Source organism: Oryx dammah, unplaced genomic scaffold (genome assembly GCF_014754425.2).
Source record: "Oryx dammah isolate SB20612 unplaced genomic scaffold, SCBI_Odam_1.1 HiC_scaffold_10, whole genome shotgun sequence".
Taxonomy (NCBI): Eukaryota; Metazoa; Chordata; class Mammalia; order Artiodactyla; family Bovidae; genus Oryx; species Oryx dammah.
In genome coordinates this window covers 50,917,846-51,153,326 of record NW_024070194.1, presented here as the reverse complement: position 1 = coordinate 51,153,326, position 235,481 = coordinate 50,917,846, and the positions used below count along the sequence as shown (strand labels likewise).

The window sequence follows — 235,481 nt, the reverse complement described above, 5'->3', positions numbered from 1 at the left end:
GCAGGTCAGGTGGTCTGGTATGCCCATCTCTCTCAGAATTTTCCACTGTTTATTGTGATCCACACAGTCAAAGGCTTTGGCATTATTTATTATTAATTTATTATAATTGGATCTGCAAATTACAATATTGTGGTGGGTTTTGCCATACATTGACATGTATCAGCCAGGGGTGTACATGTGTCCCCCATCCCAAACCCCCCTTTTATCTCCCTCCCCATCCCATCCCTCTGGGTTGTCTCAGTGCACCGTCTCTAAGTGCCCTGTTTCACGCATCGAACTTGGACTGGTCATCTATTTCACATATGGTAATATACATGTTTCAATGCTATTCTCTCAAATCATCCCACTCTCACCTTCTCTCACAGAGTCCAAAAGTCTGTCCTTTATATCTGTGTCTTTTTTTGCTGCCTTGCATATCAGTTCAGTTCAGTTGCTCGGTCATGTCCAACTCTTTGTGACGCCATGAACCACAGCATGCCAGGCCTCCCTGTCCATCACCAACTCCCAGAGTTCACCCAAACCCATGTCCATCGAGTTAGTGATGCCATCCAATCATCTCATCCTCTGTCGTCTCCTTCTCCTCCTGTCCTCTATCTTTCCCAGCATCAGGGTCTTTTCAAATGACTCAGCTCTTTTCATCAGGTGGCCAAAGTACTGGAGTTTCAGCTTCAACATCAGTCCTTCCAATGAACACCCAGGACTGATCTCCTTTAGGATGGACTGGTTGGATTTCCTTGCAGTCCATGGGACTCTCAAGAGTCTTCTCCAACGCCACAGTTCAAAAGCATCAATTCTTCAGCACTCAGCCTTCTTTATAGTCTAACTCTCACATCCATACATGACCACTGGAAAAACCATAGTCTTGACTAGATGGACCTTTGTTGGCAAAGTAATGTCTCTGCTTTTCAATATGCTGTCTAGGTTGGTCATAACTTTCCTTCCAAGGAGCAAGCGTCTTTTAATTTCATGGCTACAGTCACCATCTGCAGTGATTTGGGAGCTCAGAAAAATAAACTCAGCCACTGTGTCCACTGTTTCCCCATCTATTTGCCATGAAGTGATGGGACCGGTCTTGGATATAGGATTGTCATTACCATCTTTCTAAATTCCATGTATATACGTTAATATACTGTATTGGTGTTTTTCTTTCTGACTTTCTTCACTTTGTATAATAGGCTCCAGTTTCATCCACCTCATTAGAACTGACTCAAATGCATTCTTTTTAATAGCTGAGTAAGAGTCCATTGTTTATGTGTACCACAGCTTTCTTATCCATTCATCTGCTGATGAACATCTAGGTTGCTTCCATGTCCTAGCTGTTGTAAACAGTGCTGCGATGAACATTGGGGTACAGGTGTCTCTTTCAGTTCTGGTTTCCTCAGTATGTATGCCCCGCAGTGGGATTGTTGGGTCGTATAGCAGTTCTATTTCCAGTTTTCCATAGTAACTGTTACCACTATGGTAACAGTTCTCCATAGTGACTGTACTAGTTTGCATTCCCACCTACAGTTTATGAGTGTTCCCTTTCCTCCACAACCTCTCCAGCATTTATTGTTCATAGGCTTTTTGATAGCAGCCATTCTGACTGGCGTGAGATGGTATGTCATTGTGTTTTTGATTTGCATTTCTCTGATAATGAGTGATGTTGAACATCTTTTCATGTGTTTGTCTGCCATCTGTATTTCTTCTTGGGAGAAATGTCTGTTTAGTTTTTTTGCCCATTTTTTGATTGGGTCATTTATTATTCTGATATTGAGCTGCACGAGCTGCTTGTATATTTTTGAGATTAATTCTTTGTCACTTGCTTCATTGGTTATTATTTTCTCCCATTCTGAAGGCTGTCTTTTCACCTCACTTGTAGTTTCCTTTGTTGTGCAAAAGCTCTTAAGTTTAATTAGGTCCCATTTGTTTAGCTTTGCTTTTATTTCCATTACTCTGGAGGGTTGGTCATAGAGGATCCTGCTGTGATTTACGTCAGAGAGTGTTCTGCCTATGTTTTCCTCTAGGAGTTTTATAGTTTCTGGTCTTACATTTGGATCTTTAATCCATTTTGAGTTTATTTTTGTGTATGGTATTAGAAAGTGTTCTAGTTTCATTCTTTTACAGGTGGTTAACTAGTTTTCCCAGCACCACTTGTTAAAGAGATTACCTTTTCTCCATTGTATATATTTGCCTCCTTTGTCAAAGATAAGGTGTCCTTAGGTGCATGGATTTATATCTGGGCTTTCTATTTTGTTCCATTGGTCTATATTTCTGTCTTTGTGCCAGTGCCATACTGTCTTGATGACTGTAGCTTTGCAGCATAGTCTGAAGTCAGGCACATTGACTCCTCCAGTTCCATTCTTCATTCTCAAGATTGCTTTGGCTATTCGAGGTTTTTTGTATTTCCATACAAATTGTGGAATTATTTGTTCTAGTTCTGTGAAAAATACCATTGGTAGCTTGATAGGGATTGCATTTAATCTATAGATTATTTTGGGTAGTACACTCATTTTCACTATATTGATTCTTCTAATCCATGAGCATGGTATATTTGTCCATCTATTTGTGTCATCTTTGATTTCTTTCATCAGTGTTTTATAGTTTTCTCAGTATAGGTCTTTTGTTTCTTTAGGTAAATTTATTCCTAAGTATTTTATTCTTTTCATCGGAATGGTGAATGGGATTGTTTCCTTAATTTCTCTTTCTGTTTTCTCATTGTTAGTATATAGGAATGCAAGGGATTTCTGTGTATTAATTTTATATCCTGCAACTTTACTATATTCACTGATTAGCTCTAGTAATTTTCTGGTGTGTCTTTAGGGTTTTCTATGTAGAGGATCCTGTCATCTGCAAACAGTGAGAGTTTTATTTCTTCTTCTCCAATCTGGATTCCTTTTATTTCTTGTTCTTCTCTGATTGCTATGGCTAAAACTTCTAAAACTATGTTGAAAGTAGTGATGAGATTGGGCACCCGTGACTTGTTCCTGACTTTAGGGGAAATGCTTTCAGTTTTTCACCATTGAGGATAATGTTTGCTGTGGGTTTATCATATATGGCTTTTATTATGTTGAGATATATTCCTTCAGTGCCTACTTTCTGGAGAGTTTTTATCATAAATGGGTTTTGAATTTTGTCAAAGGCTTTCTCTGCATCTACTGAGATAATCATATGGTTTTTATCTTTCAGTTTGTTAATGTGGTGTATCACTTTTATTGATTTGCAAATATTGGAAAATCCTTGCATCCCTGGAATAAAGCCCATTTGGTCATAATGTATGATCTTCTTAATATGTCAAATAATCTTATAATTAAATTATTTTGAAAGACATGTGCCATGCCAAACAAAACAAAACTCTGGCTCTTCAAATAGTCTGTACATTACAGTAAATCTAAATATACTATCTGAAGAGTATTATAAACTAAAATCAAATTTTAGATAAATAATACAAAGATTTTTCATTCCTATAAAGTTAATTACTTTCTATTAAATTGCAAAAGCATTATTGGTGTTTTGATGTATTTTGATAAGGACTGGAAAATTGAAGAATAAGAACAATTAAAAACCCAGTTTTCTATCTTTAAAATTTTTAAGTTTTTACTTCACTGCATCGTTATATCTTTTTTTCTTTCTGAGTCAAAATTATCTTGGTATCATTTGAGCAAATTTGCCTATTAAAAGATACAGATGGTTAAACCAAATAAACTTCTGTATAAATCACCAGTTTAAAGTGGGAGAAATGATGGAATAAGCTACCAAATAATTTGTTGGGCTAATTTTCTTGGTACTGTTTCAGAGCAAAGGAGTCACTAAGTTCATCTTACATGGAACTGAGTGGGTGTGAGGTATGTAATGTTTGAGAGCATCTAAGAGGAAATGAAATAGTTCAGCAATTGTCTCACCAATTAGAAAAAAAAAAAGAGGATTTCCTTTATTTTATAGAAAACTTCCTTTAGCTTGAAGGAAGTACTAGTTGAAAACAACCATCAAAAACCTAAGCAAAAACCAGAACCAAAACTTAGTAGAAGGGTATGAAGAGGATGATAAGAGTTGGATTTTATTTTAATGTGATAAGATGTACATAACATAAAATTTATGTACAACTCAGTGGTTTGAGAGTATTTGCAATGTTGTACAACTATCACTATTTTTAAAACTCTTCATCCCCTGTGGAAATTCTGAACACATTAAACAATAACACTCATTTCCCCTCCCCCACCAGTTCCTGGTAGAAATAGAGGTATTTTTCATGTCTTTATGAATTTGTCTATTCTACGTTCATATAAGTGGAATCATGTGGCATTTGTCCTTTTGTGTATTATTTATGTCTGTGTTATTTCAAGATTGTATGTGTTGTAGCAGGTATCAGAATTTCTTTTTTATGGCTTAATAATATTCCATTAGACATATTATTTTATTACAATGGAATAGAATAATATTAGTATATATAATATTCCATTATATATAACATTCCATTATATATATATTATTTATCCATTCATCTATTGATAGACACTTGTGTTGCTTTTTACCTTTTAGCTACTATGAATAATGTGCAATAAACATTGGTGTACAAATATTTGTTTGCATTTCTGGTTTTGATTTTTTGGGTTACATCTAAAAGTGAAATTGATAGATCATATGGCAATTCCACATTTAATGTTTTAGGGATAGGAGCAACCTTTTTCCATAGTGGCTACACCAGTTTACATTCACACCAGTAATGCCCAAGAGTTCCAATTTCTCCACACCCTCATCAATGCTTGTTATTTTCTGCTTTTGTTTTTTGATAACAGCCATCCCAATGGGCATGAAGTGATATATGATTGTGGTTTTGTTTACAACTTTCTAGTGACTAACCATATTGGGAAATAGATGGGGAAACAGTGGAAAAAGTGTCAGACTTTATTTTTGGGGGCTCCAAAATCACTGCAGATGGTGACTGCAGCCATGAAATTAAAACATGCTTACTCCTTGGAAGAAAAGTTATGACCAACCTAGATAGCATATTCAAAAGCAGAGACATTACTTTGCCAACAAAGGTCCATCTAGTCAAGGCTATGGTTTTTCCTGTGGTTGTGTATGGATGTGAGAGTTGGACTGTGAAGAAGGCTGAGCGCCGAAGAATTGATGCTTTTGAACTGTGGTGTTGGAGAAGACTCTTGAGAGTCCCTTGGACTACAAGGAGATCCAACCAGTCCATTCTGAAGGAGATCAGCCCTGGGATTTCTTTGGAAGGAATGATGCTAGAGCTGAAACTCCAGTACTTTGGCCACCTTGTGAGAAGAGTTGACTCATTGGAAAAGATTTTGATGCTGGGAGGGATTGGGGGCAGGAGGAGAAGGGGACGACAGAGGATGACATGGCTGGATAGCATCAGTGACTCGATGGACGTGAATCTGAGTGAACTCCGGGAGTTGTTGATGGACAGGGAGGCCTGGTGTGCTGCGATTCATGGGGTCGCAAAGAGTCGGACACGACTGAGCGACTGAACTGAACTGAACGATATTGATTGGTCTTCCCCGCCTTGGCTCAGTGGTAAAGAATCACTTGCATTGCAGGAGATGTGGGTTCAATCCCTGGGTTGGGAAGATCCCCTGGAGAAAGAAATGGCAACCCACTCCAATATTCTTGCCTGGGAAATCTTATGGACAGAGGAGCCTGATGGGCTATAGTCCGTGGTGTTGCAAAAATGTTGCACATGACTGAGTAACTACACAGCAACAACAATATTGAGCATCTTTTCATGTGCTTATTGGCTATTTGTATATTTTTTCCAGAGAAATGTCTATTCAAGTGCACTGCTCATTTTAAAAATTGGTTGCTTTGTTGTTGTTGAGTTGTATTTCTTTACACATTATGGATATTCTTTATCAGATATATGATTTGCAAATATATTCTCTCATTTCTCTCATTCTTTTCACTCTTTTGATAGTGTCCTTTTAAATTTTGATAAACCCTAATTTAATCTACTTTTTTCTTTTGTAGCTCTGCTTTTGGTGTCATGTCCAAAAAGAAAAATATTGCCAAATAGAATGTCCTGGGATTTTTCCTGAGGTTGTCTTACAAAAATTTTTATAGTTTTAGCCCTTAACTTTAGGTTTTGACCCATTTTGAATACTTTCTGCATTGAATGGTCTTGGTACCTTTGTAAAAAAACTGACTAACCTCATATTTGAGTGCTTATTTCTGAGCTCTCTGTTTTATTCTGTTGGTCTTTATGTTCTCTCTTATGCCAGAACCACACACGATATTGATTACTGTAGCTTTCTAATAAGTTTTGACATCAGTAAGTGTGAGACCTCCAACGCTGTTCTTTTTCAAGATTGTTTTGGCTATATGGGATTTCTTGGCATTTCATATGAATTTTAAGATGGAGTTTCCTGTTTTGCAAAAGACATCATTGGGATTTTGATAGAAGTTGCATGAAATCTGTAAATCTCTGAGGGTAGTATTGTCATCTTAACAATATTATGTTTTCAACTCTATGAACATAGGATAGCTTTCCATTTATTTAGGTCTTCTTTCTTTCAGCAATGTTTTGTAGTTTTTGTTGTATAAGTCTTTTGCCTCCTTGGTGAAATTTATTCCTAAATATTTTATTCTTTTTTGATGCTATTGTGACTAGAATTGTTTTCTTAATTTCCTTTTCAGGTTTTTAATTAATAGTGTGTAGAAACACAACCAAATTTTGTGTTTTGATTTTGTATTCTTCTATTTTGTATTTTGTTGTATTTGATTATTAGCTCTAGCAGGTTTTTTTTTTTCTTTTTTTTTTTTTGGTAGACATTTTAGGATTTTTTACATATAAAATAATGTCATCTCTGGAAGAAAGATACTTTTACTCTGTTTTCTCCGACTTTATGCCGACTTGGATGCCTTTATTTATTTATTTTCTTTATTTTTTAATTTTTAAAATTTTTATTTATTTTTAAATTTATTTTCACTTTATTTTGCTTTACAATACTGTATTGGTTTTGCCATACATTGACATGAATCCACCACAGGTGTACATGAGTTCCCAATCCTGAACCCCCCTCCCACCTCCCACCCCATATCATCTCTCTGGATCATCCCCATGCACCAGCCCCAAGCATCCTGTATCAAACATAGACTGGTGATTCATTTCTTACATGATAGTATACATGTTACAATGCCATTCTCCCAAATCATCTAACCCTCTCCCTCTCCCACAGAGTCCAAAAGTCTGTTCTATACATCTGTGTCTCTTTTACTGTCTCACATACAGGGTTATCATTACCATCTTTCTAAATTCCATATATATGTGTTAGTATACTGTATTGGTGTTTTTCTTTCTGGCTTACTTCACTCTGTATAATCAGCTCCAGTTTCATCCACCTCATTAGAACTGATTCAAATGTATTCTTTTTAATGGCTGAGTAATACTCCATTGTGTATATGTACCACAGCTTTCTTATCCATTCATCTGTTGATGGACATCTAGGTTGTTTCCATGTCCTGGCTATTATAAACAGTGCTGCGATAAACATTGGGGTACACGTGTCTCTTTCAATTCTGGTTTCCTTGGTGTGTATGCCCAGCAGTGGGATTGCTGGGTCATAAGGCAGTTCTGTTTGCAATTTTTTTTTAAGGAATCTCCACACTGTTCTCCATAGTGGCTGTACTAGTTTGCATTGCCACCAACAGTGTAAGAGGGTTCCCTTTTCTCCACACCCTCTCCAGCATTTATTGCTTGTAGACTTTTGGATCGCAGCCATTCTGACTGGTGTGAAATGGTACCTCATTGTGGTTTTGATTTGCATTTCTCTAATAATGAGTGATGTTGAGCATCTTTTCATGTGTTTGTTAGCCATCCATATGTCTTCTTTGGAGAAATATCTATTTAGTTCTTTGGCCCATTTTTTGATTGGGTCGTTTATTTTTCTGGAATTGAGCTGCATAAGTTGCTTGTATATTTTTGAGATTAGTTGTTTGTCAGTTGCTTCATTTACTATTATTTTCTCCTATTCAGAAGGCTGTCTTTTCACCTTGCTTATAGTTTCCTTTGTTGTGCAGAAGCTTTTAATTTTAATTAGATCCCATTTGTTTACTTTCGCTTTTATTTTCAGTATTCTGGGAGGTGGATCATAGAGGATCCTGCTGTGATTTATGTCGGAGAGTGTTTTGCCTATGTTCTCCTCTAGGAGTTTTATAGTTTCTGGTCTTACGTTTAGTTCTTTAATCCATTTTGAGTTTATTTTTCTGTATGGTGTTAGAAAGTGATCTAGTTTCATTCTTTTACAAGTGGTTGACCAGTTTTCCCAGCACCACTTGTTAAAGAGATTGTCTTTAATCCATTGTATATTCTTGCCTCCTTTGTCAAAGATAAGGTGTCCATAGGTGTGTGGATTTATCTCTGGGCTTTCTATTTTGTTCCATTGATCTATATTTTTGTCTTTGTGTCAGTACCATACTGTCTTGATGACTGTGGCTTTGTAGTAGAGCCTGAAGTCAGGCAAGTTGATTCCTCCAGTTCCAATCTTCTTTCTCAAGATTGCTTTGGCTATTCGAGGTTTTTTTGTATTTCCATACAAATTGTGAAATTATTTGTTCTAGCTCTGTGAAAAATACCTCTGGTAGCTTGATAGGGATTGCATTGAATCTGTAGATTGCTTTGGGTAGTATACTCATATTCACTATATTGATTCTTCCGATCCACGAACATGGTATATTTCTCCATCTATTAGGGTCCTCTTTGATTTCTTTCATCAGTGTTTTATAGTTTTCTATACATAGGTCTTTAGTTTCTTTAGATAGATATATTCCTAAGTACTTATGTATTTTCTTGACTAATTGCTCTGGCTGGAACTTTTCTTGCTGTGTTGAATAGAAGTGGCAAAAGCTATTAAAAGCAGTAATTACCCTTCAGAATACACAAGTCTGATATTTGGAAGGTGAGTCCCTGAAGGGCTATCCTGGATCCATCGGGGTGCAAAAAAGGCTGTCACCTGCCAAAAAGATGGGAGAGTGGAAGATGATAGCCACTACCCAAGGAAGAGCTTGAAATTCACTGAAATACACCAGCATTTCCATCAAGCTCTCCACTGGATCCTCCTAAGTTTCTGCTAGTTACTTGGGATATTAAAAATAGCTACTCCAGACAGTTTCTGCCCAGCTTAGTAGGTGTTGAAGTGGAATGATGAATTTCTAAAGTTTCTTATTCCACTACACTCCCACAAGAACTGGCTTTCTTTTTTGGCTTGGTCACCTCTTTTAACCTGTTAAATCTTTGTTTTAGTAAGGTCAAGGTCATGGGGTAAATTCTTTGTGGGATGATAGGCCTCCTATTGTTTGAAAATCACAGATTCTTCCACTGATCCTAGTTGGCCATATGACACATTTTGTTTGATTTTTAAAAACCTTACTGTAAGTGTAGAGAAAATTCAGTTAAGTTTTATCTGCTTCTGAAATTAATGTAAATCCAAATTAGGCCAAACTTTCTGAATTTATATAGTTGAATTACATTTAAAAACCATAAATGTCTCATTAAAAATTTTTTTTTCTCATGATAAATCAGTGAAGCAGTGCTTTAGAAAGAAATATTTTGTTTCATTTTCTGTGTTTTGTAACCAATCTTTTTATGTCAGTGAAACACTGGCTTAATGAAAAGGAAACATTTTTCTTTGTGTCCTACATTTTCATCATTTTTTCATCCAGTCAGAGTAATCTGAAATTTAGAATGTTAAAAAAAATCAGTAAGAGAAATATATCACATTTCTTTTTTTTTTTTTAATTTATTTATTTATTTTTAATTTTTACTTTACAATTCTGTATTGGTTTTGGCATAGATTGACATGAAGGAAGCAGTTTATAATATTACAAAGATGGTGAATCTTTGAGCTTTCCACTTGAAGACAAACTATTCATTAAAACATATACATTACCATATGTAAAATTAGACAGTCAGTGGAAATTTACTGTATGATGCAGGGAGCTCAAATCCAGTGCTTTGTGACAACCTAGAGGGGTGGGATGGGGTGGCAGGTGTAAGGGAGGTTCAAGATGGTGGGGACATATGTATACCTATGGTTGATTTATGTTGATGTATGGCAGAAACCAACAGAATAATGTAAAGCAATTATCCTCCAATTAAAACAAGTAAATTTAAACTAAAAAACTAAAATAAAATTTCAAGAAATACTCCAGCAGCTTCCTTCTATCTGGCTAACATTTCCCACACTCCAGTTGTGAGCTGGCTATCTAATTACTGATATCTGCTTCAAAATGTTCTTAATTCATGCTTTACTTCTGAAAAATAACACAATAGATCTCTAGGGTTAATATGATGCTTCATGAAAGATGTTTTCATTTCTTTAAAAAGAAAGAATCCCACCTATCATGAAATGACCAAATGAGCAGACTTCCTCCTGGCAAGATGACCCTTGTAAACCTGAAGAGGATCACTATTGTTAAGGATGGGCAGTGAGCCTTTACTTCAAGTCCTGTCACTGTTTTCTCTGGATCTTTTGAGAACTTTCTAGAAAAAGACTTCTAGAACTTTCTCCTTCCTGTTACAACTGAGCTTCTTTCTTAGTCTCTATTTTACATTTCTTCTAGCTGAAAGGAACAAAGCTCCATATGAAGCCACTTTCGAAGCTTTCAAAGAAAATAGGAAACTCTAAACATTGACTATGGACAGTGGGATGGGATCCATTTCAGCCCTTAAGAAGACATTTCCACCAGAAAACTATCCTTTAAAAAATAGTTTATTATTTTAGATGTAATCCCATATTGGTATAATTCAGGATTTTTAAAATTATCATTTTTGGAGGAGGGGCAGCATGTGGCATGTGGGAATCTTAATTTCCTGACAAAGGATTGAACCTGTGTCCCCTCTGTGTTGAAAGGCCAGCGTCTTAACCACTGGACTGCTAAGGAAGTCCATAAAACTGTCCTCTTTATTGCCTGCCATCTCCACTACCTTCCAAGGCTTGTCTGCTGAAGGTCCCCAGATTCAGCCGCTCCCCAGAGAGAATCTCACTTTTCCAGCCCAGGTAGTGGCCTCCAGCTTGCCCTCCCCCGCATCCAAGCAGAGCCCAGGTCCAGCGCTGTTTCACTTCCCCCCTTTCCCAGCAGGCCGGCCCTGGCTCCTAGGTTCTCACAGGCGCCCAGGCGCCTCCACCCTCTTCCTCATCTCTCTCCCACACGTGTCCCTCGCTCCCCTTCCTCTGTATCTGCTCTTCTCAGAAGTTAGCTTACGAAGCAAAGTTGTAACTTTGAATTCCTGTTTTTCCAACCACCCTCATGTGACAGGATATCTCCTTATTGGAGGTTTTCCCTAATTTCAGAAGCCCTTTAAAAGTGGGCGCTTCCTCCACGCTCCTTTTCTGCTGGGCAGTTCTGAGAAGGGTGGAGCGGGCAGGGACAGCTGGGGGTTCAGTGGCCTGGTCCTCCCCACTCTCTTCTCTCCATCCGTGGAAGAAAAGGTTAAACTCTGGACCATGAGGCCGTCCCCATTCCTGCCTCTCCTCTCTCTGCTTCCGGTAGCCGTGCAGCTCCTGGGTAAGTAGGCTAATGGGGTGTGAGCTTCCTGACTTGGGGCCTGGGGTCTATGATACCCCCTTCTTTGGGGGAGAGTGTTAAGGGATTCCTTCCACACCTGCATGGAGGAGGAAGCTGGGCTACAGCACCACCAGCTCTGCAGGAAGCTCCTCCGGGTTCCCAGGCCTGGAAGCTGGGGACTGGCAGGAGGCAGCGGCTCCGGCTCCTTGGGTCAGGGGGGCTGCCTGATCTGAGCCCCTCAGAACCCTGCCTTCCTCTTATCTCTTCTCTCATCTCCCACTGCCCCTTTGCTGCTATATATTCTTAGAGTGATTTCCGCTCTGGTTGGCAAATTCTTGTTTTCAATTTCTATCGAACTCTCAAACCAGTCTCTTCTGAGCGTTTTTGACCAAAATGAGGGCAGCGCTGGTGTCTCTCTTTATCATAGGTCTAAGGATGGATCACAGATAGTACCCCCCAAAGATCTCATGAGAGTTTTACAACTCATCTTTTTTCTGTGAATGCACCTTAAAAAATTTTTTTTTAAATTGGAGTTGATTTATAGTGTTGTGTTAATTTCAGGTGTACAGTAATTGGGATCAGTTATACATATACACACATCCCCTCTTTTTTTACAGTCTTTTCCCATATAGGTCATTACACAGTATTGAGTAGGGTTCCCTGTGCTACACAGCACCTTCTTATTAGTTATCTGTTTTATACATAGTACTGTGTATAGCTCAATCCCAATCTCCCAATGTATCCTTACTCCCCACCCCCACTTTACCCTCTGGTAACCGTAATTTTTATTTTCTGTTTCAGTGACCCTTATTTCTGTTTTGTAGATAAGTTCATTCGTATCCCCTTTTAGATTCCACATGTAAGCAATATCATATGATATTTGTCTTTCTCTGACTTACTTCACTCAGCAGTGAATGAACCATTTTGATCACTCCTAGTTTTTATTACTAGACAGTTCATCCTTAGGGGTTCTACATCAATCCTTCTCTCAGTTCTAAGTTGTTCAAACTGATTTATTCCTATTCCTCCATCCCTTCCTTTTTTTTTTTTCCCCTTGGAAATGGATGATAACTCATGAGGACCAGACTCAGAGCTTTCCAGAAGCCTGAAGACAGTATGAAGTCTCTCTCTTCTATTTCCTTAAACACATCTTGCTTTACCCTCGGAATGAGAGCTGAGAGTGTCTGGAGGAAGGTTTATTCCCAGGTCTCTTTTGAGATGAAATAGATGGGATTTCATCTTTGAAAATTTGAATTTCTTATCCCCCTTCATTTTTCCCAAATCAGCAAATACCACCTTGCCCAGCCTGTGCCAAGGGTGTTCCATGCCCTGCCAACATGTTGGAGGCAGGTGCTGGGGAGAGGGGATCATGGATGAGACAGAAACTCCTGACCACCAGGAAGCTATCCAGGGAGAGTGTTCGACCACAGAAAACAAATCGGCATGACCATGAAATAGCAGAGGTGATAAAAACACAAGCAAAGGCAGTATAGTTTGTACCTGGACCCTGCTACTTAATTTCTTTGTGCCTTAATTATAAACTTTCTTAGTATATAAACTCAGGAGCATCATATTACTTGCCCATCAGTTGTTGCAATGACTCAGTGAATTAAACTATGTAAAATATTTAGAACATAGTATGACTCATAATAGTTCCTAAATGTTAGCTATTCATAACCATGACTTTTTTTCCCCCCATGGTAGCAATCAATAGCTCAGAGCAAGGGGGATAATTAGCATTTAAAGGAAAAGTTTTCCAAGAAACAATAAAGAGGAAGTCTGAGGAGATATTTTCCCTGTTGTTTTTGTTTAGTCACTAAGTCATGTTTGCAACCCCATGGACTATAACCCTGCCAGGCTCCTCTGTCCATGGAATTTTCGAGGCAAGTATACTAGAGTGGGTTGCCATTTCCTTCTCCAGGAGATCTTCCTGACCCAGGGATAGAACTTGAGTCTCCTGCATTTGCAGGTGGGTTCTTTACCACTGAGCCACCAGGGAAGCTCTTGTTTAACCTGAGTCCTGGCTACAAAGCACATCTCTTAGTGAGTATGAAGAAGGGTGACAGGATAGCAGGCTCCATATCACTCTGGTCTTCATCTTGAAAGACTGTCTTGTGCAAGAGGATTAATATATTCTTCATGACCCCAAAGGGTAAAACTAAGACCAGTGACAATCTTCTAAAGGTTTCACTGCCTTAAATAGAATGTTCTGCATAGGAGAGTTTTCTGTCACTAAAGGTCTTCAGATGGACCCTGAATGAGACCTGTACTCTAACCTGACACTTCTCAATAGAAACATCATTGGCCACATTATGTAGCTATGTTTAAAAACATAAAAAACAACAACCAAAAAAAAACAGGTGACACTGATTTTATGAATATGTTTTATTTAACCCAGTGTATCCAAAATATTATTAGTCAACATTCATCAATATAAAGTTTACTGGGATATTTTTACATTCATTTTTTAAAAAAACTTTGTATATATATATATTTTAGAGTAGAGCCAATTAACAATGTTGTGATAGTTTCAGGTGGACAGCAAAGGGACTTAGCCATTCTTTCCCATACTCCCCTCCCATCCAGGCTGCCACCTTACACTGAACAGAGTCCCCTGTGCTATACAGTAAGACCTTGCTGGTTATCCATTTTAAATATAGCAGCATGTACATGTCTATCCCAAGCTCCCAAACTATCCCTTTAGATTGATTTTAATACTAATCTAGGATGTCTTTGAGGAACAGTTGCCCACTGACTGCTCCCTTACCAGTTTTCATAAAATTTTCCTTTAATATTTATATTTTCCTTCATTCTTCCTTTCTTTTTTTTCTTTTCTTTATTTCTAGTCTCTCATTTCTTCCTTTATACATGTGACTTGTTTTGGTACCAAATTTCTGACATTGTTGAGCAAAACCAAGTTTTTGTCCTCTTTCTTTCTTCAGTTGTTGTTATAGTTGTCCATTTTCTTGTTATTGTCCCAAATGACTTCTGATTTTTTTCTCTAATTCTGAGTTGGAGATCTGTCGATGTAGGATATTGCAGATACAGGTAAGAAGACAATTGCTTTGTTGTGTGACATTTCAGTGCCTTCTTGGGTTGTTGGACCTAATTTCTAGGTAGGAAGAATCACTGCTGGTTAAATGTGAGTGTTAAAGAATTAAATACACTTAAAGTAGGTCAGAAGGAGAAAGACAAATACCATATAATGTCACTTATATGTGGAATATGAAGTATGAACCAAATGAACTCATCTATGAAACAGAGACAGACTCACAGACATAGAGAGCAGACTTGTGGTTACCACAGACAGGGGTAATGAGGGAGGGATGGACTGGGAGTTGGGATTAATAGATGCAAATTATTATATAGAGAATGGATAAACAGCAGGGTCCTTCTGTATGGCACAGGGAACTATATCCAATGTCCTGGGATAACCCATAATGGAAAAGAATATAAAAAAGAATGTATATATGTATAACTGAGTCACTGCTGTACAGAAGAAACTAACTGAATACTGTAAATTAACTATACTTCAATAAAACATATTTTAAAAAGACAAAATATGGAAGGCAACTGTAAGGGGGAAAGAAAAGAATCAAACACACTCAACCTCAGTTATAGACAAAGACCCCTGTCTTCAAAGGGACGTGAAGATCACAGTGATGACAATTGTTCCTGAAACCTGGTTTCTGACACTGAATCTTGAGCAGCTGAAGGAGAACCAGGAGGTCACAGAGCCACTAGGGGAGTTGAACAGAAGGAATGTAGCCTTTTAAGTGGTGTGTTGTCTGCATGGCAGACAAGGAACAAAACTGCTATCAATGTGAGAATAATAGGATCCTCTTGCCTCTTGGAGAGCATCAAGCACTGTTGAATGGAAACATCATATAGTTACACTGAGCCAGAGCGGGAACTCGTGGAAATCAGGTAGAACAAAATTGAGAGCAGAAGGAGATAGGAAGCCAAGGACCCTTTGAAAAAGAACTGAAACTGGCATAGGAGACACGGTAGGATGTGCATCAGGTGTGCTCAGTTCTCCAGTTGTGTTGGATTCTTAATGAACCCATGGGCTGTAGCCTTCTAGGCTCCGCTATCCATGGCATTATCCTGCCGGGAATACTGGAGTGGGTTGCCATTACCTCCTCTAGGGGATTTTCCTAACCCAGGGATCAAACCTGTATCTCCTGTGGCTCTTTGGCAGGCAGATTCTTTATCACTTGAGCCACCTGGGAAGCCCCTTACTGTGTGACAGATTCTTCTGATTATAAACCAAGTTAAGGTTACAGAGCCCTTTCAGATCCTTACTCACTTCAATTAATTGCTTTCAGATCCTTAATCAGATCCTTATAACAACCCTATGAGATGGGTTGAAAGTGAAAGTGAAGTTGCCCAGTTGTGTCTGACTCTTTGCGACCCCATGAACTGTAGCCCACCAGGCTCCTCCATTCATGGAATTTTCTAGGCAAGAATACTGGAGTGGGTTGCCATTTCCTTCTCCAGGGGATCTTTCTGACCCAGGGGCAGAACCCAGGTCTCCTGCATTGGAGGCAGACACTTTACAGGCTGAGCCACCAGGGAAGCTATGAGATGGGTTGGTTGGGTGTTATTAATGTCATCCACCTTTCACTACATGAGGAAACAGCCTCAGAAGTCAGCTAGCCAGTAAGGACCTGACCAGTTCTTGATTGTGGTCTTCTGGTTCTGAGGCTAAGAAGTAGATGTAATTTACTAGCTGGAGCGTATTGTTCAGGAAAGACATAAACATGCTTCAAAACAGCAGTATGTCAAAAAGGGGATTAGTCCCTCTATTTGGATCAATTATTTAGATTATTCACTTGGAGATGGGAAAAGGGACAGTAACCTTTGAGGGTTCACTATCTGCAAAATGATTTTCTGGGTGCTTTGCTTAAATTATCTGTAAATATATATATATATAAATATTTCTAAAAAATATTTAGAAAGTTTCCAGTAGCTCTATCAGCATTATTATCCCATTTGACAGATCAGGAAAGTGAGGCTAAAATGATTAATTTAACTGAGGCAATACAGCTAGGACTTGGTGGAACCAACATTTGATTGCAAGTTTGCTGGCCTGCAAACACATGCTTCTTTCTAACACATCATATGGGAACTCTGGGGTCTCTATCCTTCTGTCTGTCTCTTTACAACAGTTCTGTTTTTTTCTAGTTTCATCCTGCTCTGGACCATTTCACATTGCCTACAATACTGATTTCCCCCAGTTAATGATAAGCATATACTAATATGTATCAAGCAATTTCTGTGTGTCAGGAACTGTTCTCAGTGCTTTGTTTAGATGATCTAATTTAAATCTCACACGACCAGCAGGTCCTGTACTTTCCTCCTCATTCTTCAGGGGGAAAAGGCAGCACAGAGTAGTTTAGATACTTGACCAAGGTCACTCAGTAAGCAGTAGCGCTCCAATCATGTCACAGTCAGGTAGACACAAAGCATAAGAATTAATTTGCCTGGTTATGAGTGGAAGAAGAAAAATTGTGTAGTCTCAGCTTCATACCTACATGTTTTGCTTGTCTTGAAGTTGGCAGAGAGGCTGGGTTTTTGAGGTTGAAGATTAGGAGAGAAAGGGAAGGATGGTGAATGAAGTGGCAGCTGGGAATGGAATCCAGGATATGTCGGGATCAGCAGGTGGCAGGAGAGCTCCTGAGATGGGAGTGAATGAATCCAGGAAGGGAGTAGGTATTCCTATCTTTAGGGAGGGAGGCAGGAAGTTGGCAGTGTTCCTTACTTATTCCCAGACTCTGTTTTCTCCTTGAGGTCATAGTCCGTATTGGATTAATACTTGCACCTCCCCTAATAGCCTAATTGTTGCTGCTGTTGTCGTTTAGTCTCTAAGTCGTGTTTGACTCTTGGGACCCCATGGACTATAGCCTGCCAGGCTCCTCGATCCATGGGATTTCCCAGGCAAGAATATTGGAGTGAGTTGCCAATTCCTTCTCCAGTAGATCTTCCTGACCCAGGGATCAAACCTGTGTCTCCTGCATTGGCAGGCATATTCTTTACCACTTGGGAATCCCCGATAGCCAAATGTGGTGACTTAAATTGGTAGGTTCTCTGGATATTTGATGAACGAATGAAGTATCTAAGAGGAAAATAAAATCATTTTCAATTTTTTTTTTATCCTGTTGTTCAGTATCACTAAGCCTAATCATGTGATCCTTAGTTTCCCTCTTGCCCCAGCAATTGTTATAGTGTGTGTGTGTGTGTGTGTGTGTGTGTGTGTGTGTGTGTGTGTGTATGATAGTGATGGTTTAGTCCCTCAGTCATGGTCGACTCTTTGTGACCTCATGGACTGTAGTTCACCAGGCTCCTGTGTCCATGGGATTCTCCAGGTAAGAATGTTGGAGTGGGTTGCCATTTCCTTCTCCAGGAGATCTTCCTAACCTAGGGAATGAATCTGGGTCTTCTGCATTACAGATAGATTCTTTACTGAGTCTCTAGGGAAGCCCTTGTGTATAGTAAGTGCATAATAAATATTTATTTTTAACTAATATATTTACATAAATAAATATTTATTAGCTTAATTTCAGTTCTTTGGAGACACACTTGTGGGGTGTACTGTCACTTACAGGGGCTAATGAACAGATTCTTGGTTTGTTTGACTCAAGACGGTGACCTCTGACAATGCCTTGATAATGACTTGACTTGACCTCTGACAATGACTTTTTTCCCAGGACTGGGAAAAATCTTGGGAAAAACTGGCTGAAGAGGGGGCCGTGAGACCAGAGGGAGGTAGCTGGTCCAGGGTGGGTGAAGGAGCAAGTGAGCCCTGTGGGCAGATGAGCTCAGCCTTCCTGGGTACCCTGGGTGACAAGGTAGAATATATGTCTCAGAATCATCCTTCCTTGGTGTAAGGATTAGGGCTGTTCATTCCTCCAGCACCCACTGGTCACTAGTGAAGAGCTACTCCTAGGAGGTGTTCGTTCTCTGACCCGTCTGGTCTTTGCAGTGGGTGAAGGAGGCTCTGATGGTCAGAAAAATGTCCCCAGGCCCAGAGATGTGGGGCTGCCCCTGGGGAGTGGAGCTGGTACTCACTGACATAACAAAAGGCAAGAGAAATAAATGGATTTCTGGCAGCATCCACTACAAAAGACCCATTTACTTTCCTCTTATCCAGCTTCCCTGTCTTCCACAAGTTATTAGCTTTTATGTTTTCATGTCAGTGTTTTATTTATGGATGGTGGGGAAAGCCTAAATATGTATAAGGAAATATAGCCTATGACAGTTATATCTCTAAATTGTCACATTTAATAATCTAACTTTCTTTGCCGGTAAATTTGGAAATTTGAACTTCCCTGGTAGCTCAGTTGGTAAAGAATCCTCCTGCAATGCAGGAGACCCCAGTTTGATTCCTGGGTCAGGAAGATCCACTGGAGAAGGGAACGGCTACCCACTCCAGTATTCTGGCCTGGAGAATTCCATGGACTGTATGGGGTTGCAAAGAGTTGGACATGACTGAGGAAATTGCACTTTCACTTTGGAAATTTAATGACTTGCTCAGTGTTATCATTTAAAACAGTTAAAATGTGCTTAAAAGAACATTTGTACCTATGATGTTGGATATCCAGGCTTTGGCCATTTTTAAAAATTGATTTTTATTGAAATATAGTTGTTTTGCAATGTTGTGTTGGTTTCTGCTGTTACAGCAGAGTAGGCCAGCCGTGCATAGCCATATGTCCCCTCTTTTTTGGATTTCCTTTCTATTTAGGTTACCACAGAGAACTGAGTAAAGTTTCCTAAGCTATATAGTAGGTTCTCATAAGTTACCTATTTTGTACACAGTAGTGTATACATGTCAATCCCAGTCTCCCAATTCATCCCACCCACTTTCCCTTTCCCGTGCTGGTGTCCATACATTTGTTCTCTACGTCTTTGTCTCTGTTTTGTAGAGATCATCTATACCATTTTTTTCTAGATTTCACATATATGCATTAATATGTGATATTTGTTTTTCTTTCTTTATGACTTACATCACTCTGTATGATAGTCTTTAGGTCCATCCTTGGTGGCTCAGATGGTTAAAGAGTCTGCCTGCAATGCAGGAGACCCAGGTTCAATCCCTGGGTTGGGAAGATCCCTTGGAGAAGGGAATGGCAACCCACTCCAGTATTCTTGCCTGGAGAATTCCATGGACAGAGGCTATAGTCCATGGGGTCACAAAGAGTTGGACATGACTGAGCACCTAACACTTTCACAGGCCCATCCACGTCTCCACAAATGACCCAGCTTCATTCCTTTTTATGGCCAGACTTCAGCCATTTTTAACCTGAGACATTGCGTGGAAACTTCTTTCCTAAATGCATTTTGACTTTTTATATTTCTCCCCTTGAACTGTGGCCTCTGTATATCAGGGAACTTGTCTCTAGTTTGTTTTTGCATTGTCACCAGCAGGGTGCCTGGTATCTTCATTTGTTGAAAAATAAGAGATTAGTAAGACTGAGTTAAGACGCATGGCTGGTCTCGTCAATTCAGTAAATACATTTCTGATGTATCAGTTCAGTTCAGTCACTCAGTCGTGTCCGACTCTCTGTGACCCCATGAACCACAGCACGCCAGGCCTCCCTGTCCATCACCAACTCCCGGAGTTCACTCAGACTCACGTCCATCGAGTCAGTGATTCTATCCAGCCATCTCATCCTCTGTCATCCCCTTCTCCTCCTGCCCCCAATCCCTCCCAGCATCAGAGTCTTTTCCAATGAGTCAGCTCTTCGCATGAGGTGGCCAAAGTACTGGAGTTTCAGCTTTAGCATCATTCCTTCCAAAGAAATACTAATAGAAGTACCATCTATTCTTATTTGTTCAGCTTTGCAATATTTCTGTTACAAAAATATAGTATAGACAACAAAAATTGAATGTTTATCCAAATGAAACATTGGTCTGGTTCATAGTGACAAAAACGCCATAAGCTGTCTTTTGGTCAAGGTCTTGAATCACTTTCAGAGGAAGACAGATGACATTTTAAATCAGAGACATTGCACAGAGACAGTGATACAAGCAAAACTCACATGTTGACGCGTCAAGGAGAAGAATAACGTATGAACACAGGATCATAAAGTGATAATTTTACATTTCCTCTTATTGTCTGGCAGAAGCAATATCAAACTTGCACTGCTTCCTAGTGTCCAAGATACATAAAGGAAATAAGAAGAGATAAGTCTGTATTGAAATAGAAGCTTTTCATTAGCAAGTACTTCTGTTATAAATATAAACATTTATAAATTGCTCTTTGGGAAAAATAAACTTTCAGAGTAAAAAGTCGTATGAAATAGATCCATCATCTTGAATCAAGCATTAAATAAAAGAAAGTACCTGAATTAACAGTCAGGAAATGCTTCAAATTTAATAACTATTCCTTTATTCATTCAACAGATACTTGTTGAGGGCCCATTATGCTCTGAAAAGAGAGAATATGGTGCTGGATTGGAAAGATAAGTCTTTCTACTTAGGCAATTTACATTCCAGTAGGGACACAAACAAAACATAAATAAACAAAATTTTAAAAATATATATTTTAAGGTGGTTATTCATATTATATAGAAAATAAAAGAGTAAAATTAGAGTTGTTAGCTCACCAAGAAGTTGGCAATTGAGTTGGAACCTTAATGAGTGTCTCAAGAAAAGGGAACTTGAAATATGGAGTCTGTAAAGTGAAAATGAGCTTCAAGTTTTTGAGGAACAGAAAGGCTTTGTGGCTGGGAGGTGGTGAGTGAGAGAGCAAGGGTGGGAGGAGGTCAAAGTAGGAACAGCTCCCCTGGATGGTGTAGCATCTAGTGAGCTGTGACATGGAGACTGGAGGGTTTTGTTCCTGTGTGTGCAGTGGTCCTTGTGAAGGGTTTACACTTGGGAAGAGATGGTGAAAAACAAAATCTCTTCCATCCTGGAAAACCTCTCCCCAAAAGTAAAAGAAAAAGAAAATAATTTTATTCTTGAATAAGTATTCAAGCAGAATGTGACATGTATTGGCAATCTACTAAAGAGACTGCAGAAATAGAGAAATTTGACCCTTTTATATGGCCAAGTAGAAACATTTCATGGCATCAAGTAGATTTTGCAGTCTGGGGTCAGGTGACGTGTTAAGTCTGTCTCACCCAGGAAACTGGGAGATCAGGCATTATCGCTAATGATTCCATTTCAAACAGAGGAAAATCAGAGCAAGACCATGGTGGCTTGGTCTGGGGTATGGTGGTGGAGATACAGAGAAAAGACTGGCTTAGGGAATATGTATTAGATGGGTTCTCCAGAGAAACAGAACCAATAGAATGTGTGTTTGTCCACCTCTGCCTCTCTCTCTGTCTATGTACCTATCTCTCTACCTATCATCTATCAATATTTTTTGAGAGAGATTTATTTTAAGGAATTGCCCCATGCAGTTGTCGGAGAAGGCAATGGCACCCCACTCCAGTACTCTTGCCTGGAAAATCCCATGGACGGAGGAGCCTGGAAGGCTGCAGTCCATGGGGTCGCTAAGGAGTCGGACATGACTGAGCGACTTCACTTTCACTTTTCACTTTCATGCATTGGAGAGGGAAATGGCAACCCACTCCAGTGTTCTTGCCTGGAGAATCCCAGGGACAGGGGAGCCTGGTGGGCTGCCGTCTATGGGGTCGCAGAGTCGGACACGACTGAAGCGACTTAGCAGCAGCAGCATGCAGTTGTGGATGCTCACAAGTCCAAAATCTACAGGGGTAGGTTGGCATGTTGGTAACTCGAGCAAGAGTGGATACTGCAGTTCAGGTCCAAAGATAGTCTAGAGATAGAATTTTCACTTCTCTGGGTGTCCTCAGCCTGTTTTCTCTGAAGGCCTTCAGCTGATTAAGCGAGGCCCACCCACAGTATGGGGTATAATCTGCTTTACTAAAAGTCTACTGACTTAAATGTTAATCTTCTAGAACTCGGACAAAAAACAAAAAACTTCCACAAACAACCTTCATAGCAACATCCAGACAGGTGTTTGATCAATTAGTTTGATCCTATGGCCCAGCCAATTTGACACATAAAAGTAACAATTGTGGTACATTTTTGGAGAGAGCCAACAGGTTATAATTTTGTCCTTTAAAGTGAAGGAAAGCTGAGAATCTAGATGACTCCTAGGTCTTTGGCTTGTAGGTCTAGATGTATGATGGTGGGTGCCATTAATAAAAAAGAATATTGGATGTTTGCTCATGAAATGCCATCATAGTTAAAGTTAAGATGGAACTGCAGATGAAAATTCAATGCATGAAATAAAACTCAAGGAAGTATAAAAACTTCTGAAAGAGGAATGCTATTTTTGCATAAAGACTTCTAAACACCTTACTTTAAATGGCTGGTAACCAGCTGGTCTGTTGACTGAATTTAGACAGTAAGTGTTGGCCACTCAACAATACAATCAAATGACTGAAGTAGAAGATGGAGGATAGATTCCTTCAGGATGGTACTAAGCAAAACTATGTGTAATGTGGAAGAGAAGTCTAGAGAAGAAAATAATAGGTGCAATGGCTAACACAAATTAAATGTAAAGGTCAATATAGATGAGTCTACAAATATCTATGGCAACATTTTCATAGTTCAGTACCCTTTTAGCCAGATATAAATTTTTGTATGGTACATTATCCATTTAAAGAACATTTTATCCTCCTATTTCCTGGGTTTTACTGTGAGTAAAACACAATATTATTAAAATTTTAATTGTATTACCAATGCACAAAGTTACTCATGTTGCCACACAAAGATCAAGCTTGGGAAGGACTTCAGTTAGATGGGAGGAGATTGCGTTGACACTGCATGTTCTGTTGACAGACGTCAACTCCAAATATGCCAACAGAAGCAGATGTTCTGAATTCAGGCTCTAGTGAGTCCCGATTCCAAGAAGTGGAACCAGCAGACATGCGGAACCCAGCCAAGGAATCTAGGCAGAGGTTCAAAGTAGCTCTGAATTAGGAACCCAGGCAAGACAGAGGCAGGAGGTCTCTACCAAGTGTAGACAAGAGCAGATATGGCAAGAGAACATAATCTTTTGAGGCAAAGATCCATTATGACCTCAGAGTTGATGGTCCAAGACTGATCTCAGAGTGTGAGTGTTGCCAAGCCCACAGGGGTGTTGAGGACAGTAAATAGAATTTGGCTTGTGAAAGTGCTTTGTAAACAGCAAAGGTTTCTGTTAGCGATACTATGATTATTTGATAGTTTCACTGGGATGACCTGATTAAAATTGGGGTTAGCTGATATAAACTATTGTATAGAGGATGGATAAACAATAGGTCCTACTATATAGCAGAGGGAACTATATTCAATATTCTGGGATAAACCATAATGGAAAAGAATGTAAAAAAGAATATATGTATGTATAACTGAATCACTTTGTTGTAGCAGAAATTAACACAATATTGTAAATCTATTTGTTGTTCAGTTGCTAAGTTATGTCTCACTCTGTGACCCCATGGACTGCAGCATGCTAGGCTTCCCTGTAAATCAACCTATACTTCAATGAATGAAAAAAATAAAGTTGAAATCAAATGTAAAAAAAAATAACAAGCTTATTTAGCCAAATCCTCAAACATCTATAATACTATACTAGCTCACTTTGAAAGAAGCTCTTAAGCAGAAGGAATTTACTCAAACTTCACAAAAATTGTTTAATTTATGTTTGTGCCCCCCAAATAGTCAATTCCTTTCATTTGTCTATTAAAAAATAGACAAGAAAACCTTTAAATGATCAAACTAGAATTCAATTGTGATTTAAAGGATAAAAATGTGCTTATTAGCTCCTTTTATTCTTTTCTTTTTTGGCAAGAGGAAGTTGAGTTTTGCCAGATAGCAGCTATGTACTACAAGAATAAACCATGTATACATATTTATTTAAAGTACCAACCCCAAATTGCAAGCATAAAAAAACACTGTTATTTGTAAAGTTACTCTTATAAATATTACCTTAAACAATATAAAAATGTAACATACTCAACCTTTACTGCAAACTTCACAAATTATTACACTTTTCAAATGCATTTTGTATCATTTTTTAATACAAAGATCAAGTTGAATATGCCAATGAAATGACAGATACTAGATGTCTGAGTTGCCCACTGTTGCATGGGAAACAAAACAAAAAAGCTCTCTAGTTGCCCAGACCTGGGCTACCCAGCAGACTCTTAGCTCACAGATTTGCTGGCCATTAAATGAAGGTAAAAATTCCTAAAATAAAATTGTTTTTCTAGACACAAGAAACTTTCCCAGTGTTATAATTAGAATAACTGTGTACCAGTTCAGTTCAGTTCAGTCGCTCTATAGGTTTCATCTATCTCAAAGAGGGTAAGGATAGTCAGACTTCAAAATTCTGTTCTAGGACACAGAAATATTTAATTTTATGCTTTATTGTGTTCATCTCCAAATTTGTTTTTCTCAGATGAGTGTTATTTCTTCTATTACCTATCTTTTATGTTTGTGCATGCTTTTATTCGTGCTTAGTCGTGTCCAACTCTTTGCAGCCCCGTGAACTGTAGCCTGCCAGGCTCCTCTGTCCATGGAATTCTCCAGGCAAGACTACTGGAGTGGGTTGCCATTTCCTCCTCCAGGGGATCTTCCCTACCCAGGGATCGAACCCATATCTCTTGCATCTCCTGCATTGGCAGGCAGATTCTTCACCACTGCGCCACCTGGGAAGCCCCCTTTTATGTTCACTTCACTACAATTCATGCACATTTAAAGCATTTGAGCCTTTTCATAAGGTTCCTTGTCCAAACTAGAACATCTTGAAGATTTCCAGTCAATTACTGGCAGCTGGCAGCCATGTACTCCTGAGAGAGGACCCTCAATCCAGTCTTTCCAGCTTCAGGGACCCTTCTGGAGGAGCTGAGTTGGCCCAGGCAGAGTTAATTTCATCCTTTTTCCTGTGATCATAGGTCTTTAAGGGAAATGGAAAAATTGAGAACTTATTTTTCTTTAACTTTTTATTTTATAGCTAATAAACAATGTTGTGATAGTTTCAGGTGGACAGCAAAATTCTCTCCCAACCTCCCCCACTTCCAGGCTGCCATATAACATTAAGCAGAGTTCCCTGTGCTATACAGTAGGTCCTTGTTGATTATCTATTTAACATTAAGAACTTTTGAACAATAAAATTGCCTTTATCCTATGTATCCACTTAAACACCCTCTCTCTTTTTTTAACAGACACAAGGCAATTTTTAATATACAATGAAGATCACAAGCGTTGCGTGGAAGCATTAAGTCCCAGTGCAGTCCAAACTGCAGTTTGCAACCCGAACAATGAAGCTCAGAAATTCCGATGGGTGTCTGAATCCCAGATCATGAGCGTTGCACTTAAATTATGCTTAGGGGTGCCATCAAAAACTGATTGGGTTCCTGTCACTCTGTATGCCTGTGACTCTAAGAGTGAATTTCAGAAATGGGAGTGCAAAAATGACACGCTCTTAGGAATCAAGGGAGAAGATTTATTTTTTAACTATGGCAACAGACAAGAAAAGAACATTATGCTTTACAAGGGATCGGGTTTATGGAGCAGATGGAAGGTTTATGGAACCACTGATGATCTGTGCTCTAGAGGTTATGAAGGTAAGAAGCTTGGAATTTTTTTTCTTTTGTCTTTCTGTCCATTTTTTCTCATCCTCTTATTTGAGAACTAATTCAAGAAAATAAGCATATTCTTGTTCAGTCTATACTAGAAATATTGATTGCTTTTGAATTTGGAATGATTGTGTGTTCTGTGAGTGAATAAATTCAGTTAAAAAGTCCTGAGTGATACTTTAGCTATTTGTGATTAATGGGAAGACATTTCTTATAACTTTTGCTAAAATTTTTCCTAACAACTGTTTTTGGAAATTACTTTTCACTCTCATCTTTAATTCAGAGTCTTGAATTTAATACTGTGTAATTGTCATGATAAATGAATTTAACCAAATGTTTCTTTTCCTTTGGTTTAAGTCATCTCTAAACAAATGATCTATGGAAACACATTTTTTAATAACTCAGATTGTAGAAAATCTTGACATTGACAGTTTGGGTTTCTAAATGTTTCTAATTTATTTGTTACCTTATGGGTGTTTAGAAACATTATATAATAATCAGAAAATTAGCAAAGCTGAGGCATTAGCTTGTAAATTAACCTTAGCATGTTTAGTCTGCTATTTTAGACAGTGATAGCACCAGTGGGCAGAAAATTACTTTATATGCAGTTGGTTCCCTTAGCTCTTCAAGGTGAAATAAAATCAGAGTATCTAGTCCTCTCTCATCTAGGCCAAATTTCATTTTCTGGCAGCTGCACAGAAAAAATAAAAAAGAACTTGAAGTCCTTTACAAAGGCCTCTTGAGTCAGACGATGATGCAGCCACATTCTAGGATGGGCCATTTGGTTGTTGTGTAGTGCTGTCTAGAACATCCTCAAGGTCAGAGAAAGAGTTTGCCTTTTGGGACAAGAGATTAACCTGTTTCCAAAGTTACTATGTTACCGAGGCTGCAAAGTTTGGTTGAACTTGTCTGATGGCAGCTATGCAGAGAGTTCAGCTCTTTGCAAGATGATGATTTATCAGCTTTCCATTTTCCTTCTATGTTCTATAAAGAGAAAAACAAAGTAGGAATTAAAGAAGAGTGAGGAGGAGGGCTCAGAAAAAAGTTATCCTGAGGTCTTTTTCAAAAATAATGTAGATTTAGAAAGTATGTGAGAGACAACCAAAGTAGTATAGCATTTCAAGAGAAACTTGACGGAAAGTTGTAGGGCAGGACAAAGGTGAACTAAACCTTGACTGAGTCAAATTCCACAGATAGGACAATAGTTCTAATTGAGGAATTTAACACAAGGAAGTTTGGTGCTAAAAGATGGGAATTCTCATTTTATTTTAAAAGATATCACTGAAGTTCTACAATCCCCTTCCCACTCCCTGCCCACACTTTCTAATCTTCTGTTTGCTTTCAGAAAAATAGAAATAGGATTTAAGACAGTGGTTCTCAAATTTTAACGTGATTAAGAAACATCTGGAGAACTTGTTAAAAATACAGATCCCAAGGTCCTCCTTCACTAGATTTCAAATTAGCATATTGGGGAAAGGGCCTAGGGATCTATTGAATTATTTTTATGAACACCTGGGTGGTTGGATGCAAATAGTCCCTGGACCACACTTTGCATAGTCCCTAACTCTCTCCCAGTACTTAAGGTATTCCTGCTAGATGATCTAGCCTTTCAGAGAGATCTTGGAATCCATTCATGGAAAATATGTTAGAAGTAAAGAGAGGAATATGGAGATTCTTTGTCTCTCTAAAAAAGATTTGGGGAGGAATACTATCTGAGACCAAAGATTTAATTTTTGAGTAATAGAATTAGATTTTGTAGATTTCAAAGCCTCTGAGGATTGTCTGGAAGAGTGGACCACAAGAGGAAGAGGCAATGAGTGCTGTGTCATGAGTTGTTAGTGAAGCTGGCCTCATCAGTACTTTGTTTAATAAATCAAGTTAGGGACTATAGGACAACACTGCGCTTCTCCTATAGGGAGGGTGGGTTCAATCCCTGGTCAGGGAACTTAGATCAGCATGCCATGTGGTGTGGCCAAAATTTTTAACAAAATAAATAAATACATTGAATTAGTCCTTAAAAAGCCATTTTTGATTGGCATTTATAAGTTGAGCTCTGAAAATTCCTTGGCTGCTTTAATAAGCAGTGAGACTAAGCCCTAGGTAGTCTTTATCAGGTTTACTTCATACAAAAGAACAATGGCATAATTATTACAAATCCAGCATATTTTTATACAATCTGTGATTTGGAAAAATAGTCCTATAACTTAGTGGAACCAAATTTAAAATCACATTTTAAACTTATTAACAGCTAGGTGGCTCAGATGGTAAAGTGTCTGCCTACAATGCAGGAGACCCGGGTTCAATCCCTGGGTCAGGATGGTCCCCTGGAGAAGGAAATGGCAATCCACTCTAGTACTCTTGCCTGGAGAATCCCATGGATGGAGAAGCCTGGTGGGCTACAGTCCATGGGGTCGCAAAGAGTTGGACACAACTGAGTGACTTCACTTTCATTTTTCAATTGGGAAAAATTTTTGAGGGAATTGAAAATAAACCTAGCTTTTAAGGTAGACTGGATAAGTATGAATAAAGGAAAAGAGGTAAGTCATTTATTTTTGTCATGCTCTTTATGTGCATTGGGATTCCCTGATAGCTCAGTTGGGAAAGAATCTGCCTGCAATGCAGGAGACCCTGGTTCTATTCCTGGGTTGGGAAGATCTGCTGCAGAAGGGATAGGCTACCCCACTCCAGTATTCTTGGGCTTCCCTTGTGGTTCAGCTGGTGAAGAATCCACCTGCAATGTGGGAGACCAGGCTTCGATCCCTGGGTTGGGAAGATCGCCTGGAGAAGGAGAAGGCTACCCACTCCATATTCTGGCCTGGAGAATTCCATGGACTGTATAGTCCATGGGTTCACAAACAGCTGGACCTGACTGAGTGGCTTTCACTTCACTTTACTTATGTACATTAGGTGCCACGCTGTGTGCTTTACAACTGTTGTATTATCTAAATAACTTGTAAGATGTCTTTAAAGAATGTTTTAAAGTCATAGATCGATGAAACAATTAGGAGAAGAGTATTCTTATCTAGAAAAAATTCTGAATAGCAGCTGGTCACAAGAGACTAAATATTTCACTATAGAAGACTATTATTTGCCAGAGATAATCTGAACATACTGGAGAATTTAGCTACATGAGTGGTTTGGTTCTTATTGGAGATGTGACCTTCTCTAATCCTTTTGGCTTAAGCCAAACCATAATCCACAATGGTTCTATATTTGTTTCAACTTCCTTTTCTAGGTAAACCTATAGCTTCCCATTTTGATCTGTTTGGACTAATTTTTTTTTTCAAAGACAAATATTGATGATAGTACCTAATGGTTTTGAGTGCTTTTTTCCATGATGTAAATCAGAGATTTATATGAGAATTCCTACCCTTTCTTGGCCATTGTTGAGGGACTTGAATAGAGTGTGTCTTGGTAGGAGTGGTTGGAGGGGACTGAAGTTTTGACTGTGTGTTTGGGTTCCACAGTTATAAGGTTATTTTTCAATCTAGAGATTCAGTAATTCTCCAATTTCAGCCAAGAGGAAGGATAGCCTTTTCTCTATTTGGAGGAAAGGGAGAAGTCACAGTTGGCAGTAGAGCTGACTACTTTTGGCTTGCGAGAGCAAAGGGGAAAACCTGTTGCCAAAGACAGCGGAACAGAAGTGGTACTAGAGTTGTTCCTGAGAACACACTGCTGCATGAACTCAGCAAAAGACAGGCCTCGGGAGGGAATGGAAATACAGGGGAATTCCCTGTGTGGGGCATGCGCTGCCATCAGAAGAGTAAGACCAGTTCTTGCAGTAACCTTCTGATTGGGAAGTCAGTGTTCAGGAGACTCACATCATTTCTAAGTGCAAGTCGATGTGTCTCTTCTAGCCATGTACACACTCCTGGGCAATGCCAACGGGGCAACGTGTGCGTTTCCATTCAAGTTTGAAAACAAGTGGTACGGGGCATGCACGACGGCTGGACGATCTGACGGCTGGCTGTGGTGTGGAACTACTACGGATTATGACACGGATAGGCTCTTTGGATATTGTCCATTGAAGTGTAAGTAACTTTAAGACAATTTTGGCATATTTAATATGGCAACCTACCCACTCCAGTGTTCTTACCTGGAGAATCCCAGGGACGGAGGAGCCTGGTGGGCTGCTGTCTATGGGGTCACACAGAATCGGACACGACTGAGGCGACTTAGCAGCAGCAGCAGCAGCAGTGATAAAACCTTGTGTATTTTTTTTCCTTTTTTTTCCTTTATGTTTTTTCTCATTTAATATCTCAGATCATACACCAGCACAACCCTGTACAGATGTCACTGTCCCCATTTTCTAATGGAGGGAGTGATCTGTATTGGTTAAAGACCACAACTCACATCTTCTGACTCTTATCCCTGGGTTGCATCAAATGACCCCTTTATTTTCACTAAATACTTCTCTTCAAATTCCGCTGTTACTGTCAGTTATTTTCTAAGACTTTAGGGCAAATTATACCATATATGATACAGTATATACTTAATACCAGAGGTGGTCATCCCATTTTCCAACCCCCCAATGGTTTACCTTTACTAAACTATAGATCAAAAATAAAATTTAAGCAATGCTACAGCATGAAGTTTGATAGAGAGAGAGATGTGAGGGCTGCCTGAATTTTGTGTCCATGTAATGAAAAGGGTTCCTTACTGTGAAAATGATAGGAATGCTACTCTTCTTAAATTCAGTTTAAGAAGAGTTATCATTTAATTTAACATAGTTTCAATGGAAGTGAGTTATGTCTATGCTTGAAGGGGTTCTAAAATGAAAATATTAGTCTTATTGGAATGATGCAAAATAAGTTGCACTGTGTTATATTGATAGGAGGGGCCATCAAAATGCTTGGTGTCCTTTCCATGCTCAAGAATCTGTTAAAAAGCAGGGCAGCGGGAGTTCCCTGGTAGTCCAGTGGTTAAGACTATGCTTCCACTGCAGGGGGCATGGGTTCTGTTCTTGGTTGGGGAACTAAGATTCCACATGCCACACCATTCAGCCAAAAAACAAAAAAAAGAAAAACTGGGCAGTGGATTTTGGGTGGGAAAAGGAGAGCATTTGTGTCGGAAGGCAGAGAGAGGGGTGAAGAATGCAGAGAAACAAGAGTTCTTTGTTTCCCTTTCCATTACACCTCTTGCTGCCCGCTGCTCTCATCCTTTCCTTCCCCCTGAACTTCTTACTCTTGCTAATTCAGATTCTGTGGATCAGAGCTCCTGTTTTCTGCTCTCCTACCAAGGGCTGGGTGCAGGGGCAGAACCTCAGGGGCAGTCTGGGATGTTGTGAGACCATCTACATGGCAAGAGTGTTGCTTACCACTAAACTTTCAGGACTACACATCCACCTACCATCACAGTATTCCAAGGATTATTGTGAAAAAACAGTCCAGTTTACAAAAGTTTCTTAGTTTGTAAAGCCAAACTTCAAGAATCGTGTTTATTTACCTCTTTTGATTTTTAATTCCTAAAAATCACACTAAAAATTAATTTGATTTCTCAGCCCCTTAGATTATTGCAGTTCCCCTCTGGGTACAGTCGCTCTCTTCTGGTTGAGCACACACAAAACCTCACAGTCTTCCTATGTTCATAGTGGAACCACTCTCCCATTCTTGGGTGAGGTAAATGCATTTCTCTTTTATGATAACCTTTATTTATTTATTTTTAAAGATATTTTTACATGGACCATTTTTTTAAAGTCTTTATTGAATTTGTTACAATATTGCTTCTGTTTTACCTTTTGATTTTTTTTTTTTTTTTTTTTTTTGGCTACAAAGCATGTGGGATCTTAGCTTCCCTATCAGGGATTGAACCCACACTCCCTGCATTGGAAGACAAAATCTTAACCAATGTATTCCCAAGGAACTCTCCTATAACTAAAGGTTTGATTCCCATGAAAGTTGATTGATGTCTGATCTTTGTATTAGAAGTTTTGCTGTCTGAAAACAAAATTTAACCTTTTTCCTCCCATAAGGTAAAGCAGTATTTGTTTTCTAGTTATGGAGGAGCATCTTTCTCCTGGACTTTGCAAGAATAGTATTTTCTAAATCTGTTATCATGTAGTGTCTTGGGGCTACAGATCTCATGGGTCCAGCTGTAACATCTTACAGTTACACAGTGTTGACAGAGGTGTTGTTGGTTGCACGTATGATTTAATGAATCATTAAATGGAAGACAAATGGTGAGCCAGTAATCATTAAAAAAAAAAAAACTCAAAAAGCGAAAACTCACCACCTTGGCTAGATGTGCATTGGAGGGATAAACTGAGTATCTTCTAGAATAAGTTTTTAGTCTCATTGATTCCAATTTATGTCTTAAAGCAAATTATATATTTTTTCCAGTTAACTATAAAAGAGAAATAACTGTAGAGATATAAAACACTTTTGATTTCAGCATGCATTATGATTTTAAAGAACCTTCTATACAGTTTATGCCTTTTTAAAGAGTTTTGCAGTTTCCCAAACTATTTCATTGTCCTTGCTTTGTGTTTCTTTCAAAAAGAGCATTTTATTTTATGTTAGCCTTCAACTAGCAGATTCAATCCAGGAAGATGAGGTTCCAGCTATTGTCTTAGTGACATTTCATATATGCTCTTCATTGTCCTTTTTATTGTTTATGGTAATGTTTTCCTTCTATTTAGACATTTATTTTCAAGTATCAGGGCAACAGGAAAAGGAAAAGCCCCCTTTCTCTCAGTTCCTCATAGCTTGCAATTTTAGCTTTCAGTATCTGTTGTACTGGTTTACTGTGGGAATTTGTATAATTTGGGGAGATAGAGGGTCAGCAAACCTATGCATTCATTGAGAAATAAGTGTTAGTTCCTTGATTTAAAATGAAAAATATTCTTTCTTTAAATGAAAAGTCTTGTATTTTTTCTTTTCTCATTTATATCCCTTTTCTTCATTCCTAGATGAGAAAATCACACCCCCCTTTTTTATATTTCACACTTTCTACCACAATACAAGCCAAACCTCCAAATTTCTAAAAATATTTATTTAAAATAGCTTCCTCTTCAAATAAACCTCAAATCAGTCTCGTTTGAATCATCTTACTTACATGAAGAAAATTCCATTTGCACATTAAACTAGTAAGATCTCAAATTACATTAAGTTAAATTTAACATTACTAACTCAAATTTATTTTTATATAAAAATATAATGATTTTATAGTTAAAACATCTTAGAAATGTCTCTGCTGTTGCCCAGATGAACTGTTGACATATTTATCTTCCTCTTTGGTGTTTCATGGACCTTAAATTTCATATTATAGTGTGTGGTAAGTGTATGAAAAAGGTTATTCCTTGTCAGATACAAAAAATTGCAATTATATGCATATATAAAGTGTAGTCTATATGTGTATGCAGAGAGTAAGCTATACGCATATATAGTGTAGACTGTATGCAATATATGATGTTGGCTATATGCATATGAATACTATAGGCTCTATACACGTGGACAATTGTCCAGTTTCTTAGCAAATTGAAAACTTCTCAGAATCTGAGAAGTTACATAATTTTTCTCTCTTCCTTACAAATAAATGAAAGGGTTATGACTTCACGTGACTTGTAAGTAGAATTTTATATTACTAAAAAGATGAAAGAGAAGCTTTTATAACACAAAGCACATAAAAATATTTAATTGTTGACTCATTTCTCAATCATCTTATATGCAAAATGCTATCAATAATGCTTATTCATTTATATTATTGGCCTTTCATAGAATATAGCCAAGTTTATAGAATATATTGGAAGTGTAAAGTAGCAAAGGAAAAAAAATAAGGTAAAAATTTAAAAATTATTCTACTCTGAAGGAAAAAAATTAATGATAAGCTATTACTGAGAGGTACCAACATGTAATATTCTGCTTCCCTTGTAGCTCAGTCGGTAAAGAATCTGCTGGCAGTGCAGGAGACCGGGTTCAGTTCCTGGGTCAGGAATATCCCCTGGAGAAGGAAATGTCAACCCACTCCAGTGTTCTTGCCTGGAGAATCCCAGGGACAGAGGAGCCTAGTGGGCTACAGTCCATGGGGTCTCAAGAGTTGGACACAACTTAGCGACTAAACCACCACAACATGAAATATATTCTAGAGATAAGAAAAGGAGACTCCAGAAGCTATTGATTTAATTAAAGATCAAATCACGAGAGAGTGACCGAGCCTGGAGGCAAGTTCTGCTCCATCTGTGGAATCCATGGCCTTTGCCTGTGATGCCTGTGTCTTTGGTTTAAAGAGACCAAACTAGAATGTGCGGGTGACACGTACGTTGACGCAAGAAGACACATCTATTTTCTCTCCTCTTTCTTGTTGTTCTGGATTAAGGAAGTTGGGCTGTTATCTCTATTCTTTTTTTTTTTTTAAAGAACCACACATTTATTTGGCTACACCGCATCTTACTTGAGGCGTGCAGGATCTAGTTCCCTGACCAGGGCTTGAACCCGACTGAGTCCAAGTCCCTTGCACTGAAAGTGAGTCCCTTAGCCACCAGATCACCGGGGAAGTCCCTGTTATCACTGTTCTTCATCTCTGTATTTGCCTCACTTCTCAACTCATCTGATCTCTAGTGTCCTAATGGAAAAACAGACAAGTATCTTTCCTTTCTTTCTCAAGGCACATGAAAGAAATGCAGTGCGGTGGATCTTTGGAAAATTCCCCTTCTCCATTTCAGGAGTCAAGACAATCTTATAGTCACTTTAAACCTAAGTAAGAGAAAGAATAAAAGGAAAAGAAATACAATGTTTTAGGCATTAGTACTACCTAGATTGTTTAAAAAATATTGTCCCCTGAAAATCCTTTCCCTGGGTAATGTAATCAGTTCCTTTTGGCTTCTTTTGCAGTTGAAGGCAGTGAAAGCTTATGGACTAAGGATCCATTGACCAGTATTTACTATCAGATAAATTCCAAAGCTGCTTTAACTTGGCACCAGGCGAGGAAGAGCTGCCAACAACAGGACGCCGAACTCTTGAGCATCACAGAAATACACGAGCAGACATACCTGACAGGTAAAGATGTGAAATGAAAACAAGGTTGTGAGGTCGTGATTGTTGCCTTTCTATGCGTGCGTGCATGCTCAGTTGCTCAGTTGTGTCCAACTCTTTGCGACCCCATGGACTGCCAGACTCCTCTGTCCTTGGAATTTTCCAGGCAAGAATACTGGAGTGGGTTGCAGTTTAACTTAAAAGCAAATAGCACAAATAATTATAGATATCATGATAGAGTCCGTCCTAAACAGATGGTGCAGAGGGCATGACAAATGTGAAACCTGTAAAAGACACCTGAAATGACAAATAGGTTTTGTCTCATGAGCCAACTTTTTAAAAATTTGTTTAGTTTTTAATTGAAAGATAATTGCTTTACATAATTTTGTTGCTTTCTGTCAAACATCAGCATGAATCAGCCATAGGTATACATATGTCCCCTCCCTCTTGAATGTAGTCAACTTTTTTCTATTAGTTGTGACAGTGTCTGGAACCTGTGCTGAGAAGGATTCTGAGGATTAATCTGGGCTCAGAGTAGAAGATGCCATGATCAATTAGCAATGTTTTAGATACAAGACATGGGTGCCAGACTGGTCAGGTATTCTAGGTCTAGCCTCAAGTCAGTGGTTTTCCACTAGCATTGAAGAATTTACTCCCACCACAAACAGGGACAAGAGCTGTTTTTTTTTTTTTTTTTTTTACCTCCTAGCTCTTAAATTGGAGAAGGCAATGGCACCCCACTCCAGTACTCTTGCCTGGAAAATCCCATGGCTAGAGGAGCGTAGGCTGCAGTCCATGGGGTTGCTAAGAGTCGGACACAACTGAGTGACTTGACTTTCACTTTTCACTTTCATGCATTGGAGAAAGAAATGGCAACCCACTCCAGTATTCTTGCCTAGAGAATCCCAGGGATGGGGGAGCCTGGTGGGCTGCTGTCTATGGGGTCGCACAGAGTCGGACACGACTGAAGCGACTTAGCAGCAGCAGCAGCAGCAGCTCTTAAATTCCCAGACTACTGGTTTTCAGGTCTTACTGATACTGTTTCTACAATTTTTTTTTTTTTTTTAGCATTTGTTTATATGTGAAAATGAAAAGAATTAGTGTTTGCTTGAGATGAGAGGTTCTGTTTTAACTTCTGTAATCCATGCTTGGAGAACAGAGAGATCAGGGTTAGGGTTAGATTAAGAGCATCCCCCATTTCCTGCTCTAGAATCTCTCCTCTCATTCACCTTGACCCTGCTTCTAGCTTAATCTATCTCTGTTCCAATGACTACCATGTTGAAAAAACCCTTAGTGGCTTCTCATTTCTTATCAAATAATTAACAAGACATCTTTGCCTGACTTCCAGGGGCTGTCCCCTGTCCACTGAGTGCTCCCCATTGTGCTTTTCACAGTCTTGACAAGACAAAAGTTTTGGGTTTTTCTTCTAATGTCTCATTCTTTCTCACCTCCACTTCTATTTCCATGGCATTTTTTGTATCTGGGATTCTCCACATGTTATCCAGTTGAAAGGCAATCTTTCCCTTTCTGTCTGCAGTTCTCTTACTTGTTTACCAGTTTTATAAAAGTTACTTCTATATGTTCTACTTCCCCTACTAAATTATACATACATTCATTTTAAATTCATTCATTCATCCTATAAGATGGTATCTGTGCGTGGGGCACTGTTTTAGGTCTTAGGGACATAATGATACCAAAGCCAGTCATGTCCTGTCCACGTGGAGCTTAAAGTTCAATGGGGAAAACACATAAACAAGAAAACAAACAATTAAATACAAATTATCATTAAATGCCACAGAGAGAGCAAACTGAATGCTGTGTAGAAAAAGGATTGGAGGGGCAGACGGCTGAAAGTGAGGGATGTCTTGTGACTAAGTATGTCCCCACCCCCAGAGAGATTCACACACAGCAGAACCTTCCAAGGAAGACAGTATTGAAGACTATTTGCTGACTGACAAATGAGGACGCAACACAAGAAAAGCAATTATTTAGAAATTCAGCCTCACATTTGGACCAGTGGTCGGTTTATGGCAAGAAGACAGTGGTTCTTAAGCGTGAAGTTGCTTATCTGTTACTAGGGAACTTTGTTAAAGTGAAGCTGCCTGGGTGCACACTCCAGAGAATTTAGATTAGTAGGTGTAATGTGGGAGCCTAGGAATCTGCATATGATCAATTTTCCAGGTGATTCTGGGGCAAGTGGATGAGGACCATACTTGGTAAAACACTATATTCAGTACCCACTGTGTCAAACACGCCTACTGATTCCATCTGCCTGGACAGCAGGCAGCAGAGCTCAGAGGTATAGGGCACAGACTTAGGAGCCTGACTGCCTAAGCCTCTGATCTGTGAAGCTGGGGGACCTTGAGGGTAATACCTGAGGCTTCTATGCTGCAGTGACATCATCTGTTAAGGGAGAAAGTGTGTGTTACCTGGTTTGGGGGACAGAGTTATCCCCAGCCTTACCTCATTATCTAGGACTTTGCTTTCTCAAACTCTTTTTGGATGATATCTCCATCAACTGAAACACATTTCTGCTATAAGTTACTGTTTTTAAACTGAATTTGAAGATGTTGATTGCATCCTATTTTAGGTAGAAAAAAAATGTAACATGCATTATATTTTAGTACAACTTTGTGAAATATACAAGGCATTATTAAGAAAGATTTTTCTACTTCTTGCCCATTTCTGAGGACTAAATCATGAAAACTGGCTCCACTGTAATGAAAGCTTTGTTGCAATAGTTAGGCACCAAGTATAACTTTGAAAACACCAAGTATAACATTTTTCCTATTAGTGTAACTGCAGCCGCCGTTTTCTTTCTGGCATTGTTAAGGAAATTGAAGCCAGAAAAGCAGTGACCTCACTGGGGGTGTTGCCCTAGTCTGTGTTGGTCTTCGGGGCCTTTGTATGTAGTGTTGGGACAAAGCACAGAGGGATCAATGTTTATAACCACGTATTGAGATAAGGGGAAGAGGAAAACAGACAGAGATAGATGAAATTTATGTAGATGATGAGGGAAGAGAAGTGATGAGCTGAGACAATCCTGGTGTGATGTGTGCTGGGTTGCATGGGTGAGAGAAAACTCTATCAGTTGAAATGGTTTCACTTGGCTTTTTTTTTTTTAATGGATCTGTTTGTGTGTTGTGTTATCTTGACTCTTCTGAGTTTTGCTTGTTTTCTGGCTTTCCAGAAGTGAAGGGACAGAGCACAGGTTACTTTTGGACTCTCTTTCCAGCTGCCTAGAGCAAAGGGGCCACGTGGGCAGGACAGCATCACTGCCCAGCCCTCCACTCACTTCCACATTTCCGGCTCCAGCTCTGCTATCAGGCGCTGGCTGCAGGAAATGCTTCCCTAATCAGCAAGGGCTATTATTGTGTCCTCAGGGGAGCAAACAAGCCTAAAGAGATTTCGAGGCAGAGTTCACCTCAGATACTTAGTTGAATCTCATCCAAGCATCTGGAATTTCAGTCAGCAAATTTGAATTGAAATCCGGGTAAGAATGACTTCTCGAATGAGATGTGTAGTATTTCCTGCCTTTGTGTGTGTGTGTGTGTTTTAATTTTTAGCCATACCACACAGCATGTGGGATCTTAGTTCCCTGACAAAAGATCAAACCCATGCCTCTGCATTGGAAGCAGGGGATCTTAACCTTTGTACCACCAGGGAAGTCCCTCCTGCTTTTCCTTAAGTCAGAAATACCAAGCATGAGGGGACAAAAGGAGTCTGAGGGAGAATTTAAAAATTAATACAGACTTTTGTTTTTCTGGAAGGAAGATATTCATGACATTTGGAATTTATTGGCATAAATTGGCGAATACTCTAGAAAATGAAGGTGTGAGTGGGGGATTGTCATTCACTCCATTCTGAGAAGTAGACCACTAAAATTTTTTAAAAGCCACAAATACAATAGTTATACTTTAAAAATAAAATATGATTTGTTTTATGTGAGAAATTTTAAGAGTAAATTTCATTTGACAAAAAGATATAAGCCTCTTTCACGACTCTGAGATCAAATCAGCTATTATTTATTAAACAGTTTTTGTGTGTCAGACACAGCTGTATTTCTAAAGCTGATGCTAACCTGGTAAATAAGAATTATTGTCTTCACTTTATAGATGAAGTAAGAGAAGGAAGGATGAGTTAAGAATTTTGCCTTATCCCAGATGTTCAGAAAATAACTGAATTGGAATTCAGCTCTGTCTTTCTATTACACTCTGCCCAGGTCTCACTCACAAAATAAGCAAACATCTGATGGTCCCCAACGCACGAAGGAGAATTCTTAATTTAGATGTCAACAGCCCCTTGTTCTAGTAAATTTATTCTAGTAAACTGGCAATCTGATTTCACATTATCTGCTGGGTTAACGGCTTCTGCCCAGCAGCCAATTCTTACATCATCCATCATCACTTCATTGTCTCTTCTACTTCTGCCCTCAAAAATGTTGGGATACTCAATTGAATCTTCAGTTCTTGAAACTGATTTATAACTATGTATGTGCATGATTAGGATTTGCAGAACTGAAATAAGATACAGGAAGTGAAATTGGCTTGTTTACTCTGATTGTTTTTGCCAGTTTCCTATGGTGGTAGCTGGAGAACACATTGGACCACAGTATAGAAAAGAAAAATATGGTGTAATATTGGACATTACTATGTCTTATAACTAAGTTCAAAAGTAGGTATTAACCGTTTCAGACAATGCATACATAAAAATTAAACATTAAAAAGTTTAGAATGTGGAATTGATGCTTTGTGTAATAATACTAAAAATATTTGGTAATCTTTATGAAATTACAAACAGGTTACAGAAAAAATTGTGGAAAATACTCATCAGGTTTAAGTGACATATTTAACACAGTTTGAAATTTGTCAGTTGCACTTTTTGTCAGCTCTAATTCAGCATGGAGTGGTGGTTTTAGTTGCTAAGTCGTGTCTGACTCTTTGCAATCCCATGGACTGCAGCCTGCCAGGCTCCTCTGTCCATGGGATTATCCAAGCAAGAACACTGGAGTGGGTTGCCGTTTCCTTCTCCAGAGGATCTTCCTGACCCAGGAATTGAACCTGGGTCTCCTGCATTGCAAGAAGATTCTTTACCAACTGTGCTATGAGGGAAGCCCAGAATAATATTAAGGATAATGATAATAATGGCAATAGATTACATTTATTGATCATATACTCAGGGTTAGGCCCTGTTTTAAGAAGTATGACTTAATTTTTCAAAACAAGCCTGGAAGTTCCTAGAGTAGATGAGGAGTGTCAGGGAACAGGTAATTCTCTAAAAGAGTTATCATCTTTTCTCATTATGCTAAACATAGCAATTTAATTAAGCAATCTCAGGAAAAGTCTAATTTATTTCTTCCTACAATTCCTTTTAAAACTTATTAGCTTTGAAAACTTAGATATACTTCTTTAAAGTTTTTTTAAAATACCGGGGGAATAACTATATCCAACAAGTATGAAAACTTCATATAACCTAACATCAAAAAACCCCCTAAAGCCTGACAAAAGTTGAAACTTGATTTTAGACATCTTCTCAAAGAAAACATACATGTGAAAAGATGTTCAGCATCATTAATCATCAGGGAAATGCAAATCACAACCACCATGAAGTACCACTTCACACCTGTTACAGTGGCTGTTATCAGAAAGACAATAACAAAGGCTGGCAAAGATGTGGACAAAAAGGGAACCATCAGGCACTCTTGGTGGGAATGTAAATTGGTGCAGCCATTATGGAGAACAGAATGGAGGTTCCTCAAAAAATTAAAACTAGAACTGCCATATGATCCAGCAGTTTTGCTGTGTGCTGTGCTGTGTTTACTTCTGATTATTTACCTAGAAAAAAAAAAAAGCAAAAACTCATTCAGAAAGACATACACACTTTAGTGTTCTTTCCAGCATTATTTATAATAGCCAAGATATGGATGCAACTTAAGTACCCACTGACAGAGAAATGGACAAAGAAGATGTGGTATATATACACACACAATGAAATATTAGTCATAAAAAGTGAAAAATTGCCATTTGAGACAACATGGTTAGTTCTAGAAGGTATTCTACTAAATGACATAAGTCAGACACAGATAAATAACTCATGATGTCACTTACGTATGGAATCTATGAAACATAACAAAGTGAGAACAGATGCATAGGTGCAGAGGGCAAATGGGTGGTTGCCAGAAGGGAGACTGGTTGGGGAGTAGGTGCAATAAAGGAGATTGAGAGGTACAAACTTCCAGTTATATTTCAAAGTCATGGGGATATAATACAAGGAATATGGTCAATTATATTGTAATAACTTTGTATGGGCACCGATGGTTACTAAGCTTTATTGTGGTGACCATTTCATAATTATGCAATGTCAAATTGCTATGTAGTATACTTGAAACTAACATAATATTGTATGTCAACTATATTCAAATAAGAAAATAATTTATGAAAAATCCATTGTTTGATAGTATTTAATAGAATAATTAAGGTAAAATATAGTATCAATATGACACTGATCCGAGAGTGACATTTCTAAGGTACATACCAGTAAACAGGCATATCCTCCTGACACCTTATAAATTATTTGTTTACATGAATGAGGTGAGATGGTAGTTTTTGTTGGTTTCCTTAGAAACTGACAGGCAAATTTAATCTAAACAGGTTGAATCCACTGAAAACATTGAAGTACTCCCTGGGTGCCAGTCCTGATCCTCTGTCTCACTCTCACAAGTTTCTTATCCTCTCTGCCCTCCATGTTCTCCATCTGTAAAATGAAAGCATCGGACTAGATACTTCCAAGATGTATAAAGTGCTCATGCTCAGTTGCTTAGTCATGCCCAGCTCTTTGTGACTCCATGGACTGCAGCCTTCCAGGCTCCTCTGTCCACGAGATTCTCCAGGCAAGAATACTGGAGTGGGTTGCCATTTCCTTCTCCAGGGGATCTTCCTGACTCAGGGATCGAACCCAAGTCTCCTGCATTGGCAGATGCATTCTTTACCAATGAGCCACTTAGGAAACCTATATATAAAGTACCTATGTGCAAGAGCCATGCTAACTCAGACTTCTTTTTCTAGAACCTTTGATAAAGACAAGCGAATCTGAATTAACTTTCATTGATTTTTTTACATGCCGGTATTTAATTTCATCCCATTTTTATTACTTTATTTAAAGAAATCACACAATAACACAACAGGGTTTACCGTAGATAACTCCAGAATTGAATCCAGTTTAGTTCATTAAGCATCAACCTACCTAATCAGTATCACCCTGCTCAATATCCTCAAGTGGGTTCTTCCGTTCGAAGTGCTTCTCTGCTAGCTGCTGAATAAATGAAGAACAGAATTCAGGTCAGTGTTCTCTAAGAACATGGTCTGTGCTTTTATGGGATATGGAATTGCAAAAAAATGTGAGATATGTTTGGAGCATGGAGTCACTGTAATCTCCATTCATTTCAATTTGTCACATTGTCACATGAATGTGTGTATATACACTAATGAAAAATTGGGGAAAGTGAGTGAATTTGGATAGCCTAGTTGGTTAGAACCATATAGAACTATATAGAACTATAGGGCTTCCCTGGTGGCTCAGAGGGTAAAGCATCTGCCTGCAACGTGGGAGACCTCCATTCGATCCCTAGGTTAGGAAGATCCCGTGGAGAAGGAAATGGCAACCCACTCCAGTATTCTTGCCTGGAGAATCCCATGGACAGAGGAGCCTGGCCGGCTACAGTCCATGCAGTCACAAGAGTCGGACAGGACTGAAGCAAGTAAGCACATATGGGCAACTACCTAAATAAAACATTGTTTGTAGGAGAACAAGCACTTTGTGTTTGATGATTAGATTTTAATCATCATCTTCATGAAGAAAAAATTGATTTTTAAAAATATCAATAAAAGATTCTGAGAGTAAATTCTAAAATATGAGGGCAGGGTAATAAGAGTGATGGATTGAAATGTGTATTCAACTTCTCATGATAGGAAATGGTGACTTTTATACAAAATCACTCTTATTTTTTCTCTAAAATGTACTACACATGTTTTAGTTTGATGATAGTCTAAGAGAGTCTTCTCCAAATTAGAAGCATGTAATAGTCATCAGCATGACGGGGGCTGAGGCCTGGTCATATCTGAGTTAGACTCCCAACAAGAACATTCCTTGTTTATCTATGTTCTTACCTTAGTTTCTCTTCCTGCCAGTGGAGGTAACAGTTGTACTTGCTTTTAGGTTGTTAGGATACTCAGAGGAGATTTGCAAGGCATGATTTTCATGACTTCTTTCTAATACATTTTGATTCAAGGACTTAATTCTGAATTTTATTTCACCATCTTTTCTGAGTGACAGTTTTGTTTTTGTTTTGCTTCTGTCATATAGGTTTAACCAATTCTCTGACTTCAGGACTCTGGATTGGACTAAACAGTCTAAATTTCAACAGTGGATGGCAGTGGAGTGGGGGCAGTCCGTTCCGATATTTGAACTGGTTACCAGGTAGGATTAAGCTCATCTGATTAACTCAGTGGGATTAAGCTGGTTGAATTCATGTACATTTAATTTATCTTGGTACCTTGGAGATCTCCATCAGCTCACATGTAGATCATGAAGGGCATAATTGGGAGACTTCATCAAATGCAGTCCATTTCTCACCTTGCTTTGAAACCTGCCAGCTAGATTTGAATACACTAAAATTATAAGGATATTCCAGCTTTCTGGGGAAAGGACTTGTCTGGAAGGATTATTGCACAAATCAATACAGAACTCAAAGTATATATTCTCAGAGTATCCTTGATTCTCTAGGTATTATATTCAAATATTTGATTTTATATTTATGAGATATTATATAATATATAATGCTACATATTATATTCAAAGATTTTATGCATATTTATTTACATCTACACACACACACTATGAATTTAAGAAATTTAAATTATTTGGAGCTGGAGAATTTCTCATTATCTTGAGCCATGAGATATTTGCCATATTTCTGTCATCGTTATCATGATCTGAAAGTCTACACTAACACCATTTTCTCCTGTTTTTAATCAAATAGAGTTGGATTAAAAATAATTCCAGCCACAGGTTGTAATATTCCATACTAGCATTATCATTCATGAACAATTTTATTAACAATTTGTAGTTTAGTTGTCAAAAAACACAGGGCACAATCAAGCCTGCAATAGCTTTCCAGTTTTTTGAAGGACAGAGAAGGCTCTGAACTAATTTCTTCAATGTCATAACATAGAGGTTCAGTTCGGCTCAGTTGCTCAGTCATGTCTGACTTTGCAACCCCATGGACTGCAGCATGCCAGGCTTCCCTGTCCATCACCAACTCCCGAAGTTTACTCAAACTCATGTCCATTGAGTTGGTGATGCCATCCAACCTTCTCATCTTCTGTCATCCCCTTCTCCTCCCACCTTCAGTCTTTCCCAGCATCAAGGTCTTTTCAAATGAGTCAGTTCTTCCCATCAGGAGGCCAAAGTATTGGAGTTTCAGCTTCAGCATCAGTCCTTCCAATGAATATTCAGGACTGATTTCCTTTAGGATAGACTAGTTTGTTCTCCTTGCTGTCCAAGAAGACTCTCAAGAGTCTTCTCCAACACCACAATTCAAAAGCATCAATTCTTTGGCGCTCAGCTTTTCTTACAGTTCAACTCTCACATCCATACATGACTACTGGAAAAACCATAGCTTTGACAGAGAGGTAACAGAATATAAAAGGAGACAAATGATAAAGATGCAATTACATATACAGCAATTATTCTGAGAAAGCAAACGACCAGTGATGACAAAAAGTCTTCCGTCTTATCCACCAATACCAGCCTTTGTTAGTCCCTTCCTGAGGCAGTGGTCCTCAGCCTTTTTGAAACCAGGGACTTGTTTTGTGGAAGACAGTTCTCCCATGGATCAAGAAGGAGGAGTGATGGTTTGGGGGTCATTCAAGAACATTCCATTTATTGTGAACTTTACTTCTGTTGTTGTTATATCAGCCTTACCTCAGATCATCAGGCATTAGATCCCCGAGGCTGGGGACCTCTGAGGCATTCTCTACTGAGTATGATTCTAAACTCCCAACCCACACTCCATCCTGTACTAATCTTGATTTATTAGGAAAGTGTGCAGATAAGGCTTAGTGACGTCTACAGTAGGTGTGGGAAAGGATGAGTCATGTCTATTTATCATTTCTGTGATGGAAAATACTGGTGTGGTGTTTTTTCATATGATCAGAGTTCTTTTTAAAGCCATTGAATGATTTTTGTATTTGGCTTAGAGAATTAAACTCTCCACTTTCCATGTTACAGTCTTACGATATTGAAAAGAAAAAGAAAAGCTTTGAAATAAGTAGGTGATATTTGGAATATGCTAATACGTGAGAGGGGATTTTTAAGAGGAGATACGTTGATTTAAACTGATTAGATTTTACTCTGAAATTTGACTTCCACTGTATTGCTTCAGTGCCCGACGGTCACAAGTCTGTCATTAGCATTAGCTCTGCTCACCTCTGGATATGGGGAGTGAACGTTGCTGCAGGGGAATATACGATGTGCTTTTTTATGAGTGAGAATTTGATTTGTCTGCCTCCTGACTCAGTCAAATTAAATTGGAGACTTCCAGTTGACTCAGTCAGATGATTGGAAAATAATAATTATTTATTGGAGGATTAGAGTTTATTCTTTGCTGCTTAATTGTTATAGATTGTTAGATCATTTTATTACTCAGTTTGAAGTGACAATTATTGTTAGATTTAACCACTTGCATTCTAAGAGTTCAATGAGAAAATTGAGGGGTTAACTTTGGTGAAAGTGAGGAATAAACTTGGAATGTTAATGAGAAAAGAGATGTCCTTTCTTACTAAACTAAATTCCTGAGAAGTAGGTTTGAGATCAAATCACCTTCTGAAATGAGAGTTTCTTCAAACAAAAATTAGAAACCTTGTGGGATATTAGAAGTGGTTAATTGTATAAATTGTTTAATCAGCATTCAGTTTAGTATTTCTGAAGTAATACATCTATTAAAATGCATCTACATTTTAAATAACAAGATTTTATACAAATGACATGGAAGTGTGAATGCAAATATGTAACTATAGTAACCATTTAAGACAAATAATTGATATATTAAAGTTGGTATTGGTGTTCTATTGGTAAATAGCTATATACTATGATTCAATAGTTTATATATTAGTTAATTACTACTAGCTGTAAAATATTGTTTCTTGAAAGTTTCTTGCTAGTACTGGTACCTTATCTGTTAGTTCAGTTATAGTGGAAGTTTGGCCATAATACCAACACATTTAAAAAGGTTTATCCTCATCACTAACAGTTTTTTCTTTCTGTGCTATCCAAGCAACTTCCAAACACTTTTGGCAAAGGTTTTATGGAGCAGGTAATGTGATTCCATCTTGCAGGAAGGGAAATTGTGGCCCAGACCCAGTTTGTATACATGTCAGAAGTCACTAAGCAGTCATAAACAAAGTGTGGCTCATCACCCTGTCTTCTCTTGCGAGCTGCAGCTAGCTTTTCGAGTCCTGGTTTTAAAATCATATATTAAAGTGATAGAAAAGCATGAGAAATGTGGGTATTGATCCTTGTATCAAGTGCATTAGCCAAGCTGACTTGACCTGGTTTTTTAATCATTTCCTAGTAAGCAATGAGTCCTTTGGACTACAAGGAGATCCAACCAGTCCATTCTAAAGGAGATTAGTCCTGGGTAGTCCTTGGAAGGAATGATGCTAAAGCTTAAACTCCAGTACTTTGGCCACCTCATGCGAAGAGTTGACTCATTGGAAAAGACTGATGCTGGGAGGGATTGGGGGCAGGAGGAGAAAGGGATGACCGAGGATGAGATGGCTGGATGGCATCACTGACTCAATGGATGCAAGTCTGAGTGAACTCTGGGAGATGGTGACGGACAGGGAGGCCTGGCGTGCTGCGATTCATGGGGTCGCAGAGTTGGACAAGACTGAGTGACTGAACTGAACTGAAGCAAGCAATGGGATGAGAGGTTGCTGCTGCTGCTGCTAAGTCGCTTCAGTCGTGTCCAACTCTGTGCGACCCCATAGATGGCAGCCCACCTGGCCCCGCCGTCCCTGGGATTCTCCAGGCAAGAACACTGGAGTGGGTTGCCATTTCCTTCTTAGCTGTTAAAAATATTCTTCAGTAGGCTGAGTTTAAAATCTTGGGAGAGAGTCTGAGCTCTTGGGAATACTTTGTCAACATTTAGGGTGGCATGTTACTACTTCTAGGCTTCCCTAAAAGTAGTTGGCTTAGCTAAAGAATCCACCTGCATTGCAGAGTTACAGGAGATGCAGGCTTGGTGGGTGGGTAAGATCCCCAGATGCCATGATCTTAGTTTTCTGGATGTTGAGTTTTAAGCCAACTTTTTCACTCCTCTTTCACTTTCATCAAGAGGCACTTTAGTTCTTTGCTTTCTGCCATAAGGGTGGTGTCTTCTGCATATCTGAGGTTATTGATATTTCTCCAAGCAGTCTTGATTCCAGCTTGTGCTTGCTTCATCCAGCCCAGGTTTCTCATGATGTACTCTGCATATAAGTTAAATAAGCAGGGTGACAATATACAGCCTTGACTTACTCCTTTCCCTATTTGGAAGGAATAGGGAAGTTGTTGTTCCATGTCCAGTTCTAACTGTTGCTTTCTGACCTGCATACAGGTTTCTCAAGAGGCAGGTCAGGTGGTCTGGTATTCCTATCTCTTTAAGAATTTTCCAATTTGTTGTAATCCACACAACAAACTCTTGTTATTTACCCCCTATCATACATAAAATGAGGGGCTTCCCTGGTGGTTCAGATGGTAAAGAATCCACCTGCAGTGCAGGAGGCCTGGGTTCAATCCTTGGGTTAGGAAGATCTCCTGGAATAAGAAATGGCAACCCACTCCAGTATTCTTGCCTGGAAAAATTCCATGGACAGGGGATTCTGGCAGGCTGCAGTCAATGGGATTGCAAAGAGTCAGACACAACTGAGTGACTAACACTTTCACACTTTAACTTTCATACATAAAATAGCCCAGTGTGAAAATTGTTCAAGGTTTAAGATTTAGCTTTATTATTTGATCTCGTCAGGGGAAAAAGTTATTTCAAAGAAGTAAACTTACTGAAGCTTCCTTGGACCAGTAGTTGGGATTTTGCCTTCCAGTGTATGGGGTACAGGTTCAGTCCCTGCTTAGACAGTTGGGATCCCATGTGCCTTGCAGCCAAAAAAAAAAAAAAAAAAAACACAAAAAACAAAAAACAAAATATAAAACAGAACCAATATTGTAACAAATTCAATAAACTTTAAAGATGATCCACATCAAAAAAAAAGTCTTAAAAAAAACAAAGAAATAAACTTGTATAATCAACATTTTAAGTACTGGGATGATCCAACAACGGAAAAACAAATAGTGTCCAACAAAGGTTTTGCTCTGTAGACAGTAAATATTTCTTTGTGAATATGCAGCAAAAAAACTGGGGATCCACTAAATGCCAAGGATAAACACATGAGGTTGTGAGGGACTATCTACTTGTCATACACTAGTAATCCTAATTTTATTTTATGTCTTTCTACAAAGGAAGTCCATCAGCAGAACCAGGAAAAAGCTGTGTGTCACTTAATCCTGGAAAAAATGCTAAATGGGAGAATCTACAGTGTGTTCAGAAACTAGGCTATATTTGTAAAAAAGGCAACACCACCTTAAATCCTTTTGTTATCCCCTCAGGTAAGTGATCTGTTTGATCTGAAGTACATAAAACAATTTAGAGATCAAATGACAGCCTAGTCCTAACTGTTGGCAGTGACAGGTTTGGTTGATCATTTACTTAATGGTATTCCTGGAAATGTCTTTGTGTTGGTTGCTGATGTTTCCAGAGTATTCTCGAGTGTTCCAGCAGGAGCAAAACCACTAATAAAAAAATTTTAATAAATAAGTAATTTTTAATAAAAATTTTATCTTCACAGCTGCCCTAGGTGGTAGGTATTATTATTCATGTGTTTTCAGTGAGCAAAAAGATACTCATAGGCTATAAAAAATTTGCTCATGTGACAGAACTGGAATCCAAACTAGGAAATCAATATTTGAAAAGATGTTTTATTATGTACTCACTATGTAATGGCCTATCTGGGAGCCAGTGCTATTTGTTTAACATATAAACTGAAGTCTTCACCAAAATATAGTAAAACATCCCAGAAGTAGTAACTGAATTCTATATACAGGCTAGACCAGAGGGAAAAAGGACAATCATGCTCCCTATTATAATTTTATAGAAGAATTAAACTACCAAGGCCAGACTGCATTCCTTCTTCAAACTAAGCAAAAGCAAACTACATTTTTTTTCACCATCAGCTGTTTTGGAGAGACACTTAAAACTTCAAAGAGACTTATGTATGTATGTTCTCTGCTTGGGAAATCTGATAGTGTGGCATTCTTGACTTTTTTTTTCTCTGTGACTTTTAAAAGCAATTTCATTTATTTTAAAATATGATTGACATGGCTAGAAAGTCCAAGGTATGACATGATAAATAATAATTTCCTCCAACATCTTATTCAGATATGCATTTATTCTCTGAATAACTGTGTCTGAGTGTATATCCTTACCTAGTTATTCTATGACTATATAAATAAATATGTTTGTAATTATTTTTGTCTGTTTTATACAAATAGCAGCATATAATACACTTTGCTCTACTTTTGTCACTTAATAAGAATGCTGGGTGTTATTCCTTCTGGTACATAAATAGCTTCTATGTTCATTTTTATGGCTGTACATTAGCCATTGCAGGAAGAGACCATATTTTTTTTGACTAGTCCTCTCTTAATGGAGCTTTAGTTTACTTCCAATTTTTTATTATTATAAGCAATGCTACAGTGAATAATTTTATACCTATGTGGTTTCATGTGTCTCATTATTCCTAGAAATGGAGTTGCTGAAGCAGAGTGTAGGTGTGTTTGGAACTTTAATGGATACAAATATGGCAGAGATTGCCAATGGATATAGATGAAGGTCCCATTATTGGGTTTGATTATACTTTACAGGTTCACCCTTATAACTGTGGGCATGCCTTAGAGAGACTTCAGTAATTTTTATATTTCATCTCCTCTCTTCCTTCCATATGATAAATAGTATAATCTTCCCTCTTGGAAGAGCTCATATAATTCTCCTTCAGAAGATTTGGAATTGCCACTTGGGAAAGAGGAGAATGGTGGTTTTATCATCCCTGGTATAGTAGGCAGAATTCTATAACTTGACTTTGTTCCTTAACCCTCCAGTTATAGTTTCCTACCTATTAGGTAGAAATACCAATAATACTTGTTCTCCTTGTGAATACTTGTTTATATTGTCAAGCACTCAGTCCATTATTCTTATATCTCTACGAGGCCTGTTACTGAACCAAACTTGAGTCTGCTAGCCCGTGCACAGTAAAGCCAATCTACTGACATTAGGTTGCTGTGAAGGAAAGTGCAGTGTTTATTGCAGGTGACAAGCAAGGAGTCCAGGGCAGCTAGTGTGCAAAACACTTAAATCCTCAATATGTTTCAGCAAAGCATTTTTATTTATTTGTTTACATTGGAGTATAATTGCTTTACAATGTTGTGTTAGTTTCTGCTGCACAACAAAGTGAATTGGCTATATATATACATATATCCCATCCCTCTTGAGTCTCCTTTCCATTGTCAACCCCCTGCCCCTCCAATCCTACCCCTCTAGATCATCACAGAGCGCTGAGCTGAGCTCCCTGTGCTATACAGCAGGTCAGCAAAACATTTTTAAAGGCCAGGTAAAGGAGGTGGATTGCAGGGTATGTGATAAGCTCGGGTACAGCTCTCTTTTTGGTTGATGATGAGGTATCAGGGCAGGGTCACAGGGGTTAATATTATCAATCCTTGGGCACCAACAGGTCTGAGGGCTACATGCCCATGATAATCAGGTAGTTCAGTTCTTTCATTTGGTGGTGGTTTTAGCATCTGTAAAACAACTTATTAAACACTCAGAAGACACTGTTATCTAGGTATTTCAGAGAGGAGTTACAGCTGAGGATGCGGGAGAGGGGTCTGTCGAAGACCCCATAAAGTCCTGCTAAGTTACATGCCTTACTTGTTAACTTTCACTTTCCATTAGTTTCTAAATTTCTCTGTACTTCCTGGATTAGCATTCTGTCTTATTTATACACTCAAATAAGCCTGAGTTTGAAAAAACAAGCAGTTAGGATTATGAAGCACACGCAGTTGATGACCTCCTAGGCAAGAGTTCCACCTCCTGTACTATTTGTCCTTGCAATGCCCCCCTGTTCATCCATGATCCCTGGGTCTTTGGAGCCGTGCTGTCCAGTTCAGTAGCCTCTAACCACATGTGATCACTGAACACATGAAATACAGCTGGTTCCAACAGAGTTATGCTATAGGCATAAAATATGCACTGGATTTCCAAGATGTAGCATGACAAAAAGAGTTAACTACCTCATTATTTTTAATTGATTATATGATAATGTTTTGAATATATTGGGTTAAATAAGATATATTTAAAATGAAAGCTACCTGTTTCTCTTGACTTGGCAACTAGCAAATTTAGAATTCCATAGGTGGCTTCCATTTGTGGATTTTATTATGCCTCAATCAGATAGCATTGCTCTAGAGAAACAAGCCATCTTTTGTGGCTGTCCCAGGGAACCCCTCTTCATTGGTTGTTCTCATATTTTTTAATGTTTTAGAAGTTTGTCTGTTTAGTTTTCGAAGCCCTTAGAATACGCTGGCATTTTCAGCTTCTTGGGCAGCAAAATTAAAATATCCCACCAGAGGGCTCCAGAGAAATACTAAACTTTTTTTTTTTTCTTGGTAACTACTGAAACTGGGTAGAAGGAATATTTTCTAAAAATATGCATTTTTTGATGCAGACCTAAAGAACAGACTTGTGGATATGGGGTGAGAGGCAATGAGAGAGTGGGATGAATTGGCAGTCGCACTGACACGTGTACCGTGTGTAAACTAGCTGGTGGGAAGCTGCTGTACAGCACAGGGAGCTCAGTTCGGGGCTCTGTGATGACCTAGGGGATGGGATGAGGGTAGTGGGAGGTCCAAGAGGCAGGGAATGTATGTATACATATAGCTGATTCCCCCTGTTGTATAGCGGAGATAAACACAACATTGTAAAGCAGTTATATTCTAATTAAAAATACAGTATTGAAAATAAAAAAAAAAAAAATAAAAAGAGCAAAAAAAAAAGAGAATCTCAAAAAAAAAATTTTTTTTTGCCATGTAAAAAAATGAACATATGCATTTTTCTGTTATAATAATACAGTTTTTGAATATCAGGACTGCTATTTACTTGAATGATGATTGTACACAAAATCTTGAGCTTATACAAAGGTGATGCAAACAGTCCCAGACTTTGAGAGAATTTTGGACCAATGCATCAAACAAATAACAAAGATACCTTATATTGAAACTTTACTAAGGCAGCACATTTGAGAATATTTCATATCAAACTTAAACATAGAGATTGACATTTGACAATATAGTTCCTCTTTAAGCAGGATATATTGCTCAGTTGCTCTCTAATAGTATCCATAAAATGGTAATAATAAGCTTTGTGTATCAAATATAACTTCAATTATTTTCCTGACAAATAGTCATCACATTTATTCTGTGCCAAGCCCTATGTCATTTTAGGACATATGGGGACAAATAAAGTGAGTCTCCTGCCTTCAGATGTCGTTACTGTCCCTTCCCCCACTCATTACTATTATAGTACATGTTCGTAATGTGTTAGTCATCAAGGTCATGAAATTTAACACTAACTGTTAGTACCAACAAACAGGATATTGGTCACTATTACTGATTTGATTAAATTGTCATTGTTGTCATGTTTATAATTTATAGTCATATTATCTCAAATGTTTCCCAGTGCAGAAGAACACAGTAAGGATGAGTAGTTTAATATTAGTATTAATATTATTTACGATTTTTTATGTATATGGATAGTTTGGTTCACGTGATGTGATTTGCTCATGGCAAATTCAGATTTTGGCTGAAAGACTTCGGAATTGAAATCCTTGTGATTTCTGCAATGTCACATGTCATCTTTTGGGAGAAAGTCAGTGGCAGCGAGTTGGTTCAGAGGCACAGGTGGCCAGCTCACACTACCATGGTTTCAGAAGCTCCTTGGTGACCCCCCTACCTCCTACCCATTCTGTGCCCTGTGTCAACACATTTTTCTCCTGATTGCATTATGAGTTTTGCCCTCCTCTGAGGAATGAATGGCTCCCTAATGTCCATAGAATAGAAGTAAATTGAAATCTTTTTTGAAAAATTTATTTATTTGGCTGCATTGGGTCTCAGTTGCAGCATGCAAGATCTTTGTTGCAGAGCACGGACTGTCTAGTTGTGGCACACAGGCTTAGTTGCCCCGTGGCATATGGGATCTTAGTTCCCCAACCAGGGATCAAACCCATGTCCCCTGCATTGCAAGGCAGATTCTTAACCACTGGACCACCAGGGAAGTCCCCTTGAAATCTATATTTATAGGACATGGCTAGGACAGGTCTTGGAGAAGGCAATGGCACCCCACTCCAGTACTCTTGCCTGGAAACTCCCATGGATGAAGGAGTCTGGTAGGCTGCAGTCCATGGGGTCGCTAAGGGTCAGACACGACTGAGCGACTTCACTTTCACTTTTCACTTTCATGCATTGGAGAAGGAAATGGCAACCCACTCCAGTGTTCTTGCCTGGAAAATCCCAGGGACAGGGGAGCCTGGTGGGCTGCCGTCTATAGGGTCGCACAGAGTCCGACACGACTGAAGCAACTTAGCAGCAGGACAGGTTTGCTGATGATAAAATACAAAAAGAGATAATCTATTGTATCTTCATGTGGCCTTGTATGCATAATTGAAAAGTAAGAGATTTCTCATTTGGCTTCATTTTATAGTGAAAGATGGCTTCCATATCATTTTTAGTCTAATATCAAACACATTCTTGTCTATATTTTGTGAATACCTATGCCAAAAAACAGAAAAATTACTATTAGCTGTATTTGCCTATAATAATGAACTGTTTACTATAGAGAATGATATTAATAGAAAATATTGTTACAATTAAAACTCTTTTAAAGTGTTTTCCAAACTCTTTTTTTTTTTTCTAGAAAGTGATGTGCCTACCAGCTGCCCAAGTCAGTGGTGGCCATATGCAGGTCACTGTTACAAGATTTACAGAGAGGAGAAGAAAATCCAAAGAGATGCCTTAAGAGCATGTAGGAAGGAGGGTGGTGACCTAGCAAGTATCCACAGCATTGAGGAATTTGATTTTATTATCTCTCAGCTGGGCTATGGTAAGAACTTCCATCTGTAATATGCTTGACTCTTGTCTTCCTGAATTACAATCCATCTCTGGAAAATTTAATCATAAATGTTAAATTTTATAATCTAGATAAATTCAAATTAACAATTCAATCAACTTAGTGACAAACATTAATTATGCCTAAAATATAAAAATTGCATAGTAACTTAAAGAATTTCTATCATTGAGAGAACATTTGATTTTTTCCTTTAACAAAGAATCAGCTTATGCATAGCTTTTAAAATATTGTTTTTCTATATAAAACCTGGATTCAGAGCAGTCTTCTTTAAATTTGTGAACAATATTTCACTTATTGGAATTTGTGTGTGTGGAGGTATTTTCTATTTTAAGGCCGATATTTTCTCTCACAGGAAAGGTCTCTAAATGAACCATCTCATCCTTTGGGGTTTATTTTCTCTGTTAATCTAGCTGATGCTGCTAGAATGATGAGCAGAAAAATCAAGAAGATATTTGATTGGAGTGGTTAGATACTGGCCTAAATCTTTTGAAGTAGTTCATATATCCACTTTAAGACTATAATCTAAGAGATACAGAGAAAATGTAGAAAATATAGAAAACTAACATATTGTAAAGTTTTTAAAAATTGGCTCTATCAGAAACAGTTGAAAAGTGGGTAAAGGAGTTGGGAATGCTTATCCTGAAGAGGAGGAGGGTGAGGAAGGATATGATAATGATGGACACCCCGTGGTACTTGCTGATTAAATGATGATCATTTTCTTCTTCCACTGATGAGACTGCTGAATAGCTGGACCTGTTCATTTCCAGAGAGCAAAACAAGAGGAAATGGATGATGGTGATGCTGGGAATGCTTCCTGACACTTACTGTATGAAAATTGATAGGAGTGGGGGTAGGGGAGAAGAAAAAAACAACGAACAAACAGATGAGATAAATTAGTCTCCGACAAGTACAAAAGATCCCCAACATTGCTGCTGCTAGCGCTTGGCTGAATGGAATCCCTCCTCTGCTCACCTCACTGAGTTTAGTAGGGTGATGATGACGTTCGACTAACTCGTAAATTTCTTGATTACTCTGGAACACCTAGACTACACAATAATAATGTAATCAAAACCAAGATATCTGGATAATATCACGACATAGATGGCATGATGCTTATAGTAGGTGATAAACTTTTCAAGTGAGTCAGTGGAAAACAGTTTAAGAGGCTGTAGGGCTAATGTGCAAATTTTCTCTACTTTATATAATATGGTCTATTATAAAGGAGAACCTTATGTATTTGTTGCTGTAGTTATTTTGAATTTGGATGAGGAAGGTTGCTTTTAAACTCAGCTAGAGAATTAGTAAATTTTCACTGGAGAAGCCTTCCCTTTTTATTATTGATAAAGATTTATTTCTTTCAAACCATGCAAATAGTATTAATAAAAAATAAGTAATAAAGTTAAAATTAGTGGTTCTTTTCCTAAAATGTCAAACTTTCCAACCACACTTTAATTAAAAATTCCCTCCTTAACCTCTGAAAAAAAATTGTTTCTGACTCAAAAACCTAGAAAACTTTTTTTAGCTAGTTGAGACAATATCTTCCATGTTAATCATGGAAATACAGTGGGTAAGTTGGAACCTACACATATAAATTTTGACTCCATTAACTAAGACAGTTTACTTAACAAATTTACAAAAACTTTGTCTAACAACTTTATGCTCACATCTTATATATTTTTATACGATCAAGTTTGTACGTATGAACTACAAAAGCTAGATGGGAGAACAGTTTAGTGAGAAAAATGTTTATTGGATCCTCTTATCACTCTGTTATAATTGTGGGACTTGAGAGTTTAGGTGTTCATTGATCTTGAACCTAAAAACCTTGAGGAGTTACATGAGGTCATTTTGGAGCCTATATTTGCTACTCACAGATCATGATCTGCCAAATTAAGTGAAAGGAAAAGGGATCATCTTGGCAAAGCCATTCATGCTTCATAGTGCTGGAAACATCTGCTGGGGCTGACACTGAGCCAGCCAGGGACTTCTCCAAAAGCAAAGTTGAGTGACAGCTTTTAGGAGGAAGAGACTACACCATTTAGGGAAATTCCTATAAGATGTGGCATATGTCTCATTTTCTATTATAAATACAACATCTTTATAATCTGTTGACAAATAATTTTATTTAACTGTTTAAAGAACATAGATCAAGCTTCCATGATGGAATTCCAGGGAGGTAACTTAAACACATGTTGAATTGTGTATGCCTCCAATTTTTAAAAATGTGGAAATGTGTATGATTTTGGCTGTGAGATTGCAGTCCTTCGATTTTATCCCCTTTATGCTTATGCTATTTAGAACTTTTAGAATTACAATTCCTGATAAAATCAATGATGCTTTTCATAGAATTTCAGAACAGAATGATTACCTTTTATATCTATACCTGCTAGTTTTTTATTTTAACTTTTGTTTGTTTGGGTTTTTCTGGTATTTTGTGGTGACAATGATGATTGATGATGGATTCATTTGTTTATAGACTAATAAGTGCTAAATGCGAAGAGAGTCCATTTATTGAGTTGATATATCTTCTCACTGTATGGATCATTTTAACTTCTATTACAGTAATTAAACTTTAACAGAAATACCTAGATTTTCTTGATAACAACCTTGTTAGTAAAATAGAAGTGATTTTTAAAGTTTTTATTTTAAAACCTTCATTATACTAAGATTTAATAGTAGTCAAATAGATTTATGTATAAATAAACTACATATTTCCAGCACCATGAGCTTGATTGATTATAGTAAATTATTTATAACAAAAAAACAGCTTCACAAAATAGAGGGTAATGATAGATCTACTTCAGTTTCCTTTTAACAACTCTCAGGAGATTAAATCTGCAGTACCACACACAAAAAGAGTACAGTCACCTTCACAATGTGAAGAATACATTACATATTTTAAACTAAAATTGACAACACAAAAGGTCATTGACATCTCAGGCTACAGAGGTAGATCCATTTAACATGCAAGTGGATGGTATATTATGATAGTTGTAATATCAAGGGAGTTGCTGGTAAAGAAGGGGCCTTCCTTTTCTGCTAACCTTTTGATCTTTTGAAACAAAACTTTGTGTAAATTGCTTCTGTGCTTTTCTTCCTATTTAGAGCCAAGTGATGAGTTATGGATTGGCTTAAACGACATCAAGATTCAAATGTACTTTGAATGGAGTGATGGCACCCCTGTAACTTTTACCAAATGGCTTCGTGGAGAACCAAGTCATGAAAACAACAGGCAGGAAGACTGCGCAGTGATGAAAGGCAAAGTAAGACATTTTAAATTACTGATATCAAGCAAAAGCCACAGGAAAATCTTCCTTTGCCCCACTTATTATATATCATTGTTTCCATTGTTTCTATCCTAATGAGTTGACGTAGATCAAAGTTGAACTCGAATTCAGATTCAGTCTCTTGAGTCTCTTGGCCAAGTCATTTTCAAGAAGACCAGAAAAGCAGCAGATAAACTGTCATTTCAAAGATGAAATTAACCAATACGAATGCTCATATTGTTTGTGTTTGGTTCTAAATCACACCATATAATTATATATATATATATTAAACAATTTTCAGAACTTTGATTCTACTTTCAGCTGGTTGCTCTGAGTGGATGTAGACCTGGTTAGATCTACTCTGGGTCCTACAACCTTGAGTCTGTGCTTGGAGAGCTACTTTTGTTATTTTAGGTTACACAGAAGTGTCAACTATGAAACGATGGCTTCCATGTTGGAAATCAGGCAGTTTAGCTATGAAGTATATCATCAAGTTATTTTTTGTTAATAGACAATGAACATGGTGATTAAGAGGCTGGGTTTTAATGCAAAACATTTCCTTGTTTGTAAAATGAGTATAATTATACCCAGCTCACATGGTGGGTATAAAGAGTAAATGAATTAACACATATAATGTGCACTGTCCCTGGCCCAAACTTGCTGTTCAATAAGTATTAGTTACAGTTTTTGTCATTGTGATTGGTTTCACAGTGAAAAATTGAAAGCTTAAGGAAAGAATATGTATTAATTACTGAAAGAATAGGCAGAAGAGTGTCCTGGGAAGAGGAAACCAGAGAGCTTTGTTCTTGTTGAGAACTCGAAAGACAGTATGGCTGAAAGCATGGAGTGAGAGGTGGAGAGGTGGGTAGGAAAAGTACTGGCAATGAGAAAACATGCATTAGCCTAGGAGCAGCAAAACCAAATCTGCACTCTGTAAATATTATGCTGGCTGAAGAGCTGAGTACCAGATTGTAGTGGCTGAGACTGAGTGAGATGTGAGGATTAAGTCAAAGAGTACAGAAAACCACTTTTCAAGGTGTTTAGCAGTTGAGGGAAGGGGACGAGCACTCATTTAAGGTGAAATCTCTAGGGAATGTGGAAAAGGTAAAATTTGAAGCAGAATGAAAGATGCCACCTTAAGTTCATAGAGGACCCTCATCAGTAGAAATAGGAAGAAGGGAGGGAAGGATACTGTTTTCAGGTTGGGTGTGTTGCATGGGAGTGTTCTTTCTGCATGGCTTTATGTGTACTCAGTGGGACTTCCCTGGTGGCCCAGCAGTTAAGACTCCAGGTTTTCACTGCAAGGGAGCTTGGGTTCAATCCCTGGTCAGGGAACTAAGATCCTGCATACTACATGGTTTGGCCAAAAATAAAATAAATAAATAAATGTACTCAGTTAACTTGAAAACAGCTGCTGGTAGGGATGGATGAGGAGGCTGTGTGCAAACCTTCTGTTGAACCATCACTTAAGGGCTTATGAGCATTTTTAATTTCTCTCTAGGTCTCTGTCCATTGTGACCTGACAGTGAAGATATAAAAACAAACTGTGGCTACAGTTTCTTCCTACATCTTTGTCAGTTCAGTTCAGTTGCTCAGTTGTGTCCTACTCTTTGCGACCCCAGGGACTGCAACATACCAGGCTTCCCTGTCTATCACCAACTCCCGGAGTTTACTCAAACTCATGTCCACTGAGTCAGTGATGCCATCCAACCATCTCATCCTCTGTCGTCCCCTTCTCCTCCTGCCTTCAATCTTTCCCAGCATTAGGGTCTTTTCAAATGAGTCAATTCTTGGCATCAGGTGGCCAAAGTATTGGAGTTTTACCTTCAGCATCAGTCCTTCCAATGAATATTCAGGACTGATTCCCTTTAAGATGGACTGGTTGGATCTCCCTGCTGTCTGAGGGACTCTTGAGAGTCTTCCCCAATACCACAGTTCAAAAGCATCAATTCTTTGGTGCTCAGCTTTCTTTATAGTCTAACTCTCACATCCATACATGACTACTGTAAAAACCATAGCTTTGACTAGACTGACCTTTGTTGGCAAAGTAATATCTCTCCTTTTAAATATGCTGTCTAGGTTGGTTATAACTTTTCTTCCAAGGAACAAGCGTCTTTTAATTTCCTGGCTTCAGTCACCATCTGCAATGCTTTTGGAGCCCAAAAAAGTAAAGTCTGTCACTGTTTCCATTGTTTCCCCATCTATTTGCCATGAAGTGACGGGACAAAATGCCATGATCTTAGTTTTCTGAATGTTGAGTTTTAAGCCAACATTTTCACTGTTCTCTTTCACTTTCATCAAGAGGCTCTTTAGTTCTTCTTCACTTTCTGCCATAAGGATGGTGTCATCTGCATATTTGAGGTTATTGATATTTCTCCCAGTAATCTTGATTTGGCTACATCTTTGTAGCCAAAGTCAAATTTGCGGTTTCCTGGTAAAATATCCACTTACTTTTCCTCTTCGTAGATGCCTTTTTCTCTTAATAACCTCGAATCTTTGTTTCCCTTTTCAGAGGCACAATTATAAGAAAATAGCATCAAGGTCAAACAACTGATAATCATTAAGATTTTTTTCCCCTTGCTTCCTGCAGGATGGGTACTGGGCAGATCGGGCATGCGAACGGCCTCTTGGTTACATCTGTAAGATGAAATCACAAGCCCAAACTCCAGGAGTAGTGGAAGTGGAAGCAGGCTGCCAGAAAGTGAGTACAGAATGCACCCCATGGTTTCAGATCAGCAAAGTCGATGTGATAGACTTAGCTTATTTTTGTCTGTGAAAGTACTTAATTGTCATAGTAGCCAAGTGCTTCAGCTTCAAGGTATTCCTAATCTTTGACCCAGTGGATTGTCAAGGACATCTCTAGTGGATAACCTTAAGTTGTAGAAAGCAAATGATCCTTAGTTATTTTTTCCATTTTTAATATTTCTGGTGACCTTGTTTTTGGTGGGGATTCATCTCTGTAAATCTCTGAGGATCTAGAAAGCAGAAGGTCTACATTCCAGCTGGTAGTAGCTAGTAGTAATTCAACTAAACCAAGTCAAGCCATGCAATCCTATTGTGCTTTAATCTCACCTGCACCGTGGTTAGTAATACCTCCTAGCAAGTCTTACCTTTCTTTGAGATTAAAGTAGATTATTTCTGTGAAACAGTTTCTGAAAATGCAAAGAAGCTACAAAAACACAAAAATGTATGGTTATCATTTTCCTGTTTGATTGCTGACTTGCCCATCTTCCTCTTTTTTCCTTTCTCACTTCTCTTGGATAAAAATAAAATAGCAACTGATTTTCTGTCCAAGAGTATCACATTATGATCAAATCATCTTATAACAAACACCAGAATTCATTAAACATAATTGAGTACTATACCATTAAACCATAAAGAAAAATAGGGCAGACACAGAAAATCACAGAATGTGAGAGATAGAAAAAGTATCTTAGTGACTATTGAAAACCCCCATTTAAATTTTCCATTCTGGAAATTTCAGCCAGAGAAGTGATAGCTTTTTCAAGTCACAGAGAGGGAAGTTAAGGACCCAAGTCTCCTGCTAAGTTCTTAGACTTTCACTGCTGGTTTCACTACCAGTACACTTAGATATTCTTTACTTAACCATGTGCGTATACAGGAGATTGTCTATTATTGTAACTTTCTGTAATTAATAAACCAATCCTTAAATTTTATTGACGTGAAGTGAAGTGAAAGTAGCTCAGTCGTGTCTGACTGTTTGTGATGCCATTGACTGTAGCCTGCCAGATTCCTCTGTCCATGGAATTCTCCAGGCAAAAATACTGGAGTGGGTTGCCATTCACTTCTCCAGGGGATCTTCCTGACTCAGGGATCAAACCTGGGTCTCCCACATTGCGGGCAGATCTTTACTGTCTGAGCCACCAGGAAAGTAAATTTTATTACTTCTATGCAATCAAAATTTTATATATATATATATTTTTCTATTAACTGTCTATAATCACTGATAAAATGCAATTTAATCATTAGGTTGGTAATAAGAAAAGGAAGAAAGTATCAGCCAGTTGTTTGTCGAGTGTGGTTATTTTGCTTTCGATAGTCTTAAAACATAAATTTTGTTGTTCAGTTGCCAAACCATGTCTGATTCTTTTGTGATCTCATGGACTGTAGCCCACCAAGTTCCCCTGTCCATGGGATTTCCCAGGCAGGAATACTGGAGTGGGTTGCCATTTCCTTCTCCAAGGGATCTTCCTGATTCATGGATTGAACCCAACTCTCCCGCATTGGCAGACGGATTCCTTACCACTGAGCCACCAGGGAAGCCCTAAAAGATAAATATACGTTTCTAATTAGACAGGAGAGGAAGCAAAGACTTAGAGATATGAATTTGGCAAGTTTTTAAAAACACATGCGTTAGGCAGTGGTTTCCTCAAATCATTGGGAAGACTAGAAAAAAAATCCGCTTGCTGGCAAAAGAAGATAACAGAGAGGTTTATTTATTTATCTTTTTTATGTCTGAGCCTGGGTACTTGGTGTTTTGGGAGTATTTTTGAGAGTTTAAAACTACAGACCTTCTATGATCAAGATCTGGGATTCAGTTTGCAATTCCTTGCTATCTCTGTGGGAAACCTTGATTTAAGAAATTAACATGAGGTGGTCCTGAGTTGCTAATATTCCTGGATGTCTGATAGATGCACATGTGAATCCTCTTCAGAAGACCCCGTCTCCAGGCTGACTGAGAATCCCACAGATGAGTTTGAAATCCAGAATCATAAAACATACCACCATGAGCTTTAGATAGTGGAATGAATGGATGTGACATTAAAGTGAATGTTTTTTTTTAAATGCTTATGAGAAGTAAAATGTGGAATTGAAACCATGGACCAGATACCACGTATTATGTGGGACTTCTTTATGATTCAATTCTAAATATGTTTTGTTTCCATTAAGATTCTTTGACCTGTGAACTAGAGTGTGTGTGTGTTTTCATGGTGGTGGAAGTTTTGGTGGCAGTAACGGGAGTTTTGTGTTTTAGTTTCTAAATAATTGGGAGGTACTATTGATTTTCATTCCACTGCATTGTGCTCATATAAAGTTTTTGTTGTTGTTGAGATTTTCTTCATTATCAAGTTCATAATCAGTTTTTCTAAATATTCCATCTATGCTTGAACACAGTGATCTTTGATCTAGGGGTTCAGGGGTCTGTATATGGTAACTAGATAAAACTTGGGATGATCCCCTGGAGTAGAAAATAGTAACCCACTCCAGTATTCTTGCCTGGAAAATTCCATGGACAGGGGAGACTGGCAGGCTACAGACCATGGGATCTCAAAGAGTCAGACATGACTGAATGAGCACTGATAAAACTTAGCAAATATATTATCCAGATATTCTGTATTACTAATATTTTGTCTGTTTGACATAATATTCTTATTGTGATTCTATCAAGTTTTGTCTTATATACTTTAATATGTATTTATATCTTTCTGGAGAATCAGTTCTTTAATATGTAGTCATTTTCTTCATTCATAATAATGTTTTTTACCATAAAGGCAATTTTAAATAATATTAATATTGCCACAGAAGCTATCTTTTGTTTGGTGTTTCCCCAGAATCCTGTCTTCCAACTGATTGCTTTTAATCATTCTATGTAGCTGTAGTTTAAGAATGGCTCTTGTAAATGAATATCTGCATTTTCATTTTAATCTAATTTGAGGAACTCTGGCTTTTAACTGGTGAAGACATGAGCTTAGATTTGTTTTGCATACCAATCTATTTGGATTTGTTCCTACCATATTATTATGTGCTTTATTTTGTTTACCATTCTGCTTTCTTTCTTTTTTTCTCTTTTTGTGCATAACATTGGTTCACATTGGTTCTATTGAATATATTTTCCCCCTTTTCCTCCTCTGAAAAAAGTGAAAGTTGCCCAGTTGTGTCAGACTCTTTGAGACTCCATGGACTGTGGCTTGCCAGGACCCTTTGTTCATGAAATTCTCCAGGGAAGAGTACTGGAGTGGGTAGCCATTCCCTTCTCCAGGGGCTCGTCCCGACCCAGGGATCAAATCCAGGTCTCACACACTGCAGGCAGATTCTTTACAATCTGAGCCACCAGGGAAGCCCCCTTTTGGAAATTATACATTTTTACTCCTTTTTTTTCAAAATGGTTAATCTTATATCTTTAACATGCATTCTTGTCTTGAAGTTAACCAGTCTCTTTCTCTGCCTCCTGAACAAAATGAATGTTATTATTCTACTAATAATTCAGAGTTTTTTAAAATTTGAAATAATGTTAGACTCATGAGAAGTTATAAAAAAAAAAAAGGAATACTGAGAAGTCCTTTCTGTCATCCACTTGACTTCTGCCAATGATAGCTTCTTATCTAATCAGAGTACATGATCACAACAGGTGGTTGGCATGGCTACAATATTGTTAACTAAACTACAGATCTTGTTACTATTCCATTCTTTAGCTTCCCACTTCTAATTAGTTATCTTTGCTATTTGTCCAGGCAGTTAGATCTGGATTTGTTGACATTACTGACTTCTTTGCTCATTGTAGACTTTTAGCTCACTTACTCCTCTTGACTTTACTTTCTTGCCAAAGTTAATCTTTCAGAAGTTCTTTGCGCTGGGATTTGGGAGTCTAAAACTCTCTGTCTATGTTTGAAAATGTCTTGAATTCATCTTCCCTCTGCATAGTAATTTAGGTAAGTCATTTTAGAATTCTAGATTGACAGCTGTTTTCTGACAGCACTATATATATTATTTCATTTTCTCCTGACCTTTATTTTTGCTACTGGAATTCCTGTTAAACTAATTCTTCTTCTTTTTTTATTTTAAAAAAGTGGATAATCTGTATTTTCTCTCTGATTGATTTTAAGATTTTTTTCATTGTCTCTGTAAGTATAATGTGTTGAGATTTCGATTTGCTTTATTAGTTCCATTTGGTGTGGAGTATCTCTTCAGTTTGAGGATTTGTGTCTTTCCATTCTTGAAAACTACCGGTCATTCTATTCAGTGCTTCTCAAACTTCTCTCAGGATGCTTTTCAACCTCATTCACCATATACGCATGCTCAGTTGCTTCAGGCATGTCTCCTGGGTCTCGGGCCCTGCAGGCATATTCTTTAATGCTGAGCCATTGGGGAAGCCCTCTGTATCTTCTATATTTTCTGTCAATATGATTTTAAACATCTTTTCATAGTCTCATCTCTCTTCCACATTCAGTCAGCTTACTCATCTTTCTGAAACCACATTTTCTGTGCTTTATCTGGCCATTGAGTTTTTAACTTCATATTTTTCTTTTCTAGAAATTGTTTTTTTGTGTAATCAAATCCTGTTTTTCTTTGTTCATAGTGTTTTGATCTTTCCTCATTAATTATGTTTCTTCCTTTGTCACTTAAATCACCATAACATGCTTCTTTTCCACTTGGTTTTATTATGTTAAACTGTTGACTCTCCCTTAAAGGAGACATTTGTCTTACATGGTTTATAATTTTTGGTTGTGAATTAGTTCACCGTCCCATCTCCCCCTACCCTCAAATGTTATAGTCTTACATGACCTGGGTTATGGAAATATTTCTGTTGTGTGATTTTGCATTTTAATTCTCAAAGCACCTGCAAGATTCTCCTTTTATGTATTTTATTTTTCATGTTTTGACTACGGAGTCTCACACAGTATGGATAGTGTAAAGTTAGGACTGGCACCCAGCTGTGGCACAGACTTGGTATTTGTTTTCAGCAGAAGAATTTTTTTGTTCCTGTTTCCAAATCCCCAAGCAAGTGACAAGGATCTTTTAATTTCCTGGTTTTATGGGTGGTGTTTTCTTGCTCTTCTTTCACAGAGGGGCTACCATGAGTGGGTATCATCTTTACACAAGGACTTCAGTTCTATGGGCTTCCGTGATGGCTCAGTGGTAAAGAACCCGCCTGCCAATGCAGGAGATATGGGTTTAATCTCTAGGTTGGGAGGATCCCCCAGAGAAGGAAATGGCAACCCATTCCAGTATTCTTGCCTGGGAAATCCCATGGACAGAGGAGCCTGGCAGGCTGCAGTCCACAGGATCATAGAAGAATCAGACATAACTTAGTAACTAAACAACAACAATCCGTTCTATCTCCCTGCCTCAGGTGAGCTGATGGCCCAATATCCTAATCTGTATGAACAGTAAAACCCTAATCCATAAACTTCAGGACCTTAATCTTGGTCTAAAATATGACTGGGCAACTAGTCTCAGTTTGTACATTTTCTATTCCAGCTTTTTCGTTTTCTAGTACTTTCATTTTTGAACCTAAAGATTTGTCCTTCTTTCTCTCAAATTCTAGTGTGGATTTTCTGTTTATTGCCATGTTTTTATCTAGCATTTCTATGTGTTTGAATTGTGAGAGAGGAACCATGTCAAATTATGATGCCAGGAGTTTGATAAGAACTAACCTTTGACCAGATGGCACAGCTCTGTACTCACCATCTACTGCTGTTTTCAGTAGGTGACTAGGCTTGTTATTCTGCAAATTAGTTCCTATGGCTTCCTATTCTAAAACTGAGAACCTAGCCATTTCATTCAGTTTCTCTGGTAAACATTTCACAAGTGGTTTTTGTTGAAAATTGCATCAGAATGGAAAGAATGACTCCCCTCACCCCCATTTTGTATCATAATTTGTCATATGAGGAACAATGCACTCCTGTTTTCTTTATTCACATAAGTTGTTTTCATTGCATATCAAGTTACTGATATTTGTGTTATTTACATGCTTCTATTGTTTATCAATTTGTGTTTCAAGATATAAAAATTATTTAAATAATATGTAATAAATATACATGATATTCTGCTTGATAATATTAATAGGGGTGGAAAAGGCACGGATTCTACTGCTATTTGATTGGACACACACTTTCAACATTTACAGAAGCAAACCAGACCTGTGTAAGTGAGAAGGCTTACCTAACAACTGTTGAAGACAGGTATGCAACTATTCTATTTAAAATATATATATATTGAATAATGAAACATTTTCAGAAGAGTATATCAGTATGCTCTAAATTTCTGAGTAAATTACACTGAATCTTGAAGTATGGCTTGCGAATATAGAAGCAGTAAAAATCATATTTTTATTTGAATTCTTCATTGCAAACACTAACAAATATTTTGCTACTTTTAGTACCATAAAACAAGAACAGTTTGCTAATACTCCAGTAAATGTTGTTTATATATCTAACTTTTTTAATGTAGTTGATCTCAAAGTTTTTAAAGCAGAGAAAGTAAGGAAAATTTATCATCTCAAGAAATCAAACATTCTATTTTTACTACCATCTCCAACCTTAAAAAAGGCAGACAGGAGCTTCCCTTGGCAGTCCAGTGGGGGTGGGAGGGAGCAGAAATTTTCTAGGCTTGCTAGACTAATAGGTCCAGAAAAAGATGTGGACATAGAGAATTTTATGTAACCTTTAACTTCTAGTGTTCCATCCTTCTTTGAGATTTCAGTATTTATTTTTCTCCTACTTTTTTCAAGAAACTTAAATTTAATTTTTTAAATTATCCATTTGATTTGGAGTAAACTGGTAAAAATTATTGAATTTTAATACAGTAAGTTATATTTATTGGCCTTCAAAGCAGGCCCAATAATCTCTAGAAGATGCAACTGATATTAAAATTCTTTGATAAAATGAAACACATCATAGACTTCATAGAATTCATATAGTCTTTATAAAAAACTTATATTTCAGCATTCTTTCTTCATGTATAATTAAATGTCTGATACATTGCTTACCTCTGAAAATCAGAACATAGATAAGTTTTATCTGATGACCTGGAAGTAAGCTACACATTTTTAAGTACCTTGGGAGCATATTCTGGTCTATCTTATTGGTCTTTGAGTCTGCTGGAGCATGGATGTCCCTAGATTTTCTGTTTTAGGTTTGCTTTTTGTGTGTGTGTTTTCTGTGATATTTGTGTTCAGGAACTCACTAACTCTGTGGTTCAATTTAGTGTTTAGGCATTTAAGAAAAATTGAGTTTCTTATTTATTTATTTTTTGTTTGTTTGTTCAGTTCAGGGAATGAAATTATGCAGACTAGGGTCAAACCAATCTTCTGTTATTGTGTTTTTCTCTCCATTTCCTCTCTGCTCTTGCTAGAGCCATCTACAACTCCCTTGTTCCTAGACATTTCGAACATCACTTTTCTTTTGTTCCAAAGAGAGACTCTTCTGAGTATGCTGCTGCGTCACTGTCATTTATCAATTAAGACAAATTTTGTTTGCCTTACTAACCACAGTGTATTATTACCAGATGACGCCAAATATAAAGATGAGATCCAGAAGGAGAAAAAATGTTGGAGCTTGTGATTCTGCTCCCAGTTCTTTCTAGAGATTGAATCTCTAGTTCTCTATATTTCTTGATAATTTTCTCTGTTGTTTCAGAGCTGAGAAATGGAAATGAAATTGAGGGAAAAATCGACACAGATTTTTCTAATTGTATTATCTTTAATAATGATGCAGCTGCTCCACTTACTTCACCAAGAATTGTGTGGAGCATCTGAAATATTTGAAAAGTGAACTGATTTTCAAACATTGTATTTTAAAAGACAACAGGAGAAGCAGAGGGACTGATGAGAAATAGAGAGAAATAGTTTGGGTACATTTGAATGATTTTATTCTATCAGCCATATGATACTTTTCCTTCATAAGATCACACTTCCTTAGCAAAAATTTGCATAATTTAAATGACAAGTAGATAGGATCTAATAGGTTTGATTTGCCAACTAAAAGATAGCACAGGCATATAATTGAGATGTTTTTCATGTGGATAATTAGAAAAATTCACTTTTTTCCTAAAATTTAGTTAAATTTTTTTTAAGATATGAACAAGCCTTTTTGACTAGTTTGGTTGGATTGAGGCCTGAAAGATATTTTTGGATAGGACTTTCCGATGTACAACAAAAAGGCACCTTTCAGTGGACCGTCGAGGAAGGCGTTCAGTTCACACACTGGAACTCGGATATGCCAGGTATGTGCAGGGCATCCGTTTCAGGCTTCCATTCACCCCACATATCCATTTGGCCAAACCTGTGATTCCTTCATGGACCTTTCCAAATAGACTTCTGTAAATTCATTGTACTATTAAAATGTTATTATTTTTTATTTCACTCTCTTTTTTTTTTTTTTTTAAAAGTGTTCCCATTAGCGTGCAGTGGTCTAAGATAAAAAGGAAGAGAAAACTCCTAGGTTATTTGGTGCCACTCTATTTGAAGTATTTATAAAATAGTGATGAAATCCTTAATGGTCAGAAAGATTCCATGGTGACCACTGGTTCACGTATTTCTGAGAACTTAAAACTGTCCTCAGGGGATATAAAACTTTCAATGTGACTATGAACAGAAATATGACTGTGCTTCAGTGGTAGAACAAGACTGAGTGCTTATGTGGAATGCATTATTTCAGTATCTTGAATGGGCCACCCTGTTAGCTCTTTACAATAAGTCCCCTACATACAAACCCTCAAGTGGCAAGCTTTCAAAAGATGTGAATGTGCCGCTGGATGCCTGCTGTTGTACTATTGTACTTTTCAAGGTACTGTACTGTAATATTAAAATTGTTTTCTTTATTTTTGTTTTTTATGTATTATTTGTGTGAAAAGTGTTATAAACCTATTATAGTACAGTATTATATAGCCATCTGTGTTAGTTGGGTTCCTAGGCTAACTTTATTACACTTACAAACAAATTGGACTTAACAAATGCACTCTCAGAATGGAATTTGTTTGCATGTAGGGGACTTAGTGTATATGCCCTGGATTTAGTTTTATATTTATAGAAAACCCATAAGCTAAGTTTCAGTATCCTCCTTGTGTCGAGATGGAAACTGGGACTTGGAAAATTTACAAGCATGGATTTAGGCTAATCTTTGTAATTCCCAAATCCATGCTCTTTGCATGAAGGTCACTCTCCCTATAAATTTTTATTTGCCTTCGTTAATAAGAAGTTTCTGAAATAGACACTCAAATTATTTTTTGCTTTTTTTATTCACTGGTGTCATAGCCTATGATGTAATTCAGTATGACTGCACTCAGGAAATTCAACATCCTTAGAGAAAATGTTTCATTGTGCCTAGTTGAAAAGCTATGGAAGGAATAATAGAGCTTAAGTATGCAAATTAACTGTTTGGCCTAATAAGTCCAAATCTTCAGAAGTTTTTAAAATTTGTATCCTCAGTCATCAATAAGGAAAATAGATCAGTAATTTGGATAGTGTGATTTCTGTTTAATTAATTGAACATTCTGGAAAATAGTAAGATTTAAGTTTATTTTGAAAGAACAGGGCAGTATATTAAGAGCTGAGTGCATTTTTTTTTTTTTGAGTGGTAATTTTTACTCGCCAGACAACATGCCTTAATTTCACTGGTGTTGATCATTTCGCAGTAGGATACTGAGAGATTAATCTAGGAACATCCTTAGGGAATAAAAATAAATCAAACCACAGTCATAGGGAATTAGCAATCATAGAGAAAATATTTTGGGGAAAGTGTAGTTCTCTAAAACTAAACATATACTGCCTTTAAAAGTATAATAATCAAAGATTATCTCATCTTAGCAGTAAGAAATCCTAATGTTTTTAAAGTTCTATCTTAATGCTATTTTGAAATAAACTATGAAGGTTAGTATAGTCCACATTCTATTTTATATGCTTCTTTATCCATTAAAGAATTTTAAAATGAAAATATACATGTATATGTATGAATCACTTTGCTGTACACCTGAAATTAATACAGCATTGTTAATCTACTATGCTCCAATATAAAATAAAAAAAAATTTAAGGGCACAGATGAACTTATCTACAAAACAGAGTTACAGAGGTAGAAAATATAATTATGGTTACTAGGGGATAAAGGCAGGGAGGGATAAATTGGAAGATTAGGATTGACCTATACACACTACTATATATAAAATAGATAACTAATATGGACCTGTTGTATAGCACAGGGAGCTCTACTCAATACTCTGTAATGGCCTCAATGGAAAAAAGAATCTAAAAAAGACTGTATATAAGTGTATGTATAACTGAATCACCTTGCTGTACACTTGAAACTAACACAACAATTTAAATCAACTATATTCCAATATAAAATAAAAATTAATTTAAAAAAACAACTTCCTTGGTAAAGCAAAACCCCTGTTATTTTTGTCAGTATGATAGATTTTATCATACTAAAAATATTGTATTGTTATGTCTGTGTGCGGGGCCGGGGGGGAGAACTCCGCCAGATATTAGAAATACAAAATGTTACCAAAACCCTGACAAATTTTTTTTTTTCAGAGTTACTTTCACATGAAGGCTTTGGGTTACCTCCTGGCAACTGTTAATTGCTTTTTATAGGAGTACAAGTTGCTTTACAATGTTGTATTCATTTCTGCTGTAAATCAAAATGAGTCAGCCATATGTATACATTGATCCCCTCTGTTTTGGAGCATTGAGTACAGTTGCCTGTGCTATACAGCAGGTTCTCATTAGTTATTTATTCTATACATGGTATCAATAGTGTATATATATCAATCCCAATCTCCCAACACATCCCACTCTCCCTTCCCCACTTGGTGTCCATATTTTGCTCCCTACATCTATCTATGTCTCTATTTCTGCCAAACCTTGACATTTGAGATTATATTGATAATTCAGTTGGGGATATAGGCCACACAAATAAAAGGCAAATAATGGTTCAGAAATAGAACAAAGCAATTACGAAATGCTGCAGAGTGTCTCCTCTACATTTTCTTATCACAGTAGATTTTATCCCACTACTTGAAGCTCAGGTTTGAGCTCTTTGAGCACAGCCAGGTTTCACAATCACCTGTTGTGAATTCTGCTTTGTTACCTGCAGGACGGAAAGCCGGGTGTGTTGCCATGAAGACTGGGGTTGCAGGGGGCTTGTGGGATGTCTTGAGATGTGAAGAAAAGGCAAAATTTGTGTGCAAACACTGGGCAGAAGGAGTCACTCGCCCACCAGCGCCCACAACCACCCCCGAACCCAAATGTCCAGAGGATTGGGGTGCCTCCAGTAAAACAAGCTTGTGCTTCAAAGTAAGTATCCATTGCTGAGCTCTTCAAGAACTGGGGATATGTTTCAGCCTAAAGAATCATCTAAGGAATGAAAACAAAACAAAAGCAATGTCCGGGTTGAACCTATAGAAATTCCGATGTTATTGATCTGAAAGGGGACTTGGGCACTTGTTGTTTTTAAAGAGTGCTCCTTGGGTGGAAAGATAAGAACCAGTTGCATTCAGACCAACAAACATGACCAATACCGTAAACAGAAGTCACACCAGCCTTTCTTCACCTGCTCTGCCTTTATCACTCCATACACTTGGCATCTTTCCTCTTTCCCATGCTTTCTGAGCTCACGTTTCTTTTAATCAGTGAAAATTCCTGCCCCACCTCATGCTATCCTATGGCATCCCATTTTGGCTCTGTTCTTGGAGCTCAAGCTTTTGGCTAAGTGAATTGATAAACGAATCTGCAGTCAAGCCACATGGACAGAATATTCCTTTGTTCTTATTTAACCCCTGATTATGATGCCTGATGGAAGATGAAGGACTGTTAGGTAGGGAGTACATGGCCATTCAGCGACTCGTAAATGGCAGTTTGATATCCTGTAGTCACTTAGTACATTCCTGTGTGAGATCACCCATTTTCTCTTTATGCAATCAAGTTCACCCAAACAAATAAAAAACATACCCCAACTCCAATGAATTAAGCATTTGGGTCTTTTTCTTTCTTGTAAATCATAGAAAGAAAGAAGAGGTTGGATTTAGCCAACTATAGCAGTGTACTGGGTTGGCCAAAAAATTCATTTGGGTTTTCCTGTAAGATGTTACAGAAAAACCCAAATGAATTTTTTGGTCAACCCGATACTTAAATACCACTTAATGACATTATTCTCTAATGGCCAGTTCTCGGGACCTCTTTTATTCCGTCCTTTGAGGCATATGGCTCTGGCATGTTTTGTAAGACAGTTAGACAAAGCTGATGAAGAACTTCAGTTGCTAATGTGTATTGGAATGAGGTTGTTTAGTCTCTAACTTAAGGGCTAATTTGGTTGGTAACTAGCAGTAACAGAGACTAATGAGCATAATTTACATAGAAGGGAAAGTATTCGGCCAAGACTGGAGAGGATTTTATGAATGGGTTGAAGACTAATACAAAGCAAATCAGGTATTTTATTGTTGCCTCTGGAAACTTTTGAGTTGTTACACAAAGGCCAGGTTCGTCCTATACACAGCCATTCACTGGAGAGTGGCAGGCTATGGAGATTTGTTGCAGGATTTCTGAGAGATGGTACAGAATTCTCCAGAGCTGGGAAATGAACCAAGAGTTCCAGCAGACATTATCTGGGTAGATGTTTAACAAACTCAAATGTGTGCTTCCCTAGGAATTATGATTTTGGAGGTGCTTGGGGTAGAGTTTGTCTGAAAATATATAGACCATCTTTGTACATGCTAAGGTGTGAAAATTCTTAATAAAGTTCAGCTATTAGTAAATTGATTTACAAAAATAAAATCTTCTATCACCATCTACACAAGTTGAGGTACTCACAGAGGTCTTGGGAGTTACTGCAATGAAAAGTTGCTCAAGGCACACGTGTCCCAGGAACTCAAGTAGGGTCAAGGTGAAGATTGCCTCAGGTTGCTTGATGACAACTAGACAACCACAGGTCTATTGGAAACAAATTCCTTTTCTACAAGCCTACAATGATACAGGCCATGTCTCATGAGAAGCAATGAATGAAAATTATAAAAGTTGATGAATACAATGATGTAAACTGCTCTACTGTTTACATCCTGATGGATCCCTGTGGGTTCCATTCCCCCAGCAGTCCTCTGGGTAATATGACATATTCTCTAAATAAATAATAAATTTAGCTTACATACCATCTTTTTACATGCTCTGTCCAATTAGTGTCTGTCATGCCATGACCTCCAATCTTTGCTAAAATATGCAACCATAAGCAAAAATGATAAGACCATTTTAAGAACATACCAATGAAGCTTTGGAAGACTCTCAGGTTATTCAGTGTTTAAGCTAAACAGGATAACAAAACTGTGGCACTATCTTAGGGAGGTTATTATCCTTAAATTTTTATTTATGTTTGCTTTCTCTATATCAAGTTTCTTTTCCACCTGAATGGCATAGTTGACACTTAACCAAATTAATCCTGTCTTCTGCAAGAAGCTGTATGCCTAACCCATATACCTAAACCTTTCAATCTGACTTTTTCAGTGCTATAAAATAATTCTATTTTCTAGGGTTTTCTCAACAAAATCATCTGTCAAATTCTGTTACCCAAATATTCTCTCATAAATTGATTTTCAGCCAAGAGAATTACATTGCTTGGGGCCATTGTAATGTCTTGCTTTTCGCTAAATGAAATCTCGTCAAAAGTAGATAATTATTTCTCTTGGTTTGATAAGCTGTGAAGTGTAAAATAAATTCTGAATTTGTATTACTTTTAGCTGTTTGCAAAAGGTAAACATGAGAAGAAAACGTGGTTTGAATCTCGAGATTTTTGTAGAGCTCTGGGTGGAGATCTAGCTAGTATCAATAATAAGGAGGAACAGCAAGCAATATGGCGATTAGTAACGTAAGTATCTTTTCTATTTAACACTCCTTCCTTTGACCCTTTGAGTCCACATTTGTTGTTATTATTCAGTTGTCAAGTTGTGTCGGACTCTGCAAACCCATGGACTGCAACAGGCCAGTTTCCCCTGTCCCTCATCATCTCCCAGAGTGTGCCCAGGTTCATGTCCATTGAGTTGGTGATGCTATATCCCAAATCTATGGGTACTTTTGGACTGAGTTTCACTTCCAGATTCTGGCCTGGAGAATTCCATGGACAGAGTAGCCTGACAAGCTACAATCCGTGGGGTTGCAAAGAGTCAGACACGACTGAGTGACTTTCACTTCATTTCCAAATGCTTTAATTTTATAGCTATACATCCCTAGATGAATTGCTCTATAAAAGCATAACACACTTATTATTCATTTATTAAATGAGTGAATATCTCAATGCTTTACAATTATTTCAAACAGCAGCTTGTTTTCAGGATATTTACAAGTTGTACCAAAATGTGCAACTGTTGCATAATGCTTATATTTAGTCATTTACTCCTTCAGCTGTGTACTAACCAATTTATATTTTGGGAGTCATTTTCAAATTTGATTAGGACTCATAGGTAACCAAATTTGTTTCATATAGTAGCATCAGCTGCCTTTATATCTTGTATGTTGCAGGGCTAGTGGAAGCTACCATGAACTATTTTGGTTGGGACTGACATATGGAAGTCCTTCCGAGGGCTTTACTTGGAGTGATGGATCCCCTGTGAGTAATTTGATTTCATAGATACTTTTCTTACTTTTATTGTGTCTTTATTTTGATGTTATCTTTTGGGGTTACTCAAAAGATTGGTTATGATGATAGTTAGAGACATTTTTCTATGCAAAATAAATGCTATGTTAGGGTCATTATTCTGCCTCTGACCCAGAACAGTTCTATTCACCTGAGGTGCAACCATGGTAGACTGAAAAAAATTAGGAAACTCATTCTTCTAATTTATATAAAATAATGTCTTCCTTCTCTCATGCCAAATTGGTATGTAAGTAGCTAGACTTCTTAAAAACTGAGTGTTTTATGATGTCTTATAGACTAGGAGATATGGAAACAACTTTTGATATTTTGTTAGAAACCACTGACTTTTGTCAACCACTGACTTCTGTCAGACTTCTCCATGCTCAGCAATGGGGTAGCGGGAGGGTATGGCACATGCTGGCAGTCATCGCAGGGAGTGATTTTGTGTAATTTCAGTTCTACCTCTTACCACCCATTAGCAACTTCTCAAAGCACTTGTGTAGGGTGGATTATTTGATGGCTCCATTGATAACAAGGATTTTGTATTTAGATCTCTGGAAAATAGGTCATGATATAGGCTCTGATTCCTCTGAAAACACCATAGTGAACCTAATCCTAGCCCTCCACTTATTTCCAGTATTCATCTTGGTAACATTTGGTAACTTTGTTAGCAATATTCAGAAGTCCTTTTTGTTTGTAAGAAGAACTAGTTTTATTTCTTTCTCCTAGTGAAGGGAAGTTGCTCAGTCGTGTCAGACTCTTGGCAACCCCATGGGCTATAGCCTACCAGGCTCCTCCATCCATGGGATTTTAAAGACAGCAGTCCTGGAGTGGGTTGCCATTTCCTTCTCCATTTCTTTCTCCTACCCCTCTAATAAAAGAAAGTTTCAAATATCACAATGAAATGTTATCCCTTCAGGATGAGTTGTAAATTTAGGAGCTCCCAATACTGAGAATTGTAACTTCTATACCAAATTTTTCCTATATACAAATCCCACTTTTGTGGTCCTGGATACATTCTATTTAATAAGAGTAAATAAAAATTTTTAATAATTAAAATACTTTATTCAGCTTCAAAAGTTCCCATGTAATAGGAGCTATTTCTTTCCCAGCTGTTCTCATCAAACTTGTTTTCAAAGCAAATATATTGTGAAAAAAAGTAAAGAGAATAAAAAAGTGAACATCTTTCCTTTTGTATTTGGATGAAAGTGAAAGTCACACAGTTGTGTCCAACTCTGCGACCCCGTGGACTGTAGCCTGCCAGGCTCCTCCGTCCATGGAATTCTCCAGGCAAGAGTACTGGAGTGGGTTGCCGTTTCCTTCTCCAAAGGAACCTTCCTGACCCAGGGATTGAACCCAGGTCTCCTGCATTGCAGGCAGATTCTTTACCAAGTGAATCACAGGGATAGATGATTGGTATTGGCTAATGGTTATAATGTGATGTTTCTAACATAGGTGTCATATGAAAATTGGGCTTATGGAGAACCTAATAATTATCAAAATGTTGAATACTGTGGCGAGTTAAAAGGTGACCCTGCTATGTCCTGGAATGACATTAACTGTGAACATCTTAACAACTGGATTTGCCAGATACGAAAAGGTAGGATGACCTGCCCTCTGCTTTATCTCAGATTGGAAAACTAACCTCCTGTGATCCCAAAGTCTTCCCTTTATTCATGCAACCAAACAAGCGGAATAATGTAAGGGAACCCCCAAGGGCCATCACTTCACAGGATAAGAGTGAACTCGCTGAACACAGATAAATCTTCCAAAGCAACAGAGGATGAAAAGGCCAGCCCAGAAGCCTGGACCGGAGTGTGGCCTCCAAAATAGTTCTCACGAGCTGCTGTTCCTGTTCAGTTCCTACAGTCATGGGAGTGGGTAGATGTTTGACTCTGTAAGCAGAGTAAAGAGAGTGCGATTTCTGTTGGGGGATTTTCACCCTCTGACCCACATTCATCATCCAGTAGGTGCTATCTCCCTCAGTCTGAATATACTGCAGACTGATTTCTCATCTGAAGAGTTGGCACCATTCTGAGGCCCCTGATGCTATACGATCCACCATGTTGTTGATGGTCAACAATGATGAATGCGTACGTATCAGTCATAATTAATGACTCACAAAACTCCACATAGCCAAGTCAGATTCTTTTAAGATAAATAGGCCCACCCTTGAACCAAAATGTATATTAACATCCTCCTTTGTCAACAGATAAATAGAACCACATCGCCCTCTGCTGTCTGGGAACCTTGGCTACAGCTCCAACTCTTGCTGAAAATACTGTGTTGCTCTCCTGCTGTTTGCCTTACTCTTGCTTAGATGAGTGTTTATAGTGTTTTCAGGATGGAGGAATGAATCCGTTCAGTTCAGTCACTCAGCCATGTCTGACTTTTTGTGACCCCATGGACTGCAGTACGCCAGGCTTTCAAAACTGTCCATCACCAACTCTTGCTTGCTCAAACTCATTTCTATCCAGTTGGTGATGCCATCCCATCATCTCCTTCTCTGTTATTCCCTTCTTCTCTTGCCTTCAGTCTTTCCCAGCAGCAAGGTCTTTTCAAGTGAGTCAGTTCGTCACATCAGTTGGCCAAAATGTTGGAGTTTCAGCTTCAGCATCAGTCCTTCCAATGAATATTCAGGACTGACTTCCTTTAAGATTGACTGGTTGATTCTCCTTGCAGCTCAGGGACTCTCAACAGTCTTCTCCAACACCACAGTTCAAAAGCATCAATTCTTCAGCACTCAGCCTTCTTTATGGTCCAACTCTTACATCCATGCATGATTACTGGAAAAACCATAGCTTTGACTAGATGGACCTTTGTCAGCAAAGTAATATCTTTGCTTTTTAATATGCTGTCTAGGTTGGTCATAGCTTCTCTTACAAGGAGCAAGCATCTTTTAATTTCATGACTGCAGTCACCATCTGCAGTGATTTTGGAGCCCAAGAAAATAAAATCTGGCACTGTTTCCTCATCTATTTGCCATGAAGTGATAGGACCAGATGCCATGATCTTCGTTTCTAGAATGTTGAATTTTAAGCCAGCTTTTCCATTTTCCTCTTGCACTTTTATCAAAAGGCTCTTTAGCTCCTCTTCAGTTTCTGCCATAAGGGTGGTGTCATCTGCATATCTGAGGTTATTGATATTTCTCCTGGCAATCTTGATTCCAGCTTGTGCTTCATACAGCCTGGCATTTCGCAAAAACTTGGAGGAATGAATAATGGCCAGTTTTTCTTTAAAGGTCTCTTTGCTCCCAAGGACTAATTTCCTTGTGTGTTATTGGCAGCTCTATTCTTACAGATGTTAAATTCATTAAACCAAAAGCTACATAACTTGAGCCTTTTTATCAGATTCTGACAAAGTCCAGGTAGATCATTAACTACTTAGAAAGAAAAATATTTAACTTTTCATAAAACGTGCATTTAGTAAGAATATGCTTTTTTGAAGAAACTATATTTTATAAATAAATAGCTCATATCTAATGGTTTCAAATAATGAAAATTTATGCTTTCACAGCTGATTATAAGATGTGTTACTGTAAAAATAACATCTATTGAGCAGCTTCTAAATACCGATAACTTGCATATTTTATCCCATCTCTTTACGTGTATGACAACTCCTTTTTGTAGCTGAGAAAATTAAAGGTAAGAAATTCAAACCTGAACTGGGATTTGAACCTAGGTTTTCTGATTCCAAAACTCGTGTTCTTTCCTTTCTTTATATAATGCTACTTGTTGTGCTTGAAAACTGTCTTCCAATTTTTAGTGGTATTGCACCTAATTTGTCGAACTCTTAAACTCCTAATTTTGTTTCCCTTTGCTTTTCTCCCCCACAACATGATAGTAGCATTGGAGAGTGGAAGAAAGAGAAAGAAGAGTTAGACTTTCAGCCATATTACTCCATGAAGATAATGAAACCAGAGGGTATGAAAGAGCACAAATTCAATCACCTTTTATATCTAATTTTCTCTTGTTTTCCAGGACAGACTCCCAAACCTGAGCCAACACCAGCTCCTCACGACAGTAGGTGTTTCCGTTTTTTTTTTTCTTTTTTAAAATTACTTTATTTTAATTGGAGGCTAATCACTTTACAGTCTTGTGGTGGTTTTGCCATACATCAACATGAATCAGCCATGGGTGCACACGTGTCTCCCCATCCTGAACCCTCCTCCCACCTCCCTCCCCACCACATCCCTCTGAGTTGTCTCAGAGCACTGGCTTCGAGTGCCCTGTTTCATGCATTGAACTTGGACTGGTCATCTGTTTTGCGTATGATAATATACATGTTTCAGTGCTATTCTCTCAAATCATCCCATGCTCGCCTTCTCCCACAGGGTCCAAAAGTCTGTTATTTACATCTGTGTCTCTTTTGCTGCCTTGCATATAGGATTGTCCTTATCATCTTTCTAGATTCCATATGTATGTGTTAATATACTGTTGGTGTACAGGTTATTCTTTTTTTTAATTTATTTTTTTATTGAAGGGTAATTGCTTTACAGAATTTTGTTGTTTTCTATCAAACCTCAACCTGAATCAGTCATAGGTATACATATATCCCCTTCCTTTTGAACTTCCCTCCCGTCTCCCTCCCCATCCCACCCCTTTAGGTTGATATAGAGCCCCTGTTTGAGATTCTTAGCCATACAGCAAATTCCCACTGGCTGTCCACTTTACATATGGTAATGTAAGTTTCCATGTTACTCTTTCCATACATCTCACCCTCTCCTCCCCTCTCCCCATGTCCATAAGTCTATTCTCTTTGTCTGTTTCTCCATCGCTGCCCTGTAAGTAAATTCTTCAGTACCATTTTCCTAGATTCCATATATATTCATTAGAATATGATATTTATCTTTCTCTTTCTGACTTACTTCACTCTGTATAATAGGTTCTGGGTTCATCCACTTCATCAGAACTGACTCAAAGGCATTTCATTTTATGCTGAGTAATGTTCCATTGTGTATATGTACCACAGGTTTTTTATCCACTCATCTGCTGATGGGCATCTAGGTTGCTTCTGTGTTCTAGCTATTGTAAGTTGTGCTGCAATGAACCATGGGATACATGTGTCTTTTTCAGTCTTGGTTTCCTCTGGGTATATGCCTAGGAGTGGGATTGCTCGGTCATATGGTGGTTTTATTCCTAGTTTTTTAAGGAATCTCTGAACTGTCTTCCATAGTGTCTGTATCAATTTACATTCCCATCAAAAGTGCAAGAGTGTTCCTTTTCTCCACACCCTCTCCAGCATTTATTGTTTGTAGACTTTTTTATGAGGGCCATTCTAACTGATGTAAGGTGATATATCTCATTGTAGTTTTGATTTGCATTTCTCTGATAATGACTGATGTTGAGCATCTTTTCATGTTTGTTAGCCCTCTGTATGTCTTCTGTGGAGAAATGTCTGTTTAGGTCTTTTTCTCACTTTTTGATTGGGTTGTTTGTTTTTCTAGCATTGAGTTGTATGAGCTCCTTGTATATTTTGGAAATTAATCCTCTGTCAATTGTTTCATTTGTTATTATTTTCTCCCATTCTGAGGGTTGTCTTTTCACCTTGCTTATAGTTTCCTTTGCTGTGCAAAAGCTTTAAGTTTAATCAGGTCCCACTTGTTTACTTTTGTTTTTATCTCTGTTACTCTAGGAGGTGGTTCATAGAGGATCTTGCTTTGATTTATGTCAGAGAGTGTTCTGCCTATGTTTTCCTCTAGGAGTTTTATAGTTTCGGGTCTTACACTTAGGCCTTTAATCCATTTTGAGTTTATCTTTGTGTATGGTATGGTGTTAGGAAGTGTTCTGATTTCATTCTTTTACATGTAGCTGTCCGGTTTTCCCAGCACCATTTATTGAAGAGGCTATCTATGCCCCATTGTATATTCTTGCCCCCTTTGTCAAATCTAAGGTACCCATAGGTGCATGGGTTTATTTCTGGGCTTTCTATCTTGTTCCATTGGTCTGTATTTCTGTTTCTGTGCCAGTACCATACTGTCTTAATGACTGTAGCTTTGTAGTATAATCTGAAGTCAGGAAGGTTGATTCCTCCAGCTCCATTCTTCTTTCTCAATAGCTTTGGCTATTTGGGGTCTTTTGTGTTTCCATATGAATTGTGAAATTTTTTTGTTATAGTTCTGTGAAAAATACCATTGGTAATTTGATAGGGATCACATTGAATCTGTAGATTGCCTTTGGTAGTATAGTCATTCTAACAATATTGATTCTTCCTACCCAGGAATATGGAATATCTCTCCATCTGTTTATGTCATCTTTGATTTCTTTCATTAGTGTCTTATAATTTTCTGTGTATAGTTCTTTTGTCTCCTTAGGTAAGCTTATTCCTAGATATTTAATTCTTTTTGTTGCAATGGTGAATGGGATTGATTCCTTAATTTCTCTTTCTGATTTTTCATTGTCAGTATATAGAAATGGAGGTGATTTCTGTGTATTGATTTTGTATCCTGCAACTTTGCTAAATTCACTGATTAGCTCTAGTAATTTTCTGATACTGTCTTTAGGGTTTTCTATGTACAGTATCATGTCATCTGAAAACAATGAGAGCTTTACTTCTTTTCTCATCTGGATTCCTTTTATTTCTTTTTCTTCCCTGATTACTGTCGCTAGGACTTCCAGAACTGTGTTGAATAGTAGTGGTGAAAGTGGACACCCTTGTCCCATTCCTGATCTTAGGGGGAATGCTTTCAGGTTTTCACCATTGAGAATAATGTTTACTGTAGGCTTATCATGTATGGCCTTTGCTATGTTGAGGTAGGTTCCTTCTGTGCCCATTTTTTGGAGAGTTTTAATCATAAATGGGTGCTGAATTTTGTCAAAGGCTTTTTTTGCATCTATTGAGATTATCATATGATTTTTATCTTTCAATTTGCTAATATGGTATATCACATTGATTTATATATATTGAAGAATCCTTGCATCCCTGGAATAAACCCAACTTGATCATGCTATATGAGCTTTTTGATGTGTTGCTGAATTTTGTTTGCTAAAATTTTGTTGAGGATTTTTGCATCTATGTTCATCAGTGATATTGGCCTATAGTTTTCTTTTTCTGTGTTATCTTTGGTTTTGGTATAAGGGTGATGGTGGCCTCATTGAATGAGTTTGGAAATGTTTCTTCCTCTGCAATTTTTGGAAAGAGTTTTAGAAGGATAGGCATTAGCTCTTCTCTAAATGTTTGATAGAATTCTCCAGTGAAGCCATCTGGTCCTGGGCTTTTGTTTTTTGGGAGATTTTTGATCACAGCTTCAGTTTCAGTGCTTGTAATTGGGTTGTTCATAATTTCTATTTCTTCTTGGTTCAGTCTTGGAAGATTGAACTTTTCTAAGAATCTGTCCAGTTCTTCCAGGTTATCCATTTTATTGCCACATAATTGTTCATAATAGTCTCTTGTAATCCTTTGTATTTCTGCATTGTCTGTTGTAACCTCTCCTTTTTCGTTTCTAATTTTTTTTGATTTGATTCTTCTATTTTTCTGGATGAGTCTGGCTAAAGGTTTGTCAATTTTGTTTATCTTCTCAAAGAACCAGCTTTTAGTTTTATTAATCTTTACGATTGTTTCTTTCATTTCTTTTTCATTTATTTCTGCTCGGATCTTTATGATTTCTTTCCTTCTACTAATTTTGGGTTCTTTTGTTCTTCCTTTTCCAGTTGTTTCAGGTGTTAAGTTAGGTTGTCTGTAGTGTTTTTCCTGTTTCTTGAGGTAGGATTGTATTGCTATAAGCTTCCCTGCGAGAGCTACTTTTGCTGCCTCCCATAGGTTTTGAGTTGTCATGTTTTCATTGTCATTTGTTCCTAGAAATATTTTGATTTTCCTTTTGATTTCTTCAGCAACCTGTTGTTTGTAGCTCCACCCATTCAGGCACTTAGAGAGCTCCCTTGCCTGGGGTCTTTCTCTGTTGTTCGGCACATCAGGAACATAGAGTGGCTCCCCTGGCTGGGGTCCTACTCTGTAGATAGGCATGTCAGGCACTTAAAGAGGCACCCTGGGTGGGGTCCTACTCTGTAGTTCAGTGCGTCAGACGTTTGATGGGCCAGCCTCTCTATTGTTCAGCTGCTGATGCTGGCAGATGGGGAGAGAGAGGTGATGGTGATGGCTCCACCCCCATGCATGATTCAGCAGTATCACCATGCTTCCATGGTGGCTTTCCTCCACAGGCATTTCCCCCACAACCTCCTCCTTCACATCCCCTCGCTGTCTCTCCACAGTCAACAGCAACCCTCCCTCGCCTTGGGATTGCTCCACAGTCCCTACACTCCAGCTCCCAGCTGCTGCGCCTTCCACGGGACCTGTGTCCCTGTCCAGGGTGGGTATAGCTGCAGCAAGGACCGTCTGATTCTCATTCCATTTAGGTTGCCACAGATCAGCTATTTCACTCTCAGCCTTAAATGTTTCTCCTCTTACTCAGACGGTTGCCCTGATGTGGGGATCAGACCCCTGCTTCAGTTCCCCCACCCGCAGAGGACAGGCCCAGTCCTACTAACACTCCTGCTTTCCCCCCAGTTCCTTCCTCCTACCGAGTTTTGCATGGGTCTGTGTATTCTTTTCTGCTGCTCAGGCACTCCTGTCTGCTCTCAGCTGGTGTTCTGCATGCACTTCTGTGTCTGAAGGTGTATTCCTGATGCGTCCGTGGAGAGAGATGTCCTCCATGTCAACCCACTCCTCTGCCATCTTGTTCTCCTCCCACCTTTTTTTTCTTTTCTGATATTGATAGCTTTTTTTTTTTTCCTCATTGCTTTCTCAGTGAGGTGGGGGGAAAATACTTATCCTGGGAAGATAGAAGAGATTCTTAATATCTTTGAGAATCTTATGAGAACTTGCATCTTCTCCTCCAGACAGATACTGACATGCACAAACATCAGACATGTTAATGCAGTTTCTCAGTGTTCATGAATCAAATCCAAGGGCCTCATATATGACTTTCCTATAGCTGCTGTAACAGATTACCACAAATTTGGTGGCTACATGCATTTATTCTCTTACAGTTCTGGAGGTCAGGAATATGATCTCAGTTTCCCTGGGCTGAAATCAAGGGATGGGCAGGACCATGCTCCTTCCAGAGGCTCTAAGGGAGAGTCTATATCCTTGTTGTCACCGGCTTCTAGAGCTGCATTCCTTACATTTGTTGGTTAATGGCCCACTCCTTCATCATCAAAACCAACGGTGTAGCATCTTCCTTCATTTGTCACAAAGCCACCTTCTTCTGTACTCACATCTCCCTCTGTCTCCCACTATAAGGATACTTATGATTTATATTCAGGGCCTACCTAGAAAACTTAGGATAATCTCTCCATATAAAGTTTTTTTAATTTAATCACATCTACAAAGTACCTTTTTTCTGTATAACATTTACAGATTCCAGATACCTGGGTATCAGGACTTCCCTGTTGATCCAGTGGCTAAGACTCCATGCTCCCAATTCAGGGCCGAGGTTCGATCCTTGGTTAGGGAACTAGAATACACACTGTCACAACTAAAGATCCCAGTGTATGCCACAACTAAGACCCAGTGGAGCCAAATACATTTTAAAAACAAAAAAGACCTGGGTATGTTTTGGACTCTTATTCAGCTTGCTACAGCACAGAACCATAGAATTCTTTGGTTGGGAAGAAGCCTTGGAAGCTCTCCGGGTATGGGAATTCCTTGGTTCTCCGATTATACATTGAAGCATCAAAGTACATCTGTTAAAACCTCTTTGTTACACTGAGATGAAAACTGCTTTCTCATGGCTTCTATTCTTTGAATCTAGAACATCTGGGTACATGTATGTTAATCATTCCAGCTCTGTGATTCTTTGATGAATGTAATGTTGGGAGTTCTCTTACCCAATAATGAGACATGGAACTTAGTTTTTACAGAGTTAGAAAGTAGATATTTGGGTTTAGGTAATTCAGTCTGTATTGGCATAAATGTTCTGCTCCTTCTGAGTTCTCCGAGTTGCAGACACCTCTGAAGGGCTACTCTGTCCTTTTCACTTTTGTGTAGCTTACATACCAGATTCTTGAATTCATCTAAGTAAAATTCATCACCTTTTTCATTTATTTTTCAGATCTACCAGTCACCGATGATGGGTGGGTTATTTACAAAGACTACCAGTATTATTTCAGCAAAGAGAAGGCAACCATGGACAAGGCACGAGAATTTTGCAAGAGGAATTTTGGTGATCTTACTTCTATCCGAAGTGAAAGTGAAAAGAAGTTTCTATGGAAATATGTAAGAATGTGATTAAGAATGAAATAGTAACATGTGATAAGCAACAATAATGTCTGCGATTGCTACCTCATGGTGCAATTTCCAGTTATGTGCTGAATTTGAACCTCCTAAGGTCAAGAGTAAAGATATAAGTCCCAGGGGAAGGGAGGAGGGTGTTGGCCATCACATAAGTGAATGACTTGATTGCTGGAATATTCAGTGCAGAATCATAGAACCCAGAAACAGTGTTTAGACTTTTTGGGAGGACCTACTGGGCTTTGGGAGAATCCAGACTTGATGGCTTGACTTCACTAATTTTGTTTTCAAAGGTTATCATTCTTAACTAGTTGTTACATATCAGTCCTGAACCCTTGTGTACAGTGCGAGTTGATTATTAATTTATGTCTTAGTTGGATTAGTTTCTTGGTCAATAGATAGTACAGCTTGATTATTCATATAAAACTGTTTCTTGACTGTACCGAAATTTCAGCTAACAGTTATTTAAAGTATAATTGATTTTTTTCCCAAGCATCTTTCACTCACTCTTCCTCTTTAAAAATCTTCATTGTATCTTTATTGTTATCCAGAAAAGAGGTAAGAGAGAAGGAAAAATTAAACTCAACAGTAATGAAAGAGTAAGAATTCATTTCATTATGAAGGTTTTGGAGTGTAGTCTGATTCATCTCCATCTTCATAGATATACCATGGTTTGAAATTTTCAAGGCATTTCCTAATATTGCACCAAATATATGTGGATGGAGAAGTCTTTCCTTAGACACATAATCCCAAATGATTACTTTGTTTAAAAGAATATCTTTAATAATATCTAATTACTAATGGTATTTGATATTACAGAGAATGTCTTAAGATATTTGCTATATAAATACAGGTTGTTACATAATGTGCATTTTTTTTCCATTTTATTTCTGTGAAAAACATTGAATGTACAACAGAGTTTCTGCTTGAATGCCTCCTTAGAAAAGTCCCTAACAGCCTGTCTCATTAACCTGTAGGTTTTATTTAAAATTTGCTTATCATATAAGTACAGATTGAACTATATGTAAACTTACATGTTCTAGGTGAACAGGAATGATGTACAGCCGGCATATTTTATTGGCTTATTGATCAGCTTGGATAAAAAATTTATGTAAGTAAATCAAAATAAATAAAACAACTTTACTAAGGACAATGATGTGATGAGCACTAAAGAGCAATTTTCAGACTTACTTTCTGCTAAATGCATTTATAAAAATCCTGCTGGACTCTCAATCTACAGAGCATCTTTTTAAAAAATTAATTTTAAAAAATCCTTTTAAGTATTTTCAACAGTATAGTTCTCACATAAACAACTCAAGCTCTGATTGAAACTTAGAAAATGTCACCTCTCTGTTTTAGGAGGTCATCAACTGGTAGTAAGTCATCTATTAGGAAGATGTATTACCCAGATATGAATATTGAATTTATTTGAAAAATTATTCCCATTGGGACTGTCTTTGGTGCCCAGAACCAATTGTGACTGCTATTGCTGTTTTTGGCAAGAAAGACCCAAACTCACTCTGATTATTATTATTTTTTTTAAGATTTAGAAATTAAAAAAAAATTTTGACTGCTCTGGGTCTTTGTTACAGCCTGAGGGCTCTCTGGTTGTGGTACACAGGCTTAGTTGCCCCTTGGCATGTGGAATCTTAGTTCCTGACCAGGGATGATACCTGTGTCCCCTGCATTGGAAGATGGATTCTTAACCACTGGACCATCAGGAAAGTCCCACACAAATTATTTTTAAAGATCAGGATGTTTGATGTTCCTTTGGGCAAGCATCCATTTTAACTACCTCCAAAAGAAAAGGTTGAATTCAATGATCTCCTTTCTCTTTCCAGCTAATAGCCTCAGAATTTCTATAATTTATGAAAATAAACATTGGCTTACCTATCTTAGAGGGCTTCCCTTGTGGCTCAGTTGGTAAAGAATCCTCCTGCAATGCAAGAGACCCCAGTTTGATCCCTGGGTTGGGAAGGTCCTCTGAAGAAGGAAAAGGCTACCCACTCCAGTGTTCTGGCCTGGAGAATTTCATGGACTGTATAGTCCATGAGGTTGCAAAGAGTCGGACAGGCCTGAGCAACTTTCACTTTCACCTATTTTAGAAGAAACCAGAGTAAACATGAAAATCAGAGAATGAGGCCCAATGAGAAACTCTATATTCTCTGTCTCTCTGTGGGTAGTTTTGTTTTGTGGGAATCATGCCCAAGAAATACTATGGGAAGATATTTACTTCGAGTCCATTTCTGGGGTAACTGGGAATCTCCATTTCTTCTCTCACTTCAAGGATAAAGGCACTTAGCTCTTCTGGGGAGGGAAAAGAAGGCAGACTAGTCAGGTATCCAGTTGCTACAGGAGATCTCAATGCCCCAGGAGCAGCAGCTACCTTTCAGGGGTTCCTAGTGGTCTCTGTAGAAATCTCTCTTTTCTTTGCTTAAGATGCTGTGGTCTCTTCATCTTAATTAACTTGCCTATTCCCACCACTAGGCTGTAGCCAACTCTTGTAATTAGATTTTTGCCTAATACCTGAATTTTCTTTTCCAGTTGGATGGATGGAAGTAAAGTGGATTATGTGGCTTGGGCCACAGGTGAACCCAATTTTGCAAATGATGATGAAAACTGTGTAACCATGTATTCAAATTCAGGTAGACAAGATCACAATCTTCTTTAAAAAAATTTTTTTTTGTTGTGGTAAAATCACATAATATAAAAGATAATATTTTAACCATATTTAACTATACAGTTCAGTGACACTAAGTACAATTCACACTGTTGTAAAACTCTCAACCATCATCCATCTCCCGATTTTTCACCTTCCTAAACTGAAACTCTGTCCCCATTAAACACTAACTCCCCATCCCCCATCCCTCCCACCCCAAGCCCCTGGCACCTACCAATGCACTTCCTGACTCTATGAATTAGACTCTTCTAGGTACCTCGTGTAAGTGGAATCAAGCAGTATTTGTCTGTACCTGAAGTATATTGGAATGCATTTTTAAGGTTAAATTAATATATATCCTATAACAGATTATACCTTCATTTTCCCCCTGTGCTACATAGTAAGTTCTCATTAGTTATCTGTTTTACTCATAGTAGTGTATATATGTCAATCCCAATCTCCCAGTTCATCTCACTCCACTTTTCTCTCCTGTCCATACATTGGTTCTCCATGTCTGTGTCTCTATTTCTGCTTTGCAAACAGGTTCATCTATACCATTTTTCTAGAGTCCACATATATGCATTAATATACAATATTTGTTTTCCTCTTTCTGATTTACTTCACTCCGTATGACAAACTCTAGGTCCATCCATGTCTCTGCAAATGGCACAATTTTGTTCCTTTTTATGGCTGAGTAGAATCTGCCCTGTGGTGTGATGTGTCATTTGCTACATCCCTAGGCTAAAAGTAGCAAGTTGTGTGCTTACATCAGATAAGAGAAGAAGAGAGAATGAAGAATTCTAATTTTAGCAACACAACTGTTCAATTTGTAAGGTGAATGGATACTATATCCTTTCTTCTTATAAATAAATAAGCTAATGAATGACACAGTCTTCTCACTTCTTCTCATTTTATGAAACATTTTTTATCTCCATGTCTTTATCTCTAAAATGGGAGTAACAACAGAATGTATCTGATGTCCAGAAAATTGAGGAGATCATACATCTAAACTACTAAGCAAATGCTTATATATATAAAGTTTAAGTATCATTAGATTATTATTACTAGGAAGTCTGGCTACTTAAATAATTATGTAATACCTAATGTAGTCTTTGCTTATAGTAAGTGCTTGATTAAAATGAACTATTACTGGTTTAAGTGAAAGCTCAAAAGATTATCCATATAGATCTTTCTGGTCTCTTGTGTAAATGATGTTTGTAGTATAAATCATTTTTGAGAATCCTTATACACTATAAACACATTTTTTAAAGTATTTTTAACTACTATATGTAAATAGATAAACAACAAATACCTACTGTATGGCCCAGGGAACTATTTCAATATCTTATAATAGCCTATAATGGAAAAGAATCTGAAAAAGACTATATATATATATTCTTATGTATAATTCTTATATAATCCTCTTTTTCAGATTCTTTTATATAGTTTAGATAAAATGGAGTCACTGTGCTGTATACTCAAAACATAACATTGTAAATAAACTTCAATAAAAAGTTGTTTTGGGGGAAAAAGTGTTTTAAAGGTAAATATGTAAATCTAATGTAACTATTCTGTTGTTTGTCAGGGTTTTGGAATGACATTAACTGTGGTTATCCAAATGCCTTCATCTGCCAGCGTCATAACAGCAGTATCAATGCCACAGCTGTCCCAACCACAGTGTCAGTCCCAGGAGGTTGTAAAGAAGGTTGGAATTTTTACAATCACAAGGTACTAAGAAAATCTAGTAGCCCTGGCTCTGGTCAATATGGAGAGTGACAATGCAAATCTTTCAGCTTTAAGTTAACTTTTGCTTACCTCATCACTTCAGAGAATTTTAGGCAAGAGCTCCCATGTTAAATTCTCTATGGGAATTGAGAGTAGACTTGAAGATATTATCCAAATACACAAATGCCTGTTGTCCCAAGGGAGAAAAAACTAACTTTTTTTCCCTCCATTTCTGATTGGTTGTGAGCAAACATATATTTAGCTCTGAATCATTTTCATTTTTTTAGTACACACTATTATCTGCATGTAATTCCTATAATTTTTTTCCCTTCTATCCCAGTGTTTCAAAATCTTTGGATTTGTTGAAGAAGAAAGAAAAAATTGGCAAGAGGCACGAAAAGATTGCATAGGATTTGGAGGAAATCTGGCATCCATACACAATGAAAAAGAGCAAGGTGTGTGGGCTATTTTATAGTCAGTGATGCACATAAATATGTAATTTTTTCCCTAAAAAAATGGTAGACTGTTGCTTATAGTAAATGATTTTTTGGTTTTCTAGAGTAAAGTCTAGGAAGGAAGAACAAACTCTTATTGAGAACTATTTTATTAGTTGTAGGCACTATGCTGAGTGTCTTATGTGTAAATTGCCTTTCCATTTTTATAACGAATTTTTTGAAGCCGGAATCATCAGTCCAGTGTGAATGAGGAAGTGGTATTCAGCAAGTCTTAGGTCAAGGAGCTTGGTGGGAAAGAGTAGGACTGGGAATCAAACTGGGTCTTCCAGCTTCAGTTCCATCGGTTTCTGCCAAACCAGTTTGTTCACAAAAGAGCCAAAGAAGTAGAGGTTTTCTCGGAATAAAATTTTTAAATTGCTCATTTTCCATTTACTACTCTTCTAGTCACTGGTCCTATAACTTATAATTCAGTAAAACTAATTTTCCAGTACAAACATTGAACAAATTGAGAAAAAAAAATGATAAAACATGAGGATAAGCCAGAGCTTTAAAGAACAGGAGGAGGAAACATAACATTTCCATATAGCAGATAGTAGAATTCATTATATTGTTGTCAATAGGAGGTACTTGACGCCTTTCACTTGGTCTTTTGGGGGCCCCTTTATTTGTAGATATTTGCTTAGTTACTTTAAAAAAGATGTTGACCAACTGCAGGCCATTCAGATGAAAGTAACTAAACAGATGAAAGTTTTGAAATCACAGCTAGCCATGAGTAAGAACTGTTTGAAAGACCCTAAATTTCACAGTCAGAAGAGATGTGAACTTTGAAGGATTGTCCCATGTGACTCGAGAAGGAAGACTTAGAACCCATGAGGGGCAGTTACAGGGAAACAAATTTAATCTCAGAATTAGGAGCTTATTCCAGTAATTAGAGTTAATTGGATGGGTTGCTTCATGCATTTTTAAAGGACTATAAAAATGCTTATATTAGAAGGTACTCAAGTGGGTGCTGCAGAGTCACATATGTTGATTGGTATATAGCCTGGAAGATGCTCAATGAATATTTATTGTACAGAGGAATTTATGCAGATGTTGTGGTGGGAGAGATATGGACTGGATGGTTTCTGAGTTCCCTTTTGGTTCTGAGGTTCTTTGACTTCCAAAATCATTTACTGGGGGGAAAAAATGGTTTATCTCAAAAAACGTAAGAAAGAAGAAAGACCTTGGAACCCTGTGTGTCACTCTCCCAAGTGTTAATTTCAGTTCATGAATGCCACCCTGTGCTTTCTTGGAATGCATTCTACACTAAACCAACATAGCTTTCTCTGAGAACCTTTGACAAGTTCAGCAGCTTGCCAGATGCTGGAACAAAAGTGTCAAACCATAGCACACAATAAAAAAAATTCAAGAGTATAATATTCACATTTCTCTAACCAGTCTACCACATTTTGGGCTTAGCTACCCAGCAGAGAAACACAATAATTGATTTCCGCTCTTAACCACAAAGTTCTGATTCCTGGCATCACAAAATTAGAACCTGGGTAATAGAGATGTGCAGAAGGAAACAATTTTCAGATAAAATAACATTATTCCTGGCAAAACAGGCACACGTTGAATTCTTATTGTGGTTCTTGGCAGAAAACAAGTCAGTGTTGAAATATTGGCAGGTAGAGCTTTTCCACATTTCATTTTGAGTTGGGGATAAGGCAAGAATTATGATCTTGTTTGGGAAATAAAAACAAAATATATATCTGTCCATGCGCTTTTCTTTCTGAAAATCTTAGAATTTTTTCTTTACTTTTAGTTAATTGAGAAATAAGCAAATTTCTGAGCAGGGTGATGGCATCTACTTTTCTGCTGAAGATGAAGCATGTGGCTATGGCCCTTCTGTGGAACTGTTTTTTTTTTTTTTTTTCATGAGTAAAAAGATAATCTCTGTAGGCGACCTGCTATTTAATCTTTTGTATTAGCAACGCAAGTGCTTAGTCATTTGGTTTCCTGTTTGCATTCAGGAGTTGTGTTTAAGTGTGCATGTTTGAAAATTGTCCTATAAAGCAGTGACCCCACCAACCTTTTGGGCACCAGGGACCAGTTTCACGGCAGACAAGTTTTCCATGGACTGGGTGGGGAGGTGATTTCGAGATGATTCAAGTGCATTACATTTATTGTGCACTTATTACCTTGTGATATAATGTTAAATAATTAGATACCCCACCATATTAAAAAATCAGATCACCAGACATTAAATTCTCATAAGGAGCATGCAACCTAAATCCTTCACATGTGCAGTTCACAGAAGGCTTCACACTCCTATGAGAATCTAAAACCACCACTGACATGACAGGAGGTGGAGCTCAGGCGGTCATGTGAGCAATGTGGAGCATCTATAAATATGGGGAAGCTCTGCTCACCTTCTGCTTACCTCTTGCTGTGTGGCCCAGTTTCTAACAGGCCATGGACCAATCTGTGGCTCAGGGGTCGGAGACCCTGTTGTAGAGTCAAGGTTCTTCCAGTAGGTGTCCCTCTTGCCCTAGGTGTCCACGGCTCCTGGCAGGTGAGATTGCTGACCTCAGAAGGTAGCTGCTGTGGTTTGAGAGGCATGGGGCTGGGCTACTGGAGAGACGATGGGGAACATGTTACACTTAAGCCTTTTACAGCTTCTGCATGTTTGCTACCATCCTTTCTGCCACAGAATTGGTAAAGAAGCAGCAGGCCATGTTTGTCCTACCCTCGCTGAATTTCTCTAGAATTTATCTCCCAATGATGTGAGCACTTAGCATTCAGGATGCCCCCTGGATTCAAGTACACTCACTGGACATGGATGGCTGCTGACCCCTAGGAGTTGGCCACCCTGGAGGAGTTCTTTGGGTTTGGCAATCCAAGGTGGTGATCATTTGAGAGCTTAATACTTTTTTATTTTGACAGATAGTTTTTGTTTTCAGAACTTTCCTGAATTAAGAGCTCTTTTTGGCCCCCAGTTGTTGTAGTCAGATTATCTTATTTATCTAATTAGGATACCTGCTAACTCATAGGATGACTGCTTGTATCAGAAAAAATGTTCTTCTTGCAGGATGGTAGGCAACCACAACACAGATCTGGGTGTACCAGATGGAGAGTGGGGCATGGTTTGGATTTAGCTGCCCCTTCCCCAGTGCTCCAGTGCCCATGAGCAGAGCACAACCTATACAGCTGTCTGCAGTGACCAGGGTAAAACCTAGACTTTTTATTGTGAGAAGCTTTTCAAAGTCCAAAGCTGAAGTGATAACATGCTGGTCAGGTTAGAATGTGTTTGTTTTCATGGTAAAACTTTTAAATGATAATAAAGACATTAATCATGTGCTTTGTATTTGTAAATTCATGTATTTGGAATATTTTTTATATTTGAGTATTTCCCCCCAAAGTTTAAAAATTATCTTGTGAAACTTTCTTTCAGCATTTCTTACATATCATATGAAGAACTCCACTTTTAATGCCTGGACTGGGCTGAACGATATCAATTCAGAACACACCTTCCTTTGGACAGACGGACGAGGAGTTCATTACACAAACTGGGGGAAAGGATACCCTGGTGGGAGAAGGAGCAGTCTTTCTTACGAAGATGTAAGTATCACTCTCAGGTCACCTCTCTGTACACTAGCAGTTTGCTTCAGGTCACCATGGTAGTGTTTAATCTTCTGTGAAAAATCTACTTTGATCTGATTCATTCTTACAGATTTTAACTGTTTCAGACTGAACCAGCCTTGAACAAAGGAATATAAATTCAGTTAAGAACTCTGTATCTTTAGGTTAAGGGTAGGAGGAGATGGTGATGGTAGTGCGGAATAGGGAAAGTCAGCTCCAACATGGGCTTATGTTGTAGTCAGCGTGTACACTTGAACCCAGAGTTACCAATGTTCTTTGCATCAGCTGCCCCTAAACTCCTGAAGCTGTTGTAGTATTGGGGATATAGTTACTCCTACTGCTTCTAAAGATATCATCATCATCAACATCATCATCATTGAGCTACCATCTGCAGGGTGCAGACCATGTGCCAGTCTGCTAAGTGCTTTTGTACACTCATCTAAGAGGCAGACGATGGCTTCGTTATTTCACTACTTTTGATCTTATATCATTAAAGCCGCAGGGACGGCGGAGCTGGGTGGGCTGCCGTCTATGGGGTCGCACAGAGTCAGACACGACTGAAGCGACTTAGCAGCATCAGCAGCAGCAGCAATCAGTGTTAAATGCTATATCAGGCATTTCAAAATACATGAAGGAACATAAGATTTTATTCTTACCTTGAAGAAGCTACACTTCAGCTAGATATCAAGTCTTGTACAAGAAAGAAGACTGTAACAGAATGAAAATGTGTAATGAGAAGAAGCTATAAAGCATGATAGTAGTTAGGAGGAAAGAAACTTACTATGGGATGGAGTGATTTAATCACTCCCTATCTATGGAACATATGCAACATGTCTATGGAAGTTTTCCTTTGGTGGGAAGAAGGAATATGAGGAAGAATCAGCTGTGGGTCTTTTCATTCAAGACGTTTAAAACACAATGATTAGGGGAATGTGGCAAGGGGATGGGGGTGTCACGTTAAGTGGGAAAGGTGAATAAAGTCTTCAAGAAAAAGACACAAGCTGGGTTTGGGCAGGACTAAAGGGCTTTGAATATAGCAGGAGTTTCATGCAGAAAAGAAGTAGGAGTCAGCTTTAGAGGGTGGAAAACAGAATTTAGAGAAATTTAGATGCCCTAGGAAAGAGTTTGGACTTTGTCAGATAGGCAACAACAACAAAAAAGGTTTGAGCAGAAAAATTATTTGATCAGGATGGCATCTTCATAATAATTAATTTGGTTGCTATGTGTAGGGTAAATATATTCTGGTTATGGGTAAATGATCTTCTGAGGAGAAATTCTTTGAATCCTTATTGCATAAATGAGGGCTGAAAAGTAGAATGGAGTGAGATAGGGTTTGCTTAGAAAGACTTCATGGATGAGTGATAAATTTTATTTAAAACAACAAAATTCATTATGGCTCAGGTTTTGGTTTTTAGAACACAATGAAAAGGAGAAACAGAAACAAACTAATCTATAAACTGACCATACAGGGCAAAAAATTTGTTAATTTTTGTTAGTTTTATTCCTAGATTTTTTTCTTAGCTTGTATAAAAATATAAAGTTTATATTTCACACACACAAAAATCAACACATGTGTTGTTACAATTCCAAAGCTTTTAAAATGAAGAGGATTAGACAGAGAGTGGGAGAGAAATGTTCACATGCATTTTACAGAGGAAATATGCTTGTTCTGTACAGTTTCCTGGCTTAGAACAGAGATGCTGAGCCAAGATAATGAAAGATAATAGCTAAGAAGGAAAGAGTGGGGAATCTTGGAAATGTAGGATTAGAGGGTTCCAGATAGCTAAGGCTCATGGGATAATGAGGCTGGAGGCGGGGAGGCTAAGAAGATGACTCTGGCCATAGCGAAAGGTGTGGTAGCTTTCTGGGCATTTCTGATAGCAATATTTCTCAGAACCATCCCCCAGATTTAGTAAGCTCCAGGAGTTGGTGATGGACAGGGAAGCCTGGCATGCTGCAGTCCATGGGGTAGCAAAGAATTGGACACGACTGAGCGACTGAACTGAACTGAACTGACTTAATTTTCAATTAAAATAGCGAGAGTTCAGTGTGAGGGATCTGCATGGAAGTTGGTGCAATTGTGTGGAAAGTCAGGATGAATCGTGCTGTCAATGAATTGTTGTTCAGTCACTGAGTGGTGTCGAACTCTTCGCCACCCCATGGACTGCAGCATATGAGCTCCTCTTCCTCCACTATCTCCTGGAGTTTGCTCAGATTCATGTCCACTGAGTCAGTGATGCCATCTAACCATCTCATCCTCTTCTGCCCCCTTCTCCTTTTGCCTTGAATGAATTAGGACTATCGTAAAACTTGGAGGTTAGGGATTAAGGATTTTTTTTTCTGCTTTTTAATGATTGGTTTAATAATTGTTGGTCCATATTTGGCTTTTTTTTTTTTTGCCTTCCATGACTATACAGGCTGACTGTGTTGTTGTTATTGGAGGGAACACAAGGGATGCGGGAAAGTGGATGGATGACACCTGTGACAGTAAGCGAGGTTATATATGTCAGACACACCCTGGTAAGTCCTAACAGACCGCACCAGCCTGTAAGAGGGGGGCTTTTACATATTTTTTAAGAATGACTTTCTTCTCAATTTCGTTCTGAGTCTTAAACTTCTCTAAAAAATTTTTTGCTTAAAAAAGATGACCCCTCGCACATCAGTATGTTTATTTGATTCACACTTTCATCCATGGATGCCTGTGGCAGACAAAAAGGATATTTTCTGTAATTTATTGATGAATGCACTCACTCATCTGTTACCAGAAAGTCTGCATGGATTAAACTTGAAGTTGAAACTTTTTCTAATTTTGATAGAAATTTGGGATGTTTGCTTACCTTTGCTTAAAAAAAAAAAAAAGAGTGGGGACACCTCATTTAAATTCATGGAATTTGAGAACCATTGACCCCAAACATCATATATGTCTCAGTATTTGTTATGTATTCTATTTTTTTTGAAAAGCAATTGTCTTATTTATAAGATCTTTTTTTTCACCTTAGGAAGACTGACTATGGTTCAAGGAATATAGAACAGATATGTAGATATTGACAAAGAATCTAGATTGTAGTTATGTACATTTTAGTTTCAAGTGAAATTAGAAAGTGTTTGGCTACTTAAGAAGAGGATCAGAAAATAAAAGATGGGTTAGAGACAAGTGTTGGAGATGAGGTGGGTTGTTGTCACCCTGGGCAGAGCTCTTAGAGGAGTTTGGGTTAGAAGGTACATGCTGTCCCAGATCTAACAAATCCCCAAATCTAATTTAGGGAACAATGAGTGAAAATCACTAACAGTATCTTCAGACGACTGGAATTTCTGCAGAAATTCTAGCCTTCTATTGACCCAAAAGCCGGCCCAAGCCACGGTCGCATCTCTCACTTTGTTATGCCCTTCGAGCACCAGAACCTTAGGCCAGCAGTGATACTTCTGTGTTTCTGGTCTTGGGGGAAAGAAGGGAGACCCCTTCCAAGGGTGAATGATAATCCCTAGAGTTACTTAAAATCATTGTTTTCTTCTTCCTGTAAACATAAGAGATTGGATATTTGCTGCCAACAAAAAATATCTTTAAGATTTTTAATGATTTAGATTTAAGGAAAGGTTGACAGTATTAAAGTGAAAAATTCAGAATATAAAATTTTACAGACTGTTGATGCAAAAAAACACTTTGAACTGTCTTAAACAAATAAGAACATAAAAGCTGTGGGAATGCATCAAAATAGAAATAGTGGATATGTGTGGATCGTGGGATTAAGAACTTTAGTGCCTTCATTGTACTATTGTATTTTTCTGGATTTTTAAAAAAATTCTCTCTCACTCTCTCTCTATATATATTTACACTTATATATATTATATAATACCTCTCTCTATATATATAAAAATTATAAGGAAATACTAAACTATTGAGGTGATTAAATTCTGAGTAATTTTTTCTCATTTTTATGCTTTTCTATAGTTTCTAAAATTTCAGCAAAGAACATGTGTTCAGTATTTTTTTAAAACACTGTTGTTCTCAAAAATTCCCTGATGGTCCAAAGGTTAGGACTCTGTGCTTCCATGGCAGGGGGCACAGGTTCCATCCCTGGTCGGGTAACTAAAATCCTTTAAGCCATGTGGTATGGCCTTAAAAAAATTAAATAAAATAAACAAAGATAAAATAGTGTTTTTATTCATATGAATATGTATGAATAAAAATGAATGACTATATTCATGTAAATATATAAAGATATAGAAATAAAGACATGAATGAATACATGTGAATATATGAATAAAAAACACACAATCCATAACACATGTTCCTTGATGAAATTTTGGAAAATATAGAAAAGTATAAAAAGAAAAAATTACCCATAATCTTAGCACCTGAAAATACCTCTCAAAAGTTTAGTTTTTCCTTGCAATTTTTTCTATGAATGTTTTAATAAATAAGCTAATTAGACAAGAGAGCTAATTTCCTGGCTGCATATAGCCTTTAATAAAGCTTTTTAAAGCTTTATCTTAAGCTTCATTTGTTACTTTTAGCAGACCAAGGCTGTTCCAATGATAGTAAGACAAACCCAGCTCTCCCCAAGCTGGGAAAGATAGGACTTGACTTCCTGCTGGATGTAAGGATCCTGGGCTGGGGCTCTTGGGCTAATGCTATTGTACCAACACACGATGGCAGCAACAGCAGAAGAAAGGGGAGGTTGCCCTCCCTCTTTGCTGAATCAAAATTGCTGCCTTTGAGTCATCAAAGGAAAGTTTGGCATTGTGGGGTGATAGAACAAGGCACATGGTGGGTTGGGTTGGTATACAATGGAACAGATCAGAGAAACTGGCCACGACAACATTGGTAGGCAAGGATGTGTGGAGCCCTAGATCAGAGTTGGCAACCTTTTCCTGTAAGAGACAGATTATAAATATTGCAGGCTTTGCTGTCCATAAAGTTTCTGTTGCAATGACTCAACTCTGCTGTGATCGTGGGCGATCATAGTCCATAAACAAGCGAGCATGGCTGAGTTCCATTGAAACCTTATATATGTGCACAAATTTGAATTTCATGTAATGTTTACATGTCACAAAATGTTGTTCTTTGGTTTCTTTCCCCAACCATTTAAAAAACTCATGGGCTATATAAAGACAGACAATAGGCCAGATTTCACCCTCTGGCTGTTACTCATTGACCTCTGTTCTGCTCTTGGGCATCCACTAAGGCACCCAGAAACAAGATTTTTTGGGGTCTTGATCAAAGTCTAGGTGGGTCTAGAGTAGTTTATTAGACCCACTCTAAGAGATTGAGGAGGAAAGATCAGAAAGCTAGAGTGACTCTAACTTGCAAAGGCTGCAGTTTGGATAAGGCATGGAGATAAGGTGCTCTTACTCATCATAAGAATAAAGCTTGATCCTGACATCAAGGTTAAATGAACTGGCAACTGTTTTATGGCTTCACTTCAGAGCATAAACCAGTCTCTTGAAGGTACATGAATCATTGATGAAGTCACACAGATGAAGTCAAATAGATATAAATGCAGGTTCCATGGGTAGAATGGAACAGAATGTGGGAGAGGAAGGAGAAGAAGACTGTTCTCAACCTTAATATTTAATCAAGGTGGAAAAAAAAAAAAGATTAGTATTGACGGGTTGATAGACATCCTCTAATTTGTGGGTTTAAACTGTGGCATTTCTTTCATTCAAACCCTGGGTCTCATTGTATTTATAAGTCTTTTTGGTTGTATAGTTTAGAAACTTGATCATGTATTTTTCTTAATGTTCTAAATAGAGTTTAGAAATGACTTCAATCAGGCATACTGATTAAAAAACAGAACTTTGTGTTCTCATTTGAAATGGCACATGAAAACGTGTTTAACACTCAATGGTTTGAATTTGGGATATTTAGTTTCTTTTTAGGATGCATGAAATATAGAAGTCATGTGCTGATGGCACTCAAATTGTGTTTAGTGTTAGTGAAAATATTTCTTTTTATTCCAGACCCTTCCTTGCCGAGTTCTCCAACAACAGTTCCGACAGATGGTTTTATTAAATATGGTGAAAGTAGCTATTCGCTTATGAAATTAAAGCTGCAGTGGCATGAAGCTGATAATTATTGCAAGATGCACACTTCCCACATTGCTAGCATTCTAGATCCTTACAGTAATGCTTTTGCCTGGATGCATATGCAGACGCTGAATGAACCTGTATGGATTGCCCTCAACAGTAACTTGGTAAGATGCCAGAAACACGCGTGACTTGACATGACTGATAAATGGTAATTGAATCTGATTTCTCTTCTGTTCATTCTGTTGAATACTTGTTATGTGAGAGAAACTGCTACCTGGAGCCTATTATACAGAGAGAGGTAAATCAGAAAGAGAAAAATAATATTGTATATTAATGCATATATATGGAATCTAGAAAAATGACACTGATAAACCTGTTGGCGTGGCAGGACTAGAGATGCAGAGTAGAGAATGGATTCGTGGACACAGTGTGGGGAGGGAGAAGGTGAGGCACACTGAGAGAGTAGCATCGACATACACTACCATGTGCAAAACAGACGGCTATCAGGAAGTTACTGTCTGGCCCAGGGAACTCAGCCAGGTGCTCTGTGATAACCCAGAGGGGCGGAGTGGGAGGGAGGCTTGAGGGGGAGGGGGTTTATGAATACTTGTAGCTGATTCATGTTGTGGTATGGCAGAAACCAGCACAATATTGTAAAGCAATTATGCTCTAGTTAAAAATAAATTTAAAAAAGAAAAGAAAACGATACTAACATATATGAGACCCAATTTTTCTACCGCATGGTGCCTTCAAGGATCTGGCAAGTTAGTGATGTGTGTCCGAAATCAAACTAAGACTTATCCAACTGATATTAACTCTCATATTGCTTTTGAATGTTAAAGTTAGATTCTGCATCTATTCAGTTTCATGTATTAAGTCTTTTTAGTGTCATGATTACAACTATGCCTTAGGAGTTAAAGAAAACATCAGGGGCGTAGTTCCTGGGCAATGAGCAGTTCTTCTTATTTTTTGTGGTAAATCATTCTAGAGTTGTTATCCTTTCTGAAGTTGTGCAGCTTCTATTCATATAGGATAATTTTCACTGCAGTCAATTCTCTGGATTCTATAACAGAAAAAGAAGGTTGGCAGAGGATGGGGTAGAATGAGGGATGAGGTTCAGAACTAAGAGTGTTGCTGGAGGTGCCAAAATTTTCCTAAAATGAGTCTTCTCTGACACCGTGAGATCCATCTCTCCTCCACCCATATGTCTATCCATCTAATTAGTCAATTAATAAACTTCCTAGTACAATAAACAGAGACGTCAATAAGTAATTAAGAGATAATACAAGTGTCAAAAAGGGATATAGACAAAGTGCTGTGACCTGAGAGAAAAAAGATCATTTGTGCCAGGGGAGAGGACCAAGAGAGCTTCTCAGAGAAAATTAAACTTTATAGATATAGTCTAGGATGGTGGAATGTAAGGAAGAAGTACCAAGAAGAGAGAAAAGGATAGAAGAGGATAAAACTGGAAAGCAGCCTGGTGTCAGACTTTATAGGACTTATTCTACCTGGATGCAGAGATGGAAATTTATGCATCATGCAATGACTATTTCCTGAGTTAGGGTGTGTAGTGAACATTTAAAAGTAAGTAGTTCCAGATGATCTTATTTACAAAGCAGAAATAGAGACATAGAGGTAGGGAATAAACATATGGACCCCAAGGGGGAAGGAGAAGGGTGGGATGAATTGGAAGATTGGGATTGATACACTATTGATACTATGTATAAAATAGGTCACTAATGAGAAACTACTGTATAGCACAGGAAGCTACTCAATGCTCTATAGTGACCTAAATGGGAAGGAACTCCAAAAAAGAGGGGCCATATGTATACATGCAGCTGATTTACTTTGCTATACTGTAGAAACTAACACAACATTGTAAAATGACTCTACTCCAATGAATAAATAAATAAAATGCAGGGAAAAAAATCTAAGTAATTCCACAATGATTTCTGTGTTTAAACTTAAGCACCACATTTTTACATCTATGTTGAATCTATTTTTAGTAACTAATTTGCATACTAATTCATATATTTTCTTCTCACAGCTGTGGTTGCAATGCTCTTAAGAGTTTAAAATAGGGATTTATTTATTGTTAGAAAGTTTAAATAGCTTTCGATTATACGATGGAGGAGCCTGGTAGGCTGCAGTCCATGGGGTCGCTAAGGGTTGGACACGACTGAACAACTTCCCTTTCACTTTTCACTTTCATGCATTGGAGAAGGAAATGGCAACCCACTCCAGTGTTCTTGCCTGGAGAATCCCAGAGACAGGGGAGCCTGGTGGGCTTCCAACTGTGGGGTTGCACAGAGTAGGACACGACTGAAGCGACTTAGCAGCAGCAGCAGCAGCAACATTTATAACTAAAACAATACTGTTATATTTATTATATCTATGGAGTTAATGATTATGTAATTATTTGATTAAACATGGTATAATACTACAAAATTCTAACTTGCAATACCATACATATGCTTTTGCTTTTGTCATTAAATCTTTGGTAATTGCATTGGTAAATTAAATAATGCGGTTAGAAAGTGATAACCATTAGAATGGTTTAAAAATGTACTTGAAGTGAAGTGAAGTCGCTCAGTCATGTCCGACTCTTTGCGACCCAGTGGACTATAGCCCACCAGGCTCCCCCGTCCATGGGATTCTCCAGGCAAGAACACTGGAGTGGGTTGCCATTTCCTTCTCCGGGGGATCTTCCTGACCCAGGGATCGGACCCAGGTCTCCTGCATTGCAGGCAGACACTTTAACCTCTGAGCCACCAGGGAAGACCCCCCCCTCAAAAAAAGTTCTTATCTCTGATTAAAGTTATCTGTATCTGTAAAATGTAGGCTTTACCTGTAAAGTCTCCTTTAGACTGTTAAAAAGATATCATTGATAAGAAAATGTTTGATGTTATCAATTAATTTGTATGTGACCATAAATTTGTTTAACTAAATAAAAATTTGAGTATGCAAATTGAACAAAACAACTAGCTTTTAAAAAGGCAGTCATGTTTCCTTATGGTTGAGAAACCACCTAACTGGTAGGCAGGAGACCCAAGCTCCTCTCTTATCCACTCACGTCACCTTGCACCAGTCATTTGTCACTAGCCCTGCTTTAACAGTCAAACAGTAAGGTTAAAAGAGGCACATGTTTCTCTCAAGGGTCCATGAGTTCAATAAAAACTACTTAATCTCTATTATCATTTCAATGATAATATAATAGGTATTGTTCTGAGGATAAAATGTCTCTTTTGCACTGAAAGCCTGCAAATAGAGTTTTATAGAATAAGACATAGGTTTTTAAGCCGGTGTTTTTCAAACTAGCTTCTAACAGTATCTTCATGAGTATCTTTAAGAAGTAGTTTTCTTAAGAAAGGCTGCATTTCCTGAATTTGAGTAGGTAGAAGTAATTTATAATCTTTTTATTCTCAAATGTTGAAGACTCTTTGTCAAATCAGTCTTAAACATACTTTTTACTCCTCACAGAGTTCTTTTGGTATTTTCTGAATGACTCTGGGCTTGATGTTAATGGTTGTTTTTGTTCTTACAGACCAACAATGACTACATTTGGACTGATAAATGGAGGGTGAGGTACACTAACTGGGCTGCTGATGAGCCCAGACTCAAGTCAGCGTGTGCTTATATGGATCTTGATGGCTACTGGAAGACAGCACAGTGCAACGAAAGCTTTTATTTTCTCTGCAAAAGATCAGACGGTAATCGAGTACACAAAAACAGTCAAGGGTTTGAAATGTTCTCAATAAGCTAATACAAACCCCCATTGATAGTCTTAAACAGTCATATGTTTGGGGGTAACTTAGGGATAAGGGAAAACATATTCCTTCACCTAGCCAAAGACTGACTTGGCAATAAACAAATATATATAGGTCAGAGTAATAGAGAAATTTTTCTTCATTGCTGGAGTTTATTTTTACATATCTAATTTTTATTATTTGGGATTATCCTCTGAGTCTATGATATCACACTCCTCAGGAAATTATGACTGCTTTTGATGTTGACAACACAGCTGTATCAAAATACTTTTATCAGAATGGGTTGCCTCAGGTCAGACAGCTAGCAGGGAAGGAGCATAGCTCCACCCATCAGCAGACATGATTAAAGATTTAAGCATGGCCCTGCCCTACAGAGCAAGACCCAGTTTTCCCTGCAGCCAGTCTCTCCCCTCAAGAAGCTTGCACAAGCCTCTTATCCTCATCCATCAGAGAATAGACAGAAGAAGCAAGAACAGCCCCACAGCCTCCAGAACAAAAACAGCAGTCACAGAAAGCTAATCAAAATTATCACATTGATTACAGCCTTGTGTAACTCAATGAAGCTTTGAGACATGGGTAGGGCCACCCACATCAGACAGGTCATAGGGAGAATTATGACAAAATGTAGTCCACTAGAATAGGGAATGGCAAGCCACTTCAGTATTCTTGCCTCAAGAATCCCAGGAACAGTGTGAAAAGGCAAAAAGATAGGACACCAGATGAGCCTGCCAGGTCAGTAGGTGTCCAATATGCTACTGGGGAGGAATGGAGAAATATCTCCAGAAAGAATGAAGAGGCTGGGCCAAAGCAGAAATGATGCCCAGTTGTGGGTATGTCTGATACTGAGTAAAATCCAATGCTATAAAGAACAATATTGCATAGGAACCTGGAATATTAGGTCCATGAATCAAGTTAAATTGACGTGGTCAAGCAGGAGATGGCAAGAGTGAACATCGACATTTTAGGAATCAGTGAACTAAAATGGGTGAATTTAATTCAGATGACCATTTTATCTACTACTGGGGGCAAGAGTCCCTTAGAAGAAATGGAGTAGTCCTCATATTCAATAAAAGAGTCTGAAATGCAGTACTTAGGTACAATCTCAAAAACAACAGAATGATCTTGGTTCATTTCCAAGGCAAGCCATTTAACATCACAGTAATCCAGGTCTATGCTCCAACCACTAATGTCAAAGAAGCTGAAGTTGAACAGTTCTATGAAGACCTACAAGACTTTCTAGAACTAACACCCCAAAAAGGACGTCCTTTTCATCACTGGGGATTGGAATGCAAAAGTAGGAAGTGAGGAGATACCTGGAATAACAGGCAAGTTTGGCCTTGGAGTACAGAATGAAGCAGGGCAAAGGCTAACAGAGTTTTGCCAAGAGAATGCACTGGTCATAGCAAATACCTTCTTCCAACAACACAAGAGAAGACTCTACACATGGACATCACCAGATGGTCAATGCTGAAATCAGATTGATTATTTTCTTTGCAGCTGAAGATGGATAGCTCTATACAGTCAACAAAAACAAGACGTGGAGCTGACTGTGGCTCAGATCATGAGATCCTTATTATAAAATTCAGCCTTAAATTGAAGAAAGTAGGGAAAACCACTAGACCATTCAGTATGACCTAAATCACATCTCTTATGAGTACACGTGCAGGTGATAGATTCAAGGGTTTAGATCTGGTAGCCCCAGTGCCTGAAGAACTATGGGTGGAGATTCGTAACATTGTATAGGAGGCAGTGACCAAAACCATCCCCAGGAAAAAGATATCCAAGAAGGCAAAGTGGTTGTCTGAGGAGGCCTTACATAAAGCTGAGAAAAGAAGAGAAGCCAAAGGCAAAGTAGAAAGGGAAAGATATACCCAACTGAATGCAGAGTTCCAGAGGAGAGATATGAATCCAGAGTTCCAGCAAGGAGAGGTATGAAACTTTCTTGAGTGCACAATGCAAAGAAAGAGGAAATCAATGGAATGGGAAAGACTAGAGATCTCTTTAAGAAAATTGGAGATACCAAGGGAACATTTCATGCAAAGATGGGCTCAATAAAGGACGGAATAGCAAGGATTTAAAAGAAGCAGATGGCAGCCCACTCCAGTACTCATGCCTGGAAAATCCCATGGACGGAGGAGCCTGGTGGGCTGCAGTCCATGGGGTGGCGAAGAGTCGGACGTGACTGAGCAACTTCACTTTCACTTTTCACTTTCATGCATTGGAGAAGGAAATGGCAACCCACTCCAGTGTTGTTGCCTGGAGAATCCTATGGACGGCGGAGCCTGGTGGGCTGCATTCTATGGGGTCACACAGAGTTGGACACGACTGAAGTGACTTGGCAGTAGCAAGAGAAGCAGAAGAGATTAAGAAGATGTGACAAGAATACGCAGAACTATGCAAAAAAGGTCTTAATGACCCAAATAATCATGATGGTATGGTCACTCACCTAGAGCCAGACATCCTGGAGTGCAAAGTCAAGTGGGCCTTAGGAAGCACTGTGAACAAAGCTAGTGGTGGTGATGGAATTCCAGCTGGACTTTTTCAAATCCTAAATGCTGCTGCTGCTAAAGTGCTGCACTCAATATGCCAGCAAATTTGGAAAACTCAGCAGTGGCCACAGGACTGGAAAAGGTCAGTTTTCATTCTAATTCCAAAGGCAATGCCAAAGAATGTTCAAACTCTCGTACAGTTGCACTCATTTCACATGCTAGCAAGATAATGCTCAAAATCCTCCAAGTTAGGCTTCAGCAATATGTGACCCAAGAACTTCCAGATGTTCAAGCTGGATTTAGAAAAGGCAGAGGAAGCAGAGATCAAATTGTCTACTTTTCTTAGATCATAGAAAAAGCAAGAGAACTCCAGAAAAAAAATCTACTTCTGCTTCATTGACTATGCTAAAGCCCTTGACTCCGTGGGTCAGAATAAACTGTGGAAAATTCTTAAAGAGATGGAAATACCAGACCACCTTACCTGGCTCCCAAGAAGCCTGTATGCAGGTCAAGAAGCAACAGTTAGAACTGGACATGGAACAACAGATTGGTTCAAAATTGGGAAAGGAGTGTGCCAAGGCTGTATTCATCACTCTGCTTATGTAACTTATATGCAGAGTACATCATGCGAAATGCTGGGCTGGATGAAGCACAAGCTGGAATCAAAACTGCTGAAAGAAATACCAATAACTTCAGGTATTCAGATGATACCACTCTAATGGCAGAAAGTGAAGAGGAACTAAAGAGCCTCTTGATGAGGGTGAAAAAGGAGAGTGAAAAAGAGTGAGTTAAAACTCACCACTCAAAAAACTAAGATGGTGGATCCAGTCCCGTCACTTCATGGCACATAAATAGGGAAAAAGTGGAAATAGTGACAGACTTTATTTTCTTGGGCTCCAACATCACTGTGAATGGTGACTGCAGCCATGAAATTAAAAGACACTTGCTCCTTGAAAGAAAAACTATGACCAACCTAGACAGCATATTCAAGAGCAAAGACATTCCTTTGCTGACAAAGGTCCTTATAATCAAAGGTATAGTTTTTCCAGTAGTCACATATGGATGTGAGAGTTGGACCATAAAGAAGGCTGAGCACCAAAGAATTGATGCTTTCAAGCTGTGGTGCTGGAGAAGACTTGAGAGTTCCTTGGACAACAAGGAGATCAAACCAGTCAGTCCTAAAGGAAATCAAAACCAAATACTCATTGGAAGGACTGATGCTGAAGCTGAAGCTCCAATACATAGGCCCCCTGATGCAAAGAGCCGACTCATTGGTAAAGACCCTGATGCTCGGAAAGATTGAGGGCAGGAGGAGAAGGATACAACAGAGGATGAGATGGTTGGATGGCATCACCGACTCAGTGGACTTGAGTTTGAGCAAGCACTGGGAGATAGGGAAGGACAGGAAACCTGGGGTGCTGCAGTCCATGGGGTCACAAAGCGTTGGATATGAGTTAGTGACTGAACAGCAATGCAGATTTGTTGGAGTCAGTGATATTACAGTGATACGGTCTTAACATGTAGTTGAATTGGACAGTGATAAAGTCCTAGAATTCTACCTATAACACTTAGTTTTAACATCGATGTCAGTCACAGCTAAGATGATTTTATAGGGGCAAGGATCCTAGAAAATGAAGAGTGTCCAGAAGGAAGACTCACTTTGCAAATTATTTTTGGGTGATCTCTTTGGGGAACAAACTAACATCTTTGTAGGTATCTGTAGATCTATATTCTTAATTATGAATGTGGTTGATTGCCATTGTACCACAATACCTTCTATTTAAATATTTTAAAAATAAAATAATGATAAAGTAAAAAGAAATCTCAGTAATAGAAGTGGTAGAGCTAAATGATTACCATTAGGGCTTTTAAAAAAATAATAAAGAGATGATGAAAACTTTCTTAATTGTTAGTATTTTATTCTGTGTACTACAAACACTTCAGATCTTACTTTATTTTAAATATCTTTTTATTAACAGAAGTCCCTGCCACTGAGCCCCCACAGCTGCCTGGTAGATGCCCTGAGACAGAGCACTCAGCATGGATTCCTTTCCACGGTCACTGCTACTATATTGAATCTTCATTTACAAGGAACTGGGGCCAGGCTTCTCTGGAATGTCTTCGAATGGGTAAGTGGCACATTTACTATCAGAAAATTCCATGATCATATACTCTAGATTACCATGATAATAGTGGCCTTGTATGTTAAAACCTAAGGAATGTAAGAATATCTGTCTTTTTTGTCTTAATAATTCATATTGTAACAGAAATGTTAACCTCATGCCCCTTAAATGCAATTTCTAACATTATAGCCTCAAAAGATTAAAGAATTCTGGTGTGGAAAGCAATGATTTGCTGAAGAAGTCTTTCTTACTTTCTGCCCTAGTATGTTAAATCACTGGGATTATAATTCAGAGTGTTGGATTCACCTTTTATCACTAATCAGCTGAGGCTTCACAAGTGCACAGGGACCATTTTGCTTTGCCATGAATAGAGAAGCATTTTGGAGAAGGAAATGGAAACCCACTCCAGTGTTCTTGCCTGGAGAATCCCAGGGACAGGGGAGCCTGGTGGGCTGCCGTCTATGGGGTCGCATGGAGTTGAACACGACTAAAGCAACTTAGCAGAGAAGCATTTAGATTTGGTTATCTTATTTGTGAATAATATGAAAGAAAATTCAAGTAGACCTGACAGAAGTGGAAAGTTTTCCTTCTGATATAAAAATATCAAATAAAGTGAATTTTCAGGGTACATTAACAAATTTACTTACTGTAATCCCAATAAATATTTTACTGAATTATTTTGTTACTGAAGTTTTTTTATGCCCTAAGTCAGGGCTCTTTTTTCAACAGTGGTGAGCAAGGGTTACGTTGTCATATTCTTCTTGTTTTTTCAAAAGTCAGCCTGGAGTTTTTACTACTTCTTTTTGCTTTTATGTTTAGTTTTTTCCTTCAGTTTTATTGAGATGTAGTGGACATAAAATTATAATACAATTGAGGTATACAGGGTGATGATTTGATACATGTGTTTGCTGGGAAAGGATTCCTAGTGTTAAGTTAACATAACCATCATATCACATATTTACTTTTTTTTTCCTTTTTTGCTAAGAATACTTAATTTCTAATCTCTTATATCATACAGTATTAACTATAGTCACTATATTATACAGATCCCAGGACCTTATTTATCGTATAACTGAAGGTTTGTACCCTGTTTCTCCCACACCCTAAGCCCCTCACAACCACCATTCTACTCTCTGTTTCTATGAGTTTGGCTTTTATTTAATTCCACATATAAGTAATACCATATAGTACTTGTTTGTCTCTGGCTTACTTCCTTAAAATAATGCCCACCAGGCAGATCCATGCTGCTGCAAATGGCAGGATTTCCTTCTTTCTTGAAGACTGCATAATATTCCATTGTATATACACACTGCCTTTCCTTAACCATTCATCTGTTGATGGACATTTAGGTTGTTTCCATATCTTGGCTATTGTTAATAACGCTGCAGTAAACATGGAGTGCGGATATCTTTTCAAAATGCTGATTTCATTTCCTTTGAATATACACTGAGAAGTGGGAGTGCTGATAGTTATATCTTTAATTTTTTGAGGAACCCCCATGTTGTTCCAATTTATATTCACACTAACCAGGTTTTCTCTTCTCCTCATCCTCTCCAGCATTTGTTATCTCTTATCTTTTTAATAATAGCTAGCCTAAGCAAGTGTGGGGGTGATAGCTCATTGTGGTTTTGATTTGTATTTCACTGATGATTAGTGATGTTGCACAACTTTTCATGTACTTTTTAATCATTTGAAAGTCTCCTATGGGAAAAAAAAATGTCTATTCATGTTCTAAACCCATTTTAAAAATTGAGTTATTTGGTTTTTGCCATTGAGTTGTTTAAGTTGTATATTTTACATATTAAACCTCTATTAGGACATGTGGTTTGCAAAATTTTTTTCCCGTTCAGTAAGTAATATTTTAATTTTGCTGATGGTTTCCTTTGCTATACAGAAGCGTTTTAGGTTGGTGGTGTGCCATTTGTTTATTTTTGCTTTTTTTTTTTTTGCCTTTGTTGTTAGTGTCAAATACAAAAAAATCATCACCAAAGTTAATGTCAAGGAGCTTATTGCCTATATTTTCTTCCATGATTTCAGGTCTTATATCCAAGTCTTTAATAATTTTGAGTTGATTTTCCTGTGCAGTGTTAGTAGTGGTCCAGTATTATTCTATTTCACGTGGCTGTCAGTTTTCTCAATACTACTTGCATGGAATAATTTTTTTTAATCCCTTCACTTTAAGCCTATGTATGTCCTGAAGTTGAAATGCATCTCTTGTAGACAGCATATAGTTGGGTCTTTTTCTTTTTATTCCTCTTCTTTTTTAATCTATTAGGCCACTCTGTGTTTTTTGATTGGAGAATTTAGTCCATTTACATTTGCAGCAAGAATTGGTAGGCATGGACTTAATATTGCCATTTTGTTAATTGTCTCTGTCTGTCTTGACCTTCTTTTTTTTCCTTTCTTCCTCTGTGCATTTCCTTTGTGATTTGATGGTTTCTATAATGATATTCTTAGGTTTGTTTCCTTTTGTATATGTACTATAGGTTTTGTTGTGTGGTTATTATGAAGCTTATATGAAACATCTTATAGTTATAGTAGTGTATTTAAAGCTGGTAACAACTTAACTTTGAATGTATGCAAGCACTCTATATTTCTACATTCCCCCACCTTTTATATTTTTGATGTCACAATTACATATTTTTATGTTGTGTATACATTAACAAATTATTGTATTTACAGTTATTTTTAATACTTTGTATTTTAACCTTTATACTAGCATTACAGATGATTTACCTACCACCACTATATCAGAATTCTGGATTTTCCTACATATTTATCTTAACCATTGAGTTTTATATTTTCAAATATTTTCATATTATTAATTAGAGTCCTTACACTTTAACTTGAAGAATTCCCATTGACATTTATTATAAAGTGAAAGTGGTTCAGTTGTACTCCAGGCCAGAATACTGGAGTGGGTAGCCTTTCCCTTCTCCATGGGATCTTCCCAACCCAGGGTTCAAACCCAGGTCTCCCGCATTACAGGCAGATTCTTTACCAGCTGAGCCATAAGGGAAGCCCAAGAATACTGGAGTGGGTAGCCTATCCCTTTTCCAGCAGATCTTTCCACCCAGGAATTGAACGAGGGTCTCCTGCATTGCAAGCGGATTCTTTTACAAACTGAGCTATGGGAAACAGTGGAAACAGTGTCAGACTTTATTTTGGGGGGCTCCAAAATCACTGCAGATGGTGACTGCAGCCATGAAATTAAAACACGCTTACTCCTTGGAAGAAAAGTTATGACCAACCTAGATAGTATATTCAAAAGCAGAGACATTACTTTGCCGACTAAGGTCCGTCTAGTCAAGGCTATGGTTTTTCCAGTGGTCATGTATGGATGTGAGAGTTGGACTGTGAAGAAGGCTGAGTGCCGAAGAATTGATGCTTTTGAACTGTGGTATTGGAGAAGACTCTTGAGAGTCCTTTGGACTGCAAGGAGATCCAACCAGTCCATTCTGAAGGAGATCAACCCTGGGATTTCTTTGGAAGGACTGATGCTAAAGCTGAAACTCCAGTACTTTGGCCACCTCATGCAAAGAGTTGACTCATTAGAAAAGACTCTGATGCTGGGAGGGATTGGGGGCAGGAGGAGAAGGGGACAACAGAGGATGAGATACCTGGATGGCATCACTGACTCGATGGACATGAGTCTGAGTGAACTCCGGGAGTTGGTGATGGACAGGGAGGCCTGGCGTGCTGCCATTCATGGAGTCACAAATAGTCGGACATGACTGAGCGACTGAACTGAATTGAACTGAGCTATCAGGACAAAAATAAGGCTATCAGGGAAAAAATCTATTGGTGATGAACTCTTTCCAGTTTTATTTGTCTGGAAAATTTTTTATCTCTCTTTTAATTCTGAATGACAGTGTTTCTAGGTGGAGTATTCTTGGTTGGAAGCTTTTATCTCTAAGCACTTTAAATATAATCTTTTCATTCCCTCTGGACAAAGTTTCTGCTGGAAAATTCCAGCAAAGTTTCTGCTGGAAAGTTTCTTCATAGTCTTGCAGGGGTTGCCTTATGTGTAAAAAGTTGCTTTTGTTTAACTGTTTTTAAGAATCACTCTTTGTCTTTAAAGTGAAAATGAAAGTGAAGTCACTCAGTTGTGTCCGACTCTACGACCCTATGGACTGTGGCCTATCAGGCTCCTCCGTCCATGGGATTTTCCAGGCAAGAGTGCTGGAGTGGATTGCCACTTTTGACAATTTAATTGTAATGTGTCAAGGTGTTGGTCTCTTTCAGTTCAGTTCATTTCAGTCACTCAGTCGTGTCCAACTCTTTGCGACCCCATGAATTGCAGCATGCCAGGCCTCCCTGTCCATCACCAACTCCCGGAGTTTACCCAAACTCATGTCCATCGAGTCGGTGATGCCATCCAGCCATCTCATCCTCTGTCGTCCCATTCTCCTCCTGCCCCCAATCCCTCCCAGCATCAGAGTCTTTTCCAATGGGTCAGTTCTTCGCATGAGGTGGCCAAAGTATTGGAGTTTCAGCTTTAGCATCAGTCCTTCCAATGAACACCCAGGACTGATCTCCTTTAGGATGGACAGGTTGGATCTCCTTGCAGTCCAAAGGACTCTCAAGAGTCTTCTCCAACACCACAGTTCAAAAGCATCAATTCTTCGGCACTCAGCTTTCTTTACAGTCCAACTCTCACATCCATACATGACCAATGGAAAAACCATAGCCTTGACTAGACGGACCTTGTTGGCAAAGTAATGTCTCTGCTTTTCAATATGCTATCCACACAGGTTGGTCATAACTTTTCTTCCAAGGAGTAAGCGTGTTTTAATTTCATGGCTGCAGTCACCATCTGCAGTGATTTTGGAGCCCCCCAAAATAAAGTCTGACACTGTTTGCACTATTTCCCCATCTATTTCCCATGAAGTGATGGGACCAGATGCCATGATCTTCGTTTTCTGAATGTTGAGCTTTAAGCCAACTTTTTTACTCTCCTCTTTCACTTTCATCAATAGGCTTTTTAGTTCCTCTTCACTTTCTGCCATAAGGGTGGTGTCATCTGCATATCTGAGGTTATTGATATTTCTCCCAGCAATCTTGATTCCAGCTTGTGCTTCTTCTAGCCCAGCATTTCTCATGGTGTACTCAGCATATAATTTAAATAAGCAGGGTGACAATATACAGCCTTGACGTACTCCTTTTCCTATTTGGAACCAGTCTTTTGTTCCATGTCCAGTTCTAACTGTTGCTTCCTGACCTGCATATAGGTTTCTCAAGAGGCAGGTCAGGTGGTCTGGTATTCCCATCTCTTGAAGAATTTTCCACAGTGTATTGTGATCCACACAGTCAAAGGCTTTGGCATAGTCAATAAAGCAGAAATAGATGTTTTTCTGGAACTCTCTTGCTTTTTCCATGATCCAGCAGATGTTGGCAATTTGATCTCTGGTTCCTCTGCCTTTTCTAAAACCAGCTTGAACATCTGGAAGCTCACGGTTCACGTATTGTTGAAGCCTGGCTTGGAGAATTTTGAGCACTACTTTACTAGCATGTGAGATGAGTGCAATTGTGTGGTAGTTTGAGCATTCTTTGGCATTGCCTTTCTTTGGGATTGCAATGAAAACGTACCTTTTCCAGTCCTGTGGCCACTGCTGAGTTTTCCAAATTTGCTGGCATATTGAGTGTAGCACTTTCACAGCATCATCTTTCAGGATTTGAAATAGCTCAACTGGAATTCCATCACCTCCACTAACTTTGTTCGTAGTGATGCTTTCTAAGGCCCACTTGACTTCACATTCCAGGATGTCTGGCTCTAGGTGAGTGATCACACCATCGTGATTACCTGGGTCATGAAGATCATTTTTGTACAGTTCTTCTGTGTATTCTTGCCACCTCTTCTTAATATCTTCTGCTTCTGTTAGGTCCATACCATTTCTGTCCTTTATTGAGCCCATCTTTGCATGAAATGTTCCCTTGGTATCTCTGATTTTCTTGAAGAGATCTCTAGTCTTTCCCATTCTATTGTTTTCCTCTATTTCTTTGCATTGATCGCTGAGGAAGGCTTTCTTATCTCTCCTTCCTATTCTTTAGAACTCTGCATTCAGATGCTTACATCTTTCTGTTTCTCCTTTGCTTTTCACTACTCTTCTTTTCACAGCTATTTGTAAAGCCTCCCCAGACAGCCATTTTGCTTTTTTGCATTTCTTTTCCATGGGGATGGTCTTGATCCCTGTCTCTTGTACAATGTCATGAACCTCCATCCATAGTTCATCAGGCACTCTATCTATCAGATCTAGTCCCTTAAAGCTATTTCTCACTTCCACTGTATAATCATAAGGGATTTGATTTAGGTCATACCTGAATGGCCTAGTGGTTTTCCCTACTTTCTTCAATTTAAGTCTGTATTTGACAATAATCTCTTTAGATTCACTGTATTTGGTACTCCTTATGCTTCCTGGATCTAGATGTCTGTTTCTTTCTCCAAGGTTAGGGCAATTATCAGCCATTGTGCTGTGCTGTGCTAAGCTGCTTCAGTTGTGCCTGACTCTTTGTGACCCTGTGGACCATAGCCTACCAGCTCCTCTGTCCATGGGATTCTCCAGGCAAGAATACAGGTGTGGGTTGCCATGCACTTGTCCTGGGAAGGACCATTGGGAAGCTTTTGGTCCATCATTTCTTCAAATACTCTTTATGCCTCTTTATCTCACTCCTCTCCTAGGACTCCCATTATTCAGACTGGATAATCACAAGCTTGTTGATTATTTCTTTTACTTAATCAAATTCAGTTTTTGGCTTCTCCAGTGAAGTTTTCCTTTAAATTATTATAATGTTTAACTCTAGGATTTTATTTTAAAATAATTTCTATCTTTTTATTAATAGTCTCTATTTAGTGAGCAATTATTTCATACTTTCTTTTAGTTCTTTAGACACTTTCCCCTTTAAGTTCTTTAAACATCCTTAACATAGCTGATTTCAAAAGTCTTTGTCCAATAAGCCAAAGATGTGACTTGTTCAGGAAAAATTTGTATTGGCTGCTTCTTTTCTTGGTATGGGTCATATTTTCGTGTTTCTTTGAATTTTTTGTAATTTTCATTGAAAAATATGTATTTAAAATAATAAAATAAGCAACATTGGAAATAAGTTTATTTTCAGTCTACAAGGTTTGATTTTGTTGCTGTTTGTTGTTTCCTTGTTTAGTAATTTTCCCTCATAAATTCTATAAAGTATGTATTCTTTTTCATGCACAGTTACTGAATTCTCTACCTAGTTAGTTTAGTGGTCAGCTAGTGATGTGTATGTATTTCCTTAGTGCCTAGAACAAATAAGTTTTCTGGGTTTTACTGAGGGGCTCTGTCTGAAGACATGTCTTCAACATTCATACATGAAGTTTAAAACTCTACCTTAGCCTTCACTTCCTGCTTGTGCAGACTGTCAAGGTCAGCCAGAGGTGAAAATGTAGAGACTTTTCAGATCTTTCACGGGCATGCACATAGTCCCATGCATGTACACACTCCAGTGCATGTCTGTGGCCTTCTAGATGCCCAGGAATAGGTCGGTGCTTCTTAAAGTTCCCTATGGACATTTTACTCCACAGTCTTTCCTTTTAGCTTTTTGGTTAGCTTATTGTTTCCCTAAAATGTTATCACTGCTTCAGACAGCTATACTGTCAGGTTATTGCCACTGTTAATTTTTGACAAATTCCCCCAAGGAAAGTGCTGGATGAGCTCTGAGTTAGTTCATTAAAAATTAAGGCAGGTTCTGCCAAGTGAGGCTTTCCAGGGAACTGTCAGAGATCAAATAATGGAAATTCTTTGAGAATGTGGCTTGGAAAGAACCCCAATCCCATTCTGACTTTCCCAGTGTCTTCTTGGTCTCTGGTCTTTAGTGTGATTTTGAGGCTTTTGGATTTTAAGGCAATCACAGAGCTAGGGATAAGGCTGTGGGATTAGGACAAGTTAAAACATCATGAAGCTCACTTTCCTTACTGAGAGTCAGTCATTTTTCTTGAATAAATACTTCCTGGACTGTTACAAGCTGTTGGTTAACTTTCAGTGTTCTGAAAAAGTTGATTAAAAAAAAAAATTAGTGTTCTTATTGCTTTTGTAGGGGGGAGGATTTTCAAGGGTTCTTACTCTGCCATTCATTATGACGTCACTTGAAACCTCCTTTTTTAAATTAAATGTTTTTTTTTTAATGTTGCTAAGTATTTTTTTTAAAAAATTCTTGGCAGTGGATATGTAGAAACTTTGTTTTCAACTGTAGATAACTATGTTTTCCTGTAAATAAAATGAATGATTCACATTCATCAAAATATATCCCATATATATTGAAATGGCTATCATCTATGAAATATATTTTAAAATAAAATCTGAAATGATGCAATGAAAATAGTCAGCAAGGTCCCAGTAATGTGGGATGCAGGCATGTGGTTAGGTATAGGGCAAGATTCAGATGCCTGGATCATGCCATGACTTTGCCCTCCACTATCATTAAGATCTTAAAAGATCTTACTTTTTGGACTTTTAAATTCCTTATCTGTAAAATGGAATAACAGTAGTACTAACTTAATAAGGTAGTTGTAAAATTTTAGTGAGATCATGTTTGCAAAGCCCAAAGCAAAATGTCTGGTAGAAATAGCTTAAATATAGTTTAAGTTGTTATTATTTAAAAATCTATAATTTTACAATAAAACACAGTCCTGGCCCTGAAGCAATCTTTGACCAGGTATGTTAGATGCTGCAGTATCCAAGCAGCCTTTCTGTTTCCTGTCTTCTTTTTGTACAGTCCTATACATAACAGCTGGATTAATACTTTTATAGTGCATGCATCATTCTGCTGCCTAAAAATCTAAGTGTTTTTTAGTCACCACATTACCCTAAATACCAGTCTCCTGCCATCTGAGGTGAGACCTAACCCAAGGCTTTTTCACCCATTGACCAGATTCATCCAGCCAAACTGAGCTATCAATGTTATTCATTTACCCCAATAGATTGCCTTATCTACCTGCCTACCTACCTTTCTATCTATTTCATATCTTATTACTATAAACCAGACATGAATTCCATGCATCTGTGAACCACCTCTATGCTTCCTTGTCTCTCTCTTTTTTTATTTTTCCTAACCTCAGAATTATTTTCTATTCTTTCTACTTGAAATCTCACGCTCCCTAATATTTTAAAATTCTGTTTCTTGCATGCTTCCTTAAATAGCTTCCCCTAAAACAAATCTTCTCCCTGTTTGGCATGTCAGTACCTTTTTATATTTTTTTTTCTAATACATTTCTCTAGATGCTCAACTCATTCCTACTCACTGAACCATAACCTTCTTAATGTATTCTGTGTTCTTCTCATCTTTGTATATCCTGCAGTGAGTTGTCCAGTGGTTGTACACAAATGATGCCTTAAAAAATCACATTTTCAGAATGGAAACAAATTCTTAGAAGACAAATGTTCACTCTCTGAAATTCTTCTCCTTAAGTGGAGATAGTGGGATGATTTTTATTGCTCTTAATATCAACACAATCATTATAAAAATGTTTTCAACTACTTAAATGTATTGCCATCTTGTTTATTCTTTTGTAGGTTCCTCTCTGGTTACCATTGAAAGTGCTGCTGAATTGAGTTTCCTGTCATATCGAGTTGAGCCACTTCAAAGCAAAACCAATTTTTGGATAGGATTGTACAGAAATGTTGAAGGTAATTTTTGCACCATGATTTTTGAATCATGACTATTTCAAAATATTTCAAAACAAGTTTTCAATTCTAGAAAATCTTGCTTTAATTAATGATTAATCTGTGAAACATTTGAAAATTCAAACTCATAGTTTCATTTGAGATAAGAACTGAATATTTAAGTGACTCACACATTAGCCTATCTTGAAAGTTGCTAAAAGGAGTATCCACTGTTGCTAAGTTAAAGAAGTTTTAAAAAATATTGTCTATCTTTTGCTATTAAAAAAATTAGGGGGAGATAACTTTACATATGTATACTAATTAGGAATAAAATTTCAACTGAAGCTACATAAGAAACATAATTCTCAGTTTCCTTTCCTCTATTAATTAATTATTACCTTGCCTATTAAAACTCTTAAGTATAAAAAGCTGTTGATTGTGGTATAAAATAACATGCTTAGAAATTTCACATGAATAAGTAGAATTTATTTTAAGGGGGATTATTTTTGACTTGTAATTTTTTCTGGCTTCCTCTGATAATCAGGAATGTGGCTATGGATAAACAACAACCCAGTCTCCTTTGTCAACTGGAAAACAGGTGATCCCTCTGGTGAAAGAACTGATTGTGTCACTTTATACGCATCTTCTGGGTTATGGAGCAATATCCACTGTTCTTCCTACAAAGGATACATTTGTAAAAGACCAAAAAGTAAGTAAGAATCTGTCCTATGGCACATATGTTTCTAGGCTCCCTTTTCTTGCAAATATGAAGATGTTAGGTGTGGAATTATAGTGGGATTACAGGTTCCTTATAAACTCCCCCTCTTTATAAGCAAGAAATCTAGTCTGCCATGATGATTAGTTCTGTCTGTTGCTTTGAGTGAGCACAAAACTTCCTGCTTAATTGAAGTAATAATTTTGGTAAATCAGTACACATGTGATGAAGTATCCATGCACACGGATTTGTGAAGTTGGAAGAAGTTTGGAGATTTAGCCTTATGGTATATGAGAAAAAGAGATAAAATACGTACCTTGACCAAACAAGAAGTGGACAGTGGGGAGGAATGAGAATTTATTAAGAAATAAATCATGTAACACCAATTAAGTTTCCTCCTGAGATTGAATGGCAGGCCATGTCAGGACAAGGATTGGGGGAATTAATAGTATTACGTGCCCATGATATGATATTATCTGGACGTTCACAATAGTTTTATGCCATTCTACTTCACATGGTATTTTTACCAAGAGATAAAATTAATTAGATGATAGATTTAAATAAATGAACTAAATAAAGTAATACTCCATCCCCAGTGGTTTTATTATTTTTTGTTGTTGTTCAGTTGCTAGGTTGTGTTTGAGTCCTTGTGACCCCATGGACTGTAGCATGCCAGGCTCCTCTGTCCTCCACTGTCTCCCAGAATTTGCTGAAATTTCCACTGAGTCAGTGATGCTAGTTCTTCATTCTTTGACAACTCTGTTCTAAGATACTGTACCTTTTGGTGCAGTGTTGGATTCTTATTTTATTTTTCATTCAAATGCCTTGTAATATCTTATGCTTCAGTGAGCCATTTTCAAAACCACTAGCCTAGAATACATTATTTTATGGGTAGATTGGGTAGATTTTTGTGGTATAAGTGGCTCAAATGCAACTGGGTTTTTTTTTTCCTGTTTTCAGATCTTCCAGTCTATTTAAACTCACCATGTAGCTGTAGGTTGCAGTTATAGGAAGATAGATAGCTAAAATCTGTATATATACATACAGATTTTATCTATCTGCCCATCTATCTGATTATTGTCTATATATATCATATATCACCGTACATCAAACATGAATAATTTGATGTATTTGTAAACCAAATAATGCTCACTATCTACATGCAATTATCATGGGTCTTTATAACTATTTAATTATTTTGTTATTTTACAAACAGTTGTTGATGCTGAACCTACGCATACATTAATTACAACAAAAGGTAAGATCATCATGAACTTTTAAGTTCCATATTAGCAATACATTGATACAGTGTGTTTGCTTTAAAAACCATAATTTTCCCTTCCTACACCCATTACACTCTCAGTCAAATAGCTTGAGTGACTCTAGCCTTTGTTGTTAGGGCACCAATCACTCTTGAATGATACTCTAGAAAAGCCGGTCTTGGAGTCAGTTTGGTGTTTTTATCCTAGGTCTTGTTGTTGTTGTTGTTGAGTCACTCAGTTGTGTCCGACTCTTTATAACCACATGGACTGTAGCCTGCCAGGCTCCTCTGTCCATGGGATTCTCCAGGCAAGAACTCTAGGTCTTACTGAGGACACTAATTGCTTTGTTACACTAATTGCCCTATGAGAACCCAGGGAAGAAATTTCTCTTAGGAATCCCTATGATTTCTTTGTTTTCTTTTTTTTTTGAGCAATATTTAAAATTTTAGTTTTATCGACAGTTTGAATGAGGAACTGACCTCTTTCACTTATGTTGTTTGCTGCTAAAAAAAGTAAAAGTGAGATGTGTGGCTTGCCTGCAGCTCTCTTAACTTCCTACGTGCTGTTAACTAATACTCATGTGTTCAATTTTCCACTATTCATTTTCTTTTTTCCCTAATTTTCCCCCTTGGTTGTTATTATTATCACTGCTTTTACTATTCCATTTATCTTCATATGATGTATGTGTAAGCAGCCTTCAATTATTTTTAAAAGGTATAAATATTTTAAAATATTATACTAGCTTACTGCTGCATAGATACATGGAATACTCTTGCAACTGAATAGTCATCCGAACATTTGAATTAATCATCCATGGAATTCTATATTCATGTCCTAAATTTCTGTTTGGCAAATGTCACTGGACAGGAAATTCATGCATTTTATTTTTCTAAGACAGTTGTACTGTTCTCCATGGCACTCTGCTCTCTGCCTCCCTCCACTTAACTTTTTTCTAATATATTTACTTACTTATAGCTGATCCAAGAAAGATGGAACCTTCTAAACCGTCTACCAGTGCGACAGGAGTAGTAGTCATCGTGGTCCTCCTGATTATAATGGGTGCTGGCTTCGCTGTGTACTTCTTTTATAAGAAAAGACGTGTGCGTTTGCCTCGAGAGGACGCTTTTGAGAACACTCTGTATTTTAACAGTGGATCAAGTCCAGGAACTAATGATACGAAAGATCTCATGGGCAACATTGAACAGAATGAACATGCGGCCATCTAGTATCATGGCATGATTTAGGTATATTTGAATTTCATAAAATTATAACTAAAATGGTAAGGTCTTTTGTTCAATGTGATTATTTCCTTTCAAATTATAATAGTACTGTACTACGCTGGTCTGTCTTTTTTCCTTTGCCGAGTGGAAGAAATAAGTGCTCCTTTTTAAGCCTGGCAAGATATTTTCACAAAAGAGGGATAATAACATTGACTACTATGTTTAAGAAGATCTTAGGTGAATACACAGCATTAGTGTATAGCTCGTGTCAACTGCATTCAAATTCAAGAACCCCAGAAACAACCAGCTAACCATCCTGAAATCATTCAAGGAGATTCCAAAGACTTGTTACCCATGAAATATTATTTGATAATTAGAAGACCATTTTAAAAGTCAAATACATATAACCTCAGGTGACACAAAAATTTAGTCACCTTTTTCCTTATACCCATCTTGATTTTTTTAATTCCAGTTATTCACAATTGTATTTGTACATGTGCAGAAAGAAGAAGGCAGCTGAGAATCTTGTCTGCCCCAAGCAAGATTTTCCAGGCTGAACATTACAAATGTGTTCTTTGTCCTGTTTTATGTATATCAGGAATGCAAAGATTTGAAATAAAAATGTAAATTTGCATAACTGGATGTACTTAGATAATGTGAAATAAACATCAAAGACAAGGTGTATTTTTAATAGGTTTGTATTTTGGTGATCTTAGTAAGTGTAAATTTTCTTTTAACTGCGATTTATTTATCCATTTACTTTACATTACTTGGAAAATTAATGATATTATCAGTAGAAGAATTTTTAAAATTAAGCTCTTAATGTATTTGGAAAATATAGATTGCTAAAACACTGTGCATAGAATTGTTTTTTTGCTATAATGACTTGGCCTATTTCCCTGGATCTTTCCCCTGTAGCACTGACTGATCTCAGAACGCAACAGTTGAAGGCATTGTTCCCTAACTGGGAATTAGGTTTCTAAGTATCTTTTCCTCACTTTAACAATTCCTCTTTGCTCAAAAACTTTTCCTCAGATGAAGCTTTGTGTACACTGTGAAATATATTAGAGGTGTCACATCTACCCCGGTATCATATTTCCAATTCATCCTTGCCTTTCCCAAGGGGTTACTCACAAGCAGAAGTTCCTTACCTGAAGTCCCTAAACAGGGATCTCAGATTGTCTGCAAAATGTTGTCTCCATTTGTGTTTATGCTTGTTTTTTTTTTTTTTTTTTCTGGGAAGAAAATAGCTAGATTTTGAAGAAAGTCCAAAACTCAAAAAGACTAACAGGACTTCCCTAGGTCCTTCCCAGGTCCAGTGGTTAAGACTTTGAGCTCCTAATGCAGAGGGCCTGAGTTTGATCCCTGGTCAGGAAACCAGATCTTGCATGGTACAACTAAAGATCCCATGTGCTGCAGCCAAAAAAAAAAGAGAGAGAGAGACTAAGAAGCAGCATATTGTTTAGGAGGTAAGATGGAGTTTGCAATACCCCAACTTAATGGGGTTGTAAGAGGTGGGCAATTGTGAGAAAGCTTTCTGAGAACAGACAACTTTCTCTCATGCCTCAGACAGTAGAAAACAACTTGCTTTTACTTTCTTGGTAAGAACAAAGCATGTTCCATTTGAGGATGTTCCAATGGAAACAATAGCTGCAGTGTCATGGCAGTGTGTGGTTAATTATACTGAAAAAACTTTATATGTGCATTTTTTTTCTTTCAAGATACAAAAGAAACAAGAGAGAATTAGAAATATGGAAGAGAAATATAAGAGTGAGCATGATTTACAAATTCTTTACACAAGTCATTTTCTTTAGAACTCAGAGCTACATTTTCACAGAAAGTATTTGGACTTCAGACTTTTGTCTCACACTTAAATGTCTCATCAGTCTGTATTCAGTAGGATGCTGAATACACCTCGCATTATCCACTCAAACATACAATCAAATAGATGTCATCTGTATCTATATATGTACTCAAACTCAGTAACATATTAAACATATGGGGGCCGGGTAGAGAAATTTTATAAAATGGAGAAGAGCAGTTTTGTTTTGTTTGCTTTTTACATTTATTTTTGGTTTTGGTGGTTGTAGTCCATTTGTTTTTGTTTTTTTAAAACCAGAAATTCTTTTTGAGGATTAAATGTTTAAGTGCTCTCCACACTGGCTTTGCACTTGTTTTCATCAGAATTCAACAGTCAGAAGATTCTTAAAGGATTTTTTTTTTTCCCAGTTGAACTCAAACAATATGAATAGTCTTTAACTTGATCTCTAAAAATAAAGATGATATTTCTAGAGACTAGGAATCTCTTGATGCATCTGTTTTCAGTGTTCACTTGGGCATCTGTTTGTATATTTACCTATTTGTTCATCACATATACCATCAGCATCTCATACATATCCCAGGTGTTGAGCTAGGTCCTGGAGATTCAAATGTGGGTGAGAAGCTGTGCTGGTCCACAAGAAGTACACATTCTAATGGAGGTACAGGCACACAATCATTTTGGAGTGATTTTTTTTATTGATGTATAGTTGATGCATGCTATTATATAAATTACAGGTGTACAATATAGTGGCTTGCAATTTTTGAAAATTATTCTTCATTTATAATTATTATAAAATATTGACCATATTCCCAATATTGTACAGTATAATCTTTATAGCTTATTTTATGCCTAATGGTTTATACCTCTTAATCCCCTACCCTTGTTGCCCCTCTCACCCCACTGATAACCATTGAAGTGAAGTGAAGTGAAGTCAGTTGTGTCTGACTCTATGACCCCATGGATTGTAAAATGCATGGAATTCTCCAGACCCAGAATACTGGAGTGGGTAGCCTTTCCCTTCTCCAGGGAATCTTCTCAACCCAGGGATCGAACCCAGGTCTCCTGCATTGGAGGCAAATTCTTTACCAGCTGAGTCACAAGGGAAGTCCAAGAATACCAGAGTGGGTAGCTTATCCCTTCTCCAGCTGATCTTCCCAACCCAGGAATTGAACCGGGGTCTCCTGAATTGCAGGAGGATTCTTTACCAACTGATCCATCACCATTAATTTGTTCTTAATGTCTGTGAGTCTGCTTTGTTTTTGCTCTGTTCACTAGTTTGTTGTATCTTTTAGCTTCCATGTATGAGTGATATTGTACAGTATCTGTCTTTCTATACCTGACTTATTACTTAGAATCTGAACTTAGACCCTCCCAGTCCACCTGCTGCTGCTGCTGCTGCTAAGTTGCTTCAGTCGCATCCGACTCTGTGTGACCCCACAGACCCTCGGGCTCCCCCGTCCTTGGGATTCTCCAGGCAGGTCCACCTATGTTGCTGCAAATGGCAAAATTTTGTTCTTTTTTATGGCTGAACAATATTGCATTGTATGTACACCACGTCGTCTTTACCCATTCGTCTGCTGACTCCATATCTTGGCAATTGTAAACAATGCTGGTATGAACAGTGGGGTACAGGTATCTTCTTAATTCATGTTTTCTCTTTTTTTGGATATATACCCAGGAGTGGAATTGCTGGGTCATATGGTAGTTCTACTGCAATTTTTCGAGAAACCTCCATACTGTTTTCACACCGACTGAACCAGCTTACATTCCCAGCAACAGTGTGTTAAGGTTCCCTTTCCACTGCATCCTTGCCAGCGTTTGGTATTTGTGTTCTTTTCTATCATGATCATGCTGACAGATGTGAGGTGATATCTCATTGTGACTTTGATTTGCATTCCCCTGATGATTACTGACACCGAGCATCTTTTCATGTTACTGTTGGCCGTCTGTATTTCCTGTTTGGAAACCTGTATATCAGGTTTCTGCCCATTTTTCATTTGAGTTTTTTTTTTTTTTTTTTTTGACGTTGAGTTGTATGAGCTTCCAAAACCTCATTTTTAACATAATCCAATTCTTAAAGACACTGTCTCTGAATACAGTCACGTTCTGAGGTTCTGTGTTAGGGCTTCAACAGCTTCAACATGTGAATTGGAGAGGAGGGCACAATTCAGCCATATAGCATGCTTCTACACTTTTTTTTTTAAATTTTATTTTACTGATCATTGTATTTGCAGGGTTCTCCAGACAAGTGAAACTAAAAGGTCTATCTATACATATATTCATCAATTATCTATATCTGTATATCTATCTATGTATCATCTATCTGTCATTTATCAATTACCTACCATCAGTCTATGTTATTATTTTCTACTGATTCTATTTCTTTGAATCCAGCTGATATGCCATTCTTATACTGACATCACTAATTATATTATTTGTAAGTATGTTATTCCGCTAAACCCAAACTACATGTATTCTAAATTCAATGTTCATTTACCCTGGTTCTCAAAAATGCTCATGGTCTTTCCAACAGGGCTTAATACAAGAGAAAGTCTGACAGGGGGTTAGTTGAAATAGACAGTCTGAATCTATTATGGTTAAAATCTCTTATTTCTGCAGATTTAAGAAACATGACCACATGAAAATATTTCCATGGTCCCTCTCAGGGGTTCTGACCGGACCCATGTGAGTGAGGGTCCCCAAAGGCTAAGCTTTATTTGTTTCATTATAGAACAACTCAGGGTCAGGAACAGCTTCTGATAGGTGGAGACTGAGCAGAGCCTGATGAGATGATAGAATCTTGAGGTGTAAGGAAGGCAGGTAGGAATGGATGCCAGTGAGAGGAAGAACTTGGCCAAAGCCTCTGAGATAAGAAACAGCTTGTCGTCACTAAGTAGGAAAGTGAGATGCATGTGGCGGGGGCTGAGGTTCAGGAACTGCCTCAGATACTGACAGGAAGTCATCTTCTGTTTGGTCCTCCTTCCCCACACCTGACCTGCATTCAGAGCACCCTGATACCATGTCAGGCTCCACCCACTGGACCTGACCACGGAGACGACCTGTCTAACTACTACTTTGCCTTAAAACACATATAATCAAAGCTGTGTGTGTGACATGGCTTAACCTAGGAAGGCCTTCAGAAAGAACACTTCTTTTTCACTGAGACACTCAAATTTGGGGCCATTATTTACTGTAGTAAACTTAGTAAGCATCAGGATCAGAGAGAGAAGGGTGAGTTGGGAGAGCAGCAGTGACATATCTACACGGCCATGTGTTAAGCAGATGGCTAGTGGGAAGCTGCTGCACAGCACAGGGAGCCCAGCTCCGCGCTCCGTGATGACCTGGAGGGCTGGGATGGGGTGGTTGGAGGGAGGCTCAAGAAAGGGGATATATGTATACATATAGCTGATTCACATTGTTCTACAGCAGAAACTAGCACAACATTGTAAAGCAATTACACTCCAACAAGAAAATAATAAAATTAAATAAAAAGTCTCCCCCTTACTGAAAAAAAGAATTAGGCTCAGATCTACCCCCACCCCACGACTTAGATTGTATAACTACGGGATGCATAGAACAATTATTGGCTTGTCTCTATAACAAAATTAAAAGTAGAAAATTCTATCTTAATTTAGAAACCTTTGTATTATTGAGAATATAAGCCACCTACATTTTTGAGAGTTTATTTTCTGCAAATAAGTTAAGAAAACTCTGTTGTATTGCCTGTAAATGGGTGTTTCAGCACTGATTGTATATGGTAAACACTTGAGCCCCACTCCAGGCCCATGAAACTAGAACCTGGGGATGGGACTCAGGCATTGGCTTGACTAGCAAAACAGAACAAACAGAGAACTCCCTGGGTGATTTCATGAAGTTGGTGATGACAAAATGATGTTAAATAATACTTCCATGAAGGTTAATTATTCAGGATTCCCTATGAGGTCAAAATTCTTGAAAACATGAATATAGCAATGTCACTCACAATTATGGGAGATGAGTTAGTGAATTTTCTGATGTAGAAATATGCTGGAAATGTTGCCCAAACCTCTCAGCAACATACCAGGAATACATATTTTGGTATTAGAATTTCCTTAACATTTTGTAAATAATGTTTTTCATTTAGAAGGGACCCCTGACAGGCAACGTTTTTCAGCAAAAGGTGACGCTGACATTGGAAAGGCTTTCTGAGTTGGCTGGGGATCCTGGCTGTGCTGCGGGACCTTTAAAATGTTCAAGTTATTCATGGCAGGTCTGCAGTTAGGTTTTGGCAAAGACTGTTGATCTCATTCTACTAGCTCTGCGGGTTTGAGTTAACCCTTCTCCTTGTGGGTCTGGTTACAGCTCACATACAAACAGTTCTCTGTGAAATTTCAAGAAACCTGTGACGCTACCATGTTCTTTTTTCTGTTGACTTAATTTTTTTTTTTTCTTCAAGGGCAGGAAAGTTCAAGACTGCCTGGGCTTGCTCCTAATTCAGGATTTTGGCAGGGGTTCTCAAACTTTGATGGGCATAAGAGTCTCTCAGAGAGATCATTTAAAATAGAGAGTCCTCTGGGGCCCCACTTGTGATTCTGATTAAGTAGATGTGGGTCCAAACCTGGAATCTGCATTTCAACAAGTATCCCAGGGGATTCTGATACCCTCAGGCTGTGATTTTGATGAGCAATCTATTCTGGAATCATTTTTATGTGAAGGTATCATTTTCCGCAAAGCTATTATAAATCTCAATCCATGAGGTCAAAGCCATATAACCAAACAGCATGGAAGTTAATGAAAACTGCAGTTTTCCAATTCTTTCTATTAATCAGAAATTGTTGGTGCTAAACTCCACTTCTTTACTTCTTTTCTGAACTCCCTTATACTCTCTGCTATGGACTGAGTATATGCAATCCCCCCACCAAATCCATATAGGTTGAGACCTTACCCCCAAAGTGATAGTATTTGGAGGTAAGGTCTCTGGGAGGTGATTGGGTCATGAAAGCAGAACCCCTATGAATGGATTAGCTAGTGCCCTTATGAAAGAGACCCCACAAAGGGAAGACCATCTTCTATTAACTAGGAAGCTGGTTGTCACCAGACACTGAATCTGCTGGCACCTCAGTCTTGGACTTCCCAGCCTCCATAACTGTGAGGAATGAATTTCTGTTGTTTGTAAGCCACCATGTATCTTGTTATAGAAGCCCAAATGAATTAAGATATTCGCCCAAGGCTGCAGCATTCTTATAATCCCTTCCACCATCACCATGAATGAGCATGTGTGAGCTGACAATTTGCCTCTCTTATCCAGTCTTAGACTATAAACTCCAGGAGGGGAAAGGCCTGACATTATGTGAACCTGGGCAAATCTTTGTGAAAAGAACCATTTCTCTGTGTTGTCGGTAATAACAAAACTGTTGATCAACATAGAGAATCTCAGTTCATGGAAACATCAGTCTCCCTGGGTCAGTTTGCTCATCTTCTAAAAGGGAGTGAATGGGAACCTTCTCACGCTCAGGACCATCTTAACTCTATAATCCAGTTATGCTGTCTTGAGATGTGAGAGAGCAGGAGAAACCTCATCAACGTCTTTGAGCAAAATTGCCATCCATCTTTCAAAGAAGATTCTGTCTCTGTTTTCCTCCAGTTTTCTGGAAATCAGAGTAACACTTGGCTCAAAAGGTCACAGGGAAACTGATGAAGTACCTTTCAAATGCCAGGCCCAGGGGCAGGCAATCAAATGAACTCCAGCTGGTCCTGGAGTGTGTTCTGCTTACTGCCATGTACCACCCTGGGGGTTAATTTCCCAACTCAGGCCCTGACTCTTGAACTGGTGTGGATCCAGGAGGAGGATCTGAATTCTCCAGTGGAGAAGAAAACAGGGTATTGGATTGACAGCGCCTAGGAATCTACTTCTCCAAATGGGAGAGTTCATTCACCTGGCAAGGTTTGACTCCCTCCAGGAAATACCGGGCTACAGGTTTGTCTATGTGTTTGTGTTATTGATCTCTGGTCTCATAATAAAATGTTGTTATTTTCTGTGGACTTGTCCAGGCTTCTATCTGGGCCTTTGCTGCCGTGTGTCCATAGGCTGTAACTAGAGACAGATTACTTAAGAACTGTTTTTGTTGGAAGTCTGTTCCCATATGCTGTGCACCCCGCCAGCCCCCTACTTGTGCTGTGAGCCACCTCTCCTTATGAACCACAGCCTGGCCAGATATATCTGTGCTCACCTCAAGTCCCTACGGGGGAGGCATCACGAAGCAGGTACTGGGACTCCCGCTTCTGAAACTGAGCAGGACCCCAGGGTCCTGGCCCCTCTCCCCACAGTGTCCTCAGCCTGCCTTTCATCTGTGGAAAACCTTCAGTCAAAGATTAAAAGTTTAATCAGAGAAGTGAGAAAATGCAGAAAAAAGGAAAACAATCAAAGGAGATCAAATAGTAATAATGTGATTAAGAATAGTCAAGGACATTTAATTCCTTCTCAAGGGCTATATATACTATTCTGAGCCATATCCCATGAGCTGTCTTATAGATACTGCAACCCCCACCGTGTGGAAGAGGTTAACTACATGATGACCAGTCTCTAGCCATGACAAAAGTTGCCAAAGTTCCAAGGATTGGCCTCAAGGAAATGGAAACTGATCAACCTTGGAACTGAAGATTAACTATACTTAAAACAATCAGGATGATGCTGATCAGACCACCAATGACCAATTTCAAGATGACTGTCGGAGCTGACTGTGCTGTTTCTGCATGTAGCCCCCTCCCTCCATCTATAAAAACTCTTGCCCACTGATTGTGAAGGGGGCGCAGGCAGTCAGCCTTTGGACAGACATCTGTCCCACACTCTCTGGTTGCTAGCATCCAAAATAAAGCAAACTTTCCTTTCCACCAATCTGGCCTCTTTTTTGGCTTTTGAGGGGTGAGCAGCTAGTCCTGGGTTCAAAACCACTTTGACTATCCAAGGGGCCACTCCCTACCCAGCAAAGACACCCAAGCCAAACTTGCAGAGCTTGAAGGAAGCAGACCCAGTTTGGAACCTCAGCCTGAGCAGCTGACAAGGACTCCGCTGCCAAGTGACAGAGAATCTGGCACAACCTCCAAAGGGGCCTCAGCCAACTGGAACTTGCGCAGCCACCGTGTTCCCCGGAGCTCATCTTCAAGATGTGTTCCATCACTGGACTTGTTTCTCTTCCTCCTAACCACACCTCTTCCTCGACAAGCAGGAAAATCCCAATTCTCTGGGGTTCCCATGGGGGCCAAGAGGAGCAAGGAATACATGTCTTGGGAAGCCAGACAGTATCAGGTAGCTTTTCCTGAAGCTGATCTCAAAGAATCCAAGCCACTGTGTTCTTCTGGACAGTCTTCAACCAAATGTATTCCACAGCGCCAAGCCTCAGGATGTCAAAGACCCAATGTCCCAGCTCAGAGATCATTATGTAGAGGGAACAAATTCTCCCTTCCTTTGCCCTTTTTTTTTAAAAAATATTTTTTTGACATGGATCATTTTTAAAGCACTTATTGAATTTGTTACAATATTGCTTCTGTTTTATGTTTTGTTTTTTTGGCCTTGAATCATATGGGATCTTAGCTCCCCTAACCAGGGATCGAACCCACATTCCCTGCACTGGAAGGTGAAGTCTTAACCACTGGACTACCAGGGAAGTCCTTGCTCTTTTGTTTTATTCAGGCCCTCACTAGATTGAGATTTACTCTGTTAAATTCTACAGTCTAAAGAGGTTCACATGGGAAATGCTACATGGCCCCAAAGAGAAGCTGAGTTTCTATAAGTTCTAATGTAATAGAAAGCTGGGTTTCTTTTTTGTTTGTTTTGTTTTTTAATTAAAAAAATTTTGGACCATGCCACACAGCAAGTACGATCTTAGTTCCTCAACCAGGGATTGAAACTGAGCCCCTGCTTTGGAAGGACAGAGTCTTAACCACCAGGAAAGTCCTGGAAGCTGAGTTTCAATCATAAACTGATCTGATAGTTACTTTCAGGCCTCAACAGGGCCACAGGGTGCCCAGATAATTGGTTCAACACAACCCATATTCTGGGTGTGTCTGTGAACCTGTTTCTGGATGAGATCAGCATTTGAATCAGTAAACTGAGTGAACCGGGTTGTCCTCCTTAATGTGGGAAGGGATCCTTATTCAATCTGTTGAGGGCCTGAATTTGCTCTCTTGGGGGTGACAAGACATCAGAGTGCCTTAAACTGAGAGAGAAGAGCTTCAGTCTCAGCAAGGATTCTGAGCCCCACACACAGAATGGAAACAGAAGCACCAAACAAAAGCAGACCACAGGAATTAGGACGAGAAGATTCTTAGCCAGGACCAGAGGGCATCACTGACTAGGGTTCCCTGGTGTTTGACCTGGGACTTTTGACCCAGTTCAGGATGGAATTTCTCTCCGGCCAGTTGACAAGGAGGCTCAGAGTTAGACCGAAGTTAGCATAAGGATATAAAAAGCCATATTTCTCATGCACATGGGTGCTACTCTGACTTTCAACAGTTTTGTGCATCAGTATCAACCAACCTATTTAAACCATTTGGAAAAGTAATAGTTTTGTTCAGTATTGGACAGATAAGTTTAACAAATTAACTGAAAAATAGATTCTCATTCCCCGGTGATTTACATTTTGACATCTTGTGGGGAAAATCACTTGCTGGATTGGCTTGAGGTGTGTTTCCAAAGGGTGGGACTCCTGCCCATCTTCAGGACTCAAGAGCACTCTCGTACTTCTGCCATCTTACCTGTGCTGGCATCTTCCACTGCCAGGTCCTTCCCTGTTCCTAACAGTAGGAATTCCATCCATTCAAAGACATACTCTGATCCCACATTTATCAGTAGACTCAAAAAATGTGGATTCCTCTCTTTGTTTGCAACCACTAGTAATCTTAAGTCAGTGCAGTGAAGTGTCTATATTATTGTTTACTGCTTGTGGTCACTATTTTCTGTTAATGGGTCCCCCCTATTTATCAAATACAGTGTGTAATGCTAGGAACACAAAAATGATTACGACCCATGCCCCACTGATGAGTGCAGCTAAGACGTAACAAGATGTAAACACGAGTTAGCATCAGCTCAGTTCAGTTCAGTCGCTCAGTCGTGTCCAACTATTTGCGACCCCATGAATCGCAGCACGCCAGGCCTCCCTGTTCATCACCATCTCCCGGAGTTCACTCAGACTCACGTCCATTGAGTCAGTGATGCCATCCAGCCATCTCATCCTCTGTCGTCCCCTTCTCCTCTTGCCCCCAATCCCTCCCAGCATCAGAGTTTTTTCCAATGAGTCAACTCTTCTCATGAGGTGGCCAAAGTACTGGAGTTTCAGCTTTAGCATCATTCCTTCTAAAGAAATCCCAGGGTTGATCTCCTTCAGAATACCATGGGGCAAATGGGATAAAAAAAATATCGCAAGGCACACATGATGGAGATTCTACCACACATGAGAATCATGAAAGGCTTTCCAAAGCAAGTGGTATTTGAGGTGGGTCTTAGGAAAACAAACTAGATTCAGCAGCCGAGAGGAGAAAGGGCCTTTTCAGTTTGAGAGAATATCATGAATACTAGAACCTGGGGAAATTCAGTGTAACAGAAGCAAAGTGGCCTGGAGAAGAAGTCAAGGAAGACTTCTCTGGTGATCCAGTGGTTAAGAATCTGCCTGACATGCAGGAGACACAGGTTCGATCCCTGGTCTGGGAAGATTCCACATGCTCTGGGGCAACCAAGCCCACATACCGCAACTAGAGAAAGCCTGTGCACAGCAATGAAGACCCAGCACAGCCAAAAGTAAAAAAAAAATTTTTTAAGGGGGAAAAAGAAAAAGAAGGAACTGAAGTGGAAGGGATTGTAGAGTGAATTACACGGAATTACATCACAGAGCTTATAGAATGACTGCAGTGTGATGACTGAGCTCCTATACGTGCCAGGTGCTAAAATGTCCTGAGGGCAGATGATATATGCATCTTAAAAGGGAGAGAAGAAGGCTCAGAGGTCCCATAAGAAGTCCTACTCAGGGCCAGTATTCAGTATTCTTTCCACAGGTCTGCTGGCTCCTATTACCAGCACAGCCTGCTTTAAGGAATTCTAGAAACTAGTCTAGTGGTTTTCAAATGTGTTCTCAAGAACCCTCGGATATTATGGAATCCAGAAACAATAAAGAATACCTCCAAAACACAATCATCACTCTTCTCAGATTTACATATTTGGATGACCTCTAAGAATTTCTTTAAAAAAAAAAAGAGTTTTGCGGCTAAAACAAATAATTTAAAAAGGAAAGTCATTGATTTAGTCAAATCCTTCCTTTTAAAAATGAGTTTTCCTCTATTGTGCAAGATTATACATTTGTTATAGAAACTTTGGAAAATATTGGAAATGGAAAGAAAAATCACCTATGTTCCTACCACCAGTGGGGAACTACAATTAATACTTTATTTATAGTCAATACTTTTGCCACAAATATATTTGACATAGTTATGATCTAAATAGCATTATACATAAGTGTTTAACAACTTTTTAATTATATAATGTGCCTAATAATTACACAAATATTATAAATCTTTTCATGCCAAAATGAAAATCCACTGAATAAGCAGTGAACAGTTTATTTTGTAAAATGCTCTTGAATGTCATGAGTTTATTCAACATAAATGTTGAATCATTTTTTTCTTGGCAAGATTTGAGTTCACATTATTTTTAAAGTCATCAGGTTAAACGATATTCAAAAGACAAATTTCAGCCCAAGTCACATACTTTTGACATATTTAACTATGAATACCAAAGTTTCGATCTTAAAAGCAGAATAAAATGTTCAGTAAGGATTCTACTGTTTGCCTAAAAATATTCTAGAAACTGCAATATTTTAAGTGCGTGGAGAAAAAAATACATTTGACGGTTATATACTTTAATGGAATATCCTTTAGTCTCAGACTACAAAGGATAACTTCTCAGTTTTAGAATCAAACAAATGAGAAGGTGAATTTTTTAAAAGACACAGTTCCCAGTGGTTTGGACCAGTACTCAAGATTCTGAAGAAGTATCAAATGTTAAATACATCCTTTGACTGGTAACGTCTTTGCTGGCACTAGTGGTAAAGAACCCATCTGACAATGCAGAGGACGTGAGACTGGGGTTCGATCCGTGGGTCAGGAAGGTCCCCTGGAGGAGGACGTATCAACCCACTCCAGGCACAACTGAAGCGACTTAGCACACATAGCTAACTCCAGGAGGACTTTGAAACCAATTGGAGAGTGATTAGGAGATGAAGAAAGATGTCAGAAATTCCATTTTCCTTACCTCCTCAGAAAAGAGTGAGTGAAGGGAGTGAAGTCACTCAGTCGTGTCCGACTCTTTGCGACGCCATGGACTGTAGCCTATCAGGCTCCTGCATCCATGGGATTTTCCAGGCAAGAGTGCTGGAGTGGAGTGCCATTGCCTTCTCCAGGGGATCTTCCCAACCCAGGAATCGAACCTGGGTCTCCCTCATTGCAGGCAGACGCTTTACCGTCTGAGCCACCAGGGAAGCCTCACCTCCTCAGAAAAGAACATGGATGCAAACCGTAGCCTTTGGAATGTTAATCATCATATTCACCCACATCATTTCACACTCTTCTCCCTTTTTAAATGGAACTGTAGGGAATAAATAGTAACTTTTAAAATAATAGAAACTAATAAATATTATTTCTTCTCCTGTGGTCCAGTGGTTAGGGCACTGTGTTTTCACTGCAGGGGGCGTGGGTTCTATCTCTGGTTGGGGAACTAAGATCTTGCTTGTTGTGCAATTTGGCCAAAAAAATTTTTTAAGAGAAATGACACTACAGTTGATTTACAATATTGTGTTTGTTTCAGGCATTCCCCAAAGTGTTCCCACTCTTCTCCCTTTGATACCCCACCTCCTGGTATTCACACTGTTAGTATATCTCTCATATTGAGTGTAGGTAATTCACTTCTGACCAGTTCAATATGCGGTGTCACCTGGGATTAGAATTCACTAGATTGCCAAGGACCATGTGGGCTTGAAAGGGGATTCTTCCACAGTCCAGTCTTCAAAAGAAACCTCAGCCTTGGTCATCACCTGGATTGTAGCCTGATGAAACCCTAGAGTGGATGGCCCATGTGAGCCACGCCTGGACTCCCAACCCACAGAAACTGTGGGATAATCAACATGTCAACCATAGCCCAAGCTTGCGGTTCAGTGTGGTACAGAAATAGATGACTCATACACCTATTTACACAGTGATTCACTCTGAGTGACTCAGGAAGTAACTGGGAAATTAAGTGGTCACCCGGCCTCCTCATTCCAACTCTCCATTTCCATGAGCTTTCTCCATGTCTGAAAATACTGCTTTAAGAAGCAGAAAAACGGTGCTTTGTGATTACCTAGAGGGGTGAGATGGTGGGGGTAGTGGGGAAAGGCTTAAGAGGGAGGGGAGATATGTATACATATAGCTGATTCAGGTTGTTGTACAGCAGAAACTAATACAACATTGTAAAGCAACTATATTCCAAAAAAATTTTTAAAGGAAGCAGAAAAAGATGGCAAGACATATCATTGTTGTCTCAAGGGGTAGCAGTGTTTACATTTGGTGCAAATCAACAGAGAACAGAAAGAAGTTCACAGATAGAGGTTAGGTTTCTGGATTTCACTCAACCAACAGTCCAAGAATGGGCAGCCAGGGCTCCTAGGGTGGTTTGGGTGATACTTCTGAGGCCTAGGCTCCACTTCTGTCTTCCTGTTTCAGTTGGAAGAGGGAGGCTCTTGTTCTTTTGCTTTTTACCTCCCCTGGGGCCACAGCTGTGTCACTTCTACATCCCAAGCGGGAGGCCCCCTTTGATGCCCCCAGCGGACTACCACTCACATCATCTCAGAGCTGTGTCACCTGTCTTTTAAAGAGTCTGGAGAAGCAAGGGTTTTTAGTTGAGCACTTTGCTGCCCTGAAGAAATGAAGGCAGGAAGAATGGTTAACAGATGGACATCTAGCAACATCTGCCACTCAAAGCTTCATTCCCAAAGACAGAACCATGGAAAGATGGGATAAAAGGAAGAAGGAAATAAAAAGAGTGGAAATTAATGATGTGAAAAGCTGGCTATAATGAAGATCATCAAAGCCAAAGTGAAAGGTAAATTTTGGGGGATCATATTATTTATTTTATATTTTTATTGGAGCTTAATTGCTTTATAATGTGTTATTTTCTGCTGTACAACAACATGAATCAGCTATATGCATACATATATCCCCTCCTTCTTGACCCTCCCCCGCCTCCTCCCACCCCACGGCTCTAGGTCACCACAGAGCACTGAGCCGAGCTCCCTGTGCTGTACAGCAGCTTCCTGCTAGCTGTCTTAAATACGGGAGTGTATGTCAATGCTATTCTCTCAGTTCGTCCCATCCTCCCCTTCTCACCTCTGTGTCCATATCTGCATTCTCTATGTCTGCATCTCTATTCCTGCCCTGAAAATAGATTCATCAGTACCATTTTTCTAGGTTCCATACATATGTGTGGTTGTTTAGTCTCTAAGTCATGCCTGACTCTATATGACATCATGGACTATAGCCTGCTAGGCTTCTCAGACCATAAGATTTCCCAGGCAAAAATACTGGAGAGGGTCACCATTCCTTCTCCAGGGGATCTTCCCAACAGAGGGATTAAACCTGTTACTCTTGAATTGGCAAGTGGATTCTTTACTACTGAGCCACCAGGGAATCCTCATATATGTGTTAATATGTGATATTTGTTTTTCTCTTTTTAACTTCACTCTGTAAGACTTTAGTTTCAATTACATTACTACAAATGACCCAATGTCTTTCCTTTTCATGGTGGAATAATATTCCAAAAGGTGAATTTTTGAAATGACTAATAAAGCCATTTTTAGCAGGTCTGACACAATATAATAGTAAAAACACTGTTTCAAAATTAAGTATATAACATAATCCATTTGTTATCTTGGGTAGAGACACCACCCTCTTTTTTTTTAATGCTCTTAGATATCTTTTTTTATTAGTAGTTATACATGGTTTTCATAAGGAAAAGAAAATACTGTTTGAAAGTTGCACATAAAATATATATTTTTTAAAAATCATGTTTACTATTAGTTTCCAAATCAAAGATCATCTAAATGTCAACATTTAAAACAGGTGACATTTTCTAACTGTTGGAGATACAGTGATGTCACAGAATCAGGAGATGGATAAGACTCTAGTATCTACCCTATAGATGCTGTCTTTCAATTGAACATTCAGATTTTCCTCTGAGAAAACAGTTGAAGAAGGAGTAGTGTTTGTTTCAAATGCCTAGTGGGTAGAACTATTATGTATTACAGAAAAGGAGAGCCTGAAGTTCTATTTGTTTTAAAGTTTTACTTTTTTTCTAAAGAAACTTTTTTCCCTGAGAACTTTTGTGCTGAAGGAGTTTTGAGGAGAATTCAAAAATCAAAATGCAGCACATCATTGTTATTTTTTTCTTTAAAAAAAAATACCTATCTGTATCACATTAATTTTTAATTTTTTTATTAAAAATTTTTTTTAAAAAACTCTACCCAATACTATATAATGACCTATACAGGAAAAGATTGTTTTATTTATGATGAACTTTTGCCTGATTCCTTTGTGTAGCCCATGATTCATTGTAAAAAGAAACCTAGACTTAACAAATAAAAATGGAATCACACTGCAACAGACAGTTGCTTGCTGGTATAAGCACCAAGTTTGATATATACAGGCCTGGATTTCTGGTGTCATCTACTAGCTGTGTGACCTGGGGATTTTAGAAATGTACAGTGAGAAGAAGTTCATCAGGTTCAGGACTTCCTAGTGTTCCAGTGGTTAAGAATCTGTCTGCCAATACGGGGAACACAGTTTTGAGCCCTGACCCAGTACAATCCCACATGCCACAGACAACTAACCCTGTGCACCCTAGAGCCCACGCTCTGCAACAAGAGAAGGGTATCACAGCAAGAAGCCCGAAAACCACAACCAGAGAAAGCCCTCACAAAGCAATGACGACCCAGTGCAGCCAAAAATAAATTTTTTAAAAATGAAATTAATTAGGTTCAGTTGAAATCACCTGAGAAAATACATGTGAGGTTACTTAGCCCAGTGCCTAGACATTAAAGACAATTCAAAAATGTTAATAAACTTTATTTAGTTATGACTTAGGGAGGTTAGAGTCTTGGAAAAGAGGGAAGAAGATGGCATAATAGGAGGACAGGGGGAAAAGCAAAGCCCAGAAGTAGCTGAGTCTTAGGACCTCATCTCATTGCCAGAGACGGCCTCACACAGAGTGAAGTGGAAGCTGAGGAAGAGGGACACACGCAGTCCTACCACGAGCTCAGAGTCTCCTTTCCTCAGGACATTTGCTGGAATATTCATATAATAAATCTATAAATCTGTGATGATTATGGAAGTGAATGATGATCCCTAGGGTTGTACCGTACACAACCTGCAAAGCTGTGCATGGCCACCCTGAATGACACAAGAGGGCTCTACACTTTATTCAGCCTCTTCGGAAGTGGCTGCCATCTTGCATTTCATGTTACCTGGTGGGCCCCTTTAAATTCTTTCCAGGTCAAGGCATTATATTGATATGCTGCTGCTGCTAAGTCGCTTCAGTCGTGTCCGACTCTGTGTGACCCCATAGACGGCAGCCCACCAGGCTCCTCTCTCCCTGGGATTCTCCAGGCAAGAACACTGGAGTGGGTTGCCATTTCCTTCTCCAATGCATGAAAGTGAAAAGTGAAAGTGAAATTGCTCAGTCGTGTCTGACTCTTAGCACCCCAAGGACTGTAGCCTACCAGGCTCCTCCATCCGTGGGATTCTCCAGGCAAGAGTAATGGCGTGGATTGCCATTGCCTTCTCCAATATTTATGAGATAGAAGTTTGAAACTCAGACCACATAGGACAGCAAAGAATTGGAGCTGAAGGTAGGACAGATTAATGTCTTCTAGGTTCCCTTCCACCTCCTGTCTATTACATCTTCCTGCGTTAGCACAAAAAAAATCCCTGTATATCAGGAGACTGGCTTTCCTAGTGGCTCAGTGGTAAAGAATCTGCCTGCTAAGCAGGAGATGCAGGTTTGATCCTGGGTCAGGAAAATTTCCTGGAGAAGGAAATGGAAACACACTCTAGTATTCCTGACTGGGAAATCCCAGGACAGAGGAGCCTCAGTTCAGTTCAGTTCAGTTGCTCAGTTGTGTCTGACTCTTTGCGACCCCATGGACTGCAGCACGCCAGGCCTCCTTGTCCATCACCAACTCCCAGAGTTTACTCAAACTTATGCCCATTGAGTCAGTGATGCCATCCAACCATCTTATCCTCTATCACCCCCTTCTCTTCCCACCTTTAATCTTTCCCAGTATCAGGGTCTTTTCAAATAAGTCAGCTCTTCACATCAGATAGCCAAAGTATTGGAGTTTCAGCTTCAACATCAGTATTTCCAATAAATATTCAGGACTGATTTCCTTTAGGATGAACTGGTTGAATCGCCTTGAGTCCAAGGGACTCTCAAGAGTCTTCTCCAACACCACAATTCATAAGCATCAATTCTTCAGTGCTCAGCTTTCGTTATAGTTCAACTTTCACATCCATACATGACTACTGGAAAAACCATAGCCTTGACTAGACAGACCTTTGTTGGCAAAGTAATAGCTTTGCTTTTTAATATGCTGCCTAGGTTGGTCATAACTTTTCTTCCAAGGAGTAAGCGTCTTTTAATTTCATGGCTGCAGTCACTATCTGCAGTGATTTTGGAGCCCCCAGAAATAAAGTCTGCCACTGTTTCCACTGTTTCTCCATCTATTTGCCATGAAGTGATGGGACCAGATGCCATGATCTTAGTTTTTCTGGATGTTGAGTTTTAAGCCAACTTTTTCACTCTCCTCTTTCACTTTCATCAGAGGCTCTTTAGTTCTTCTTCGCTTTCTGCCATAAGGGTGGTGTCATCTGCATATCTGAGGTTATTGATATTTCTCCCAGCAATCTTGATTCCAGCTTGTGCTTCTTTCAGCCCAGCATTTCTCATGATGTACTCTGCATAGAAGTTAAATCAGCATGGTGACAATATACAGCCTTGACGCACTCCTTTTCCTTTTCCTAGGAAAAGGAATACAGAGGAGCTCCGTAGGTAACAATCCATGGGACTGCAAAAGAGTTGGACAGGACTTAGTGACTAAACAACAACTTATCAGGAGATACTGCAGCAGATGAAACTATTTCCAAATTAGTAAACCCTTGTAAATCCTTGTAAATATCAACCAGGAGTCAATGAACTCCTTCTTTGTACATAAGGGGGTTAATTTACACCTGAAACTCATTATCCCCAGAGGCTGGTTTGGATTGCAAATATAACCATGCTTAAGCAAGGTTGATTTCAGCCTTGTTGGGGAAGCAGGCAGGTTGGGGATGAAGAGTTAACAGCTATAACCCAGATCAGATGAAGAAAGCAACACCTCACTGTTCGGCCAAGTGCTTCCTCCTTCTTCCTTGGGATCTGCCTGCCTTCCAGCCTTCCTCCAAGGCTTCTCCTTGCCCTTCCTAATGGCTGTCTCACTCTGAGGCAGGAAATGAAATCTGGTCGGTGGCTGACTTATGTATGACTCTGAGGGGAGAGCAAGCCTCCAGGCAAATGATACAGACTGTGACCTGAGGGAAAAGTTCACTTAGTTGAGAGCCTCTTAGCTCCTGGGTGGCCTGGTTGCGGTGCTGGGATCAGCTGAGACTAGTAATGGGTGTTCGAGAATTCCTGCAGGAGGTAACTTGCTGGGGCTCTAAAAGCGGCGGATCCCTAGCCACAGGGCACCTGAGACTAGGAAACACACGACTTCAGGCTGGATAGCCATCTGAGAATCAGGAGAAATATCTCAAAGTTCCAGCAGGGGGCGCTCTCCCAGGACCACTTCATAGCCAATCAAGATGCAGCTCTGCTCTAATCTGGAAAATTATACGGAGGGACTTGGGCAGGGAGGGCCGACCTGGGGATCTGATGATTGGAAGTGGGCCAGGAAGCAAGGGCTTAATTCCAGAAATAAGGCAAAGCTGAAGTTCTGAAAAGCAGCAGGAAACAAGAGGACTGGATACTTCGCTCCTTAGACTTTGGGCTACTTAGTTACCGGCTCACCGAGTCCCTGAGACTGAAACGGGGCAGGTCGTTCCAGTTGCTGGGTGGGCAGCAGGTCAGGAGCAGGAGCTTGCGGGGAACTTTGCCCAAGGTGCCCTCTCTGGTCCCGAGTCCATTTCCTGTTCTGCATCTACCTCCACGGCTGGAAGGTCTTGACCACCTCCTCACTCCTCTGTTGGACGCATGGTTTTGGACTCTTACTTCAGGAATATCTTCCCACAGATGTCGAGAGATACAGGCCATGGCCCTTCGCCTGACAGTTAAGATAAATCTTGAGTGTTCCCTGATGTGTGGGTCAAGAGCAGCTGGGCGTTTTCTGGAACCGCTGGCCTTCCCTGTTTCTAACAGGCTTACCAGCATTGTCCTAGGATCATTTCCCTCTTGTTCCCAATCTTCATATCCAATGAACGTTTGAGAACAATTATCTCACCTTCTTTGTTTTTTCCCTTGGTCTCCCGCCACAACCACCACCTCAGAACCCAACTCAGAAATCCCTCTCCTTTTCCTGCGTTTTTCAGATTCATTTTGTGTCTCTGGAGCCTCTGTGCTGTTTCCATGTCCACTTTGAAATCTTGGGTTTTTAACTTCTCTTACCGCCTATAAAATTTACCACATTTGTTCTTTCAGTCGTTTATTCCCTAATAAGTTAGTGAGAGCTCGTTTCACAGCACCGGAGGGCATGATGTAATTACTTCTAACACAGACTCTGAGATCAGAATATACACAGCTAATTAAATTTTCCCTCTTAAGTCCCAGGTAAGAATTTCCTCTAGCTAATGCTTTTTTTTTTTTTTAATGGACTTAAGAACACCTGAAATTGTTTAAAATCCTGTACCTTATGAAATAAAGTTCTAATGAGCCTGTCTTTTTTTTTTTTTAAAGATCTTTCGTTTGAGTGTGGATAAAGCAGTTATCACAAAATCATCTGAGAAATAAAAGAAATCTTGATTTAACATGAAAACCTTTCCATTCTGTAAGTGAACTCGTTTGACCTAGATCTATCCTTTAAAGGGCAAGTGGCTGTAAGAAATTCTAAGGTTGTTCTTAGAATTCTAAGACAGTTGGTAAATATTGATATAAAAAGTTGGGTTCATTAGCGACACCGATTTTATTTTCCTGAAAATTGGCCAGACAGAAAGTTCTCACTTTTATGCACCTTCATTGTTACTCTCCATAGCAACTGAAAACTTTTCTGGGCTGAAATAATCCTCTCTAGCTCCCAGCGCACAGTCAAGGAATTTTAAAAACAGAGGACTTTGTAACCACGAAATACCCTCCAAGATTTAAAAGGCCACAGAGCTCCAGATAAATAATCATTTATCTTTCTCCTGAAGGTAAGCACTGGGTTTAGAAATGTTTGTATCATCCTCTGTCATTTTTTAAATGCTAACATAAGAATCTTAAACTTGCTCTCTCTTTTTAAACCATAAAAGTAATCCTAGTATTTTTGTTACTACCCCACAGCCATTTTAGCTCATCTCTGAGCCAAGATCTGCCATGAGATGCTGTTAACATTTTGCATTCCTTAAGCAATCGGTTGAAGAGATTAATATTTTTTTTCCAGAAAGCTGATTGGCTCTAAAGTTGTCCTTTTCACTTCTGTAGTAAGCCCCAAATATGTGGATTTATCATGCTTCATGAGGACTTGAAACTCTCTTGTTTTTCTAAGATAGTTCTTACTTTTAATCAGCTGAAAACTAACCAGTATGTTCTGAACATTACTGTTTTCGTCCTTCCTTTTTGAAAATCTTCTAAATCAGTGTGATATCTGTAATGTATTCAAATATATTTTCTGTTTACTTTTATTGACTTACTTTACTAAAGAGGCCCATAAATCAATGGGTTAAAATGAGGATGTTTCCTGTTGGAGGTGTGGAGAGATAAATAAGGTGTTTGGGATTAACATATATACACTACTGTACATACAATAGGTAAACAAGAATTCCTACTATATAGCATAGGAAACTATAGTCAATATCTTATAATAACCTAAAATAGATAAGAATCTGAAAAAATATGTATGTATAACTGACTCACTTTCCTGTACACTTGCAACTAATACAGCATTGTAAATCACCTATACCTCAATTTAAAAATGGAGAGTGTTTCCTGCTCTTTTTTAAAAATTGAAGTATAGTTGCTATACAATGTGTTAGTTTCTGCTTTACAACAAAGTGGATCAGCTATAAGTATAGATATATTCCCTTCCCTCTTGAGCCTCCTTCCCTCAGCCTGCTTCCCCATCCACCCATCTAAGTCATCACAGAGCACTGAGTTGAGCTCTGTGTGCTATATAGCAGCTTCCCACTAGTTATCTTTTTATACATCTGGGTTTTATGACTTGTAGCACCTTTAGAACAGACAGTGAAGTGTATTCTTCCTATCTTTTGACTCTATGTCTCGTTCCCAGAGAAGCAATATAACTCACTTCTTGGCTGTTGAACAGGTTGAAAGTCTAAACCCACCATCGTTTCCTGCCAGTGGGGGTTAGGAACAACCTACAGATCTCCTGTTGTTTAGAAACGGCTTGTCATTGCCAATCTGCTTAGCCACCCAGTTAATGAATCTTTTCAAACCTCTTGCAGGCACAATAATTAAAGCCTTCATTTCCCCCCTTTCCACTGACATTCCTCCAGCTACAAGTTGACACCGTGAACACCAACCCATCCTCCTCCATCAAAGCAGACTCGGGGTAGAGGAAGAGTGGAAATGTGCTTCTGGACAAAGCCTTCTGTATCCTGGGTGCCCTTGTTCCTTCTCCTCAGCCTTGATGCCTCTACTGAGACAGAAAAACCCTCTACTCAGGACAGCAGCAGTCCTTGGAGTCCAGGGCAGCTGACAGAAGTTCTACGGGTTCTCTCTGCTGATGACCCCCGTCCCCTGAACCACTCGAGAAGCCTCATCAGAACATTGCTGGAGAAAACTGGGTGCCCACGGAGGACAGACGGAAGGCAAGGAGACTGCAATCTGGTTAGTGTGATAGAATGGGATCAGGGACTGAGCGTGTTCACAAGAGCCATGCATTTCCCAGTCACTTATTTTAGGAAAGCAAAATGAGACGAAAACCTTCCAATATCTGAGTGACCAATGCATTGCGGTATAATAACTCCCATATGCCAGATCATACAGTATTCTGCATATGGCATTTAAAGACATGGAGAACTTGTTTATATTAAAATGATTATAAGCCTTGCTACAACCTTTCTGCAGGCTTAGAAGTATAGTTCCCTCTTCTTTCTGACTTACTAATCCTTTTTATTGCAGTGACCTTGAATGTGATTGGTTATATAGATGCTGCTTGTTTTCTGAGGTAAATCCATCCACTATTTGTCTAACATTGAATTTTTAAGTACTTTCTCCTCAATATCAGTAGGTGTGTTTTAAGATTTTGTATCATGGGGATTTAATGAGTTGGATGATTGTCTTCTTAAAAATGGGGAATCTGAGCTGGGGAAGGGAAGTACTATCAGTGGGGCTGAAATGAGATCCAGGGTCACAGAGGCCCATTTTCCAGCCATTTCCTAATCTATTAAGTGACTCTCAATCCCTGGCTATCCATCAACATCACTTGGCCAGGCTTCACAAAATACCCAGGTTGCAACTTTCTTCTCCAAACATCAAGATTTCACTTGCCCAGGAATTTTTTTTTTAAATCTCTGCAAGGCACATTAATGTAAAATCAGAATTAATGTAAAAATCAACACTTAATGTAAAATCAGAATGCCTCCATTGGGAGAAAGGGAGTTTGACAAGAACATCCCTAGCAGTAAGAGCCTATGTTTTAAAAATGACCGCAGGGATTTCTCTGGTGGTCCAGTAGCTAAGAATCCGAGTTCCCAAGGCAGGGGGCCTGGGTTTGATCCCTGGTCAGGGAACTAGATCCCACATGCCTCAACTCTTTGCTGCAACTAAAGATCCTGCATGCCACAACTATAGACCCAGCACAGTCAAATAAATAAAACATTTTTTTTAAAAAAAGGCTGCAAACAACAACAAAAAACAGACCAAAGCATTCACAGCATCCTTTTCCTGACTGATTAGATTTTTTCAAAATGACCTCACAAATAAGTAAGTAAATAAATGAAGACATGACTAAACAAGAGAAGCGAAATCATTTCCCCCAGAATAAGTTTTGGCAGATTTTCTCAATCACGCTTAGTTCTGAGGGAAACATTTCCTGGCCAAGTGTTTTGTTTTTTGTTTTTCATGACAGAAGGGTCTGGCTAACAGAATTTTTCTCTGCTCTGTGCAAACAATAAATAATTCAATAATTAGTAAAACTCCCAAGGGTTCCCAGAGAAAACATGTGTTGTGAGAGGCAGCTCATCTGTGATGACATTAATTTATATATATAGCAACAGAAGACTTCCCACCGGAAATAACTAGGAGTCATATCTTATTAATGTCCTCTGAGAATTTGCTTCAGAGAAATGTTCTCCTCTAACAACATGAAGTGCCTTATTAAGACTGATCGAGTATTAGTTTAGCAGGGTAAGGGGAGGATGTAAACAGGCAAGATTGTTCTCCATTTTTGGAGGGGGGTGGAATAGGTTCTTTTGTACATTTTTGTACATTTTTGTTTTGTTTTGTTTTCTGTGATATTAACAAGTGTTTGGCCAATTTAGCTTCTGTTTGAATTAATTCTTATTCCTAGGAAGTGAAACACTGTAGCACCTTTACTCTCCTTCTGCTGCTATTTCTTTTTCTAAGAGACTAAAGTTGGGGGAAGAAAAAAGGCAAATCTCAGCTTCACCTCCTCAGAAGGATCTAGTTCACCCAAACACCCATGATCTAAGCAAGGAGTCCATGAAATCTGTGTTCATTCACACACAAAAAAAAAACAAACTCCTGATTTCGCAAATATCTACATTCTGTGCAAATCACAAATCTTCACCTTGTTATTGAATTTTTTTTTTTTTGTCTTTTTAGAGAGTTTATCCATTGAGAGGGTGCCTATCAGAGGTTCTCGGATTATAGAGAGGGCAAGGGGATGAGATCATGTCCTTAAATGTCTAAAAAAAGAGATCAGAGTGTATCTTGAATGTGTGGGGAGGAAATAAGTTCCCAATTTTATTTCAGATCTAGGTAAAAACTGAATTTTTTAAAAAACTGAAGTTTTTGAGAGTGCTGTGTTTTAAAATAAATCCATTCAAGCTGCTGTCTTTGAAAAATAGACACTCTTGCCTGATTGTGGCTCTTTTTTTTCTTTTAATGAGAAGAGTGAGAAGAGGGTCTTAATACATTTAATGAGGGATTAAGTAACTCCAAAAGAATGGATTGCACTTAAGTAATATTGAGAACTGCGACCCTGCTTGGGTTTCAGGCATGGTAAAGAGAAAAGAATCTGGTTTAAAGCCACCATTAGGAGCGTACCCCTTGTTCCGGTACCTTCTAGCTGTTAAGTCGCCGAGGTGCTGATTCCCTCCCCTGGGGGCTGCTGGTGAGATCACACGTCCATCTGTGAATGTATTTAGGCACTCAGACTCTCTTCTCCCACACGTATTCACAGAAATGTCCAGTACCAACCCCATTTCGGGCTACTGGAGCAGCGTTTGTGAAGGACCAACAGACTAGAAAAATCAAACTTTTCCTCAGCATACCCTTCCTGCCTGCCCCTCAGCCTCACCGCAGCTGTCCCAGAGGTTTGGGGTTTTTAAGCAAGATGTCCAGGTGATTCTCAGACACATTCAAAGAGAATTGATGCTTTAAGCTCCTGCATTTAATTCCCTCCCTGTCCCTGATTTCTCAGAACTACCATGGGGTAAAGTGTGGAAAACATCACACTTCATCTTGTTTATGGAGCAAGTTTATGTGAATTCTTCTCAGTTAAGACTTTTCTTTCTGTCACTCAGAAATGCCACTAAATCTAGTACAGACCCACAAAAAACTAGTGCCCACCATCAGCTGACATCATTCCAGATCTTTCTTTGAAAGGTAAAGGAAGAAATATAATTTCCCTCTTATGTTTTACAGTCAACTGTTAGCAACCCCCCCTCCCTTCTAAGCAGACCTTATAAAAATCTAAGAACTTAAAGAAGGCAGTAGATTTACCCATAACTCCAAATCAAATTCTCAGTGTCTCTTGGTTTGAAATCCTGCAGGTTCTGACAATTGCTTCATTAGCGTAAAAAAAATATTTCATACAGCTCTTTGTCATTGAGGCTGGAGCCTGAAATACACAGGCAATACACAAAAAGCTGAATTAAGCAGCTGGGAGAAGGCAATTTGATTTGGCTCCAGGGTGTCACAGAAAATTTCTACCAAATATCTGAGTAGTCCATTTAACTGAGTAGAAAATGCTTCTCACATTTTGAGTAGTCTTTTTACCAAAGTTTATTTCCTTATAAAGTTGAAAAACTAATTCCTAGAATCTGTGGGGGGTTCTCCCCCTTAAACCTTATGCCTCCACCTGACAAGATTAGAAGGAAATCACTGGGTTATTGCTGAGTGAGTCCATTCTTTTTTTTAACAAAAAATCAGTTCACTGGAGTCAGAGCCTGGGACAGATCCAGTGCCCATGGGGTGCCACTATTTGCAGACTTTTACTAAATATCTTCTCTCAAACCACAACCAAAGCACTTCTGAAAACTGTAACAAAGAAAACAAATCTAGTGGTGATGAGCTGGAAATTCCAGTCCCCCACCAACCTCTAGAGGCCTTCTGTCACATCCGTGCCCAGAAGAGAATCCGCATTTTCTTATGTTAGCTCTTCTAATTCTCCCTGCAGTGTTCGTTCCTCAAGCCACAGCCTTCTGTATTAAGGTAATTTGTCTAAGATTCAAATATCAGGGCACAAAGTTTTCAGCCCATGGCCCTTTGATACACCATTAAGTTTCATTTCAGCTGGCCTTAAAAAAACTAAAACTAAAGCAGGGAGTAGGCAAACCTCTGGTCATTCAAGATGACCAAATGCTCTAATCAGACAAATGAAATGCTTCCACAACTTTTAAAAAAGCTTTTCAAAGTGAGAAACTGATTTACCTTGCAAGTTGTAAGCATTTTATAAACTAATTCTGGCATGACCATCTGCATAAATACAGATCTTACCCTCTTTTTAAAATATTTTATTTATTCGTTTACTTTTGGCTATGCTGGGTTTTTGTTGCTACACACAGGCTTTCTCTAGTTGCAGCGAGGTGGGGGATACTCTCTAGTGGTGCAAGAGCTTCTTACTGCAGTGACTTCTCTTGTTTTGGAACACAGGCTTTAGATGCACGGGCTTCAATAGCTGAGGCACATGGACTCAGTAGTTACGCATGTGGGCTCAGCTACCCCATGGCATGTGGGATCTTAGTTCCCTGACCAGGGATCAAACTGGTGTCCCCTGCCATTGCAAGGTGGATTCTTAACCACTTGACTACTAGGAAAGCCCAGATCTTACCCTCTTCTCCACTACCTGGTGCCACACCCCTCCTCCCCACCCATAGAAAGGTCCACAGCAAAGGCATGGAGAAGGAACCACGAATGGACCAATGTCTCAGGCAGCTTGGATGGGATGAAGAATGGCCATAGTCACTGCTGTGTGCAACCAGCACACAGCCACACCTGGGCCACATAAATGTGGGCTAGTGGCCTCACGGAGGTTCTATGTGTTCTTGACACTCTTCTTCCCATCTATCCAGTGCTATCAAGCAACCTCCTAATTGACCCAGTTTCCTCCTACCAAACAGGAGGGAGAGAAAATTACTGGGTAAGGGGCTGCACAGTAAATATGTAGGTGATCCACAGCTGATTTCCATGACACACAACAAAGGAATGAGAATATAGAGTCTGTCAATGGCAGAGCAGGAATTAAGACTGGGCAGCCACTATCAACTCTGTGGCTTTAAGTACATTACTCACCCTCTCTTAAACTTGTCTTATACATATACTAAGGACATTCGTCCTCATAGAAGGAAAAATTTATTTCATACTTAATTCTGTGCATACTTAAATCTTTGCATACTGCATATAAATGTACCTATTAACTCATTATACATTAAATAATTGGTCAATTACTATTCTGAATGCTGTCTATTGTGCAGAAATATTTGGTTGATTATGATATAAACTGGGCACATTTTGTTTTTCCATTTAAAATGATGCAATGTTTCCCCTCTTTGAAAAATTGATTATCCGACACCTTTTCCAGAAACCAGGAGACTTAGACACTGAGGAATGACTTGGTTTGGAAGGTACTTAGCTCTGTCTTGGACACATGGCTTCCAGTAAATGGTGGCCATATGACCAATAGTTTTACCAATATTCTAGTTTCAGGAGGTTATTTGGTCCAAAGAAGGATTCGTCTGACTCACCTCCCTGGGTCCTGGTGTCAGCCCCATACAACAGCTACTGACCCATGGACTTTTCTCTAGGGCTGATTAGGGAACAGAAAAGGGCTGGTGTGGTTTTGGTGGTTTGTTTAACCTTGACGTTCAGAGTCAGTCTCATTGAGAAGCCTGCGCCTGTTTGCTGAGTTCTTGGCCCCTTGCAGTTGAGTTGGGGAGAGCTTGGAATCTGCTTGGCTTGTGAAGAATGTGATTAATGCTTTGCTTTACAGATGGATGACATGTTTCTTTCTGACTCAGATGGTATTTTCCAGATGTTACCCAGTGGGACGCACAACAGACATGGAATTAGATCCCCTGAAACTTCCACCTCAGAGAACAGATTCAAAGATGTTAGAGTAGATTATCCCACAGTGGGACAGTTCCCCTGGGGCTCGAGATAGGTATTACTTAATGCCTTCACCCTGAGGCTGGTGCCATGTCATGGACTGCTTCTTGGATCCTGGGAGTGTTCCCAGAAGCTCCTTGAGTGTCTTTGAAGAAAGACAGTTCTTGTCTTGCTTGGAAAGCTTCTCTTCTACAACCTATGTGTCTTTCTTTTTCTCACTGTCTCAACACATTTCTCCAAACACCTTCCTCTGTCAAGTAAACTTCTTGATTAGACAAGCCAGGTATCTGTCTGTGGCTTGTGAAACAAAGCATCACAGAAACATTTTTAGTAATTCTCAAACCACCAACCTCTCTGTTAACAGCAGGGTGCAGTGATTGAGTCTCAGAAGGGGACTGACATCAGTTCTCTTAGGTGGGATAAGGGAGAAGCAGATGGTACCCACTAGGTGGCACTAGTGGTAAGGAACCCACCTGCCAATACAGAAGACGAGAGAGACTCGAGTTCGATCCCTGGGTCGGAAAGATTCCCCTGGAGGATGAAACGGCAACCCACTCCAGTATTCTTGTCTGAAAAATCCCACGGACAGAGGAGCCTGGTAGGCTACAGTCCAAAGAGTCACAGAGTCAGACACGAATGAGCCGCTGAGCACACGTATTCCATCTTCATTCTTCTTAAGTGTCATCATGGTGCTGGAGACCGAGGGTAGATCTATGCACAAAGCGGACAAAATCCAGCCTTACTGGGCCAGTTGTCATCAAGAGGAAATAGAAAATAAACAAGCAGACAAATTAATCTTAGAAGCCTAGTTCCATGAAAAAACGAAAAAACAAAACGAAACACGTGAATGCTAGACCTGCCATTAGCTGCCTCAGCCTGTTAGGCCCTTAATATGTGGCTCATCCCAACTGAGATATACTGGTCAGTGTAAACCACACAGCAGATTTCAAAGATTTAGTGTGACAAAAAGAATGCCAAATAGCACACTGATACCTTTTAGAATTTTGATTGTGTGTTGAAATGATCATATCTTGCATATATGTGTATCTTGCAGTAAAATGTATTATTCACATTAATTTCAATTATTTCTTTTATGGTTTAAAAGGTGGCTACTTGGGACTTCCCTGGTGGTCTAGTAGTTAAAAATCCACCCTCCAATACAGGGAACTAAGATCCCACATGCCATGGGGCAACTAAACCTGTGCGCCCCAAGTAGAGAAGCCATGTGCCACAACTGCTGTAGAGCCTGTCTATGGTCCACAGCTGGGGAAACCCCCATGCCCTGCAACGAAGACCCAGCACAGCCCAAACAAAACAAAACGTGCGGTTACCAGGAATTTTAAAGTGTGCCTAGCACGTGTAGCTTGCATTGTATTTCTATTGAATGGCACTGTGCTAGAGAACATAGGGCAGGGATGGGGACTTCCAACTTTGGACAGGGTATCTGGGAAGGCATCCCTGAGGAGGTGGCCCCTGAAGCTGAGACCCAAGAAATCAAGTGGGATAGAGCCTGGTGGAACTGACAGAGAGTCACAGAAGCAGAAGTGAAGTGAGAGCACTGGAGAGAGGATAAGATGAGGTTGGCTAGATAGGGTAGATAGAAGCCAGACTGAGGAGAAAATTATAAGGACTTGAATTTCATTCTAAATGCAATGGGGCATCACTTTAAAAGCCAAAGTCAGCTGGTTTTAATCAAGGCAGCAAATGGACAGCTTGTGTTACCATAGTTGAAGACAGAAAGATTTCATTTAGGAAATAAGGACTTCCTGGGAGAACTTCCTTATATAGAAGTTCAACCCTGACTGTCTTACTTGAATTGGGCAATTGAGGCTGCCCGCTTTTCCTTCCTATTCATAAAATAATAAGCGTGATAGACTCTGTGGTGGTTAATGTTCCAGGACTATTTGTCAAGCTTTCTGTTTATTTTTATTTATTAATTTTTGCACAGTGCTTTGAACCGGATGCCCTGTTACTAATAGCTGGAGGAGATTTCGAGGATCAGCTCAGAGAGGAAGTGATCCAGCGAGTTTCTCTCCTCCTCCTCTATTACATCATTCATCAGGAAGAGATTTGTTCTTCTAAGCTCAACATGAGTAATGAGTATACATTTTACCTGCACAGCCTTCTCAACCTCAGGCAGGATGAAGACTCCTATTTCCTTTCACAGAATGAGACAGAAGATATCCTGGCTTTCACCAGGCAGTACTTTGACACTTCCAGAAACCAGGTAAGAAAGTCAGAATTGCTAACTAGCTCTGCTGCTAAGATACAGTCGCAGAGCATGACTTTTTGTCACTAATATATTTGTAAGATGCTCAAAAACTTCTTAGAGAGGTAAGTAGTTGTGGCTTTTAGTGACAGGATGTTGTAACATAATTTAAAATTCTGAGTCTGAAGTGGGGAATGTAACAATTAATCAGTTGTCAGATGAGTTTTAGCCGAGAGCTGGGTGGGAGGGTGGGCAGACAGGCCAGGTAACAAGGCCGCTCTATTCTGAGTCCCCCTGAGCACTAGAGTGAACGTGATTCATGGCTTTTGATCAGTCTCCAAGGACTGAACTCTAGCAGTGATTGCAGTGTGTCTCTTTGCCTTGCCTTCTGGCTAGAGAAAGAGAAGGTAGTAAGAGTTGGGGAGGGATGAATTTATTATTAGTTACTTCCCGGAGGATGCAGCTTGCAAAAAGCCTTATTCATGACAGCACAGACATTATCTCTTTTGTGGCTTTTGATTGGTGCTGCACATATTCAGCGGTCCCAAGTCTTTTCTTCTCTTACAGCTCCCACTGTTAGGAAACAAGCATCTTGTTGCCTCATTACTATTCCAGTAAAAGCTGACCTTTCAGTTACCTTTATTGCTTTCTGCTTTGTGGTGGAAAGTTTGAGCTGATAGCATTTTCTGAACATGAACTCTTTTAAGCCATATTTTATTAAAGAATTAATTGAGGAGCCACCAGCATATTTTGAAGAGTGTGGCAGAATGTGTTATTTTTTCCTCTTGAATTATTAATTGACATGTGTCTCAGTCCATTTGGGCTGATATAATATAAGTGTCATAAACTGGGTGGCTTACAAACAACAGAAATTTATTCTCACACTTCTGGAGACTGAAAAGTCGAAGATCAAAGTGCTGGGTAGATTTGGTATCTGATGAGAGGCTACTTTTTGGTTCACAGAAAGTCATCTTTTCTTTGTGTCCTCACATGGTGGGAGGAGCAGGGGAGACCTGTGGGGTGTTATATAAGGGCACTAATTCCATTCACGAGGGTTCCACCTCCATGATCTAATCACCTCCCCAAAGCTTCACTTCCTAATACCATCACCGTGGAGGTTAGGATTTCGTTTGAATTTTGGGCGAGACACAAACATTCACTCTGTGGCAACATATACTGATAAATTTAAATTCTTGACCTCAATTCTGATTTCTAGGAGTTCAAAGGTATTTGTACAATCATGCTGCAACTTAATGCCAGAAAACATACCCTCCAATTTGCTGTAAATAGGCTTAATTTCTCTCATATTTGGCAGAACAAATGGAAAGACAGTTTACTAAGAACTTTGTAGATGTCATTTCAGTAACTCAAAATCACATGAATCTCCAAACTTTGGCCATATTCTTTTTCTATTTCCAATTGAGAAAATGTGGTTCTTTCATAGAATTCAATTTTTCTACTTAAATAAGGAGGTGTCCCTACAGAGAATTTCCTCAGTGCAACATCTATATAATAAAAGATCAGTTCAAATTAGCCACTGGGATTTTAGCCTCCTATGTGTTATTATCTTTTGATATATATTAAATGCAAATGAAAAGCCAGCATTTAAAGGCAGATGGAGTGTATATATTTAAAGCAGACTTCTGGTTATGCAATACATACTGCAAATACCTGAGTTTCTGAGTGTGTGTGTGTGTGAGATGAAACATTCCTGTAACAGAATAAACTACTTCAATATTATATGTAGATCTAGTTTATTCTTATATTGAGTCAAGAAGAACTGAGCTACTGATGAGTCATAACTCTGCGCTGCACCTTGGAACTATCTCATGGAGGAAAGCATTGTCTCCAGATCCTGGATCCTGTGGCCCATGCACTTGGACTTGGGTTCCTCTAGGATGTCAGTCAGTCTGGACTTTGCAAAAGGCCTCTTGGCATCTCACTGCAGGCTGCTGCTCTCTGACTAGAGGATATATAAGGGCACAGAAGGTTCTGGCAATCCAGGCCCAAAATGACTAGCAGGTCTTGGTTTGCATAGGACTCAATCTCCTTAAGTCACACCACTAACAGTAGCTCCAGCTGAGCCTTAACCAGCTCATTAAGAGAGACAACCTTACTCTATCATACCCTGATTTAGCCACCTTCCCTAATGGTCCAGAGTCTAAACATCCCTTTAGTCCTTCCTCCTCTTCCCACTCGGTTTCATCTTCCTGACTCAGTGTCTGAATGCACCCACCTCTCTCCATTCTTTATGCTCTTGGTCCTTCCATGGTAAATGTACCTGGTCTTCCACTAACCCTGCTTCTTGTATGGAACATGAATATTTGTGACCACATCCTAAGGACTTCAGGGATGGAAACAACCTTTAGAATCTTCCTTTGTCCTCAGTGGCACTTTGAGATGATTACTCTTACAGCTTCCATGAAAAACCCACCCCACCTCTATGCCATACACACTCTCTGCTATTTTAACTTGTTACTGTCATTCATGAGTCTTCTGGCTACTTCTCCAAATTTGTTTAAAGTTTGACAACTGCCTCTCAGCCTTCCACGCTGCTCCCCACCATCGCTATGAATAGGCTCTTGCCAAACTCACCAATTACAGACTTTTAAAAAAACTGACACGCTATTGAATACAGTTCTCTAAACCAGCAGTCCCTGACTTTTTGGCACCAGGGACTGCTTTTGTGGAAGACAATTTTTCCATGGATGGAGGGAGGAGATGTTTCCAGTTTTTTTTCACTGCTCACCTCTTCACGTGTGGCCCAGTTCCTAACAGACCATGAACGACTACCTGTTTGTGGCCTGGGCTTAGGGGACCCCCGCCCTAAACCATAATGGAAAAGAACATGAAAAAGAGTGTGTGTGTGTGTGTGTGTGTGTGTGTGTGTATGTATAAAACTAAGTCACTTTGCTGTACAGCAATAATTAAACAATTAAACACAATAGTGTAAATCAACTGTATACTTCAGTAAATAATCTTATCAGCACTTTTCCCCCATTGTCCTGCATCACAAAGCAACATTGATATAGTGAACCTCCCCTTAGGTCCTCATTTGATGAACATGCTTCCTCCTTCTCACACTCCTGTACATGGTATTTCTAAGTCATTTGTCCTGCTCTGTGCTCTCACTTTTGAAGTCAAGTCCCATCTCCATGAAGCTCTCTTTCTCTCACTGATTTCTTTCTTTTTTTTTCACCTGTACCACGCAGCATGCAGCCAATGCAGGAGACATAAGAGATATGGGTTTGATCCCTGGGTTGGGAAGATCCTCTGGAGAAGGAAATGGCAACCCAGTCCAGTATTCTTGCCTGGAGAATCCCATGGACAGAGGAGCCTGGCAGGCTATAGTCTGTGAGGTCTGTCTGTATATGAGTGGATGGCTCAAAAGAAAAATCTGGACTGGTATGCAGCAGAATTGAAGGTCATCAGTGTTTGGGAGTGCTTGGCATTGTGAGTGCATCTCAAGTCACAAGAATATAGTGAGGAGAGGGAAAACCAAAGTTGGGCCATGGGGGGCACAATGGCAAAGAGTTGGACACGACTGAGAGACTAACACAATATGGCATGTAGGATTTCAGTTCCCTGACCAGAGATTGAACCTGTGCCCCCTGCATTCAAAAGTGAAGTCTTCACTACTGGACCACTGGGGAAATCCTGTCATTCATTGATTTCTATCATCCCATATTTCATGTTTTTTTTTTTTCCTCCCATTTCCATCATACCCATCTCCTGGTTTTCTCCTCACTTGTCCAGCTATTCCTTTGAAGGATGAACGTGACCTGCCATCCCTTAAGCTGGGCTTCCCTTGTAGCTCAGCTGGTAAAGAATCTGCCTGCAATGCGGGAGACCTGGGTTCAATAACTGGGTTGGGAAGATCCCCTCAAGAAGGGAAAGGCCATCCACTCAAGTATTCTGGTCTGGAGAATTCCATGGACTGTATAGTCCATGGGGTCACAAAGAGTCGGATACAACTGAGTGACTTTCACTCACAACGTCAAGCACTTCCAAACACTGATGACCTTCAGTTCTGCTGCATACCAGTCCAGATTTCTCGTTTGAGCCATCAACTAATATAAACACCTGCCTTTCAAAATTCTCCATTGGCTATTTCCTTGGCCCTTGAAATTCAATATTAAAGTGAAAAGTCATTATTTCTGTTCCTGAACCTGTCCTTGCTTTGATGTTGCTCATGTAGCTCTTGAAATAGTCCCTACTTTGGCTTGTGTGATGCTGCACATTCCTGTTTTTCTTGCCTTCTGACCCCCATTTTCACCTATGCAGGCTCATCTCTCTTTCTCTGTGTAGATTTCTTTTATTCCTATGCTATATGTTTTACCTCCATAATTTTTTTTATAACTTGAAGTTTGCACCTCTTATTTCCCTTCACCTATTTCACTCAATCTCCCACTCCATCTCCTAGGGCAGCCATCAGTTTGCTCTCTATTTCCATAAGTTTGTTTCTGTTTTGTTCGGTTCACTGTTTTTTAGATTCCATACATAAATGAGGTTATATAGTGTTTGTCTTTGGCCTCCTAATTTATTTCACTTAGCTTAATGCCATTTTGTTGCAAATGGCAAGATTTCATTCTTTTTCATGGCTGCATTATGTTCCTTTGTACATGTGTACTTGCATACATGCTCAGTTGTTGTCTGACTCTTTGTGACCCCATGGACTGTAGGCTGCCAGGCTCCTCTGTCCATGGGACTTTTCAAACAAGAATACTGGCGTGGGTTGCCATTTCTTCTTCCAAGGAATCTTCCTGACCCAAGGATTAAACCTGCATATCATGTGTCTGTTACATTGCAGGCAGATTCTTTACCTGCTGAGCCATCGGGTATATACATATATACCACATTTTCTTTATCTATTAATCAATCAATGGATGTTTAGGTTTCTTCCATACCTTGCCTATAGTGCTGTAGCCACTATGGAAAACAGAATGCAGCTCCTCAAAAAATTAAAAATAGAATTACCAAACAATCTAGCAACTCTTGTACTAAGTATTTGTACTGAGTATTATACCCAAGAGAAAAAAACCTACCAATTCAAAAACAGCCCTGTGTTCACTGTGTGTAGATTTTAAGCATTAATGCTCTTTCAGGCATGATCTTAGCCCCCATCATTCCCTGTTCTTCCTCCAGGGTATCACATCTGTAGTTAAAGATGACTCACAAGAGTATATCTCCATCCCAGACACTCCTGTGAACTCCAGACCCACATAAGCTATTCAGCATCTTTTCTTTAAGGATATGGTAAAGACACCTCATACTTAAAATACCCATAAGTCAACCCAGCGAGACCCAGTCTTCATGTGTCACTTCGTGGGTCAGCAGATAAATGCTCAACTAGAAATTTTATTTTCTAAATTTCTTCCACCTTTATATCTAATATATCTCCAGGGCCTACTGCTGTTTCCTCCTGAAGAGATCCATAACCTGATGACTTTTCTCCAATTATCACCATCACTGTTTTTGACCTGGACTACTGTAATAGTCTTCCAACTGTGCTTCTAGGAGTCACTGACTTCCTTTCCAGTCTATTTGTTCTCCACCATGTAGCCAGAGTGAATTCATCAAAACACACTGGACATACAGCCCTATTCCAATCCCTTGCTCAAAATCCTCCTTTGGCTCCCAGTTGATGTTAGGATATAGGACAAACTCCATTACATGCCAGTAAACCTTTGGCCTTCACCATGCTCTCCTCTTCCCAGGTTGCTCAGCAATAACGTATCTGCTTGTGAATGCAGGAGATACAGGAGACAGGAGTTCAGTCGCTGGGTCAGGAAGATCCCCTGGAGAGGGAAACGGCAACCCATCTAGTATTCTTGCGTGGAAAATTCCATGGACAGAGGAGCCTGGTGGGATACAGTCCATGGGGTCACAAAGAGTTGGATACAACCGAGTGATTGAGCATACACACACACACACACGCGCGCGCGCGTGCGCACACACACATCCACTTGATACTGATTCAGCTAGTAGATTCACTTATTATTTATAAAAATTGTGAAATGGGTGATGACCCACATTTTGTTTTGGATCCTTCTTCTTCCCTTTGTAACTTACAGTTGTGGAGAACCTCTCTTTGGGAATGAAAAGAGAATCCATGTCATCACTAGCCTATGGCTGGAGTAAGTTTTGGTTGGTAAGGAGCAAGCTGAACTAAGTAGTTGAAGGCAGATGTGAAAGGGAGCGTACTTTGTGATCACATAAGACAGCAGAGTCAGCTTGAAGTCAAGGTCAGGAATATAGATTTGAATGTTATCAGCCTTCAGGCTACATTTGAAGCTGGAGAAAAACAGTTCACCAGTTGAAAGGATGAAAGTTAAACTGTGCCCCTCAGATTGGGACTTAGGCCTATGGTATTTTAATTGAGATCACACCTGTTCTCAGGACTAATGAAGCTCAGATTCTTGAGGTCTCATCACAGAAAGAATTCAGTGAGAGACAAAGTGATAGTTAAGAAGCGGATTTATTTAGAGAGAAACATACGCCACAGTGTGGGCCATCTGAGAATGTAGGCACCAGGGTGTGGGGTTGTCAGTTTTTAGAGGGCTGGGTAATTTCATAGACTAATGAATGGAAGGAGTAGTCCAGCTATTTTGGGGAAGGGGTAGAGATTTCCAGGAATTGGGCCACTGCCCACTTTTTGACCTTTATGGTCTGCCTTAGAACTGTCATGGCAACTGTGGGTGTGTCACTCAGCTTGCTGAGTGTGACAATGAGTATATACTGAGGCTCAAGTTCTAGAGAAAGTTGACTCATCCACCATCTTGGACATATTTGATTCTAATCAGTTTATGTCATGTCCTGCCTGTTTCATAGGTAGTCAGGGCAAGAGTCTCCTTGGAGAAAATACATCTTTAGATGAATAATGAGAAAGATTAGATAGGTAAGAACCACTGAGATGGGAGATGAAAAATTCACTGTCATGGCAGATGAAGGAAACACGTATTTTCCAGATAGAGTTCTATCTGAGACTAGAAAACGATGCGAGGCTGCGCTGTGCTGTGCTTAGTTGCTCAGTAGTGTTCCACTCTTTGCAACAGTTTCCCCATGAACTGGAGCCCATCAGGTCTCTCTGGCCATAGGATTCTCCAGGCAAGAGTGGGTTGTCATGCCCTCCTCCAGGAGATCTTCCCAACCCAGGGATCAAACTCAGGTCTCCCGCACTGCAGGTGGATTCTTGACCGTCTGAGCCACCAGATGTTCTTTTCTTTTCTTTTTTTTTTTAATTATTTTTGGCTGTACTGGGTCTTTTTTGTTTGTTTGTTTTTTGTACTGGGTCTTTGTTGCAGTGCCTGTGTGGGTTTCTCATTGCAGTGACTTCTCATGTTGTGGGGCACAGACTCTAGGGCCTGAGGGCTCAGCAGCTGCGGTGTCCAAGTTTAGTTGTCCCATGGCAGGTGGAATCTTCCCAGACCAGGGATTGAACCTGTGTTTTTTGCATTGGCAGGCAGATTTTCAACAACTGAACCACCAGGGAAGTCCCTTGAGATTTTCTAATCAGAATAGCTTCAGAAGTTAACATTCCCTTTTTACTTTGTGTCTGATTTTTCAGTGTATGGAAACCAAAGTGCTGCAAAAAAAATCTGGAATCCTAAGCAGTGATGGTGCCGATGAAAACACTCTTCCTCAGTTGGCAGCGACAATCATTGCTTTGTCCCTCCAAGGTGTTTGTCTGGGACAAAGAAACTTGCCTCCCCCAGACTATTTTACAGAATACATTTTCAGTGCCTTGAATAGTACGAATACTCTTCACCTATCGGGTAAGGATGCTTTTGATGAATTTCATTTCCAAGTCACACCTACTAAATATAAACTGTGCCAAAAACAAAGGTGGAAGCATTGTGGTGACCAAGTTTGTTCAGGTATGTTTTAAACACCCTTTTTATCTCAGCTTGTAGTAAGACAGCCCAGGGCACCTTGTCAGGGCAAACATGCTATGACATCTGTGGCGTGATAAGGCAAAACAAAAACTAAAACTCAGCACCCTTGAGCAGGGATGATGAAATTGTGGGTAGAGAGTTGAAGGGAGAGATTTTTATGATCTGTTACTAGTACTAATTGGGATGTCCTAGGTGGTTCAGTGGTAAAGATGCCTGCCACTGCAGGAGATGCAAGTTCTATTCCTGGGTTGGGAACACCCCCTGGAGGAGGAAATGGCAACCCACTCCAATATTCTTACCTGGGAAATCCCATGGGCAGAGGAGCCTGGTGGGCTACAGTCTGTGGGGTCACTAAGAGTTGGATATGACGTTGCAAATGAGAGCACCCTGGTACTACTGTCTCTTTTGGTATAAAGTATTGGGCAATAGGTGACAAAGTATCTTGTAGAACAGAGGTCTCCAGCCTCCAGGATCTAATGCCTGATGATTTCAGGACCTGCTGTAATAAAATAATAGAAATAAAATGCACAATAAATGTAATGTGTTTGAATCATTCCCAAACCACCCCCTCCCTCCCACCTCTCTTCCCCCTAACTCCCCACCACCTGGTCCCTGGAAAAATTGTCTTCCACAAAACTGCTCCTTAGTGCCAAAAAAGTTGGGGACTGCTTGTGTAGAAGGATAAAAGGGTATTCCAAATGGTGCAAGAGGCTTGGTAGCAGTTTGCTTGGAACCATAAAAGTAAGTTGTGTCGTGTTAAACAGAAGCATTGTAAAATATGCGGCCTGGCTGCATTTGTGACTGCCAGCATTTTAGGATCTGAGATAAAATAGGACATCGTGGAATGAAATCACAATGTGTGTTTCACACATTTCTTTGTACTCGACAAGACATTAAGAGTGAAATGACTTAATTTTTCATCTGCATTAGAACGCCCTGCTTTCTGGACACATGTCACTTCATAGCTGGTGCTTTTGCCAACATATTTCCTCTTGGGAAGTCACAACACAGAAGAGAAATACAAATTTTCCAAGACGCCAGCAGCACACTCATGATCTAGATAAATCTTCCAACTTTGAAAGGGATCAAGGGCTAGGAGTCATCCAAATCTGCACAGAACTTTCCCTGACTTGTTTGTATAACTTGTTTGAATGACAGATGTGTTTTTCTGTAATTCATTTTATATGCTTAAAGCCAGAGGTCCCCAACCTTTCTGGCACCAGGCACTGTTCTGTGAAAGAGAGTTTTTCCATGGACCAGGGGAGGGGGATGGTGTAAGGATAATTCAAGGGCATTACATCTGTTGTGCACTTTATTTCTATTATTATTAAACCTCAGCTCCACCTCAGGCATTAGATCCTGAAGATTGAGGACTCTTGATTTGACTTGTGAACACAGAGGGGGATGGAGAGGATGGGACAAATGGAGAAAGTAGCATGGAAACGTATATATTACCATGTGTAAAATAGGTAGCCAGTGGAAATTTGCTGTATGACTCAGGGAGCTCAAACCAGTGTGCTCTGGGACAGCCTGGAGAGGTGGAATGGGGTGGGAAGTTACTTACGGTTGATTCATTATGATGTATGGCAGAAATAAATACAATATTGTAAAGCAGTTTATCCTTCAATTAAAAATAAACTAATTTTTTTAAAAAAAGGAAAAAAATCTTTATTAAGAGGAAAACTGAAGCACCAGTCAATTGTGTTACCTAGCTGTCATCACTCAGAGAAGGCGATGACTCCCCACTCCAGTACTCTTGCCTGGAAAATCCCATGGACGGAGGAGCCTGGTAGGCTGCAGTCCATGGGGTTGCAAAGAGTCAGACACGACTGAGCCACTTCACTTCCACTTTTCACTTTTATGCATTGGAGAAGGAAATGGCAACCCACTCCAGTGTTCTTGCCTGGAGAATCCCAGGGACAGGGGAGCCTGGTGGGCTTCCGACTGTGGGGTCACACAGAGTCGGACATGACTGAAGAGACTTAGCAGCAGCAGCAGCAGCTGTCATCACTAGGACAGAGACCAGGGGAAAGCATGCTGTGCTGAGAATGATTTTGATATGGGAAACAGGGATTACGAAATTCAGATTTTGGATGACTGAGTTTCAGCAGGACAGTTTCCATGTCAACCAAAGGAATGCAATTACTCCACTTTTCAAATAAAAATTTGTGCCACTTGAAGGCTCAACACTGGAGTACAGAATATGGTTGGAGGCAAGCTGTACTGTAAGATCAAGGCGAGCTGTCTGCATATGAAACCATCATAGACCTGGGATAAAAAACCCACATAATGTTTGTGACAGATGTTCAGTATCACTCGTTTGGACACAAAACAGCCACATTTGCATTTGAGAACTCAGAATTCCCTCCCATTTCAGTACAATTAAATGCTTATTCCAGAGGCCCTGAGGCATTTTTTCTAATAGCTGCCTCTGAGTTAGGGCCCTACTGACACTGATTGCATTTTGGAGTAGGAGGAACAAAAGTTTGCTATTTTTACGTGGGTTTTTTTTTTTTTTAATGTTTTTATTGTAGAGATTGTCAAATATAAATAAAAGTAGAAACAATAAAACAATGAACTCCCATGTACACAGTCCCTACCTCAACAAGCAACAGCAATCTGGATAATCTTATTATATATGTCCCTCCATTCTCTCCCATTACTTGATTATTGTTGTTCAGTTGCTCAGTCTGACTCTTTGCAACCCCACAAACTCTACCACGCCAGGCTTCCCTGTTCTTCACCATCTCCTGGATCTTGCTCAAACTCATGTCCATTGAGTTGGTGATGCCCTCCAACGGTCTTGTCCTCTGTTGTCCCCTTCTCCTCCTGCCTTCAATCCTTCTTAGCATCAGATCTTTTCCAATGAGTTGGCTCTCTGCATCAGGTGGCCAAAGTATTGGAGGTTCAACTTCAGCATCAGTCCTTCCAATATTCAGGATTGATTTCCTTTAAAATTCATTATTTGATCTCCTTGCAGTCCAAGGGACTCTCAAGAGTCTTCTCCAACACCACAGTTCAAACGCATCAATTCCTCAGTGCTCATTACTTGTTTATTTTGAAGCAAATCATCAACCTGTTGGCATTTCTGTATGAATCTCTAGAAGAGAAGGCTTTTTTTTTTTTAAAAAAAAGCATCTATTAGCAGTATCACAACTAAAAAAGTGAATGATTCTATAATGTTCATTTTTTCAGCTTTTAACAAATATTTTCATTTTTATTGAACTAGGATCTAAATAAGGTCTATAAAATGTGAATTGTTGATGTCATTGAAGTTTTTTTCAAGGTGTCATGCTCTTCCCCTCCACTATATTTTGTGGCAATTTTTTTTGTTGGAAAAATGTGCCAGGACCATGTTGTTCTATGTGTACCAGCTTTATAGTATATTTTAATTTCTGGTAGATCTAGCCTTCTTCACTGCTCTTCTTTTCAGGGTTTTCCTGGCTTGTTCATTCTTACTGACAAATATCACCTAACTGTTAAATTCTGGGGGATAAAAACCTTGTGATAATATTATTCTAATTGTGAAAAAATTATAAAATAACTTAGAAATGATATTTACAAGATGTTACGTTTTTAAATCCCATAGTGTGTCTTCTTATTTGTTCATGTTTACACGTCTATTTTGTGGAGTGTTTTATTGTTTCCCTCACATAGGTTTCAGACATTTCCTGGTACATTTAAACCTAGGCATTTAACTTTCTTTTTGTGTCTCTTAATTGGGGTCCTCTCTTTCATTATGGCTTCTAACTGGTTTTTGTTTGTCCATATGAGGGTTAGTGATTTCTTTTTAGATTAATTTTGTAACTCACTCCATGATTAAATCTTTCATTTTATTTTTGCCCTAATTATTTAGAGTTTTCAGATATATAATTATACTATCACCAAAACAGATATAGATTTACCTCTTCTTTTTCAATTCTTGTATCTCTATTTTCTTTGTTACCTGATTATATTAGTTAATAACCTCAATATAATGGTGAATATTTTGAGAATGAACCCTTACCGTGTTTTTGACCTTGAAAGAAAAGCTTCTAGTGTTTCCTCATTGAGTTTAGAGAACATATGATAAAAAGTATTTATTATAGTCTTTTATATTAATCCATATATTTACATTTCCAATATTCTTAATTTCTTCCTGTGGACTCGATTTACCATTCTGGTCATTTCTTTTTAGTCTAAATAACTTCACTTAGGCTTTCTTGTAAGACAGGTCTGCTGTCAATAAATTCACCATTTATTGTTTATCTGGGAATAATTTTATTTCACCTTTGTTTTTGAAGAGTTGTTATGCTGGGTATTAAATTCTTAACTGACAGGTATTTCTCTCAGCATTTTGAGTATCTTATTCCACTACTTTTTTACTCCACTGATAAGATGGTAAGTTAACTGTTCATTGTACTGATGTTCCTTTGTATGTAATGAGTCAGTTTTCCATTACTACTTTCAAGATATAGCTTTGTGTTTGACTTGTTTTTTTCTATTTATCCTATTTGATGTCTGATGAACTTATTGAACATGTTTATCAAGGTTTCTCATCAAATTGAGAATGTTTTAACCATTATTTTCTTCAGTATTTTTTTCTACTTCTCTCTCTCCTCTCCAAGTGACTGCCATTGTATATAGGTCAGTGTACTTGCTGTCTCCCATAGGTCTCTGAAACTTGTTCTTTTTTCTCTCTCTGTTCTTCAGAGTAGATTGTTTCTATTAATTTATCTTTAATTCAGTAATTGTTTCTTCTGCCATCCCAATATGCTGCTGTGAATTTTTCATTTCACTTATTCTATTCTTCTAGTCCAGAATTTCCATTTAGACTTTATATAATTTTGATCTCCTGATTAAAAGTTGCTGTTTGTTAGTTTATTATTCTTATACTTTCCTTTAATTTCTCAAATATTATTTTCTTTAGTTCCTTGAACATACTGATGATCGCTGCTTTGAAGTCTTGGTCTGCTAAATCCAACATCTGGGAAATCTCAGGGGCATATTTATTGACTGCTTTTTTCCCTAACTTTGGGTCCCACTTTCCCATTATTTTGCAGGTCTCAAAAAAATTTTTTTTGAAACTGGCCATTTAAAATAAAACATTGTAGCAACACTAGCTTGTAATTTTCCTAATACTGATGATAACATTTAGAAAATACCAGAAATATATTTTTACAAGTAAGAAGATGAATAAATCTGAAGAAATTCACCATTACATTTATTCAGTTATTCTCAGTGTCAATCAATTTTTAAAAGCCGACACTGTAGCAAGGGAAACTAAGCTGCAATCTATAAACTGACAACCATACCACAGCTGCCTTAGAAAACGAGGTCAATTTTGCCCCTACAATCTCAGCTCCTTTTCAATTCCTATCTCTTTCCACGTTAAACATTTAAGAGGATATGATTAGATTGACTTTACTTTAAAATCATATTTAATGTACTAAGGATGTATGGTGGTTAAAGGGAATAGAGTTTCTAAGGATTAATTCAGTTTCATCTTTTGTTTTCATTTTTATAGGGAACACCTAGAAAAAGAATTAGTTGACTTACCAGAAGGCACTCCATTGATGGAATTGCCCATTTCCATTTCATCATGGTTCAGCTCTAAAGCTTAGGCAAGATGTTGTAAGGGAATCAATATCCATGTGAAGTATAAATGTTCTTCATTCTTATTTAGAATGATTTCTTGGCTTTTCATTAGAACTTGGAAATTTACTTAGTAACATATCTATGGTGCGGCCATGTGAAATTGTGATTATTCTGAAACTGGCTTGTCTTTATTCTGACACCAAATTTTGTATGAAATTTCTAGAACTAGACAAGCTCCTCAACACTCTCTGGACTAAAAGTACCTGTATCAGAAAAGATAAAATCCATCAGCTTAGAAGGAAACAAAACAGCCTAACAATTCATGATGGAGACTACCCTCATATATCTGTATCCATGGACCCAGAATCAGAAGATGGTCCAGTTTCCTGGGATCAGGTATTGTCATTATTCCTCTTGTACTGTTGTACTGTCAAAGGAAGCAACTGTGAACATTCTCTAAGAGTTGTAGAAAACTTCAAGGGTAATGTAGATTTCCGTAAATGTAAAAATATTCTATTTCCAGAGTGTAGTCAGGGTTTTTTCCTTTTACATGTAGATCTCTGCAGATTTAAAACTTGAGGCCAAAATATTTAGGAGAATGGTATATATTACTCTTTCCCTCCATACTGAATTCATGAATAATTCAGTAAACCTGTGACCATTTATCATTCACCATTGTGTGCACTAGGGGTAAATAACTGAACAAAAACAGGCACAGCTCCTATGGAGCTACCAGGATAGTGGGGGATACAGACATATAAAAACAGTCGTGAATGAATGCTTCAAATTTCGATTGGATTATGATGAGATTACTTTGGATTGTGAGCAACAGAGAAATGTTTGTATAGTAAGTGGCACTAAGAAGGTTTTTGAGAAAGGTGATATATGGACCTACAAATATATTCTTATTCATACTTCCTGAAGTTGTGTTCCAAAGTACACTCATTAGTCTACTTGATACTACTTGTTTTTGTTTGCCTTGTTTGTTACTTGGCTGCGCTAGGTCTTTTTTGCTGCACGAGGACTTTCTCTTGTTGCAGCGAGAAGGGGCCGCTCTGTAGTTGTGGTGCACAGGCTTCCTATTGCAGTGGCTTCTCTTGTTGTGGAGCACAGGCTCTAGGGCCTGCAGAGTCAGTGGTTGTGGCACACAGGCTTAGTTGCACTGTGGCATGTGGGATCTTAGTTCCCACACCAAGTATCAAACCTGTGTCCCATGCATCTGCAGACAGATTCTTAATCACTAGCCTACCAGGAAAATCTGGATAATACTTTTTTCTTTTTGGCATGTGAAATCTTAGTTCCCCAACTAGGGATTGAACTCACACCCTCTCCATTGGAAGGGCAGAGTTTTAACTACTAGACTGCCTTTTTCTTAAAAAGGGGTGTTATTGTCAAATCTGTTTGGGAAATAGAGATATCTATTGCACTGCAGCATATTAACATGCCTGGGGAGGTCCTGTAGTAAATAAAATTCTTTAGTCTTATTGAATTCAGCATTTTCCAGACTCTGTTACACATAGAAATCTTCCATGCCCTTATCATTTAAAATCTTGGAAAATTGATGTTCCATGATAATGGCTTATATTTAATGAGTAAATTAATACTATGTATTAGACACTGCAGAGTTTCCCCTGCATTTCTTCATTTAGTTATTACAACAGCTGTTTGAGGTTAGGTTAAATGATTCCATCCTACCGATGAGGAAATTGAGTCATGGAACTAATAAGTAGTTGATTAAGTTCACAGAAACTGAGGATATATACATAAGCTGCCCATAGCACATTCTGTGCTCTTAACAACTATGCTACTGTTTAATAAATGTTGATTTAAAGAAAATAAGACTACTTTTTATTTGTATCTTGAATGAGTTATTATTCCTATTAAGCACAAATCTGTATATTGAAAGAGCAAAATTCTGTAAACATTTCTAACAATGGTTGTTCCTGTAAGTTATTAATACATGATTGGGCAGTATTTCATATTTTTGCTATGATATATTTTTAAAAGTGAATTTCTATTAATTATGCCACATAGTAAAGGCATCAATTAAAGTTGATTATTTTAAACTCACAGTGTATTCACTGAAGGTAACAAGTTGATGCCTGTATTAATCCTTGTTTGTGAGGTCTCCTTAAATATTCCTTCAGGGCCAGCTCTTCTTAGGAAGAAAACTCATTTGTCTGATGGAGACCCTATTTGCATAAATAATGAAGGTTATTTCTTTAAATTTAGGGATTACTTAAGACATGCATTTTCTAAGAACAGTAACTGTCATCTTCTGTGATGACTATAAACAAAACCACTTCTTTCTCAATTATCTGTTTCAACATTCACTTTCTTTGTGACTCTTGAGGGGACCCTAAAGTAGGAGACTAGATCTGAAGATCCTGCCTGTATTATTTGGACCAGTCAGTCTCAAAGTGTTGTCCCTGGGCCAAGCAGTATCAGCAGTACGTGGGACCCTGTAGGTTGAATTCTCAGGTTCCACCCCAGAATCTACTGAATTATACACTCTGATTGTGGAGCCCAGCATCCTGTCTTTTAACTAGCCCTCTAAGTGATTCTTAAAATGAAAATGCAGGAAGTGACACTTTAGAATGTGTTTTTAAAGTTTCCACAAAGGTCTTATCACATCAACACAAGTGTACAAGTATATTGAAGTTTTAGATAAAGGAATAAAGCTATTTTAAAGGTTATTGACTGAATCCTCTAATTTTCATTCTATTTTCTTTTTTATTAAAAATAGTTTGCCAAAATTTAAAGGAAATAATGAATCACTTTTAAGGACATTTGTATTAGTGATTTCAGAAGAAATGTAATGCAACAGTAAGCTAAATATTATAGGAATAGCAAGTAAATATCAAGGGCATAGAAGCTTATAATAGAATAACCTTCCTCTACAAGAAGGTGTTCTAAAACTGGAAACTATTCAATTCCTTGACAATGAACTAGGGAGAGATGCATGGCGTCCTCTTCATGTCTATTTCTCTACTCTTTTATTTCCCAGTCGGGCATTTTTCATTAAGAATATTTATTATGAAGGATTCATCATAAGATGTTTGTGGTTAGTCTCCCTTTATCGTTGCCAGTATTTTTAATGATGATATAATTCTATTCCATGATTAATAAATAGTGCAAAAGAGACTATTGTCTTTGGTGTAAATTATTTTGATAAAGGGGGAAAAGTTACAAATTTAATGTTCTGTTGTTGCCTCTTGTAGTAGAAACATTTTGGAGTTCTTGCCCAGTCTTTCTGAGAAATGCCTTCCCCACCCACAGGGCTGAGTCCAGCAGCCATATTTGAACAGTATGATGTCATTTCCTGTCTTGGGGGCAAAACTGATGGAATCAAATAGCACTGGAACAAGAAAACCCATCCATGGCCTTGTTGAGACAATCAGATCTGTCAGGACTTGCAGACTCAATCCAATCTTTTTTTTTCAGTTCACAGTGATCTTTATTATTTATAACTCCACATTAGTACATCATGTGTGCATACTTTATTGATTCTTTCTATTTATGAACATATGAGTTATTTACAATATTTTGCAGTTACAAGCATACTATTACAATGAATAATGTTGCTGTTCAGTCACTAAGTCATGTCTGACTCTTTGCGACCTCAAGGACTGCAGCATGCCAGGCCTCCCTGTCCCTCACTATCTCCCAGAGTTTACCCAAGTTCATGTCCATTGAATCAGTGATGCTATCCAGCCATTTCATCCTCTGCCGCCCTCTTCTCCTTTTGCTTTCACTCTTTCCCAGCATCAGGATCTTTTCTAGTGAGTCAGCTCTTCGCATCAGGTAGATAGAATGGGTTGGTGCTTATATGGCCTGTTTTTTTAAAAGATTTTTTTTGGATGTGGATCTCTTTTAAAGTCTTTATTGAACTTGTTATAATATTTGTTTTTTTTTTTTTTTCCTGTGGGGCATACAGGAGATGTCTCCTTGGGGAGATCTTATCTCCCCAAGCAGGGATTGAACCTACACCCCATCCATTGGGAGGTGAAATCTTAACCACTGGACTGCCATGGAAGTAACTGCCCATGTGTTTATTAAAGAGAGAAGGCCAGACTATGAAGGGAAATGGATGTCTGCCGGGGGAAACAGAAAGGGAGAAAATACAGAGTCCTGAAGAAATAGAGAAAAATCTTTGGTTTTCATTTTCCAGCTTCCAGTTGAATCCCTCATAAAATGTGGCTGTCCTTCCCATGTCAGACATCCTCTGTAACCTTAATACATCCTCCTCTGGGTGTTTGGTGGTTGAAGTGGCTGTTCCATGCCACAAAACGTCCAATCAAGATAAAGCTTTTCAACCCTTGGGATCATCCCAGGGGATTTGTATTTGGGAAAAACCAGCAAATGTCATCATTTTCTGATTAGCCACGTGTCTTTAAAATCCCTGCTTTCTAGAGCATGGCAAACCAATCCTTGGACATCACTGATTTTTTTAAAGATACCTTACTGTGACCTCAGATCACACTGCTCTTGCATTGGGGTCTTATTTCATTAGAAGACATCTGTTCGTGCTAGTGAAACTACACACCCTTCTCATCCACATATGAAAACTTTTCAGTGTAATTTTTGATGCATAAAATGTCAGCCCTTAACACTTCTGAAGTGGACAAATGCTTTCAGGCAGTTTTTAGAGATCTGTTTCATTTATTGTTTAGCTACTTCTTTCATAAATATCCCTATACAATATGAAAAAATAGATAAAAATTAGTGAAACCTGTAGGTGATAACTGGAGAAGGCAATGGCACCCCACGATGATTTCAGTTGTTTTTGTGGTGAAGGGCTGTCAAAGAACATAGGTCACCATATCGTTTAGTGCTTACACACCAGCAAGTTGGCACAGCATTCACTTTTAAAAATATTACCTTTACTTTTACTGCTTTTGAAAATTCATGTTGCCGACACAGGTTTATTAAATCAGATAATAGTAAAGACAATGATCTTATTTCTCCAGAGCTCCTGTTTATCCTATAAAGTTTTAACTTCATTAATAATACAAAGCCATGCCCCCAAGAATCTTAAGGCTTGCTTAGGCTGCTGGTTAGAACACCATCCAGCACATCATAAAACACTGTACATCTCTTTTCAGGAAAGAAAAATGTGTGCAAAACTCCTCCTACACAATACTCAGAATGAAAGTGAGATATAGCTGCTTTAATCAGAGATGAAAAGCAATCCTTGAGAGTTATGTATGGACAGAAAGGTGCAGGGAAGCACACATAGTAATGGCTTCATGTGTTGACTCGAACCTTTCCAGTTTAGTTCTGATTCCTCCAGGATGGTAGTTGATGGTGAATTTGTTCCAGTGCTGAGGTTGGTAACAATGTATGTTCTGCCTCCTACAGACTTGCTTCTCTGCCGGGCAGCTGGTGAACATATTTCTACAGAACAAGCTTTCACCCATTTCAAAGGAGGACTTTAAGCAAATGAGTCCAGGAATCATTCAGCAGTTGCTCAGCTGTTCTTGCCAGCTGCCCCAGGACCAACAAGCAAAGATGGCACCCACCATGCTGGAGAGTAAGTCCTGGCTCTTCACTCAGAAAGCCACTGCACTCAGTCCACACAGTGGATTCATGATGGTGAAGGAAGGATACGCACCATACACCAGGTGCTGTTTTAAGCATTTTACTTTGATCAGCCCATTGAGTCTTTACAACAATGGTACCAGCTAGAAATTATCTTCACTGTAGAGATGATGAAACTGAGGTACCTGGAAGTTAAATAACTTGCCCAAAGACACATAGCTAGTAATTGATAGAATTGGAATTCAAACACAGGCAGTGTGGCCCCCTAGTCCTTGTTTTTAACCACCTATGCTATACTACAGTTCAATGAATATTTTATATTTTATGGCTAACTTACATAAATTGATTCTATCCCCTATCTTTGACTCCATCGTAGACCATAGTTGAATCACAGATCATAGTTGAATAGCTTTATCATCTCAAGAATGTTATAGAAATGAAATCCTACAGTATGTATCCTTTTGGGATTTAGGGGTTTTTTCCACTCATCAAAATTTCCTTATAATCCATCTAGATTGTTTTGTGTATTAATAAATTGGTTTTTTTTTTTATTACTGAGTAGAAGCAGGGCAAAGGCTAACAGAGTTTTGCTAACAGAACACACTGGTCATAGTAAACACCCTCTTCCAACAACACAAGAGATGACTACACATGGACATCACCAGATGGTCAGCACCGAAGTCAGACTGATTATATTTTTTGCAGCTGAAGATGGAGAAACTCTATACAGTCAGCAAAAACAAGACCTGGACCTGACTGTTGCTCGGATCATGAACTCCTTATTGTTAAATGTCAGACTTAAATGGAAGAAAGTAGGGAAAAGCACTAGACCATTCAGGTATGACCTAAATCAAACCCCTTATGATTATACAGTGGAAGTGAGAAAGAGATTCAAGTGATTAGATCTGATAGACAGAGTGCCTGAAAAACTATGGAAGGAGGTTTGTAACATTGTACAGGAGGCAGTGATCAAAACTAACCCCAATAAAAAGAAACGCAAAAAGGCAAAATGGTTGTGTGAGGAAGCCTTGCAAATAGCTGAGAAAAGAAGAGAAGTGAAAGGCAAAAGAGAAAAGGAAAGATATACCCATCTGAATGCAGAGTTCCAAAGAACAGCAAGGAGAGATAAGAAAGCCTTCCTAAGTGATCAATGCAAAGAAATAGAGGAAAACAATAGAATGGGAAAGACTAGAGATCTCTTCAAGAAAATTAGAGATATCAAGGGAATATTTCATGCAAAGATGGGCACAATAAAGGACAGAAACAGTATGGACCTAACAGAAGCAGAAGAGATTAAGAAAAGCTGGCAAGAATACACAGAAGAACTATACAAATAGGTATTAATGACCCAGATCACCACAATGGTGGATGTGATCACTCACCTGGAGCCAGACATCCTGGAATGCAAAGTCAAGTGGCCTTAGGAAGCATCACTATGAACAAAGCTAGTGGAGGTGATGGAATTCCAGTTGAGCTATTTCAAATCCTAATGGATGATGCTGTGAAAGTGCTGCACTCAATATGTTAGCAAAGTTGGAAAACTCAGCAGTGACCACAGGACTGGAAAATTTCAGTTTTCATTCCAATCCCAAAGAAACGTGATGCCAAAGAATGTTCAAACTACTGCACAATTGCACTCATCTCACACACTAGCAAAGTAATGTTCAAAATTCTCCAAATCAGGCTTCAACAGTACATGAACTGAGAACTTCCAGATGTTCAAGCTGGATTTAGAAAAGAAAAGGCAGAGGAACCAGAGGTCAAATTGCCAACATCTGTTGGATCATAGAAAAAAGCATGATAATTCTAGAAAAACTTCTGCTTCATTGACTACACCAAAGCCATTGACTGTTGGATCACAACAAACTATGGAAAATTCCTAAGATGGGAATACCAGATCACATTACCTGCCTTCTGAGAAATCTGTATGCAAGTCAAGAAGCAACAGTTAGAACCAGACATGGAACAACAGACTGGTTCCAAATTGGAAAAGTTGTATGTCAAGGCTATATATTGTCACCCTGCTTATTTAACTTCTATGGAGAGTACATCATGTGAAATGCCTGGCTGGATGAAGCACAAGCTGGAATCAAGATTACTAGGAGAAATATCAATAACCTCAGATACACAGATGATACCACCCTTATGGCAGAAAGTGAAGGGGAACTAAAAAGCCTCTTGATGAAAGTGAAAGAGGAGAGTGAAAAAGTTGGCTTAAAGCTCAACATTCAAAAAACGATCATGGCATCTGGTCCCATCACTTCATGGCAAATAGATGGGGAAACAATGGAAACAGTGAGAGACTTTATAATTGGGAGCTCCAAAATCACTGCAGATGGTGACTGCAGCCATGAAATTAAAAGACGCTTGCTCCTTGGAAAAGTTATGACCAACCTAGATAGCGTATTAAAAAGCAGAGACATTACTTTGCTGACAAAGGACCATCTAGTCAAAGCTATGGTTTTTCCAGTAGTCATGTATGGATGTGAGATTTGAACCATAACGAAGGCTGAGCAGTGAAGAATTGATGCTTCTGAACTGTGGTGTTGGAGAAGACTCTTGAGAGTTCCTTGGACAGCAAGGAGATCCAACCAGTCAATCCGAAAGGAAATCAGTCCTGAATATTCATTGGAAGTACTGATGCTGAAGCTGAATCTCCAACACTTTGGCTACATGATGGAAAGAACTGACTCATTGAAAAGACCCTGACACGGGAAAGATTGAAGGCAGGAGGAGAAGGGGATAATAGAGGATGAGATGGTCGGATGGCATCACCAACTCAATGGACATGAGTTTGAGCAAGCTCCAGGAGCTGGTGATAGACAAGGAAAGTTGGCGTGCTGCAGTCCATGGGGTCGCAAAGAGTCAGACATGACTGAGAAAATGAACTGAACTGCTTCTTTGGTATGAATATACCATATTTTGCTTAACCATTCACCTTTTAAAAAATGGATTGTTTTCAGTTTTTAGCTGTTTGAAAAAACTTACTATGAACATTTCTGCAAAAAAGAAAAAGTTAATAGTTGAGAAATACCAGCGTATAAGAGAAAGAATATCAGTGTCAGGATCAGAAATGCAGAGTTGAATCATGCTGTCTGTCCCCAGCCATCTCTGCGATCTTCTTCAATCTATATTTCTCAAGCCTGTCTCTTTCCCTGCACTGTGGGAAGCAATGATCCCACAAGGCTTGTCATCCTTTCACACATCATGATACACATGAAATAATGAAGGCATGTTGGGGTAAACCAAAGAGGCTGCTCTGGGCTGGCAGTGACCAGGCCAGGGAGGTACGAGCCTCCTGGATGTGGCAGCTCCCGGAAGTGAAGGGACCACTATTCACACTTGGGACATCCCTGACAGTCCTGATGTTAAGACTCCATGTTTCTAATGCAGAGGCTATGGGTTCAGTCCCCTGTCAGGGAACTAAGAGCCCACATGTGGTGTGGTACAGCCAAAAGAAAAAAGAAAAAAAAAATTCATACTCACCTGTGACCCATAACATCATCACAGTAGGTGAGGTTTATTGTAAGACTTCCAGGACACCAGTAAAATTCCAATGGGATCATATGTACAAAAGTGTGTTCTATAAATTTAAAGCACCTGAAGTTTCTTTATTTTCTTGCAATAAGAATGCCATTTTATTTACCTGAGTTCTTCATAAAGATCTTTTGAAGACATAAAAATGAGAACCAAAATGATGATCATGATCTCAGAGTGGGGAGATGTTTTTCTTACCACCTACCAAAATGCCCTATTGTTTTTAATAAACTATAGTCATAAGTAGTTATAAAATGTTGTGCAGAACTGGACACATGGCATGTGGACTGTTACCAGAAGGGACTTTAATCAGTGGAGAAATCATTCAATTAATTGTGTTGAGAGAGTTTGGAAAAATAAAACCAGAAAAATAACCAAAAAATGGTGGCCCAAGAAATGTATGATGAATAGTAAAAATATGGCAGTTAACCATATGTAAAATATTACCTTTGATCTGAGGATGTTACTTTTTTTTTTTCAGAACTGCTTTTCTTCTTTGAGATAGTCTGCAATGCCCATCATAGCTGAATTGTTCAGCCCTTATTTCTAACTCCTAATAGGTTCTACATCAAGTGACTCATCATGCCAGGCCTATATATTTAAGACTTCACATTCACTGAGAAAAAAAAACTTCATTAAAAATGAGCAGCTAAATAATTCAATACCTTGTGGCCAGTGATGACTCAAAAATGGATGAACAGGACTGGATCATGGCATCTAGGAGCTCCCATATTTATTTCTACTCCCTGGCACCATGTCTGGTCATACAGGCCATTCAGAAACAGGGTTTTGGACTGAAGAGCCAAGAAAAAGTTTATTCTCATTTAAATTAACTTCTATATCCTTTTAGGAAACAGTCTTCCTGAGAAAAATTCATACAAATAATACTCACTAAAGAACCTAAAAAAAATCACTGTCCTCAATTTAAAATGTTGCATCATATAACTAAAGAGAAAGACTTGTGATGTTGGCCTTTTGAAAGTGCAGGAATGTAATATGTTAAAGAGTGGAAGACACAGAAAGACGTTATTAAGAACACAGTGTTCAGTATGCTGAAACTCAACTTCTAAGAGCTGTCTTCAACTGAATTTCCAGGAAAGAATGTTAGAGCCGAGTAGAAATCATTTCAGATCTATTCAAAGAAGCTGCTTGGACTTGACTAAAATTTTATTATAATTGGTAGTACGTCCAGTTCTGTTGTAAGGATGAGAAACATTTATAAGGAATCTGAGTCCAATCAAGACACCATGACACTATATAGGGAACTAGAGTAAGTCTGCAGAGTCTGGTGGCAACAAAAGTCAGAGATTTTATGATTTTCAGATTGATTCTTGCCACAGGAGAGCAGGTGGAATCTGACTCACAGAAGACCTAGAAAGTTTTACAAGCTCTTAAGGAATGGAACATCCTTTGTCTTCCAAAACCATACTGTAGCTCAGTAGTCATCTACAGATGTGAGAGTTGGACCATAAAGAAGGCTGAGCACTAAATAATTGATGCTTTTGAACTGTGGTTCTGGAGAAGACTCTTGAGGGTCCCTTGGACTACAAGGAGATCAAACCAGTCAATCCTAAAGGAAATCAACCCCAAATATTCATTGGAAGGGCTGATGCTGAAGCTGAATCTCTAGTACTTGCCCACCTGATGTGAAGAACATCAGACTCATTAGAAAAGATCCTGATGCTGGGAAAGATTGAAGGTGGGAGGAGAAGGGGATGACAGAGGATGAGATGGTTGGATGTCATTGCCAACTCAATGGACATGAATCTGAACAAACTCCAGGACACAGTGGAGGACAGAGAAGCCTCATGTGCTGCAGTCCATGGGGTTGCAAAGAGTCAGATTTGCCTTAGTGACTGAACAGCAACAAAGCCATCCTCAGGACAAAGGGAAAAAAACTTGAAACTTTGCCTTTTGCCTCAGAAACATCAACCTCTAATTTGTCCTTGTGAGTTCTTGACATTTGGTGATATTTTGTGCCTACCAGAAAAGTGTGCTAACTATGAACTTGATTAGACAGCTGGGTGCTCATGGTAAACTTCAAATATCTTTAATTTACAGGTTAGTTGAGAAGAATCATGTTCCCACTTAGAGTCTATTTTGGAAAAGTGGGATGTGAAACTATCTCTAGGAATTTTTTAAATAAAATAGATATTAAATTAGAGCAAAGTAAAACCTTTAGGCAGCTGTATGATCATTCTCAACTATTTTTGTTTTTGACTGCATGACATATGGGAGCCTAGTTCCCCTATCAGGGATTAAACCCACGTTCCATGCATTGACAGCAAGGAGTCTCCACCACTGGATCACCAGGGAATTCTCCCTTGTTATTTTTTTAATGTGGTAAAAAAGTACATGAAAATTACCATCTCAGTCCTTTTAAGGGTGTAGTTCAGTAGTGTTAAGTATTTTCACATGGCTCTGCAACAGATCTCTAGAACTGTTTCTTTTTGCAAAACTGAAACTGTATATCCATTGAACAACAACCGATTTGTAGAGATTGCTTAGCTGCGAAGGAGTTGTGGTGACAGTGGGAAAAAAATCAAAGTGTGAAAGTTTTTTAGCCTCCTCTGAGTATGCTACCAACTTCGTTTTAATGTTCAGTCTCTGTTTAATGGCAGAGTGTATAATTCAATAAAGGTCCTCTTCACATTACAAACCTATTATCATCTTACTAGCTAGTGTCATTATCATGATCTACTGTAGAGAGTCAACGTTCCAGAAAAGTACAAGAATGATGAAGATGGAACATCTTCAGTTATAACAAACTTGAAGAGAGTAGTTTCTTAAAATCTTCAGTGGGCTTTAAGTAGTATGATAACTGAATTGTTCAATTTAATTTGTCACTTATTTGTAGTTATAAAAGGAAATGATAATTTAATGTGGTAATAACCTGTTTTCATTGTTTACAAACAAGTTAGTAATTTCTAAATAAGTAGAAACAAAGTATTTGCCCTGAATATCTATAACCAGTGGAGAATGGTGTTTAATATGGTTTATACCCAAATAATGTACACTTGACTCTGAAAGTCATTTTTTTCTGTTTTAATCTTTCTCTTTCCTTTCTTCCTTTACTCTTTTATTTCTTCTCTCTTTCCACATGTTTGTTCCTATTGGAATAATTGTGAAAAATTGTACTTTCTGAATGTTTTTTAAAATATAGAATCTTAGAAATATGGAATATATTTTAGGGGTCAGAAAAATTATTGTAATAATTGAAAAGTTAGGCTGTCCAAATTTATATTATCACCCTTTATTCATTCATTGATTAGTTTTTACAAATGCAGTCACTCATTTTAGTCACAGAGAATAGTAAAAACTTCTGATATTACAAATAATTTTGAGACCTTTTGGAAGAAAGTACTCATTTTGTCCACAAATACAGATCTACAGTGGCCCAGAACGTATGCTCTTTCTGTCCCATTGCTTCTTGCCTTCAAAAGGTTTAAATGTGGTTAGATGACAAATATTACCACTGTGTGTCTGTGAAGGTTGTAGTTTGTTCTTTAGTTTCAATTTTTTTGTCTGCACTAGGTCTTCATTGTAGCGTGTAGAATTTTCTCTAGTTGCAACATGAGGGGGCTTCTCTAGTTGCAGTTCATGGGCTCTAGAGTACACGGGGCTCAGCAGTCATAGTTTGCTGTCTTGTCTAGTTGCCCTGTGGCTTGTGGAATCTTAGTTCCCTGACCAGCAATCAAACCCACGTCCCCTGTACTGGACGGTGGATTCTCAACCATTGGACCGCCAGGGAAGTCCCAAGGTTGTAGTTTAAAGCAAGAGAAATTATTCTCTTTGAGGGTAGGAGGTAAGCTAGCTCCTTGCTACAGTGATTATTTTTTTAACAAGGGGAAATCAGGGTAACTTCAAAACAATGGAGTAAATTAGTAAAAATCTTTTCATTCTTTTCCTTACGAATTAAAACCTTAAATCCAATATAGCACTCACAAAACAATTTTGTATCCCTAGCTATTGTAGTATAGGATGGATCCTTTTACCATGTTCACTGGCAGAAGCACTCATAGGGGGCTCTGCCTGGTTTTGCAATCTCTTTTTAACTCAGAATATGGCTACAGCACTGTGGCGGTGATGCTGCTTACGCTGGGCTCCATGCTTGGGACAACACTGATCCTTTTCCACAGCTGCGAGGAGAACTACAGGCTCATTTTACAACTGTTTGTGGGTCTGGCTGTTGGGACACTTTCGGGGGATGCTCTGCTCCATCTCATCCCTCAGGTAAGCTGCTATTTTCCATTTCATCTGGACTGTTTCTAGTTTCAGTTTATGTTTAGCCATTGTAGGTGTTTATGAAGAGTACATTATGAGAAACACTGGGCTGGAAGAAGCACAAACTGGAGTCAAGATTGCCGGGAGAAATATCAATCACCTCAGATATGCAGATGACACCACCCTTATGGCAGAAAGTGAAGAACTAAAAAGCCTCTTGATGAAAGTGAAAGTGGAGAGTGAAAAAGTTGGCTTAAAGCTTAACATTCAGAAAATGAAGATCATGGCATCTGGTCCCATCACTTCATGGGAAATAGATGGGGAAACAGTGTCAGACTTTATTTTGGGGGGCTCCAAAATCACTACAGATGGTGACTGCAGCCATGAAATTAAAAGATGCTTACTCCTTGGAAGAAAAGTTATGACCAACCTAGATAGCATATTGAAAAGCAGAGATGTTACTTTGCCAACAAAGGTCCATCTAGTCAAGGCTATGGTTTTTCCTGTGGTCATGTATGGATGTGAGAGTTGGACTGTGAAGAAGGGTGAGTGCCGAAGAATTGATGCTTTTGAACTGTGGTGTTGGAGAAGACTCTTGAGAGTCCCTTGGACTGCAAGGAGATCCAACCAGTCCATTCTGAAGGAGATCAGCCCTGGGATTTCTTTGGAGGGAATGATGCTAAAGCTGAAACTCCAGTACTTTGGCCACCTCATGCGAAGAGTTGACTCATTGGAAAAGACTCTGATGCTGAGAGGGATTGGGGACAGGAGGAGAAGGGGACGACAGAGGATGAGATACCTGGATGGTATCACTGACTCTATGGACGTGAGTCTGAGTGAACTCCGGGAGTTGGTGATGGACAGGGAGGCCTGTCCTGTGCTGCGATTCATGGGGTCGCAAAGAGTCGGACACGAATGAGCGACTGAACTGAATGGAACTGATGAAGAATTTCACAGCGACCTGGATGCATAGATACAGTGGCAAGTGTTTTCCTGGGAAATCACTGCTATTTCCCCAAAGCTCTTGCAGGAGAAAAGAGATGATCAGTCATTCGTTTCACCAGGTTGTTCTTATTTTTAAAATTAAAAAACAAGTGCTCAGATACAAATTCCTATTGAAACCATTGGGTGTCATTTCTGGGGCTCCAAAGAGCTTTGGTACCACAGTCCTCTATGTCTCAGTGCAGAAGAGAATTCAGTGAGAGGCAAAGTGATAGATAAGCCGTGATTTATTAGAATAGGACACTTGTGAGGCTTCCAAGGGGGTGCCACGCCCTGAGAACTTACTGGGCTATGGTTTTATAATCAAAGAATGAGGGGGAGGGGGAGAAGAACATTTCCTTGAGTAGATGTCTTGCTTCCATAATCAGCTCCTCCTCCAGCTTGGGCAGGAGAGTTTTCTTGTCCCTATGTGCTCAAGCTAAGTCCATTTATTGCTGATTTTTGTCCTAGGGATCATTAATTTTTTGAGCTCATCGAGCAGGATGTGGGTCTCGTGCCACCACTGTTTTATTGTTTGGGGGGCATGTCCTGTGCTTCTGTTGCATGCTTTTGTTGCTAAACAAGTCTGCTTGGTTTTGTGGTTAAGCAAACCTGCTCTCTTGAGTAATCATTAACTTATAAGGGTCTCCCATATTTTTTTCTACTTTCAATCCCCTGTAGTATAATTAACTATATAATCACCTACATTATCCCTTTATTCTGTCCCTGTCACTATTAAGGAAAATTCATGAAGGGTCAGTATCTGTAAATAAAAATGAATGGGCTATAAGATATACTAGTTTTTCTCTGCTGGCCCCCAATCTCATCAGATCCATTCTCTGCCCTTCTCCGCTGTGTGTTCTTCCCCAGAAGACTGTATCCCCTCAGCTCCCTGCAGTCTGGATTGTTGTTTGGGTTCACCCAGTGGGGACACCACAGAAAGGCCAAGGTAGGAGGAGAAAATGGCAGGGGTATTTCTTCCTTGCTCCCTCCCTCTTGACACTGTCTCTAGAAGCAGCTCATTACCTGCAATATTACAGCTCCCATGGGTCCCTAGCTCCACCTCCATTAAAGTTCAGTAACATTATTTCCAACCTTTGCCCTTTGCCCTTTCAGCCTTCAGAGTGGTAATGGTTTCCTGGGGTCGCTAGTCTCTGGGGTGTCTCATTATTCCTCATTCATACCCTTGACCCTGCCCACACCTCTGTCATGGCACCGTCGTTAAAACTGTCTTCACTTGAACCATCAAAATGAATTTCTCTTTCTTGCCCAACTATTAGTGTCTGTTTTTGTTGTTTGTTTAGTCACTAGGCTGTGTCCAACTCTTTTGCAACCCCATGGACTGTAGCCCACCAGGTCCTCTGTCCTTGGGATTTCCCAGACAAGAATATTGAAGTGGGTTACCATGTCCTTCTCCAGGATATATTCCCAACCCAGAGATCAAGCCCTTGTCTCCTGCATTGACAGGTGGATTCTTCACCCCTGAGCCATAGATTTCCTTTAAGAAACAGGCAATCTCCAGCAGCTGGCTCTTTGTTGAAGTCTTTGGAGTCTCTTTATTTGTCAGAAATGGAAGGGTTGCTGCTGCTGCTGCTGCTAAGTCGCTTCAGTCGTGTCCAACTCTGTGCGACCCCATAGATGGCCGCCCACAGACTTCCCCGCCCCTGGGATTCTCCAGGCAAGAACACTGGAGTGGGTTGCCATTTCCTTCTCCAATGCATGAAAGTGAAAAGTGAAAGTGAAGTCGCTCAGTCATGCCCGACTCTTAGCGACCCCATGGACTGCAGCCTACCAGGCTCCTGTATCCACGGGATTTTCCAGGCAAGAGTACTGGAGTGGGGTGCCATTGCCTTCCCCAAATGGAAGGGTTAGGACCTGAGATGCAAGAGTTCAGGGAAAAGAGTCTTCAGATGAGGTTATCTATTCCTTCTGAGAGAGATGGATCATGATGAGCAAATGATTCCCCCTCCTCTCACAAAACCTGAGATCTTAAAACTTTCCATAAGCCTCTGGCATTTTCCTTCAGGGTCCCTCTTGTTGGTTACAGGCTCAAAAATTATTAGATGTTCTGAAAATTGCAAAGTGAGCATTGTAGATATGAAACAAACCATTATTAGTTTTAATCTCCCTGGTAATCTAATTTTCTGGAAATATTTCAGGGTTTATTTGCTTGCGGCAGTGTCCAAAGCCTGTTTCTTTGTCACTGTAGTGGGTGCAGAGCTCTTCACAGCCCAGGATCCTGGGAAGTAGCAAAAGGATCTTAAGACTTCCCTGATCTCCCTCAGTGGGGAAGCCCAGAGCCCAAGGCAAGAGGGGTGGATATGGGTTGGGTGGGACAGTCAACTGCCCCTACGGAGATATATTACAGAGGAAAACGTAGCTGAGAAGGCAGTTGCTTTACTTGAAGAAAGAGAAGACAGAAGTTATCGAGAAGAGGAAGACAGACACAGTACCAGTGTGGCAGAAAGCTAGAAAAATCAGTGGTTCCTGAATGTGATCCAAGGCAAGTGTTTAAAGGAGAGCATAAAAATGAGAAAAATCCCACTGGCATCATTTCCTCTTTTAACTAGCTATGTTGATTCTACTTTAAGAACTACATTTTATTCTGGAATTATGAGGTTTTCCTGTTTCTTTTGTGACATTACAGTGTCCTTGTTTTGTGAAATAATGGTAATCACAAATATTGGGGGTGTGTCCTTCAATGTCTTTACCAAAAGAAAATGTGGAAACTTCTCTGGTTAAGTGGTTAAGACTTCACCTTCCAGTGCAGGGGGTGAGGGTTTGACCCCTAGCTGGCAAGCTAAGATCCCACATGCCTCATGGGCAAAAAAACAAAACATAAAACAGAGGCAATATTGTAACAAACTCAATAAAAACTTTAAAAATGGTCCACATTAAAAAATTTTCTTTTTAAAACAAGTGGGCTAATATGTGTTTGTTTTTAGTGATGTCCATACACTCAATGTGTACATGGAGTTCTATACATATACTCACACATGTACACATATGTACCTACATGTATACATACATAAATATCTATACACAAATATCTATATGCATTGATAGGAACATATACACAGATAAATTATTTTTTAAATTTAGTGATCAGTAACATCTTAAATGTGGAGACCACTGAAGTTTTTCCCAAACTGTCCTCTCCTATGAAGGGAGTATGATACATTATAATTTACTTGCTCACAAGAAGTCATGAGGTCAACCAATGGGATTAGTCAACCAATGGGATGAGTCAACTCAAGGAAAATTCCTAATGTGTTTCTGGTATCCTTTTATGTCCTAAGGTGCTGACAATATTGCTGGGCATACTCAATGGAAAAAATCTTTCAGGTGGATTTCTTACTTATTTGAACATTGATTAACAGCTTTAATTGCTATGAGGCATGGGGAGAATAAACCTTGGATGAAATGTATCTTTATATTTGTTCTGGATATTAAAAAACATTGATTTGTTATAGAGCATTGTTGGGCAAATAGGGACAGATTGAACTGAAAAACATTCAGCTAAAGGACTGAGAATGTATGAAAATTTAAGCCACACTTGCTGAGATAAGCTTAGGCTTTAGTCTACTCTTTGGAAGAGGTTATTCGAAGCTCTTTTTTCTTTTCCCACATCTTATTTGACCCTGAGTAAATCACATAGTGGAAGGATTCATACGTTTAGAAGTAAACTGGCTGTGAATGATTTCAGATGTTGCCATGGGGTTCCCCAAAATGGAAATTGAATGTATTCAACAATGGATCTACCCATTTACGTTTGGGTCACCAAAATTTATGTCTGTCTCTTCTTTTTAGATTCTTGGTTTACATATGCAGGAAACCTCAGAGTTTGGACATTTCTATGAAAACAAAGGGCATATTTGGAAACTGTTGGGATTAATTGGAGGCATCCATGGATTTTTCTTAATAGAAAAATGTTTTACTCTTCTTGTATCACCAAGTGCCAAGGTATATTTTAAATGTAATATATCTTTTGCTTTAGAGCTTCATGATATTTGTCTTTTATTTCAGAGCTACTTGTTCAAAAGTAATTGGCATCTTCATGAGATTGTCTGTTTAAGGGGTGAGGCTCTGATTTCTAGAATGCATAGATCATTCTGACAGACAGCATCCCTGTAAGCATGATTATTAATTTTTCAAACATCTGTTGCTGGCCCATTACTATACTTGTTATAATCTGTTTTTTGGCCTTCGTGGCTAATTTAGAAATAGACTATTTCATATTTGAGAATGAGGGGGTTTAAAGGTCTAGCTATGAATCTGTGTTTTGGGTATCTTTACCTAACTCAAAACATAAAGCAAACAAAAATTTTGAAAATTCATAAAACCACACATCACTTTCTATCTTGTGTGGGTGCTAAGTGGCTTCAGTTGTGTCCAGCTTTTTGCAACTCTATAGATTGTAGCCTGCCAGACTCCTCTGTCCATGGGATTCTCCAGGCAAGAATACTGGAGTGGGTTGCCATGCCCTCCTCTAGGGGATGACATTTAAAATTATGAAAACAAGAAACTCAGGAATGGAAATGGTGGCAACTCTTTTTTTTTTTTTTTCAGCTTGAGTAATTGCTTTTACAGTGCCTGTTTGTTTGTTTTTTTTAATCAATTTCTACATATATGATGACATGTAAGATGCAGTGTGGCTATTATATAGATTTTGTTTCCTCTTGCTCTTATATATGATCCTATAAGAGAATTGGTGAACAGTTTTGTGGGATGTTTTGAAAGGGTAAATGCTTTCAAAAAAACTCCAGGAGACTAAAATAAACTCCCTACAAAGTCCTGCAATTCTGCAGTCTTCATGGTTTTCTATTTATTTCCTAACTTTCTACCTATTCATGTAGCTGTAAAATGGTTGTCTTAGGGCAAACATTAGTCAGCACTTTTTGTTTATCTTTCCTAGATTTATTCAAAATTTCTATTTTATGCATCAAAAATAGGTTTATGGATGGATAAAGGATAGTAGATAAATAGATGGATGATAAAATAGGTGTATAAAATGTTGATGGTAGGATTTAGGTAGTGAGTGTCTGAATGTTGACATCATAATTCTTTCAGCTTTTTTGTATATTTGAAGCTTTTCACAATAGATTTTAAATGAAATTCTATAAAATAATTTCTGTTTTAATGAATCAAAGTGGTTCTTTGGCATAGGGTCAAGTAGAGTGCTATCTATAACAATTCAGGATTAGGAAGGGCAGATTCAATCCCAGCCCTTACTCTAAAAGTTCAGGGGTTTAACCTCCACCAAAGGAGTTCTAATCTAACTAAGCACTAAAGACAATACTAAAGGATCCCCATTTACACCCAAGAGACTACCTTTCTTGGACTGGAAAATTAATTTACAAAGCCAATATATCGACTTATGTGTAATAATTAGAAATGTAACCAGATGGAACTGAGTGAAGTCAATTCTGAATATCGAAAAATTATGCTTTTTTTTTTAGATTGTTCTTGGACTTGTCGGGGAACTTAAAATGAGTTTTAAGAATGTAATTTTAAGATGCATGATATTGTGTAAAAAAAAAGGAATGCAAATATTTTAGAAGCTACACGTACTCTAATTGGTGAAAGTCTTTCTGGAGATATTAATGTAGTAGATATAAGGTGTAATACAGTTTCAGTTGTCATCTTTTTGGATATCATTCTCCATCTGAAGGAACTCGTAATTTAATTTTGTGGGAAATAAAAGTGGCAATATAAAAACTACCACTGTTCAACCTTTGTAAATCATGACTAAAATTTTTGAGATTGCATTTTTCAAGCACTGAGAATATGCATGATATTCAGCACAGTGCTGTGCTTTTCCATTTTAGCAAGTATTTATCCTGATGAAATTCTCCCAGTAATCTTTTTGTGTCATCTACCTCCTTGGCCAGTAAACAAAATGTTAAATAGAGCCATGGAATTGACACAGGCTGCACCTGGGTTCTTCTGGCTTCAGCACTAATTTTAAACCATCCTCATCCAGCAGGGCATGTCATTGGTTAATGGGCATGTGGCGCATTCCCACCATCTTGCATTCAACCCTGAATTAAGTGACCAGTCAGGCAGAGGTGAATCTGCTTCAACTATCCAGTTGGTAGGTTACTGATCTGAAGTATTCTTCTGAGTTGATCACCTTCTTTCTTTTATTCCTTGATAAATAGATGCAAATCAGTAGGCTAGATAAGTAGAATTCCCCTCCTGATTTGCCTATTCTTGATCATGATAAATCCTATTTGGAAAACCTTGTCAAGCACCTGAAGGTTTTTTTCAGGGGTAAATGCATTTTCCGTAGATTTAAGTCACTGCTATCTGCACCTCTTTGAAACACATGTGGATCAGATTGACATAATATACATATCCTTCATCACTGTGTTTACAAGTTTTCATAAACCAGCTGACCTTGAGATTTCTCCATCCTGAGTAATCCTTTAGTCATGACTAGATGAGGCCAAATAAATGTTGAGCAAGGCATTAGAGTGTTTAGGACTGGGGGCATTCATTTTGTGATGTAGGAGAGAGTGATTCTGCCTAAGAAGATGTCTCATAGTTAAGTGCCTTTTGTTACACTGAGTTTGTCACGACAGAGGTCTTCCATGTGAATTCTTAAAACAGAAGGGAGGAGACATATGTATACCTATGGCTGATTCATGCTGATGTATGACAGAAACCAACAAAAAATTGTAAATCAATTATCCTCCAACTAAAAATAAATTAATTAATAAAACACAACCTCCAGTCAAGTTCAAAACAATATTCTCATTCTAGTTCTTAAAGTCATAAAAAAAGGAACAGGAAAAAAATGAAAGTATATCACAGTTAGAAAACATGCCTCCCATAACCCTGATCTTGAATGAGGGCCTGACAGTTCAAGGGTAGATTCCTCAGTGAAGAGAAGTAAGCTATTCCTGAGACATTAACCTGGCAAAATACACGTCTGGGAGTAGATTGCAGAGTTACAGCCAATTCAGAGATGTGAACATAAAACATTGCTTTAAAATAATAGCTTTAAAAGCCTTGTTGTGTTTAGTGTTTAGATACGTCACATGTGGTTTGAAAGAAGATAACTTCAAGTTGAGATCACACTTTCTGTTTTGTTTTGTTTTTGGCTGCACTGAACAGCTTGCAGTATCCTAATTCCCTGACTAGAGATTAAACCCAGGCCTCAGCAATGAAAGTGCTGAGTCCTAACCACTGGACAGCCAGGGAAATCCCTGAGATTAGTTTTTAAATCACTTTAATGGTGATTCTTTCTGTGTGAATGAAGGGTCCAGAGCCCCAAGATTCAAATAAGCAAAATTCTGATGCTAACGTAATGAGTTTAGAACAATTTGACTGTGCTATCTCACTAGCACTAGATTTCACCATTTCTATTGTTCTTTAAGCTGTAAGATCAACCTAAAAAGAGATAGAATAACATGAACTTTTAGGATTGTTTGATGGGTCCAGTTTCCTGTGTTTTAAGGAAGGAGAGGAACTCACAAATCCTTCCAATCATCAAAGGATGTTTGCCTGTAAATTCCTTTACATAGTGTGGCAATATAGAGCTTTTTGAGGGAAAAAAAATCCTGGAATAAATATTTGAACTCCTGTCTTTTATTAGAATATAGACTCTTTTGATTATAATCAGGCTTTTCATATGATATAATTTAAAATCTACATATTTTTCTTTTGTTTCTAGATCCATCAATTTCAGGCAAGAGTCCTGTCTACCTCCTTTAATCCTTCAGATCCCCTCTTCTCAGCCATCCTTCTCCAAAATTAGCCTATCATTACATCTTTTGAATAACTGTTGTTATTCTAACATTTGAATGTTAGGTTTACCTTCTCTGTTTTACTTTTTTAAAGAAGATGCTTGTCTCACGTGAAATTTGTCTCAAAGTTTCCACAGTTTTGGGTAATGTGAGTATACTTCTAAAAATGTTCCATAGACAGACATGAAGTATTCTTTTCACATGCTAGAATAAGAATCTGAGGCCTAAGGAGAGAAAGTGACTTTCCTGAAATCGAAAATGAGTCAGTCTCTGAAATGAAATCGTATCATCTCAACTCTTAGAAGTTAATTTCAAAATCTCACTTCCCTGCCATGTGCAAGGATGAAAGACCTTTCCAAATATATTATTTTAGTAAGTTTGTGGATCTCCTTTATTAATGAGTAAGATTTTCTCTTTTACTGACTGGAAAACAACAGTAACAGCATCTTATGCTACAATGAATGAATTGAAATATTGGGTTTACAAGGGCGGCTTCTCCACAATCCACTTAAAGATCAGAAGATGAATTCTAGATCCACGATCTGCCATACAGGAACAGGGTCAACTTTGGTCAAGAGTCAAGAATCATTTTTTCCTACAGCTTTTGGCTTTCATAAAGGCTTTCATAATTTAAGAGTGAATTACAGATGATCTAGGTAGCCTCTAGCTCTCTATGGAAGACTCTGATCTATGTAAGAGTGCTATTTTCATCTAAATGTGATAGTGGAAAAAAAACGTGCTTGCAGAATCTCGGCTCTACCTTCTATGTTTGTCTATGAAATTTAGAAATTCTCATATACTCCAGAGGATCAAAATGTCTTCTGATAATCAGCATAACTCCTCAGATGTTTCATTTTTCAATAAAATGATGACTATTGCTTATCTTTCCTCTTTTATTTTCTAATTTAAAATAGAAAGGCCCAGAAGATGCACAAGCAGCTGAAATCCCTATACCTAGTCTGAACACTCCCAACAGAAAATGTGAGTACCAATTTAAAAAATCCAAACATTAAATATAGGAAGTGCCATAAGGAAAAGTTATATCTCCTTTGAAATAAATATGTCAAAACCATATCCATTTCCTATTAGGTAGGTATGTATTTCATTATTAAAACTTTTACAATGAAATTTTAAATAAAGGCTCTTTTCTATTCCTACCTTTGAAAAATACTACTATTAATATCAACTTTACTCCATTCTTTAAAAATGTTTTCCCTCATTGCTTATCTTTGCGACCCTGTAGACTGTAGTCTGCCAGGCTCCTCTGTCCGTGGGATTCTCCAGGCAAGAATACTGGAGTGGGTTGCCATGCCCTCCTCCAGGGCATCTTCTCAACCCAGGGATTGAACCCATGTCTCCTGTCTCCTGCATTGGCACATGGGTTCTTTACCACTAGCGCCACCTAGGAAGCCCTCTGGAAACTTAGATTAGTATAAATACTTATGTGGTTATTTATCAAGGCTCCTTTAAAATCCTGCTTATGTGGTGATCTGAACCTTTCACTTCCCATGAAGTTCCGCATCATGATTGGTTTCTTGTCTTCTATCACAGTTTACTGATAATTCATCACAAATGTCTTATCTCCTTTATGATACTTTTATTAGCATGGTGAAGTTCAAATCAGTGCCAGTTCATTATTCACAACTTATGCTAAAATTCACTTGTTTGTATAATTTACATCCAATCTTTTTCTTTCTAGGAATGCCCCTGTTTCTGAATTTGATTTACCAATTGTGGATAGGACTTGTTTCCCATTTGCTCATGCTTCTGAATAATTCTTAAAACTCTTTTTTTTAAAGATCCATGTTGGTTTTCATCAGCTGCCCCATTTTTCTCTCTGATATTACCCTTTTGTAAACATACTTCTCAATATTTTAATGTTAAGTAGTCATGGTGAGTTACTCCCATTCTACCAGAGTAAGTTACCTAATAAGAAAGAGAGCTATGTATTGAGTCCTTATATGCCAGACACAGTGCTAAATACATGACATGGATGATCTCATTTAATCCTCTTACACTTTACTGAAGTAGTAATTAATATCCATTTCATAGAAACGAAAAGACCCCTCGTTAGACAGGGTAAGTCACTGACCAGGACTACAGCACTGAGGAGCTAAGGAATGCTAATGCACCAACGATTTCCTTGTGATCGTTCTCTCAGGCCTGCATTCCTATATTTTTTTCAAATTCATTCATTCGTTCATCCATCCATTCAAGAAATGGATGTTTTAGGCACCATGTATGCTGCTACTGCTGCTAAGTCACTTCAGTCGTGTCCGACTCTGCAACCCCAGAGACAAGGCTCCCCCGTCCCTGGGACTCTCCAGGCAAGAACACTGGAGTGGGTTGCCATTTCCTTCTCCAATGCATGAAAGTGAAAGTGAAAGTGAAGTCGCTCAGTCGTGTCCGACTCCTAGCGACCCCATGGACTGCAGCCTACCAGGCTCCTCCGCCCATGGGATTTTCCAGGCAAGAGTACTGGAGTGGGTTGCCATTGCCTTCTCCATGTATACACCAGGCAATAAAATTAGGAATGGTCTTTATCCCTAGTTTGCAATGTGTTTGAGGATTTAAATGCTAAGAGCAATGAACATGATGGTAACAATCACTATTCGGAATGTGTTTGATGTTTTAAATCCTGTAATTTCTTTCTGTGATTCAAAATATATAACTACATAGTCCTTCCAATTCTATTTTCAGGACAAATCTAGTGATATTTTTAACTCCCGAATCTTTAGTTCCAGGAGAAATTTTAGAATGCCTGGCACTTAGAAGTTATATTAGAGACATTTCTTTGTATTTGTTTTTGGAAAAAAGGAAGAGGAAAGGCCACACCTAGTCAAATTAGGAGCAGAGACTGGTTGCTAGCTCAGGAAATAATGATGGTCTTATTCAAATGTTTTGTAGGCCTCATATCTTTCCACTTCAGATATGAAGCTTGGCATACAAAATGAACAGTGAACAAATCCAAATTTGATTACCCAACTACCATTTTTGCCAGGGACATATTGAATTAACTTCAAATATTTGATTCCTTGTTTTTTATTACCTCATTGGTAGAGCTCAGGATGTGAAGGTCTATCCACAGTCTGATTTAAATAAACAAAAAGCAACATGATACCATATCCAATCCATGTATCACCATGGAAAACCTCTGATAAGTCAGAAATGTGGAACTCAGTATGACTGCCAGGTTCCTAAGGAAAGGAAAAATATTTAATATTATCAATAGTTCTATAGTGAGTACATTGATTTGTCAATGCATGCTTGTCTTATCTTCCAGTGAATAATGTTGCAATTGTCTTAACCAGTATGCACATTGTGTTCCTTATAGCTTATATGCAAATATGTATATTTGCCTGTGGCTTGTTACATGGTCATGCTCTGACATTTATAACCCCGTACCAGTGATAATAAAATAATAGGCTACAAAAATAGGTTGGACTGTTTCTTGGCAGAGCATAAATTGGGTAGATTTTCCATCTGAATATATGATATTAATATCAAAACTGCATGTAGGCATACGCACAGAAATTGGGAATCATAATTTATTTGTATGCTACAACCTTGTCAAATGCACTACTTTCAATTGCTTCCCCCCCGCCCCCTACCCGCACAAAGAAGAGCTTTACTTTTGAATACTGGCCGGAACAGCTCAAGTGACCTCTTTGCATTATTAGGTTCAGAGAGCTTCCAGGCAATGCCAATAAGAACTCTCTCTAATTCAATAATTTGATATTTATTCTGTATTTTTCTGACCTTTGCCTAAAGTCTTCTCGTTTTTACTAAGGAAGAAAATGGATTATGAAACCACAAGAACGATAGAACTGAGTCTCACAGAGGTGATTCTAAATAAAGAATGATTTTGAGAAGTGAAATACTTGCGATGTCTTTACGACACAGTCAGTGCACGTACCTCTTGGCCAATAGTCTGGGCTAGTATGCTGTTTACTGAAGTTCGTTTTTTCACAGTGTGGGTTATGAAATGTTACATCATATTCCCCCAATAAAATAACAAATTATATTATAATATAGTCCCTCCACCACCTCAGATCCAATAACAGAAATGAGATGATCTCTTCCTATTTTTATGGGTGTCCAATTGTTAGAATATTGTGTGTGGTTCTAATAGTAACAATAGCAACTCCTCAAACCTGCCACACAATTTATATCAACTGACTAATTTTTAGACTACAGCAATTGATTTTAATGACTCTTCTTATCAAGTGGTATACCTAGGTAGTTCACTATCATGATATGTGTTTATCCCTGAAGTACTTTTGTACTTGTTAATGCTTCCACCTCAAATACTAATCTACAATTTCAGGTTTTTGAAAGCAGAAATTCTGTCTGTTAAAAGCTTGAGCCCAATTAATGATCTAATTATTTCATTAATTAAATCCATTATGGTCCAGTTTATTTCTTTGGTTGTCTCCTTAATCAGATCATGTATACAATATAATAGAATCCCGAGAAGACAGCTTCTCTCTACTTTACTGGGCATATAGATGGTCTGCTGCTGCTGCTGCTAAGTCGCTTCAGTCGTGTTCGACTCTGTGCGACCCCATAGACGGCAGCTGACCAGGCTCCCCCGTCCCCTGGATTCTCCAGGCAAGAACACTGGAATGGGTTGCCGTTTCCGTCTCCAATGCATGAAAGTGAAAGTGAAGTCGCTCAGTCGTGTCCGACTCTTAGAGACCCCATGGACTGCAGCCTACCAGGCTCCTCCGTCCATGGCATTTTCCAGGCAAGAGTACTGGAGTGATCTGGTACTGAATTATTTTTCTGAAAGACAAAACATTTAGTAATTTTTCCAAAGCTAACTTTGGAATCACAAGTGTTGGCAGCGGTTCTATCATAGTCACATTTAGGGAGTGAAGGGGCAGTGGGGGGTTCTTAGCACCAACCAGAAAGGGGGATGATCACAGAGGGGCAGGAGATTGGCAGTTGACTCCAGCAGATTGACACAAGGAACAGTCTGATTCAGGGCCAGTTTTGGAAAATAGACTCTATTTTAACGACATTCTGCCCAGAAGTTCTTAAATTATTTAAAAATGCTTTACAAAAGATTTATGTGGAAAGGTCATTGAACGTATTTTGGAAAGTTATAGCTGTGTTATTTTTATTTTCTTCTTTTGGCACACCTGAGTAGGGGGCTAGAAAAGCAAATATCGTTTATTTCCTAATTTCTTGAACCCATTAGAAAAGCAGCAACCATACCTGCAAGAGTGCCATATTGCATCTTTAGTCCTGACTTATTTTGAAAGCTGAAACAAAGTAGAGTTACTTAATCTGATGCGATTTAAGAATGTCAAGGATGGAAGGGAATATTGGTTGTAACTGAAGGATTCCATGAACTGTGTTGTGCTCTGTTAATACTTCTCACACCTTTATTTTGTTGTTTAGGCAAAACCATCAGCTTGCTAGCAATAATGATTCTGGTTGGGGACGGCCTGCATAATTTTGCAGATGGCCTAGTAATAGGAGCAGCCTTCTCATCTTCATCCGAGGCGGGAATGACCACAACTATTGCTATCTTGTGTCATGAAATTCCCCATGAAATGGGTAAGTCAGAAAAGAATCACTGCCTCCTCCTTGTTGAGAAAATCCTAATATATTTCTTGCCTTGATTTACTAGCCTTCTTTTTCCAACACATAATTGAAAGATGAATACTTTCCATTCATAATTTATTTAAACCATCAAAAGCAGACAAGAAGGAAGAAAATTCCTGTACCTCGAGATAGAATTCAATTAGGCTCCTTTATATTTCTTGGAGCCAGAAGTGACTCTCTTTGGATTCTGGAGAATTCTCTACAGCAGAGAGACTTTCAGAGAAACCTCCTTTTGAAGAATATCAGCAAAACCTTCCAAATTTGCGTATGAAATGTGGGGAAAACATTAAGAGGGGAATTGGATCCATTATGTTAGCAAACAGGCCAATGAGATAAAATAACATTTAAATTAAAGCCAAACCATGGTTTCATCAACCTGATTTATACAAAATGTCTAAAGCCAAGCGTAACATTGAAATGACAGGCATGTGGTAGCAGATGCAAAAAGACTCTCTTTCTGGATAATCTTAATAACCCGTGTAATTAAAATCCTGCCTCCCAGAAACCAAAAAGAGATGGAGTAGACATTTCTGAAATGGGTCCAGAAAGAGGAGAGGCTGGTTCCAGACACACTTGTGCCCTTGAGAGAGGGCTCTTCTCAGTAGTCACTTTCTCATCTCACTTTCACGTTTATATTGTCTACTTGGGCCACCCCTGTCCTCTTGGGTTCTGTGTCTGTTGCCCAAAGTCCTTTCACTGATCATCACTGACTATTCCTCGCTAAGGAGTTTATCCAAGGTCCTTCCTGAATCCATCAAAACTTTTGGTCTGGGAGCCATGTTTGATCTTGTTTTGACTACTGTGAAAAAACCAATAGAGGTGGGTGACAGTCTGTGATAGGCCAACAAAGATGTTTTAAGATCTGTTCATGAGATTAATTATGCAATAGAACTAGGAAAACTGAGTCCCCAGGCTGCCTCTTATTTTTTTAATTATTGAAGTACAGTTGATTTATAACATTGTGTTCATTTCCACTGTATAGCACGGTGACTCAGTTATACACATATGTACATTCTTTTTAATATCCTTATTCATTATGTGTCTTTATTGAATTTCATCCTCTTCTAAATTCCCCAAAACTAAGAAATAGAGCCTCTCAGATTAAAAGATCATCCTTCTTTTGGAGGAAAAGTGTGGAGAGAATAAGGTCATTTTTCTCTAGTCACTGAGGCAGTAAAACATTTTCTAAAGGAAAAATGTTTTTTCCTAACCAATTTTTGCAATAATTTAAAAATCTCCTATTAAGTCATCATTTTCTCCTTCCCCACAGAAGCGCCTGCATAAGTTAAAAGAAAAAGAAAAACCCACATAATGTTTACTACCTTGGGATTTTGCCTGGCAAGTTTCCAGCTAAAAAGATTTAGAAATCCCAGGGCAGTAAGTCCTTTATTTTGCATTTGTCTAAGTTGAAAATGTCATAGGACATTAGGAAGTAAAGAGTATGTCACAATTCTTTCTGTATATACCACCTCTTGGAACCGTAAAAGGAATAGAACTTTTGAAACGTAGCTTCCTTATGGCAGAAAGTGAAGAGGAGCTAAAAAGCCTCTTGATGAAAGTAAAAGAGGAGAGCGAAAAAGTTGGCTTAAAGCTCAATATTCAGAAAACGAAGATCATGGCATGCGGTCCCATCACTTCATGGGAAATAGATGGGGAAACAGTAGAAACAGTGTCAGACTTTATTTTTGGGGGCTCCAAAATCACTGCAGATGGTGACTGCAGCCATGAAATTAAAAGACGCTTACTCCTTGGAAGAAAAGTTATGACCAACCTAGATAGCATATTGAAAAGCAGAGACATTACTTTGCCGACTAAGGTCTGTCTAGTCAAGGCTATGGTTTTTCCTGTGGTCATGTATGGATGTGAGAATTGGACTGTGAAGAAAGCTGAGTGCCGAAGAATTGATGCTTTTGAACTGTGGTGTTGGAGAAGACTCTTGAGAGTCCCTTGGACTGCAAGGAGATCCAACCAGTCCATTCTGAATGAGATCAGCCCTGGGATTTCTTTGGAAGGAAAGATGCTAAAGCTGAAGCTCCAGTACTTTGGCCACCTCATGCAAAGAGTTGACTCATTGGAAAAGACTCTGATGCTGGGAGGGATTGGGGGCAGGAGGAGAAGGGGACAATAGAGGATGAGATGGCTGGATGGCATCACTGACTCGATGGACGTGAGTCTGAGTGAACTCCGGGAGATGGTGATGGACGGGGAGGCCTGGCGTGCTGCGATTCATGGGGTCGTAAAGAGTTGGACACGACTGAGCGACTGAACTGAACTGAAAGTATAGAGTTGGGCTATAAATTCTTGAGAAATATAGAAAAGTGTTTTTTTAACCAACCATTCAATTTTACTTACAAAATCAACCCCAATTGCTGAAATTTAAAACAGATTTCATAGTAAAATAGCACAGGGCTCGAACAAAGACATCATCAGTTAAATGATAATTCTGTTTTCTTTTCTCTTAAATTTCAGGAGACTTTGCTGTGCTCCTAAGCTCTGGACTTCCTGTTAAGATTGCCATCCTGATGAATTTTATAAGTGCTTTAACTGCCTTCATAGGACTGTATATTGGCCTCTCAGTATCAACGGATCCATGTATTCAAAACTGGATCTTAACAGTTACTGCCGGGATGTTCTTATATTTATCCTTGGTGGAAATGGTAAGCTTTGTGGTTTTTCTGTTTTGCTTTTCCAAACACTAAAAATGTAAAACAGAGAAAAAGACAAAATGGAAGGATCAAGGGTGAAATGAGAAGAAGATCACAGGTAACAACATAAAAGACTAAAGAAGTATTCTGCATAATCCAAAAAAAGGAAGCAGGCAGAAGAAATAGAATTTCAGATTCAGAAAATACTGACATTCTTTAAGCCAATTTAAGTGGAATGAATGAAACCTTTCAATTCTCCAAAAGGCATCATCAGTTCATTCTGCTCCCGCTTTGCATCTGTACAAGATGCCTAAACTTCCAACTGAAGAACAAGAAGATTTTTTAAATAGCCAGCCATTTTGTTTATACATTAGCAAATATTGCATTGGCTAAAAAGAGTTTGGGTTTTCCCGTACCAACATCTTGGCCAACCCAATATTTCAGCTTTGTCATTAAGTTAAAGAACTGTTTGGCTTAAGGAAACAACCCTATTTTTTTAAAAATGATTTAAGTTTTAATTGCCAAAGCACTATCATGCTGGTGAAATGAGAAAAATTATTATGTATTGTGTCTCTAAATTTGCAATACATTTTTCCTGAAGAAGTTCTTGGTGACACCAATGGTTAATTCAATCATCATTTTTCATCCTCTATAATCCTATGAAGGAACTGAACCTGGGAAATTTCACATTCTTGCCTCTAAAATCCTAATCTCTGCAAGATAAACCTGTTTTTTAAGGTCACCTTCTATTAGACTTGCTTACAACTTACATGTCTTAAGATGAGAGTCATAATGATTATCCTGTCTCATGGGTGAGAATAAGGCAAGTAAAAATGGCATAAACTAACAAAAGAAATATTTAAGGCTTAAAATCAATAGAAAGCCAATCTGATCAGATACAAAATATGTGATAAAGTATATCCTGGAGCTGAAAAGTAAAATAAACAATCTTGAAGGTCATATTTGGAATAGGACCATTGGGGTTGACTAGTGAATCCAACAACTGTCCTGGAAGTAAGAGGATATTTCATAAAGAAAAAAAAATCTGGAAGGCAGAAACTGGACTGATATGACCAGAACAGTTCATTCTATAAGCAGAATTCAAGAAGGGACTCATCAAGGTAAACTATCATCTTCAGCCCTACTGTAGGGACTTCCCTGGTGGTCCAGTGGTAGGACTTCATGCTTCCCTGCAGGGCAGGGGCAGAGGGCGGGGGTTGGGTTTGACCTCTGGTTGGGGAACTAAGATCCTGTATTCTGCATGCAGCATGGCATGGCCAAAATAAATGTGGACTTAAAAAATATTCACAACCTGAAAGCTGAGAGTTATGTTTTAATCAGTGGGAATTTTTAGGACTTCAAGCCTGGGAGAGAGCATCTCAAGTAAGCCTAAGAGAGCTGCTCCAAGGAGGTGGTGGGAGGGGTCAGCTTATAGAGAAGTTTTGCAACAAAGGGCAGGTAGTCTGAACATCCAGAGATTTTTGTAAATTGAAACCAGATTTCTCAAGTTAAGGGTATGGAAGTATTCCTCCTTTCATAAAGGAAAGTATTCCTCCTTTCAAAAAGAATTCAGCATTTTTCTGTGCATGGGAAGATGAAAGAATCTGGGCTCAATGAAATCATTGCTTTGGTATGCACCTCAGCTCTCTGGAGCCAGGGTCCTGTGTTTTCACACTCTGCCTTTCCTCAGGGCTCACTGTGGGGAGTGGCTGCAGTCTGATGGCTGCTAGATGCAGATTTTCTTTCCTTCCTGAGTTCTCTCAGGGCTCACCAGCTCATGTTGGAGGGCGGCAATCACTGATGAAGGTGTGACATCCTTTGTTTACTGATATGGCAGGAAACATACCGTTTCTCACAAACAGACAAACCACTTGAATGCTCTGACTCTTTGATATTTTTTCTTAATTTTTATGAGATTCAAAAAGTGAGGTAAACACCGAAATGTACTTCCGTGTTTGGGAATGTTCCTACATATTATCTGTGATACTCAGGAAATTTCCTACTCGTACAGTGAAGATAGTCAAAAGTACTATGGCAGATTCTATCCATCTTTTCTGGACCCCAATCCCCAACCTGCAATCAATGTTACCAAATAGTACAATTTTCCCAGTTCGAGGAATCTGGAAGTCTAGCCTTGTGTGACTTAGAAAACACATGGCCACTAATCACTGAATGTTGTCAGCTGCTTTCTGTTTAAAATGTTTGCAGATCCATCTTAAGTTCATTTTCAAGCCTCCTGATTTTCAGCTTTGTATTTCTAATTTCTTTCCTCTTCTTGAGTTCATCAAGGGGCAATTTCTATATTACTTGAAGTTGATTTTGTATTTTAATATGGTCTGGATCTCTCTTCAAGTATGATGGATGTGTATGTATGAAGTCAATCTTTTCTCTGTCTCCCAAAATTGACTTGAGAAGATTATCAGGAACTACTTGAGCCCTAAGCTAAATACATCCTTTTCCCCTCAAAGTTTCTCCTCCCAGTCTTGTAAGGATAAAGAATTGCTTGTAAGAAAACAGTGTGGTTGACATCCTATGAAATTCCAACTAGAAGAAATCCTGACCTTATTGAAAATTACTATTGGCCAAAGAAAAACTAGCATCCTGGCAAAAAGACAGGAAAGAAAATACTCTGGGTTTCCTGGGGCTACTTCCTATAATCCAGGTCACCTGCTCTCACGGCCTTCTGAGTAACTTCTAAACAAATACAGCCCTTTCACATAGCGGCAAGTTTACCTGTTATTGTACTCTGGGGCTATGCCAAAGAAAATACTCTTGTCATTTCAAGGGAAGAAAACAAGGTTTCAAGACTGTACAACAGCAAAGAAAATAAATGACAGTAACTAAAGGGTAAGGAGGAATACTTTCATACCCTGGCTATTTACCAAACCTTGGAAATGTACCAGGCACCTTCTGAGCAGGGTTAATGTGAAAAGATTAGCTGTATTTTTGCCTTGCTTATTTGTTTCAAAGTAATCAGCTGTGTTATTTCAAACTCCTAAAAAGAAAAGAACTCAAAAAATTGGGCCATTTGTTGGCAGTGATGCCAACAAAGCAGAAAGTCTTCACCAGGGCAGTCAGCCAGCCTAAAATTCTCCAAAGTGGTGTTGCCTTATCCAAGCACACCAACTCCCAGTGACACTGAATGGTTTCTAAAGGAAATTAAGAATGAATGCAGCTCTGGGTGGCCAGAGGAAATTCATTCTCTGTTAGAAAGATCCATGTGGGTTTCCCCAAGCAGAGTCTAAGACAAAGGCCTCTGTGAAGTCAATTTACTTGGGAGGTGATCTCAGGAAGCAGGAGGGAAGGACAGGTGGAGTGAAACAGAGAAGGATAAAAAGTCGACAAGACAATAGGTTTTTATTAAGTTCAACACTGCCACATGGCATCCTCCACACCAGACCTTCTGAGGGTGCTTCTGTCCCTGTCATTCATCTGTCCCTTAAGTAACCCCTTCACACACACACTTCAGGTTATGGATGCCTGAGTGCCAAGGGCGTTCACTGGCAGTTCCATGCCATCACATGGATGGCAACAGAAGGAAGAATGTAGCATGGACCTGAAGCAAGGCTCGGTGCAGGATAGTTAATGCCCTCTTGGAACTGGTCTCTGCAGCAGTATCTGGGGTGAGAGATGGGCTGAAAGAATATAAAATAGCACACATGTGCTGGCCATTAGCAGTTGACCCTATCTGCCCCTCAAATATGTTTTGGTCTCCTTGACTTTAAAGTTCCATCTACACCAAAGCCCCTGCATGGTGGTAACCAGTCAAAAACTCCACAAAGAGTTAACCCAAGATAGTCAGTGGAAGCAATCTCTAAACCCTACTGGTCTTGAGGAAGTTTTGTTTTGTTTTGTTTAACTTTTTTTCTTTTTAAAAAATTATTTCATTTATTTATTTTATTTTTAGGCTGTGCCACATGGAATGTGGGGGCTTCCTTATTGGCTCAGTGGTGAGGTAAAGAGTCTGCCTGCCAATGCAGGAGTCAAGGGTTCTATCCCAGGGTCAGGAAGATCCCCTGGAGAAGGAAATAGCAACCCACTCCAATATTCTTGCCTAGGAAATCCCATGGACAGAGGAGCCTGTTGGGCTACAGTCCATGGGATCCCAAAGAGTCAGACACGATTTAGCAACTAAACAACAACATGCTACATGTGAGATCCTATTTCCCTAATCAGGGGTTGAACCCACGTCCCCTGCATTGAAAGCATGGGGTCTCAACCACTGGACCAGCAGGGAAGTCCTGAGGCAATATTTGATATTCATGGTCTCTGTTCTTCCAGCACCCGATCTTGATTCTCCCCACCTTCAGTCAGTTCTTCAGCTGATTCGGATTTCTTTCCTGGTAGAGACACCCAGGTCTTCCCTATAGGGATCTGCTTTGTTTCTGTCAGGCCATATTTCCTGTGGTTGTCTGTTCACCATTGTCACCAGGAGAAGGAAATGGCAACCCACTCCAATACTCTTGCCTGGAAAATTCCATGGACAGAGGAGTCTAGTAGGCTACAGTCTATGGGGTCACAAAGAGTTGGACACGACTGAGCAACTTCAACTTCACATGGAAGCACCAAGAGAGCTCCAAGAAATTCTCAGGTCTCTAGATACAGTCCTTGCTGCTTCCATTGTGTAGCAGTCACCCTGACTCCACATGGTGACTATTGACAATTGCTCCCACCAGCACAGTAACTTTTTCTCTATTAGTTGATCAATCAGCATGAGGTACTCAAGTGACCACATGGTAGTCATAACTTCAAGTTCAGTGAAAGTGTTCCCTGGTGTATTCTCCTCAAGAATAAGGATCTCTGTTATCTGATGGTGCTAGAGTTTTCAGGAACAGGAAGCACAAATTCTACAAACAGAAAAGCTGGCAGTGATTATATACCATCATTCCATGATTTTCCCTACTGTTTCTGCTCTTATTTCTTCCTTCTCCTCACTTTGCATTTAATTTTTGGATCAATTTCTGGCTTTACGAGGTGGAGTGATGTATCATTGATTTTAAATCTTTTCTTCTTTTCTAGAGTAAGCATTGAAAACTGTAAATTTCCCTCTAGGCACTGCTTTGCTGAATCTCGTGTACTTTATTTCATTTCAAATATTTATTTACTTGACTTCACCAGGTCTTAATTGTGGCATGTGGGATCTTTAGTTTCAGCCTGTGGCTCTAGTTCCCTGACTAGGGATCAACTTCATTGGGAACATGGAGTATTAGCCACTGTACCATGGGGGAAGTCCTCTCTTGTATATTTTCATATGTTCTGTTTCCAGTGCAGATCATTTTGAAGTGTTTTTAAGTATTCTAAACATCTCATAATTTTTCTTATTTGACCCATGTGTTATATGGAAGTATGTTGTCTCATTTCTCAATATTTGTAATTTAAAAAAAAGTCTTATAGTGAAATTTATTTTAATGCTTGCTTAGTCAGAAAATATACTTTGTATTATTTTAGCCCTTTGAAATGTTTTGAAACTTGCTTTATGGCCCAGAGTATGGTCTAACCTGGTAAATGGTCTCATATGCACTTGAAAAGTACATGAGTGCAGCACCTATCGGGTGTGGGTTTCTGTGAATGCCAGTTAAGTCAGGCTGGTTAATATTTTTATTCATATTTTCAAATTCTGTATTAATTTTTTCTCCTCTAGTTCTGTTTTATGCAAGGAGTTAGAATACAGGCCAATATTTATGGGTTTACTTATTTCTTAGTTCTATCAATTGTGTTTCATGCACTTGAAGCTCTGTTACTAGACGCATCCATATATAGGGCTGTTATGTCTTCATGATTGAACTGATACTTTTATCATGATGAATGATTCCTCTTTGCTGCTGCTGCTGCTAAGTCGCTTCAGTCATGTCCAACTCTCTGCGACCCCATAGATGGCAGCCCACCAGGCTCCCTCGTCCCTGGGATTCTCCAGGCAAGAACACTGGAGTGGGTTGCCATTTCCTTCCCCAGTGCATAAAAGTGAAAAGTGAAAGTGAAGTTGCTCAGTCGTGTCCGACTCTTAGTGACCCCATGGACTGCAGCCTACCAGGCTCCTCCGTCCATGGGATTTTCCAGGCAAGAGTACTGGAATGGATTGCCATTGCCTTCTCCGTGACCCCTCTTTATGTTTAGTAAATTCCTTGTCCTGTAGTCTCCTTTGCCTCATGTAAATATAGTCACACCTGCTTTCCTGCTTACTATTTGCATAGAATATGGAAAGTAAGGGGTGGGGCTTTGATAGAGTATTTGAGGTGACATGACAGAGTAATGTCTGATATAATCAGCAATGTCTATGATTAATATGTTATCATCCATGTATCTTGTTTATCTAATTTCTCTAAATCTTATTTATAACCAGATCTGTTGATTTGCTGTCTTTTTCATACTCCCATCTTTACTACAAAGGTTTCCTGAGATTTGTTCTTTATAGTTATAGTGGCTGCCCAAAGATATACATGTCCTAAGCTTGGAAGCTTGTGAATATGTTATCTCACATGTCAGAAGAGACTATGCAGATGTGATTAAGGTTTAAACCTGGAGATGAGGAGATTGCCCAGAGTTTCTCATAAAGATGGTGCACAAGTGCTCATTTCCATTTTGCACATTAATAACCATGATGATGAAAATGATACAGTAGTTATAACTGCATAAAAATATGTACAAGGATTCAAAACAGACTTGATGTTATTTGGCTTATAATGTGTAGATACTACACCAAAAAAATGTAATTTTCAGAAAATTTTAGCTTCTTAAAATTTAAAAATAAAATTCCTGACAATTGTAATTACTAATTCATAGCCAAATCTCCTGTTGTGTTGTTCAATCACTAAGTCATATCCAACTCTTAGTGACCCCATGGACTGCAGCATGCCAGACTCCTCTGTCCTCCACCATATCCCAGAATTTGCTCAAGTTCATGTCCATTGAGTTGATGACGCTATATAACCATCTCATCCCCTTCTCCTTCTGCTTTCAATCTTTCCCAACGTCAGAGTCTTTTCCAATGAGTTGGCTCTTTGCAACAGGTGGCCAAAGTATTAGAGCTTAAGCATCAGTCCTTCCAACAAATATTCAGGGTTTATTTCCTTTAGGATTGACTGGTTTGATCTCCTTGTAGTCCAAGGGACTCTTAAGAGTCTTCTTCAGAACCACAACTTGAAAGCATCAGTTCTTCAGCACTTAGCCTTCTTTATGGTCCAACTCTCACATCCATTCATGACTACCAAAAATACCATAGCTTTGACTACACAGACCTTTGTTGGCTAAGTGACGTCTCTGCTTTTTAATATGCTGCCTAGGTTTGTAATAGCTTTCCTTCTAAGGAGCAAGCACTTTCTAATTTCATGGTTTTAGTTACTGTCCTCAGTGATTTTGGAACCCAATAAAATTAAATATGTCACTGTTTCCACTTTTCCCCCTCCCATTTGCCATGAAATGATGGGACCGAATGCCATGATCTTAATTTTCTGAATGTTTAAGTTTTAAGTCAGCTTTTTCACTGTCCTCTTTCACCCTCATCAAGAGGTTCTTGAGTTCCTCTTCATTTTCTGCCATTAGAGTGGTATCATCTGCACTATCTGAGGTTGTTAGACTAATTCAAATTAGCCAGGGTTGTTGTTGTTTAGTCGCTCACTTGTGTCCGACTCTTTGTGACCCCATAAACTGCAGCACACCAGGCTTCCCTGTCTTTCACCATCTCTGGGAGCTTGGTCAAACTCATGTCCATTGAGTCGGTGATGCTATCCAACCATTTCATCCTCTGTTGTCCTCATCTCCTCCTGCCTTCAATCTTTCCCAGCATCAAGTTCTTTTCTAGTGAATCAGCTCTTCTCATCAGGTGGCCAAAATATTGGAGCTTCAACTTCAACTTCAGTCCTTTCAATAAGTATTCAGGATTGATTTCCTAAATATTCCAGTGTTAGACATAGGTTAACTATCTTGCTTTTAAAAAATAAGGTTTACAGTTTAAAAAAAACATACCTAACATTTTCTCTGGATTATTACCCTGGATTATCTGGGTGGGCCAAATCTAACCACCAGTTCTTAAAGGTGGAAAGCCTTCCCCAATTGTGGTCAAAGAGATGTGATGAAAGAAGATTCAGAGAGATTTGAGGTTGTTAAATTTGAGGCTGGAGAAAGGGGACCAGGAGCCAAGGAATTGCAGGCAGCCTCTAGAAACTGGAAAAGGCAAGAAGATAGATTCTCCTCTGAAGAATCCAAAATAGTTAAGCAACAAGTAACTGAACCTCAGATCTGGCTGCTCAAAAATCAATACCTGAGAGACAGTTGTTGGTAGAAAGGAAAATTGCTTTTAATCAGAATGCTGGTACTTTGGAGATGGTGGACTCAGTACCCCCAAAAACCATCTGCAAAGATTCTGCTTAGCCATGAAAGTTTTTAAAGGAAAAAGGAAGTCATCACAGTTAATCACTGAGTTGAGGGGGTCAGAGTCATCACCATCCCTCACTGCATACAGGCTTGTTGGCTTCTTGTGATCTTTCTTTAGATGCTATCGTGTTCACACAGTTTGTTCATACAGTTTGTTCATGAGATTACTGAAGTGGGAACAAGGGAAGAGATCTGGTCATCTGTTAATTACTTATTCTTCTTTTCTATTTCTTTCATCTACAGAAAGCACCAACAAAGTTAGGCAAGGTATTGTGCAATCATAAGATCTGATAGGGGTGCTTGGGCTGGAAATGAGTAGAACATGGGGGCACGTGATTTAAAAGTTAGTTACAATGTGGTTTTGCTAAAGTGACTGGAAAGAAGGTTTCCTGCTGTGGGCTGTTTCCACAAAGAACTGCTTATAAGTCTCTCCTGTCAGGTATCATTCCATTTTGATGGGATTAGGGGCGAAGGGCCATCTCCTATAACTGCTTTATGCTGAGAAAGGGCATCAGGACTTAATGTGAAAGATATTGGCATGGGTTTGAAACACCTCTTTGCTGACAGTTTTAGTTGCCCATTTACATATATGAGCAGAACAAGCTACAGTTATTTTGATGCCCACAAAAATGCAGATTGTTATGAGCAGTAGTGTTAATCCCATTCTCTTAAGGCCAGTTTTTGGAATGCTGCTAACCATAGACTCATTTGTGCTCAAGATGGAGCAGGTTATATCACAGCTGCAGTCTGTTCATCATGCAGTTGGCGTTTCCCTTCTGGTGGCAGTTATAATACCTGTAAAACAACTCAGAAATGTATATTAGACACTGAATCTGTGACTTCATTGTCCTAATCCTTAATTGCTTGAACCTGCTCTTTTGGGACCCAGGAAGGGCTGGGAGACATCAGCTTTTCTACAAACAAGAGACAAGAAACATGGAGGAGCCTTTTTACTTGGGGGAGGAGGGAGCGGAGCCCACGGTATTCTGCTTGGTTCCAAACGCATTGATTTTACTGGAGTATAGTTGCTTTACAATGTTGTATTAGTTTCAGTGTACAGCAAAGTGAATCAGCTATACCTGTACATATATCCCCTCTTTCATGGATTTTCTTCCCATTTAGGTCACCAGAGAGCACTGAGTAGAGTTCCCTGAGCTATATAGTAGGTTCTTATATATTATCTGTTTTATGTGCTCTGTTGTGTCCGATCCAGAGATTGAACTCGAGTCTCCTGTGTCTTTTGCATTGGCAGGCAGCAGCTTTACCACTGAGCCACCTGGGAAGCCCTGTTTTATGCATAGTATCAATAGTGTATAATTGTCAATCCCAATCTCTGAATTTGTCTTGACCCCCTTCCCCCTTGGTATCCATAAATTTGTTCTCTGTATCTGTGTCTCTATTTCTGCTGTTACAGAAATGTAAGATAAATTTGTGTTTTAAATTTGTTGTTTTAAACCAACAGGTTAGTGGTAATTTGTTGACAGTAGCAGTAGGAAGCTAATATATCCCTGTGCTGCTAACCTTGGTTTAGATGCTCTTGGGAACAAGAGGCAGCTGTGTAGGAGCTTCTCATTCTGTATGAGAACGGAAAATTCTTTCTATGAAAATTCCCAGAACTAAAAACTCAGGAAAACTTCTCATAGCCACCCTCTCTAAAATTCAAAAAATCTCTCAAACAGAAGGAAAAGACAAGCCCCCAAAGTTTTTTTTTTTTCAGAAGTTTGAACAAGAGAGGATTTATTTTTCAACAATATGATTTTTATTTAAAGAATCAGTTAATTCATTTTGAAGAGTATTAAGTAGGTTATGCCAGGGAGAGATTAATTTTGGATCTGAAACAAGTTGCAGACCTTTAGGCATTTCCTAAGGTTTTAAATCCTGTAAAACTGTTTCCATAGCAATAAGCTCATAGAAATCTCAAGGGGCTATCACGATGGAGATGTCCCTAGAATGGAGTTAACTGGACAGCTGCCCAGGACCCAATATGTTAATAGCATCCAAGCTGATAGTGGAGGAGATGTAACTCAGAGAAGGAGGTTCAGGAGAAGGATGTGCCTACCAAATTCATGCTAAAATGAAGGAAAACAAACTCCTGTGCCCTCTCCCTGTATATCAAGGTGAATTTTTATTCATTTTATTTAGCTGTGATGGATCTCAGTTGCAATACCTGGGGTCTTCACTGAGTCATGTGTGCTCTCTGGTTGTGGCATACGGGTTGTCTAGTTGTGTGCTTGAGCTTAGTTGCTCCAAGGTTTGTGGGAGCTTAGTTCCTCAACCAAGGATCAAACCCACATCCCCTGCCTTGCAAAGTGGATTCTTAACCATTGGACCACCAGACAGGTCCCCATCATGTTGAGTTAATTGAGAATAAACCTTATTTCCAGCCCTCTCCTTCCACCAGTCTTTCTTACTACATATATCTCTGAGTTGCTTCCTCTTCCACTCCACAGCTGTTTTTTTTGTTTGTTTGTTTTTTTGGGTTTTTTTTCTTATCTTTTTTAAAAACTTCTTTTTCACTTACATAATAATGGGAGAGGAAACAACAAGATTTGTAGAGGAATCACTTAGAGCAATTGGCTTATCTACCCTCTTTGGGGAATTAACATCCTCCGAGTAATATCCCAGCCATCCTTTTGCCTGGAGCATTTTCCAATTACCAAATAATTTTCTTTGTTTGCAAAGCATGGTAAAGACTATTTTGAATTTGAACTTAAGAGCCTCTGTTTTGAAAATGTACCCAAACACAGAAAAATAAGCTCTACCTATGACACCCACTCAATGAATAGGATTATTAGTAGTCCAGCGGAAGAACATTCATTGGCTTCTCTACAGTTATTTTAGTTCAGTAAATATGACAGCTTTGAGAGTGAATTGAGTAAAAAGAACATAAATTGGCTGACAAAACAGCTACCATCCTACCTAGGTTTTGCATCTTTTTTTAAAAATCAGGTGACCTGTGGCTCATCGGTAAAGAAGCTATCTGCATTGCACTGATCTGCCTCGATCCCTGAGTCAGGAAGATTCCCCTGGAGAAGGAAATGGCAACCCACTCCACTATTCTTGCCTAGGAAATGCCATGGACAGAGCAGCCTGATGGGCTATAATCCATGGGGTCTAAAAAGAGTTGGACATGACTTAGAGACCTAAAAACAACTATAATATTAAGCTCCTCCTACACTTTGGGATTGTTGATACTATTCCCTGCTCCCCATTCTTTATCTTCCAATTTGTTGCATTTAACTGAGTCTTTCTTTATCAGGGGAATTTAAATAAGTCCAGTGCAACTCAATCAGTAATCCACCACCACCAAGCTGACACGGGTAAATGACTCCTTTATCCAGAAAACTAGTAAGTTATTCTCACTTTGAAGTTTGGCAATAGCGTCGCTCAGTTGTGTCTGATTCTTCTCGACCCCATGGACTGTAGCCCACCAGGCTCCTCCCTCCATGGGGTTCTCCAAGCAAGGGTACTGGAGTGGGTTGCCATTTTCTTCTCCAGGGGATCTTCCTGACCTGGGTCTCCTGCATTCCAAGCAGACTCTTTAACCTCTGAGCCACCAGGGAATCATAGCTAGGTGTAATGCCCTTTAAATAATATCCATCCATAAAAAAAAAAAACATATTTTGTTTGAAAAGACAGAATAATCTTGATATGCACATTTGCTTTCAACAAATACTGTACTTGAAATTAATGAGTGTAACTGACATCCTTTAAATCCATGGCAAGCATTGAAAAGCTGTTTTAGGCAGCACAATGAATATAATTTAACATTCACAATGATTTCTTTACAAAAGCAAGAAGTATGAATCATTCTTACCAACAGTTTTGAAAGATTTACATTCTCTTTCTGTAAAAATCAGTCAAACTCTACACTTAGATATTTTCTACAGAGGAAATTATTAATAGGCTAAACTTTGATGAATGCTGAGCTTTATAATTTTTAAAAAGTGACCACCAGAAATGTTTGTATATTTTGCTCTGCATATTTCTTTTCTTCTTGCTGGTTTCTCAAACCATGTGTGCAAACACATATCTATATATATCTTCCAAAGAAATCCATTTCTTAAGAAAATGCTACAGCTGGCTGACGACTGTCTTTACTGAGTTATATAATTCAGAGTTTGTCTAACTCAACCGCTTTCCCTAATGAAAAAAAATGGACAAGTGAATTTTTAAGTGCAAATTAAAAGCAGGTAACATCTTTGTGTCTCTGAATTATGTCTGACAGTGATAGGATATTTGTCTTATAACTCAGTTTTCAAAAGAGAAATTTTTACTTATCTTCTGTTGCAAATGGCTTCTTGAATTTCCTTGGTATACCATTGAGAAGGTAGAAACCTACAATATTGTATTTGAATATTTAACAAATAAAATATCTAATGCTGAATTTTTCAAAATAACCTTTTAAGCTTCCAGTTTGGTGATCTCAGACACACTGAGAGCTGTGGCTCTTGCTTTCTTGTTTGATAAGGAAAATTAAAACTACTGTATTCAGTTGTTTTACAAACATAGCTACTAATTTTTAAAAAACCTAAAGGAAAACTGAAAGCTGATGGCTTCAGATGGTGACTGCAGCTATGAAATTAAAAGATACTTCCTCCATGGAAGAAAAGTTATGCCCAACCTAGAAAGCATATTAAAAAGCAGAGACATTACTTTGCAAACAAAGGTCCATCTAGTCAAAGCTATGGTTTTTCCAGTAGTCATGTATGGATGTGAGAGTTGGACTATAAAGAAAGCTGAGCACTGAAGCTTCATGCTTTTGAACTGTGGTGTTGGAGAAGATTCTTGGGAGTCCCTTGGGCTGCAAGGCGATCCAACCAGTCCATCCTAAAGGAAATCAGTCCTGAATATTCATTGGAAGGACTGATGCTGAAGCTGAAACTCCAATACTTTGGCCACCGGATGCAAAGAACTGACTCATTGGAAAAGACCCTGATGCTGGGAACAATTAAAGGCGGGAGGGAAAGGGGATGACAGAGGATGAGATGGCTGGATGGCATCACCAATGCAATGGACGTGAGTTTGAGTCAGCTCTGTGAGTTGGCGATGGACAGGGAGGCCTGCTGTGCTGCAGTCCATGGGGTCGCAAAGAGTTGGACATGACTGAGCAACTGAACTGAACTGAAAGGAAATGTATGACAAACCTAGACAGTGTATTAAAAAGCAGAGACATCACTTTGCTGACAAAGGTCCGTATGGTCAAAGCTATCATTTTTCCAATAGTCATGTGTGGATATGAGAGTTAGACCATAAAGAAGAGCACCAAAGAATTGATGCTTTCAAATTGTGGTGATGGAGAAGAATCTTGAGAGTCCCTTAGATTTCAAGGAGATCAAACCAGTCAATCTTAAAGGAAATCAACCCTGAATATTCACTGGAAGGACTGTTGCTAAAGCTGAAAATCCAGTACTTTGGCCACCTTGTGTGAATCACCAACTGGTTGGAAAAGACCCTGATGCTGGGAAAGATTGAAGGTAAAAGGAGAAAGTAGTGGCAGAGGATGAGATAGTTAGTTAGCATCACCAACTCAATGGACATGAATTTGAGCAAACTCCGGGAGCTACTGGAGGACAGAAGAGTCTGATGTACTATAGTCTATGGGGTTGCAAAGAGTCGGACATGAGTTTGCAGCTGAACAACAGCAACAAAAATTCAAAATAGTACTTGTGTCAGTGGGAACACACCTCCCAATTTCAGGATATTGTTGCACCAACATAGTGATTTGTGTTAAACTTACTAATTCTATTCCTGTAGGCTCTGTCTTCATGGCCTCATCAAATCCTAATCACCTCCTAAAGACTCCACCTCCTTATATCATCACATTCAGGGGTATGGTTTCAACGTATGAATTTTGAGGAAACAAAAACATTTATAATATAATATTTATGCTCTAGGATGTTGAGATCTAAACATAACCCACAATTTAATGTTTCTCAATAAAAAGTAAATGCAATGAATCTTTAGTATTTGATAATTATTCCTATTGTATATTTTCTTACTTGTGATCATATTACAATGAATAAAGGAGACAGTGAAGGACAGGGAACCCTGATGTGCTGCAGTTCATGGAGTCACAAAGAATCAGGCATGACTTAGTGACTCAATAACAAAGAGCTAAATAATTAAAGCAAAGCTTTTGAAACCTTGGAGTGAGTGAGTGCATGTGTGTTTATTGTGGTAAAATATTACTAACAAAAATTTACCATTTTTAGGTGTACATTTCAGTAGCATTAAGTACACGCATTGTTGTGCAACAACTACCATCCATCTCCAGCACATTTTTTATCTTTTCAAACTGAAACTCCATACTCATTAAACAATAATATACCTACCCCCAGCTCCTGGTAACAATCATTCTACTTTCTTCTCTATGAATTTAACTATTACAAGTACCTCACATTTGTAGCTGCTGCTAAGTCGCTTCAGTCATGTCCGACTCTATGCAACCCCACAGACAGCAGCCCACCAGGCTCCCCCATCCCTGGGATTCTCCAGGCAAGAACACTGGAGTGGGTTGCCATTTCCTCCTCCAATGCATGAAAGTGAAAAGTGAAAGTGAAGTCGCTCAGTTGTGTCTGACTTGTAGCGACCCCACGGACTGCAGCCTACCTGGCTCCTCCGTCCATGGGATTTTCCAGGCAAGAGTATTGGAGTGGGGTGCCATTGCCTTCTCCCACATTTGTAGAATCATGCAGTATTTGTCCTTTTGTGACTGGCTTGTTTCACTTCATGTAATAACTTGAAGGCTCATTCATGTCATAGTGTTTGTCAGAGCTTCCTTCCTATTTAAGGCTGAATAGTAAGTAAGAAAGTAAAGTCACTCAGTCGTGTCCGACTCTTTGTGACCCCGTGGACTGCAGCCCACCAGGCTCCTCAGTCTATGGGATTCTCCAGGCAAGAATACTGGAGTGGGTTGCCATTTCCTTCTCCAGGGGATCTTCCCGACCCAGGGATCGAACTCTGGTCTCCCACATTGGAGGCAGACGCTTTAACCTCTGAGCCACCAGGGAAGCATTCTATTATATGTATATCAGATTTTGTTTATCCATTTATCTATAAGTAGATACTTGGCTTGCTTTCCTAAATTCTTATTGCTGCTAAGCTGCTTCAGTCGTGTCTGACTCTGTGCAACCCCATAGACGGCAGCCCACCAGACTCCCCCGTCCCTGGAATTCTCCACGCAAGAACACTGGAGTGGGTTGCCATTTCCTTCTCCAACGCATAAAAGTGAAAAGTGGAAGTGAAGTGGCTCAGTCGTGTCTGACTCTTTGCAACCCCATGGACTGCAGCCCACCAGGCTCCTCCATCCATGGGATTTTCCAGGCAAGAGTACTGAAGTGGGGTGCCATTGCCTTCTCCAATTCTTATTGAGGACTGAATAATATATGATCCCCAGGTGATTTTATTTCATTCACTGGAGCAATTTCCCTGGTGTTTTTGTAAAGTCTGTGACAGTGAATGTCCAATGCAATCTTGCTTACTCATCAAGAATAACATAGGTCATTTACAGTTCATCTAAATTTACTGAATGCATGAGATGATCACTGTCATAAAGAGTCAGCCTATGGATGTTGTCAACAGTCTGGAAGAAAAGCAAAAAGTTTATGTGGTTGTGTCTGTGGTAGAACACTTACTAACACAAGTAAGTTGGCCAGCCAACACATGGGAGAAGAAAGACAGACAAAATTCAGTCCATATCTTTCCTGGGGTGGTGAAGGCCAAACAGTTTTTCTGCTTTACCAGGTTTTCAGCAAATTGTGATCTCATGGATGACAGGTTCAGAAAATTTTCTTGGAGGCATAAAAAATTATACAGACTAAGTGGTTAGGTTTTATAAACACTGGATGAACTTTTGAGTGTCATTAACTGTAATAAATCTATCTACCTATTTAACAGGACTCCTACATGTCTCTTTGTTAATTATTTCTTAGACAAGTCATTGATGAATAATAATCAAATGACCCTTTAAAAGTCAAGAGAAAATCTAACTGAAAAATTAACATTGTTGTAAATATGTAGGCGAGTGAATATTCTAAAGTTAATTTTTTTTCTCACGTGTTTGACAACATATGACAGAACGTAGAAACAATATCTCTGTACTCCAGTGGCTCTTCATGGCAGTGATGATCATTTGGAAAAAGAAAAAGGAAATCTAGGTGTTTCAGTGTTATAAGAATATGGAAAATACTTGGGAAAAAATCTTCCTGTCCTGAATATAAATGAAACACTTTTATATGGCACTATCTATTTTGTCCTTAGCCACCAAACAATTCAGTAACTCAAAATCAGTTCAGTTCAGTCACTCAGTCATGTCTGACTCTTTGCGACCCCAAACAGCGTGCCAGGCCTCCCTGTCCATCACCAATTCCCAGAGTTTATTCAAACTCATGTCCATTGAGTCAGTGATGCCATCCAGCCATCTCATCCTCTGTCATCCCCTTCTCCTCCTGCCTTCAATCTTTCCCAGCATAAGGGTCTTTTCAAATAACTCAGCTCTTCACATCAGGTGGCCAGTATTGGAGTTTCAGCTTCAGCATCAGTCCTTCCAATGAATATTCAGGATCGATTTCCTTTAGGATTGACTGGTTTGATCTCCTTGAAGTCCAAGGGACTCTCAAGAGTCTTCTGCAGCACCACAGTTCAAAAGCATTAATTCTTCAGCGCTCAGCTTTCTTTATAGTCCAACTCTCACACCCATACACAACTACTGGAAAAACTATAGCTTTGACTAGATGAACCTTTGTTGGCAAAGTAATGTCTCTGCTTTTTAATATGCTTTCTAGGTTGGTCAAAACTTTTCTCCCAAGGAGCAAGTGTCTTTTAATTTCATGGCTGCAGTCACCATCTGCAGTGATTTTGGAGCCAAAATAAAGTCTTTTACCGTTTCCGCTGTTTCCCCATCTATTTGCCATGAAGTGATGGGATCAGATGCCATGATCTTCGTTTTCTGAATGTTGAGCTTTAAGCCAACTTTTTCACTCTCCTCTTTCACTTTCATCAAGAGGCTCTTTAGTTCTTCTTTGCTTTCTGCCATAAGGGTGGTGTCATCTGCTTATTTGAGATTATTGATATTTCTCCTGGCAATCTTGATTCCAGCTTGTGCTTCATCCAGCCCAGCATTTCTCATGATGTACTCTGCATATAAGTTAAATAAGCAGGGTGACAATATACAGCCTTGATGTACTCCTTTCCCAATTTGGAACCAGTCTGTTGTTCCACGTCCAGTTCTAACTCTTGCTTCCTGACCTGCATACAGATTTCTCAAGAGGCAGGTCAGGTGGTCTGGCATTCCCATCTCTTGAAGAATTTTCCAGAGTTTGTTGTGGTCCACAGTCAAAGGCTTTTCAAGCAACTCAAAATATGCTTCATTTTTTCCTTATTCCCCCCTTTTTTTTCTCTTTCTACTTGTAGAAAACAGGAATGTTTAGGTGGAACAGAAGAAATATCATTAGATTTATAATCAATACCAAAGAATCCGTAATCATTATGATTTTCCTCCCAATAAGCCTATAGGCCAAGGTATGAGTGTTTCACTTATACCAGGCATAGATAATAAAAAACATTTTGTCTGCATTTTCTACAGTGGTGGCTATATCCATGTGTCACTATATAAGGCTATATCCATATGTCACTATATATGACTATATCCATATGTCACGTATATATCCATATGGAGCACTTAAAATATAATGTTTTTAATTAAAATGGATTTTGGATTTCAATTTTTAGGAATCCTAGGAAATGCATTTTTTTTAATTAAAAAACTTTGTTTTAGAGCAGTTACAAGTTCTTGGCAAAATTGAGTAGAAAATAAAGAAAATTCCCACATGGCATCTGACCTCCATACATACATACCTTCCCCCACTATGAACATCGCACAGCACAGTTATGTTTGTGACCACTGATGAAACTACACCGATAAATCATCATCACCCAAAGCCCATACTTACATGAGGGCTCATGTTTGCTGTTGTACGTTCTATCGGTTCTGACAAAGGCCATATATTCCTTCACTGTAGTATCATACGGAATCGTTTTGATGCCCTAAAAATCCTTGGTGTGCATCCTTGGTGATTCCTGACAACCACTAATCTTTTTATTGTTTTCATAGTGTTAACTTTTCCAGAATGTCATATAGTTGAAGTTATTATACTATGGTGCCTTTTCAGACTAGCTTCTTTCACTTAGTAATAGGCATTTGCATTTTCCCCACATCTTGATAGCTCAGATTTTTAGCATTGAATAATATTCAGTTGTATGGATGTACCATAGTTTACCTATCCATTTACCTAGTAAAGGATACCTTGGTTACTTCCAAGTTTTGGAAATTATGAGCAAAGCTGCTGTAAACTTCCATGTGCAAGTTTTTCTGTTAAAATAATTTTCCAGTGTTTTGGGGTGAATACCAAGGAGCGCAATTTCTAGAGTATGTTTAGTTTTGCAAAACATCTGCCAAATATTTTCGAAAGTGGTGGGATCATTTTGCATTCCCACCAGCAATGAATGAGAGTTCCTGTTGCTCCAGAGCCTTGCCAATATTTGCTGTTGGCAGTGTTTTGGATTTTGGCCATTCTAATAGGTATGTAGTGGTATCTCATGTATTTCACTGCCCGTGTAATCTGAGATTCCCTAAAGTCATATGATGTTGAACATCTTTTCATGTGCTTATTTGCCATCTATACACCTTCTACCTTCTTTGGGGAGGTGTCTTTTCAGTTCTTTTATTCATTTAAAATATTGGGTTATTTGTTTTCTTTTCATTGAATTAAGTTCTAAGAGTTCTTTGCATATTTTAAACAGTCTTTTATTAGGTGAGTCTTTTGCAAATATTTTCTCCCAGTCTCTGGCTTATCTTTTCATTCTCTTGATGTTATCTTTTGCAGACCAGTTTTATTTTTTTCTTTTTGGCCACACTATGTGGCTTGCAGGGTATCAGTTCCTGACCAGGGACTGAACCTGGGCCAAGGCAGTGAAAGCCTGGAATCCTAACCATTTGAGCACCAGGGAACTCAGAAATTTTTAATTTTAATGACATTCAGCTTGTCAATCAGTTCTTTCATGTCTTTGATGTGGATCTAAAAAGGCATCACCATGCCCAAGGTCATCTGGGTTTTACCTGTATAGTTTTATAATTTCATGTTTTTCATTGAAATCTGTGATTCATCTTAATTTTTATGAAAATTTTGTGTATAGATTCTTTTTTTTTGCTTGTGCATGTCCAATAGTTCCAACACCATTTATTGGGAAGACTATCTTTGTTTTATTACTTTTGCTCATCTGTCAAAGATCAGTTGACTGTATTTCTGTAGGTCTATTTCTGGGAGCTCTACTCTGTTCCACTGATCTGTTTATCTTTTCTTTTGCCAATACCACACTGTCTTAATTACTATAGCTTTATTTTAAGTCTTGAAGCTGGGTAGTATCAAATTCTCCAACTCTATTCTTCTCCTTCAGTATTGTGTTGGACATTCTGTGTCGTCTGCCTCTCCATATAAGCTTTAGAATCAGATTGTCAATATCCACAAAATAAGTTGCTGGGGTTTTTATTTTGATAGGGATTGCATTCAATCTATAGATCAAGTTGTGGAGAACTGACATCTTGACAATATTGAATTTTCCTATCCATAAACATGGAATATCTCTCCATTTACTCTTTTTCCTTGACATCTTTGAGTTTTATAGTTTTCCTCAAATAGATGTTTTATATATTATGTTAGAGTTATATCTAAGTTCCACCTGTTCATTCCTGGTAAATAGAAAAACAATTAACTTTTATATATTAACCTTGTATTCTGCAACCTTGACTTAAGCATTTATTAGTTCTGGAAGCTTTGTTGTTTTGGCTTTACAACATAGACAATCATGTCAAGTACAAATAAACAGAGTTTTATCTCTTTTTTCCCAATCTGTGTAACTTTTATTTCCTTTTCTTCTCTTAATGCATTTGCTAGGACTTCCGATATGATGTTGAAAAACAGAGGTGGAAGGGAATATCCTTGTTTTGTGTCTGATCTTAGCAGGAAAGCTTTCAGTTTCTCACCACTGAGTATGATCTTAGCTGCAGGCTTTTTAAGATACTAATTATGAATTTGAGGAAGCTCCTCTCTATTCCTAATTTGCTGGGAGTTTTTATTTTGTCATGAATAGGTATTGGATTTTGTCAGTGCTTTTTATTCATCTATACATATGATCATATGATTTTTCTTTAGCCTGTTGATATTGGAATGTCAGTTCAGTTCAGTTGCTCAGTCGTATCTGACTCTTTGAGATCCCATGGACTGCAGCATGACAGGCTTCCCTGTCCATCACCAACTCCCAAAGCTTGCTCAAACTCACGTCCATCGAGTTGGTGATGCCATTCAACCATCTCATCCTCTGTCATCCCCTTCTTCTCCCGCCTTCAATCTTTCCCAGCATCAGGGTCTTTTCAAATGAGGCAGTTCTTCACAGCAGGTGGCTGAACTATTGGAGTTTCAGCTTCAGCATCAGTCCTTTCAATGAATATTCAGGACTGATTTTCTTTAGGATTGACTGGTTGGATCTCCTTGTAGTCCAAGGGACTCTCAAGAGTCTTCTCCAACACCACAGTTCAAAAGCATCAATTCTTTGGCACTCAACTTTCTTTATGATCCAACTCTCATATCCATACATGACTACTGGAAAAACCATAGCTTTAACTAGACAGATACTGGAATGTAGATTACATTAATTGATTTTTTTAAATATTAAACCAGCCTTGGATACCTAGGCTAAATCCCACTCTTCTGTGGCATATAATTTTTCTTATACATTGTTAGATTTGATTTGTTAATATTTTGTTGAGGATCTTTATATCTCTGTTCATGAGAAATATTGACCTATAGTTTTCTTGTCACATATGTCTGGTTTTTGGTATTAAGACAATACTGATCTCTTAGAATGAATTAGAAATTATTTACTCAGCTTCTTTCTTTGGGAAGAAACTATAGAAAACTGACATAATTTCGTCATTAACTGTTTGATAGAATTCACCAGTGAACACATCTGGGTCTGGTGCTCTGGAAAATTATTAATTATTGATTCCATTTCTTTAATAAAAGAAATAGACCTATTCAGGTGGTCTATTTTTTTCTTGTGTTAGTTTTGGTAGATTGTGTCTTTCAAGGAATTTGTACATTTCATCTAGGTTATCAAATTTGTGGGCATAGAGTTATTCATAATATTCCTTTATTATCCATGGATTTTTTTTAGTGATATCCCCTCTTTTAATTCTGGTATTAGTAATTCTGATATTAGTAATTTGTGTCTTCTGTCTTTGTTTCTTAGTTAGCCTAAAAGAGACTTGTCTAGTTTATTGTTCTTTTCATAAAATCAACTTTTGTTTTGTTGATTTTTCTCTATTGATTTCCTATTTTCAATTTTACTGATTTCTAGTAGAATCAGTTTTTATTATTTTTTCCCCCTTATTTGGAATTTAATTTGCTAGTTTTCTTCTAGTTTCCTGAATTGGGAGCTTAGATTATTGCTTTTATATATTTTCCCCCAATATATGCATTCAGTCCTGTCAATTACCCTTTATTTACTGTGTTCACTGAATACCACTAGTTTTGATAAGTTGTATTTTCATTTTCATAAGTTGTCTCACATTCTTTCAAATCCCTCACCCTGAGAAGCTCAGAGTCACTATATCTGTTTCGCTACAGTCATTTCTGTTGAAGCACAGGCTCAAGTCGACATGAATGGGACATCGAACCCAACCCTGGCACTACTGACACCTGGCGCTGGATAATTCTCTGTTGTGGGGGTTCTCCTGTGTGTTGTAGGATGTTTAGCAGCGTTCTTGGTTTCTATCCACTGGATGTCAGTTGTCCCTCTGCCCCTAGTCATGACAGCCAAGAATGTCTCCAGAACTTGTCAAATGTCCCCTTGGGGGTTCTCTCCTCTGGTTGAGAACTACTAGATTCTTGTACCCAGCAAGAGAAAGGTCAAACATAAAACATATGCAAGGGCTTTAGATTTATGGCAACAGAAAACAGGCTGATGTATTTTTTCATGCCTCTATGGGAGCATCCTAGATGTTCTGTTTGGATGTGCTTGAAATGGATATTTCTTTGTTTTAACTAACAAACTAGATAGAAGGAGGATTAAGATTATTGCAACCTGCTATCTCACACCCCAGCACAGAGCAGCGAAATAAAAGACAAAGTTGGATCCAAGACTGTTATCCTGGATGGATGAATAGCCTTAAATTATGTTACATATATTTATTTTTTCAGAATCTTTTCCCTTACAGGCTATTACAAAATATTAAGTAGAGTTCCATGTACTATTCAGTAGGTCCTTGTTGATGATATATTTTATATGTGTAGTATCCTAATTTATCCCCATGCTTCCTTTCCCCTTTAGTAACCATACATTTGTTTTCTATGTCTGAGTCTATTTCTGTTTTGTAAATAAGTTCATTTACACCATTTATTTTAGATTGTTTCTCTGGATTACTTCACTTCATATGATAATTTCTAAGTCCATCCATGTTGCTACAAATGGCATTCCTTTCTTTTAAAAAATTAAAATAATTGGCTCTGTGATAACTTGCCATCCATTCAGCAGTACCTTCTAGCGGCTTGTTTTTCCTCAAGGTCTTTCAGGATGCTCTGGAGGAAGGTCTTATGTAACATCTACTTTGATTTACATCCTTTTTTTAATCACACTTTTACTTATATCTTTCCTTCTCTCCTATTTACTCCTCAAAATCCTGCAAGAGGTAAAATGATTAACGCCTTTCAGTTATGAGGAAACACTGGCTCAGGAAGGATGATGACTTATCCAAAGGCACATAGACATGATGTCAGAACCAGGACAAGAAGCCAGATCATCTCATTATTGTAGAGGATATACAAACACCTGCAAAGACCAGCTTTCTATCTGAAATTCACCTCTGTTATGGCCCAGTACATTTCTAAGTAGCTAGAAAAAAATTAAAAATGCCAACACATCCAATTAGTCACTGCATGTGATAAAAATATGTAGTAGAATACACAGATATCACACTGCCTTTGTCATAAAAGATAGCATGTTACTGATTCTGTTCATAAGGCAGACAGTATGCACTAGAACAAAGCTGTAACAGACTAACTTTGTAAGTCTATAGAAACAGACAAACAATGAAAATTTCAAATTTTAAAACTTTAAAGAGATTCTCACCCTGACATGGAAGCTTTGATGTAATTTGAGTGGCCTGTCTGCACTTCCCATGTCCACGTGGCTTGGTACGAAAACCTAGCTAAACTTGCTTTTGAGACAGTACTTGGCACTCTTTTGGATTATTACGGATGACATATGAACCGTAATATCTCTTGGGTACACACCAAAATACTAGCCATTTCTGCAGAAAGTCTTTCCAAAAGATACAAGCATAAAATGCTGAAGCTCAAACCACATCTGATTAAAGCATTTCACTTGCTCTGAATCTAGCCATATTTTTAATCATTTCAGTCAGCAAACTTGAAGGGAAATAAAAGTCTATAGGAATTCATTTTTGAGAATACATATTGTGCTTTTTCTTTTTAAAAAACACCCAACAAGAGTTTAAATGCCACCATTTTCCCCTGGCTTTCAAAAGAGAAAAGTCCCCTTTTCTTCCAGGGCAGTTAAATTGTTATTGAACAATTTTACAGATCTTGATTCATACCCTAAGACTAGAGGGGTGAAATGATGAATAGAATGTGTTAACATTGAAGTAAAAAGTAGAAAAAAAGAGAAATGATAGCAAAACAGCTTTGCCTTCTAGGGGTAGTACTAGGAGAAATGTTCTTCAGACTTTTGCCAGATATTTGGAAATCCTGAAGCAGAAAGTAACTTCTTTTTTAACCTCCATGGTTGGCAAGTTCCCCGAGTCTGATCAGTGAATGTCAAGACATGACAGTCAAGTAGTTCTAATTTTCTGGAAAATAAGCTTTAAGATGCAACTCTTTAACATACCATTGTGAAGTTCTTTTTAAAAATTTCAATCAGGCATAGGAAAAAAATTCCCTGATATGCACAAAACCCATATATTGACTGTAATTGGTCTACAGATAGTGGTCCCTACGAGTTCTATTAATTAACTGAGATGTAGTTATGATGGTCAACTGCTAATTAGGATTTCTGAACATTTTAGCAAGTGATAGTAAATAAATGTTTTAAACTTGATTCCATCCACATAATTGTATCCCTAGTCAAGTTGAAGCTTTAAAATGAATGCTCATGGAGAATGTTAAAGCACAACAGGAAGGCAAGTGGATAAATACTAATATCATGTACCATGCAGTAATTTTATATGAGGGAGGACTTGACACAAAGGATGGTTTATGAAACATCCTCTGAAACTAAGATGGTGTCTTTCCTTCTTCTACACCTAAGGTTCACACTCCTGGGCCATCCTAAGTTCACACTTGTTTGTCTATTTCCATCTTTATTCTGAAAAGTGGCTTCTTATTGGTGTCATTAAAGATCTGTTACTGGATATTGCAACATTTGCCTTCAATATGGTTTATAAATGTACATACCCCTGAATGAATGCAAGTTATCACAGAGCAAATTGTTTTAATTAAAAAAGCAAGGAGGCCATTTGCTGCAACATGGTTGGACCTAGAGACTATCATAATAAGTGAAATAAGTCAGACAGAGAAAGACAAATAGCTTATGTTGCTATATGTATAAGCCTATATTGCTTATATGTGAAATATAGAGAAAATGATACAAATGAATTTATTTACAAAACAGAAAGAGACTAGACTCACAGACAGAGAAAACAAACTTACAGTTACCAAAGGGGAAAGGGTGTGGGGGAAGGCTAAATTAGGAGGTTGGGATTAAGATATACACACAGGACCTACTGTATAGTACACAGAACTCTACTTAATATTTTGTAGTAAACTTTAAGGGAAAAGAACCTGAAAAGGAATGTGACACATATGTATATTACATAATTTAAGGCTATCCATCCATCCATCTGTCCATTCATCCATCCATCCATTCAGGATAGCAGTTTGGATCCCACTTTGTCTTTTATTCCACGGCTCTGTGCTGGGGTGTGAGACAGCAGGATGAAATAATTTTAATCCTCCTTCCATTTATTTTGCCAACTTAAACAGAAATATCCATCTCAAGCACACTGAAACAGAACATCCAGGATGCTCCCATACAGGTATGAAAAAAGACATCAATCTGTTTTCCACTGCTATTAATTTAAAGCCCTTGCATATTTTATATGTTTGACCTTTCTTTTGCTAGGTACAAATCCATTGGTTCTCAACCAGAGGAGAGAACCCCCAAGGGGACATTTGACAAGTTCTGGCTGTCATGACTAGGGGCAGAGGGACAACTGACATCTAGTGGATAGAAACCAGGGACACTGCTAAATATCCTACAACACACAGGAGAACCCCCACAACAGAGAATTATCCAGCGCCAAGTGTCAGTAGTGCCAGGGTTGAGTTCAGTGTCCGATCTCTGTTGACCTGAGGCTATGCTCCAATGGAAATGATTGTCATGAAAGAGATACAGTGACTCTGACCTTCTCAGGGTGAGAAATCAAAAGAACGTGAGATGAACAGATTGAGGAATGACTCACAGATGTTGAGTGAATGTTTTCCTCTAAATGGCCTTACAGCATTTCACAAACATAAAACTGTTGCCATTTCTCTCTCTCAGAATAAAACCTAGCCTTAGGAAATGATGCCTTTATTGTTCCAAAGGTCAGGAAGATCTCAGTCATCATTTTGAAAAGAAACAAATATATGGTTTGTAATAGCCAGTGCATTTAGCAGTTTCATAAACCCAACAGGACCATCAAAAAGAATTCCTTTCATCTATTATATACTTCACATTTAAACATTTTCCAAAAATAAAAATAGGAATTAGATTTGCTTTCAGTTGATAACTGTCATTTTAAGATTTCTGGCATTGCTAGAATCCTTGTCACTACATTCAAATGGCTCAATTTATCTGACGTTTTAGAATTTTGGTGAGAGTGGGTATTAAACATTTTGTAACCGTTTGGGGAATTGGAAAGGTTATTAAGTTCTGAATAACAGAGTCTCTCATGTTTTCCCACCAAACTTTTCCCAGCAGTGAATATATCTGGATCTTATTCTGGTTTTTTATTCTTTTTTTAGCTTCCTGAAATGACTCATGTTCAAACACAGCGACCCTGGCTGATGTTTCTCCTGCAAAACTTTGGACTGACCCTAGGTTGGCTTTCTCTCTTCCTCTTGGCTATATATGAACAAAATATTAAAATATAAGTTTATAGTCTCAAAATCCTTCAAAAATCAATTTTCTGGCCTCACTTCATTCCTTTTATTATATTCTATAATGATTTATAAATTAAATATTTTTATCTTAGGTGAAATGTGTATCTTTATTAACTTATTAATTAATAATGTAATTTTGTTTCTGTAGTGTATAAATTGAATTTTCGTTTTAAGTTTCCAACACCATGATAGAACTCATACCTTTTTAGTAATTGGTAAGCTGTAAATTAATTCTAGTAAACTTTCAAAAAGAATTGTTTCCCTAGTAAAGATGTTTGTTTGTAGTATTTGAAATGGACAGATGTCTGTTGGGATACAATGTGTTTCAACTTCTTTGATATCAATAATATATTTTTGTGTGTATGTTAAATTACAAACCATAAGCAAACTAAATTCCAAACAAATGTAATAAAGTCCAGTTTTAATGTGATGGTTTGTATTACCTTTTGTTACCAGATGTCAGATCAACACTGTTCTGTTCTATATCAACACTATATATATATATATATATAGAGAGAGAGAGAGAGTTCACTTAAGAGCATGACCCACTGACTCAGAAATGCTCATAAAAAAGCAAACTTGGGAAGTTTATTTTTTTATTCATTTATTTATTTGACTGCACCAGTTGCAATATGTGGGATCTAGCCTGACCAGGGATTGAACCCAGGCCCCCTACATTGGGAGTACAGTGTATTAGCTACTGGACCACCAGGGAAATCCCCAAACCTGGGACGTTTAAAGGCTATTGTGTCAACACTCTTCTCTATAATCACCAAAGGAAATCTGGTCCAGGTAAAGAAAACTGGAAAAAACAGATGAAGTTCAAAAATTAGTAAGGCTGGAGATTACTGTGTAAACTTTCGTGGATTTAACAGAGTATATTTATGAGAATAATAGTGCTGACATGCAAAACATGTTCTATTCTTTCTGAGGAAATATAGAACCCTAAACATTATTTCAGTAGGTACATCATGAAATATACAAGCAGCATTACTGATAGCCTAGTAAAACTGAGCCACCAGGGAAGCCCTCTAGCAAAGTTATTAAACTAGAAAATAATTCTCGTTTTAGTCATTTTTCTTAGAAAATAGATGCTTCACTTTTTTTTTTAAATGAGGTATCTTGACAAGGGGGGGAAAAGCCCATTTTACTGCCAAAATGAATCGTGTCACTCAGCCACAACACCTCTCCTGCTGCTGCTAATTCTCTTCAGTCGTGTCCGACTCTGTGCGACCCCATAGACGGCAGCCCACCAGGCTCCCCCGTCCCTGGGATTCTCCAGGCAAGAACACTGGAGCGGGTTGCCTTTTCCTTCCCCAATGCATGAAAGTGAAAAGTCAAAGTGAAGTCGCTCAGTCGTGTCCGACTCTTAGAGACGTCATGGACTGCAGCCCACCAGGCTCCTCTGTCCATGGGGTTTTCCAGGCAAGAGTACTGGAGTGGGGTGCCATTGCCTTCTCCGACACCTCTCCTATGTACACACAAAACACAATCTTCTTCAGTCGCCCTTCTTTGATTTCAAAATGGAGGAGGGCAGGCAGGCGGTTCTCCTTCAGTTGTCTTTAGAGCTTCAATTAAGGCATCATGATATAGTGCAGTAATTCTCGGACTTCAGTAGACGTTAGGACCAATAGAGGATTTGTTACAATGTAGAGAGCTGAACTTCATCCCTAGAATTTCTGCTGCTGTAAGTCTGAGTGGGGCTTGACTTGGAACAGTCCGCAGGCGATACTAATACTGCGGGTCAAACGCCCCGCCCCCGCCCCAAGCTTCACTGGCTTTGTTGATATCAGGTGCACCTGGCGTTGTCGAAAAAGAGCAGGCGCAAGACTCTGTTGCCCATTTAAGATGATTAACACCCGGCAAGCCTCACGCGAGACCTGAGTTCCTAGGTTGAAACCCCAAGCTCTTTCCCATTTGCTTGTGAGCAGACGATCCATCTCAGGAGTTACGGATGAAGGATGTGCAGATAGCCCTTTTATTCATCTTTGCCTTGAAAGGTAAGAGGACCCCACACGTAGAGCTTTGCCGTTCTTTTGTTAGAGAATGACGTGTAGCTGAACAAAACCCCTTTGTACAGGTCGACGTGATGTGGAGGTGACACAAAGAAGCACCTGGCACCAACCGTATTTGGGTTTCTATGAGCACGTTCTGATTTTGGCATCAAGCCTTAACCTCAGCCAATTTAATTAGAAAAGCTCTGACAGATGATTTTGTTCCAAGTTCAGGTTTAGAGTTGGTTTGGGGATTGGCTAAATTAAGCATGTTGGTGTGAGCTACTCACCCTGTAACCTTCAAGTTAAGAGTGGGTTTAATTTCTTTTTAAATTTTATTGAAGTGTTAATATCCACTGTAAAGCAAAATGATTCAGTTATACATACATACATACATACACACACACACATATATACACATACATGCATACAATCTCTTTCATAAGCATTTCTACTACGGTTTATCTCAGGATATTGAATATAGTTCCCTGTGCTATACAGTAGGACCTTGTTTATCCATCCTGTGAGTCATAGTTTGCATCTGCTAATCTAGAGTGGGTTTAATTTGACTGTTCAGTGGGGTGGTGCAGAGGGTCTAAAAGGAGTCAGCTGTTGGAAGGATTTGGAGGGGCGTTTTTCAGTGAGTATTTTGCAACCCAGTGCCAGTGTGCTATGGTTGTGAGCAGAGACCTGGCCATTAGAGGTCATCTGCAAGGGTCATCCTAGGAAGAGGCCATAGTGGTTCTTGGGGGCACCTTTCTAGGCTGGCCATCTCTCCTCCCATGCTACATTATAACTGGTTCTTTGCAGGGGTGGGGGGGTTGTTTGTTTTAGTAAAACTTTTGGAGTATAGCTGCATTAACAATATTGTGATAGTTTCAAGTGGACAGCAAAGGGACTCAGCCATACCTATACATGTATCCATTCTCCCCAAAACTCCCCTCCCATCCAGGCTGCAATGTAATATTGAGCAGAGTTCCCTGTGCTATACAGTAGGACCTTGCTGGTTATCCATTTTAAATATAGCAGTGTGTCCGTGTCCATCCCAGGCTCCCTAATTATCCCTTCCTTCCATCCTTCCCCGCTGGTAACCATAAGTTCGTTCTCCAAGTCTCTGTGTCTGTTTCTTTTGTAAATAAGTTCAGTTGTATTATTTCTTGTTTGGATTCTGCATATAAGGGATGTCCTATATTTCTCCTCTCTCTGACTTCACTCAGCATGACACCGATGAAATCCATCTCTAAGTCCATCCATGTTGCTGCGAATGACTCCGTTCAGTTCAGTTCAGTCGCTCAGTCGTGTCCGACTCTTTGTGACCCCATGAATCACAGCATGCCAGGCCTCCCTGTCCATCACCAACTCCCGGAGTTCACTCAGATTCATGTCCAGCGAGTTGGTGATGCCATCCAGCCATCTCATCCTCTGTCGCCCCCTTCTCCTCCTGCCCCAATCCCTCCCAGCATCAGTCTTTTCCAATGAGTCAACTATTTGCATGAGGTGGCTGCAAATGACTGGCTCTTTGTTAATCCCCATCAGCAACCCAATAGCCTAAGCTGGGCCTCCAGCCTCAAACAATCTTAAAATTGCTAGAAATTCTCTTTTCTTCCAAACTGAGTGGTAACGGTAAAAATATTATGACAGCTCCTTGCCTTCTAAATATGGACAGAGTCTAAATTTGGGATGGCTGACCATGGTCATCCCTTTCAGTCATCTAAGTTATGTGTTACTCACTGAGCTTTGGGGTAAATGGTGTTTTCCTTGAAACCAGATTTCTCAATAGTGTTAGAGTATTTCTGTTTACTAGGCCTAAATTTAGGATTCCACTGTATTTCTTCTCGGTGATTGATTTGTATTTTAGTCACTGAACTAGAAATGCTCTTGGAGGGAAAAGCCAAAGAGCAAGTTATACAGAATTCTTACTTGAACATCCATCACTCACTGACAGAGCCCTCTTTAGGGAAAGGAGAATTGGTGTCATGTCACCGTGAGGCTGAATTCAGGGCCTGGGAAGGTGATTCCACTGCTGTGTGCTGACTGGGGCGTTACAGAAATATGCTCATAAGTTATAGTCACTGCCACCCCTCCCCCACCCCTTTCAGAACCTAGTCTCCGTGGTGAGACTGCGCCTCTCTCTGTAAGATGCATATCTCAGGATGCTGCACTTTGACAATTTGCTTTCCTCTTCAAAGCTGGAGCAAGGGATGGGTCAGATCATGATGATGCCAATCTGGAGGGTGGACTGGACCAATGAGGTTGGGACTCTTGTGTGATCATGAAGACTTCAGGCTCTAAACTGAAATGTTGGTTCAAATCCCAGAAATGCTAATTAATTACCTTAGAACTTCTTTGAGCAATTTCTCTTTCTGTAAAATAGGGCTGAAAATAGACACTACCTCATTAAATTGTGGGGTCAATATGAGATGCTCACTGTTCATGAAGCACAGTGCCTGGAGAATACTGATGATGCAATAAATATTCAATCATCATCACCCGTATCTTTAGTCTCTTCTTTCATCACATATTCATAGTTTACCACTCAGAGCTGCACCTTGGCTCATGAAAATGTCTTTTCTTGGTAGAGAATGGAGATCACACCTTTTTATGTTTTTATAATCTTCTACTCAAGCCCCCAAACCAGCCCCAGCAGTCACTCAAATCTGTCCTTCATGCTGTTTTCTGTTGACTCACTTCCAGAGCCTGAGAGATAGGGGCGCCCCTCTGGTTGACCCTACCCTGCTCAGTGCCCGGGGAAGCCTCCTTAAATGTGTCATAATGCTTACACCCAGTGTGAGCCCCTCTCTCTTATTCATCTTATTTATGAATTCTTGATGCCCAGAGGCACTCACTTTATATTTTTTAAACTCGCCATTTTATATTGGAGTATAGTTGATTGAGTATGCTTCTCTGTGCTGTCCTTGTTTATGCATCAAGGTTATGACCTACTATGTTCCACTCTGATCACATGTCTAAGGATCTGGAGGTTGAATAATGGAAGCTGAGGTAGAAGAACCTGTCTTGAGGTCACGCTTGTTGTCACAACTTGATTTTGAGTCAGAGCCCCAAAGAGTTCAACCCACTGCTCTGTTGCCAATGCACCTGCTGAGGGAATGTGACCGGCTCTGAAAAGAGTCCAGGGTCTACCAGCCATCTCCCTCGGGAGTGTTGGCATGTTCACACAAGGCAGGCACCCTCTAGCTGCGGGCACACACAGCCACCCTGGACAGCGAGGTCACCATGGACAGCGGTGCCAACGCACCAAGCAGATGCTAATACCTGCACTAGCGACCCCTTGTGTGCGGGGAATGATCCCGCTCTGCCGTAGTCAAGCTTTCTACCTTCATAGACACCTCTCAAAACCCAGTGGAAATCACAGAAAGTTGGAGAGGCCAAAGAGGCTTTCCCAAATCCAAAGTGATGTTGCCCTTTACGAAGGACCTGTGAGTGATACCTGACCTGTGAGCTATACCTGCAAGTCAGACGTCCCACACCACAGTGATCCAGGTCTCAGAGACAGATTTTGTCATGTGGCTGCTGCTGCTGCTAAGTTGCTTCAGTCATGTCTGACTCTGTGCGACCCCATAGACGGCAGCCCATCAGGCTGCCCTGTCCCTGGGATTCTCCAGGCAAGAACACTGGAGTGGGTTGCCACTTCCTTCTCCAATGCATGAAAGTGAAAAGTGAAAGTGAAGTCGCTCAGCTGTGTCCAACTCTTAGCAACCCCATGGACTGCAGCCTACCAGGCTCCTCCATTCATGGGATTTTCCAGGCAAGAGTACTGGAGTGGGTCCCCATTCCCTGCCCCCTAACACTCAGCCCACTCTCCTCCATGCTGCTTCACCCACTTTTCAAAGCCTCTTGTTTCTCAGATCCTTTCTTTCTCTGTAGGATAAATCCCTTCACCTCCTTACTCACATTGAACATTACAAAAAGATAATCCTCTTCCTCTGCCCACAGAGACAGGTGCTGCCAGCTGGGACCCACCTGATCTCACACCAATTCCTATGCCTACCTTTGACTTTACACAAAATTTGGGAAAGTATCCGGAATGACTGGTTTACTCATTCGTTTTAATTCATGGTCTTAGCATTTCCCTTAAATAACAATGCAGGATGCTCCTCGACTCAGCCCACAGCATCCTGTCATGCTGGTGCTAGAACCAACCTCAGAGGTTTAATTCAACTCTTTGATTTTATAATGGTGAAGTAGTTGCAGATATTTTTAGGATGCTTACTAGGTGCCAGACACTATTAAAGATCCTCTATAAGACTCATTTAATTCTCTTAAGAACCCTAAAAGTAAAGGTGAAACACTCTTTTCTTACCCCTTTTAAAGATGAAGACCCTGAAACCCAGAGGGTTCAGTTCACTTGCCCAATATTACAGAGCTAAGGTAGGCTGGTTCCAGAATCTTGGACCCTAACCCCTGTATCACACAGCCCCTACAGAGAAGTAACGAAGGTTTATACAGTCTAAATGAGGGCCTGAGGTCTTATTTCAGTAAAGGAGCTGACCAAGGACTCAGACTGAGATGTCTGACTTCTGGTCCAGCAGTCTTAACAGTCCTTCTAGTCCTCTCTGGTCCCAGGCAGCCCTTCTCCTCTCTAAGGTCTCAGTCAGCTAAGGAGACTTTGCCTATTCTTGTTCATGTTAATTTCTCCCCTTGATGATCTATGGCCCATGCAGCAAGTTTTTTTTTTTTCATGTAAGTTACAATTTTCATACAACTTATTTAAAAAATGATTTTTTTAAACCATCACTTTGTTTTTGGCTGAGCTGGGTCCTTGTTGTGATGCATGGACTTCTTATTGTGGAGGCTTCCCTTGTGGCTCATGGGCTCTAGGCACGAGGGCCTAGTTGTTAACAGTGCCCGGGCTTAGTTGCTACTCGGCATTGGGAATCTTACTGAACCAGGCATGGAAACTGTGTCCCCTGTGTTGAGTACGCAGCTTCTTAACTACTGGACTATCAGGGAAGTTCAAACAAATGAATTTAAGTTCTAAAATTCCAAAAGCTTTCTCAGTTCAGTTCAGTTCAGTTGTTTGGTCATGTCCAACTCTTTGCGACCCCATGGACTGCAGCATGACAGCCTTCCCTGCCCATCACCAACTCCTGGAGCTTGCTCAAACTCATGTCCATCAAGTTGGTGATGCCGTTCAACCATCTCATCCTCTGTCGTCCCCTTCTCCTCCTGCCTTCAGTCTTTCCCAGCATCAGGGTCTTTTCCAATGAGGCGGTTCTTTGCATCAGGTGGCCAAAGTATTGGAGTTTCAGCTTCAGCATCAGTCCTTCCAATGAATATTCAGGACTGATTTTCTTTAGGATGGACTGGTTGGATCTCCTTGTAGTCCAAGGGACTCTCAAGAGTCTTCTCCAACACCACAGTTCAAAAGCATCAATTCTTTGGTGCTCAGCTTTTTTTATAGTCCAACTCTCACATCCATACATGACTACTGGAAAAACCATAGCCTTGACTAGACGGACCTTAGTCGGCAAAGTAGTGTCTCTGCTGTTTATTGTGCTGTCTAGGTTGGTCATAACTTTTCTTCCAAGGAACAAGCATGTTTTAATTTCATGGCTGCAGTGATTTTAGAGCCCCCCCCCCCAAATAAAGTCTGTCACTGTTTCCAGTGTTTCCGCATCTATTTGCCATGAAGTGACGGGACCGGATGCCATGATCTTAGTTTTTGAATGTTGAGTTTTAAGCCAACTTTTTCACTCTCCTCTTTCACTTTCATCAAGAGGCTCTTAAGTTCTGCACTTTCTGCCATAAGGGTGGTGTCATCTGTGTGTCTGAGGTTATTGATATTTCTGCCAGGAATCTTGATTCTAGCTTGTGCTTCAAAAAGGTTTATAGAAGGATTTTTAAAATTAAAATATAATTGACATATTACATTATTAGTTTCAGGTGCACAGCATAGTCATTCAGTGTTTGTGTATATTGCTAAACAATCCAGCACCACAAGTCTAGTTAGCATCCTTCACCATGCATAGTTTCTCATGATAAGAACTTTTAAGATTTACCCTCTTAGCAAGTTTCAAAAATACAACATAATATATTAACTATAGTCACTATGCTGAATTATATCCCATGAAACTTATTTATTTTATAACTAAAAGTTTGACACCCTTCCCCTATTTTGCCTACCCTTTATCCCCTGCCTCTAGCAACCAATGTGTTCTCTGAATCTATGAGTTTGTTTTTTTAGATTTCACATATAAGTGAGATCATATGGTATTTATATTTCTCTGGCTGACCTGTTTCATTTCGTATAATGCCCGCAAGGTCCATCCATGTTATTGCAGATGGCAATGTTTCATTCTTTTTTATGGCTCAATATATTTCTTTGTACAGGTATATACATATATATCACAATTTCTTTGTCCATTCATCCATCAAGGGGCATTTAGGTTGCCTCCATATCCTTTTTAAAAATTAATTTTTTTAGCTAAAGTGTAATTGCTTTACAATGTTGTGTTAGTTTCTGCTGTACAACAAAGTGAATCAGCTATAAGTGTACATATATCCCCTCCTTGAGTGCCCACATCTTGCTTATTGTAAATGGTGCTGCAGTGAACATGGGTGTATAGGTATCTTAAGTTAGTGTTTGTGTTGCCTTCAGATAAATACCAAAAGTGGAATTGCTGGATCATATGGTAGTTACATTTTTTTGATTATTTGAAGAATCTCCATACTGTTTTCCACAGTAACTGTACCAATTTACTTTCCAACCAACAGTACATAAGGATTCCCTTTCTCTACGTTCTCACCAATGCTTGTCATTAAAAAAAAAAACCAAAAACTAATAGACATTCTAACACATGTAGGGTGATATCTCATTATGGTTTTGATTTGCATTTCCTTGATAAATAGTGATGCTGAGCACCTTTTCATGTACCTATTAGCCGTCTGTATATCTGGAGAGGATTATGCTGCTGCTGCTGCTGCTGCTGCTAAGTCGCTTCAGTCGTGTCTGACTCTGTGCAACCCCATAGACAGCCTCGCACCAGGCTCCCCATCCCTGGGATTCTCCAGGCAAGAACACTGGAGTGTGTTGCCATTTCCTTCTCCAGTGCATGAAAGTGAAAAGTGAAAGTGAAGCTCAGTCATGTCCTACTCGTAGCGACCTCATGGACTGCAGCCTACCAGGCTCCTCTGTCCATGGGATTCTCCAGGCAAGAACACTGGAGTGGGTTGCCATTTCCTTTTCCAGGAGAGGATTATAGTCAGCCCTTAGATGCTTGTTTAGTTAGAAGCCTGCCTGTCAGTCTATGGCACGAATATACACTGTTGTTGTTTGCTTATTAAATCATGTCCAACTCTTTGAGACGCCATGGGCTATATAGCCTGCCAGGCTCCTCTATCCATGGGATTCTTCAGACAAGAACACTGGAGTGGGTTGCCATCTCCTTGTCTGGGGATCTTCCTGACCCAGGGATCAAACCTGTGTCTCCTGCATTGGAAGGTGGATTCTTTATCACTGAGCCACTAGGGAAGCCCAAATGTATACTAATAAGATTCTTACACGGAGATACTGAGGGCCTCAGGTGTTACCTCTTGTCGTGTCCTGGGGTGGGAGCTAGTTAAGAACTCTTCTTCCATTTGTTATAGTCAGGGAGCCCCATTGGTCACCAGAACCAGGAGATCTAGAAGGGCCCCCTAGGTGTCAGCAGCAAGAATTGGGACACCAGACAGTGTAGAAGCTCCTTCATGGGAGACACCAGCAAGCTGGAGGCAGGCAGAGAGAGTGTAAACTCGAGCCCACCCTCCATTCCTGGAAAGCACTTTTGCAGACCCCTATAAGTGTGCCAAACCTAAGGTCTACCCCCAGGACAAAGCTCCAAGACTTGTAAAAAAGCCTCCTTCACAGAAAGACTGGGGGTGTGTTTCAGCCAGCCATGTGCATTGTGCCTTGGGGCAGGGGCAGGCCCAGAAATGTCTTTCCATCTGTCCCAGGCCCATGATTTCAAATCCTGCTGATCATTAGAGCCAGGCAATCAAGGGGCCTCTCCTGGGCAGTGGCCACAAAAACAGCACCGAGCGTGTGTCCCAGTTCCCTCTGGAGCAGGGCAGAGGGACTGTGCAGAGTGAGAATCCACCCTCCAGCGTCTCAGAGAACTGATGTCTGCCCTTTGAATACTGTTGATGAGAAGCCTGCCCCTCGGGCTGCAGCTCTGAATGGAATAGACCTGTCTCACAGAGAGACTGACCACCCTGTCTGCTGCCTTTCTGCTGTGCCCCAGGAGGGTTAGGTGGTTAAGAATTCTGCCTCCGTTGATTATAATCCTGTGGGACCCACAAGTGTAGGTGTCACTGGCCATCAGAGCCAGGAGATTTAGACAGGCTCCCGAGCAGCAGTTGCACAAATCAGGGTGCCAGACGAGAGAGAAGCTCCTTTGGGGGAGACACTGTTACCGAGTCCAGGCTTGCTCTCCTCACTGCACGACAGGCCAATGAATCAGAGGAGATGTTGAGGCAAGGAACACAACTTTATTTGGAAAGCCAACCGACCGAGAAGATGCAGATTAGTGTCTCCAAAAAAAAAATCAGGGCCTGGTTGTCAGTTTCTTTTATAGAACAGAGAGGGAGAGGGGGTAAGGAAGTAAAGTAAAAAAGCCATTTATCTTGCAAAATAGGAGGGGATGTGTTCATTTCTTCTTAAATCCTTCGTTTATAAACTTTTCCTTTATAAATGTCTATCTTATTTCTGTTTTTCCTACAAGCATGTAGTATTTGTATTATAGAAGACATACTAAGTACATTTCTAGACTTCTATTTTATTAATTTTTGGCTGTGCTGAGTCTTTGTTGCTGCAAGGGCCTCTCTCTAGTTGTGGCGAGCAGGGGCTGCTCTTCAGTTGGAGTGTGCAGGCTTTCCGTTGCTGTGGCTTCTCTTGTTGCAGAGCACAGGCTCTGGGGATGCAGACTTCAGTAACTGCAGCTCTGGGGCTCTAGAGCACAGTCGCAGTAGTCGTGTTGCAAGGGCTTAGCTGCTCCCAACATTGGGATCCTCCCAGATCAGGGATCAAAGCTGTGTCTCCTGCCCTTGCAGGTGGACTCTTTACCGCTGAGCCACCAGGGAAGCCCCAATTTCTCCTTTTCTGCAGCTATTCACAGGTGGGTACATTGTCTCCCTGTAAACTGAACAAAGCCGCCTTAGTTTAACATTCAAGCAAAGCGGCAGGGTTCCCAGGGGCAGGCCATTATATATGATTACAATAACAAAAGCAACAAAAAGCAAGGGGTAAAATCAAAGAAACAAATCTAACACAGAGTCAGAATTGGCTCTTCCCTGTCACAACACCAACCACCTGAAGTGAGGAAAGGACAGAGCCCAGACATGGCAGTCACTGGCCTCTGTCTTTGGAAAGTATTGGGTTGGCCCAGAAGTTCTTTAGGGTTTTTTTGTAACCCAAACAGCTAATGGAAAATCCCAAATGAACTTTTGGGCCAGCCCAATATTGTAGCTGACTCTACATGTGTTGGATGCTCTCCCCATTGGGATGATGCTTTAAGATGAGCAAATAAGCCTCTTTTGCAGAAAGTCTGGGCACCTCTCAGTTGGCTGCTTCTGCCTGGTCCCTGAAGCTTGTGAGAGTCCCAGCACATGAGCCCTTAAAGTGTTTCTCTTCCATTGGAGAACTGCTCTTGATGAAAGGAGGCCAAAGAGACAGATAATTACATATAATGTGTAATCCTTGATTGGCTCTTAGATGATTAAAAATGCAATGAAAGACACTATTGAAATAACTGGGGACATTTGAATAAAGACTCCTACTGGATAATAATATTAAATATAATATCAGATCATAGAATTTATATCCATTTAAAATTTCCCAAGTGTTATAACTCTATTATAGCTGGATTAGAGAATGCTCTTGCTTTTAGATGATACATGCTAACACCTTTAGAAATAAAATATCACAATGTCTATAATTATCTCTCAGATGGTTTGACATGGTCTTATCCATTAATACACTAATGTGTATCTCAAAAATACAAGAGCTCATTGAAAATGGAAGAGTCATTTCTCAGTTTGCAGTCATGTTACAGGTCTCATGTAATAAGCCCTGTTGGCTTTCTAAGCTAGATGTTTTGGGAGCTCATCTCTCAGAGGCAGATCTGAAGAGCTGGATGCCTGATGTGGGTTCAAAACCTTTCCTCCTCTTTGGGGAGGAAGGAGGAGCTTGGGGTTTTGAGTTCCCTCCTGATTGTGGGTCATCACCATGTGGGTGGTGGGGTTTATGGTGATACTATGTCTCAATTCCTCCTACCTGCTTCCATGTAGGTTTTTTTCTCATTCATCCAATGTGGAGGAGTCAGTCAGCTAGTTTGGGATTTTTTTTTTCCAGAGGAAGTGATTCCTTACACAGCTGTAGATTTCAGTGTATTTGTGGGAGGAACTGAGTTCAAGACCTTCCGACAACACCATCTTGAATCTATTTATTCATCGTGAGTGTTAGGACCAAACGGGACAGACTCAGGGGGAGGCTAGGCCGGAGAAAAGCTGAGGCTCTGGGAACTCCCGCAGGCAGTGTAGCTCGACCAATCAGAAAAAATCCCCATAGCCCCCGCCTGCGCCAGACCCGAGCCAATCCAGATAGGGATGCGAGGTTTAAAAGTCCCGCGCACGTATGGTTTAACCAATCAGCCATGCTGTTACAGAAACAAAGAACCGTCTGTATAAAAGTATATGTGATTCCGAGCTCAGGGCCTTTGTCAGATTCCACTGTGCTGGATGAAACCTAGGCCCGGGCTCGAGCTTGTAATAAACCCCTTTATGCTTTTGCATTGCTGTGGACGTCTTATTCTCTCAGTTTTGGGGACTCGGACTCTGGGCATAACATTTGGGGGCTCGTCCGGGATCCCTTTAACTGGGAAGAATAACACTCTCCCGGTAGAAGGGGTTTCCTCACTTGGAGGAAAGCTATCTGAACACTGGTGTTAAGTCTGGTTAGCTAGTGTAAGACCGAGGCCCAGCTTAGGCGCTGGAAGGCAGCTGGCTCTGGTGAGAAGAGAGCTCTTGTCAGGCTTAATCAGGGGAGAATTAGTCGTCTTAGCCAGCGTAAGGCCGAGGCCCGGCATCGTGCTGGGAGGCGGCTGGCTCTGTGAACGCCTTGTTGGTAAGATAACCTAGAGGGATAGGAGGGTTCAGGGGGCCCAGGAAGACCTAGTACTGCTCTCGGCCGAGGTTTGTCTCTCCTCTGTTTGTCGCATCTTTGTGTGTGCCGGCGTTGTCACTGCTCTCTGTGTGTTCGTCTTGTCTCCTGTGTTCTATCCTGTAATCATGGGGCAAGAGACTTCCACTCCGTTGTCCCTTATGACTGACCATTTTTCTGATTTTAAGTCTAGAGCACA

The 235,481-nt window shown here is 39.0% G+C and overlaps 2 protein-coding genes across 4 annotated transcripts; both read left to right on the top strand.

Moving 5' to 3' along the window:
• The first annotated feature begins 11,287 nt into the window (after positions 1-11,287).
• MRC1 (mannose receptor C-type 1) lies at positions 11,288-121,799 on the top strand. Its single transcript, XM_040248087.1, has 30 exons — positions 11,288-11,502; positions 25,686-26,087; positions 29,957-30,130; positions 34,928-35,092; positions 43,430-43,543; positions 48,623-48,769; positions 54,183-54,368; positions 57,501-57,658; positions 60,252-60,362; positions 66,470-66,585; positions 68,478-68,626; positions 71,495-71,694; positions 74,124-74,251; positions 74,902-74,989; positions 76,472-76,616; positions 78,997-79,038; positions 85,065-85,228; positions 86,287-86,354; positions 87,788-87,888; positions 89,488-89,630; positions 89,968-90,082; positions 93,516-93,682; positions 96,121-96,223; positions 99,665-99,897; positions 103,278-103,443; positions 107,969-108,118; positions 117,655-117,768; positions 118,289-118,453; positions 119,676-119,717; positions 120,697-121,799. Exons 1-30 carry the CDS (start codon positions 11,442-11,444, stop codon positions 120,945-120,947), a joined length of 4,368 nt encoding a protein of 1,455 aa, XP_040104021.1. The 5' UTR covers positions 11,288-11,441; the 3' UTR covers positions 120,948-121,799.
• A 20,104-nt stretch (positions 121,800-141,903) lies between these two features.
• On the top strand, positions 141,904-222,563 carry SLC39A12 (solute carrier family 39 member 12). 3 transcript variants are annotated; one of them, XM_040248086.1, is made up of 13 exons: positions 142,105-142,191; positions 143,494-143,827; positions 151,461-151,739; positions 159,289-159,496; positions 165,417-165,589; positions 170,555-170,726; positions 178,332-178,504; positions 183,287-183,439; positions 185,460-185,570; positions 188,142-188,208; positions 192,634-192,792; positions 195,310-195,497; positions 221,996-222,563. In XM_040248086.1, the coding sequence occupies exons 2-13, from the start codon at positions 143,567-143,569 to the stop codon at positions 222,122-222,124; spliced, it is 2,073 nt and encodes a 690-aa protein (XP_040104020.1). In that variant the 5' UTR covers positions 142,105-142,191; positions 143,494-143,566; the 3' UTR covers positions 222,125-222,563. The 3 variants fall into 3 exon arrangements, 2 of the variants coding, with proteins under 2 accessions (XP_040104019.1, XP_040104020.1); XM_040248085.1 differs by lacking the exon at positions 185,460-185,570 and having other exon boundaries at positions 141,904-142,191; XR_005722404.1 differs by lacking the exon at positions 185,460-185,570 and having other exon boundaries at positions 142,058-142,191; positions 183,287-183,606.
• Positions 222,564-235,481: the final 12,918 nt, after the last annotated feature.

Coding starts and splice junctions, on each gene's coding strand:
- MRC1 (XM_040248087.1), top strand. CDS start 11,442: ATGAGGCCGTCCCCATTCCTGCCTCTCCTCTCTCTGCTTCCGGTAGCC. Junction 26,088..29,956: donor GTGCTCTAGAGGTTATGAAG/GTAAGAAGCTTG, acceptor TGTCTCTTCTAG/CCATGTACACACTCCTGGGC. Junction 60,363..66,469: donor TGGAAGCAGGCTGCCAGAAA/GTGAGTACAGAA, acceptor TAATATTAATAG/GGGTGGAAAAGGCACGGATT.
- SLC39A12 (XM_040248086.1), top strand. CDS start 143,567: ATGTGCTTCTGGACAAAGCCTTCTGTATCCTGGGTGCCCTTGTTCCTT. Junction 159,497..165,416: donor GAATACTCTTCACCTATCGG/GTAAGGATGCTT, acceptor TGAAATTTCTAG/AACTAGACAAGCTCCTCAAC. Junction 195,498..221,995: donor ATTTATCCTTGGTGGAAATG/GTAAGCTTTGTG, acceptor TTCTTTTTTTAG/CTTCCTGAAATGACTCATGT.